A 288358-nucleotide genomic window follows, 5' to 3' on the forward strand; every position below is an offset into this window, starting at 1 on the left:
ACAAATGGTAGTCCAATGGTGTAAGGTCAGGTCTATATGTTGGATGCTTTAAAACTTCCCAACCGAGAGCCGTTTTTTCTATTGTTTGCTCAATCTCATTAGTTATTAACAGTAAAATATAGAATCAAGAGCTCGACCAGGCTGGAGCAGCTCATAGTGGATGATTCCTTTAAGATCCCACGAAACACTCAGCATAACCTTTCGTGGCGTCAAACCCGGCTTTCCAACCATTTGTTGAGCTTCACCATGCTTGGACCATGATCTTTTTCGCACATCATTGTCGTTTGTGATCCACTTTTCGTCTCCTGTTACCATTCGCTTCAGAAATGGTTCGATTTCATTTCGTTTCAGCAAAGAATCATAGATGTTAATTCGGTGCATTACATATTTCACAGACAATTCATGTGGCATCCAAACAACAAGCTTCGTTTTGTAGACAGCCTTTCCAGTGCATAATCTTTCCTGTTTCAATCCCCCAAGTCCTTTAATCTTACAGCAGAGTTTATGTGCTGCTTTCTACTGACGCAGCCTCCCATGTAAATAACATCAATTGAACTAAGCTCATAAATTAATTAATTTAATAACAAATTTTTATTAAAATAAATATCATTTCGAACAAATTTCGCACAATTCAAAAATTCCTCCAGAAATTTAAAGAAACATTACTTGAAAACACTTTAAATGCTTGGCCAGCCGCAGCCGAAGATGTGGCTCATCAGCACGCCCACAGAATGATTGTCATTTGTTCATTTGCATTCCAGCTGCGCTCGGCACTTTTATGCCACTGCCACAGCCTCAACGTCAGCAGCAGCAGCTGCTCAGCTGCCAGCTACTACTGGCTTTGCGTCAGTTTGTTTCTAATTTGTAAGCTTTCACTTTTCTTGCATTCTTATGTCCGCCCATTTGTTATGCTTTCGCACTCGCATTTGCGGCTGACTAAGTTTTACGGCTTTGATGTATCCACTGAGGCGTGGTGTGTAGGTGGCATTGCACCCGGATGGCCTTGCTGTCAAGCCGCTCCCGACTTTCATGTGCAGCGTAACAAAGCACCAGCATCACCGGATGTCTCACCGGACAGCTGCAGCGTTGCAGTGTTGGCAATTGCATGTGGGAGCTGAGCATGACGATGACGACACTCAACATTGCAAGCCATCGCACAACAAAAGCAAATGGAATTGGTTAGTTTTGTGTATGACGTGGCAACTTAAATTGATGACACTAAGTTTTTCTCCTTTAAACTCGTTTATATATTTTATTTAGAAGTGTTTGGAGTGACACCTCTGTGGGTGTGTGTGTTTCTGTGACATGTAAAATAGTTATTGCTATCATTTTTTAGACTAACGTCATTCACCAGTTCCCATTTGGGGATTAGCACCTACTCCTTCCGTGCCACGTGGCGATTTCATCAACAAATTTTAGTCTGCAGCTCAAAGTGTGCGTTTTCCTTGGAAAATTACGAACTAAAGGAGGAAACCCCGAATCCACAGCAAACAAATCGATCGCGAGTTCCACCTCCAAGAACGATTGTAAAAATAGTTTTTTTGTTTTAGAGGTAGGTTCGTCGGTCTCTTGCCATATCCAAATCGTGTCAAAACTGTTCAAGCCCCTAGTGCCTGTGTGGTCTTCAGTGCCTTTAGTTGACTTTTAACCGAAAAAATCGCTTAATGTGTAAGATATATAATAGAAATTCTTCCTGATAGTTGTATATCTAGGCGTTAACAATGAGCTGAATTGCATCTGTACATCTCTCAACTCCCATACACCACATATAACGGACTTTATACTGCATTACCATCCAATATCTGAGTTATCTTAAAAAAATGGAGAGAGCGTACTTTATAATTAACAAGCCTTATGTACTTGAAATAGCTCGGTGGGTAATGGTGCTTGGGCAAACATCGACTACATAACCCTACTTTTCAACTGGGAGAGAAGGTTCGTAGCAAACATAGAAAAAGATCGCTGGCATAAAGACATTTTAGCTACGCGCAACACTCTAAACGTTTACACTGATGACTTGAAAATGGACCATGGAGTTGGTGTGGGAACACACTGTCCAGAGTTAGGCATAAAGCAACTTTTTAATCTGCCGGACCACTGCAATATATTTCAAGCTGAGCTGAGGCTATTACCCACTAATGCACCTACAGGCGATTCCAGAATCAGCATCTACGCAGACAGTCAAGCAGCAATCAAGGCAGTAACCTCGTCTTACATATCGGCCAGAACTGTCTTGGGAAACAGGGCAGCAGTGGAAGGTGTTGCCAGAAGTAAGCAACTTCACTTTCACTAGATATCAGAACACAAAGGCTTCGAGGACAATGAAATATCGGACAAGATTGCCAAGAATCGTATACGGCTATATGAAAACGTAATCAACATTGGGTAACCCATGCATTGTTTGTAAGACGAGCTCGATAGAAGCATGGTGATGAAAATTAAAACCCGATGGAACGAGCTACGTAGGCAAAATTGCAAAAGTCGTTTGCAAAACGGTAGAAGGACTTCGAAACATTATGGGAATATTAACTAGTCCTATCTGTTGGCGACACGCGCCTGCAAGATGGGGCTGACAGATCAAGAAGACGGCAGAAAATGCCCAGAGCAGGGCACCAGTTAAACAATGGAGCATATATTGTGGAAGAGTGTAAAAAGTTCAGTTATACCGGAACGTACTTCTTTCTTACTTGTTCCTGGTTTGGGTTATTTTTACAACAAAACTTAAAACAAAAGTGTTATCAACGAATGGTGATGCCACTTCTTTCCAAATATGTCAAAGGTATAATAATTAGTTTTGTTTAGAACAACTTCAAAGAATGTTTGAGGCTTTTTTTGAGCGATTTTCCCTTAAAACTTATTTTTGAGTGCGTCTGGAACCTAAAATATACCAATTTTTTTATAGTATCTAAAGAGAACTTTTGAATTCTCTGTTATAATTACTGAACTATTGGAAAACAGGTTTCTCCATATTTGCTGCTGGAGCCACAAATAGTTACTTTTGAATAATTAATGTAGAAAAATTGCATATTAACAAAGAGATAGCATCAAATAACGGTAAACAGGTATGAAAACGCTACTTGCGCCCATTAAGCCGGCATAAAGGAAGCAATTTTTAGCAAAACATCCTGCATTGGGTGAAAGAAAAAACTTGCATTTGTGTTTGTGGTTTTTGTACTCCTTTTCATAAGATTTTCACACCGCGGGCGCTTGCTTATCAACACACTCCATTCAATTCTGCTCATCTTTAATCTTAATCCTAAGAAAGTACACAGCACTTTTAGAATTTTCGCTGTACAAATTTGCTTTAACTCATTGTTCGTACCTTTCTTTCATACATCATACAATGTAAATATACATATACATGTGTGTGTGTTATGATGCTCCAAAATATGCTAGCCCGCTGCGTGATTGTTGCATGGTGCACGCGTGCTCGTGTGTGTGTGTGTGTGTGTGTGTGAGCACGTCTCATAAGATGCAAACTCCGAGATAGCCAATTTGCTGCAACACAATTTACTGCAATTTCAGCTCATAAATAATTCTGCAGGCGAGGTGTGTGCGTGTGTGTGTGTGCATTTATTTGTTTACGTTTTTGCGAAAGTGGCAGCTGTCAAAAGCAGCGTCGCATATGAGCGCATTACGTGTGTAATAGTTGCTATGCGCTGGTGTAAAATAAACAACAGTTTGTTGTTGCAGCCGCAGCATGAAAATGAAACGGAAAAGAATGCGCAAAAGATGCTGCAGCCAAAGCGAACGAAGACAGCCACATTCTCGCTGCCACAAGAGAGAATTTAAATTTATTTTCTTGATGCCAAAGCAGATCCCAGCCGAAACTAGATGGGGAGAGGGGGGGTTCCATGGAAGTTAGGGCCAATGCGCCGCAATGGATGCAACAGAAATTCATCTAAATTCAAAGGTGCAACAACAAGCAAGCACACCACTCCGCCATCCTCGGTGCTGCTGCCTTAAAGTGAGTAAGAAAAATTGTTTTTGTTTTGTGTTTACACACACATACTTACATGGTTATTTGCGTCTATGTGTGTGTGTGTACACACACACGGGCGCTCGCCTTGTGCCCCGAGGACGTTATTAGAGATGCAAAGAAGACGATAAACTTAACGAAAGCCGCAAGACGAGCTGAAGAAAAGGCATGTGGTGTGCTGTACCGTTAGCCGCAGGCCTCAGCAAAGCAGGTGAAATGCTAAGAAAACCGTAAGAAAAGCCAGCGCTTTCAATGCTTGTCGCACGCCACCAGCACAGCAACGACGAAACCGAATGGGAAATGTGTGCCGTGTGGCAAGCAGAAGGTAAAGTGTGGCAACACCGAGGAAATGGTGCATACAAATTTTGATTGTAAACAACGATTAAGCAGCTGATTACGCGCTGAATACTGCATGAAGTGTTTATTGTGTTGACACAGTGCAACAGCACGCACTTACCGAATAACAGCAACAACTATGCACATACTATTCGCACAACAACAGGTTACACAGCTGCAACAGCAGCATCAGCGGCCTCAGAAGCCGGCTTGAATGGGGCTAGCGCTGAGTGCAGACGATGTCAGCTGACGTTGCGGGGTTGTGACAAGTGCAAACATTGGCTTAACCAGCACGCTCTAAATGTCGGTGTATGTGTATGTGTATGGGTGTGTGTGTGTGATGAGATAGTGTGCTTAGTAGCCTCGTTAGATATTTCTTTAATTATGTGGAAATTGCGTTCGGCACGTAATTATCGCACCTGCTATGTTGACCCCACCATGTTGATACCCTCCGGTGTGCTGCGGCTAGCTGTTGCAGCTGCTGGGTATACGTATGTAATAGAAACCGAGCATGCTAACAATGTGCGCAGATGAAGGTGTATAAAGTAGCAAGCAGTTGTTTGTATATTCATTGCAAAGCTTTTCATGCATTGGAGCTAGCTTATGCAGAAGACCATGAGCAGCTCCCCTGCTCTTTCTTCTTCACTTTGCTAAAGCTAGCATTAAGATAACATTTTCTGCGATGGATATGGCAACAGTTTTCTTGATTTGAATGAAATACGATAAGAACACGTCGCTCTTGTACTTTAATAAATTCTGAGAATTAACTCCCTGTAAGCGCGCAGCTCCAGCGTTGAATATGTGTATTTCGTTGAGCTTTCCAAACAAATTTCCTCAAAGTTTAAATCAACTTTATTAAATGTTAATAAAAAAATTTCAGAAAATTACCCCACGATATAGCGCGTACACCCACTATATAACCAGTATACATTGGGTAGTCGAAAAAGTCTTTTCGTACTTTGAAGTTTACGGAGCCGATGTTGTATCAGTTCGTGTAGCAGAACAATGGTTCGCTCGCTTCCGTTCTGGAAATTTCGAAGTTCGAAAATTTCGAAAACACTAGCCAATATTAGGTATGGTCTAGTATGGATTCTCATATACTTTATTTCTATTTTTATTATATATATTACACCAACAACATTTCCACCACAGCAGTTGCTCCCCATATTTGGTTACATTCTGCACCCATAAATAATTCAACAAAGAAGGTATGCATGTATGTGTGCCCTTTCACGCCTTTATGCGCCACTTATACACTGTACATGCTCAACTCTCTGTGTGAAATCAAACACCGTTATAAGCAAACTAAATGGACTTTATTCAGATTTCACCCTCTTTACCGTTATGAATAAAGCGCAGTGTAGTCAGATAAGCCTTGCGGCAACGATTCGCTCCACCTACACTGGAACCGTTGAACGGCTGGCGAAGCTGAGGTTGCTCGCTATTTCCAAAAATGGAATTGGCTCATTATATGAGTGTGTGATTCGGTGTTAATAAAGAGCTATTTTATTTTGTGAATTTTTGAGGTAGCTGCTTTAGAATAGACAATGGTTTAGAATAGAACATAATTAAAAAAAAAATATATTAATGGGAAATTAAGAAATATATTTCCACATAATACATAAATCATCTAATAACAGTAATTGCCCATATTTATAGGTATTCCAGAAGACATTAACTAAGCAAATTCTTAAACACTACATAAATTCTGAAGGGGCCCTAAATAAGAATGATTCTCAGAAACAGATAGAAGTCTAGGCCCTTTTTAAGTGAAACTGTCTTCGGAAGAAACTTTACTGAAAGAACTTCTGTTTTTGCTTATTCACATGCGACAGAAACAACTGAAACCTTCTAGAAAATATCTACTCTTAACTACGGGTTTTAAGAATGCGTTCCTCTCTTCGAAGATTCGACAATAAAATAATAAATTTAATGAAGACAAGCGTAGCTCAATAAAAGTGCTGAAGTGGTCATCACTTTGGTTTAACCCACAAACAAGGACCATAACATTTTATAGCAGTTAATTATTTTACACTTACATTAGACAACTGACAACAGTAGCAATAAATTGCCAACAACAGTAGATATCGCATGAGCACCGAAAGACTTTAGTCCGAACATGTACTCTGAGGAACCATAATAGATATATGTATATGTATACCTATTCATACATATATATAGCAACACGAACACCGCAGAAGCTTATTAGGCCGTAAAAATAGCACACGCGACAGTTGCCACAAACTGCATGCAATAAGTTCTGCGCTCATCTCGGCAAATAGTATTTGTTTCAGACCTGTCAAAGCGAGCAAATACCAAAAATTTTAATGGTGGAAACTTTTCTGTATTATTTCTTCATTATTATTACTTAAACGGCTTATTTTTAAAGTCGTTGGGGTCTATTATTCTTACAAAGAGGGTCGTTGCTAAACAAAACCCACGATGATAAGTTGCTTATTAGAGATTTCATCGATAATTACTTGTTTTGGTCCGAATGCTCAAATCCTTATGAAATATTCTAAGCTTAATTCTTTATTCTTCACTTTCAATAAGCTACTTAAGTCCCTACCAATTGGGATACTAAAATTAGACACTTTTCAGACGAACTGTCTGCTGTGGCAGCCACGTACGCCCTCACATATCAAATTTCGCGTAGCAAATACACGCTGGCGTTAATTCCTGGATTCCAGCCGTCACTCCGCGGTGAAATAAAATCGCCAGTCACATTACCTCGCTTTTATTACTTTAGTTGTACCAGCGTTCGAAAAGCAGCGCTCGCGAACAAGGAGAACTAACATCCAACAAATATCGAGAGATAATAATAAAAAAAAGACAGTAAAACTTGCACTAAAAACGGAAATTAATATTTAATGACCAGAGTCGCGTCTCCAGGCTACACATAAATGCTAAGCACGCGAGTTAGTACACAATAGAGAGCTTAGACAAAGTCCTGCAGCTTAAGTGCCAGAGTGGACTGTGTGTGGACTTCATTTTACTTAAGTGCGTGTAAATGTACATATATAGGGAAGCGTCGAGTATTTGTTGATAAGAAGTGAAAGAAATTGGTAAAAATAATGTTTGTAAAAACACCACTAAATGAAATTGTTCCCGAGTTGCACTAGAACTTGAAGAAAATTTAAATTTAAAATGTGTTTTCTGAAACAAACTGGTATAAGAAATTAGCACGTCTAAACAAACTATTTTTTAATTCTTATGCCAGCAACAATTTCGTTTACTACTAATCCAGATTATTTTTTATTTTATGGTTCGATCACAGTTATAGCTGGTAAACTGGTAAATAGCATGAAATTTGGCAACAGCGCAGAAAATTGCAGAAAATTGCACCGATGCAATACAAGCACAGAACTGTCGCATTATAAGGAAGCACTGGATTAGCAGTATTTTTCAACATAAAGGAAGGCTGATAGAGTTGCCTTGCATCCAGATATATTGTGTGGTATTTTCAGCATGTTTCGTTTACTAAAATGCGCGAATTCATTACAATATCGATCAAAAATGGTTTTAGTTCATATTACACCTAATTCGTAAGTCAAATTAAGCCACAAACATATCAGAAATAAGGAGCTTTGGCCGCAGCGCTGTGTATAGAAACACGGGCATCTGCTGCTCCACTCAGCTTCCTTTTAAACATGTTTGAAGACTACCAGACTGTGACAAAATAGCGCTCTGCCGAATTGTCTCTCTTTTCAATGCAGGGGAAGCAACCTTCCAACATAAATATGTCATATGAAGACACACTAAACTATATTCCTTTCCTATAACTCACTCAAGCCAGATTAATCATGCGTTTATGTGAGTGTCTTTTGTGGCGAGTGTGTATTTGTCCCGACATGTGCTAAACACTATTGCAACAGCAACAAAGAACAACTTTACACTAGAAACAACAAAGCCAAACTATTTCCAACTGTAGTAGTTACTGCAAGTATTTTCAATTTACAACAATAGCGTGTGTAGTAAATTTTAGTAACATTGCAACAAGCTGCTCTGCCTCCGCATCAAGTAAGCTTCGGCTAACTAACAACAACCGGCGGCCACTATATGTGTTTGTAGCTTACAAGACAGTCTCTGACATGCTGCCGAATTGTGCCACATGGCCACCAGAGCGTACAGGAACAAGCTGGGGGAAGAGTCAATCATACAAAACTACATTTGCAAACATTTACGCAGAGCAACACTATAATATTACAAAATGAATATTAGCTTTTATTTGGTTACAAATATTTGTTCGCTCTCGTCTAGTTTCCCTCAAAGCCTGACCCATGTTGATAGTTGGAATTTATGCAATAATTAATTTATATTTGCACTATATTAGTCTGAGTAGCAAACGCCAAAAGTTGCAACTCACCTGAGGAAGATAGAAAATATTCAAAAATGGAAATAAAAGTGTTGGCAAGAAACGAGAGAGAGACGCGTCTGACAATAGTAATAATCTAGTATTATAAATTCGCCTGTCAACTGAAGTAACTAATGGTAGTAAACATTTGAAGTTAAAGGTTAAAGATCTAACAGGAGATATACTCTATAGCAACCCAGCGTAGTAATCTAGCTTATGCTAAACTCAAGAGATTACACTTCTCTTCTTTATTGGCTTACGTGGTTTTTGCCGAGTTTACAACAGGGCGCCAATCATTCTTACTCTTCGCTGTTTGAAGCCAATTTGATATTCCAAGCCAGGTTCTTCCCTACCTGGTCTTTCCAAGAAAGTGGAGATCTTCCTCAACCTCTGCTTTCCCCAACGGGTACTACATCGAATACTTTCAGAGCTGGAGCGTTTTCGTCCAATCTACTGCTCCCAGTTAATCTTCCGCCGAACTCAAAACTGATTCGCTCCTTCAAATTTTCTAATTTCAACTGCGGCAATTGCTCACTAAACACTTGGACTTCAAACGCCAAGCATCCACAAAAAAAATGTAGAAAAATTAAATGTTGCAAAAAATTTTATGCTGCCCTCAACAACGCTGTACCGAAATGCAGAACACAAGCCGAAGCCACAAACTAAATACAAAGCCAAGCCACATTGCACACTGTTGCACATTTTAACCGCAACAGCAAAAGCATAACAAGCAACATGTTGCAAGTATGCAACCAACCAAGAAGCTAAGTAGTGATGTAGTTGTTTCGAGAGCAATGCCTAACCGTACATACCGAAAGAGGCCAACGCAGAAACCAGCCAAGAACCGAGGCGAAGAGACGCGGCGGCAAAGCACAAACAACAAGCCAAACGAACAAGCACTAAGTCTAAGCTGGGGTTGCTGCAGCGCCGCAATGTTGCATGTGTGCGCTGAAGGGAGCCAGTTAGTGCGGCCGGCTGTGCGAAAGGCTCTCGTTAACGCGATGGCTGCGTAGGTGGAAAGCCAGAAAAATTATTTTCCATACACAGAGCAATTAAGCTGTTGAAGCCTCTGCATACCACCAGCCACACCAACTGTGCAACAGCCTAACGCATACATACCTACACGCACAGCGCATGGGCAAGGGGCCACAACGCGCGGGTGGTGGCGTCAGCAGCGTTTGCAACGTCGTCGCCGTACTTTGCCGCAAAATGTGTTGAAGCGGAAATTGTGCGGCCGCCGTGTGGAGTGGCGTTGCCGACGCCTTTATTGCTTTTATGAAGGCACTTTTGGCAATTGTATAAGCATTTATAACAGTTTTGCTTCGCCGGCATTGCAGCACATGCAACCGCAAAGGCAGCAGTTGCCGCTACATATGATCATCAGGTGAGCAAAATCCAACGAAAAGTGGTGTAGCCACCAACATACACAGCACCGACCGTTGTCCTGTTGTGGCTAACAACATTTAAGCCGCCAACGCAATTATCGTTTCATCCGCCAGCAACAGTTGCTCACCCATAGTGCAATGCAATAGTGACTGTCCGCTGTGTGAGTGTGAGTTCGTGCCGCATTGCGTTTATTTGTGGCAATCAAAATCCCAACTTCCCTGCAACACCTTGCCAAAAACACACACAGTTAACCAAGTTGGCCAACAGGTTTTTATTTTACGAATTTATCAACCTTTTTATGCGCTGCAAATAAAACAAACTCGTCGCCAGCAACAACCAGTTGATTTTGTTTTTGCTTTGAGAGCATGTGCCCATGCAGACAGCGCACAACACACTTGCAAATTTTGCCAACGGGCGTTTGGCTTCCATCCTGTTCGCCAGCCATCAGGCACCAAATCCGAATTTTGTCTTCTTGATATTGTGCAACAAGCGTGTTTCACCTGTAGGCACGCACAAATTAATTGAATAATATCATCCAATTACGTGTGATATCTTAGGCTTCAATTAAATTAGGCGCTCATCGTGAAATATATTCATTGGCTCACAGCTCGGTTCTTGCAATGTGAGGGGTGACTTAAGGGCGTGGGCGCGCCAAATATCATCAGAATTTACATCATTGAATTAAATGCAAATAAACCGCATTGCCGCTGGCTGCTGTCAAGAAATGCACGCTTCCTACACTTTTTATGTCTTTTCTTTATTTTATTGTTGTTCCAAGTCAATAAACGCGTGAGATTCAACAAAATAAATGTATGGAAAATATACGGAAATCTTACCTCTTTCATACTAAACAAGCTTTCCATTGTCAAAGCGAAGCTTTTGGGGCATTTAGAGGCGCTGTCTCATTGCACGAACAAGTGTTACTGATTGCATGTGTATTTTTACAGAACTTTCGAATATTCCACCCACATAAAGGGTGATTCATTTCGAAGTTGTAAATTAAAAAAAAAAAAATGCAGAATGGCGAATGTTTATTAGAAGCCTGAATCAAAGCGGGATTTTCCACATAGACTTTAAACTTTACATATCACAACAGGAAAAAGTCTAACGGTGTGATGCGACATGATCTTGGTGGCCAATCGAACGGCCCAAATCGTGAAATTATCTGCTCACCGAATTGTTCTTTCAATAAATCCATTGATTGACGCGATGTTTGGGAAGTGGCGCTGTCTTGTTGAAACCAAATGTCACAGAAATCTCGATCTTCAATTTATCGATCTTCATTGTGTCAGAAATGAGCCTGATCGCTGAATAAAAGCTGGTTCAAAAATGTCGTATCTTCTTGGAACTTTTCAAGAGTTCATAGAACGAAGCGATGTCGCTTAGGAAGGTCGAGCGGATTCAGTTCTTGCACAAGCTATATTTTAAACGCTTTCAATTGCGCCAAATCGTTTCATACATCAGTCCAAGTTTCTGCGAGCGGCACCGAATCGACTCCCCATGATCTTCCACCACTAAGTAAGTCTCTGCAAGTAAGAGCATTTAATTATAACGGGAAGGTACTCTTTCTTGCAGTTTTCTTATTTTTCTAATTATCAGATAGAAAAGCTCATATATCGCTTTGTACCATTTAAAAATATAAAAATATACATACAGGGTTTATCCGGAAAATTATAGGACTGAGTTTCTCCCGCCGCTACTGGAATTCGGTATAGGGCGTTCCTAAGTAACTAACGAGCGGCTGGTCAATTTTCTCCGAGCACGTACAGCGTGAGGACAACCATCTTCGCGGGACGTGTTATTGTGATGTTTGATGTATAGGGTCATTCGGATCCGACAAGACGTCGCAGCCGCTTAGAAGTTGCACTACGACAACATCCCAGCTTACACCGCCTATCCAAGGCTAGATTCTCAACGCTCCCGATGAAAGGAAAGCATGTACTTCGGCTCTCAAGGCTATTGCGGAGAATATACCTTAAGAATTGACTGCTGCAATAATGACTTGTAGTACGAGGCGCTTATGGGCGCCTTAATTTACCACCACTGTTGTTGTGCTTGTTATTTCGCATTCGACCTCCGACGTAAAGTCATGTCGAACACATGTTTAGCAAATGATATGCGGTGTACTTGCATTATCAGCAAGCACAACAGCAGCGAGTTTAAGTGGCACGTTGCCAAGTCGCACCAGAAAAGCGTGTAGAAATGTGCATGTGTGCAGAAGTTGCTTGTTTTCTGCCATCGTGATTATAGCGCAAGGCAATGGGTAGACAGCCGCAAGCAAACGAACTGACTTCGATGCCTCGTGATGCTATGATTTTAGGGCATCTAGCATGTAGTTAAGGTCTCTATACTCTTTTAAAATAAGTGGTTTATGACCTTTAACTGTTTATCAGATATCTTTCTTCGAAGCATATTATCTACCTAAGAAGGTTCCAGAACACAACAGGGAAACAAAGATGAACCCCAAAGCTGCTCATCACTATTTTAAGAAATTCTAGATGTGACAGTTTTTTAAAGCAACTTTTTCATTGCAGGAAATTTGTAATTTCGCTATTTTAATTGTAAGTAATGTACTGTTAAATAGTCAAAACAATGGCTACATTGAAAACCTTTCAATTTAAAGTGCATTTGGACTTTTGCCACCCACGGGAGATCACTCATACGCCGCGTCGCATTAAATTGCCATTTTTGCTGCCTCCGCCAGCGCTGGTGAATTCGGCAAATTTGCATTAATTGAACACACTTTCGACCACACGACGGTAATTGAATTTGTTTATACTTTGAAATTACACATGTTGGGAAAAAACAACAAAACAACAACAACAAAGAATACGTATTTATTTATACTTTAGCATGTAGTAAGTATTTGCTTTATGTGCGGGTGTGCTGGTGCGGTGCGGAATAATTTATGGCGGCAATATGTGCGCAGTACAAATGTCGAACAAGCAATAAGCACAAAATAACAATGCAACAAATTTAAATTGTTACACTTACCTGCCGAGGTGGGGTAAAAACCGAGCATTTTTACGAACGCAAAAGAGGAGCTGCAGATGGATGGGCGGCGAATGAGTTTGAACACATTTGTCCTTGCTAGCTAATGCGTGAATAGAGCATGCGATGGGCAGGTAGAGTGAAAAAGAGTGTGTCTAATAGAGAGAGAGAGAGAGGGAGAGAGGGGCGAGAAAAGAAATAGAGGAGAGTCGAAGAATAAATTTATGCACAAAATTGTTTGTAGTTAAACTTGAATTGCAAATTAATGTTTTGTCATTAAACACAAAACATGAAAAAACATACACACAAACACATGACATGAATGCGTACACGCATTACTTAAATGTGTGCGCAGTCGCTTATAAAACTACACAGCAAATAAGAAAAATTTATGGAAATTAGCCAACTCATGTTTATTCATAAATATTTATTTACAAATACGAACTAACAGACATAACCGCTTTGTGAACGCAAGCAAACTGGGTAAAATCTATTAATAAAATTTGGCACAGTTAGCTTAGTGAAGCTTTGTAGTTATTCTATTCTAACTAACCTCATACTCTCAATTATAATAGACACAAAAGTAAGCGAAATATTAATTATACTGCTATGAGACGATTTATGTTGTGCAGTCAAAAAAGTCTTTTCGCATTTTGTCAATAGATGTCGCTGCAGTCGTATATCTCTAGTGCTACCAATCACTTGTGGCATCGGATTTGTTAAACAATATCTTACTCCAGTGAAAAAGCGAAACTAAATATGGTTTACGGTCACCACGGAATCGAACACATTAACCAACTCGAAGCGTTTAACCCAAATTCTCTTCATACAAATACACGTATCTTTAATCAAGTCGTCGGAGTGCTTCGAAAATGCTGCCACTTTATTATCTGTTGACAGTCATTAGTTTCCTCAACTTGACAATTTCCAATTGGATCATTTCCTCTTTATGGCAGCGCTTCAAATCAGCATAAATAGGTTAAAAGCAGTGTCAATATGAAGAAATCGCTTTTGCTGCCGCGTGCCGGAGTAGTAATATTACAGCAGTGTCAACTCTGTCACATTGATACCGTATTCCATGGTGGTGGCTGAAGCAATTGCAATTTGTCGAGAATTGCAATTTTTCACGATGTCTTTTCGAGACACCGCGCTGATGATGTAAAGCTGTGGTGACATTGCGGCAAAGTAAGCAACGCTCTGTGCGGCAGCCAGCGACGAGCTGACGGTGGTCATTTTGACGATTGATCACAAATGCGATGAGCCGGAAAATCGCGGTTGCGCCAAAGCGGAAGCGACACTGGGGACAATGGCTGAAGCGAGAATACATAATAATAGTTGGGCGAAAAATTGAGTTGCGCGCGAAAGTATACGAAAGAAGAGAAGTAAAAAGAAAGAAAGAAAAAATAAGAGTGATGAGTATATAATGCACAGGTATTCAAAGCACATTCCGGAGCGTTGTCATAACAGCTAAGCAACTAGGCGAGCTACTAAAATTGGACGAAGTAAAAATTGCGCTGCTTCTCAAGATTACTACGATATTTTGTGCTTCCAATTAAAGCCTATACAAATCAAGCACACAAAAAATTAGCCACTTTGAAATGGCACGCAAGTATAGTCCTCTTTGGTACTTTAGATGTTGGTTCCCATCTGTGGGACCGCTTAACACGCACTCGAGGTGAAAGTAAAAGGCAGCCAGTAAAACGTCAAATGAGTTTGACAGCATGACAGCTCAAGCCGGCATTACCGCGCGTCTGCGAAGTCAAAGAATGCAAGCGCCCACTGGCGGAAGACGCGCGTTAGTCGGAAAGCTTACGCTTGAAAGGCTTTGTGTGCGAACACTCGTTGTTAGTATGACATATCGGTGGCGTGCACAGGGCAAGCAACACTCCGATTGACAACAATAACAATTGAGCTAAATTGTCAGCATTTCTGCGAATTTCTGCCTTGGGAATGCTGTGTGCAGCCACACAAGCGAACGCACAGCTAATGCAGTCTTAACGCAAATACCACCACAGACGCAGATGTGAGCCAATCAGCCGACATTCGCTGTCATTTCGCGGTCGTTGCCAGCATCTTTGTTCAATAAAAGAGAAGGAAAAAATAAAAGAAAGAAAATCTGACAGTTATTAAAAAGTACCAACAAAAGACATCACTTTACGATTGAGTGTCTGCGGAGGAGTGCCAATGACACGGTCGCACAAGTTTGATGTGAGTGCAGTTGGTGGAGATGGGTCCAACGCATTTGTGGCAGAGGTTGACCGGCGGGCAGTGCTAAATTTAATATATATTTGATGCTCTTATTTATTCGACCACGCATTCCTCCTAGCCATAATCGTTGTGTACTTTAAAGCCTGTGGCTTTAGTTAGAGAGCTATTTAGCTTTGTTGAATGATAGCACTAGTTTACCGTCATTTTGCGGCTGTGCTGCTAAAGGCTGCTGCTGAGTCATCACCTAATAGTGAAGTTCAGTTTCTTCCATATTACGCTTGTATAGATGCCCGGTCACAGCGGAATCGCTGGAAACTGCAAAGCCGATGTGCTGACTATGAAGTTCTCAATATTATCCGATTGGAGCCGAGTCGGTTCTCCGTAGTCTGCTTGCATTGCGGCGTTGAACTATTGAACCTCCACCTGAGCAAGCGCTGATCAACAAACAGGACTTGTGCGGCTGCGAGAGTTTTCTGTCCCTGAGTGAATGGGGGACCCAGCCCTAGTCATCAGTTTGGAGCAGTATGGAAGCACAACTGGTAGTAGTTTCACCTACGAGTTCTGACCGATAACTTAATTCTGGTACCACGGGAAGCTTTGTGCTTGGAGTTACTGGCCGCTCTTGGAGTATCGTGGCAGTTTTGGTTATAACCCGAATGCGTGAAGAGCTGAAACTAGCGCTGATCAACGCATTTTTTTGATCTGCTATGCTTTTGAGTGCCGTGGGGTAAGGCTGTCCTCAGCAGTATTCCACGTTAAACACACCGGATCTTGTGACGGAGTGAACTGTAAGAATCCGAACGGCTGACTCTTAGCAAAGACAAACTCTAAATTTTAAGGTGCTCTGACTCGACACTGTGTTGCGCGCTTTGCCAAAGCTGTATGGCGGAAACCGAAGTGGAATCACCCTTTTTTCTTCTCTATTTATTGCGCAGCTTTTACTAAACTGAGATTGGAATATCTCGGTAGACATGCCTTTGGCGAACCCAGCGAAGATACTGGGTTTGATACTAGCCGCCTTAAAAAGTTTCTTGTTAGCAACTCGTGGATCGATGAGGGCATAAAGGACGAGTTTTTATTCAAGAAAAATTCTTCGACTTTAGATCAACACTACGACCTAACCAAACCTTACTTTCTTCTAAAATGAGCTCGGTCCTAAAATCGAAAACTTTTTAACGGCATTCTAGTAAACTACATTGAAAACTACAGACACCACACTCATTATATCAAAGCACACAAGTAAGGAAAATTCAATGCTGTGAACACTTTGTAGTTCTGCCAATATTGGCTCTGACCGAGGAGAGCTACGATAAGAAACAGGTGTCAAAAAGGTAGCTAGATTCAAGAGGAATTTCCAGCATGGCGAATATATGTTTGTTATAGTATATATACTTAGCAGGAAATCTTCAATTTGTGCGGCGCTCTCATGATCGTTGCGGTGCTTATGTGGGTGTTACCACAGTTACCCGGAGTTGCTATAAAATTCTCAGAGTGGCTTAATTTGGCAACTCCTCAAAAGTAAAAAGCAAAAGTTTTGAGTGAAATCAGAGCAAAAGGCGGAAGCCTTTCGAGCGATAAAACCGCACACACCTCATGAAAGTATCGCTTATGCAAGCACGCACACACTCTCAACCACACATGCGGGCGGCATATCAGCAAGCGCACATATTTATTCGCACTCACATCGGCAAGGCTGCCATTGCGCTGATTAAATCCTTGCGGCTTTTGGGTGATTAAAAACTTTGCCCTCAACTTTTTTGTGCGCTCCACGCCACCAACCTCGCTCCACTCCACAGCGCTCCGATCAATTGCACACACACACACACACACACACACAAACTCAAACATTCGCATTACCTTTTAACGCTGAACACTGGGCTGCGAGAGCCACACTCACACACACACACACCAAACTGAATGACGCCTTTTACACTTCGCTCCACTTTTGAATTGTTTGCGCGCGGCCGCGTCGCAGCTTCCGCAATGTTGCTGCTGCTATCGGATCAGTGACAGCCGCGGCGCCACGGCAGGAAATCAAGCAGCACCGTTGCCAACGCGAAAGGGTACAGCGTGACTGCGACGTTGCGACGCCACCATTTTTCGGCGTAATGGCGCAGAAAGATGAAACCTAAATTAAAACGTGAAATGAATCGAAAGAAAAACAATGAAAACTCACTAAGTGGAACAGAGTGCATACACAGAGCAGCAGCAATGGCTGTGCGAACGTCAGCGACTGCGTCAACAAAGTCGTGCAGCCGCACCCGTGTAAACAACCCACGGCAGCGACGAACGGAGGAGCGCATCGGACCGCGGGCTGCTGTCAGTCGCGCTAAATGGCAAACACAAATTTTGAGTTCAAATAAAAGCTTCTTGTCCCACTTTCCTGCGTTCGTCAATGCAAGGCAACGCGGCCCCGCCCCCGCAACCACAACCATATGCTCCGTTATCAGTGCTGCTGCGAACACTTCAGCTGTTTGGCTGTTTGCTTGTGTACTTTCGTTCGCCACAATTCCGGTTTCCGTTTCCGCTGGGCGAATGCGTCATTTGGGATTTGTTTGACGCTCGATGTAAGATGCTTGAGCAAATTTTTGGCTGGCGCTTGCGTTGCTCATATGTTTACGAATCTTATACAATTAGTGTGAGAAGACAATAACCCAAAGCGCGCTTGGGAGTGTGTGGCCGGATTATCGAAATTAACAGGTATTGACATGGTAGCTGCGAGTTTTCGTGAAATTATGTGTGCAGATATGTAAGTACTTGAAATTTCTGCAAAGTCAGCGCTATTGCTTTGGGTAAGTTCCTAAGATGTGGAACTTGACATAGACGAAAAAGTCGCAAATAGCAGAAGTTAGACACTGAAGCCCAGGTTGTTGCTTTAAGAAAATTGGTGGCTACTCAAACCGGTTCTTCAACTCCAATTTCCTTTCGATTTCGAAAAAAGTACTGGTCCTTCAACATACGATTACCGATAGTCCGATACACATATTGTCGAGTTAAAAATGCAGCGTTAAACATTCTTTCTCTTAAGTAGAGAAATATACAAAGCAGAGCTCTGCACAAATTCTACGCTTTTTAAACTTTTTAACTACAGACTTATTAAAGGAGCACTGGGCCGTCTTTAACTACATCTTACCTGACGGACTTTGCGCGCACAAATTGGCTGCATGCTCAACGTCCGTGCATAAATTGCAACGAACAGAGGAGTATTAAAAGGATACAAGAAAGTCCAGCGCGCAATCAAAAAGAAAAATGCAAACCAAATGAGTTATCGTGGCAGGAATTCCGCTAAGATATAGTTGTCGTGTATGCAAGAGAGCCGCGCGAAAACTGTGGCAAATGGATGTGTTGCCGGTGCAAAGGTGTAAGAATGCAGCTGAGCTCAATTGAAACGCTGTAAAGGTGCTTAAGAGTAGCGACGTCATGGCTCGAGTCCATCATCTCAGCTGAAGCGCGCTTCACCGATAGCAACACCGCGCTTCCGTGCAACCGCTCAGTATTCCACTGAAATCAGGATTTGTTTGCCCTGACTTTAATTTCCTGTGCAAAAAGCTGCGTTGCGCAAATGCAGCTCATATTGTGAAAATGCACACGCACCCACACACATGCCACATCGCATTCGTCCATTCGTTTTTCTCCCCACCGTGCGCGCGTAGCCGTCGAAGGTGCGCACAAGTGCCTGAAATAACTCGAAGATTTTTCCACTTTCTTACAAAATCTTCTGCCACTTCCGTATCTCTCACCAATACCTGCTTGCTACATACCTGCAACTAATACTTGAAGAATTTTTCGCAATTCCTCACCCGCGTTAGCAGCACCACCTCACGCTCAGCGCCACTTATCAAAGCCACAGCATTCGTGATTGGAAACAGGCGCGCTGTTACTCCACCTTATCCACCTTGCAAAAGGGCGATCGCCTCAGGTGTAACAATAAGTGTGTGCCAGCTAACGGTTCTCTCACCTTTTTTCTGCAGCGCGCAAAAGGCGAAAGTTTTAATGCAACTTGCTGAATTCCCTACAGTCCGCTGACTACTTTCTGTGCCGCTGGCTGGCCTTTTCTATATGAAGTTTTATTTTTAAGTAGTTTCAGATATTTCTGCCATTGCGCAAGAGAAATTGTCATTTGCTTTTCAGTTTTTTTCTCGCTCTTAGTTTTAGGCTTTGCAGTTGAGCACTCAAGTTTTTTCATTTCCTGCTCGGTTGGAAAACAATCGCGCCTAGGCATGCCACCGAATGACAAATGAGCAAATACGTATCCGCTGCGGTTGCCAAAGGCAAAGGATATTAAAATGCATTAGTTTTTCTTACGGTACTTAATGCTGGATACATATATACATATGTATATGATCCGCTAATAACCGTTAAAATATGGAAGAAAAATTATTTGCCTTTTTTATGAAGTTCCTGATCAAATGAAGTGACATTCAAACAACAACAACGAGCTGTTATTAAAAGGCGCACAATAAAGATACAGCAAATTTCGCTCAATTCTTTCCGCATATTTGTATTTGCTTTTATTATAATTTTGGTTTTCATGCGCGTCGTTAACGGCGTTAATATTATACGCATTCCGGTTGTTATTCGGTTAATAAAAAAAGTAATTCGCTTGGCATTTCGAAAATTTCCAATTCAATTTCAATTTCATGCGCGTGCAATAAAATCGACACGCGACACTTTTCGCACCCTCTATATCATTTTTTCGAAGCAGTTGATAGGGAGTATGCGCTGCAGTCAATTCGCGCGATAATACAGGCATTAAACCACAAAAAATCGATCGTCACATATGTATATAGATTTTCAAACGCAACAAAGCAAAGCAAAAAAGCCCGCAAATTAAGAAAAAAAAAACCACACGAGCTCAACAAAGCAGACTGTGGACGGCCAAAACAACGGAAATCAGGAGAGAATTATGTGTGTATTTTTAAAATTTGACCAGGAATTTTCACTGAATACATCGAGTGTAGTTCACTAAGGATTATGGAATTTTTAGCATGCTAAACTCTTATCTAGATAAATGTATGCCCTTCAAGGTAATATTGGATATTCCTCCCCGATGCTGAAAATATGCATATATTGGAGTGAAATTTTCATAAAGGTCCTTGTTATGGTTTGAAATATATTAAAATAATTTGATTTCTTAAAATGCTTCCAGTCACTCACTGGTCACTGGCCGCCACCAACCGTATAAAAAATGTTACTCATACAACATGATGTCCCTCCACGTATATTTTTATACACTGAATAAGGTGTATGGAGTTTACCAGGAAGTTTGTTACATCTCGATTTGAAATTTCGCACATTCTCCGCAAGAGCTGCTTATTTGTCTGAACCGCCGTTATCAGACCACTATAGCTTATAGCTGCCATACAAACTGAGCAGTTGGATAAAAGTGTTTGTATGGAAAACTTTTGCATTTGACGAGATATGCTGATGACATTTTGTATGGAGTATTATCTAAGACAATGGTGTAACCTCCGAAGAAATCGATTAGATTGGCATACTAAAACATATAGTTGCCATACAAAATGAACGATCGGCTTAAAGTGCTTGTATGGAGACTTGTCCATTTGAAAAGATATCTTCAAGAAATTACGCATGACTTAATGTCTAAGGCGAGAACAAGATATCCGAAGAATTGGTGCAGATCGGATTGCCACAGCGTATAGCTGTCATACAAACAAAACGATCGAAATGGAGTGCTCGCAAGGAATCTTTTGCATTTCTGTATATTATGGCTTTGGTGCAACCGAAGTTAACGTTTGTATGTTCATGTTTTTCGCTGCCATAAACTGATAAATAAATTATTCCTACTTGTACATACATAAACAAATAAAATAAAATACTGCATTCTTTTTATTTAAATGCATATATTTTAAGTACAATGTAATGTTTTTGCAGAACCTAAAAAGCAGTAGCTAGAAAATATTGTGCGCATTAAATTGAAAAACTTTAAATTAGTTTTGAAAATCTGCGATCACATTAGTTTATGTCCGCGAAATGAGGTGGGAGTTTAGTTGCGAAAAAGTTTAAATTGCACGCTCAGACCGTCCGCTACGTTTTATGCGCTGCTCTACTTCACTATAAATCACTTTAGCATTAAACTTTTGCAATTCGAAAAATCCCGTAACTCAACGTAGCAGAAGACCTTGAACTCTAGTTAGCCAAATAATTTAAGATAATTTACGCTTTACTCAAATGCAGAAGTGCAAAAAATTAAATAATAAATTCCAGCTGAGGCCTAAAAAAACGTCGAACGCGTTTCCACAACGCAAAGTCACAAAGCAAGCTGACCAGACGCCTGCTCGTAGAGCCTTTAAGTAATCTACTATTGAAGCATGTCCTTTTGTATTTTTCGCTTATATTATATTGAGGGATTTGCAAATTATATTATGTCGCACCCATACACACACACACACACTTACATAAACCGGCAACCCACCAGTAATAGATTATGCCAATGTAAAGCAAGTATCTATTGAAGTTGTAGATTTGAGTTGCTCACTAAGCTCGAAAATATTCGAACAAACTCGTGCGTAAATTTTGTGTTGTATATGCACATACTTACATACACATTTATGTATGTATGTGTTAATAATCAGTGCCATTATGAGTCTTCTGGCTGAGAGGAGAAATAAAAACATTTATTAGCCGCCGCTTCAAACTTGACAAGCGCTTAAAATATTTCAATTTATTGATTTCCTCTGTCACCGGCCCAACGCTACACGCTTCTCTGTGTAGGTATGTGAGGCTGCGCTGATTTGTGTGCGCCTGAAATGGCTGCGACAACTGTTTGGCGATTTCGACAGATTTTGATTGATTGTATGGTTTTACGTTCTTATTTGATTGGGCGGTTCCGCCGCCCCCGTGGGCGCCCACAATTTATGCACATTGTTTTTGTTAGTTTGTCATTTCATTTTTTGCACATAGAAATTTATTTTGAGGCTGCTTCGCGCCTAGGCGGCGGAATTGACACTGACACAAATCCTAATAAAATGGCGAGCGAAATCCGGACAGGTTCAATAGGGATTAAGCGGCGCACTCGAAAGAATGAAGTACTTAGGTGAGCAGAGTAAGTGGAATTAAATCGGCAAATCGGTAAGCCGCAGAGGAAATCATGAAAAAGTGCAGTTTGGTGATTTTGCATTCATAATTACACGGAAATATTGCGACATTGGCTGCTAAAAGGAGGAATTGGACTTTGCTGTAACAATGAAGATTAGTGAAGTGCTGTGAACCTATAATGTTTCCTAATTGCTTTTCGATTATCTCTCAGAGCAAACGGTCAGCACACGAGTCATCAGCAACTCGCCATAAGGAACTGTGGGACGGCATTTCAAAATTCTTATCTACAGCGCAAACGAAACGATTGGTTTTTGGAAAAGACAAGAGAACAGATGGTACGATGAGGATTGTCGTGTCGCAGCGAAGAGAAAACCGACAGCCTACCTCGCAATGTTACAACTAACCACAACACGTGCAGGATGGGATAGATACCGAGGGCTGAAAAAGGAAGCGAGACGCATTTGCAGACAGAAAAAAAGAGAGACCGAAATGCATGAGTACAAATAGCTTGACAAGTTCGCCGACAGGAGTGATACTCTAGAATTCTACGGAAAGATGCGGCGACTAACAGACTTTCAAGACTGAATCAGACACTTATGGAACCCGTAGAGGTGATCTAGTTACTGATGCCCGAATTAAACTAAAAATATAGAGAGCACACTTCTTCAGCGTGCTGAATACCAGTGAAAGAATATCGTCATGGTACGGCGAACCCGGTTCCTCAATCGGTGACGATGGAGCGGACGTTGCATTGTCCGACAATGAAGAAGTTCGAATAGCAGTTACCCTTCCGAAGAACAACATAGCGGCGGGGCCGATGGCGTGCCGGCCGCGCTATTCAAACACGGCGGCTAAGAATTGATAAGAAGCATGTATCAGCTTCTTTGAATACAGTCGAACGAAAGCATGCCCAACGATTGGAATTTAAATGTGTCCAGCCCAATTCACATAACGGGAAATATCACGCCAACTACCGTGGGATAAGCCTCCTCAGCATACGCTAGAGACCAGCAGAAAGTCTTACCTCGTGGAAAATTTGTTTTTCTATTAGACCCATCGTTCGATGACGCCGAACACAACGCTTACCTGCCATCAGACGCGGCAAAAATAATCTCTAAAACTCTCAAAACAACCACATGATTTCTCTTTTGAACTCTTAATCTAGCCTCAATACAATTTCAGCCAACAAAGTGAGCTATTTTGTATATGTGTCTGCAATCAACGTGAGTTTCAAGTGTTCACTGAAATAAATTAAAAATGTACACGGTTCCACACAAAATACATACACGAAGTTTTAACGCGGGGATAATAAAGAAAATCGCTGTGACAAAAGGATTACACATGTCAAGAGATTTGCATGTGAAATGCGCGACAAATGCGGCTATACCTATGAACGAGAGTACAAACAGTGTCTGAGTGTCTGCTTGACTTTCCTGCCTTTTTGTTGTTGGCATATGTTCGCAGCGATTCTCTAATGCGCGATGTGTAGGTGAATGGCACAATCCGTGAATGTGGCATACACGCTCAAGAACATAAACGGCGTTTATTTTTTCGGTAGTCAAACGTCTGTCTGTGCACCGAATTCGCTGCGTGCATGTACATATGTGTTAGCCTGGACTATTAAAAATTTCATTTGTCACAGGGATTACAGCCCGTAATAGCGGAGCTTTGTGTAGTCTCGCGTAGATATGATTTGGTAGCGCTGGCGCCGCCTTCTGCTGGCAATGGCAGAGCAGACGAAGCAACAGGTGGCGCACTACTGATTACACACACACACACACAGTAAAGTTAAGTGTCGCGCTAAGCGTGTGTGGCACTTAATTAAATGCGGCACCGCTATGCGAGGTGAGAAACGCTCAAGTATTCTACATATTTTTTTTTACCAGCGCTTGCCACTTGAGTAAAAAACCTGAAAAAAAAAACAAGCGCACAACCGGACAACCGGACAACTAGCAAGCGGTCTGCAGCACTAAAGCTGATTACTTGCAACAATGCCGCAAATAGTGTGCGGTCTTGCGGTGCGTTATGCGGTCAAGCGCGAGCACATTCAAGCACGCGAGGGCAAGCGGTGCTTGAAATTTACTCAAAAGCGGCTTACATGCACACATCTGTGCGAAGCTGAAAATTAATTTTTCCTCATGTCCTTAATAAGTTTGATTAATATTTTCTGGCACAGCTTACCGCTGATTAGCACCCGCTTTGGATGTGTGTGTGTGTGTATACGTGGCAGGTGTGCGAAGGAAATGCATTTGAAAACTTTGAGTGCGCTGCAACAAGGCAACTGTAGCAAAAGCAATAACGTTTGGATGGTGTTGATGGCGGCCTTGATGGCGGCTTGTGGCAACATGGCAGCTGGCGTACATAATGCGGCAAGGTTAGCGGTTTGTTTGCATGCAATTCGCCTGAAATGTTAGAACTTAGCGCAACGCCAGTCGAACTAAGCTCATGAGTGAGTGCCAGTGCAGATTGTTATATCCGGAATAATATGGCGTGATCATATTGCTTCGTTTGCTGGGAGAGGAGGTAGACATAAACGATATTATTATATTATATAAAGCGGCTGAGCACAGTTTCGGGGAAGAAAAAATGGAACAAAAAGCTTTCGTTGTCCAGCAACGGTTAACAGTTGAACTCTGTGTAGATTAAGTAAGAATATAATTAAAAAAATTACTAAATAATCCTTTATCCAAATATTTAAGCACTGATAATTCACAGTTTTAGTTAACGTACGATCTCCAAAACTGCACCGTTATAACATAATTCCACAAAACAAGACGTCATTGCTGCTTATGCGAAGCTAAGTTGACCGTCGACCGCAAATACAGATGCAATAGCAGCAGCAAAAACACATGTTGAAGAGTCCTTGACGTAGCTTGTGAAGTGGCGTTCACATAATCGTTGCTCTGCCGTCGACTGCAAGCCACGAACATATATGCGTGGATGTACATATGTATGTAAGGTGTGTAGTTAATGCATGCCCACCACCCTAACGTGSAGCTGCTGCTGCTGGCTCACTCAGCCGCGTACTTGTTGAGCTACATTTAATCGCAATTAGCGCCGATAACAATTCTAATTATGAGAACAAGCCGCAGCAGTGATTTGCGTTTGACGCGCAGCAAGAGCCAAGTGCTAACGCTAGCAACAGTGGTTTCTACGAAAGTGGTGCTCCAGCAAATCTGATTGCAATTGCGGTTGTGACTTTGCGCCGCGGTAAGCGCGGATTACGCAGATATATGGTACTGCACTACGAAATACCCCCAGCAGGTAGTTGGTTGAAGTTACCCACGACTAATCTTGCCAGATATAGTATTATGGTACTCAGATATTATAGACTTTGAATGAGATCTCTTCTAATGAAAAGACATTTGAAGTTCAAGCGACAAATGTCACCAGTCATTGAGTTTGATGGGTGCCCAACTGGTAGTAGCAAAAGCTACAAAGTTTGACCAGAATCTCAAATCTCGTACCACGGAAAGCAATTAACATTTGGAGTTCGCTCCGATGTGCTCGTTGGGTTTGACGCTTTAGGGGCAGACAACAGCAGAGTTTCTCAAAGCACAACAACTTGACAATTACGAGGGTGTCTGACTAGCCTCCTGGCTTACCTACTGCATAAAAGCCGTATCAAATAACTTTGCAACTTAACAGGCTGATGGCAAACTCCTTAGGACGCACATCAATGTAGGATGGACGCCCAGGGTAATCAAAAGTATAAAAGAGTGGTCTTGCAGGAAACCTAGCAAGGTAGATTATCATACTAGACAGATGCTATGCGGGCACTGATATTTAAGGAAGTATCTACATAAAATGGGAAAATCCGAAGAGTCGGCATATATAGAAGCGAAGAAAACTGAAAGACGAGAAAATGTAAAGAACGTGAAGACTTTCATAAAAGACGTTTATGTTAATAAAAAGGAACTTGAAATAAGAAATATAGAACGCCACACTGAAGAAAGAATTTCACAGTCATTGCATAAAAGCGGTCACAGAGTCAAGCAAGGTTTCTTAGAGGAGATTTATTTTCTAACCTCCACGCGGCACATACCATTGCTGTGACGACGCAATGAAGAGGGGAGGGGATTTTTCTCATACTCCTCCAGAAAAAAAGTACACCTGCCTATCACATGTAAAGCAATCAATGCTTCACTTCTGTTATGAAATGAAATTCAAAACAATCAAATTTCAAAATTAATTCAAGAAAAGTATCGCGAGACTTGTCTGAAGCCTGGAGTTAAAAAATATATTTTATTATATAAAACTAAAGCTAAGCATTTGAGGACAGATTACAGATTAGTGAAAACTCAAATTTACTTTTTGATTTTTTTTTTTTTTTTTTTTTTTTTTTTTTTTTTTTTTTTTTTTTTTGTTATTTTATCTAACTTAAACACTTCTGCTCTCTTTATTTACAAGATTTACATTTCTTTTGCAATTTCGAAAATAAGACCCGCTCTTTTGTTCTAGTATTAGGCCTGCCGCTGCACTTAAAGTTTAAGTTTTAATTTGTGAAACTTTTCACTTTTTCCCACAAAGTGGTTGGCCGTTCATTTATTGCAGGACGTATGCCTTAATTTTCCACACTCATGTGATTTTGTTGTGCCAAATTTTGTGCAAGCGATAGCGACAAAGGGAAGTGTTATGAAGTGAAACTGTAATTTCTGAGAATGCTGTCTAGTGACGAATCGAAAGCAGAAGGAATCTTATAAACTGAAATTTCACAGCTTTAAGCACAATTCGTTGGTACATATATGTTTGTGTGCAATAAAATTGAGTAATATCCTGTGAACCGGTATGCTCTTTATTGCAATTCTTGTATTTACTGCTCCTCCCCGCTCGCTTGGCAGCGCACTTTAGCTTCGTTTTCATTGTGTCGCTTGTGCATGTTCAATGAAATGGCAATAAAATGCTTACGCTTTGCATATGTGTGCGGTGACTTAATGGGTGCATCATTGAAATAGTTTCGGAAATTATACAAACCTCATTGAAATCCTTGCGGAAAACGAGAAAAGTTTGCTAATTATGTACACAGTGTGGCTTTGGCAGCAATTAATGGAAAATCACAATGCTCATCGGTGAAAACACTTACCACTCGTCTAGCTGTACCAATGTATTTTGTGGCACAGCCCACCAAATGCGTCACCCTGTACATATATGCGCATATTGCGGCATCTGCAGAGACTTGCGACCGACCTCATCCAGAGGCAATGCAATGAAAAGTGAAATTGCACCAAAATGCAAAGATTGTAATGTCTGCCTGTCAAGGAGGAAGCAGCAGCAAACCGCTGCATGTGTGTGTGTGTGTGTGCAACAGTCGCACAACAATCGCACAGTCACTGCAGAAATGATTATTATTGCCATCGATGCAAACATTACGTACATTACACAATATAATTTTCATGTTGCATGTATTTATTTGCATGTCTGTCCCTGCAAGGAGTTGTGCGTGTTGTATTCAGCATGCGCGTCGCAGCAAGCTGAGCCAATAATAAAAGGGGCAATAAAATATTTATTACCATCAACTAGCAATCTCGGTTATGTTTTACTGTTATTATAGGTCACTGCCTACGCTCGCTCGCATGTGTTAGCTTATGGGCTTACAAACATTGTATTTGTAGTTGAATTTGAATTTGTGTTTGCTTGTAATCCGCAACCGATTGTTTATCGCATTCAATTTGAGTCGCTGTTGTTGCTGTTTTTGTTTATGGCATTATTCAAATGATTGTTGAATATTTGGCTTGAATTAATCATTTGTGCCATGCGCCAAGTTTTATTGCAATCTCGCAGCCGAGATCTTTGCTGCAGACCTTTGGCAATTGTTTCCGGCTTTCAAAGAGATTTTATGATTGCTCTCTAATGGCCTTTCAAGCATTTGTGAAGCTCGCTTTCTAAGTAGTATTCCATTATTCAGATGAGAATGGTGAACATTCTTACAATAGTTACAGCAGCACTTACACACACACACACACAAACACTTGTCACTTGTCATGTGTCACCATGGGTACCTTGTTAATTGAAGGCACAAAGTGTAATTAAAAATTATGCCACATCGAAAATTCATTTACACTTAGATCCATTACATTTAACTAGCACTAAATATTTTGCCAGTCGCTAGGATGCCACAGCCGTTATTGCCAATTTCGCAGTTAATTAAAGCTTGGAAGCAAAGGCAATGCCTGAAAGCTCTGTGTCATACGTGCAACGGCGAAGTGTGCTGCCAGCATAGAGGCGTTCGACGAGTGAAACCAGGCTGTGTGTGTGTGTTGATTCAGTAACTCAATTAATTGCTTAAAATCGCACTTAAATGTGATTTCGTAATTAGAAGAACGGGCTCTTTCCTCAGCTCTCATTTCACAAAGCTTTTTAGTAACGCTTCGAAACAATATATGTGAATGCGCGTATGCATAGTGTGTCTTTATATATGTATATACCTATTCGGTCTGTTGTCTTTCTCCTTTTGAGGCGCGTAGTAATCGCATCACGGTAATTGAATTCAACCTTAAATTGAGTATTTTAAAATGCAATTATCACTCACAATGAAACCATATCGCCACAAGAAAGTGGCTTTCTACTTTTCTATAAGCTAATAGCAATTAAATAGATAAGTAGCAGAGTTGCAAAGATTGCACTAAAAAATATTGAATTAACATTTGTATTAATTTTTTTCTTTTTTAAAACCAAATACAGGATAAAAAAATTATTAAAAAATTGTCAATCTCACATACTGGATTAAGAAAAAATGTATTCCCAAAGGTGGTATTTCATTCAAATAAAAAACGAATATTTTGAATTTTCATTTAAAATTAAGTTCTCATTTTTAATTCATCTTCGGGAGTGTTGCTTCGATGGGTTTCAATAAATCGAATTTGTTTTGATTATCGTATTAAATCTAACAACACTTCTAGAATATTGGCCTACATTTTCAAGTTGATCCGAGTAATAGTTTCGGAGATACAGCCTTGAAACTGAGGCTAGCTAGGCTTAGTTCGCCGCCTTTAAAAGCGCTTTTCTCTGTGTTTTTGAAGTCGTTTGCAAAGATTTTTCGAGAACTACTCTAACGATCTTCTCGAAATTTTACAGAGGTCTTTGAGATACAATTCTTAAAGACTTGAATGAAGAATTTTTTTTTCGATTACAGCTAAGTATTTGAAAAAAATATCGCGAAATTTTCACTGAAATTTTCCTGTGTTTTTTTTCTTTTTTTTTTTTGGAAAAATATCCGCCTAAAATCCATTTTTCAATTGTTTTTTTCTTTCGTCGAAGTTCTAAGTTATGATTTTAACTAAAACAGGTATATTTTCACTTTGGTTGATCCTGTAAGAAGATATCCTGCTAACGCTAACGGTCACTGGAAATAGCGTCGCATTGGCTGAGTTTAAAATATTTTTCCAAAAATTTCAGAATTTTTGTCTTAACAGTGTATGTTTGAAGCAATAAAAAATTCGATATTTCAATCTTTACATGAGAAAATATCGTTTAATAAAGGCTGATTTTGACCTTAAGATACCCATTAAGAGTGGTAACCCATTAAAGGGTTACTTGCCCTCAATATTAATTTAATATTGGGCATTATGGAAGCTACTTTCGTTCTCTGTTTAAAAGTGACATTTATTTGCAGCTTTTAATGAATTAAATAAATATAAATTATGATACAAGAGTGTGAATATGAAAATTTAATTAATTTTAAAGCTCTTAGAGCAGATTAATATGTTCAAAAAAACCTTTGAGAAACCACGCTAAGTGAGCGAAATTTTGACTTAATTGCCTTAAAGTGGCCTATTAGTAGCATATTACTTAACAAGCTCGTCGCTATTATATTCTGCACTTATTTGCGTATTTTTGTCTGAATATAAGTTTGATGTAATTCAAATTGGAAAAATCAATTTCAACTTCAAATATAAAAGTGGAAATATTTGAGAGATTACATGTGAATATATCGCCTTATCTTGCGGCAAGCTCGCTTACCATTTGATTTCCATTTGGTTTCAGTCAGCCATTGACCTTGATATTAATATTCCACCCACGGCGCGCAATCAATTCAGCATAATTGAGTTCATCATACGCAGTGGTGCACCACAAACTATTCAGAAACTGCACATTGTACATGCACTGTACACATGTATGGATTTTGTAAGCAAACAAATAAACAATAATCATTAAGCATGCGATTGCCAGCGCTCAACCTTGACAGTAAAACCAATCAGGTTTAATCTTTATGCATATTTATTATGTTGCTGTTGCTGTTGCTGTTGCTGTTGGTTTCTCAATATTTGCATTGCATTAATGGCCTCAGCCAATACAAATAAATCGCTGTTGACAAAGTGGGACAAATAATGCAACAACTACTACAAATAAACTGTATACATATATGTATGTGTAAACACTCAAGTGCGCCGTTATGCCAGGGCAGGCCGGCGCAAGCGACCACAGCCATTACGCCATAAAAATCATTTATAAAATTGAATTTATGTACAGCACACTATGTAAACACAACGGCTTTAATATGTGTGCGCGTGTGCGCGTGTGCGCGTGTGCATATTGTAATACACGCCTCAGTAAACCAAACATCAATGAGCACTCGCGACAAGTAAGTAAGTGCGCTGGTAAGTGAGCCTACTATACTTACTACAACAGTAACAAAAGCAAGCAAGCAAGGAGGAAAAAAATCAACAACAATTTAATATGTCCCGTGATACCAATAAATTATGCACATAAATCCCTTTACTCAATGACAGCAACAACGACAACAATAATAAAGCATCGAACCGAGCGGTGAGTGAAATGGCGATGACAAGTTGCACATGTATGAGTGCACATATACACGCAGGTTCATGCAATGAATTGTTGGCTGCTTCGCTGGCGTCCAATGAACCAGAAAATAAATGTATTGGTAGCTGGTGACACCCCACGCAGTGTCGTATTGCATACATATGGGGGTGGGGCTACTTTTTAGAGTGCGCCGCTGTCTTGCACACAGCCCTAATCTAATAATAACTTTAATACGAAGGCCCGTCGATAAAAATATTCAAAGAAACGTGTTTGCAAACATCTCTCATTGAAGTCTACTTAGGGCTTTGCCTGCTTCAACTAGGTTGAGTTCGAGTTTACCGTCGCAGTTCATTGGAAAAAAGAGCGAGAATTAAACCTGAGACATCTCATATTTTCTGCTAGTAAGAGATTATATATCACATTCCAGCATTTAGGACTTGTAATAATGTTAGAGCAACCATCGTAAGATGAGAAAGTAGTAGTCACCAATTCAGGTGGCAACGTGCCTAGTCTCTTTTCGATGTTTCAATAAGCACATAGTAGCAGAATAACTTATTGATGCAGACTAATGATCATTTGAGAAGTTTGACAAATTCTTATACGAAATTTCGTATTTCATTAACAAGTTTACAGAAATAGTCGAAAGCGCGCCCAAAGAAATGTGTTCCGCCAACAGCCGTTTGTAATTAACCGGCATGAACCCGGATTTTTATCCGACCAGAATTGTCAACATGGTTACTGTGGCTACAACAACAACAACTAAGCCTATTTCTGCATATCACCACTTTAAAAGCGTATTTTAGGCTAAAAAAAATATTATACTTTGAACTATAGTTGAACTATTCGAGTAGGTATGCATATTCTAGATTTTTCAATATTATAATTATTTTCGGTGATATACCCTACTGGGGGGACCAAAACTTTAAAAGTATTTTTCTCGAAACTACTTTTTTCGATGAAGTTACCACAATATCTCAAGTACTAATTGGATCATAGCCGAGTCGTATCAAGTTGTAGAGCTGAGAGCTAGCAAGGAAAAGCAGCCTATAACCGTTATAATGGGAGCGGGTCGGTGCTCGCGTATCCTCTTGTGTTCTGCTACTAGATATCTGCCCAAGATTGATCGCAGCAGATCTCGTGATCTCTTCGCCCTCAGTAAGGCCAGCCTCTCCCTACCTTTGGGGCTTTTAACAGACCACTGCCTTATTGGCGGCCATGCTGTAAACTTGGGTATCTTACCTGACGCCGCTTGCAAAAGCTGTTTGGTTGAAGCTGAAGTGGAAGCAACTTAACACTCATCGATCAGTCATCTAACCTAACCTACCCTAGAAATTTAGTGAAGCAATCGATCTTTAGTTCTCGTAGCCGGAAATTTATGAAATTTTTTTCGGTTTTGCAGTTTCTTGAGATAGTGACATTCCTACTAATCAAGAATCCATAATTTTAATATTTTTCAGATGATCACACGGATTAACTCATTGGATACCGAGGATACGGCCTTTTTCTCCACACTCTATGCAAACTAACTAACTCTATGAAATTTTTATTCTTAATAATTTTGTGTACTCTTTCAACAAAAATAAACGAAAGATACAAAATGGAAATGCTAGAAAATGAAAATGCTTGGACCCACTTAAATCACTTCGCCTAGGCACTTTGATAAGCATGAGAAACAAAAAATAACTGACTGGATGTTTTCGCAGTGGAATTCCGGCAACGTAGGAAGGTCACTGCTTGGGGAAACTAGGTCTAAACATGAAGATATAGCATAGCATAACACAGCACCCAGCAGATGAGCCTTTCTGTTTTCACGAAATCAATACTTTAGCGCCGCTCTGAGTTGAACTTTGTTGCAGAGAACCAAATATGATTTCATTATGTTCGTATATATACATGAATAAGTATATGTACAGTGCACACTATATATATTATATTAACTCTATATTGCGTTCCAAACTATTTAGCATACCTTTGCCATTATACACCACTCGATATTAGTTAGTTTTCCTCATTGCCGCACTTGTCCGCAATTAATTAATTTAGGCAAATTTGTTTTAATTTAGAACTGAAAACTATGCAAACAAGCCAATGAAGGGTAATAATATCTTGCTATCACTTACTTAACTAACTTATTATATTAGCACATTTAGATGTTTCTCCGAGAAAATTCGAAGAAAATTTCACCACAAATACCGCCAAGGATTATGCAAAATTTTCTGCCAGACAAACTCAAATATCAACAATTTGAGTGCCACTGTATGCCGTTACTCACAGGAAATGCGCCTTAATTTAGTCCACATTTATTGTGTGTGTGTTTGTGGGCGTAATTTGAATATATTATCGAATTGATACGCTTGAGTAGGCCACTGAAGCAGTTTGGCGCAGAGACACTTGTGCGGTTGCATATTTAAAGCTCATAAATTTGCAAGCAAGAATTTATTGATTTAGTTATTAAGTAATTATATTTAATTATTATGCATCCTTCGGGACCAACAACCAATATCGCACGCACACATACAGAGTCATGTGCGCTCCTTGGCTTATGTAAATTTTCACAACATTGCCCCGCACACACACACACACATACTCACGCACATGTGCACACACACTTGCAGGATGAGAATGTCCTTCGACCAATGAATAAAGGATATTTTATAAAGTATTTCCGACCACTTTGGTTGAACTCGACGGCAAATTACTTAATGTAATTTTGCAAAAAAAAAACAAAAAAATTACGAGGAAATATTGGTTGGCAGTCAACTTGGACGGACGAGCGGCCGCCTTTGGCGCTGCTGTGCTTGCTGGTGTTACGCTGCGTCCTTAACCGGGTGAAGCGGGGTCGGCGGGGCTATGTTGTGCTACAACGTAATTGAGGGGAAGATGCTTTGCACGACGCGCTGTCCGCAATATAAGCTCAAGCAGACATATATGTATATATGAACGTGTGCGTGTGCGTGTGCGTGTGCTCATAATTGTTTGTCTGCGCTTCTGCGGCTGCTTATAAATTATGCATAAGTATGAATTGATGTCTCTTATACACATCTACGCGCTGTCCGCAATATAAGCTCAAGCAGACATATATGTATATATGAACGTGTGCGTGTGCGTGTGCGTGTGCTCATAATTGTTTGTCTGCGCTTCTGCGGCTGCTTATAAATTATGCATAAGTATGAATTGATATTAAGAAGGAGTGATGCATAAAAACCGAATAAATGAATTAATTTCGCCAGATGAGCCAGCGCGACGACAGTGGTGGGTGGACCGCTGCGTCGGCAGGAAGTCCGGAGCGGGATTTCCTTAGCGCTCTTCAACCCCTACGCTTTCTCTGTCTCTGTTGCTTCTTTTTGCATTTACATTTTTATCCTTGTGTTCGCTATTTAGTAGGAAATTAAAGCTCATTGATTTCTCTGCCAATTAGATTACGGTGTAAGTGCCACGCACACGGCAGGTGCGTGAGTTGGCACTGGTGTGTGTGTGTGTTAATTTGCGAAGGCATGTGAGCACAGCGGCAAATTGGATGCATGGCGGCGCAGGTGGGTGGAGTCCGCTCCAATGTGAATGCAAACCTTTGCGCATGCTTAAGTGGCGGGTAAATGTCGGGTAACTACGTGTGGCGCATTTGAATTTATTGCGATAGCTTACTTTTCAAAATTAGGTACTAAAATGATGACATACGCAAAGTGAAGGAGTGAAGAAAAAAATTTTAGCGCTAAGACAATTTACGCACTCCTTCGCACTATGAATCTGAATATTTATTTCCCAAACACTTTACGGTGCAACTGTCAGCGCGCTTACCCTTTGACATAAGCACAACAATTTGCGCGTGGAGCGTAGGAAACGTGACAGGAATTGTGTAAGTATTTGTTGACACTGTTGATTTTGTTGAAGCTTGACTTTTTCCTTGTCAAATCAAAGTAGAGACGATTTTTCAAATCAAACTAATAACACAATTGGATTTTATCAAATACGTGAGATTTTTATATTTGCATAGATATCAAAATACCGTTTTTCAATCCATATTTATGTGCCGAACAAAATAATTTTAGAGCCAATATGATTTAGGCCGCTAAGCTATTTCGTAACCCTCCAAAGCAACACTCTTTTATTAAGGGGTGTTCTATTCAACAGGCATGAGTTTTTGGCAATTTTTGAAGTGCCGCAAAAAAAAGTAATTTAATATTTTTCTTCTTCTGCCAATTGGAGATTCCAAGTGCATCCAGGTCCTCCTCCACATAGCCAGCGTAGCCACAGTTTTTTGATTCGCTGACCTATGTCAATATATAAGGAATCTTGGTCACAACGTTCTTCTCCTCCGTTGGAGCTTGGACGCAAATCCAACGATGATATTGGAGGACTTTGCTTTGATTCAGATTGTGGCTAGACGTTGATCCTAAGGGGTGAATGACAGGACTCGACGACGGGGTCTTTCTCCCACACCGAATCCTACTCCGAATTTGTACTCTTTTAAGACCTACTGATCTCAATCCTTAAACGGCGCTAATGTCAGCCTTTATTTTTACGAGGACATCAACCAGCTGAGAAGCTGCACCTCCCAATTAAAGGACCGGACATTCCTTTAATCGTAATCCTTAATGTGTTTGCCATGGAAGTCATATAAAATGGGGTCTTTCTTCCAAGGCTGCTTTCTTCTTTTCGTTGAGGGCGTTTTTTACGTGACGGGTCCCAAACCCAGCCCACAACCCTGAGGAGGTATGGTTCGCCTCTCACTTAAGCTCGCCTTCAAACAGATGTTCTTTGGCTACCCAGAGGATACTTGGTCTGAGACCGGAAGTCGTGAGCAGTTTTGAAAAAAATGCTGAAAAATCCTTTTCGAAAGAACGTTTTGAATATATAAACTGTCAAAATAAAAAAATTGATATTTAAAAATGTTTAGACCGAAATACTCCCTTAAAATATCAAGCTGTGAATCCGAACCAATAAAATATTTCATAAGTGTCTCATGTCGGATATTTATTTAGCTCCAGTCACATCATATTCGAGGCCACAGTTTTTTCTCAGAACTACTTCTCTTCTCTATCTTTATTCCATCTACCTCATTATACTTGTAGTCAATCACCATTTTGCCATTTCGCAGCCTCACGTAAAGACTTCTAAAACTATCCTCAGAACGGATATATGCTTTAATATTTCAAGAAGAATAAAGCTTGACGAAAGTTTCTACCAATATGTCACCTTTCAGCCTCCTCTATTCCTAAGTTTCGTTAAATTCCTTTAATGACAGTAACAACTTAGCATACACCGCAGCCATTTAAAGTAGAGCACAAGGCATCCGCTGCGAAAATAACTTTTGACTTCCACGTTAGCCACTTTTCGCCTGCTTCCTACTTTCTGCTTCAACGTTTCAACCGCAAGCTAACGCAAATTCGCAATTCATCAATCCCGTGGACCTTACACGAAAGCTTTAATTTCCGCTACACCCGCTGTTGCGCGACGCACACACACACACTTCTTCTCTCGCGACTTACTTCCTACATTCGCAAGTCTTAAAAATTTAATTTCATTGCCTCTGCTGCCTTTGCAGGCGCTGCTTTGATCCTCAGCCGCTCCAATCTGGAAAAAGCGAATCACTGCAGCAGCTACAACGAAAACAACAAGCGGTTAAGTAAGCAACGGCGCATCGGCGAGGCAGCTTGTCAAAGGCAAAACATTATCAATCAATTTCAAAAGCCTGTAGAAAGCCACACCCGCCGCCTGACGTGCAAGCCAGCGCCTACTTGCAAGATAGCGTCCAACCACGGACATATTATGCAAGGAGAGAGGAGGTTGGCGAAGCTCAGCGCTACCAGCAAGCATAATATATGTATATACTTGTATTAAGAGTGGGGGTTTAAGTAAAAGTCAAAAGCAGAAATGAAATGGAAGAAAAACCCCGAAGACGCCTGTGAAAAAATGGAAATCACTCAAAGTCATTCCCTTTCATCATCTTTGAGTGACTTTTAATCGCAGAAAGGGTAAGTGCGTGCCTGAACGCTCCCACACACACACACACACATATACTTACAAAAACACAAAGCAAGTGACACAGCTATAGTCATATTTGTTGCTTTTGTAGATGATCGCTCAAACTGGCGGTGATGACTTTTCACAAATTTGTCGCACAACATCAATTTCAGGCCAAACCATGTCAACGCCACCGCTTAGCGTCAGGCGCTAAATATATGCACCCACACACTCTCTCAGAATTTATCATGAAATTGAAATTGTGAAATTATTTCTATAAACGATGGACGGTTTCAGTAAGCCAAGAGAAAATATTTTTCAAATTTTAAAACATAAGGCTACTGTAGACCCAGTTTCGAATATGTATTGCTTCAAGGATTTAGTCCCAAAAAGCCAAAAATTGTCCAGTTTCCGATATGGCATAATGTGATACTAAGATTTATGGTTTCCGGTATGTCATCGGCTTTAATTTAATACTTTTGGTTGCGCCTCGGTGGAACAGTATAGATACTAACATCAACTACTACAAAGGCTCAGGGTGTAGATCGCCGGGTTATAGCGCCCACCACCATCGTAGGATCCACAGAGACGTATGCAATTCTGATCGCCGTGTCGTCTCCACAAGATTCACAGCTCTATGTCTTCCTCCTCTATAACTATAGTTTAAATCACCTATTTTACGACAGATCAAAGACGATTTCAGTGTTGTTGCACAAAAATTTAATTTTCCCTTTATAAATGTTTAACTGATTTGCATTCAATTTTATCTCGATTCAGTATTTAATTAAATTTCTGCTTAAACTTCGTAAGCAAATAAACAGCAACATCATTAACATGAAAATGTCAGGACCACATTTACCCTTACGATTGGCGGCAAGTGCTGGAGTCTCCACTTAGTTTGCTTGCCACAGCTATCGAATTTTTATGCGAATTACTCGCAAACCGCGCAGACCAGACTACAGACAGATGCCTAGACAGTTATGTCGACCAGAACGTGCCACACAGACAACAACAAGGCCCTAATAAACGATTTACACAAGATGCACAGACAGACGCACATTCGGTAGCAACGGCAATAAGTGTCACATTAAGGGTGAATTTTACCGCGTTCGTGTTTCTTTCAAGTAGTGTTTCTTTACTAGCGAGCACTGCAAGTGACCAGATGCATAATTGTTTCTCATAAATCGATTTCACAGACGTTATGCAAAACTTTTTAATCTGCTTCGGAAAAATATTTTAACTAAAGTACATTAATTATACCCCGAACAGGGTATATGGTATTAAGTTTCGAAAAGAAAATGTCGGAGCTAATATAACGCTTATATTGGACAGTCGAAAAAGTATTTTCGTATTTCTAAACAAACTTGAAATGAACCAAATAGGTACCACTTTGGTCGACCACTTTTTGCCATTTTCCGCTAGAGACATTATTCCATCAGTGTAACACTTTTCTGGTTTCTCGGCGAAAAACTGCGACAAGTAATTTTCTCAAATTTTCTCCTGAAGCCAACTTTACTTCACTAAGAGAGTTCTGCATTGGCCGAAACGATGATGCAAGGTCAGGGCTGCATCCATCAAAACTTCTCAGCTACCACAGTTTGTATCGTCGCAGTACAATGTCAAATTGTCTCACTCTACCCAAAAGCCTCGAGATTTTAATTTGAACTAAAGCTTCTTGTTTCCGCATCGATACATCAAAAGCCAAATTACATTCGCCATTTCTATTTCTGCGACAATAATATTACCGTCTGACTAGTTTTGGCCGCCAAACAGACATTAATGACTTTACTACTCCTTTCTCTGAGGGAATTGGAAGCATGAAGTGTAAGCGAAAGGAGAGCTTTTATTTGCAATTATCAGAATACTTTATGCACTACGTTTGGGCGACGGCCAACATGTTAACAAACATAGAAGCAATAAAATTTTATTTTTCAGCAAAATAAAAAGTCGAATTAAAAATAAGTGATATACATACATATGTTTTTATTGTGGCGGATTTAGCTGCGCTCTCTTTAGTTGAATAGCTCCAATAAAAAAAATGGTCAGAGGAAGCTGAACGAGTCACCTTATAAAGCTTTACGGCATGCTATACTTTTGTGTATTTAATTTCCAAGTTGCATTATTAAATATGTGAAGCTTTTTACAGAAGTTTAAAAAAGCTTTTTACTGAAGTAATAAGTAAGAAAGCTTGCTAAAGTTGCAAAAATACCAAAGCCTATAGCCACCAATACAGCTTTATTTAAGCACAAAGGTACTTTTGGTTTCTTTAAATTCTTGAGTGAAAAACTTTCTGTAGAAAATTCGGAGAGTGTTACATTGTATAAACTTGCGTTATATACAAATTCTCCAGAACCTTTATGTCTTTGCTTAAAGTTTTATTTGAGATATTTAATATACAAATAAACACACAGCAACAGCAGGGTCAGAAACCGCTAAAAATTAAAAAGCTGCCAACAAATAAGTTGCATTTCCATTTTCTTCTTTATCAAACAATAAAATAAGGGATATTTTATACTATACTGATTACAGGTTTCCTTCGACCAGAATCTAAACAATCTTGCTGCCATCTACATGTCATCGGTCTATTAACTAAATCGCTTCAGGTATTTTATAGGACAGCTAACAGGCTGCTACAGGCAAGCGCAAGTATATTCACAGCTTACAGCAGTTTTCAAACTATTAGATGTATTAAGGTTTTGGTTTATACAGAGCCTTTAAAATACGAACTTGATGTTATAGAAATATGGTAACTCAAAATATTATTTTATTCTTCTGGACCACCATCGGTTCATGCGTTGACGGCCGTAACAGACCCAGTAAGTTCTTTGTCCTTAGTAAGGCTAGCTTCTCCCTAGTTTTGGGAGTTCTAAGGAGGGAGTTGTGCTATCAGTGGTCATACTGTAAGGTTAAAAATCTTTTCAGTAGGAAAGAAGACGAGATTGAAACACTTCTTTGGGAATAGAAATTAAACGCCTAAGCAAATTTTTATTGACAATAAGGCGCTTAGCAGACCAGTAATATCGAATACAGGAACTTTGCTTTTATGGCATCACAACAGACTGCATTCAGTAGTCTAAGTGCGATCTCCGGATCAGCCATCGAACCTAACCTAACTTCTTCTTGTCTCTCTAGATTAATTGTTAAAACTGAATGTAATCATATTACGGTTTAAATATAGGCATAGCAGGTAAATTTAAAAGTCTCGGCCCACCGTAGTAAAACAGATTTATTTTTACCTAAATTGGTTTTGTTTTGTTCGACATAGTTCACTTGTAGGGTCATAGATCGATTATAGCAACCCTCCAACTTTTCGATAACATTTTTGTAGTATGATTTGTCCTTTGCTTCAAATAGGCCTCAGTTTCGTCGATCACCTCTTCATTCGACGAAATTTTTTTACAGCAAATGTTATGAAGCAATACGGAGCCCAATTCATGGATATATGGCATCGTTTTCACTGACTTGTGACACGGTACATAGGCTTGGTGAAACAGAACATTATTTTTCTTCCAATGCGGCCGTTTTGGAGATTTCGTACTTCAAAAGGTCCAATAACATTATGTAATAGCCGCTTTTTATAATCCTTCCTTTCTGGGTGCTCAATAAAATTATTCCGTGTCAATAAAATTATCCTTGCCTGTCTACTGTTCCATTTTCCACGCTTTGGAGCGGGTTCGTTGTGTGCAGTCCACTCCATGGACTATCGATTGGACTTCGAAGTTAAGTTATGGGGCAATATTCAATCCACTGCCACATATTGACGCAAAAACTCGGATTTATTACGCTTGAACATATCCCAACACTGCTCCGAATCATCAACTCGTCGTTGCTCCAAAAGTGAAAAGTGAATGATATGATGCACACGTTCAGTTGATATCTTCAGAATCTCGAACAACTTCACGTAACGGTCATCCCAAATTATTTTGTGTACTCTTCCGATTTTTCGTCGGTAGCAATCACTTTCGGGTGTCCACTGTGTTCACCATCTGCGGTGCTCATCTCCCCATATCAATACTTAGCCTGCCACTCATTGATGTTTGATTTCCCTGGATCAATATCGTGAAACACGTCATCAAGCCAAGTTTTACTTGAACTGTATTTTTCCTTTTCAATAAGTAATATTTTAGCAACACGCAAAATTCCATTTTACCCGTTTATATGACAATAACAAAAGTTGCTTCACTTAAAGTAAATAATTCACAAGCTTATGATTCAACAGCTGTTAAATTTATACACGCGCCTTTTAAATGTTAGGACTATCTCAAAAACATATACATTTCATTATTGTAGCGCCATCTGTGTATCAGGACGGGGACTTTTCGATGGACCTGTTATATTTATATATATATATATTTTAAACAGACATTGGCATTACCATGTTGCCACACTATGTTTACCCCATGTTGCTTGAAGAAGTTCATTTTGCCGCATAAAATACAAAATTCATTTCGAGCTGCGCATGTCACATAATCACAGGCTGGGGAAACAGAAACGAGTTGCATTTCCACAAAATTTCCCTCACATACAAATAAGACAACTACGGTTGACCATAGTAAGCACTGGCTAGGCGTAGCACGTAGCACTTGGGAAATGTTGCAACAAATGCATGCAACTTGAAGGAAATGCGAGTTTTACAAATTTTGCATTTCAACTACTTACAACTGAATCTAGGGACTTCAGCGGTGTTTCAGTCTGAGTGAATTGTAGTAGAGTCTATCAAGCCTAAGTAAAAGGGTTAAGGAAGAGGTGTTTGCAGAAAATTTAGACATTTTTTGGTGAAAGTAAAATTTTGAAAGCATAATAAATGCTTATAATAAAGAACAGGACATACTTCTCATACAAGAGGAATAAGTACACAATTTTGTTGAAGCATGAATTCTACTCCACAAATCGACTCCTCTTTTCAGAGATTAAATTTTTAGTAAACAAACACGAGTTTACATATGAGTTCAAGAGCACTTTTGGCTCTGCCGTTGTTTGCTAGTAGGGTTCATTAACCTTTTCTTAATCCAATTAGAATGCATCCACTCGACTTGAATGCAATGTGTTGTGTCTTCTGGCATATTTAAATGTGCGTGTTGCATAAAGAAACTCGTTTGTTGATCTTGGCACCCACTCATAATTCCAGCTTGCGCAAATATTTTCGTAAATATTCAAAAATGCAATCCGATCCAGCATTTAAGCACAAAATCCAGCTACGCATACCAACTAAGTATATATGTTGTTGTGTGTGTGTGTGTGTTTGCTGCGACGGAGAGTAAACAAAATATTTGCAATGGAGCTATTCAGTCAACAAGGCGAAATCCTATTTTGTATTATGCTCCGACCTAAAGACAATTGCGTCCATCAACTGTCAGCCGGCTTGCCATTTGACATCAGTTGCACCTTTCATGCCATTCAGGCGTTCAAATGCCATTTGGCAGTTTAGCAGCACAAACAAGTATATCCCCGGTGGCAGGCAGGCAACGGAAGAACTCGGCAGCTAATGAAATGTCTCCTTAGTCGAAAGGCTTGACTTAACAGCTCTGGGCACACGCACACACACACATACTAACGTAGACACACATATATATTTGATATACGACTTATACATAACGGTGTGTGCTGAGTGCAAACATGTGTGTAATGTCTGTGCAAATTGCCAACGAACAGAATTCAAGACATAAAACAAAAGCACAACGCACAAGAAAAAGAAAGAGAAGTAAGCAATGACAAAAACAGCATAAATCCATTCACAAGGTGTTAAGAAGACTGAGCAAAATTCTTATCACAAGTTGGCGTTTGGATTGAGTTTTCATGCTGCAACAAGAACAACTTTCCAGCGACAGCTCGCTGGCGCCTGTGTGTGTGTGTGCGTGATAGGGTGAAAAGATTCCTAGTTTAGGTGACGGCACTTTTGTTCTCCATTTAACATAATCGCCGGTCGCAGGCGTTGCCACAAATCATTTGAATATTTAATTAACGCTGCTGTTGTTGTTTTTGGTGAGGTATTTACAGCATTTGCGGTAGTTATTTCAAATAATGAGCTATTCACACAATTGACATACAGACTGTGTGACTAAATGCCTGAACTTCCCAACTGAGATTGCTGGTTTTAAAGTTGCTGGTGGCAGTGCCGGTGGAAATAGCGGCAAAGTGTATGACCACAAAAGCTGCTCCCGCTGCTCAGAAATTCAGGGTACATAGATGGCTCTGAGCCTGGGTAGTCTAGAATGCTCGCACACTTAGAATTCATTTCAAAAACTTCAACTACTAGATTAGCTAGATTAGATTAGATTAGGCTAGCCCTCGCTGCCGTTTCTCTGCTCACATAAATTCAATGCAGGCATAGGAAATGACTCACTAGATGAGAGGTGTGGTGAGTTTTTCTTACGCTGAATCAAAGCTTGCGGGGGAGTTGGTGGAGGAATATACAGTCGGAAGATTTTTATCAGCTCCAGTTTTAGGCTTCCTGCAGCGCCTTCCACACAGAGTGGCTGCTATAGAAGTAGCCGTGGATTTAGTAGTCCTCAGCACCGCTACCATCTCAGCAGTGACTGGAGACTCCAATAGTAGGGCCGCGATATTAGCATTGAGTTCACTTAATGTGCGACCAAGATTGGTGAAGGAATATCTAGATTCCTTATATCCAGCAATGAACTGTTTTATGATTAGAATGCTTCGAGTGTGCGGCCACGGCGGTAATCCAGACAATTGTAGGGTGCCTGAATTTGCTACGACAGGTAATTCAGCCCCAAAAACTGAGGAGTGGGAACGAGTAGGAGCTTCATTGTCTTCTTATGATTTAATTCTGGATTGAAAGGTCCATCTGATCCGGGGTTAATCGGAAGAGGACTAGGGAGTTATTCGCTTTCAACAAGGTTCACCTTTGGCATTTAACATTTTACGGGATGCTGGGTACATCAGCTGTTTGTAAGAAGATAAGATACAATTATCTAAACCCTCAGATGTACGATTTTACAAGATTGAGGCAAAAGCATCTCGGTTGTCGTACAGAGTTTGTCCGGAAAGTAATAGGACTGAGTCGATTTAAAAAAAAAAATTTATCGAACAAATCAAGAAAGGCGATGTGAGCCGGGGCGTTGTCGTACAACTTCCAATCTGATGCTCTTGTCAGACCCGATTGGCCCTTCGTTTGAGTACCTTGAGGGCTTCCACGTAAAACTCTGCGTTCACGGTTTGTCCAGGAGGAACAAATTCATGGTGGACGATGCCTTTGTTGTCAAAAAAGACAATGAGCATCGTTTTCACTTTGGATTTGCTCATTCTTCCTTGGCCAGATGCCACCGAAACACATCACTTCATGCTAAAGAAACACCTGGGTAAGGCTGCTTGTTCATATCAAACGTCTCTGTCGCAGATTTTCAGTTTACACCGCTCATAAAACCACGTCGCGCGAAAATGTTTGTTCTGGCTCTCCAGATGTTCGGAGACAGCTGTGCAGCCGCTCGTTCGTTAGCTAGGAGTACTCTCTGCCGAGTCTAATCGATGATGGCACGCTCCGAAGAACAATCGCGGCGGAAGCAAATCAGTCCTATTACTTTCCCAATGAACCCTGTACAGTTAGTTATCCAACTGATATAGCGAAAATAGAAATAAGACATCTTAGCAGATTTGTGATAGGTTCAGGACGCATTGTCGGTAGCAGACATAGATATTTCGTCTGACTTCACAAAGGCTTCAATATAACCGTCTAAGTTTGATCCCATCGCCATGCTGAGGAATCAGACATCGAATATAACCATATAACCTCACATGACGATTTAACCTAGCAAATAACCCAAAAAGCAGTATTTACGAATACTGAAAAAAATTAGATATAAGATCCTGTGATCGCTGAACAACTCGGTGCACGGAAAATCGTAATTTACACAATTGGAATCACATAAAGATATTAACTGGCAAATTCTATTGCGTCGCGTGAACGTGTTAATATGAACCAGCAGCTGCAGTTTGTATAGGAAAAACACGTAAAATTTATCGCATTCGCACAGAAAACTATTTGCCATTTTTAAGGAAGTGAGAAATGCCTTTTTTTATTTTCCGCTTTATTGCTTTCGTAGTTTTTTTTGCTAACCGCTGCTTTTATGCGCCTTTTTCTACCCACAATGCTAACGGTACAAATAACTAACCCTCTATCCCACCAACTCACTAGGCGCTTACAGATAAAATTTCCTTTGCTGCCTTCCGTTGCCACCGCCATACAAACAAACATACATATGAGCGAATGTGGCGAATGCACGCCGATATGTGGATACCTGTTTTTGTGTTTGGCGGTGCCACGTTTTCGTTTCATTGAATTTCAAATGTGCAACGTCAATAGATGCGGCACCATGCAACCTTGGCTGTGGCTAAGAACACGCGCCTGTGTGAGTATGTTGTGTGAATGGTTGTGCGTTATAGCTTCCCAATCATGGCTGCCGCATGCGGTTGCCAAAGGCAGCGGTGAGCGCGAACGATCGGACTGGGTGAGCTGTGAAAATCGCATAACAAAGTTGGATGCTGCCACACACAAGTTAGCGCAGTTATACGTTTCGTGCCACATTGCGGCGATATATCGAATCGAAATCGAAAATTCGCGTCGATTTGTTGTGGAAAGGAATTTGATTTCCCTCCGCTTTTTTGCTCACCTCCATATTTTTCTCCGGTGCGTGTGTGTGTGTGTGTTTAAATGCTCGATTGTATAGTTTTGGTGGGTGCAGTTGCAACAAAGCATGGAAAAAATTACAATGAAATTGAAGTCGGCTATAAAAATCGGTTGGCCTACCGGCTGTGGTTTCCAATAGAAATCGGACCAAAAAAGGCGAACTAAAATTTCACAACGGAAAAAGCCAAATCAAATATCTATCTGCGGTTATTGCCAGGGGCAATGCATGTGCAATATAACTTTAAATGCACATTTGAAGCCACAAAATATTTGGACAAAAGTCTTCCTTTGATAGGAAATTCAAAAACAAATCGGATTTCTACAGTCCGCCTTAGAGTATTTTAGACCAAACTGTCAGAAGAAAAAGACTTGAGACCACCCCGACAGTTTCATGAAAGGATACAACGGATAGTAACCAGTTCAACGCAAATAAACATTTCATACACTGCGGACTACACCTACAAAGCACTTGACGCCATTTTACATGTAACACCCGTGGATATTACCGTCAGATTTATTGCTGCGAAATGCTCTCTAAGGCTCTAGAAAGCTGGGCATAGGAAGGGGTCTGAACAAAAACACGCGTGCCAGCTTTTTCCGACGAAGTTTTTGTGGATGGTTGGGAGTCGCTGGAGAAAAGGATATTTTTCATGGATGAGTCGAAGCTAGGAGAGAAAGTTGGAGGCGTAGTAAGAAACTCTTTGTCAAACTTAGCTGTAGTATCTTTCAGTTAGAGGCTGTGAGCTCAAACCTAGTCAAGAAGTGTCTGTTCTCGCTAGAAACAGCATCAAGCTACTTCATCATAACACTCGTCTGGGTACATGGTCGTGGCAGAATCGCTGGCAACAGCAAAGTCTTGTAACAAAATGTATTTATATACAAATTGTATGGTAATTTTCACAGGCCAGCGAAACAAAGCGTACAGAGACGTGGAAAAGCATTTCGTTTCAATTTTTAATATTTTCTAAATATTCAACTTAAAGTTTAATGCAAATACTTCAGCAGACATCAGCTCACCTTATATTCACGTATGATTGCAAGTGCCACAGCTTGAAGCTACTGCATTCTGCAGCATATTTAGGACTCTGATGCGCCTTTGACGCCCACGCCAACAGTGCAAAGATCAGCAGTTCTTTTGCTGCCACCGACACTTCTGTGGCCGTCACAGCACTTCGTCGACAGCGCAATAATCTTGGGCATGCTCTTGTGTACCTTTCATCAAGCACAGCATATTGCCGAAATTGCAGCGCTCTCGTGCTTTGAGAACACCACAAAATCCTGCCAAAATGTGAAAAGGCGGCGAACACCTGTCACCTGCGGCCAACATGCGGTGGCCGAATGAAACGTGGTAAGATGTTACTGGCGGAAAATGGGAACACAGAAGGTGCGGAAGTGGAGCTCCTTTGTTTCGTGCATAGTCTGTCTTTGAACCGTACTTGCAGTCATGTAGCGTTTAGTAAATGAATATGCCCATATGGAGTCGTGCAGAAAACGCAAAGATGAAAAATTAAATGTCTCTGATTAAAACTTTGCTCTACCTTATTTAAAACTGCACTAAAAGCGGCTACTAATCACGGACTATGGAGTTCTTAATTAAATTTTCCAAATATTTTGCAAGATGTTGTGGACATTCGGGCATTCATTATATACAGACATATCAAAAGTCGTAATTGCCTTTTTCTAAAACTTTTATGGTCATAGGTAGATACTGGTACACACACACATTCGATAACATAAGCTGAAGAGGAGTCCGTTGGTGAAAACTAGTCAAGAATTAGTACCAACCGTCTCAAACTTTACTTCTTGCTCTAATTATACACCCGTCAGTAATATATATATAAGTTCGAGTGGCGCTTTCACTCAATTCGGCATTAACTCCTTTGACAACTGTCTTTTGGGCTTTCAGCTGCGATTGAATAAACTCAGAGGACGAAAGTTTTCTCATCTTCGTCAGCTCGTCGCTACTAAGTTTTTGTATCACGCGGAACTTTAAATTACATACTGGCTTGCATGCTGGTTGAAGTGTACGATAACTTTCGAAACCATTCTCAGCAGTGATGGAACAGCAATTAGACTGAACCAAAAGTTCTCAAATTTAATTAATAAACGGACTCCTCTTTTTTTATTTAAAAAAACGGAAGCTCCTAAATGCTGTAAGCGTCTTTTTCTGCTAATAAGTTCTGTTATATTTTTATAACTGTTAATATCGTATATGTATATGTTAAATGTTTGTAAGTACTTACTTCGTAATAGTTTGGACGAAGCACTCCAGCTTAGGTACCTAACCTGAGTAGAAAAACCCATCAATCAAATGGGGTTCAACGCTAGGGTAACAGTAACGGTAACTGCATTAGCGGCAACAACAAAAAACTGTCACTCGCAGTTCAACGAAGCAGACATCCCAGCCGCGCTAACAGACAGTAATGGAAAGAGTGAGCGTCAATATGTATTGCAAGCATTTTTCAAAAATATTAGTAAAAGCTTTTAGAAAATAGAAAACAACAAAACAGAAACAGATAGCAAAGTGTTCAGCCAGCAATCAATTCGGAAATAAATGGACGGTAGCTTTAGAAAATATCGTTCTAAATATGAGGCGAGAGATTGTGCGTAATTAAATACACATTGTTTTTCCGGAAATAAGACTGATTTTCTTCCACCGTGACTGTACTTCGGAGTCTGAGCGCACCGACTAGATTCGGTAGAGGGCGTTCTTGACTAACGAACGAGCCGCTAGTCAGTTTCGCCCAAACACCTGGAAAGTAAGGACAAACAGTTTCGTGCGACCTGTTTCTGTGAATGGCGGTGGTTTGATATGATCAAGCAGACTTATCCAGATGTTGTTTTAGCAAGAATCCCGAGACAAAGAGGCAATCTTCCGAGTGACACACGCCGGCGTCTCCTCGCCCAAATAATGGAATAATGAGCAAATCCAAAATGAAAATTTGTTCCTCCTGGAAAAACCGTCCACGTCAAGTTTTACGTGGAAGTACTCAAGAAACTCAAACGAAGAGTCTATCGGGTCCGAAAAGACATTGCAGCCAATTGGAAGTTGCACGACTTTCCTGTGAACAGCCACTTAACCAACGATTCCGCAGCCGCCCTACAGATCAGATGTGGACCCCCGAATTCTTTTTGTTTCGTTGCCTGAAAAGGACAATGAAAGGCAAGCATTTTGAGACGACAGAGGGGATCCAACGGAGCAGAAGTCTCCCTCTTCCTCTGCTTCCTCCGGCGGGTACTGATTCGAAAACCTAAAAAGCTGGGGTGTTCGCTTCCATCTTGACGACATGACTTAGAAAGCACAGCCGCTGTCTCTTGATTCACTGAACTATGTAAGTGGCGTTCCATCGACTGTGATATTCATCGTTGCCAATACACAAAGGGCCATAAATCGTCCGCAAAACTTTTCTTTCGAACACTCCTAAGGTCTACTAATCAGATGATGTCATTGCTCCAGCCTCTGCACCAAATAGCAAGTCAGGAATGATGAGTAGCTTGTAGAATTTAGTCCCTGTTCGTTACTTTCCAAAGTAGCAACTGTTGGCAAGAGTGAGTGTGGCATTATATTTCAAGGCTGAGACTATGATTGAGTTGAACCAAGCGGAGAGCAAATATCGAAAGAAAAATGCGGTAAGCTTTCTCCAGATTATTTAAAATAAAAGATGAGCTAATTTGAACAAGATTTTGCTACAAAATAAAGTACCATTATGTCGTTTCGTCGGAGCAAAAGAAAGTCCCATTTAACCTCCTTAAACTCACACACTGTGCGGATGCAATGAGTGCGCAAAACCCCTGCTACACTTTTATTAATATTGTCAGTGCAGGAGCGTAGCTAAGTGTTCTTTCCGCCACTTTTCATTTATGTCACTGAGGGAGTAGTATTTTCTATATTTTTTTTTTATTTTGCCCGGCGCCAAAAGTGGGGTTTGTAAAAGTGCGGTGCTCAGAAGGTCACACTCAGGTTATCTATGGGCAGAAAAGTAAACGTGGGTCAGGGCTAGCATTTCGTTTGCGGCGAAAGGCCTCTCAACACATTTTTGTGCGTGTATTTTGTAAGCAAATGCAGTGGCATCGCAAGATGAGCTAAAGGAATAACACGAAAAACCAATAACTGCGGCATTTGCCCTGACCTACTGACTCCGCTGACAAAGCGCAGCCAACCGCCGTTGCGTAGCTGGCCAAGCGGCTGTGTGTCTATTAAAGCCAACACGAAAATATTTATTTTTGTACATTTTATTTTAATTTCTTCTTTAATTAATGCTGTGGCGATCAACCAGCGTTGCCATCCAAGAGACGATTTTTGTACTGTGAGTCCACCTTTAGCCATCTATCTTTAGCCCCAAATGCGGCCCAGCTAATAAATATAGACAGATTAAAGTACCAATTTAAATAACAAAAGCAACAATAGGGGCGAGCATAAAGTGGATGGAGCAAAAGAAAACCGAAAACACACGACGTAAATAGTGTGAAAATCACAGCGTTCCTGAAGAGCTCTGCAAATGCTCGCGAGGCGCTGACCACAACTCGCACCTCGTCGCCAAATACCCGCTGCTGAGTGCTGCAAGTATTTTAAATTTGTCTGGTTAAAGTGCAGCACAATTTATGCCACTGCCAAAGCGCAACAGCCGACGAGATAGTTAGGTCGGGCGCTGCTTCTGGCTTTGCTACGAAACTGTAGTGTCTATGCGCCCGCGCTTTCTTTAAGCAAGGCGAAATTTACATTTTGCAATCGCAACTTCTCAAGTATTTTAACTTTGCGGCAGTTTGGCACGAAGTTATTTAAAATGTCGCTCTCTACGGTAAAACACTAGGGTGGTACAAAATACGGCATAAGCTCCAGTTGGTAGGCGGCGTAGTATAAGTAGATATTAGATTGTCAAAAAAGTCTTGCGGTATTTTCGCTATTTGGCGCTGAGGGCGCGCAGTTCTAGTTTTATTCATCGCATCGGGTCATGCTATATCTTTTTGGAAAGCTCATTTCTAGCTAACACGCTGATTGATTGTCGTTTCTTTTAAGTCGTTCGTGAGTTTTAGCGTCGCAAACATGGAGAGAAAATGCGGTATATTTTACAGTACTACTACGATAAAGGCAACGCCCATAAAATTTGTGCAGTTTATGGACACGATACAGTTTCCATTTCCACCGCACAAAGATTGTTTCAACGATTTCGTTCTGGTGTAGAGGTGGTCGAAGATGCGCCACGCTCCGGTAGGCCTGTCGTCGAAAATTGCGATAAAATCGCTGAATTGGTCGAAGGAGACCGGCATAGTAGCAGCCGTAGCATCGGTCAAGAAATGGGCATGAGTCATCAAAAAATGATTTTATGAACAATTGGAAATTCAATAAAAAATACCGCAAGACTTTTTTGACAACCTAATATTAATAATGTGTTCGGCCAGAAGCAAGGAACTTAAAAGCTGGTGGTTGTCATTGGAAACATCTTAGTTTGCCTCAGATATTGAGTTGCATACGCAGTATTATATTACAAAATCTCTGAATAGGGATTTTGAACTAGTTCTACTCTTGCTTTCTTTGGTCTGCCTCTTCAACCCCTCATCAATTATCAGTTTCTCAGGCAGGGAAAGTAAGAGTAACTTATTTCACAAGTTTTCAAAGATTTGTTGAACAACCCTAATAAAACGAAATTTTTGTAACAAAAGGCATTTAATTTAGGTGTTGAAATCGCTAATTGCAATTTTATGGCCAAGTGTTGAATCATTTGCATTCGCTATCGCGAAAGTAGACGCTGAATATATCCTTCTCTACTTTGTAGAACTCTTTTATTTGGAATGTAATCAGATAACGGATATTGGCTTTATTTTAGCATATATTGACTTAAATTTAATGGAATTACAATACCAGGTGTGGAAGCAGAACCAACTGAAAAATGGAGAATCGAATAGAATTATTATTGAGTAGTCGAAAAAGTCGTTTCGTATTTCTAGTCAACTTGAGCTCAGGACTATATGTTGGAAAAACTTCCCAGCCAAGCTCTCCCAGTTTTTGCCGAGTCATCAAAGATGTGTGTGGTCTAGTATTGCCCTGATGAAAGACGAAGCCGTTTTTTTTTTTTTTTTTTTTTTTTTTTTTTTTTTTTTTTTTTTTTTTTTTTTTTTTTTTTTTTTTTTTTTTTTTTTTTTTTTATAAGTTCTGGTCATTTTTTTCCAATTTATTGCTTCAATCTCATCAGTTGTTGACAGTAAAATGTATTATTTTCTATAATTTCATCGACTTTTTCAACGTTAGGTCTACCAAGGCGACGAAAAGACCCAATATTATGATTTTAAAACATTCTTTTAAACTTTAATTTATGAATTGGACTTTGCTGTCATCATAATGGACGCTATAGATGTTGGTGAAGCTGTGGTAACCATAGCAACCAACCGTTTTTGAAGCAAACTTTTCGCCTTTATTGTCCTTCCCTTACTTGACCAGCAACGAATTACCGACTTTATGTGATTTTGATCATGAGCTTTTATTGCAGGTACGATATTTGTGAAGCTTCCAAAGAATTCCCAACTCAGTCTTCGTTAATCTTCCAAAAAGTCACTAATTAACAGGCAGCCAAGTTTCTTCGTTGGCGCTCCTGAAAGCAGGCTAAGCAGTAATGGTATATGTACATATTGCTACGCTACGTTGGCTGACGCAAGTTCTCCCGTGACGCCACGGTAAACCAAAAATCTGCTTGCCGCAGGACGTGCTCCCATTTATCATTGCGATGCAGTACATGCTCAGACGAGTAACTGTATACAAGTGCAGCAAGCGAATATAAGCTCTACATGACCAAGGCTTAACTCAAAGCCTGCCTGTCGAAATTTTCAAAATGAGCTGGCAAATGTGAGTGTGTGAGCGTCTGAGTGCAACAACGCATAGGCGCCGCCTCGCATTAACGCCACAACGTATCGACCACCCAGTGGTGGCGCGACTCAACCTAAATAGCGTTGCTTTTACGGAACGAGGCGTGTGTTCGCGTGACGGTGTTAATTCCATGCGCGCCTTCATTCGCATATTTTTTGTTGCTTTAGTCTTTCATGGCGGCATTTATCGTTGTCATTTATGCGCGCTGACTTGTAAAATGCGCTCCGATTGAGCGTGTTGCGTCGACGCTTTGTCTTTGTTGTCCTATGGCTGCTAAGCATAAGTAGCGCGCCCCATGCACATAAACACACTCATTTGGCAATGTGTTGGTGATGCGCGCATTGTGTCGCCTAGTGTTGGCTGTATGGTGATTTATTTTTTCAAATTCAAATTCATTACTCTATACATGTATGTGTGTGTGACGCTAGTCTACAGGCTGAAAAGACTGAATGGTGGAGCGCGCGTGTTCTTTGACTTGTTGACTCGCATTTGGCGACTTATTTGCGTAAATTTGAATAGGTCGGACTAAGCCAGTCGCGCCTTGGCAAGCCAGCACTGCAAATTCGGCGACCACCGAACTTGCTGCCGCACGCTCTCGTGCCCAAAACAAACAAAGCGCGTTGTTGGCATGGTTGGTTGATGCGCTGCATGCATTTGCAATGCAGATGACGTCATGAATCGCACAATTAGGTTGCTAATTTGAGTTGAACTCCATAAAATTAGTGGTGCTGGAAATTTAGCGAGAGCTTAAAATGCTTTAGCAGCGCCGCATTTGGGTGTAATTGGAAATATTCAAACATTCCCAATTTACATACTAAATTAAGCGAAATTTCTGCAAACCAAGAATTTTATCGTGAAACACAAAATCAAAATTTTAGAAATTGTATAATTTGACTGAAAATATTTGCATCTTTTTTGGTTTTCTCGAAACCCGAAATCTTCAAAGTAATACATCAATATTACCCTTTTTTTAATCCACCCATATAATGAGAAGTGAAGTAAGATATTTTCGTTGTTTACCGCTCTCTGTATGCCCTTGCTTTTTGTTGATATGCGTCTCATTAGCCCGTGCATTTTACAGTTAATAATTCAGATGCTAGTGTTTCATAGGACAATCTGAGAAAGAAAATATGACCAACACACAATGGCTGCGCGAGTAGCAAGTATATGAATGCAAACAACTTTTACTTTGGGAATCAAGGCGAAGTTATGACGACCGCATTCTGATAGTTTCTGCCTGAAAAGGGAATATTGTACAATTGCACACCGTTGCTGATCCATTTCGTTGCATTATCGTCATATCTGATATGAATTCAATATGCGAGTGTACAATAATAAATAAAATATTTGTCTCGTATGCTCTTTTTGGAGACTTGTTTCACTGCAGAAATAATACAATTTCGAAGCCACTTTCATTTCATTCTTTAACTGAATGTTTCTCTTTCGATCAAGTGGTAGAGTGGTCTATTTGTATATGAACTAAAACTAGTGCATGCCGTTCTTCAACAAATGCTGATTATCGCTCTTGTTGTAAACAAGTAAGAAAGAGCGAAGTTCGGGGATAGCCGAACATTTCATACTCTTGCAACCTGCAAGAATTATAGCCATGGAAGTGCCTTCAGGTACGTAAAGCCTGTTATATGGGTCTAGGTCGAGTTTCCAACCAATTTTATTCATTCTAAACACAAATATGCACCGTTATAAGAAAAATACGCTCTCTCAATTTTATTAACATAACTCACAATAGATCGATATATGCGGTATAAAGTCACCCGGAAGTTCAAAATCCTTTATATAAAGTATATAGAGGTTAAGGGAAGTATTTACTCGATTCAACCCCTTTGTAGCACACAGACATACTATCAGGAAAGGACTCTCTCCAAATTTCCATAATATATCTCATAAATTAACCGACATTTTCGTCTGTCAACTCATTTTGCTCATTTTCACACCGCAACATAGAAATGTCAGCGGAATGTTATGTACCGAGTTTGGATGACATCTGTCGAAAAACCCGTGATATGTGATATCACCTAAAGTAGGGCCGTGCCTCGTCCATTGCGCACTCTTCACTCTGGCACCTTCAAAGCCCTCTCATACCATCTCGGAGGTAAAATTTAATGTTTCTAGCGTATTTTTTTATTTATTTATTGCGCTCTTAATATTTTTCAACAGTAGCGTCATATGGGGAGAGGAAAACGTGATCATAGAATTTCATACATTTTCGCACCGTCGGTATGAGTTCTTATACTATTTGTTTTAAGTAAACTTGGTTGTTGTGGCTCAACTGGTTTAGCATACATTTACATTAAGTCTATTAGAGGCAGGCCTCTCACACTTGCCGGATTACGCCCATCTCCGAACACGTCCTCACTTTTTGTCCAAGAAACATTTGTACTCGGTTTCACCAAGGTATCTTCGTTTTAAATCAAGTTATCGCATGCAAAGAAAAGCGGGCAGACGGACAGGCGGCATGCGGATACCTCATCGCCACGCCAAGCTGTGCTTTTTCACAAATTTATTTGATTTCGCGAATTTGAAATATGTCTTTGTCAGAATTTTTCGTTTTTTCAGCTCTCTTTGGCGTATTTTTCTTCTTTCTTACGTTCTTGGTAAATTTAATAGAGAAATTTGTCCAACGTTGACTCAATAAAACTAAATATTTCGCATAAAATCCGCTTAAGTGGTTTACTATTTTCGCTTTTCACTCGAAATAGAATTTGCGTTTTTTTTTTTTTATAATATTGCATGTATATTTGGACTTATTTATACAAATGTAGAGCTAAATGACGCCATTTCCATTTCTTGAAACAAAGTAATTGAAATGATATCTTTAAGTCCTTTGGTAGCTTAAGTCATACTCTACACTAGGGATTATTGAATGTCGGCGCAAGTGTTTACATAAGTTTCCGATACGGCAGCAGTATTGTGGCGATTCTCGAGCTGAAGTGGCGTCGTAAAGAGTGAATTTTCGGACCGTCGGTCTAAGACTCACGATATTGTCACGTTTCTCCTTGATCAGCTGGTAAAGACATCTAACTATATTGACCATAGACGTTAAATCCAAAAGTTTCATTTAATAATTCCCTACCAGACTGAGACTCTCTAAATAATAATAACACTTAGGACACATATAGTATAATATAGTATGTTTCCTCAGTTCCGTCTGAAGTGGCCAACTTGTGCAACTGTCTCCACACATTAACACTTAGCATTAAGTACAAGACAAATACTCATTATCATTAGTGTTTACACTTTAGACTTCTTAGGAACACCAAATATTTCCATTGTTGAATGGGCATTATTTACAGAAAGTGCAATTAAATCAAGTGTATAGAAACTGGCCTGATTACAGACGAAGAATATTACGAATGTGTTGCTACCTTCTTTAAACAACACAAATATATAACAACCCAACCCGATCTATATCTGTAATTTTATGTATGTATGTATGTATGTATCTAACTCTTAGTAATACATACATACTATATATGTAATAATAGTTTCGGCAAGTTATTGATTTGTAATGAACTTGTCCGTTTGTAAACCATTCGATTCTTATCAATTACAGTTTTTATAACCCAGTATATATTACAACATGTAACTGGTAATACTGGACGCATTAATCACTGGTATTATTCAATGGCCTTAACAGTATCCAATCCAATTTTTGAAGTGCCCTTGCGCATATGAAAAGCGACAAGCGCAAGAAACATATTGATAACTGTAAACGAAAAAGCCAGATATCTAAAAATTAATGAACACTTGCTGCCGCTCAATTATTAATTGGCGCTGGAGTACTTACAAAATAGGTGTTTACAGTAGATGGGCGCGTCAGTTCATGTTTCAACGCAAGACCTCGAACATTACAATGAGCAAAAGTAGCTGCGGACAGATCGTTTCGATACCCACCACGGAATGGACGGCTTTGCGCGACGTATACCGCAGAGACTGGCCGAAGAATGCATACAGCTACAATGCGCTCGAAAATTATATACAGTGGTCACGCAAAGACCCCGACCTGTGCAAACGGGAAGTGCGCATTTGGAGTATTGACAATAATTGGCGGGAGCATGGCATTTATATTTTAGAGGTAAACGATTCAAGTGTTTTCAAAGTGACCTGCAATATCCGTGCTATTTCATTAATAAACGCAGGATAAAATTAATCACGGTCACATGATCCGAGCAGACATCTGTTCCACCGAGCACACAGCACTTTTCCAGCAGGCTTTACATTGCACGAACTTTAAGTCGTCTTCTGAGTTTCTATTTCGTGAGAGAACATGTGCATTCGTGAAGCAGCATCTCGAGAATTTTGGCTACAAAATTAATCTAAATATGTGCTTTCCGGCGCAGTTGTATATGCTGAGTAAAAGCGATTGCCGCAAACTGGAAGTTAGGTAAGTTAAGCAGCTGCGTTTGTCTCGCTCGCCAATGGAATTTGTTTCTAGACCACGCGCCGACTTCATTATTAAACCACTCACTTTGAATGATGTTAAAGAAGTCGATGACTTCTGGCCTTATAAGTCGGCCGGCTCTCCTTACATTATAAGCAGAAATATCAAGTACAATCTCTCCATGGGCGCCTATCACCCCGAAAGTGGTGAATTGTGCGCTTGGGTAATACAGTAAGTATACCGTATCAAATTATAAAAAAAAAATAATATTTTTAGTTTTATGACAATTTTTATCATTTCTATACACTTGTAGCAGTGAATTGGGCACCTTAGGCCTTTTATGTGTCAAAAACAACTACAGACGCCGCGGGTTGGCCGAGGATTTGGTTGTGCGAATTTGTCGTACATTGGCCGAGCAGGATTGTGATGCCAGCGCGCATATCGAGGATACAAATGAGGCATCGACTAGGCTTTTTAAAAAGTTAGGATTCCGACCTATTGAATACAATTATTGGTTCATAAGAGCGGACCACGAAATCGCTTCAAAGGCAAGCGTCGCGCCTGTGGCGGGCCTATATGGCCAAACTATGAAGAATGGTTAAGAATATATCTTTTTTAAACACACATTAGCTTCTACCTTATATATTTGAAATACCTTACCACATACTTTAGGAGCCTAAATTGTAAAGAGTTTTATAAGGCGAGATCAAGTAGTTAATAAAGAATCAATAAGTACCCAATTATGTTCAGTATAATACTAGAATAGAGCTAATAATACAAACTTTTCACTTTTGAACATATTTTTGAGATAAATATAAGCGTTGCCCAAAAGTATTTATATTTTGAAATGGGGAATAGATACTACTCTATTCTTTTTTTACCCCGAAACCTAACGGGATCGCAGAAGTGCACTTCTGCCTTTCTTTTTTTTATTTCTTGTCTAAGTCTCCAGCAAGTTTTCTCCGTCTAAGCCGCTTATCTTTACAGCAAAAAGAAGCAAAACAGTTTGGTGTTGGCTTTCCAAAGCGATGTGCGGGAAGACAAACTCATGTGGGGGCATGCACCTAGTCATACATATACGTTTTCTCCGATCTTTTTGTACAACAGTACCAGCTCACACACACTTGCACACATTTGTAGTCACATTCGTCTTCGTTTCCATAACTTTTCTTTGCAAAGGAAACAGCTGAAATCGATTTAAATGCGATTGAAACTGAAATAAGCAACTAAGGATGTAAGTTCATTGATGGCAACAAAGTAGTCTATGAAAAAGAAGAACAGCAAGAGCGAAGCCTAGTTGTTAAGAGTGTTGGCAGTTTGTAGACATTTTATGTTGCAAACAAGCTTAATGTAAACTGAATTTTTTTATGTTCTGTACTGATTTTATTTTGAGCCCTCTTCTCAATTTCTGGCAGCCACTTGTTTGTGCTGTTCCGCTTCACTTCAGAGCTCCTCCTTTAAAAACCAATAGTCATACTCAATAGCTTCAAATCCCAGCCGCTTAAAGAGTTTCAACGAAGGCGTATTTCCGTCCACTATGTGAGCTGCGGCGTCACATCCTTGTTTGGCCAACACGTGACACAAGTGGGTCACCAAATACTCAGCCAGACCCTGTCGCCGGTAGTTATCTTTCACATACAAAAACCCTATAACGCCCAACTCATTTCTTATTTGGGTAAATACAGAGAAGTATAAACTATAATTACAGTTATACAAAGAGATTTAGTCAGACTTACATCAAGACCCAAGCGCATAGTTCGCCAATATGGCGGTTATAAGCGCCAAAGGAGAGGTTGTGCTTGATGTTGCGCTCAAGAACGTGGCCGGTGCCCTTTCTTTTATAGAGCCAAACGCTCTCGACTTCTTCGACTTCGGCCAATGTTAAAGGCTTAATTATGTAATCCGTGTGTTCTCTAGAAATCAATGTAAAGTATAATAAACATGTAATTCCTTATTGCTGGTTTACCTAAGCTGTAGTTGGAGGCTGCTTTCTTTACTCAAGTGATACAACTGCGCTGGATAGCATTTGTTCTTCAATGAATACCCTTGTCCTTCCAGAAATTGTGTAACGTTTTTGGCAGTTTTTTCCCGAAAAATAACCTCATCACAAGATACTAAATCCAGATAACTTAAGGCTGTTTGGAAAAGTTCGCTGCACTCATTGAAGTAGGCATCCACTCGAATAATATAGGCGTCACCAGTCTGATCCTGTAAAGAATTTTATATTTTTATAAACTAAATTCCAATTGACAACATTTTCACTTTAATTACTCACGTCCAATATGTAAATGCCGTGCTCTCGCCAGTTATTATCAATGCTCCAAATGCGTACTCCACGTTTGCATAGTTTGGGGTCTTTCTGTGCCAGCTGTATATAGTTCTCTAGGACGTTGAAGCTGTATGCATTCTTTGGCCAGTCTTGTTTGTACACATCACGCAAATCCGCCCACTCTGGGGTGGATATCAACACACCACGTTCTTTGTTGTTCAGACTCATCGCTCTGTCGGAGATCTAATTCTGCTTGTTCAACTAACGATTCCTTCTTTTGTCATACACGTAAGTCACAGCTTTCACTGTTATCATTTTATCTATCACTTCAATATCACGCACGAGTATTATGCAATTTATTTACTCTCATTCAGAGTGATGCACTTTAGATTACATTTTCTAAACAAATTCTTACAAGTGTGTATGCGAAAGGCATACGAAAGAGAAAGTTCGCTATCCATTTTATGCTCATTTTCTATATTCAATTTATTCAATGCACGATCACTTACGAAATACGCTTCAACAATTTCATTACAAAGAACATAGATAAGCGTGGAATTGAATTACTTGAAGGGAGATCGTCACTCTAAAGGATTTCACCAAAAAGTTTCAACTATTTTGAAAGCAATGAAAAAGTTTAATCTGTTAATTGCATCGACCGGGAATCGAACCCGGGCCGTTCGCGTGGGAGGCGAACATTCTACCATTGAACCACCGATGCAGATAAAATAAATAATTCTTAAAAATTTTAAAATTTAGTTCACTTAATAAACTTTTTGAAATTTAAAAAAAATAATAATGTAAAAAGTTACAAGCATTCCTATGAGTCAATGTAAGCTCAGGCTCCTGGAGAATATTAATATTTCCACAGTGACATTTAATATGCCTCAAATATTGCTCCACGTTTTTCGCAGTGTATCACTGTATTACGTTATTAAACAATATTTCATACAAACATCTTTTAAATAAAAATTTCTCCATTGCATCGGCCGGGAATCGAACCCGGGCCGCCCGCGTGGCAGGCGAGCATTCTACCACTGAACCACCGATGCTTATAGCAACCCTGTGCACTTAAAATTATAAATAAGTAACTTTTTAACAAATTACCATAACAAAAATTTAATAATATTAATAACTGTACAACACGTTAAAAGCTGTTTTCTTTAGCTATCTGTTTTATTATTATTCAAAAGTCTCTTGAAAAACAAAACAATACGTCAAAATTTAACAAATTATTGTGGAAAGGTCTCAAAGTCAAAATATCACTCATATGAATGTCTACATATTATATGATAAATAATAATTAAAAAGAATTATTGCATCGGCCGGGAATCGAACCCGGGCCGCCCGCGTGGCAGGCGAGCATTCTACCACTGAACCACCGATGCTCTTCATTTCATTGTGTCCAATTTCTGATTTCCGACAACATTGCTAGTTACTAGACTTAAAGCTCGATCGTCATCTAAAACTTTTGATCGCACTAAACGATATTTACTGAGAGCTACAGCAGCTTAACAGCGTGATAACAGAGAGTAAAGCAAATGAAAGATATTTTCTGTTGTTAAATTGAAAGTAACATGGCCTCCTGTGTTATGAGAGGCTGTTAAGATTTACTAGCGACTCACTAATTCACAAAGAAAATAAGAACATGATTATTTGCAAATGAAAAAACTGTATGGGAGTGTATTAAATACATACATATATACTTATAATTAATATTTTGTAAAAATATAAAACTATTTTTCAGATGCCCTTAGAAATATTGATCAGCTTTGTCTTTCATTCGAATCGTAGCGCACGTCCATATTAAACTTAGTTGGATTGGAGCTTGAAGAGACAGAGGCTTAAATTTGAAATTAGAGATCGACATTAGTTGGCCCCATTTTGGTGGGGGATCCACGGGGGTAACTTTCGTTTGGAGATTGGAGCAACATAAGCATCGGTGGTTCAGTGGTAGAATGCTCGCCTGCCACGCGGGCGGCCCGGGTTCGATTCCCGGCCGATGCAATCAGCGTTTTTTTGTTTTTTGCCCACCATTATTAAACTAACTATACAAGCAAACAGGATAAAGGACGATGCGTTTATTTTAACACTTTATATTAATGCATTTACTTAAGAAAATATTTTAGTTCAAGCTTATCAAAAGTTTAACAAGAAACAACTATAAACGGCATCACTAACAAATCGAAGGACGCAAGCCACGGAGAGTTGTTGCTGAGAACTCTCAGTTTGGAAAGTTTCATAAATATTATTTATTTGTGCAGGCTTATTGAGATTATATTAAATAACATTGTTGCACTTATTAACACATTATTTACTTATTTTACAGTTTACCATTAAGCACGTTTATCTTTAAGATAAGAATAACATATCTCATAATTTCTTGTCGAGCCTTAAACCTTCTTACCACTGTACGCAATTCAATATGCACAAATGAAGTCATTAACTTCCTTTTAAGAATACATTTTATTAGACTTAGCAACCACTTAATTGAAAAGCTTTCTCTGAAGCGCTCAGCATGCACCAATACACATTATCGATTACCTTAAAACCCAGTTTTTCAAACATGGAGCGTGATGCCATGTTTTGGAAGACAACAGGTGCGGTGACTTCGAGTCCTTTGGATGCAATCAATTTGGACATATAACACACCACCAAACTTCCAAGTCCCAGACGCTTATGAGACTCCATTACCTGCAGCAAACCCAAGGAACCAATCGGTAATCTGCAAGTAAGTACAACCTTGATTATTCATTTCCCATACACAATACTTCGCTAGGTTACCACCTCAAACACCAGGCCACCAAGTTATCGGAACTGTCGTAGACACCCACACTGTCTGCGTAAGTTATCATTCTTTCCACGAAGAGTAAAGTGTTAGACGTACGATGCGGCCACACGCTGTTCACCAGCTCCGCATTTTTCGTATCCAGCCGCCTAAGAGTGAAACCTTCAGGCACGCTGTAATTGTTTTGAGAGTATAGACACTATGGTACATATATACATTATACATATTTAGCTTTGGATATGTGTTTACTCTAATGCAAATTGAGTCGCTTTGTCTTTGTCGATATGATACCAAGCGGTGCCGTCTGCCTCAAATTCCTCTTCCTTTGCACCTCTGCCTATGAAGAATTGCTTAACAGTGGGCGTTAGCCGTTCCGGATAGCCAAATACTAGAAGTGGTTCTTTGTTCTTCAGCATTCTAAGTGCAGTCAGTAAACGCTCTTGATTGTCACTCAGTGTATTGATGAACAAATAGGTTATTGGTTTCTTTTTCTATAATTGTATGAATTAATGCAAGAGTACACACATAATGGGTAGCCGACTTACAATAGCCACATAGGTGCCATCGCTTCGCCAATCTCCATTCAATGAGTAAATGTTTATTTCGAGCTCCTCGTTCTGAATTTTCCAGTCAATCAGGCATTGTATGGTATTGTATGCAGAGGATAACTGCTTCTGGACCAAGTAAAGGTCTCGCAAATCAATCCACTCCGCTTGTGGAATCTCAACTAAAATGTTTGCCATGCTCTTAGCAGTACTGCCGAAGTAGTTGTGCGCAGTGCGGACTTTTGGAAATTGCCATGTAGCCGTTTGTGCAAGTTTTTGTAAGAGACTTGCATTCTCGTGATGAGCGCATTGAACTCTTTGAAGAGAATGCTTTTTGTGCAATTGTTTAACAACGTTCTCATCTTATATCAACAGAGTCAACTCAAAATGTACTCATACTAATCAGCACTTATAAATTTTTTATTTTTAAATATCGAAGCACGTATTTCTATTACTAGGCGCTTGAGTATTTATAGTCCCAGAAATATGTTATCACTTGTAAAATCATATATTTTCAATTGAAGTCATTCACCTGCTGCTGGTTTTATTGCCCAATATGTTTCTCCGCCATTTTCGAAGCGCAATTTTTCAAACAAACGACGGCTCGGAGTTTAAATAGATTTTCAAACTGATGAACTGCAGAGAGGAGACAATAGAATGAGGGGACCTTAGACTCTACCAGGCACCTACCTTGATGTAATTTGGTTTGAAAGAGGCTTCTTAAAAAAAAGCGATGTAACCTATAAATTGGTCTCAAATCGCAATTTAGTGCATTTTGAATCCACAAAATTATTTAAGCGTCTGCAGAGCTTTTAAACTGCAGTTGTTTGTGGCTAATGGGTTTCCCAGCAACAAATAATGACCAGATCGAGAAACAGAATTACAAATCTAAATAAATACTAGTTGAATGAGCCGAACTAACAAACATAAATACAAATTATTTGAACAGAGTAAAGCGTAGACCGCGACTACGGCTTGTCAGTGGGAAAATAAAATAGCTGAATAGCAGCGTCGTCGTAGCAACTACATTTGTGGCAACTAGTTGTGTAAAAGTCGAGAAATCAAAGAAAACAACCCAATAAACGTCTATGGCAAAAATGCCGACGGCGAACGCAGAAAGAGCAACAGCTGAGGTGGAAATTGTGTGCCCAGGCTAAAGAAGGCCGGCGACGGCAGCAAGGCAAGAGCGTGGCGCAAAGAAGTTGCACATGCAAATGAAAGCGAGCACATCCGCAGCTGCTGTATTGCCTTTCACTTCCGACGGAAGCCTTTGCCGGAAACGAACTGTGCGACCGGATTTCTTCACAGACATTGTTGTGATTTTCTGCTCGCTCTTTACTTATCTTGTGTACAGAAGAGAGCTAATTCGGCTTCTGCTTAGACACCGAAGTATGAACTATGTGAATTTTGACAGTAATTGTGGTATTTATGTTGAATCTGGCAGACGCTTGCCGAAGTAACATGGAATTGAATAATTACATTTATATCTATGTACATACAAATGAACCTGCCAACTGTTTAAATGATTGGATTTGCAATAATATATCTAAACTCAAAGGAAAAGCCGAATATTCGTAAATGAGCGCTAAATTTAATAGAGAAGAAGTTATGAGTATAGTGAACCAGGTAGAAATACTGATTGTCTATACAGTAATGCAGTAAAAAATCATTATCAAATTATTGTTAAATATTACTATCTAAGAAGTTCCATTACAGCCAGTGGCAACACATATTAAACTGACGTTAAGAATATGTTTCGCATTTTTCAGCAACGATCTTTACTGCTGGAGCACCGCGGCGTATACGCGACCCACCCACCGAATTTCCTTGAACAAACTTTATCGCAGCATTAGTGTGATACTTTGAACAGCATGGCGCCCTAAAGTGACAGCTGCTGCTCGCGCTGAGCTAATGCTGCATGCCACAACTGCACACATGCAGCATAGAGGCACACACGCACGTATATTTATGAGTTTAATATGAGCGCTAACTGTGCGGTTTCACTCCTTTTCATGATGGCCATGACGACGCTGATTATGGCGCCGATAATGTTAGTAATACTTTTATAGAAATATAAAAAGCGTGCGTATAATGCATCCTACAAGCAAGCAGCTGGCTGCAGACGCGCATACGTGCAACATAAGAGCGTATGTGTGGGAGTGTGTGCCAAATGGGCTGCTCGCTCGACTGCGCTCGACACGACAGAAACATTTTGTTGCATCATTCGCATCGTCAACTGTTAATGGCATTGTTGACATCACCATTGTCACCTCAGTAGTTTCTTAGTTGCGCCACAGTGTTTACGCTCCTTTCGGTATTTTTGCAATTTCATGGCAGCGTGCGTTTTTACGTGCCGCCAAACCCTTTGCGCCGCGCCGACCATCAAGCACCGTCAATTGCTGAAAATATTGTTGATAATGTCGCAAAAGAATAGTTTCGGGCAGAAAAAACTGCAATTAGGGGAATAACAACAAAGCGCACAATGAGTAACAGACGTCCGTTTATGGTGAATGGATTCATGAAAATAACAAATAAAAACTTCATGGACAGCGGATGCAAGAAAGGAAGGAAATACATGCTGAAAAAGCTATTCCTTCAGTTTTTCTTTTACAGCTAATCAAGTTTTCATGGTTGCCATTCTTCTGCATAATGACAGAATAACGTGTTTTTCTGGCTTCTTGGTAGCCAGGAATTGTTGATGCCAGCATGGTTTTGTTTTTATTGCACTGTTTTTTTTATCGACGTTATCACAATTATGCTTTTGGCGTGAAATGTTACTTTTAAAATAACTTTAAGATGAGCGGTGCGCTCTATTTTCTAAAGTTTGAAGAAGTTCTACTTCACATAAAATAACTAGTTCCCTAAGATTTCAAACAAGACTTCCAATTTTTCGACGAATTTCATAAAATAATTTTCTTATTCTGACTCTGAATGAAATTAAGATTTTTATTTAGACCATAAATACATATGTAGGTTGCCTTTCCTATTTCGGGATTTGAAACAAAAACAAATACTAATCACTAAAAATCACTTTATTGTTTTTCAAAATATTATGTAGAATTCTAAAGATGCACCGCACTCTGGTCAACCTATCGTTGAAAAAGTCGATAAAATTATCGAAAAGGTTGACCAGGGCCGTCACATAAGCAGCCATGACATCGCTAAGGAACTTAACACTCATTATCAAACGATTTTGAACCATTCATAAAAGGCTGGTTACAAAAAGAAGCTCGATGTTTGCGTACTATGTAAATTGTCTGTGAGAAATTTAATGGATCGAATTCATCTGCTATTCTTTGCTGAAATGAAATCGAACCATTTCCAAAACGAATGGTAACAGGAGACGAAAAATGGATGAAATGCGACAATAATGTGCGAAAAAGATCATGGTCCGCGCGCGGTAAAGTTCAACAAATAGTCGTAAGGCCAGGATTGACTTTGAAGCAATCGAAAAACGGCCATAACTGATCAATAGAACATCGCAATAAGACATCACTGGACCACACACTTCTTTGATAACTCGGCAAAAACTGGGAGAGCTGGCCTGGAAAGTTTTCATGCATCCACCATATAGCCCTGACCTCGTACCATCGGACTACCATTTGTTCAAGAGAAGCCTGTGCAATTACTTGTCGCAGTTTTTCGCCGTGAAACCCGAAAAGTTTTACACTGATGGAATAATGTCTCTAGCAGAAAAATGTCAAGAAATGGTCGACCAAAATGGTAAATATTTTGTTCATTAAAGCTTATTATAAATATGAAAAAAATAAGTTGAACATAATATAATACATAATACTGGTCTTAGTGACTGAAAAAGATGTATACGTTCTTTTTATGTTTCTTGTAACAAAGCACATACAAGTTAGTTTAAGCAGGAGATTTGACACTTTAAAAACGCACTTTACTTCATTGCTTTCTTTCAAGATAATTTTCGATGATCTCAGCAAAGACATTAAAATCAAGCTCTCCACATTAATTGCGTCAATTGAGTATATTTCTGCTCTTGCGAAACTGTCGGGAGTACTTGTGTGGCAGTTGAGAACAAATTTCCTGCCTTATCTTCCACATGCTTGCATCAGATATTTGATGCACTAGGAACAGAGAATATCAAATGTTATTAAGCGCGATAGAGCTCCGAGTCGCAATACACTGAACAATTATCCAATTGCTCAGCGAATGCCAGTATTCTAGCTCCGCATAGCATTTAACGCAAAAGTATTATTATCTGCAAAGAAAGCAAATGAAAACTGCAAAAGCTGCTTTGAAAGCAAAAAGCTTTCTATTAAGAACGTTTTGTATTGATAGGTGTGTCTGAGAGTGCTGTTATAACGTCTTCGGCGAATATGTGTGCCTTCAGTCTCTTACTGTCAGCGCGAGCGAAGGTTGTTTTGGCCAAACAGCGATCACATTCCGTTACTCAGTGTAGGTATGTATATGTAAGTGAGTGTTTAAATTTTGAGAAGAGCGAAATATAATTGATTAGTATTTCGCGGAAAGAGAAATCGGCAAATTAGCTGAAAAATTTACGAGATTAGCGACATATGTGAAGATTAGTAGAAATATATATATATATTTTTTTTTATTGCACATATCTCAAGCAAAAATTGATAGCATCTAAAGGACCCGCTGCAACCCAACTGACTAACTGCAATTTCCAATCACTATCGACTGCAAATGCCCGCTCGTGCGGAATGCTTGCAACCCACGCATTGCGACAGTTCCAACAATTCCACCGCGAAGCCGGCCCAGCAACACCGGCTGCTGGCGGCCATTTGAATACCCCTCGACCAAATGGCTTTTCTTAATTGCTTTTCGATTTGATTTCCACGCCGCTCGGTCGTTACCGTGTTTAGGTTTCACATTTCCCATACACTTTAATTCAAGTTTTGTAGCTTTGCTTTACATTGCCAGCCGTAGCTATCGCACGTCAGCACATCGACAAGCATATATATGTATATGTGTGTAAACACTTCAATTGACTGGCGTTCGGCAGTTTGGCGCGTAAACTAACAACAACTGCGCAACTAACTTGGTCTTTCATTTGAATAGCAACAACAACAACGAGTGCTACCACAAAAGCTGTCATCTAAAGGCTATAAAGACTAGCATCATCATCATCGTCACAGCAGCAGCAGCAGCAGCAGCAGCCACTATGCCAGCAACAAATGCCGCCGGCTCCTCTGCCGTGTCGTCAACGGGCTATTCGCAGCTCACTGCCATCAGCGAAATCAGCGAACTGCATCAATTGCGTGATTTATACCGTCGTGATTGGCCTGCCCACTGTGTGGGCTACTATTGTCTGAGCAATTTCATTGACTGGGTGGAGAAGCGCCAGCGACTGAGCTCAGTGGCGGATATGAAAAATCTGCAGATTTTCACACTGAACAACGATTGGCATGGCGATGGACTTTTTTTGATTGTGGTGAGTAATTGAGTAGCCTAACAAACAAGCACATGTACAGGGTGGTGCAAAATCTTTGAAGACATACAGACTTACACCTAAGAAAATAGGCAGTAATAACGGAGGGATCGCGTGAAATATTTGCGAGAATTAAATTTTTTTTTTTTTTCGGAAAAATTTTTTGAAACACCCAAGAAATTATATTTGAGTTTATTTAAAAATTAATTTAAACTTTAYATTGTGTCTGTAAAAAAGAGAGAGAGAGAGCTGTTTAACGGTACAATAAACTTTTCCATACACCGCAGGACCGTTATCAGCTATTTGTGAATTCACTGCTGTCCAGCGAAGAACGCGAGCGCTTGACAACCGCTTTAGCGCTGCTCAACTGGGCTTGGCCGGGCTTTAAAGTGAGCTCCTTCCGGGAGCGCCATCGCCCGTCGGTGCTGAGTGTCGTGCGTGAGAAGCAGTTAAAAGTTGAGTACGACAGCTTAACCCTTATGTACTACCAGCCACGGCAAGAAGTGCTACAGCTGCCGTTAAGGTATGTATGAAGATTATTATGCGTTGAAACCGCAAGTGAGTAAGTAATTGCAGCTGTCCAGATGGCTATGTACTACGTCCTTTAAATGCCGCAACGGATGCCGACTTAATCGATACACTTTGGCCAAATCGTCATCAGGGTTCACGCTTCGTGATTAAGCGGCTGATCGAATGGAACGCGAATATGGGCGTCTACACCGCAGACAGCGGTGAGCTGGTGGCATGGTGCCTGCGGTAAGCCTTTACTATTATCACCGTATAGAAGTTAGCGCTCTAACAACTGAAAATGTTCTTCATTAGGCTTCAAGGTGGCTTTCTGGGCGCCTTGCAGGTGAAGGAAAACTACAAACGCCGCGGTTTGGGTAGCCTGGTTGCTGCGGCCACGGCGCGTCGTATAGCCGAGGAGGGTGACGATGTAATGGCGCTAGTGAACAAGGATAATCGCGCCTCGCGTGCCACCTTCGACAAGCTGGGATTCAAGGTGATCGATAATTGCTATTGGCTGCGCACTTTTCCCACAAGCGACGTCGAACGCGCGTGGCCAGATGGCGAGTAGGCAGTCTTTTATTCACTGATGGGGGTGTATTGTACTGTATATGAATGAGCCAAAAGATATAATTGAATAAAGTTGAAATGGAATTATTAATGAAACTACTCAAACTGACAATTTTTTGGTGGGATTTCAAATATACTAGACCAAAAATCTACTCAATTTTTAAATTGAGTAGTGGAAAAAGTATTTCCGTATTTTGTCAATAGATGTATTACGCATACTATAGTACAAAATATTCCCATGAAGCAAATTATTTATTAATACAATAAAATATTTATGCTTAACGTCACCTCGTTTATCAAGTATCACGAGCGTTTATACTAATTTCTAAACTCCAACAAAAAATATTCACCTCTTCCACTAACTGTGTTACGAATAAAGGAAAATTGCATAAATTGATAACGCTGTGCGTAGTCAAAGGTTCGAAAGCGCTCTTCTAATCGAACAATTATAAGCGCGACACGCTGGACGCTTTTATCAAATGGCACGAGCGCGATAAGCTGCTCCAACGAGTGCTGAACGACGAGCAAAGGCGCCGTAGTGACCCGCATATGATGGTAGTGTGTTCTATGGGTGAGGTCGAAGAATCAAACGGTTTCAACTACAGCAAAAGTGACTGACACATTAAGTCTTCTTTGATTGCAGAGGATTGCTTCGAGCTCTTTGCGAATATATAGTACTGTCAGTAGAGGAGGCACGGTCGTTGCTTCTCTTAAATAGCTGATGCATGGGTTAAGATCCTTTAAAATCGCCGGCATACTGGATAACGAATGTCTATTGACACCGTACGCGGATTGTTAAACGAGCTGCAGCCGTGGGCATACGATTCAGCAACCACCAACTGCAGCGAGAAAATGCATTGAATGTGAAAGTGAAGTAAAATACTTGGAGCCTTGAGTAAGTGTGTGTATTTTCTTATCAACAATTTCCGATTCCATCTACTCGCATGCAAAGCTGCTTTTCTGGCTTCGAAATGTGCTCCCTAAACATTGCCGAAGTGAAGATAATCAACTATTTGTGGCATGTCAATAATGCCGAAAGTTTGGAAATCATAAAAAGCTTTATTCTCTAGAACAGCAACAACATTGGTTAATATGCGGATAATTCGGGTAAATTGGTAGCTCGGTGCACTATGTTAGTGTTTCGGGCTTTATTTCTCATTGAACTTCACTAATAAAACTATTGGCTAATACCAAAGTGACTTTCTCGGAATGTTGCATGTGAAGCAAGCTTACAGGCGCTTTGGCTTCGCCTTGTTGCTTTACCTTGGCTCGTGACATGGTGCTGAATGTCTAAACGAACGCCAATGAAAAGCGTGCAATGATCGGCGAACGTAATACCACGAACGTAAAACCATAGAGGAAATATACGAAATTATGCGTTCAACTGACAAACTTTTCAGTTTTTTTTTTTTTTTTGTTTTTTTGTTATGAACTAATATACTTATTATCTCACGTTATAAATAAAGAGAGAGGTCTCTTTTTTGCCTTTAGACGATCAATGAATATGAAGAGTACATTATAGTTACATGGCGCTCTCCTCTTCACGGCTGTATTGTAGACAGATACTTAAAACTAGTGCGGCAACTCTTGCTCTTAGTTTCAATGAACTAGTAAACGAGGAGATTGCTTAAGTGAGACCGCAGTTTTCAATTACAACTTTTGTTCGCTCAATGTTAAAGTGCTGATTACTACATATGGCCTTGTAATTGAAACCCGGAATAAAATGTTTGCGGAGCTCAGCACAACGCTCACGAGCAGATCGTTGTTATTATAAACATGTGCCCTGCCACTTACTTATCCACGTATAACGACATTCAGTTACATTTGAAATCAACTAGAGTACAGTAGGAATTGGAGTGTGCTACAGCGCATAACCCCCGCAATGGCAAATCTATTAATAACTTTATACAATGTCGACGATTTGAGAACGATGCATGAGCTGTATAAAGCATGTGGCATAACTCAATTGATTGGTTATCAGACGCTGGGCAACTACATCAGCTGGTTCGAAAGAGAACCACAACAAAAGCATATTAAGATTTACACGCTGCCAGATGTTTGGCGAAAGAGCGGACTCTATTTAATAGTGGTGAGTGTGCGAGAGACTGCAAGCACAGAAATGATGAAAGCAAAAAAACATAGCACTCAATAAAAACATAAAAATGATTCAAGTTAAATATTAATATTTTTGCAGGATCGCTATCAATTGATGATAAATGCCTTAGATACTGCCGAAGCTGCAGCTGAATTGAGAACCGCCTTGCTACAACTTGACTGGAGTCGCGGTTATAAAATGACGGGCGTGCCGGACATACACCACGACACTATTGTCAAAATATTAACAGACTTGAATTTACTCATCGACATAGTGCGGCTACAAATAATGATTATGCCCAGAGCAGAGGCTTTAGCATTAGAAGTGAGGTGAGTGAGGAATAAAACTCAGTTTAATTGACAGCTTAACGGAATATTTGGTAAATGCGATCTTGGCAATGGTTTTCTCATACTACATTTGCTTATCCTTTTATTTTCTTAAGCTTCCTTTCCTTATCTGTTATTTTCGTGTCATTCATTACCTTATATTTTGTATTCTTCATTTCCGAAAACTTCATTTCCTTATTATTCATTTCATTCTCCTTTATTTCCTTTTACTTCATTTCCTCATCCCTTATTTCATTTTGTTTGCTAACTCATTCTTTTAAAAACATTTCCAGCATCTCACCGGAGTATGAATTCCGCCCGCTAGTACCAGACGAAGCTGTTGTTGTAGATAATATCTGGTATTCACGCGCCAAAGGCAGTTTGGCGTTCATCAAGCGACTCATTAAGTACAACTACAATATTGGAATTTATTTGAAGTCAACTGGCGAATTGATAGGCTGGTGCATAAGGCAAGCTTACCCACAGCTCAGCTACATATCTAAACGCATTTTACTACAACTATTTTCCATTGTCTGAACAGATGCAATCTGGGTCTACTCGGCATGCTACACGTCAGGGATGCTCATCGAGGACGTGGGCTTGCTGGCGCAATGGTGCACTTTTTGTCGCGGCGGTTTGCGCAGGCCGGCGACGACGCCACCACTATGATAAGCTATGGCAATTCGGCATCCATTGCGCTATTCACGAAACTGAATTTCAAAAAAGTCGGCACCACATACATTTTTAGAACAAAACGCAGCGAAGACAGCGAGATTTGGACCGACGAGCTGGAGGCAAAGGAACAATAACACAATTAAAAAAAGCAAACAGGCGATTAGATAAAATGTATTTGTATTTATTTAACATTTACGAGTTGTCACTTACAAACTACCGTTTTTACAACAAATAATTGTACATTTAGTTATCATGTTTGCGTACATTGTTTATATGGCAATTAAATTCCTTATTTGGTTAAGATAGTAACGGCATTCGAATTGCGACGTTAGGCTAAATTAAATATCGTTTTTGGCATTCTCTCTTTGGTTTGGTTAGGGCAACGGTGGCACTTGTCTTCCTTGCAAAAGTAATCTCAAACCGGCGTTGAGTTGCGTTGAAGTTCATGATCGTGCGAGGCCGCCGCATGCGCCGCTTCCATTTGCTTTGTAATCTACAAAAGTTTCGAGACGAATTTAAAAGCAAAGTGTGCAGGAGGAGTGAGTTCATAATTTCAGTTGCTCTATAGAGCTACGCCCATTTGGTCGGCATGCAAATATGTACATTTAGTAGAGTTATAGTGAAGAAACATAGCGTGCTAGGATTATTTGAGCAATAGTACACTTAACCTAAGGACGTAGAAAGAATATGCAGGCTATACTTGAATCAATTAATATATATATTTCGGATACTCAAGCTAATAGTAATGAAGCATGTTTTTAGTATTTTCTAGAATTCTTAGAGTACTTTAAGGCTTTGTATTGCATGCAACATTAGTAGCTTTAAACAACATTCAAGGCTCATTTTATTTATCTGCTTGCCTAGAGTCGTAAAGTAAGTTATTGTTATTGCATAAGAATAATTCAATTAAAATATAAATAAATGTTTAATATTAATTAATATAAATCAACGCAAGCAACAAACACACTGCACATATAATATATCTAGTTAATGCATTAAAGGAGCACTTCAATGGAAATCTAACAAGGAGTTTATTATTTATGAGCATAATTAAATTTTCATTTCAGCATTACGGAAGCATAAACCAATTAGTGTTTGCTGCAATTATAGCGCCGCATATTTTATGAAATGCGAAAAAAAATAAAAATAGCGCATTGACAGCACATATATATATATATACAGATGTATATGAGCAATGGAGAAAGGACGAAAATATAAAATTTCTGGAAAACTAGTATATTTTTATAAAGGATAACTGATTCGTTAAGCAAACAGTAAAGGTAGCAATTACTAGGAAATATTTGCCACAGTGGGCATACATGCTTTTCCAGAAACACTTTTGACTTGCAGCTGCTTGTTTTCGAAGCGCGACAAGTCTTTGCTTATGTCCAAAATAACCCATGCAATGAAAAACTTAGAATTTTTTGTTCTGAAAATAGTTATTTTCGTATATTTATTATTTGACTTCAGTATTTGTTAGATATGTTTAGAGTTGCGCTTGTGTAAATATGTATTTCTATAATGACTAGCAATATATGAAGTCTATATAATAAGGATCACTTTTTTGCCAAAAAAGTTTAATTTTTCTGTTTCAATTTTAGTAGAAAACACATTTATGTATCTTTTCCAATTCCGAACATTTTTACCAACTTACTTTATTTTCAGATTTATCTTAACTACACCTTCAATATGCTAGCTTATGTTCTAATTAATAGTCGTTGTTGTTTTATTGTTTTTATTGTTAGTACAGCCAGGTATTAATTATACTGTAAACTTCCCGCTATAATATTCGTTAGTGCTTATGAGACTTATCAAAACTAAAATCAACCAGCTCTTCACTTATAAATATGTATAATCACAAACTATGTTGTTAGCAACTATCACGCTGCTTACTTTTCAAAACTTGTGATGATTTTCTATATATACAAATACATACCGTCACCCAAAATGCAAAACAACGTATCATCAAAAAAATCGAAACTGAGTTTTTTATTGCTTACGATTCACTGCATCGTGCAACATATATGTAGCATAAAATGTTTAGCTTCCGTTGTCAGTTATAACCTATATAACCAATATGTAAGCAATTAATAACCCATACATAACCAATATATAACCAAAACTCAAATTTTGCTTCAATATGAGTGGTTTCTATTGCATCGCTTTTCTTACACTTGTAAACTTATGAAAAGTGATGTTACGTTATTTTGCGTTTTAGGTGACGATATACAATATTTAATAATAGTTGATTTGAATAATATTCGACCCAGAAAATGCTTGATATGTCGAAAAGGTTGAACAAATCTTATAATATCATAATATATACTTAATAACGCTCTCAAAAACCGCGACAATAACGAGCTGAGACACGATATACCTGCAGTTATACTCGTACATCAACACCTTGATTCGGCAACTAATTTTCGGATATCCTAATCATATTGAACTTCGGCATTTAATCGCTTTATTGCATACATATGTATTTACTCGTACATATTTTCTCTATATACATATATATATGGAACTCGAGATTTAACCTAAGAAACCCTCAAATGCCCCTCAACTTTTGTGCTTAGTAATAAATGGAGATCTTAAATGGTATAACATATGAAAAGGGGTATAAATTCGTGACGTTAAAACAAATTGTATTATTTTATATAATATAATATGTTATGATGTTAATTACTCAAGTTATGACAGATTGCTTTGAATTGGCCCATTTTTGTTATTAACTGAACGTTTACTCAATAATGACTCGGTTAATTGTGTTGATTGATTAAGCTGATTGTTATGAGAGTTTTTTACCGCTGCTAAGTTCTTTGGTAGGTTATTTGTTACTGTTTTGTGTTGCATATAGGGAGTGTCTCTTACTTTGAAACAACGAATGTTAAAGTGATCGCACATCTCACAAACCTGAAAAAAATTTAAATGCAGTCGATTATAATCTAAGCAGCTTGAGAATTTCTTTAGTAGAAACAAATTCAAATTGTCTATGAAAATTTAAGCATGTAAAATTTTACAGAAAGTTAAGGAATATTTTTAAGTAATTTTTCTTAATTTTTTATGCTTGAATGTCTACTTACCACCCCTTTTCCGTAGTGCAGATGTGCTATGGTGACGAAAATCGTTAAGGCTTGCAGGATCCAGCATTCCATGTCTTCGCTAATTTCGCTGCCCAGCAGCTGCTCATACCAGGGGAAACAGGAGGCCGCCACAGTGGCCAAGAGTGGCCACAGCAGCAGATTGAAGCCGTCACAGCGCACATCGGACATTTGCGCCACTATCAAACGACACTGTTAACGAAAAACGAAGCAAATAATAATAAAAATATTAGAACACACATAACTTTGGGAAGCCAGACGGCTAAAAGTGTTACAAGTGGCTGATATTTGAAAACGCATAGAGCGCAATATATTGTCTCGCCATCAACACGGCAGCGAAGTCATTAAACTCGTGAGCGGCACTCAGCTGAAGCGATAAGCAATATTGCTAGCTTAAATCGAAAAATATGATCGTCATATTAATTGCACTTCGAGTGAGACACAATGGAAAATTAGTGGTGTTAGGCTTGGAACCCTAAAAGTATGCAATTGTTTGGCTACGAAGTCGATAGACTCATAGTAAGTAATAAAATAGCAAAATATTTCAATTTTTCAGTTTGAAGTTATGACACTTACTTTTGCTTACAGATTTTAATACAATATTGGACAAAATAACTGAGAAACTATATTTCAGGTTCAAACCAAAAGTCTACAAGCAACTATCTACAAGTTATTTGCTGCCTGCGTTGCATTTCAATTCGACTAAATTTTTCTCATGTCCCCGATTTGCTTTACCACTTACAAGTACTTGCCTTAACACTTCACTAGCTTTAAGCCACAATCAAATGTGCGAGACGGCATTATTTGGCAGCTGCCACAGTGTGCATTCACGCACATAACCGCAAACAAGGACGCATGCACTTACCGCTATATTGGAAAATAACGTGCCGAAGAGTATGAAGATGATGCGCGGCGACAGATCGATGATGCTGTTGCGCGAGTAGAAGCACCAGAACGTTGTGATTGCGAAGAGCCACAAGAAGGGGAAGAGTGGGCGCGCCGCCTCCAAGAATGGGCGCATTTTGCCGGTTTTATTTTTGTATGATCTGTGAATGAAAAAGGGCATATGAATGTGGACAACTTGAGATATTTTTATTACAGAGTGTACAAAGATCGAAAAATACCATTTTTAGACTTTAGAGACAAAGAGGGAAGAGACCAGTACTTACAAATAAATATTTTTAATGATGATCGGATGACTGCTCACCATGGCCGAACCAATCAGCACAATTTCGAATAGGTTGGCCATACTGAGGCCCAAGAAGGGACGCGCATGCCAAATCTCCGGGCCGACAAGCGTGGTGAAGAATAGCATTAAGCTGACGCCCTGTCAAATTAATTTATAAAAAATAGTCATTTTATTTGCAGTAAATAATTTTGCGAACTTTTAGCTGGCACTTTATGTAATGGTAATGGCTTAAGCAAAAAAAAAAGTACATGAAAGCAGAAGAAGTTGTACACAAAGTGTTGCCTTGGCAACAGTTGAACAGACAGTTTTATATTTTTTGTAGCGTTTACTGCACCTACAATCAGTTCATTAAATATGCCACACTGCTTACGCAGCAGCAAAGACCGACCGCTCAACTTTTAAGTCCCAAGCCATATTCCATTTGTAAAAGGCGAGCGCGAACTACTCTTATGGAATATGGCTTCGCTTTAAAGAAAAAATAAAAACTCTTCTTCCTCGCATTATATTAAGCGCTTATAGCAGTCAACGCTACGCTGATGATTCACCATTCATATGCAGCAGTTTTTCTTGTTCGTAAAGCTTACCCACATCGTGCAGTCGTAGCCCCATGGCAGGAACATCACGCCGGTGTTGTACTTTTCGACGTGTGTCAAATAAAAATTAAGAAAAACATTCCATATAACGAAGAACATATGAATCGGCGGCAAATCGTTGGTGCCAAACAACGAAAACATGTAAATCGGTATCAGCACAGCGGAGTAGGAGTCCAAGCCGTGGTCGAAGAGCTCGCCCAGTGGACCACTAGTGCCGGTGCGCCGTGCCTGCTTGCCGTCCATGCCATCTGCGGGGTAAGTAGAGACGCAGAGTAGAGGTGAAATGAACATTAAACGTATACAAGGTGGTCGGCGCTAAAAAGTATGCAACAAAATTTTGTGCAAACTGTATGGCGCTCAATTTGAAACTTTGCGCCATTGCCAAATTACCGGGCACGTTTAAGTGAGTCATATGCGAAGAACATGAGTTACAGTGGTGAGCAAATTAATGCATTCAACTTATAACATCATATTGGGTAGTTGAAAAATTCTTTTCGTAATTCTAATCAAACTTCAACCTATTTTCTTTTAAACTTCCACAAATTTAATTTAATTTTTTTTTTTTGGTTAATATATCACCTTTCCAACACTATATGGTATGACATAATGTAATTATTAGCACTGAAGATATACGACTGCAACGACGCCTCTTGACAAAATACGAAAAGAATTTTTCGACCACCCATAATTACCAAAAAATCATAAAATTTGGCAAACGCACGCAAGTATGCATACTCCAGCACACCGACCAACATTGCTGCGATACTCACCTAAATTGTAGTAAAGTAAAATATTAATGGCCGCCACTGACCAAACCCAGCGCGGCACCGTGTGCACTTCGTGGTTGCCGCCCTGAAAGTCCCAATCGTAATATGCAATTAAAATGAAATTGACCACGGTCAACAAGAAGCCGGTGAATGTGATGAGGTTCGGTGCTAGCCATTTCGGCAGGAACTGCAATAAAACATTTCACCATTTACATATGTACAAACACGATTAAATGTTAGAGTTATGTTATGTGTGCTTATGTTGTGTGAGCCTGTGTGCCAGCACTTGCATTTTGTAAAACAAAACTCGTAAAAATCCATGTTTGCCTTTGCAACGGGACACCAAACCTGCAACTGTGGCCGAAGCAGCCCGAAATGTGGGATTCAGTTTGGGAATTGGCGCAGTGCTTTGTTTTTAGTTTTAGACGCGGTGGCCGGTAAAAATAAGGCATTTCAAATAGCAGCGACTCCCGCGCACACAAACATACACACACAGGCAACATAGCTTATTAAACTTTCACATGCTCTTGCAACGCATGCAAACACTATACAAACTCTTGAACACAAAGAATGTGGCGTTCAAAGGCTCTTCCGACTCGCTGCTGTGTACTCCGCGTGAAACTCACCTGAACACACCAGTTCCAGAACGGATGCATGATATAGACGCTGATGTAGCCGGTGTCGATGCTGCTATACTGAAAGCACAAAAAAAAAAAAACACATAAAGATACACGAAACAGCGGCCAAGGGGTGGGGGAAGTCATTAAAATGGCCGAAATAATTATAAATCGAAATGGTAAAGGAAAGATGCAGTTGTAGTTGTATTTTCATGAATAGTGCCAGCTGAAACCGCGAGTTTCAATTAATTTTTAAATAAATCCCTGCCGTACTTTGTGCGTGCTACATTATTGACTAGTGGCAGTAATTGAATTTTTTGCTAGTACACAAGTATGAGCGTTTGTGAAGGCGCACTTCAAGTGGGATTGATGGAAAGCCGAAGCGAGCGAGCGAAGCTATACGTTCTCGTTTCTTTGAACTCTGTCGGCAGCACAACAGAACTATCCAGCTGCAAGTTAGCAACGCTTGGAGATGAAAAGGTGAAAAAATGATGGATTAATAACTGCAGTCTGAGTATTTTGTGTGAAAAATCTTTTATGATGCGTTCAAAGAAGTTTTTGGTAGCGTTAACGAAGCCTTTCTGCGAATACGGTTTGATAAGAACTTGGTGTGCACAAAGCAAAGATTGGAAAAAATTGCGTTTTTTTTATCAATCTCCATTGTTGCTCGACAGTGATACTTCAACTTTTTTAGCATCCCTTCTGAAGGTTGCAAAGTGAACTTCCGTGAAGGCGAGTGACCTATTTACGTTTCAAAAAAAGTTCAAGTCCAGATGGGAAAAGTTCGAACCGAGTTTGACTATTTTTTCCATTACGACGACATAGGTATGAGCAGCTTTCTTGACTTGGTGGAAGAACTCTTTTTTGACACCCAATAAATCTTACTCGACATCGATTCGGCTCAGTAATTCGGCACAGTGATAAACTCATACCCGATGATTGGATCCCGCAGTGTGCTCCATATTACGGAATCACCATTCTTAATATTATATATAAGGATAATTCTGGTATGAAAGACTTAAGGAATTTAGACCTTGATTTTACATCTGACAAATCCACCATAAATTAGATTCTCACAATACATCAAATCCTGGAGAAGACCCTTGACGAACAGATCGACCTTTATCACTTTTTGGTTTCGGATTCAAAGCCGCCTTGGCAACGCTGATAAGAGCTGCCTATTCGATGCCATGTCTAAATATGGTAGCCGTGCGAAACTCATACCGTTATGCAACGGTAAGGGTAACTACGTCGAAATCGGAAAGGGACTCTCTCAACCGTTTGATAACAGGTTTGCGCATTTTTAAATATAATACTAGAAAAAGTGATTCGTGCCGCTAGTCTGAACCTGATACGCATTGTCTGTCTACATTGTACTTGAAGTACAATGCCATCGGGGTACGCAGATGATCGTGTATCTTAGCAATATAGTGCATCTTTTTCCAGCCTAGAAAAATAAGCGAAAAAGGTTGGTATTGCGGTAAACGAGGGCTGGACAAAGCACCTCGAAAATACACACAAAGATACCTCGCGTCTTGAAAGCTTCGTCACTGATGACAGTTAAACTGTTAAATGAGTTAAGGATTTAGTTTATCTCGGAACCAGTACAAGCTATACCAATAACCTAAGCTTAGAGATCAAGCGCCGAAAAACTGTTACCAACACGTGATTCTTTAGAATCTTTTTACGCTCTATAAGTCTCTCGTTATTCCCGTTCTATTATACGGCGATGAAAACCACTCGAGAGAACTATTCTTCGCAAGACCTTTGGGGCGAGAACTACGGAACCAAAATGAGAAAGCACTCGAGAGAACTTTGCAGCTATCTGCATGAACGACAAGTGTCGAAGGAGATGGAACCATAAACTCTCTGAGATATACGGCGACATGGATATAATAAAGCGCCTATAAGTCCAACGAATACACGGATTGGACCATGCCATTCGCATAGAAGATGAAGTTCCAGCGAAAATCTCCTTTGACTCGATACCCATGGGTCGAAAACGTAAGTGAGGGCGGCCATACATCTAATGGAAGAACCAAGTGCATACCAACTACCTGCACGAAAGAGAACAGCCTAGATGGACCCACGGTAGTAGTCACAAAAAAGAGGAAGAGAGCTGAGTGATCGTTTTGCGCTTCTAAAGAAAGTTTATCTAGATCACATCTTGTAAGTCTCAGAAAACTATGGGCATTACTTTTCCACACATGGGCGAAGCGGTTCGAAATAATGTTTTACTTTTTTAACTGAATAATTATCTCATTGGGATTACTGGGTATTGAAGAACTATCAAAAACTGGCTGCGTAATTCGAAGTACTAACTCTAATATTGACTATAAAATTGGCAATCTTCAACATCTGAGTCAGTTACTTATTGACCGAGTGCAGCTGCCATTAACGCTTACAGCGAACACAGCTTTTGCTATTCTTAACTAATTGTATTAGAATTGAATTTAGCACATATTTCTACATAAAAGACTAGAACCATTGCTTTAATCAAATTTTAATTCATTAAATATGTTAATTGTAAACAAGTGCATATATAATATATGTACGTGCACAAATGTATATGTATTAGTAGCATATGTCAAACGTGAAGCGCAACGCTAATGAGCAGAAAAAATATATTTGAGGTAATTAAATTATTCTGCAGCATGCACTTTATCAAATAGGACACACAGTGTTGCAAGTACACAAACCAAATAGTTGAAGCAGTGGCGAGAATCAACAGACGCTGTTACAAAAACATACTCAACAGAAAAAGTTATTGACTTTAACTGCACCAAATCTACAAAAAATTTATTTTCTCTTTCCATCAAATATTATTATTGTATATTGTATATATGTATATATGTATTTATTTGTTGCAATGTTTTCACAGTGGTTGGAATTGTATATCGAACACTGTCGCGAGTTGGTGTGTATTTAACAGCACGCAGTATACAAAAAAGCTTGAGGGGGTGAGGAAAATGACTTTCACCAATAAACGCCTACTTTACGTCACTTAAAATCGATTATTTTACAATTCAATATTTGTGCTGGCCAATTGTACATGGACATTTCAAACTGGCAGTCACTCAAGGAAATGTTCAAACACAACTGAAACGTGCGCATACTCACACACACGATAAGGGAATTTTCTTTTTTGAGTATAGATTAGATGGGTATCAGACTCGTGCAACCCTTTCCCAGCTTTTTTTTAACCTTAAATTAAAATTTCGAAGAAGAATTTGTATAAAAAGCAGCCTTACTCTCATTGGGAAACGTGAGTGTCGGTCATGCGGCTGAAAAGCTCTTCTTCGGAAGTGTAGCATGTGACACCCATTGTACACTGTGTATGTGGACATGCATATGTTACACAAATGCAAAAAGTATTCGGCTTATACTTGTGTGTGGTCAATGACTTTTGCCAGCGAACGGATGAGCAAATTGTAGATAAGCGCTCTGAAGCGTGCACAAGCGGCCCTCAAACAGCAGCGTTATCACTTTGACTATTCATTCGTCTATTTGTTGACATGCTGTAAATTCTATTTTCGTCACTCACATATATATTTACATATTCATTGTAAAGCCAATACAACAAAGGCTGAGTGCGATTAAGCCAGCTGCGATAAAAGTATATTCAACTAATACATACAAATGTATGTTATAAGTATGGTAAATGGCGTTATGAGGAAATCTACATACATTGCTGTGCGGCTTACGATTTTTAAGCACTTTAAAGCGCTATTTATATGCTCGCTAATCCACTCATCCATCAGCCTTTGACGTTTTGATGCGACTAATTTGCTTGTTGTACTGCCATTCATGCAAGTTCACCATGCATCAATTTAAATGTAATTGTCAATTGTTGTAAACATGATTTGCGCTGCAGAAATATATGTGCGAGCATTGTAGGTGCATCAATATTTTCTCCTGTGCACCTAACCATTACTCTTGTTCGTGTTTACATACAAATTTTTTCTGTCTGCCGACGTAAATAACAAGTTTTATTTATTTATTACAACTACAAATATTTACATTAGATGCGGTGATCAAGTATAGCTTGTGGCATATATGTAGTTTGCCAAATGTACTATATAAAATTCTTGGAAAGTAACAGTGAGCACTTAACATCGATTGTAAGTGAAAACATGGCGTATGAGTAATTGTGAACTAAAACCTTCCCAGATAATTTCTTAGACCTCAAATTGAACAGAATACGATATTGTACATATATGCTGATTTCAGAAAATTTGTGTTTCATAAACTGCTACTCTGCCTCGAAGGTCAAGAGTTCGTACCTCAAAATTGTGATTTACTAATAGGATTCAGAGGTTAAGTAGAAGGTTGGAGTAGACCACTGTTAAAATATACATTTTCATAAATGCAAAATATGATTTGTTTTTCAATTTATGTTTCTATTTACCATAGTAACAGACGCTCATTAAAAAAATAATAATTGCAATCAAAGTAAGTTGGCAATACTAAACTCAGTGGCGTGATTGCGTATTAAATGGAACGGTGATAATTGATTCTTTGTTGCGTTGGTGTGTCTTTATTTATGTCTGTAAGTTTTATATATTATTTTTGGTTTTTGTTTATAAAAAAATATAAATATTTAATGAAGTAAATACTATGTTATGAGTGCGTAAGCAGTTGCAAGCCTTTAACAATAAATTGCAATGGCGCATTCATCAATTTATATATATGTAATATGTATGCATATAGAGGCTAATAATACCAACTAAACTTAGATTTGTGAGAATCGCTCATATAGATTATTGCTTGACCCGTATCTTAAGAATAAATACGGTATGATAGTCGAAAAAGTCTTTTCGTATTTCTAATCAAACTATGTGTACCATTTCAGTCGACGACTTTTTGCCACTTTTCCGCTAATAACATTATTTTATCAGTGTAAAACTTTTCCGGTTTCTCGGCAAAAAACTGTGACACGTTCTCTTGAAGCCAACTTTACTCCATTAAGGGAGTTCTGCATAGACCGAAAGAAATGGTACTCCGATGGTGCAAGGTCAGGGCTAAATGGTGGATGCATTAAAACTTCCCAGCCAAGCTCTCCCAGTTTTTGCCGAGYCWTCAAAGATGTGTGTGGTCTAGCGTTGTCCTGATGGAAGACGAAGCTCTTTCTGCTGATCAGTTCTGGCCACTTTTTTTAGATAGCTTACTTCAATATCATCAGTTGTTGACTGTAAAATGTAGGATCAATCGTTCGACCAGGCTGGAACAGTCATAGTGGATGATTACTTTGAAATCCTACCAAACACTCAGCACAACCTTTCGAGGCGTCAACCTTGTTAAGCTTCACCACGCCTGGACCATGATCTTTTTCGTAGATTATTGTCGTATTGAATTTACTTTTCGTCTTCGGTTACCATTCGCTTCAGAAATGGTTCGATTTCATTTCGTTTCAGCAAAGAATCCCAGATGTTAATTCCGTCCATTAAATTGTTCACAGCCAATTCACATAGTACCCAAACATCGAGCTTCTTTTTGTAATCAGCCTTTTTAAAATGATTCAAAACCATTAGATGATGAATGCTAAGTTCCTTAGCGATATTATGGTTGCTTATGTGACGGTTCTGGTCAATATTTTCCTTAAGTTCAACGACTTTTTCAATCATAGGTCGACCAGAGCGAAGTGAATATTTCACATTGAAATTTCCAGAGCGGAAGCGAACGAACCATTGTTGTGCTACTCGAACTAATACAGCATTGTCTCCGTAAACTACACAAATTTCGTTGGTGACTTGCGTGGCATTTTTCCCTTTTTTATACAAAAAGTTCAAAATATAGCGAATTTCTTTTTTAACTAATTTTTCAACAACTATATCTCTTTATCAACTTCCCCGAATTTATTTTGTTTTGTTTATAAGTGAAGCTTAAGATCTCACTATATGGCGTGATACAATGTGATTAATAACACTGGAGATATACGACTGCAACGACATTTATTGACAAAATACGAAAAGACTTTTTCGACTAACCAATATATTTGTTATCCGCCACTCATTTGAGTTTTGAGTTATATATAGGTTATTATATCTGATAGTGATTTTCAATTTTTTTATGACACGTTGTTTTGCATTTTAACTGACGATATATGACATTGTTCAATAAAATCACTGCCTTCAATGAAAATTATAATTTCAAGTAATTGAATCTGTTATCAAATAACTTAATTTCCAAATAAATATTTAAAAAATTATTTGATTTATTATTAAAATAATGGCACTTATGTAACCGCAAAATTGCCTGAACTTACCTTATATCGATCGAAGCCCTTTAAATGGGACTCTGTTAAATATTTAATGCCAAACATGGTTGCTGCTTTTTGTGGCGGCGTCGGACGCAATGTTATCAGAGTATTTGATTCAATGTGGAGGACTGCTTTAGGCTTAAAAATTTGTGGTTTTCTATTATTTTACATATGCTATTACAGTCACCTAGTGTTATTTTTATGCTACTAGAACTTCAGCCGCGCAAATCCGCTTGACATCTTCACTTTAACACGCTGTAACTTAAAAAAAAAACAAAAACATTCGAAGGTTGAAATTTCAAACGAGGCATTAATATTATTTTTATTATTTTAACTATTTTTGTTGAATTATGCTTTTGATATTTCCCGCGAGCGCTGGGAATTCGCTCCTGGAATTACAACAACATTGCAGAATTTTCACTTTTAACTTAAAAGCCAGGTTTTTCACTTCACATATGTTGCACGAACCTTTCCTGCAGAACTATTTGCACACACACACACACAAACGCTCAAATAAGCACACGAGCAGACTTTTTATTGCTTCGGCAACAACTTTTTTAGTTTTCGCACTTACGGCCTTACTTTTTGTCATTGCCGCCGTTTTTTATTGCTGGCGCTGCGCTGCGTGGGCTGTTAATGCCGCTGCATTTATTGCCACTTTCAAGCTGAAACAAAAAATATTCATTTGCATGGCCTGCGCCAACCGGAGAAATGGTTAGCGTATACAACAACTTTGCGCCAACAACAGCCGCCCGCTGGTGACGCAGAGCGGAGTGAAATTCATTGAACGAACGAATGTGTCGTGATAAGACCGCTCGAGCGTGCTGTTCATTATACGCACACATACTCAACTGTCGAGGAAGCGTTGAAAGAAACCGGAATCATTCATCTCTTGCGTAAGTGATTCTTTACGTTTCTATGATTTTATTTAATTGCCAATTGTTATTTTCCACGCGAGAATGCAAAAGCAATAAAGCGCCCAACTCGCGCCCTACAATGTGGACCGGCTTCGACTACATATGTGTGTATATATATTGCATAACATTGAAGCTGCGGTGGTAGATAAGGTAATCTTCCGCCTTGTCAACAATGCATGTGTGTGTGTGCACGCAAACAATCCCATATACCCTGCAGGAAAATCAACTAGTTACACCTCACAACCAGTAGGAAGCACACACCGAAGTAGTCAGCCGAATGCCGCTGCGTTTATCGTACGAGATCTCATTTGCAGATTTTTACTTTGAATTATACAATCACACACTAGTCTACCAACGTGACAACCTAGGATATATAATAATGTTCAAAGAATCAGCTTGTAAAAGTGAACAGCTGCTTTGCGATTTTGTCACATCGCGAAGTTTGCAATAAATGCCATAAGTTTGCGACATTAAATGAGCACCACTAATATCTCTAAAAACTCATTTACATTTGTCGATCTTTCAGACTCTAAACCTGTTAATAACTAGTATCTTTCCTTCCTACTATCGTCTTTCGCTGCTGGGCAAGTACACTTGCTAGGCGCTCGAGACAGCAGGCACCAAACTACTGTGGCATATTGCGAAGATTTGTAAAGCTTTTGCTACTGTTTACTTCAAACTCAGTAGTATTTTAATTATCTTTTATCTGTTTTAGCCGCGGTAACCAAAACAACTATTTACAAACCGGCATAGATACGCCTTTGCAGTGGGTTTTAAAATAAGGTCTTTATCGCACACTTGGGTTTGGGGTTACGTGTACTCTGCGCTACTTACGGGTAACAGTGTACTTGTGTACGCGTATGTATGTCAGCCGGCATTATGGGGTATAATTAATGAAAAACTGCTAGCGTATGACTGTAGTTAACTTTGGAATGGCGTACGAGTGTTTTATGACGCTAGCATGCACTATGATTTGCGACTAACTAAACACCCGTGAACCCGTACATACTCGTATGTATAGTATATCTGCTTATTACTTTCATTAAATATGTGTGATTTTAGTTGAAGTTCTACATTAATGATTGAAGATTATGTTTGACTTTRACACTTTCATGGAGTGTGTTTGATGGAAAAATATGTGCCTTTGTGACATCATTTTTGAGTTCATAGTTGAATTTACAAAACTTTTTTTGAACTARCATTGGTCACGGTGGGCTCCATTGACTTTATAAGAAGATTTCCAACTTCTTATAGTACACTTATATATAGTCAAACGACTTTTTCGCAGCAATCCTGCATACGCGAAACCCTCCGTTTGAGCTTCTGCCGAATAAACYTTTTTTATAAACCCATAAGCTCTCGGAAAGCATCCGCACTCTTAGTCATTTCATTTTTCTCGAAGAAACAGGTTACAACAGATTCTTCCACATATTTGTAAGCCTCGTTTCCCAAGTGCAGTCAGCAGCAAATGCAAGTGGGGCGCACTTTTTGTCTGCCACCACTGTGCTTCTGTTAATTCGCTTGAGTGAAGCAGAAAAAGCGCTGTCACCAATGCGAACCCAGAACAGTAGCAAAACAAGAGTAGCAGCTGAGCAGTGCACATGGTGCATTCAAGAGCGGCTATCAATTTATGGGGATAATTATGTTGGCTTTATTTATTGATGTAAGACATGGCAGACGAGTGTGTACAAGTGTGTTTACGTGCTTATAAATGTGTAAGATTTATGTTTATAACTCTGCATGAAGGTCATATGCAAACAACGCCACAAACTACTGTTGTCAGTCAAGCAACAACCAACGAGTTTGTGAGGCAAATGATGCCGATTTGCAAGCGCAAACTCATTTTTAAAAGCTTTYGTTTAACTGTATTTCACAAAAATTACGAAAATTTRCTYTTCACTTCTGTTTTCTAGCACAACTTCACTACAACAATGCGCTAATTTCGTTTAATTGACAAAGCGCCTGGGAAAATGTTAACATTCTACACGACGACGCTCTCATTAAAGTTCATATGACTGCGACATATTCCGCTCTTAAAGTTTAGTTTACCGGTGTATTGCCTGCTTCCTTTTCGGTTTRAACCGGCAAATGTCTGACAAAGAATAAGACGACCGGTTGTACAATAACAAAAAAAGTTACGAATATGACACGGAGTAGAATGGCGCGACGTAGAGAAGAAAGACTAAGCACGAGGTATCAGGTAGGAAAGGACAACAGTCATTCCATACGACGCGAATACAGTCACACGCACGCACTGACTACTGGCACGGAAAGCAGATGTCTGTCGACTGCTGGAGATCGACATTAACGGCTCGCGGCTTTGTTCAAGACTGACTGGCAATCGCCAGAAGAGCACAAAAGTAATGGCAAAATGAGAAACAAACGCAGAAGGCGCAATAAATGAGCTGCAACACTGGGACGCGCTTATTCCTTCACACGCTTGTACATATGTTGACATATGTGTACGTGTGTGCGTGTATGAACATAATGTATGTATGAATGAACTTCCGACTGACTGTCTCGAAGTGAAAACCCCAATCGTACTCAGTCCATGCGGCCTCCAATCGCTGCTTTGTCTTTGACGTCGCCAACAATGACAATAGCTTCTTTCGCGCGTGCAGTCTTCTGCCTTTGCTGTAATTTCGCATTCAATATTTTCTTGTATATAGCGTCGTGTGCATATGTGTCTGCGAGTTGTCAAATGTGTAGTATGCTGATCTGCTGCTTCTTAAACACATACTTTTATCAGCAAGCGTTTGCTTCCACTCACATTATTATTGCCTATTATTGCTGCTATTACTGCTATTAATTTAAGTGCTTACATATCGACAGACACACATACATATTCTGGGCACAGCGGTTACAGTCACGCTATAATTTGCGCCACTGCCAGCGCTGCGTCCCTCTCTTGAGCGCTGTAGCTTTTGAAAAAAAAATATTTTTTTAAATTTGCTCGAACAATTTTACTTTTCCTCGCATGATTTGCTGTGTTTCAGGGTTGTTGTTACCACTTAGGGGCGGCATTTTACTCTGCTTCGGCATGTGAGCAGTAACAGAACATAACAACCATACATGTGTATATGTATACAGTACCCATTTATAGTACGCGAGTCTTATCAATGAAATTGTAACTCTTTAGCACATATAAACAATTGTGTGATATATATATAGATATATATGTGTATATGCATGTATGTATATAAATTTAGACCGGGTTCAGATAGAGCAACTTTAATTGCGGCACCTCGAGTTTAGGCAGCGATGAAAGGAGGGTTTACCCCCCAACACGTTTTGAGTTCTCGCTCATCTCAGTTCTCGAATGCAACAGCGCTTTTACTGTCGCGTGAACGAAACGCATACAATTTTGATAAATTTTTTTTATAAAATAGCATAACAACAAGTTGACCGCAGCGAGTTGCTCTCTCTGAACATGTTGAGCACCATCAAAGCGGCAATTGCTGATAATGAGCAACAAGAGTTTTCGTGCCTGTCACAATCATATGATAATTTATATTTGTATTTACTTTAATGTAAACTGTTGCCTCTCAGAGGTTATCAGGCTAGGGATGCTGCAAAAAACAAAAACACAATATATATAAAAATAAAAAATAAATACACGCTTACAAAAAGCTATAATTTGCATATAAAGCTCACTATGTGCGTAAATATATATATGTATGTAAATTTATATATGCTCTATTTTTAGCTAGCATCAGTTTTTGTACCCAACATCTAAATCACTCGGCGACTACTCCATAGTCTGTTCTCAACGATATTTCTGGAGCATTAAGAATCATACCAAATATGGCCCTAAATCTCTTGCTGCATATAGCACAGATGGAATAAGCCGCCAAGTATATGGCCGCGAAAACTGCATTCAGTCTCAGAAATTCAGGGTACTTAGATGACTCTGAGCTTGAGTACTCTGCAATGCTTGCACGCTTTGATGTTATTACGAAAAACTTGGATTAAAAGGTCGCTGAATATAGTCCTTTCTGCGGCAGGACTGCTGGAGAAAAAAGCTTTTCTACGGGTAGATCAACGCTTGCGGGGAGTATATTGTCGGAAAATTTTCATCAGCTCCAGTTATAGGCTTCCTGGCCACTGCAGAGTTTTTCAAGCGAAGGTGGCATCTTTAAAAGTTGCAATCCATATAATGCTACGGAGCGCAGCCTCCTTCAGAGGGGTGACTAACTACTCTGATAGTAGGGCAGCAACTGAGTTCCCTGACAGTGCACTCAAAACTAGTGAAAAGGCGTCTAGTCTCCTAATCTGTAGCTTCGAATTATTTAATGATTATACAAGTTTGGTTGCCTGGCCCCAGCGGTACGGTAGTACAGGAAACTGTAAGGCTAATTAACTGGCTGCGACAGACACTTTAGTCTCAATAACATGTAGAAGCTCCTTTGCTTCCAAATCAGCAATCGTTGGTAAACTAGCAGCAGCTGTGCAGTCGAAAGGTCGTTCCGGTTCTGGATGAACTCTTCGCTCTCAGCAAGGTTTACCTTTCAGTGGTTGTAGCAGTTCTGACGGTACACTGTCCGATCGGGATTTGTGCACGATCGAGTATTTTACGGAATGCCAGCAGCTTCTACTATTCGGAAGAAGATGTGATAGAATTATCTCGACTCTAATGCCCCGCTTCTGCCAGATCAAGGCTAAAACATTTCGGATGTCATACCTATAGCATTACAGGCATCAAAAACGGTTGTACGTAACAGTCTAAGTGTGATCCCTGCAATGAGGAGACATCACCAATTTTAATAATTAAAAAGTGTTTTTCGAAGAGCATATCTACCTGAAATATGATGAATCTGTTTAGTACTTCATTCCCTAATTGACCCCTTTAATATTTTCTAAAATGTATTGGAACATCCGGTTTAGCGCATGGACCAGTTGCGTACCATTTTAGAATAGTTGTAATGCTTGCATTTATCTAATGTATATGAAAGTATGTATTTATATGAATGATTACTTTTCCATGTTGCGACTTATAATTGACGTTATTACACTTGTTTTTACTTTAGTTGACTTCAACTTCAAACTTTTTATAGCTAGCTCATTATGAGATCAATCAATAATATGCTCGTAGATGGGGATATTACGTTCCAAAGTGGATTTTTAAGGAAATGCACTAAAGCTTCAGCTAATTTAGATAGGCGATAATTTATATATTGCAGCTATCATAAATTGATTCTTAGGGTATCCATTGTTCATTCAATGTCAGTAAGGGATTAAAGTTACTTGTATAAGATTTCTACTGTAAAAGAAGACACCTCCGACAGCTGTTAAAAAATATAGACTTTGGACTTTGTAAAGCTGCCTTTTAGCTCATTAAGAGAAGAAGCGACTATATACATGTATGTATGTATCCATGATACATGTGTATGGCAACTTTCATGTGTGGGTGTCTTGTTTTTATTCATATTTGCGCTTTCATGAGTTCCGTGAGCCGTATCAATATTTTATAAGCATACGTATTTATATGATAATTTAAAATATTTCATGATTATGAAAGAGAATATGATTTTTGGAAAAATAGTCACTTAATTCCAGTATAATTATTTATTTTCCCGAAAAATTACTTCAATTTCTTCACAACATTTCTTGTTGTGCAAACAAAGAATTTGAATTATAAGTAAAACTAGTTAAATTCCAGCAGCGACCACAGATTATTCAAGCACTTAGCAGCGTCATTTACCGTTTCTTTTGTTGATTTCGCTTCGTCGTCATGGTTTTTGCGCAACAATCCTGGCAGGTGAGCAGCCACGCTGCTTGAGCAAAATGTCCTCGAGCAACTGCTCAGGCGCTCGCCATTCACCGAAGAATGGACTGAAAGAAGCAAACAAACGATAACAACAAAGCGAACGAGAAACGAAATTCAAAACATTCACGTTGAAAAGCCGCAACGGCTGCGCTGCGTAGCGTGGGCCATTGAATGCGACAAAAGTGCCATCGGACGAGCAGACGCCGCGGGCAAAGCAGACGAATGCGTCGTTAAAAATCATTTATCACTTCCTGAGAATTCATGCGCGCCCATCGTTCACCGCAGCCGGCAACATCGAGGCAAGCACACAGATGAATCACTCGTACACACACACACGCATAATCACAAGCACACGTAAGTGCGCTTGAGGCGTTGCAAGCAGGTGTTTGTGGTGGCGCTCCGCGGCAAAACGTTGCAGCACTAAATCAAAGCCGGCAGACACAAGTACGCTTTTCCAATGCTTGCATTGCGTGGAAAAAAATAACTACGCCCGGCGGGCGGAGGGAGCTCGCGAATGGAGCAAATCTTGCAGAACGAGTAGGTGCAGCAGTCGGGCGCAAAAACGGTTGAAGCACGTAAACAAATATGTTTGAAAGTGTGGGCGGACGGACGACTGACGCGACCGACTATTATATGGCGAACATCCAAATAAGAATTAAATAAAAGTGTAAAAGCTTTAAGACCATTACGTGCGGAATACCCATTTCTTGTTGCATTTGTCAAGGCAATTACCTAATTTGACAAATACACTAACTTATAGGTAGTCTATCGAGTAAGACGCTGGAAAGAATCAAGTAGCAAAGGTATGGTAAAATATATTCGGCGACATTCAAAACTTGTATAGACGCCAGCAACCGCTCAATAAAGCGCAATGGAAACTCCTTCACCTATTTTTCTATTAAAGAAAAATAGAAATTTTCATGTTGAATTTTTTAGCTAATTATGACCTACTTACGTCTCAACTTTTTGGCGATTACCATTACCTAAAAACACACACRCACACATACATTTTTATGAAAAATTCTCAGAAGATTATTTTCCTTGAGGGCTAAATCCAACCACAGAGTATGGTGTGAAATTTAAACTATGCCAATTTACGTTGTTTGATAAGAGCAAACTTAATGAGATTTATGGAAATAATTCGAGGAGCGCCGAATTGCTGATTATGACACATACTGGAAGTACGGGGAATATTTGGTTGCGTAGTTAGATGTTGGCATACTTTTGGCAATTGGAAATTCCAATCGAAGCCAGGCTATGTCAAAGTCGTCGTATAAATCATACAGCTCATCGTTGCATCGAATGCGATATTTGCCGTGGCCAACGCGAAAAGCATCATAAATCTTTCGCAGAACCTCAATCTCGAAAGCTCGTAACGTCAAAGTAACTATTGCCAACCGGTGCTACTTTGAACTAAGTGAACAATTGAGAAGTGAAGTTCTCTCTCGCGTCGAACAAAACCTTACCCTTTAACTCACTGAATCTTCCCGTTCTGCATGGACAAAGACGGCCTATAGCTGAGCTTTAATCTCTCTTCGGCTTAAGTCTCTTTTAATTCGCATAAAAATCATAAGAAACTTCGGTACATAAAAGAGTTTATATAAGATCAGTTAGGCGACCAAGCGCAAAGTATTTATTATTTTCTACATGTATTACTAAATTTTTCAAAAATAAAACGCTTTAAATAACTATAAGACTTTTTGTTTTCACAATTAAATATGAACGAAAATATAGTTGAAAACTAGTTAATGATTCTGGTGGTTTCCGTTGCTGTTAGTCCCTCAGCACGTAGACGTTGCAACATTTGTCGATAGATGTCGGGCGTGAAGGGCAAGCATACACCGCGCTCTTGTATTTCACCTAGAAAAAGCGAAGACACATAAATATAAGGAAAGAGAAAAACCTCGCAAAAGTCTCTTGAACTAACCATCCAAAATCATCTTGGCTGTTATGGCCGCCGGCTTGCCCACAGTTTGTGCCATTGCTGAGTGTCCGCCAGGTTGTCCGTAAACGACAAAGTTAATGCCACGCTCCTCGCGTCGGCCATCCTGCCAACGTATGCCTACCTCGTGACGCAATATGACCAAATCACGTTCCTGCGGTTCTGAAATGACAATAAACATTTGTTGTAATGCATCTCCTATATAAATAAAGCCGTGGATTGTGCTCACCAAATGCCAAGCGCTTCGCTAAGTAGTGACTTAACGTGTCCAATGGTGTATTCAACTTTACCACCGGTGTGTCTTCCAATAGTCCCAGACTCTCAATTCCTTCAGCATCTCCGATACGTTCGGCCAACTTTTGCTTTAAATTCTCATAGAAGATACTCGAATCGGACATACCCAACATATTGATCACTAACTGGCGCCACGTTACATCCGGTCCATGTGGATGCAACATTGGATGCGGCTCAGGATCAATCAAACCGAGCAATTGCATCGGTTGCACGCACTGCGAAAAACCCTGGTAACGTATGGTGCCACGCAGCAGCGTATGCACATCTCTTCCCAGCCCATAGAGCTCAGCGTATTTTGTGGAATCCCGATTCGGAAATCCTTCCAGTGCAAAACCGGGCAAGAAATTGAGTCTTCGTGGATTTGACAACAAATCGCCGCCACCTAAAATCTCTACAATCTGCCCTTTGCTTAAATACTTCGCTGCTGACAGAGTGTTCAATAGCACACCACGTGGTGACCAAGAAAACTTATATCTCAGCGCATTGTCTGAGTGCTCAGGCGCCGGCAAACCACCACAGAAGCTCACAAAAGATTCAATGACGCCGCCCTTCTCTTTCACCTCATCAATGCATTCCATTGCAAGTAAATGATCAATACCTGGATCGAGACCGACTTCATTCATAATAGTGACTCCGTTGCGACGCGCTTCTTCATGCAGCTCTTTGATCTCATCATTCAAATAACTGGCTGTGACCATGTGTGTTTTTTCTGCCACACAACATTTAGCCACCATGCCGTGCAGACTGTAAGGGAGCAGGGAGATGACAACATCTGATTTGGAGCACAACTCCTGTAAATGATCAGTGTTTTCGGTGACATTAAGGTATACACTGTCCACTCCATTATATTTGCGTGCCAGGCCATCCGCTTCTTCTTTCAACGCAGAGCAGACGGTAATCGAGACATCATTTTCGCGCGCCAACCACTCGACTAGCGGCGCTGAGACCATACCTGCACCCAAAACAAGCGCCTTCTTAGACGCCTCGAAGCGACCTTCGATTTTGTGACGCGAACGGTAGCTACACGCGAAATCGGTAATTATTTCATGGTATAAATGATGCAGGACAATACTATTTATAATACCTGTTGGAGTCGCGCAGCTCCTGTATATACTGGAAGTTATCGGTCAGTCTTCCGTTGCTAGCAATGATCGCCTAAAAGTAAGAGAAAAAGCTAAATAGAGAAAATATGCTAACCGAAAACATATCTCTGACATCTTCAGGGTCCATCCTGAAAAAAATATTATGCAATGCTGAAAATAACGCATCCAGCTCTTATCAAATTCGAATAAGACTGCACGTTCAACGCAATCAGTCCAACCTCGGCGCAATGCACGTTCCCCGACTTTGTGCTCGTTATACGAGTTTCGTTATCTGTACTTTACCGCTATTTTTAGCTGCTCATATTGCATAGCTTATTTTACTGTATATATGTATGTTTGTAAATGGTAAATAATAATGTTATACAGCTAAATTATCGGGAACTTATGTACTTACCGATTTGATTGGATATGGGAAGTTTTCCTCCTCAAGCGGTTTTTTGGCATCACTCTTAATTATGTCGTGCACAAATGGACTAAGCAGCTCTCCGAAGTAATCCGTCGATTCACGTGGTAACTGTGTGGGCATATTGTCGATTGAACAGACTAAAACGCCAGGGCCCTTAAAGCTCTTCATGTCCTTATTACGATCTGCGTCGTACAAGCAGAAAGGCGTATCGATGGTAGTACACTCATTCATGAACTCAATGGAGCCGCCCGGGTCGGCCGAGATATCACAGATAGCCAACATGCGATGCGGCAGCGCTGGACTTCCTTTGCTGGTTGGCAACCAAGGCGTGTTCGCGGGTCGTAATAAATTTTTAGCATCCGGTATGCTTATCAATTTCGGACTACCTACCGCCCAGTAGATACCGTTTATGATCACTGAAGCATATGGTGCAATCTTCGAACTGAACGTCGATATATAACGCTCAGGGAATTCGTCATATTCACGGGCATCAAAGCCACCACCTTCACGTCGCTCCAAATGATCCGAGCGACTTACTTCACAGCCATATAACTTATTCTGACCTAAGCACATGCAAATTAGAAAGGTGATACATATTCCATAAGCATAACTAGTTAACTGTAATTGCTGACTACTCACTGCCATGTTCAGCCACCTTGCGTAACATTTCAGGTGGCACATACTCAATCGGCAACTCCTGGAATACCTCTTGCGCACCCTGCGACACATTGCCCGACCCAGTGAACACAACTGTCAACGGACCTATTGATTTAGGCATCATGCCTAACGAGATTTCATAGCCACAATCTCGTATTGCCTGTCGCGCCATCGACGAGTTCCGGTAATTATGCGCCGGTCCGATATGCATGAAGGGCGTGTGATGTCCTAGCGCCAAAAGACGTAAACCAACGCCGTGCAGTATGTTCACCATGCCCGCTACGCCAGCGTATTTGCCGAATGCCACTTGACGCGCGCCACGCTCGTCCACTATGCGTTCGTAATCAATCAGTCGGATATTCTGTGAAAGGCATCAAAATCAAAGTGACGGGTTGATTGTAATGTGATTAATAGGAATCTGTGCACCCATAGTGTGGATGTTGGCATAAGTACACATGTATGAGTATGACAAAGAAGGTCTGATTATCTAAACTGGATATGCGACGTATTGTACTCGTAGTTACGTAAATATAGAGTTCTTCAGCTCCAAATAACTTTTTACTTAGTTTTGCAAGTACATTATTAATTTAATTTCAAATCGTAAAAATTCATTAAAAGAAAATGGCATAATGTGATCTTTGACACACAGACATTAGCCTACTCAACAAATTTGTGGTCGGCTCAAGACGTTTTATCGATCTCCAAGGATCGATTCTATTACGGAAAAAAATTCCTCTATACCTATGATCCTGTATATAATAATTTTTTGGTACCAAAATGCACAGGCATTCTACGCTGTTCAAGTGAGATCCGTAATGGAATCGACCTAACTTAACCTATAGCCTATGCTCATACGAGTATAATTGATATTCTAAATGACCTTCGTAAATTTGGTATATTGCGTGAAATGTTGTAATTAGTACTTACCTTCTCTAAAACGGCATCCAGCAGTGGCATATTGGACTCCTGGGCTTTAATGGTATGCGAGAAGAAGCAATATGTCTTTCCTGGAATGAGCGAATCGATCGGCACTTGCTTCACACCAAATATCACGGAAGCCTCACTGATATCCTCTTGCACCGTTGCTCCAGCATGCAAATAAACCTTTGAAGTGAAAAACAAAAGCTCGTTATCAAATGGACTCAGTGAGAATTTTAAGTTTCAAAGGACTTAATGGGACGCTTTGTAAAAGTTTCAGAAAAAGATCTCGGTATTAATGAAGCATAATTTCCAAAAAAATTAAGAAAATTTCTTCTTAAGGAAAATTAGCAAGGATCTCTGAATGCATAGCTGTATACATTGAAGACTTTTGGAAGAGGGAGAAATAAAAATTGCTTACACTGTTGTACATATTCTTATAGTTAGTGGCGTTTCCATGAGAAGTACCTTTTATTATTATTTCTATATATCTTCAAAAGTGCTTCGAATAAATGAGACAGCAGTTGTCAGATTGGTTTTTGAGAAAGAAGAAGAGAGGAGTCGATATAAGCACCAATGAGCCCAGGCTACGACTTTATCGAAAATGAGTTCGATTGACCGTAAAATTAAGTTGTTCGAGTTAGCCTACACTTTGAAGATTCCGAAATGATGAAGTGGTCATATCGCTAATAAATATTAGGTTATGTGGAGGTTCTCTCAGAGTTTGCGTTGTTATATGTGAAAATAAAATGTGTAAATATTTTTGTATGTTTTTTATATTCATAAACGTCGTTAAAGTATGAATAAGTGGACAAGCAACTAGGACTATAACAAAAAATTCTGAACACGGTTATCGTGTCATACACAATAAAGTCACACCATAATAATTAATAACCTATTGTTGTTATTCTGTTGTCGTTTTTCCTCGTGAGCATTGAATTGGCCCCCTGTAGCGTTATATCTTATCGCTCGTGATATTCGTATCAGCTGTTTCGAGATCAGTAAGCAGATCAGTTGAGCGGGAAGTTTGTTTTTAATGAAATTAATAATTGTTGTATTTTTTTATTTCTGCTCTCATCGTATTTATTAAATAAGATCGTAAATTTAATTTTCACCAAATCTTGATGGAAATAACAAACGAACGCTTCGAGATCAAGTACTGATTAAAGGCTGATAAACGGGTTTAACGAAATCATTTCGATTAACTGGTAGGTGTGTATTTATACCATGTGCCTAGCTACTTGCACCGGAAAACTGAATTGGCTGAACGCTAACGATCCCATTTATCGACGCTAATCTCAAAATCGGGTCGCAATACTTTTTTTAAATTTATGTCGAATCATTAAAACGTCGATTTTCCATTGATAAGCATAATCATGATGCTTAGTATTTCATTTCTTTTTTTCTTTGTGTTTTTATTTCGCAGCTAAATTTATAGAACTGCTTAACGATAACTTAAAATAGAGCAATCTTTTTGTTTTCGATTTCTGCGCACTTGTTCACATTTATTCTTTTTGGTGATTTTTGGTGATTTTCAAAAGTTCTTTACTCACCTGCATGGGATAGGCACGACGATTCGAGGGCTGTACTATGACCTTAACGCCCTGCTTTACTAATTTTTGCACATGCGAGGGCCCGAATGGCGCTCGTCGCTCCCAAACGGATTGATCTTCCCGACGTATGGCAATAACTTTGCCGTGCTAAATAAAAAAGTAAATACAATTTATTAAAAAAGGAGATTCAGTTTGAATAGTGTTGCTGTAATGAGGTGAACCACCACTAAAGAAACTTTACGAGCTCTCAGCAAATGATACCGCGACCTCGTCAGCCCAGTTAGACTGACTTGAAGTTGGGCAAGAGAAGAAAACGAACTGTTTAGGCAGAAATGAAAATAAGTAAAATTGATTTAAACCGTGCAACATAAGTTTGCACTAAACTATAAAAAAAATTAAATTTTTTTATCAAAACGACCTCACGAAATTGTTAATGGATTAACATTAACCATATCTTCTCACTTAAAATATAAAATAACGGAGCAACACTTTTCATAAGTTTACATTCGAAGGAAAACGATATATTATAGCAGCATCTCATATTGATACAAAATTTGGTGTTTGGTTATAAAGTGGTTATATATTGGTCATGTATTGGTTATATCTGAGAGCAGAAGCTTGAAATTTTACGATATGATATATGCAATGTAATGTAGTGATGCGTTGCTTTACATTTCAGGTGACGATATAATCATTATTAAGCAGCGCTGAGCATAATTAATCAAAAACTTTCACTTTTGTATGAAACTAAAAAAAAAAGTAAAGTACGGGTAATCCTTTTTATTGACTTTCACACAGTTCTAAGCTTTGGAATCTGAAGATAATTTAATCTGAGGGCTAAAACCAGATAAGTACCGTTACACTTTCATATATTCCGTTAGTTCACTAATTAATTCAGCACAATATTTAATTTACAATTCTTGGATATATAGAGAACACGAATTTATATTTTGGATACATTATATATAAGTAGGTCAAAAGTAAACCCTCTATTCATTCTGGCATTTGCAAGAATTCCGTCAATGAACATCTCATGTTTTCACTCACATGACGCCATCTATTAAATGACTTTGTCGCTCCATCCTTCGCTGTTATCAAATTGCTTTTTGTTGCCGAGGCCGCTGCAACAGTCACTGATAGTGTGGCACGAGACTGCAGCAATCGCATCATCTTATTGCTTATGTCTAAAAACTAATATACTCGTTGCTAAATTGAATACTTCGTAAACTTTTAATCTGCCGCTTCGATTTATATACTACATATGGCCGTGTGCGTATATGTATACATAAAGTTATCAACAAAAGCGCTGAATTAATTTCACTTTTAAAATCGCAAGGCGCGCTTAATTTTCTCCTCGAGACACTGGCTTTCGATCCGCCTCCTTCGGGACTTTGAAACGTTCTAATCGCCACTGGAGTCGACGAGCCCCTATCAGCTACCCAGCAGCAGCGAAATTTCGTGCGAAATCGGAAATCTTTTATGTCCGAAAAATAAACACCATAAAATGGATTATTCATGTACATATCAGGGCATAGAATTGCTCTCCACACACTCCTTACTGATAAGGCGACCCGACCATACGTATCAATAAACGACAGACGTCCATGTACACCCATACTTATGTATATGAAGCATATGTATGTATGGTAAGTAATGTATTAAAGATTTATTAATCAATACAATCTCTTGTTAACATTAGAATCATGTTTCTCGAAAATTAAGAAAAAGTATTTTTTTAAAGATTAGGACAATTGAGAGATTCTGGCATTCCCATAAAAACCAAGGAATATACTTCACTTTACTTTTTATTTTTGTGTTAATCTGTTTTCCTTTCCCACTTTCATCGATACTCTTCAAAATTATTATTACTTTTATACCCTTAACAGGGTATATTAAGTTTGTCACGAAGTTTGTAACACCCAGAAGGAAGCGTCGGAGACCCTATAAAGTATACTATATAAATAATCAGTATGTCGAGCTGAGTCGATTTAACCATGTCCGTCTGTCTGTCTGTCCGTCCGTCTGTATATATACGAACTAGCTCCTCAGTTTTTAAGATATCGTTTTGAAATTTTTCAAACATCATTTTCTCTTCAAGAAGCTGCTCATTTGTCGGAACTGTCGAAATCGGACCACTATAACATATAGCGGCCATACAAACTGAACGATCGGAATCAAATGCTTGTATGGAAAACTTTCGCATTTGACGTGGTGTCTTCACGAAATTTCACATGGATTTCTGCTTAAGGCAAAAATTTAATCTCCGAAGAAATTGTTCAGATCAGATTACTATAGCATATAGCTTCCATACAATCTGAACGCATAGTTATTAATATGCTCCTGTGAAGGGTATATTAGGTTCGGTGCAGCCGAAGTTAACGTTTTTTCTTCTTTTAATTTCACTTCTAAATAAATTCTTTAATTAATTTCTTTGAAAATATATACATATGCAATTTCCGAAAGAAAACTGTAATTTTCCTGTTTAGTTTAGCCTTCAGGCACCTCTGTTTAGAATTAGCGAAGTTAACAACCCTTCCTTGAGAAGGTCAGTGACTCCATTGTTTACATATATCGAAGTCAACAACCATTCCTGATGTAAATGGCCCTTTTTTATGTTTAGCAAAGTCTACAATTCTTCTTTGACGAGTTCAGTGATCTAATAGTTTACATATAACGTAAGCCACAAACATTCCCTTCAACAACAACCCTTCCGGAAGTCAACAACCTGAAACCAATAACCCCATTTTAACATTTAGTGAATTTAGAAACACTCCTGAGGCCAGTGACCAAATTGTTTAAATTCACACTAACTTGTATGGAGGCCAAAGACCCTATTGCTTACATTTAGCGAGGACAACAAGCTGATCTTTGCAGTGTCAATGACCCCATTATTTATATACATATTAATGTCAATAACCCAATGATCTTTGAGAGGTCAATAACAGCATAGTTTGTAAATACGGATATTAAATTTATGAAGTTATACATAAACCTTAGCGATGAAATGGAGTCTTTGCCTTGGGGTTAAAGAACAGGAAAAAATCAGTCGAGGTCTCATCCGGGGTGCATTCTTACAGGAGAGCTTCCTTGACAAATTCAAATATTAAGCGATATGTCCAGAACGTTTTTAAAAAAAGAATATCAATTAACACGATCAATTTCAAACGAAGTCATTAAAAATTATTTTGTGGTTTTGTACGAAAACTGCGAAGTTTATGCACGTCTTTTAAAGATTAGGTCAACTTCTAAATATTTGGATTTATTTAATTACACTCGTCATAAGAATACATTCTTCCTTGATGGATCTAGTCGAAATCTTCATAATCTCTTTTTATTGTTATGGAATTTTCCATTCGAGAACCATTCGAAGCACACAAACACAAATTGCATTTTGGTTGTAGCAGAAGAAATCAGCTTCTGTTCTCATTTACCACGACTCGAACGACTAATAGTGGCATTTCATTAATGAAAAGCAATTGTGTTTTTGTAAAAACGTCAACACATGCTGATACTCCGCTTTGTGAGTGATAAGAGGAACGTGATTAACGCATAGTTCGTGATAAGCCTAAGCCATTTGTGTTTTTGTTTTTATAGCGGCTCAAGAAACAGAAAAGAGAGAACATTTGAGGGAGCATTAAAGGCAGTGTTTTGAACCAAGCGATCATTCCCGAAAAGATATAGGGTGCTAATATAAGCAATTTCAGTTTCCTCGGCCATCAAGCCTGAAGGGAATAACGATATCTCCTAATTGCGTTGTGCATTAGACCGCGTCAAAAGCTTTTAAGATAGTATTATCCACTTGCAAGGTGTTTTTTGGTTTAAGGCACTAGTTTTACATATGTGCGCTTGGTACTCAAAATGCGGTACCACTTTGTCGAACAGAAGTAAGTAGTTAATTGTCATCGAAACTATCAAACAGGAGGCCCAGGAAATGTGTTGTTCGAATGTGATTACTCCACAAATAGAGAGGTGTGAAATGAGTGAAATTCATTGGATATGCAAAGATGTGCTTAGTGTTATTTTTACATATGGCTCTAGCAACTCCGACTTCCAGTCATAGACCAAGTATCCTCTGGATAGCCAGAAACCGTTTGAAGGCAAGCTGAAGTGAGAAGAAATATCATTCCCTAGGGTTGTGCGCTGAGTTTGGAACCCGCCATGTAAAAAAAACGCCCCAATGAAAAAATGGAAAACAGCCGCGGATGAGAGACGTCACTTTTGATAACGACCACTGCAAATGTATTAAGGATTACGCTTTAAGGGCATACACTTAGAATGTCCGCTTCCTTAATTGGGAAGATGCCGATGCCCAGCTAGTTGATGTCCTTGTCGCATTTACTATAGTACAGAGAAAGTCTTGCCACAATCCGTTCTTCAACACATCGCTAATGAAAGAGAGGGACGATAATACCAGAGATGTCTTCTATGAGCGCCATATGGCCAAAAAAGGTATCGGCCAATAAATTCAGACTCCAAAATTGATCATCCCCGAATGGGTAGAGGCGGATCAACATTGCCAGAGTACAAAATATGATTATATGTAGTACCAGGGGTTTGACTCCAAATACGACATTGACCGGGATTCACAGTGATTGGCGTTTAGTGCGTATCTCAAGTTAGTTGCATGTATAGTCCGAAGTGAACTGTTCTCTGTCGCCAACGTAATCAAGGAATAATCTCTCGATGCTTCTAGAAGGTGGTTCCCATTCAAGCATCCAAGCAGACACGTTTCGTAGCTTTCTTCTTCCAATAAAATAAAAGATGAAATCACGGAACTCATTACAAATTAGAATTTCTACTAAATTTATTAATTTTCAAGTTTTCTCACATTAGCTGATTGAAATATTGGATTTGTAGTGTATTCGAAAAGAGGGAAATCCAATCAGATTCTGAGACACCACTCAAAATAAGATTTGGTTTGCACTCTTGACTACTTAGAGAAGAGACATCCAAAGGCATCCTTATCGCATGGAGAGCAGTGGTCTGAAACGTAAGACACTTGTTTTTCCGAGTTCTACTACATCCCGGAGACCATATCGATAGTGCGTAATTAATGATCGATGGGACTAAGTTTCCACGACAGGTTAGTCAAGTTTTTTCAACCGAAGCTTTTTTCTCTTGCATATCCGTCAGGAATTAAGATTCAAGAGGGGCATATGAGATTCAATGAACGTCGAATAACTATTTCACAATTTTATATTCTTTAAATTAATAGATTTTTTTGTTTTATTTTGTAATAATCAGAATGGTTTCTTATACCATAAATATACTTCTTTTTTATTTATAAATGTGTATCTATGTAAGTATGTTTGTTACTTAAAAGCTATAAACAAATAATAAACGCCAACAGACGCCAACAATAGCAAAAATCAGTTAATGTTTACTAAAACGGTATCTTGATAGTTGATGCCGTATGTGCAGCTAAATAAGTATGCAACGTCATAAGCTACAGATTTCAATAGTTTCGATATATTTTAGCAGAATTCTTTCTCAATGGTTTATCTATTAATCACACTAAACAACCATTGCTCAAATCAGCGTTTAGCGGCATGTAACTGGTTTTTCCAATACTATTCTAACATTAAAATGCTTAAAAAATTATAATAGATAGATAGAGAAAAACAGTAAGCTTTCTTTAGAAACAGTGAATAATTACATTTCACATGCATGTGAGCATATTTGTATTAACATGCCGCGTCCAAAATGTTTCGAATTTAATATAAAGGCGAAAGTTTCCATACATTCGTATTGGCGCATATAAACGACGGTGGTGTTAACGTTATCGGAAGATAAACAAACATTGGTTAGATTAATACAAATATTTTAAAAATACATATAGGAAACTGCCCATAAATTTTCAATCTAAAGCAATTCAATTTCTGACTCCCTTCAAAGTGTCGGCGTTTCGGGCAGCAATGAAGTGAAAAACGTCACCACAAAAGTGCGCAGAACAGAGATCACAGATGCGGTATTATCGTTATTTTCAGTGGCTTCAGCTGCCGCTGTCGCTGTACTTTCCGCGCCCGCCGCGTCGCTGGCAGTTGGTTGACTGTCGGCAGCAGCATCGGCGGCAGCGCCGTCGTTTTCGGGATTGCGCCGTTCGTCGGCCTGTGCAGCTTGCTGCACTTGTCGTACACCGCGTCGGATTTGGTCCGCTTCCGCCGCATTGTTGTTGCGATTGATGTTATTGTTGTTGCGCTCATTACGCAGGCGCAACACACCGATGTGGTAGCTACAAAACATTAGAGACAAATCAAAGATTAATGTAATTATAAAATAAATAAATATAAGCGAAAATACATTCTATTTCATGTTAAATATTTGACTTACAGATAAATACCACCAGCAATAATGACAACCGCAAGACAGCGCAGTGGAGATGCGTTAAAGTACAGAATTGTCAGAAAGATGGCGAGACGTGTAATCGCAAAGAAACTGTCCAACCAATCGCGATTCTCTTGCTCCTCCTGCACTATATTGGGAAAACGTGGCGCGACTGCTTGTTGTCGTTCTGGTTGTGCCTGCGCCTGTGGTGGTTGCTCGCCGACAGCCGCCTCCGCAGCTGTGTTGGTCTCCGCAGCGGGCACAGCCTGCGCCAGTGGCTGCACGCGGCCTTGTTGCGACAACAAGGATGCCGCCGATATCACAGGATTGTTAGCGCCGGCTGCAGCCACACCCGCCGCTGTGGTTGGCGCTATAAAAGGCAACTGTTGTTGAAAAGGATTGAATCCCAATGGACTTACACCGATTGCCGGCAAATTGGCGGCTGTGGCCGTTGCTACATTAGGCATAGAAAAATTGGCGATTCCAGTTGACGGTGAGGTAGCCCTGTAATTATTGGTAATTATTGATGTTTTAATAATATAGTTTTGTATATATTTGACTCACATTCGTGTGTACTGTTCCATATATTGCGAGTAGACTTGCTGCATCCATTGGTACATAGCAGCTTGCTGTGTGGCCATAGCTTGAATATTGAACTGTCCAGGCATCGGAAATGGTAACACATTGCGAGGGTTGTTAGGATCATATGTAGGACACGGTGGATTTTGTAATTGTTGGTTGAATTGTGGAAACAAAAAGTTCTGCTGCTGCTGCTGGTATTGTTGATAGTAATGCTGTTGAGCATTGTATTGAGGTGCAGCGTTAGCAGAATCAGCACCAGTGACATGACGCTGTCGCAGCCCGTCCCCGGTATTACCACTGTGACTCATGTTAGCGGAGGAGGAGGATACGCCAACTTTCGACTTCTGTTTGAAATTGGTATTTAGTGAGTTTTTCGGTGTGTACACTAAATGTATTATGTGATTGTGTGTATAAACGTCTTTATAGCTCCGTATAACATCCTTCAACAACAAGTTATCATTCAACAGCTGACCTGAATATATTAGCTTCTGCTCGTCAACGGGCTGTAATGGAAGAAGCAAGTGGTATCAATTAACACCTTTAGGCATAAACTACGTTAAGTACAGAGAATACATATAAACATATAATTTAGTTCAAAATGAGGCCTAACTCAAAGCAGTTTCAATACTTCTATAATACGCAAAAGATGCATTATTTCCTCAGTTGCTGTGAGACTTTCTTTGAGTATATTTGCAGCTGATACATACACGAGTGTAAGTGGATGTGAGAGAAGAGTGACGTGTCCATTACATTTTCCACGTTAAGTGGCTCAACTAGAGTTGGATTTGTGTACTCGCATAGTTTTTCATGTGTATACTTGAATTAATTTTATTGTTTTGGGAAAAGCGTGTAAAACGTTATTTGTTTTGTTGGAGCGAAATTTATGCATGGTAGATTGCATCCGATGCAATTAACGAGAACGTGTAAAATATAACATGGACATTGGCATTTTAAGACTTGGACCTTGTAACTTTTTACATAACTAAGCTTTATTCAATACAAATAAGTATGTATGTATTAGCACAATGCAAAAATAAAAAATTATATGAGTTTTACAAATTTACACCCACTAAAACTTTGAATCCCAATTGAATATTATTGAAGGATATTTTTAGCAAAAGCGTATTTGTAACGGAAGTTTTAGATGTAAGTTCTTAACAACGTTTATAGGACGAAATTTTTGTATGTACACGTGGCACTATTTAATATGATTAATTAATTTCACCTCATTACGTCGATGTTTTAAATATTATTGTTTCTGATAAGACGGCTATTATACATATATAATAAGGCCTAACTTTGTCAGCGAGCAATTTTACGAGCAACCGCTTCTACGGCACACACTAAAATAAATACAATAAGATTTGCAAGCAATCAAGAATATTCTGGGAGTGCTATTCATTTGAAGGTTCTAATCAACTGCTATAAAATACACACAACAAAATATAAAAACAGTAAAAATACCGTATAATCAACGAAAAACGAACTGGAACTTAAAACCTTCGGTCTGCGACCGATCGAGATGTTTGCAAAGCGTTGCCTCTAAAAATGTAGGTTTATATACACAAGTCAATACATGCATGCATAAACAGAAATGTACTTAGGTAGGCAATTGTTGAGTACACATACGGAAAGCTCACTGGAACATTGATAAGATAAACGATCGCCACACAAAAATTAGCGAAGCAAAATAACAAAATCCAGAATTGTGCGTGCGTTTACTTTGTTTGTAAATAGAAAAATTTTATTCTGGTAATTATGCAACGTCGACAATTTATGGTGTTGTTAAAATATACATGCATATATTATAACACATTTTCGTATAAATTGTTTATCAACTTCCATAATGCTAAAATAAACAACAAGCCGTTTAGAGACACGCCAATGAACTTAATTGTTAGCATCGTCCCATTTTATGCTCATAATGTTGTTTCAAAATATGCCTCTGTGCAATTATCATTATACAGTTATAATTAAGACTCTCATCAAATCATTATACAATAGCAACAACTGAAAAATATTTGCACCGTCACCTTTATAACACGTAAAGCTCGTTTTAAAAACAGCTATAGAACAAAATGTGATAATATGATACTATACAGAAGTATCAAAAAAACACGTACGCCTTATACGATCAAAACAGTGCGCAAAGATGAGCAATGTGTGTTTATAATGTATGCAACAGCATTCGCAAAATTGGATTCTGATAAGAAAAACATGTATAGATAACCAGTTGGTTATCATATGAAATTGGATACTATGGAATTTCATGTTGTTATAGTTGATGTAAGTAAGCAAGCACTCACCGGTTTATTCGGATACACCATTTCCAAATGTGTTTTCAATCGCTTCACCGTCCATAGCAAGTCAATATCGAGGATCTGATCTTCATACTGTTGGTTTGAGGCTTTAATTAGTAGTTTCACACTTGTTGCTTTTGCAGTTGTTGTTGTTGGAATAGACGCTGACGCAACACTTCCAGCTGAGTTCATTGTTGATGCAGTTTTTGTAGTCGCTGCAGCACTGGCACTATCAGCAACCGCGGCGGCTGAAGACGTTGTGGACGAACTAGTCGCTGCAGTTGTTTCGTTCATTCTCCAAATTTGCAATCACAATCAATTTAACTTTAATATAATTGAAGATCGCGTCAAATATAAAAACTCAAGTCAAATGGAATCTGTGAGCTTTTTTCAATTGTTTGCTTGTTTTGTTTTGTTTCCACCCCAATATGAATAAACTTTCCCAAAGAAATTCAGTTTTCTCTCTACACAACGCTTTTTGCAAATATTTAGCAACTGCTTCAGTTGAATAATCTTGGGTTACTGATGTTTATAAGCGACTCTCATCTATTTTTAGTATTGAAATTATTTAATTTTTCTGCTACACACTTCACACATGTGTCCCACCTTACTCTGTTGCCTCCTTCCGCAGTTTCTAAATAGCAATTTTTTCTCTTCTTGCTTTCGTATGCGTATTGAAATTTCAATTGCTCGGCTTCACTTCACTTTGCTTATTCTTCACTATTGCGCATTCTATTTTCGAATATTATATGTTGCACAAATTCTGATAGCAATATTTAGTTAACTTAAAAATTTTGTCAGATTTTCCACAAAATTGTTAGCGAACCACAAAGAGAATTCGATTTTCACACAATTTCTTCGCTTATGGCAGTTTAGCTTCGTCTACTTGTTTTATTTGTTTCTACTTGATTCACTCTTCGTTTCAATTGGCCCGGCCGCGGCGTAAAATTAAAAAGAGGCAACACTGATTTAATGATAAAATTTCAGAAAAGGTTTTTCTAAAGTAAAAATGTTTCTAGAATTGTTTTAGGGTGGTCTTTTATAAATTAGCAAGAAAAATATCCAATAAAATATTTATTCTTATATTATAATATTTATTAATGAGTTAAATGTGAAAAATAAATTACCCAAACCCCCCGGAAAAAATCGGGCTTTTTTCCCTTTTGACTTCCTTTTGCAATTTATTTCTTCTCTTATTTCAATTTCCTTATGTTTGCACTTCTCAAACACACACAATTATCTTTGCATTCACACATTTGGTGATTTCTGATTGGTGGTTGGTTGATAAACGCTATATGTATTGGAATCAAATATTATGAATGCAACACCCTACCGTCGCTGCCAATAAGAGATTCTTCGAACGTATAAGAAATGTACGTCATGTGATTAATATATATAAATAAGACTAGGTTAATGTAAAATAAACATTTTATGGGTCATGCGATAGAAGCCTCATACTTACTTGAAAAGACTATAAACTTTTCCTAAAATATGGTCAATTGTGTTGTGGTTGAACCTTTTTTTGCAGTAAGTATACCTGTTTCTTCTTGTGAATAGGAACCGCAAATCTAATTCGATTACTTTTTTATTGGCTGTTACAATAAATAGGTGGCAACTCTAGGGGGAAACTAAAATTTGTAATTTGCGTTTCCTTACCTAAAAAGAAGGAAGTGGCTTAACTGGAAAACCTGCTTGGAAAGTAAATATCAAACTTGAAATATGTCCGAAAGTTATTTTATTTTAAACCATTGTGTAGTGTTCAGCTTCACCGAATTGAGTTTTGTGTTTGTCCCTGGAACAACCTGAGGTTTATTTAAATATTTCCATCAATCGTCTAACATAGCCAGGTATGAACTAATCTTAAGTACAAAAGTTGGTACCGGCTCCGTAGAATCATCTTCCGCATGTAGTATGTACATACATATGTATGTATTTGTGTTGGCACATTTTTGCTGATTTTGAGTTACTTTCTTTTAGTTTGCTAATTTTACGATTTTTGCTAATACGGTTTGATTTTAGCGATATTCATAAACTTCCCATGGCATTATATCGAATTGTAGTCTTTATTGAAAGATCGTTATGTGTAAAAGAAATACAAATTAAATGTTTTTCCATTTAAGTATTCGCATTGATATTTTGGTCTTTTTTTAATAATTTAATTTCTTATTGCATATCTTTCACTACATTCTACCTCAATATAGATCTTTTGGTTATTTCTTCATCTCCTAGCATTTCTGATGATTTAATTTTCGTTACCATTATTATTAATGCGTTATATAGAAGTAAAACTTACATACATACATATATACTAAAAAGTTTCAAGTATTTTCCTTTGATGAATGTTGTTCGCTACTTTTAAAAGTACATATTTATAACTAATTATTGCTAATTCATATATTAACGCTTATTAAACAAAGTCGATTCGTTTTTACTTATAAAAGAGTATGTATTATTAAATACGTATGGAAAACTAAACTTTTAAGAGCAAATTCTATGAAACATTAACATCACAAAATGGTTTTTTTTTTTTTGTTTATACAAAAATATAGAGCTTGTTGTGTTTAGCAGTGTATTAGCGAGTGGTTGATGAGAGCGTTGTGAGCAACCAAAGTTTTATTAATTTGAAAATTTGTTAATATATAAAAATATAATTTAATGCAATTCCTTCATAGGATTTTTTTCACTTATCGCCACTAAAGTTCGTTATAATAGCACAGTAACGTAATTAAAAAAAAAAAAAGTATAACCTCTGATGATGAATATTATATATTATTTTTAATCGATTTTTCTTAGCATTAAAAGTATCTACATACGTTCCAGTGTTCTGAAGGTTTTGTTTTTATCCATTTCATGTTATTTGGCCGCTTTATTTATTTATTTTAAAAATGTCAATATTATATACCAAAGTTCGCACCGCTGATTTACACGTCCTGTATGGTATGTAAAGTTTAATTTAAAAGCTACTCAAAACGGTCTTTAACGCTTAGCCTGCACAATTCGAGCACATAAAGGATATATAACATTAAGGAAAAAGCCTGTTACAGGGCGTTTTCGGAAGAGACATTATACACATTTTTGGAGTTCAAGATTTGCTTCTTAATAATGCATTCCTCTTAGTTGTATGACATCTTCAGCAAATAAGTTATAATTATCTTTAGATGTATGCAATAAGCTTCTCAATGTGAATTATATATTGCATATTTATCTAAAATATCGAATGATTTTCATTTGAATTATGACATTGGAATGCTTCCAACGGATACTAAATCGATCAGATGGTCTTGAAATAATGAAAGAACGAAAAAGTGTGCAAAAGGTTAAACGGTTTAAAATTATACACCAATTAGCCTTATATTTGCCATAACGCTCCACGTTACACATTTGATGAAAGACATTAATATACTTCGCCTTATTTCTTCCCAGTTCTTAAGTTACAGGTTTATGGAGCAGACAAGTTAAAAATATGTGCGCTTCATATATATTTTGATATATATATATAAATTTTGTTGCTGTACGTCAGTTTTATTCCGATTTTATGTTTAATTGATCTAATATACTAGTGAAAATCACGAAAGTATAGCAACAGACCTTCGTGGTCCACCTTGGCTAATATTGTCCATAGAAGACCATTTCTTCATACCATTTTTTAAAGCTTCGGCTGTTACTTTATCTTGCATAACACGAGACATGGCTTCCAATTTCTGAGCACGTTCTTTAGAGAGTGGTTCAGTAGGGAAGGACAAATCATTCGCCTCGGCAAGCGTGCGTAAATCAAAGTAATATTTGGCGTAGACGGATGAGGGTACATTTATATTGAATTGTAATAATTCAAGAAATTGACGTTCTAGTTCATTCATATCCTCCACAGTAATGTCTTTTAATATCTGACAATAATCCACATTCCACACTGCCTGGTCGTCCCAAACCTTGGAGGCGAGTAATATAGCACCTATATTAAGAGAATAAAAAGATTATATAGATTTAGTTACAAAATCTCACATTTCATATTTCCTCAAACTTACCCAATACCATTCGCTTCCAATTGCACGGTGCCAAATCCAATTCTGCGTAAGTTAGCAAACGCTCGAGATAGACTAGTGTTATAATGGCACATTCGGCAGTCAACTGAGCTGCATTGAATAGAGTGCGTACGAACTTGTAAATTTGTCTATGCTCTGGATTATGTGAATCATAATCCTCAGGCACGGCATCGTGGGTCAACGGGTGTAGTTTTTCATCGAAAATGTCAAGCCGACGATCCGATTGTCGATTTTTAATGTGATAGTAAATTGCGAGTGAGACACATTTCACCGTATTTTTCAGATTCGGTTGTGACACAGTGCTATCATCCAGATAGATAGTAGAACAAGATGAGCTTTTTTTCAAGCCTCCACCAGTTGAATTTGCAGCTTGTTGGGCGATTTGGTGTTGTGAACGTTTTCGGGAAATTCCACCATTTTCGACTTTGGAGCGTTCGAGAAACATGGTTGCGGCTGTGGGATCCACAGATGGATCCTCTTCGCCCTCAAGCGCTTCACGTTCCGAAATATGTTGCAAATTATGAGGGTTGTCCAGTGTGCCAGCACTGTGATGAATAGCCGCCGTGGAAGCAGAAATGTGTCCATCAAGCTGATGTTGTGAAGATGAGATGTGATGACTGCTATGTACGTGATGACGCTCCTCATAAACGGGTGGAATTTCTTTAGATTTGCGATCGGATTGAGGACTCGCATATGCGCAACAGGAGTTTTTGTTTCCCATGTTTAAACAATGAAATATGCAAGCTATTTAACTATAGAACGATTATGTGACTATATATCGTATGATATACAATAAATGAAAAGAGATCGACTGAATGCGAGGAAATATAAAATTGAGGCCGATAAAGTTACAATTCGCCTAAGCTGGCATCGAATCTATTGAATTTATACAATTTCAATTTTCAGTTCATATTTTTTCACAAATTGTTGACTAGTTGCGATGTTTTATATTTTATTCAACCAAGTTAAGTATGGTTGTCTTTCATCAATATTTGGCATACATGTAAACGATGATTTGTTTAGCGAAATAGCTAATGATGGAGATTGGTTTCATCTGTATATAATGAAACTTTAAATATTGATTTCCAATATTACACACACACTTGTTTCTTTCTTCAATATTTGGCACATTTATATATACAGCTGCATATTTGCTGACAAAAGAGCTCCTTTTCTGAAATCTGAAAATGGGATAAATGTACAATAATCAATTTTCTTTTTTAATTAAGTTAAGGCAAGAAGCTTACAATTATAAAAATATTGCGCTAGAAAAACAAATATTTACCAAATATTTACCGAAGAGTCTTTTCTCTTGCTTACGTCCCTAATTACAAAAAGCCGGCAAATGTAAATGCCCACCTTATCAATACATATGCATACATGTTTGTGTGCATATCAATTACTGAACAACGACAATTATACCGTATTTACCAAGCAAAAATATTGTTTTCATTTATTTCCTATAATTGTGCTTTTGGTGCAAATTATTTTTTTTAATATTATATATGTTATTGTGACTAAGAAGCAGTTAAGAGTTATTGAAAAAATTAAAATAATGAGTATTTACTCAAAGTTAACTGTTAATTGCGTAGGCGTATAGCTAAACTGATCATAGTTAAAAAATTGAAACCTATAGTGTTCGTTTCTAAATTAACCGGATTCACGTATGTATGAATAAATGTGTGAATGTATGAATAAATGCCACAAAAACTATTTGGGAAATTGCTAAGATCTTGTACAAACTAGACCAGTAAGCGGTAAATTGGCGTTTACTTGAAATTTTGCTTACATACATACATATATAGATATATGAATAATTATTTGCGTATGTACCTCACCTTTCGACATCAGAGCAGATTAAGATAAGAATATAATTAATGAAACGACTCATGATTGTTAGGAGCTTTATAAAAATGTTGACATAATCTACGTTAGCTACATTATTATAAAGAGAAACTGTTTGGGAGTCTGCGAATATACGAAATTCTAATTTAAAATTATTTAGTTCCTAGGATTGCTTGTTTTGAGCCTACAATTAGTACAATTTTACTACTACATAGTTTTTACAATTGTATTTGGTTTCTATATTAACACTAAGATACTGAATATGAACGGACAGGCGGTGGGCGAATTGCTTACAGAATTTGGCATTTTATAGCTGGTTTATTCACTTATAGCACAGAGGTTTATCAACCTTCTAAACCATGCATCCCAATTTATGTACTGATTCATAAATATTTTCTTGATTAATAGTTTTTTCACTTACAAATCTATTTATTTTGCAGTTTACGGTTCCTTTGTCCGTTTGACACCTGAAGACGTTTGGTGTGGCTCTTTCGTAGTCTTTGTTGTTGCGGTTTCATAAACTGCAATTCGTCTGTTGAAAAACTATCTATAACATCTTTGAATTTTTACATTTTAATATTGCAAGACTTTAGTTCATCTCAAATTGAAGAAGTCAAAACCGCACTTGTACGAGTATTTCTATCAAAAAATAAATAGAATTTTATTTTTCTCACAGAAGTTGCGGTTTTTGTGATTTTTCGGTATTTCGTTTATCGGCTTGGCCAGTGTGTTCGTGTGCATACCGCATGGTTGTATTTCAATGAACGTTAATAAAGTTCCCAAGAGTGGGAAAACTGCAAAGAATGGACAAATTCATTAACAAAAATCATTATGGAAAATATTAAAACAGTTATAAGGTTTCACTTTTACGGAGCGATTAACAAGACTTATGTGTGTATTTATAAATATGAAATATGACAATCAACTTTAGCGAGTAACACACAATTTTTAAGTAAGTGCTCTCCAATGCAACCTTGCTATGAACAGCTGATGAAGTATTCGTAAAATGATTAAAAATGTTGCCATATTGATGCGAGTATAAGCGTTCTTTTCAATTAGTATCATCGGTAGTTTGTTGTTATATAGTTTTGTCACTGTCTGTTTAGCATCCTACTGTCAGTCAAGTTGTTAATCAAAATTATTTATTTTCTTTGTTAAAAGAAGCAGTCTTGGTTAAGTTAACCAGAACTTAATTGAAACTCTGGTTTTGCGTCGAAAAACTGCGAAAAGTAATTTTCACAGGTTTTTCTTGAAGCCAACTTATTTCATTAAGGCAGTTCTGTATTGACCAACACAAGTAGTAATCAGATCGTGCAACTCAGGTCTCCCAGTTTTTGCCGAGACATCAAAGATATGTGTGGTCTAGCGTTGTATTAATAGTAGACGAAGCATTTCTGTTGATCAGTTCTGGCCGTTTTTTGGATTGCTTGCTTCAAGCTCATAAGTTGTTGACAGTAAAAGGTAGAATCAATCGTTCGACCAGGCTGGAGCAGCTCATAGTGATTGTTTCCTTTCCAATCCCACCAAACAACCAGGATAATCTTTGAAGGCGTCAATCGCGGCATTCTTCCCTTTTTTATACAAAAATTTCAAAATATAGCCAACTTCATTACTTTCACTCATTTTTGAACAGCTTAACCTTTTTTCAACTTCCGCGAATTTAATTTTTTTTTTTTTKKTTTYTTYTTYTTWWTTKGYGTAGACACCGCTTACGCGATTATAGCCGAGTTAACAACAGCGCGCCAGTCGTTTCTTCTTTTCGCTACGTGGCGCCAATTGGATATTCCAAGCGTAGCCAGGTCCTTCTCCACTTGGTCCTTCCAACGGAGTGGAGGCTTCCTCTTCCTCTGCTTCCCCCGGCGGGTACTGCGTCGAATACTTTCAGAGCTGGAGTGTTTTTGTCCATTCGGACAACATGACCTAGCCAGCGTAGCCGCTGTCTTTTAATTCGCTGAACTATATCAATGTCGTCGTATATCTCGTACAGCTCATCGTTCCATCGAATGCGATATTCGCCGTGGTCAACGCGCAAAGGACCATAAATCTTTCGCAGAACTTTTCTCTCGAAAACTCGCAACGCCGACTCATCTGTTGTTGTCATCGTCCAAGCCTCTGCACCATATAGGAGGACGGGAATTTTGAGTGACTTATAGAGTTTGGTTTTTGTTTGTCGAGAGAGGACTTTGCTTCTCAATTGCCTACTCAGTCCGAAGTAACACCTGTTGGCAAGAGTTATCCTGCGTTGGATTTCCAGGCTGACTTTTTTTGGTTTAGTGAAGCTTAAAATCTCACCTTCCAATACTATATAGTGTGACACAATGTCATTGGTAGCACTGGAGATATACGACTGCAATGACATCTCCGATATTTTCAAGATACGAAAAGACTTTTTCCGCTGCCCAATATTTTTTATTTTAATATAAAAAAAAAATAGGTGAAGTTTGATACAATATTATACTTACCACTTCACAAATTCTTTATACATAACAAATAAGAGGCGTCGGTTTTAAAGTTTCATTATTTGTATTTAATAATATTCCTCATATGTATAGCAATATTTACTTGTTGTCTTACTATAAATTAAATAATGTAATAAATTACAGTTTGTATTTATTCATCAAATCGACATAATCAACATTATTAAGGTTTAGAGTGTAATTAAAAAGGTCAGTGCCTTCAGACGAAGTTAATATTGGCTTTAGTTTTAAATATAAAAGCACTTTATTTAGGTAACAAAACTACAACGAAGTTATCCCAGTTTGTGTAATTAGGCAAGTAGAAAAAAATTCTACTTTATTTAGCAGTAAACCTTGCTTGAGTTCAATTAATTAAATGATTCAAAAAAAGGAGAAGTTGCTAAAACTATTTACAGTTGTTTAATTGTTATTATATAAACTTTGAATGTCTGCTTCTTATTGTGGAGATTTTAAATGGATGTAATTTGGTATTCATATTTTTTATGCTCTTTCCATCACTGAAATATGCGCTTCGAGGAAGCTTTTATTTATTATTATTATTTTTTTTTTTTAATATTTTTATATGTATGTATGTGCATTGTTCTGATTATTTAATATATTATTTATCAAGCAGCTAAATCGTAAAACTAATTATTTACCTTAAATGATTGCTTTCTTTCCATGTATGCTGTCCCGTTTTGCCATAACGTTTGCAGCCACGACAAATTCTACTATGTGTAACTAACCTCAAAAGCTTCGAACTTGATAGGGTTCTCGTTTGAGTAAATAATCTACATTTGCTATATGTTCTAATGACTTTGCACTTTGTTACTTTGCATTAAAATCTATTTTCGATTTTTTTAAATACACTTATAAGTTTGCCTTCCTTGCAACTCGCTGCCAACAATTTATTTACATAACAAACACGATTAAACACAATTCCCATTCTTCACTTTCATAAATGTTGTTCAAAACTTGCAGTTGGTAAATTCTAATTTTTTAAGTGCAGCAAAGTAGACATTTGTTTTTGTAATTAATACGTTTTCGCAAGTCCTTATGTAGACACCTATGTATGTATTTCGTTTGGTGGCTTCAGGGTTTTATTACAAATATTTTTTTTGTGTTGACGAGGATTTGCTCATTGACTATTTGTACAATTTACACGAAAGGTGCAGTTGATGGTTGATAAAATAGCTGAAATGGGGTTGCACAGTGTAATAGAGGCACTGATTGCGTGGTTTCGTAACCGACTGTTGGAGCAGTAGTTGTACTAAGGAGAATCAAGTATGTTTTTGGGGAACTTTTCTTTTGCTATGCCATTTTTATGATTTTATTGAAAGGTAGTGCTAGAAAAATATATTGCAGGTAAATATTTGTAACAGTGTTATAAAAAGTTAAGTGCATGAGGAACTAGTGCCAGCGACCGCACTACAAGTGAAGGGAATCGACAAAATGATTTAAGAATGGGAACTACGCTGGGTATGTGAACCCGAAAATGAGACCAAAATCTAAATTATTTCCACCTTTTGAGTAAGGCAAGTTGTAAAGCCCTCGATTGTTTCCAAATTGATTCCATCTTTATTCCAGTCGGCTGAAATTGCAAATAGACACAGACAAGAGACAAGTTAAAACAGGCGGTTGGCGGTTCGACATAAGCAAACCAGGACTTCGAGTAATTAAAATGTGATTTCCAGTAATTTTTTTATATTTTAATAGTAAGCTTCAACTTTATTTGGTCCAAGCAAAAAGTAATCGAGTCTTGCAGTTTTTGGAAGAAGTATCTCTCCGAAAGCGTTCAATGAAATTTTTTTCAGAGTTTTGACAATTCCACACCATTGCTCAGCTAATTAGGTGTCCAACCTCTAGCAGCTACTCAAAGCTCCGAATCAAAATTCTGTTGCTTGGAATTTCTGTTGTAAGGAATTTCTGCTTGTAACTGCTAATTTTATTCACATAAGTGTTTATAAATATATTCAGTTTTAACAAATACATGCGCGTACGTATGTATGCACATTTATTATAATTTATGCATTATTTATTAGGCTTTTGTTGATTACTGTACATAATTTATTAAAGTTTTTGCATCATGGACGTGTTTAATTTCAAATTTCACAAAAATTGTACATTTATAAGATCTTTGCTATTTGGTTTTTAAGTGTGTAAGGATTTTCTGCATTTTCAAGCTTAGCGCCATTTTTGCTTTAATAATGTTGGCTAAAAATTGGAATGTTGCAAATTGCGCGCTGAATTCAATTTTCGCAGGAACGCATACAATTTTCACGCCATATTTCTTCAAATTATTATTATTTTTATTCTTGTTTTCATTTATGTACCTTGCCCTTTATATCTACAACATTATGCGCTTTAAATTATAACACGAGTGTACTTTTGTAGTTTTACATTTTTGCTTTAAATACTTTTGTATAAGTTTATACATAAATGTCTGCACCACACGCACACATATAAAGTCAAGGGCGTTATATTTGTCTATGCATAATTTTCACAAAATCTACATAGGTCAACCCTAATGCTTGGTAAGATCGCGCGGCTATCACGGATCACGGTTGTAGTTCCAGTAGCGGCACAAAGGCACGCACAAGTTTGGCGCCATTGACGACTCGGTGCTGGGTCGACCTATGTAAATGCACATAAATAGTTATTTATAAGCGTTGATATACTTAATTGAGTCCAAGTAAATGTGTACTTGTTTGTTGTGTGTGTACTCACAATGCAGCATATACAGTATTTATACTATTTATTCAGTATATTATTTACTACCTTAATAAAGCTATGATCCCAATTTCAGCTGATAATATAGGCCAACCTGCTAAGTGTAGTTACCATTGCTCTCTACCTCCAGCACTCAGCTTTCGCTCTCTTCTGCTCTCACACAATTTACGGTTATAACGAGAGCTAAATCAGTTTTAATGCTCGTCACCGTCAAAGAGCAATGGTAATCCTTATACGTTGTGGTCCCGTTATCAGACATTTGAAAACTTTTAACCAAAATTATCTTCTAGTTTCTCATTGCATTTGGAAACAATGTAACGGAAAATAAGAAGACAAAGTGTAAACAAAACGAACGACAATCAAACAATTACTTAATAATTATTCAACAGACAACAAAAGTGTCGCGTATAAAAATAAATTTACCATTTACACACACACACACACATCCAGTTAACATATGTTTGTATGACTGTTTGCTTGCCATTACTATAAACAATGCAGTTATAACAGGCTCCTATATGCAGCTTATGCGTATGTATGTATGTGTTTCGTAGTATATACGAGTATTACTCGGTAGTCATGTAGGTATATACAAAAGTTAGCTTATCCGTAGTTATGTATGTATAGTGGTTGCGTCTTTGAGTAGCACAAGTAAAAAACACGAGTGGACTAGCGTTGCTAGTATTAGTATTATGTAAGTAGTGTAGAGCAGCAGTTAGGCTACACGTAGTTGCAGGGAGTTGCATTAGAATACTTGAAATCAGGAATTACAGGCAAGGCGTTTATACTGTTCAGATTATAAACATGTTTGGTACATATAAATATTATAGTTTTTTTAAATATGTTTTTGTTTGGAAATATTTGCTACAAAATATTGTTCGAAATTAGGCTTTATAAAGAAAATATTTTTTTCAAAATTTTGTTAGAAATTAAGTTTTCCAAAAAAAATATTTTTTTCAAAATTTTGTTAGAAATTAAGTTTTCCAAAAACAATTTTTTTCAAAATATTGTTAGAAATTAAGTTTTCCAAAAATAATATTTTTTTCAAAATTTTGTTAGAAATTAAGTTTTCCAAAAAAAAAATTTTAATTTTGTTAGAAATTAAGTTTTCCAAAAAAAATTCTTTTTTTAATTTTGTTAGAAATTAAGTTTTCCAAAAAAAAAAATTTTTCAAAATATTGTTAGAAATTAAGTTTTCCAAAAAAATTTTTTTCAAAATATTGTTAGAAATTAAGTTTTCCAAAAATTATATTTTGTTCAAAATTAGAATAAAATTTAATTAATTAACTAAAAAAAAAATAATATTTCATTTCCTTTCAACATTATCAACAAATAGTCATAAACATATAATTATAAGTCTTTGCGTATGCTAAAAACTACTAAAATGTATTAGAATTAGAAAAAAATTGGAATTCAAAAATCGAATTGCGTATTTTTCTGTTCAATTTTATTGGTAACAATTATTAAGTACTTAAAAACAAATTTGTGTACTGCCATAACTAAAACAAAAAAATATGACTAACAATACTTTTTAATTAATTAATTAAATTAAAGTAAATTAATTAATTATTTTAATTAATTAAATTAAAGTAAATTAATTAATTATTTTAATTAATTAAATTAAAGTAAATTAATTAATTATTTTAATTAATTAAATTAAATTAAGCATTTAATTAAGCTTCCCACTCAATTTACATTACACTAAACTTTTAACAAACTGCTGTTTGTGCAGTTTTGAAATTATAAACATTTTTATGGCGTTCGCGCATACCTACATACATACATATGTATGTACCAGTAGTGTACAACAGTTATCACCCACTACTTTTGCTTAACTTAACCACTGTTTCATATATTTTTAGTTGTGTTTTTTGCTTTGCACATTCCTCGTTTTCCCACATTGTATTCACTTCTTAGCTGGTTCAATGCTGTTTACATTGCCACATGTTTAAAATTGCATATTTGCAGCTAATATTTCTGTTTACATTTAGGGCTGTATGTTTGTGTATGTGTGCTTATAAATATTTATCATTATTGCTGATTGATTGAGTTTGCTCAAACACTTTTTGCCTCGAAAGCTTGTATTTATTTGCCACGATCATTAACGGTAATGTCAATAAAAGTGTAAAGTTCTGCTTGTGTTCATAAAAAGCCTGCCGATAGCACAATGCCCAATCGAGTTTTGATTAACATAACTCTTTCATATCATTTTTTCGTTAGTATACTTTTTCATAAACTAAATTAATGTAAATTACACTTTTCTGTAATATTTTGTATTTGTTTTTGTATTTATTTGTAATAAAGTACTTTGCCGCAGACATTTTCGCATTTTTTATGTACAAAGCTGCTAATAATTAAATTTTATTATAACATAAACTTAACAATAATTTTGACTTATTGAAGCATATTTAGAAAAAATAACTGTACTGTAATTGTTTGTATGCCCGCAACACAACAATTGCACGAATTCATGGTAGACACACATTATTACGGTGTATACCCACAAAATAATCATTTTTTTTATAAACAAAACGAGTTAATTAATTTCTATATATACATTGAATTATGATGTATGTATTTGTGTTATTTTGTATTTTTGCATTTATCTGCAATGGTTGTTTTTCTTCTACTTTTCTACACATGTTAGTCTCTATTCAGTTCCAATATGTGGTGTTGCCCTTACTTAAATCAACTGTTATTACTCAGACTTGCGCTGCCAACCGTGTGTTGTTTATTCTTCACTTTCGCCCTCCTTTTGTTGAGCTTTTTCATTGCGAGCAGCCTCCTCTGTTCGGGAAGAAAAAATAGTAAAATTTACATTAATAGCGTTTAGCAAATTGATTGCGTCGCACATGCCATAAACATTCACACTGATTTTGCACTCACAAACCACACGGCGTATACGTAACAAATTGTTAAGTAGCAAACGGCATTGTACAATGACATGCTCTGACATGTTCATATGAATTGAGTAATTCCAATTCATCGCGTGTGTTATCATATTCCTTATAAAATAATATAGATGTGTACTAATTAACGGTAATCGGCAAACAACAAAAGTAACTTCCAAGCAAATCAACATTTCGCCATTTCGCCCTCCGCACGCATGTTCTGCAACTGTCAGTTGTTGTGAGAGTTGACGAGAATGCTGGGCAAATTGCGGTTTTGAACAGCAATAAACACGCAACTCTCCCGCACCTCCACCCGTGTTGGCCAGTCTTTTCGAAGATAAATTCCGTTTACAAGCTTACCAAATGTAATTGCCCCGCAGCAGTGATTTGTTTGCGAAAATGGGGAAATCACTTGTGACATGAGCAAATTGGTGCGCCAATTAGGTGAAATTGTAATCATCTATATTGCTGCTGCGTGGGTGTGTGTGCGCGCTGGTAATTCGCATGTACACACATTTATATACATACATACATACATACGTATTTATGTGCATACATATGTAAATGTATATACATGTGGAAGGTAGTTCACTTTTTGAACTTGTCAGCTTTATGGGTCTGTGAAAATTGGCAGGGAATTGTTATGCAAATGAATAAGCAGACTTTTTGGTTGCGCTGAACCGATACTTTGCCAGGCGGCTGCCTGCAGTGTACATCATTAGCAAATTCAAAAATATACTCCCAGGCGAACGAACTTGCCGTTTCTGTTGTGAGAGGAGCAATTGTCTGTGTTCACTTTCTATTGCTCTGGAGATTTAGAGGCAAATTTCAGCATTTTCTAAAAATGGCTCAGAATAAACAAGAAGCTGCATGGGGTTGGGTAACAAGCAGTTAAAAATTTCATTGTGTACTTTCGGATAACAAATCGAGATGGCGTTAAATGGAAATTGTCTGAAAATATTAATTCGCACAGAGTGCAAAGAGGGGGATACGAATATACATATATGTATGTACCTATACATATGATTGGGTTAGGGAGGCGAGCGTTAGCAAGATTGCCACCATGAGTTTAGTACTTATCTTTTTGACAACAAAACTAACACTATCGAATTGGAATGGTTTTAGCATTTATAAATACGGCATTTGCTAGAGACTTCAAAGTTTCGGCTATATACAAGGGAAGAAGAAACAATAAAGAGTTAAAACCTAGTATCAATCTCTACGATAATGCAAAGATGGGAACCCTTAAACATTAATACCTCTAAATTTTAACTATAAAGTAAAAAAACCAGCTTTAGCCGAAAGTAAAATTTTGGAAAAGCTCTTAAATTATTAAAAAGAAACGGCTGGAATCCATTATTCATGCATTTTTATTCTCCCCATCGGCTCCATAAAAACTAAACGAAAATGTAGCAAATATTTATTAATTAGCTAATGAAGTCGATAAATTTGTAGGCAACAACAGACGGCGAAGGTCAGTCGCTGTTCAAGTGCTCCAAATTGCGTTTCGGGTAGCGCTGCCGCTGCAGCGGTTGCAGAGTCGGGGGTCAAACGCTTAATTGAATTTCAATTAATGAACATTTTTGGCAACTTACGCGCAAAAGTACACAGAACGTGCGTGCGAAATTTAGTACAAAGGGCAACAGCAAAAACGACAGAAAAAATAGCTTGGTTCCAAGAATTTAGTTAGGTCTTCTCGGACCAAGACTTTCCATAATTAAGTAGAAATACATAGTTAGAGAAGATGGATGTTAGGGGGAGGGGGCTTGGGGGATAAGCGTAAAAGATTAAATTGTTGCAATTTTACGCACACCTGCATTTTTGAGGCTCAACAATTAGTTGTACTCACCTTTTAGTGATTGCTCTTTCCAGATTTTCTTATTATCATTAAGACAGGTAAGCCAGGGCTTTCGTATGCTGAACTTGGGCTTTGTACCCACCGCCTTGGCATTACTGTCTTCTTGTTGCGAAGACGTGGTTGAACTACCGTCAGTGTCGGTCTTATTGCGAGGGCTTGCAGCCGCACCATCTACTGGCGCATCACCAGCATCAATGCTCGCATTCGACGTCTTGCACATGGGCGCCAACGGCGTCAACACATATTCCAGCATATCGGACATTACCGACAAACTGGGATCCACAATAAAATCAATAAAACCGATTTGCGACTCCGGGAATAGTATGTTGTTGCGATCGCACATGGGACTGAATGGCAGACCGAGCTCGCGTTCCAAATCTCCCTGCCGAAAGAATTCCTCGAACAACAGCATCGTCCAGCGATGGTGGAGATTCCAACGTTTAGCCGGATGCGAGATATCACAACAGTGCAGCACCAATGCCATTGCCTTGGACTTGTCCACCGACGCCTCATTTAAGGTGAGCAAATTTCGCATGTTCTTCAGCTGCTGGAAATGGAAGGACATATCGGTGGCCAGCACCATGTCAATAATGAGCGTGCGAAACTCGCGAAACTCTTCGCGCGACAAATTAACCAAGATATTGCAATCGTCCTCCTTAAGTAAGCGAAAAGCGGCGCTCACATGGTGATTCTCCAATACGGCACGATCATTGTAGAGTAGTGCCTTTTCGGAACCGGACATGACGTGAAAGTTGTTGGTCGTGCCGGTATGTTCGAAGTCGTGTATGAGAGCGGCAAGTAATGTGGCAAATATTTCCAAATCGGTCAACCAATTCATGAGACCCGTCTGACACAGTACATAATGCGTCGTTTGGGTAACATCGGCCGCGTGTATGTTGTTGTGATATGGATTGCGATAGCGGCAATAACCCTCTTCGACGCGATTCAAAAATATCTCCAATGTGGCAGGCGCTATCTTGAATTTGTGTATGATGCCGTAGCGATTGAGCAAATCGTAGCTGAGGTATTTGATCGGCTGGCCACCGGCGGCCTCCGCCAGGGCGAACACGTCAAATGACCAGTCGTCCAAGTTCTAGGATTGGAAAATTACACACATAATTAAAATTGACAGAAATATTAAGTATTTTGTAATAAAGAGTTATGGTGTCTTTAGTTCAAATCTGGGCCAAAGAGTGTAAGCTGGCGGACTAAGCCCGTCTTTTCAGTGCAGTATACTATTACTGTTTCTTCTTCTTGTCTTGAGTTTCACGAATGCTTCTGGTTATTAGGCTTGCTTATCTCTTCTTATAGTCCGATAAATTGTCATATACAACACGAATTGTGGCACTTACCTTGAGTATTTGGACCACTTCTGGCGGAAATTGCATGAGCGCCGTACGCGAGACACTGCGGTATATTCGATCCACAAATATACCGGCGCGTATGGCGTGGGCGACGGTGCGGAATTTCGGCTTTTCATCGGTTCGCCTGCGTGTGGTCGCTGACTGCCGCGTGAACGTCGAGGCCAACCACTCGCGCACCTCGGGTGGCACAGCATCCGGTTGCACCTCGGATAGTTCGTCATCTTCGTCGGCGAGGCGTCTGTTTATTGGTGGAAACGGACGTTGTGGCAGGATTGTTTAAAGGTAACGGGATTTTGGGGTTGAAATGGAGGAAGAGAGAGAATACCAAAAATGTATTATTATATGAATTCACAATTCTCTTTCGCTAAAAGCATAAGTAAACCAAAACAATACAATTCTTTTTACAATTTTTAATTTGTTTCAAGTTAATACATAATCAAAAAACAACAATGAAATCATACTCTTTCATAAAAAACAAAAGCGCCACTTCTCATGTGAAGTTACAAATCAAAGAAAATTCGAAAATTCAACAAATTTCATTGCTTGCGGCATTCGCAAATAAAAAATTGCCAAAATAAACAGTTTGCAACGCGGCGCTAAAACTGAAAAGTTGCTAAAGTTTTATACTTCGTTTCGCTTCGTGTTTGTGTTAATTCGGGTTCATTGTTTGTATGCTAGCTTTGTTGCAGAGTTTGTAAGAGAGAGAGTGAGTGTGTGGCAACTGTGGGCGGCTTGCGGCGCAAATGAGTACGTGTAGTAAGTAAGTAGCGGAGGCGAACTGAAACGGAAGTGAAAGTGCGAAAATGCGAAAATAGTTTACAAACAAAAAAATCTGTGTGTTTTGAGTTTAATTTTAGCAGCTTGTTCTTAGATTTCGGTGGGAGTACATTTCGAGCCAACCAACACAAACACAGTAAAGACCAAAGCGGTGAGTAAGAGCGTGAGAAGTCACGAAGTACACAGTAAACACAGCACAGTTAACAGAAATAAATAAAAATTGTTGGAGAAAATCCGGAAAAAAACATCAAAAACAAAATAAATTGAAAATAACTTCGAATTTCTCAAATAGTGAAGCAATTAGTAATGAATTTAGATATAACAGTTGTAAGTATATAAATTATGTAATGCGTTTTTTACAGTGTAGCTAGAGCGTGTTAAGTTTTTAGTAGTTGAAATCAAGTGTGTGCGTGAGAGTTTGTATGTACAGCCATTGTGGTGGACTAAAATTAATTTCAGTTAGCTTTTTAAGACAATATGAATATATATTTTGACTATATATGTATGTACATATGTGCTCATATATATGTAATTATGTATTTTTCAAGTGTATGCACTTGCATATATGCATGAGTGAGTCCTTTATTACATATGTGTGCAGCAAGCAAGTTAGTGTGTCATATATACATATGTACAGTGTTAAATACTTGAGCTACATGTTGGCTTAAGGATTTCGGAATATTGAAAATAAAAATTTAATGCAATATTTACATGTTTGGCGTTAATTTGAAAGAAAAGTAAGTTTATTTTTGTTTTAATTGTGTGAAATAATTATTTAAAATAAACACAGTTGTGTGCTTTTCTCTTATCTTCACATACACAAACTATTTTGCTCTACCATTTCTTACTATTTTAAATTACAATTACAACAACGCTACTGCTACACACAAGTGTATGTGTTTAGTGTGTGTTATCTGACTATCAAATTCGTGCAATAGCCAAATTGGTTTCATTTAAACTCGCTTAGCTTCAGCGCTTGTGCTAGTGTGTGTATTAAACATGAAAATAATATTATGAAACTAAAGATTTCACATACAATATATATGTATTTTTTATTATAACTCTTTACTCAGTTTCATTTGCTGGCATGTAATTCAATTCACTTTACTACTGAACCAGCAACATTCCTGTGTTTCTAAACAACATGTGTACATGCACAAATATTTCTGATTTCTTGTGTTGTTCCAAGAATATTCTAACAAAGAATGGAATGTTAAGGGAAATATTCATAATACAGATTTATAACCTTAAGGGGGCACACCTAGTGTGAACTAAAAAAAATATTAATTAAAAATATTTCTTGTTTTTATCACATTTCGGTAGTTCATATCTTTAAATGTAACATACTAAAATTTCAAATCGATATCTCTTATAGTTTTTGAGTTACAGCCATTTAAGTGTAAGTCGATCAGTTCAATGAGCTTCATCGGCTTAGTTTCGAATAGCATTGTTGAAAGGATTACGTGGGTTTACGGGTCTAAAAAAAATGATTTTTTATTGTCTTATTATATTTTAAAATACCTCTTGAATACTGTTTTAAATTTTCAACTCGATCCGAGTAATAGTTTCGGGGATACAGCCTTGAGAATTGAGTAAGATTTTGGCAGGTAAAAAATTTTAGGTTCATTTCAACTTTTTTTAAACGCCGTCGTATTATCAATAACTTTGTTTTTTTTTTTCGAAAATATCTTCTTTTTTTAGGTTTTATACACAATGCTGCATAGTTTCCAACCATGCAGCAGTGAAGCGCCGCTTTTCAAAAGTTTCTTTATGCATTTTTGAAACAGTTTTGCACAGTTCCTTTTAGACCAAATAAGTTGTTCGAAACGTTTTCTTGTTGTTATTGTGGCGGCCGAGTCGACAGTTCCGTTTACGTAGACCCGGCTGTTGTGGGAACATCTTGGAAACACTTTCTCTGTTTCAGCTTTCATTGCAACACAACAAACTTTAAAGTACACAAATCTCACTTTGATTTATTTTTCTAACTACGGTGTTAGATTTTCCAAACGCAGCCTTAACGTGAGTAAGAAGGCTTCACTTTAAATTTTGCGTGTTTTTATACTCTCGCAACAAAGTTGCTAAAGAGAGTATTATAGTTTTGTTCACATAACGGTTGTTTGTAAGTCCTAAAACTAAAAGAGTCAGATATAGGGTTATATATACCAAAGTGATCAGGGTGACGAGTAGAGTTGAAATCCGGATGTCTGTCTGTCCRTCCGTCCGTGCAAGCTGTAACTTGAGTAAAAGTTTAGATATCATGATGAAACTTGGTACACGTATTTCTTGGCTCCATAAGAAGGTTAAGTTTGCAAATGGGCAAAATCGGCCCACTGCCACGCCCACAAAATGGCGGAAACCGAAAACCTATAAAGTGTCATAACTAAGCCATAAATAAAGATATTAAAATGAAATTTGGCACAAAGGATCGTAATTTGTTTGGAAAAGTGTGGACGTAATTTTTTTGGAAAAGTGGGCGTGGCCCCGCCCCCTGCTATGTTTTTTGTACATATCTCAGAAACTACTATAGCTATGTCAACTAAACTCGACAGAGTCGTTTCTTTAGGCATTTCCATATATATATGGAAGAAATCGGATAATAACCACGCCCACCTCCCATACAAAGGTTATGTTGAAAATCACTAAAAGTGCGTTAACCGACTAACATAAAACGTCAAAAACACTAAATTTTACGGAAGAAATGTGAGAAGCTAGCTGCATTCAGGCTTTTTTTTTAAATTGAAAATGGGCGTGGCGTCACCCACTTATGGACCAAAAACCATATCTCAGGAAGTACTCCACCGATTTCAATGAAATTCAGCATATAATATTTTCTTAACACCCTGATGACATGTACCAAATATGGGTGAAATCAGTTCCCAACCACGCCTGAAATCTCGATTATTGTATAAAATGTTCGGTGACACCCGAACTTAGCCCTTCCTTACTTGTTTGAATTAGGAAACCAAAACCGTTTGCCGCAGGCACAAAACTTCTGCTGGTTACACCTAGATTTACTTATGCACACGAAACTTTGCATCCAAAGATTTGCGCAGCTTAATGATGAAATCGAAACTTAACAGCTTTTCATGCACAGTGCGATGCCGTTAAGTTAAAAGTTTCCGCGTTGCACGAAAGTTTAAGCCGTTATAAATAGTGTGGCACATTTCGCCAACTGATTTTGCAGTTTTGCGAAAATTATTTGAGAGTATCCAAAATTTAGTTTTGCGTGATATGACAAATTTCAATGATTCCAAATAAGAAGAAATGAAAGCACAGCTTATTTACCAAACGATATATATAACATATAACATAAAACAATTATATACCAACACATATACTGAAACAAGCAATACAGACATTTCGCAGGACATAGATAGCTCCCTCTTTCAAATTTAACCACCAAAGTTGCACTTAAGCAATAAAGAAATAAATAATAAAACTGGTTTATTAGAATAGTGGCGAATGTCGCATACAAGATGCTTGATAGTTCACCCGAATTTCTTCAGAAGATTATTGAGCTACCTCATAATAATGACAACGTTTTAAGGGAAGACATTACATATCAGAAATACTTATGATAATAGTGATATTCTGTCATCTCCAAGCCGAAATATTATGACTGGTAATGCTGTGACTAAGCATCGAATCCGCGACCCGAACAATGGCAGCCATATCGTAACTAATTCGGCTACCGTTCTTTCACACACACACACACACACACACACACACACACACACACTGAATTTACTATCAAGACATTATGCACATAATATTACGCGAACGAATTTCTCAGCCCCGTTATATAATGAAATGTAATGGCTTATTATGGCCAAACATAAACTCAAATTAAATCAAAAACATAGCCGAAGTAATGTTTATACCAGCAAAATGGGGATTTTTCGGCGCTTATTACGCTTACCCGCTTAACTGCGGATTTAATGGGCACATTAACTCTTTCATTAATGTCAACCTTTGTCAAAGTATGTGCAACAATCGAGCAACAAAATCAGGCAACAAGAGTGAGCAGTCGGATGGCCAAACGCCTAAAAGCAGGCAGTAGAAATGAGCATTTTGTTGACAGCTTTCAACTGCAGCGTTGACAACTGATGTGGTCCCCGATTCGAAGCAGAATTTCATTATTGTGCAGTACCTTTGATGCTGACAAGTAGCCCAGGCGATGGATAATGAGTGACTGAACGTCTTTTCAGTATTTAAAGTCCGTTATATTCAGACAGTTGGTCTGTTTCGTTGTTGAACGACAGCACTACAAGAATGGCATTATGAAGTGGAGAATACATTGGAGTTCCTATATTGAACAATATTTGAAGTATGGTAGTCATTTGAGCAGCAGCACTGTTGACCACTTACTCCTTTGATTCCAATGCTCAATGTATATTATTCGATCGCTTACTCTGTGGCCTTAGTTAAAGGTATGTGTATATATTTTATATCGGAAAGAAATATCGCCAAGTTCAGCTGGTGCTAAGCCCAGAAGAGCAAACAGAGCAACCGGCAATGCAACATGAGTTGTTTCCCACGTCTGAACATTTTGCCATGTTGTTGCATATAATTTGGGTTTCATAAAAGCCGAACTTTTTGTTCTCCAGGAGCTTGAGAAAATTGCCTACTGCAGCAGCTAAACTCCACAAAACTGCGCCGAATGACCCCTCAGGTGCATATTCCACAAATAATCTGAAGCTTGTATGAACCGTTGTTACGCTTTTCTTCTAATAAAACTGCCACTTTGTGTTGTTTACTCTTCTTCTTTTGTAGCGCTTACTTACTACTAACTTTTGTGTGGCTGGCTGCAAAACTTTTCATCACGACTCCAAGATTTCGGACTTTTTGTATTTGTAAGAAGTGAATTACGGCTCTGGTTCAGACAAATTTGCCAAAGTTCGTCCGAGTGGCAACTTGGCTGCAGTAGGCGACATGCACGGTTGACCGTGGGAGGTGTCTACGTAGACTGGCATGGAACTTTTTCCCTATTTTTGCGCATTTCAATTTTGGTTGTGTTTTTTTCGGGCTTTTTGACTGGTGGTGGGGGCACAAAAGTCAAACTGTTAGTTTTCGGTTGTAAAAAGTTTGCTTTTCCCAAAGGCTCACGGCAATAACTTCTCCACTGGAATTTTGTTGTACATACTTTGTTAGTCGTTTTTTGTTTCTTTTTTTTTTTGTTTTTTTTTTTTTGCTTACCACCAACTTTGGCACTCGTATGTGTGAATGGCTCGGTTTGTGGCTCTTAACGGCGAAATGCGATGTAATTTAGCTAAAACCATTTGCGCAAATTTGTTGAACTCGTTATTGTTGATGGTGGCATCGGTTGCTGGTCGTTGATTGTTACTAAATTGCAACTTGTTATGAAGCTCGTTTATGAAGCTTTATGGGGTTATATGGGGTTATAATGTGTTTGTATGAATACAAATTGATCCAACTACGCGACTCTTAGCGCCTTCTATGGCTTAGTGTCCGAAGGCAGTGCGCTACTAGTTGTTGCTGTTGTATAAATGTGAAATACTGCGAGAATTGGGGAAATTATGTGAAAATTGCTCTGGCGCTTATATATTTTTACAGTTATTTATAGCAAGAAAAGCGGACCTTTGAGAGTAGCAAATTTATTTATACGTGTTGGGGACATATTGACACTTCGGAAATTCGTTCGAAAGTTGCAGGAAACTGTAACATAACGTTTAATTTCACTTACTTAACTGCCACAATAACCGAATTGATTTACTTTTGTTTTATGACTTCAAGTTTATTTTTGAATATAACTTAAAAAAAAGTTTTGTATTTATTCATTATTCTATTTATTTTTTTAGCACTCCCTAATCGCTCACACAGTAAGCGATTTTCAACTGTGTTCAACTTTTTGGTATTTCAGAAGTAATGCTGCAATTGTTGTACGGGTTATAATCCCTGGTCAAAGAATATGGTAAACACACGCAGCTGAACCCACAGAGAAAGACCTGCTCTCCGAAAAGTCGATAGGATTTCACACTGTGGCTTGGCAAATCACTTAGTCCTGAAACTGTGAGCAATTGTCTATAGCAGTACCTGAGAATGACTGTAGTAGCTTCCTAAAAATTATAATCAAATAAAGCTCTATCGATAGCCGTCGGGTGGAACTCGGAAAAAAAATTACGTTTGCTAAATTAACCCAAAATTTCACCCATTATTTCAATAAAAATTTCAAAATGTGGCACTTTCCTCTCAAACATGTCAAAATCGAACATGTTTCGAGTTTCTTATAAGTCTTCTAAGTGCCCAGTACACTTGTCCCCAGTTAAGCTTCAATGTGCAAATGCAAAGTCGCCTGTGCATGCCACAAAATTCAACCGAAACTGTCGAGCACACACCATGCAGATACAATTAAAACTTAACGATAATCCTTGCCTTTGCTTATGGAGCTGCGAAAGCAACACCGAAAGCAATTAACTTAACTAATGCACACCTTTTGCGTTTCTCCAGCAACTCCTTGGCGCGGTACTGAATTATGAATTGTATCAGCTCGACAGTAATGACACTCTGTCGGCTATTTTCGCGCCGCAAACGACTCATGGCAATTGATGGCGCGCAAGTTGGCGTCTGTGCGATTCACACGCGCGCACACGAACACGCACACACACGCACGATCTCGGCTAGGGCACACCGCGGGCCAGCGGCGCAAATTCGCAGCAACGGCGATACGGTTAACAGCTGGTAGGGTTATTGGTGCGACGATAATACGAAGTGGGCGTCGGTAAGTCAGCGTTGGCTGGCAACTAGATACGTCTAAGGTAATTATTTAGTAACCACTTGAAGGACGAGCGGCAGCGCAAGCGACGTGAATGTGGTCGGTTGCAGATGTCAGGGCGCTGCGGTGGCAGACTGGAAGTAGATTGATGTGGGCGCGTGCGGTGTCGTTCCAAAGGCGGCGCAAGGCAATAGTTCGTGTATTATATGTATAACTAATCGCTCGCGCTAAAGTTGTGTGCTCAATTTGCGCATCTGGTTGGCGGGTATTGCTTTTCACGATCTATATTTCACACATATCCACCGTTTTTTTTAACTTTTGTGCGCGCTTTTATTCATTTGTGGATATTAATTGCTGAGCAATAATTCAACGCGTGAACCGAAGGCTAAGCTTTCACATATGCACACACTTATTTACCGATTGTGCGAGCTCAAGACTTACACGTATCACACACCTTGAGGCGCGAATGTGTGTGTAGGCTCAATTTTTTTTGGACTGTCAACCAATTGTTGTGTTTTTCGCACGCAGGGAAATTAATATCCTTGAAATCACGCCTGGACACCTTAATCCTTATGTTAATACCGCTCCGACTCAAAGACTTATGTATTCCCGTATTTTTCGGCGTGACTTATGGTTTTGTGGCAACAAAGCACTTTGCCGAACACACAACTTTTATTTCTGATTTATTTTATTTCACTTTGTTTTGGCACAACTTTGTATTCTGCATTAATCCGTTGTTCGTTCGCCACTTGGAGGCTGCACTAGATGTAACCGTAATCGTAGTGTTGCTGCGGCTGCTCAAAGCTGCGACGCACGTCGCTTTGAACTTTTTCCATACGGCTGCGCTCCGCTTAGGTTGCACGTTAAATTTAAACTAAAAGTGCAAAGTATACCAAGTACAAGAAAGTGCCGACGAGCAACACAACAAGCAATTCCATTTCCCCATTTACCGTTTTTTCAATTTCCTTAATTTTATTTTTTGCAACTCCCTTAAGTGCTGCCGTGCCGCTGGAAGAGTCATGCAACAACGCAACGCAGCAGCTAAGGCAACACGCGTGGCGGGAGCGGGCTGAAGCGTCTTGGTCACAATTGGTAAGAACAAAAACAACAACAGAAACGCACATAATAGCAACACAAGCGGAGAAACAAGTGTTGACCAATTCAATGGGCTTAGCGGTGACGTAGACTTAGGCAACACCAACACCAACACCAACACAAACGCGGCACGGAAAAAGTACGATTGAAGCGGGGTGGGGCGCAGTGTTCTTGGGAAAGTCGTTCCCAACAATTAATTTTGTTTAACTTGTGGATATTTTTATTAGCTCTTTTCATTTCGTTTAGCAGCGCCACGACCACGACCACTCCCACTGCCATTCTCCGCCGAACACACTTCTATGCTGGATTGCTTTCGGAATGTTTGTGTGGGTGTGTGCGCGCTGTTGTTGTGCCTCGATTGCGAATTGTTGCGAATGCAAACACGCTAGCTATTGCCTTACCGGTTTTATTACTCACTTGATACTTGCCTTTAATGCCGTTAGAGCCTTTGTGGCACACTTAAAGGATAACAATTATGTAGCCGCTCAAACGGCAAAGTGGAGGAACTGAGTGGCCTAGAGAAACGGTGTACAAATGTATCTAAGGCTACATCCTTGATATAAGCGCAAAAGTAGAAAGAAGTGAAGATGGTGTCATGCATGCAATATGAGACTAGGGACTGGTTATAGAGCGTGCCTAAAAAGCTTTGCGGCTGTTTTGTAGTGGTCCAAATCTCGTTCTCTAATGATAGACGGAGCAGTAGACTGCCGACCCAAGATTAAGGCTCTTGAATCAAAGTTTCCGAATACTGTTCACATCTCCCTACCTGGACAGTGTATCAAGGTGTTTGCACTATGTAAGTCAAAGTGAGTATGAGTGACAGAAGGGAGGATACAATAGACCTTAAGATCTATCATCTATTTAAACCTCGTTAATAGAAATTTTGTATTATTTAATAGCTGGATTTATGATGAACAAATTTTGAACTAAACAATTAAACTCGTACAGTTTAATTATGGTCGTACAGTAAATATTTTCTTGAAATTTACTGAACAAAAAAATGCATATCTCTTATTGAGAAATTATATAATTTTACCCTTTTTCCCTCAAAAAGCACGCCACTGCCATCGGCTGCGAAAGCTGTACATGCTGCACGAATCAAGCCCGGTGGATAAAAATGACACAAGAATATGCGAAATGTTTAGAGAAAAACGGTAATAAATATGACATACTCTGGCAGTCATGGAAGAGTCGGCTTTATAACTCTTCGTGCATTGGCTGAGTCGTCACACAGCGCTTCGCCGCAGTTACGAGTATATACTATAAACTACGCTGAATTTCGCAATGAAAATGCCATCGAATCACGAAATGCCAGCATTTTACTTCCTGATAGTAAATGTTCCGTTATAAAGGTTGTTTTTGTAGTAAAGAAAGGAGAATAAAAACTAGAAAGTAGCACGAACAGCGACGGAGCAGGATTRACGACAGAACGCGTTTGTGCACGCGAACGTTGCAGACACGGCGCAAGCAACATCAAAGCGGACGCCAGCCACAATTCCAGGTGACTGCCTCACACACACACCCTCACACATATGCACATTTTATATGAGGGATTTCGCTGCGTACAAGCGCCGCAGTGGCACCTCTGAAGCGTGTCTGAAGTATTTGTGTCGAGCCACTAATATCCACTTTTGATAGCCAGCTGCGTGCTTCGACGCCATTTCCTCTGCCAGCGGTGGTGCAACATTGTGCGGCACTGAAGTTGCGCCATGCGTCGCGCATAAAAAGACAGGAAATTTAACTTGAAAGTTGGTAATTACTAAAGCATGCTTAAGTCCTGCCAACGGAATGCTTCAGTGGGGAGTTCTCGAGGTAGCTTCGGCCAATTTGTGGGTCAAAACTTCAAGAAAAACGAAGAAGAAGCACGCACAGTGGTGCTGTTAGCGAAAAGAAAATTAAAAATAAAGAGTAAACTACTTTATTCATCAATATATTGGGAAGTCGAAAAAACCTTTTCGTATTTTGTCAATAGATGTCGTTGCAGTCGTATATCTCCAGTGCTACCAATCACATTGTGTCATATTGTGTCATACCATATAGTGTTGGAAACTTGAGGTTTTGTAGCATTTAAAAAAGGCTGGCTACAAAAATAAGCCCGATGTTTGGGTACCACATGAATTGTCTGTGAAAAATTTAATGGACCGAGTTAACAGCTGGCATTCTTTGCTGAAACGAAATGAAATCGAACTATTTCTGAAATTATGTGCAGAAAAAAATCATGGTCCAAGCGTGGCAAAGCTCATAAAATGGTGGCAAAAGCCATGATTGACGCCTCGAAAGGTTATGTTTGAGTTTTTGGTGAGATTGAAAAGGAATCATTTACTATGAGCTGCTCCAGCCTGGTCGATCTATTGATTCTACATTTTACAGTACATAACTAATGAGATTGAGCAAGCAATAGAAAAAACGACCAGAGCTGATCAACAGAAAAGGCTTCGTCTTCCATCAGTACAACGCTGGACCACACACATCTTTGATGACTCGGCGAAAACTGGGAGCGAAAGTTTTAAAGCATCCAACATATAGTCCTGACCTTGCACCATCCGACTACCATTTGTTTCGGTCAATGCAGAACTCCCTTAACGGACTAAAGTTGGCTTCAGGAGAAGCCTGTGAAAATTACTTGTCGCAATTTTTGGCCGATAAACCAGAAAAGTTTTACACTGATGGAACTAGCGGAAAAATGGCAAAAAGTGGTCGACCAAAATGGTACATATTTGGTTCATTAAAGTTCATTATAAATATAAAAAATAAGTTGAAGTTTCATAAGAAATACGAAAAGACTTTTTCGACTAACCAATATTTTGGATTTTGTCGGCTTTGGTGCACTGTTTCGTAGTTTCCACGCAGCGATTTATCGGACTCACTTACCTTTAATATAACAAAACCCTTTGTTTGCGGGTGTTAATTGCTTATTTTCCGCATGCTTAAATAAGAGTAGCCGAGCTTAATCTTCGGTTGTTGCTTGTTATTGGTAATGTGCTTTTGCAGAAAGAAAGCCGTTAATTGCGCCAAAATATTTATACAAATGAATTTGACACACATTAAATATAATATTAGGCGAAATGATTTGTGGCATGCTTTCACGATTAAAGCAAACAGGAGTTGACACCTGAAGGCCAGCAACAGGTTTAATGCTTTGCAGGTACCTATGTACATACATATGTATGTAGTATATAATGAGAACATATACATATGTGTGTATACATATAATATCATACAGAAGAAGCACTATTATTTCCCTCTCAAACAATTTCTGGTAAAGATGATTTGGAAAAACAATGGTAACGGAAAAGAACGTTTAATCAGCGCTTCCTTCAAGGAAATTTTAAGAAAGCTTTTTTCTTTAAACAAATAAGAGTGTTTTAACGTTGCGACGAAAAAATTCGGACTCACTTTTGCAGCATAAGTTACATGGTTGCATATGCCAGCAACTAATTGCTATGCAAACTTTAGTCTCCTTCCGACTGTGTTTCCAGTAAAGTAACATACGTAAAGTGTGTTTTCGTTTGTTGAACAAAACAACCACTGCATAATCCCTTTAAATATTCGCATGTGGCATGCAACAGTTAACTATTTAAGCGGCGAAAGTTTTTTGCATTTTCTGCTTGCGTTTTGCCAAAGTTTTGTTAATAAGCATTTGCAGATTGGCTGCTCGCACACGATGTTGCCACACGAAATGCCGCCATTTCCACGAGTAAACACGCATTTAAATGCCAACTACTTCAGTCTATATTTACTTTCGACTTAATACTTGGAATTCTGCGAAATTTTTAGTTGCAACCAACTATTTGTTGAATTATATCACTCGCATATGAGGCTGAGGCTGTCGACAAGAAGTTTTGCTATTAACCAACTTCTTAATTGCACTTATGAACTAGCATTGCTTAAGCTGGCGGGTTTAACAATAAATGCGCGAAACTAACTTTTACGATGAAATCCAAATTTAGTTTGTTTTTTAAGTATTTATGAACTTTTGTGCCCGATTGCGCGAAAGCTTTAAATGCCTCATCATAGCGAGTCTCATAAAAATTGATCAAATTAATCGAATGATCGTAAAAATATTGTATTTTGGATCAAACTCGAATTCTTCACGATTGAGAAATGAAAAATCTCTTAATATTACAAAAAGAGTAGGGAAGAATAGAATAGAATCCGTAATAGGCATTCTGACAGCAATAAATACCAATAAACTACCAAAAATTTCATTTGAATCATCCAAAAAGGGAAGGTTAGGAAAGGAAGGTTAGTTAAGGATCTGTTACCCCTTTGAAATCCCAAACAGCGTAACCGATGTAGTTTGAGCACGTTCATCCTTTTTAGAACACGATCTCTTGCGCTTTGCAATCTTGTAAACCACAATTTTTGTCGCCAGACAAAATGCGCTTCAAAATTGTATAATTTCTTTGACGTTCTATGAGCATATGACAGTCGTTAAAGCGAGGAGGCAAATTTCATTCAGTCGAAACATGAGCAACCCATAGTCAAGCTTCGAAATTCATCCCAGACTTTTTATGTGTTTGTGAACGGTCGCTTTAGACACATTTAATCTTTCAGCAATCTCTCGAGTTGTTATTCGATAATTTGTATCGACCAACGACTTCATTTTGTCCACAACGACTTCAAGGGTCGTTCCATGATGGAAGGAAATTTTGGAAACCAATTTCGGCATTCTTGTTCGCTTCTAAAATACTTAAGAAATTTGTCTACAAACAAGCATTAAACTAACAGCTGTTCAATTATATAACGGTAAAACGATAAGTATGAAGTCCAGCTGACTTCTCATCAAACCAATATATACATAAATACAAAAAAGTTTAAACTAATTTCCGAAACCCTTAAGCACCTTCAAGCACTTCAAGTATTAACTACTTCAAAGGACTACAATTTTTGATATTTGCTCCTTTCATTCATCACATGTTTGTATTCATATTGGAAATTTTTTAAAGAAAATTTTGCTTTTTTCACTTTTCACAGAAGAATTAATGAAGCTGCTGCGTGCTTCCCCAATTTATGCCTTCAATTTTTGATTGATTATGGCGTAGTCAATGCCAAGTGAAACGGAAGGAATAGCAAAGAGAATTCGCGAACAAAGTTCAATACGCCATATTTGAGCAAATATTTAAAGGCTTCATGAAGCGGTCCTTTTGTGGGTCGATTAAATGTGCCGCCACCGTTTACTCAATATATAGTAGAGCGAAGTTTGACCTAATTGAAGCCATTAAAAAGCATAAACATTGACCGAGCATTATTATAGGTTGAAGTGGGTCAAAAGACCGGCATAAGAATGAATTTAATAAAAAAAGAAAAGAAAGTGAGTGTACACAAAGGAAGTGCAGTGGAAGGGGACGCCATGTTTAAACTTGAAATGGGTTTGTATACAATTTGATTTGCGGGTGAGCGGATTTCGTTGAAGTTTTTTTTTCAGCTTTTTGATTTCACAAAAGTTTGTCTGGCATTTTTTGCGGTAAAAAAGGACGGCTACAATTTCTAAAGTGGTAATATTTTAACGAATGCTCTCGTTTGAGGGTTGAGAGATCGTAAAGGACTTGCCTTAAAAGATTCTTTATCAACTGTTAACATGAAACAGCTGTTAATGTCAAACAGCTGTTAACATAAAATAGCTGTTAAAACTGTACTCGCTACCATCAGAGAGATAGCAGAGCCTCTCAATATCTCTAGTGAATCGAGTAAGCATTTTTTGGTAGATTTTTGAGACTTTTTGTAAAAATAGCGTCGAGCTTTTCAATTAAAGAAACTACGCTAAGAGATATATTACTTTTCAAAGGATAATAAAATTCATTACTCGTTTTCATTAAAAAAAAAAAAATTATAATATTATAGTACAACTCGCTAACTACGCTTTAGCTTCCGTTTTATATATATTTTAATGTAAACCATTTTATTTAAATAACTTTCGATCATTATCGCTACAACACACCCTCATTAAAAATTACTTTTATCGCTTTCAACCCGTAATATTTGTATGAATGTGCGTGCTTAAGTTAAAGAGATGTTAATTAAACGAGTCTGCACGGTGCGTGCGGGCGGAAAGCAACTTAATTAAATTTTATCCGCCGTTGGTGCACTTGACGCTTATACCTTCCAATCTCCTGATATATAATATATGTATATACTATCGAAACAGTAAGCTCGCTTTGGCATTAACGCAAACGCAGGCTCTATATACATACATACATACATACATGCATGGCACATACGTTCATACAATGTGCGCTCGCAAGCCATTCTCTGCAGCCAAAGCGCAACAATTTTGTAATTACGCCTGACAAATGCATTAACAGCAACACTGTTGACCGTTAGCCTCAACAGAAATTGCAATAATTGCACGTATGCAAATAATTGGTCGGCCTAGCAAATTGTATGTATGTATTTGTGGGTATAGCTGGTTCGTTATATTTTAAGTTCATTATCACTTCAAAATCTGTTCCGAGCTTTTTGCAGCAAATTCGGTAAATATCAGCTACAGCAGCACCCACACACACACGCATACATACATAGATAGTAATGGATTAGTATTTTCGAATAAATTCTAATTAATTCACAATATCGATATGAACGTATCACAATATTTGCACTTTCATAAACATGATTACTGACGCTGCACACGCCGCGCCGTGCCGTTTCTTCGCTGCCATTTGCTGCACAAATTGCAATTGATTGTGTTGCTTTTAAGCGTTAATTCCAAATCACATAAATAGTTTTGAGCACATGCAACGATTTAATTTCAATTGGGTAAACAAATAACTGTAAACACATCTCCCGCACAGTTATTTATGATATCTACTATCGCCTTCCTCGTTGAAGTAAGAGTGAGAAGAGCAGCAACGGTACATTTCTATGCACATTTTGAGTAACAAATTGACGGTCTTCGACGTGCTTTTGCGCTATCTAGCAAATGTGATATTGGGCTCAAAAGTTACTGTTATCGGCATGGCTGCTTTCATAACGGCGCTTCTTAAAATAATTGTTAACTTCATACCACTGCCGTCCATATCGGTATCTCTTCGGCTTATTGTGAAAATGAAGCGACATTTGTCTACTTTGGATATTTATCATGGATTTGCTTCTAATGCTTATTTCTTATCACTACCAAATAAATAAAAAATGCTGCTTATTTTTGGCTGTAAATACATTGGTGACGTTTGTGATACGAGGGTGCGTGATTACATAGGTTTTCGCGCAATATAGTGCTGAAAAAGTGAGACTGAGCTTTTTTCAACCAAAAAAATTTAATTCCGGCAAGTAAATATATAAAAAATATGTTCAAATTTGATTAGGAATACGAATATACTTTTTCGACTAAGAATATAAGAAGGGAAGACATATTTTAAATGAAATAAATCAGGTGTATTTAGGACATAATAAGCACATAGTAAGGTAAGATTATGCCAAATTTCGTGAAAGAACATTTTTCTTTGCAAAGCTATAAATAAAAAACCAAAATCTTGGATATTTGAACTTTTTACTCAAATTTTAAGGTTATGTGCAAGACGCAAAAAAATTCAACCACGCCTCTACCCTTCCTTAAGCCGCACTCAAAACGCGAGTAAATTATTTTTCATTGTTTGTTTTATATCTTTCGTTTCCCTTGAGTTTCAACTTGCTATGAATTAATTTTTTTTTACCATCTCCAAGGGCTTCTGCACTGGTCTATAAGTGTCATCGCATTTTTTACTTCAGCGAATGAGTTCTGAATCGCTGACAGTCACAGTTCGTGCCAAACCAAAGAACCCCGCAGTCATAATTTAAAGTCTGCATTATAATTTGGTAGCCCTCGTAAATTTCATAGGAGTGTTGATAAAATGCATGGAATGCCATAAATAAGCCACTTTGGGCTGGGCGTGCTGCTGATTGTAGTGAAAAAGACAAGCTCGCAGGCATTGCTAATCAAAGTTTTCTCATTAAAATAAAAAATAAATATTTTTTTGGAGTACCGACCCTGACAACATTTCTTTACTACATGAAAGTAAATATCACATTTATTTCATTGCACCTTATTATTGTGGGAAAACAACCATTAAACATTTAACTACTTTTTACAGATTTTATTTAAATATTTTGCTTCAGGTACATATTACATGTATAATTGTAGTACAACCAGCTTAGAAAAAAATTTAAAAAAATCTAAATTTTATGATTTTTCCACTTTTATTTATTTTAAAAATAAAACATTTTGAAAATTTTTTTTTACAAATTTATTGATTATCGCAGTTTTAAATAAAATAACTTAAAAAGTTATGTATTTTTAATTTTTGTTTTGAACAATATACAATATCGAATATCATTTCGAATTAAATTTGTTTCTCTAGCCCTTATGGTTTCAGTTGAATATTTATTTCAAATTTACTGTTGCTTTTATAAAGGTCGGTTAGTACAGTCGCAATACTTTCTATATGCATATGTACATATATAAATATAATAATATTCACAATAAGCTGGCAAACACAAAGCAAATTCTGTTGCAGTCCATGTTTGCGCCTAAAATTATGCTGCTTTCATAGACAGATTTGCGTAATGCGTAGATTGTGAATTTGCCAGGATCCTCCCATTTTGGAAAATAACAATGGACACAACGGTAGAGGCGTGTGTGTGTGCACAGGCCGATCTGCTTTGCGCCACCGAAGGTCAGCGAGCGGTTGGAGCGAAACAGCAATAAAACAGGCGAACAATTGCTGGAATTGAATTAAATCGGATTTGCAGCGAGTAAATTGAATTTTCATGCCAACATTTTCACTCTCAATTCGTTTGAGTGCATTAATAAATAAAAGTGTGTGCTTGTCGATTTACCGGTGAGTAGCGCTTGCCATGCATGCGTGCATGTGTGTGTGTACATATGTGAGAAATGAACGCAATTACTTGTATTAAACGCCTGTGCCGAGGTGGAAATTCTTTTGTTTTTTCACTAAAAAGCGCAATTTAAAAATGCACTGCAAATTACACAACGGAAGCTAAAACAACACTATGCACAACAACCCGTTACGTAGAGTCGGCAGCTAAGCAGCTCTATAGCGCCACCTGTAAGATTTGTTTGTTTCGAGCTGCCTTTAATTTTTTTGAGTAAAATTGCAGCAGTGTGCTTACTTTAAGCAAAAATGAATGCTGTGAATCTAAACAAACCACCTCAAAATGGTATTAAGTGCCGAAAATCGATATATGTATGTATGTGGAACTGAGTGTGACCCAGCACTTTGAATTACCCACTTTAATAAAATTAAAGTTTAATTGAGAACATTACTCTTTATGATTATCTCTGCGTACTGAGCACTTTTCGCCAACTCCCTTTCCTTTTTTTTTTTATTTTTCCTCCTCAACACTTAAACTCAGGTGCTTTCTTTTCAAATTATTTGCTTTTTCGCAAAATTACAATTCATTTAATTTGCCAAATTCGTTTAAATTTATAGCTTGAAGCCACACACGCGGGGCCGCTCTCCCACAACAATGCCGCGTTAGAGATTTGCAAAGTGCGCGTAATGAAATTCTGCAGGGTATTCTTTGCCGGCATTAATATTAAGTAGACGGGTGTCAAATTTCCATTAAAACTTGATGAGATTTGCACTCCACCCTGCTCATATTCGGCTTAGCAATCAACCGTGGATGGCATCTTGGGACTTGCTTTAAAACTTAAACACGAGTATTTGTTTGAATCGGTGAAATCGTGTGTGTGGATATGTGGAACGAAGGCGAAACAGGTGTGCACACGTATGTATGTATAAGCGAGCTCACTTGGGATACTATATGTGTACGTACTGTTACATATGTACATATGTACATACATATGTATTTTCGTATATACATATACGCAGGCATCATCCAACCGGTGCGCGTCTTTGAAGCTCAGATGAATATCCGGAACTTCTAATTACTGCGGGAATTTTCCATGAAAGGCGAACTTTGAGAATCACTACAACCGATAATTTACACGACAATAAACTGTGGGAAACAGATTTCCGTAAAACCGAAATGATGGAGTAGCAAGTTGGGGATTTTGGTATGGCTTGCATGCTCGAAGACAAAATCATCGTGACACGTACGCCTTACATTTCCTGAGTGTGCAGTTGAAGAGGCGTGAGTAGAAGGCGGAATGAGAAGAGTATTGGTAGTTAAATGCGGAGTTTTCTGGAATTGAGCTGGCAACTGACACGCCTTCAGATAGGCATTGAAATGCGCTAATTTTATATTAATAGCAAATACACATATCCACATACAAGTAATGGGTGGTTATAATAGATTTACACACTTGTATTTCTATAATATTAAAAAAAAAGATATTAAAAAATGTATTATAAAATAACATTTAAAAAAAACATTTAAAAAAATTTTACACATTTATGAAAATATTTTCGTTGCCGTCTACTTTAGTGGTATACAAATCAACACAATTGCACGAATTACACGAACAAACAAGTTGCCACATTCTATTTAAAGCAAATATTTGCGCAAAATTCCAATTTACATTTCGAGTTCTATTGACCTATAGTCAATGTTTTTGTTATTGTTGCCGTGTTTTATTTCATATTGATTGGTGAGGTTGTTGTAACAGTACTCCGAGCAAGGCCGTTGTCGTTGTTGTTGTGCTCGAATTGTACGCCAGGATGAATGTTGTCCTTGTGGTTGTTGTTGTTGTCTTTGTGTTTGTTGTTTACTCTTAAAGACAATAACACTTGACGCATCACTGGACCATTGACTACGAGAGGCTGAGGAGCAGCCACTAAAAATACACACACACACATACTTATGTATATATATATACATTTTCCTTATTTACATACCCATGAGAGGGTTAAATGCCAGAGGAATACCCCTGCAGTCAAGTACATTCGAATATAACTGTATGGCAGTTGAAGTACAAGGCAAAATTAAATAATAACACACATTGTCAAATGTCAAAGTTTTATTGACACACACAGCAGAATCAGCTGGAATGTTTTTTCAAAGAGCTTATTCTAAATAAATTTGAGTGAATAATTAATTATTTATTAACAACTACTTTTATTTATTTTTGCTCTTGCACAGTTTAAGTTACTATTTAGTAATTGTTTATGGCAAAAATTACTATTTCATAATCGTGATTATTTGTTAAGCGAACTTGCAGGAGCAGGCTATTCAAGAGACATGTTCTCACATGTTCACTGCAAAACGGTATCACACCTGCAAGCTTTGCATTCTTGAATGCATGTGATTATATTTGCATAGAAGTAAAAATATGCCTAAGAAATCAGACTACATACTGAACTACTGGCGAGCTAGCCGACATAAGCTATATATGTATGTATATACATATGTATGTATTTAAATATGTAAGTGGTCAGCAGCAAGAGCTTTGCGGTCCCAATAACCGCTTTGCGTGTGAAACGGCGCTTTCCCACGAAAAAGTAACACAAGTCGGAAATTGGCAATGAAGAACTGCGAAAAATATTAAAAGCCAAAAGTCAAGTAATGATATAAAAATTTTGTTTATTGACTTTACGTGTCAAGGATAATGAAATTGGGATAAATGCGACAAAATGTAAAAGGACAATCGCTCGTAAATTGCACACTTAAAGTAATGGGGAGATATTTTTTGTATAGACGTAAGTGCGGCATGACGCCTGTTTCTTAAAGCGGCAAATTGGAACATTGTTTTCGAGTAAGTAAAGCTTAACTGTATTATGTATAGCATTAAAGTGCTAAAAATGAAATTGTCGCGTTTTTACTAAAAGCTTTTCACTTATGCTTTGTGACGTTCTCTACACCTTAGCCTTAATCTTCGTTTTTTCGACACACACATTGAAGGATATAAGCGACGCCAAGCAGTTAATATCACAATGTACAACGAACTGAAAAACTGGCATAAACTTAAGTGAAAATCAGGAAAATGTAAGGGAAAACATTGACTTAATTTCATTTTATGTGATTTTCAGTTCAAATTGCACCAGCGATGAATGAAAGGTTCACCCTTTTTTTAATAACGAAGCCCATTTTTATTAAAAACTAATGAGATTAATAAGTACATACATATAAAAGACATTAAACAGTTAAATAATCCGTTTTTTTTCATATTGAAGGCATTCATGAGCGTTTACGCACAGAAATTTTCTCCTTAACTATTAAAAATTATTTCTACTTATGTTAGACTTATATGATAACAAACTACCAAAAACAAAAAGTTTAAACATATTTTTCCGTTCCTCAGTTTGGTATATTTTACTTGGCATTTTCGATTTGGTTAGTTTCATACTAAATTACTAATCCTACTGCGACTAAATAATAAGGAAAGTATAAAAATGATCACTCTCTCTCTTTGTGAGATCTTTATGGCGTTTTTTGCACGATATTGGTTTTATTCCATCGCCAGACTGTACCATCATCACATACATAGACCAGGACACTGGAATCACGTGAGAATGCCACTTGCCTCACAGGAGAATTACATTTCAAATTATTTAGCGTACTCGTGTTTGTGTGCCCAGGGTCACTGGGATCGAGTTCCCACACGTACACTTTACCATGCTGATTTCCCAATGCAATTATCTTGTGACACGGATTAAATCCGAACCGAACAAACCATATTTCACATTCATCATAGTCAAATTCGGCGATAATGGTGCATGACGGGTCATTGGGTTTGAGTTGCGGCAATCCTTGATGCAGCTGTCCGGGTTTCCAGCAAATTATGGAATTCTCGCATGATTTAGATAGGACGAAATCGCCAAACCATTGCACACAATCCACATAGTTTCGATGTATATCTCGTGTGGAGAAATCGGGGAAGTGCTGCATTATTGTTGGAAAAGGCCTCTGTGATTTATTTGGATTGAATGTTCGCGAAAATTCGATTTTCTCTTTAAAATCTTCTGTATTTATACACCATAGTTTTAAAGAGTGATCCATGCCACTGGACATAATACGTTCGCCACGATAATCAAAATCGATAGAAAGCACCTCATCACGGTGACCTTCCACACCACCAAAAATTGCTATACACACGTGCGATTGTGTATTCCAAAGGCGTATTGCATGGTCTTTACTACCAGATAATAAGAGATGCGGCTGTCGCGGATGATATTTCAGTTCGTTAATGGCTTGCCCATGGCCAATGTAGTTGCCCACAGTTTCATTTTTTTGCACATCAATAACCCGAATCACACCACGATAACCAGCCGTGGCTATCAGGGGTAGTGATGTTTTAATGTCGTATGACCAAGCACATGTGTAGAACACCTCGTCCGGCTGAAGTTGAAGGAGATTGATTACTTTCTAGCTAGTATTCGAATGATAAATGCATTAACTTACATCCGGGTCGGCGTAACACATGAGCAATTTTATACCACCTTGGCGTGGACACTCATAAATAGTGCAGCGGTTGCTACCTGCTGTGGCGAATATAAGCGGCTGATCGTTCCCCAACCACTGATTGAAACTAATACCGAAAATCGCCTGTCCATGATTTTCCTTCACATGATAACTAAAACAAAATAAAATTACATGATGCAAACAAAGCAGTTTGTATGTCTGACGCAAATCAGCTTACTCATATTTATATGCAGGTTTACGTGCTTTTGATTTGTTGCTACGCCTATGACCACGAGATCGCCGTGTGGTTGGTGATTTGCTGCGAGAGGTATTATTAGTGCTGACGCTGGCTGTGTCATCCTTTGAAAATGCAATTTTAACAATATATATATGAATTATTTCGCACAATAATTGGAACTAACTTACACCGCACGAATCTTCACTGTTTTCACCATGTACACTGTCTTTTGACGTCACTTTGTCACTTTTAACCTTAGACATTTTACATGTAACAAATAACAAATTAACGCTATGTTTATCGAATAATAATTTAAATACGTTAATTTAAAGAATTAAACACGTTTTCTAATTATTGACCGGTGCTCACTTGTTTGTATTTTGGCGGCAACTTTTTGGCTGTCAAATATCGATGTCAGCTGAGCGAACCTGGCTACGTTCACAGCTCACGAGTTGTGCAGGGTTGCACGCTGAGCGAGAAATTAATATAAAATACAGCGCGCCCGTCATATAGTTGTATTAATATATTAATTATGAAATTGCTTATTATTGCGCATGCAACGTAATTGCAAGACGAATTGTTTGTTATACGGTCGAAGTTGTTTTCAGTACAGCACAGTATATTATATAGATTAGGATCAAACCGGCAAATTCACATGGACATAATATATTATTTTGATCTTTGCAAAAAACAAAAAAAAAGTAAGTTCACCCTGTATGGACTATGGACATCTGCTTTTATTATTTTCTGAAATAAAAAGTATTTTATTTTAGAGTCGGTTCCGTTTTAACTTTGGCTGGGTGCTTATATGTTTATAATATTAAAAGAATTGGTTAGTTTCTTGCTTGTAGAATGAGTTATACACTTATGTATGTATATCCAAGAGCTGGATATGTACAATTTCTTAAAAATAACACATTTAATAAAAAATACACACACATTCTTAGTTGTAGAACATGCAATAAAAATTGTACAAAGAACTTTCATAAAATCGAAAATTAGGCTGAAATGAATACTGAATGCAATAAAGCATGCTTTAGGTTCTGAGGGAAGTCTTAAATACCTAAAAAAGTGTGCAATTGACAATAACTCTCGAGGAAAAGTGTTATATGTTAGAGAAGCTTTGCACAAAGTCGCACAGAATGAAAGGTGTAAGACAGTTTTACAGATGGATAGGAGAAGATAGAGTTCATAAATGGGACGTACACAAAGGAGGTAGACAGAGACGCAGCGGTTTGCGACAAAGAGATCAATGCAGTATTTTACAGAATATGTTGTATGGTGTTTGTTGTTGTATCGATTTAAATACGAGTATATTGCTTAACGGTTAATTTGGTAGTGTGTCTGAATTAAATTGAACAACTAAACGAACAAAACGGGTTTCTTGGTTATTCGTTAAAGAAAATCTACGAAATCTGCTATGTAAAAGAATTCAGTAAATACAAATTAGTTAAACAACGAAAGCCATATAAATTAGTGTCAACAACAAATTTGCAAAAGTTCATAAAGTTATTTGATCTTATGTACGTTTTATTCGTCGACGACATGGACCTCGCCCAGACCGGTGTGCGCAGGCGCCTTTGCCTCTGCATGGTTGCTTTATTACTACTACTGCTACTACTGCTGCCGACACTCTGACTACCACCGCCGTCACTACACTGTTTATCGCTTTTACTCTCCGCAAAGCTAACCTTAGCTGTGCTGGTGGTCGACGTATCTGCCGCTACGTCCGCAGGTTTGGAGCTGTCGTGCACAGCTGTTTCTGCTGCTAGTTCAGTGGCGTTCGCTGCGACAGGTGTTTCCGTTTCCGCTTCCGTTTCGGCTGCAGCTTCTGCCTCGGCATCGGCTTCCAAAATCGTATCCGGCGGTCCGGTGGGTCCGCTGTGCGTTTGCGGCACCAATGTCACACCTTTGGTGCGGCTGTCGATGCTGGTTTGATTGTCAAATGCATTGCTTTGTTGTTGCTGTTGTTGGTCATCAGCGCGTGAACAACAACTATTGCACAAATTGTTGTTATCCTGATTGCTGTGACCACCACCACCACCAGCCTCACCAGCACAGCCATGTTGCTGGTGTCCGCACCGGCTACAACAACTGCCGCTACAGCATTTATGCGCATCGCCGCCCTCACGCGTCTCCTGACTGTCGACGTGGTTCGTTATATTTACAGTTACGGTTATGTGTTTAAACAGACGACATTTTCATTTTCAGCAGTGTGCAGTGAGTAATAGCAACAGCAACACACACAGAGAGCAAGGGGGGCGGACAGCAGTTGTCCGTTTTTTTGATAGTAGAAAGAGCGGAATTTTGTGTAAATTTTCCCAGAGATTTTTTTCATTTTCAAAAATGTTTGTGTTTTTTTTCAAAGAGAGCGCAGAAAGAGAGAAAAGAAATTCAATTAATGCTTTTAATATAAAATAAAGAATAATAAAATGTTTTAACAGATCGCTTGGGTTGTTAGTAGAGAGGGTGTTACAGAAACGTTTGAGGTTTAATTTTTTTTTTTTGACGACATCATATCGCTATTATTATATTGAAATTACCGTTACACTATAACAAAATACTCTATTAAAAAAAAAACTGATCTTGAGAGATAATAAAATAATATTTTGTTCTTGATTTCGTCGTTTCTAAAGTTTAAGTGTTATTTGAGTTAATTGTTCTTGCATCGATAAAAAAGAATTCTTATATCGAAAGAGAGTATTTTAGGACTATATTTAAGACCTCTTTATCCTAGTCACTTTATTGTAAATATTTTCAGGGCACATATAAAATATAATTCATTAAATAGGCCCTTTTTTCTTTACATAAAATTTTGATTAGTTGGATAGATTTTTTACAGATCTCTTACGAAGCAATCAAAATAATTTTATTAAGTTTCTTAAATCCAATTGAGTAAGCTTAACAATTCGCGTTTTTAATTTAACTACCTTAAATATATGCTCATTGGAATCCTATCCGTATATTTTCTAGTTAACATACCAAACTATAATGAAGACTGTCGTAGTTAAGTATTGTAAAAGCTTAAATTTCTGCTTCCTCGAAATATCCTACACAGATAGTCCTCCTTGTACTTTTTTTTTATAATTTTGAGCCTTGCATACATATTTACATTTAGATGCTCGTCCAAATATTTGCTCTTTGTTCCACAGGCTGCCTACCTTTCGTCTCCAGTTTGTGTGCTTAACAATTCCTATCCGTTTATTCAACAAACAATAATGGGAACAATGAGGCACGTAAAGCTGATGTTGAACTAACACAATACTTAGTATTTATGGATGAGCGATGCATATGTACATATGTACAAACGAGCATGTGTGTGTGTTTATGGTATGCTGATGTGCGAGTATGTTCACGTCGACGAGACATTATGTGGATGCGGATGTGGAAATAAGTTGGTCCTAAAGTATAGAAAGGTTGAGAGAGCAGGGCACGAGAAAAGTGAATGCCATTTCAGAGATAGACAGGGCGGTTTAAGTATGTAAGTAGCGCGACATAAAGCATGTCTGCTGCATAGAGAGAAGTCCGGAGCGGCTTATATTGATTAGGAAGGATGAATAGACAAGGCGAAAATAGGGGCATGCGGCAACTTGTGGCCTGTCCGTTGCTGTACAGGTATCCACAGAGGAGTTCCGAAAGCTATCGTAAAAACTAATGAAAAATTTCCACCGATAAATTGCTTTTGTTGAACTTTTCTTTTACATTATTCACTAACACATATATCAATTTAGTTAAAGATAAGATATTGCTATGTTGAAAATTTTGATTTTTTGCTCGAAGAACGTGCACATACGGAGAAGGTGACCGCACTACTTACAACAGCGCAAGTAACTAGCTAAATTGGCGGGCAATTATGTAACTTGCTCATGTACGTCTATTCTATGCAACACGAAAAAGTTTTTACTATAGCATATTGACAAAAAAGAGTTCAGATAGCGAAAACACATTTAATAAATTTGAGTGCCTTTAAGTGGACAGTGATTGTCAGATGTAGTATAATTTAATTATCTAAAAACGCATTTTTCTCAACTTTCTTTGACAGTCAGAACGTTGTCAAAACTGCCTGTGGTCAGCGCCAATCCATGGATGAGATTTATTCGAATTTCGTGCAGTTTTGACAAAACTCTACCGACTTTCATCATTGCACACATACAGTCACATACATATACAAAAGAAACGATAAATTGAGATTTCATGGCATTGACTAGGAGAATCGAAACAAATGTCTATTTAAATAATTGATAGGGGCTCAGGCCGCTAAATATATTATAATTAGATCGCTTGCACTAATGGATGCTTAATTGTGGGCTAATTTAGTTAGATTGCTAAATGATGCCGGCATTCGCTATGAGTTAAAAAAATGAATGAGAAATGAGAAAAAAATTGAGTCAATATTTGTTGGAAATTTTTGTATATTTCAATAGAAAAATTAAATAAAAATTGTTTAAAATATTTTACTAAACTTTTATTTGAAACTTTGTCAAGGCAAAGATGTATTAAGAGCTTCGCTTTAAAACCGGTTACTTTCCAACAAATTTCAATTAAACGTTTTCTCGTAAAACATGTTTTTGTCATCATGAATGGTAGTATTACTGCTTATAAAATGATGGATGAATGAGTGTAAGTGATGCTCCAAATGACTCGAGAATGCACGCTTGATGAGAGAACACAAAAGTGTGATGCAAGCTAATGAGAGTAGACATCTAGTTTATGTATCTATATACACTTAACTGGTCCTTTAACTATATGCCACTAAGATAGTTACACATATCCTTTTGAGGTTATGAGCGAAAGTAGAACACTTAAAGGCTTTCATATTACATTATAGTGGTGATTAGAAGTGCCAATTATATAGTAAATCAATAAATAAACATTCAAAATATATATTTTTATAAAATACAAAAAGTCGGGATGGAACTAGGCAACGCTATTTCGCCTGTATGCGTGTGAATGTATAAAGTAAACAGACACTTACTCTGCGTTAGAAGTTTGAGCGGTAAGTTTGGAAGAAGATCCCCTTATGGAACATTCATTTGAAGTAGTTGATCTTCTTCACGATGGAGATGGAGAGAAATTTAGGTGAAAAATTTCGAAATTACAAAATTTGTTTGTGTAGTACATTGAGTACAAAAAAAAAAAGAAGCACATTATGAATGATAACAGTACATTCAGTTGTATGACTATATATGTATGTGACACCTAGTAAAGTACCAATGAAAGGACAATTTCACACTTAAATTACAAAAGTTCAACCACTGAGTGAAAGCGCTTATTTTCTATAACGCTGTATAACGGTTTTTCGTAGAATTGCAAATACACCTGTTCGCTTTTTTTTTTAAATAAAAGACAATCACTACATGATTTCTCAAATACGATTAACACTTATACATAAATATAAATGAGCTGATGAACAACAAACACAAGTGAAGGAATGAAATACGATGAAGTGAAAGTTCGAGGCTCCAAAAAGTGAAGTGACATATACAGTGATAAAAATGCTTATATTTCACCTATTGATATAAATATTTTCTTCAAAGTTTGTTTAATATAAACGCCAGCTCCTACTCTGCCTACTGATGTATTAAGCAGGTGATCAAACTCGCTCTTTGCAACACTCTAAGCGCTTGCTTGCGCTACTAAAAGCATGGAAGCCGGTGGCCAATCAGCTGTTGTGATTCTCGCAGCAAAATAATTTCCTTTCGATAAGAACTCAGAAATCCTAAAGCCAATTTTTAACTGCTTAGATATACATATATGGTGAAAGCGGAGCGTTGATTTAACTACTTGGGTATATTGTTTTATTGATATAAGTGTATAAACTTCTCATTACAATGATGACGAGATGCAGGGCTTTTGGTGTAAATAATTGTGGACAAAGCTGTATGTATAAACCCATAACTGCGTCGACAAAAAATAATCAGCGATTACCACAAATTTCTAAAATAATCACCTTACTGTTCTATTCTTTATGAAATTTTTAGAAACTATAATTCTTTTTCGATAATTGTTATGACCTATTCCATGTAGATCGCTTTTTTCGCAAATGTTGGCTAACAAGTTTAGATCTATATGTCTATTAATTTACTGTCATCTGGTCTACGTATGAAACACTGTTGAATTGTGGGTCATGGCAGTCGCTCTAGGCTAACTGGACAGCCCTTTAGTCATCTGATTTTAAGAGACCAACTTGCAACAAAATACTTACTTGGACTCGTCGAGGAAGACGGCTTCGAGAACGCGTGCCGCATAATGAAGGTTGCGTTGCAAGACGTCGTTCGAAATATCGCCAGTATTTAACAAATGCAATAAGCAGCGCAATCTGTCAAAAAAGTATTAGAAAAAAATTAAATTTAGACTTTTTAACCTTTGAAATCTTGAAGGTAACGCTGAATATATGTAGAGGGTTTGTCTGGAAAGTTATTGGACTGATTCGATTTCAAAAAATTTATTGAACCGATAGTTGCAATTCTTTAAAACCTTTCAAAATAGGCTACCTCTACATCGGTGCAGCGCTGCCAGCGGTATTTCTAAGCGTTGAAGGCGTCACGGAAGGTATTCTCCGGAATGCTGTTGCTTGGATCTTCTCTGTCGTTTCAAAATGCTTGCTTTCATTGGACTTTTCAGGCAAGGAAACAAAAAAGTTCGGGAGGCCACATCTGGGCCTTGCTTAAGCAACTGTTCACAAGAAAGGCGGTGTGAGCCAAGGCGTTGTCGTGGTGCAACTTTCAATGCCTTTTCAAACCCAATTTATCTTTCGTTTGAGTCTCTTGAGGACTTCCACGTAAAACTTGGCGTTGACTGTTTGTCCAGGAGGAACAAACTCATTCGTCCCTTTTTTGGTATAGGAGACGCCGATGTATACGACTCGAAACACACCACTCCTTACTAAAGCAACATTTGGGTAAGCCTAATTGATTATATCAAACGTCTCAGAATATAGAATTGTGTATCTCTGCTCTAAAATGTTTGTTTCTGCGCGCAAAATTTTTGTTCTGACTCTCGAGGTGCTCGGAGACAACTAACCAGCCGCTACATCGTTAGCTAGGAACGCCCTCTATCTAATCCAGTCGTTGCGCGCACGCTCCGAAGTACAGTCGCGGCGGAAAACAATCAGTCCTATTACTTTCCGGACAATCCCTGTCTGTATGCTCTTGTAATTGGAATGACAGAAAGAGATTAGTGCAATTTCGTTGTTGAAATTGGGTTTCCTAGAACCTGACCATACTTATTGCAATATTTAAACGTCATGACACTCACCTCACTGCCGCTTTATCGCAAGCGTCCGGTGTATCGACAGCTGGTAAGTTTTCCGTGGCCAAGTCTAGGCTCGCGCATTTATCTTCGCTAGCTCCGCGTACGCCCGCGCTATTAGTTTCGTCGTTCGGTGAACCCGGTGCTGGTGCTTGCATTTTGTTGGCGGTGGCTAGGCTGCTGTTGGCGGCGCTGTTAAATGTATTGCTTGTGCTACTAGTGGCCGAGGCGGCGTTATTGCTATTGCTGCTGGCAGCGGCGTTGTCGGGCGCGCCCACTGGCGTTGCCGTAAAATTGTTACGCTGGTGTTGTGCTGAGTTCCCAATGGCTGGAACGTGCTTCGGTGTGGTGGTATTTGCAGTAAAGTTCGGTTCCACTTCAATATGTCGCTCGCTGTTACTAGATCTTCTGGTATCGTTTGCGGCGCGATTGTCTGTGCTTGTTGCCGTTGGAAAATTGCTTGGTGTTTGCTGGCTCCTCCTGTCGCTGCCGCTCAGCAGTTGAGCAGCTAAGTCGGGAGCTATGCCGTCAAATGGTTGTTGTTGTGTATGCAGTTGCTGCTGCGTTGAACCACTTATAGGTGTTGTTGCAGCCGTAGATGGGGATGTGAGAATGCCTGGTTGCTGTGCATCTAACTGTATGAAGCTCTTGCGGCTATTAGAACGTCGTACAATGGTGAGAGAGCCGTGCCCTGTCAAGGAAAAACAATATTTACACATTGAATAATATTGGAAAGTGACATAAATATATATGCATATTTTGAGTATAATAACGCATACAACTTTTGGAATTTTATGTATATTAGCTTTGGTTTGCAAGTGTAAGAATATGCTGCGCAAGAAAGCTTTAAAGGGTAGGTTCATGAACTGTGTTGTGTTTATGCTCGTTTGAATTGAGCAGCCACGCTTCACAGCTTGCTCGAGTAGGCAGAGAGCCCGACAAAAACACCTCAAGCCATGCCGTCACTCGAACATAACGAAGCAAAAAGTAAGCACGGATAAATACGAATGTTTATTGTTGCTTTAATGATAAAACAGTCTGGATCTGCATAAATGGCTTTTCAAATATTGGCTTAGCATGTTCTCCTATGAGTGCGGGCAATGTCCGGTGTGTTTAACGTTTGTACCTACTGACGACAGTCTTACTCCATGGCGCTCTAAAGCGCAGCGGGTCATATCAATGCATTGATCAGGGCCCTGAAAATGCCCAGTATTTCATTACCAATTGTCAGTCTTAAATGGACACATTAACCATCTTGGTAGGCTTCGAGGCCCGTGAAAAACCTCTGCCGTACTTTGGGTCTGGCATCCGGTTGCATTGCAACTCCATATTCAACTGACAAAGTGTCAGTTATTACCGTATTTGGGTTTTAACCATAACTACCACGATACTCCCTGAGGGCTCAGTCCGCATGAGCAGGTTGGAGCGAACTCGAAGGGCCCAGTCTGCGTAGCCGAAGCTACTACCAGATGAGCTTCTATACAGCTCTGGGTCATACACACATCACTCATACAAAAACTAAGCCAAATTCCCAGCTAAACGCCTTCGCCGCTTAAACAACTCACGCGCAAACGATTCTAACTGTTCGGTATTCCGACTAGTGGAGATCACACCACTAAGCTCTAATCGCCCATCAGTCCAGCTAATCCCCATATCACGTTGAGCGCGGGCAGAGACAAGAAAGCAAATCGTGATAAGAGTTGTAGTTTCAGTAAACTGTCAAATTTACTTGGAAGAAGGCAAGGGAGAAACACCTCGGCAGTTTCTGCACGCTCTCCGGTTTTAGGTTCACAGATATCGTTCAACCGATGCCAAGTCGGATATAGACGACTCAACATAGTTTTGATGGACTTAAAGCGCTTCGTCAGCCGATACACAAAGATCAAAAAATTACGGGTGCCTCAACTGTCTATGTCGGACCTCCCTGATCTCTTTCTCCATTTTTCAAATGAAGGATTTTCAATTCGCTCGATTTATGCATTTTTCTTCACTTCAGTAAATATTTTGTGATACAAATTGAGTAACCCAGCTCAATCAACGTGCTGGTATGAAACCCGCCCACAATCATGTAATTCTAACGATTGCTCGATTCCCCTTCGGGAGCCGTGCACAAATCAAACATTTCCCTTTGCACTTTGCATTTATGCTTTTGTTGTGAACTCCTCTTAAAGCGCTTTGTTTGTTTGCTTGTGCATGTGTGCGTGCATGCATACACCGCACAAAACCACTTACGGGCCGCCAAATTACAAGAACGCCTAAAGTGGGCGGCCCTGTTTACATTACACATTACGTATTCTTTATTTCTTTGCGGCTTTCACTGCGTACTATTTGCTGGCCCCAAAGAAGATTTATATTTATTTTATGCCGCTTCACTCTTTGGTGTTGTAGAAATTCATGCTTTCGGAATTGTGTGCTGTAAAAGAGGTTTGCTGGCCGGCGGCGCGGTGTATACGCCGCAGTATGCTAGCCTATGAATGCAAGGATTTTGCTTGATTTGTTGTGGGAGAGAAAAGCAGAGTAACAAAAAGAGCTAGACAAGTTTTTTTTTTTAGGAAATTCTTTCATTCATATATTGTGACTTGTAGATCTAGCAAGGTGGTCGTAGGGATGGGTGTGAAAAAGCTTACAAATATATATGTATTTCTTAGCTTCAAAAATCAGTACACTCACTTCCAATTTGACCATTGATGGTCACACTCTCAACGGTGCTGCTTGCGCCGCAAACTGTTGCGCTTGTTGTAGTGCTGCTTATTTCCTCACTTGTGTATAAGCCTCCCGCTCCTAAACCGCCGCTTATTAATCCGGCTGAACTGCTGCCAGTGGGACTGTCTGCCTTTGCGCGTCTTTCACCTGTCACACTGCCACTTGTTGAGCCAATCGACGGTGTATTGCCGACGGTGGGTAGATCGTCTCGTTCACGCTTGGTCAAACTCTCCGGTGTGCTGGCCACTGCCAAAGAGACAAAGAAAATTATGCAATTAATTACTTTGAAAAATTATTTATAATATTACATAATCGCAATAAACTCATCAGTTCTGAGTTTTTGCACTTAAATATTGTTGTGCACCTAAAAGTGGAGGTTCAAATTAAATTTTAGATTTTTAGGGAATTTTATCAGTAGTAGTAGGCTAGTAGACTTGAACTTGGTCAAAAATAAAATCCTTAAATTTCGCTTAAAATTTCTCTAATTTATTCTCTCCTGGGATTTGCTTGATATCATTGCCAAGGTTTACAGGCCATGCGCGGTTAGAACCCACAATTGAGCTCCTCAAATTACTCAAACGTATAAGATTAAAATCACGTAAGACCCAAATTTGTTTGGGCGCTAATTTCACATAACTGTGATTTAGCAAGAAAGGAGTACGTTTTGAAGAATTGATTATTAACTACATGACCCTCATCACAAAAGTAATTAGAAACTATGAAATCAGTAATCAGTGGGATCCTCTTAGATAAGTAAGTAAGTGATTTCACAGCGTGACGTAACGTAACTTAACGTAAAAAAACGATTCTACTTTGTAGCAACATGTTGCAAGACTATAAAAATTTCCACGAAAATTAAATAAATATTTATATAATTTATACCCGTGCATATTATATATAAATATAAATAAATATTTAAACATTTTACACCCACAAATACATACTTATGTACATAGCAGGAGCGGATATTTAATTTTGGTTTGCGAGCATCGGCTACTTAAGACTCTTCAAGTGCTGATTAGTTGCCAAAGATTACTAGCTATTCGAAAAGTTAGTTCTTCGGGTATAAATAAAGGGTGACTCAGATACAAATATAGAAAATGATGTCAAAAATTGCGAAATCGAAGCAGTCAGCTTTTGTTTTCGTTAAATAAAGGAACACTCACAAACGTTTTTACTACTTTAATCCTCGGTTACTAACTCGGATAGTATATCCTCGCAGCCTTTCTTCCTTTATTTCACGATTAGTAAATTCGAAACCATTTTCAATATAAAATAACTTTGTTTTGACCATTCCAAGCGTTATACGCACCCATTAAGTTATCAGCGGCGGAACTGATAAAACGGTAGCCCGTCAGCAGGCAAACCATTCTTGTCAACATTTAATATCTTTGACGGGTATTTCAGTTTATTCCAGCAAATTCGCGAATTTACACGTATTTTTCGAACGAAAGAATTCTAAATTTTCTAATTTTTAACAAAGCTGTGCAAAATGAAGATTTCAATGAAGTTTTCTATAAGCCTGCTGCTGTTGCTGTGTTGTAGCCTTTACCAGGCATACGCCAGCATCGGCGCCGAAGCGGCAGCTATCAACGCTATCGATGTGGATTGCATTTGTGGCCGCGACTATTCGCCAGTCTGCGCCTCCGATTCGTTAACCTACAGCAACCGTTGTTTGTATGAATGTGCACGCAAGAAATTGCAGGCCAAGGGACGCAGTTTGGAGCTGGTGCGTTCGGGTGCTTGCGCTGGCGAGTCATTGGGTAGAAAGCATGCGGCGGTTGCGGAGCCACTTGTGGCGGCCGTTGCTGAGGAGGATACAGACTTGGACTCATGCGTCTGCGATCGCAGCTTGAAGCCGGTTTGCGGCTCAGACAGTCGCACCTACAACAACGCATGTCTCTTCGAATGCAAGCGCTCAATACTGGCTCGATCGGGTAAAGTATTGTCCATCCTGCGCCAGGGAGCTTGCAATTGACTTGGATTTCATTGCTGCATGCGGAAAATATTAAAAAAAAAGTTTACTAAATAAAAATCTATAAAGAAAGCAGATTTTGATGTTGGAGTTTTTTGGGGATTTTTTCTTATAGCACATTTATCATAAAAACAATTAAGGAGGGAGGACATAGAGCGATGGTTAAACTTTTTGTTGAGCGAATAATAATATAGCCAGCAAGCTTATAAAAAAATATTTCATTGGTAAATACTAAAAACCTTCTAGTTTGATAATAATGAAAGTTTGAAGCTTTTGCTTAGGATTGGCTGACTTATTATATTAGTAAGACGACGTGGTCGGAAAATCAAATTTTCTAATATGATAAATCATTCTAATTTATTTTTGATATCGCCATGGTTTTTCCTTTGAGTAGTAAATTATTAAGTGCCTTATCAAAACAAAAAATAGTATTGGGAATAGAGAGCGGAGATCAGAAGAGCGCATTTTGCACAGAAATTACTCTCTCTTTGTGGATGTAGCATACTTATAGACTCATTTTCAGAATTATCTATATTATAAAAGGTAATTACTAAGTTTATTACTGGAGCTTGATTTTCTAAACTTTCTAACGAAAAAAATCAGTCATGAAAACGAATTTTACAGGCCTACGCATTGAATGGTGCATGATGGTGCTCTTCTGATATGTAAATAAATATTCGCCAAGCAACCATATATAGTATTATATTATCGGTCAATGATCGTTTTGTAATTAATTTTCTTGATAACCTGTGTAAGTTATTGCCTAACCCACTGGCCTGACTAATGCATGCGTACATTATGTGTGTATGATTTCTGAGGCAACTTTGTTATTATTGGCATTTTCATCAATTTATTTAGTTGGTATATCAAAGTTTTATCGCTGCGATGGCTGATATGTTCAATGATAGCACCTTTAATCGGAAACTGATAATTTTAGCTTAATATACACATATCCGCCCAACAATGGGTGATTTTCAGAAAAACACAGACCTTACTTTATCACATTTATTTTATTATTCACTTCAGCTTAGCATATACAATAAAGTTCACGTTATAAATGTCACTCCTCGCATGGTCCGGAACGCAGCAATTCCAGACTACGCCCTTTACGCTCCTCGTCCCGACGCTTGCAGTCGTACATGCAACGATTCGGATAGGTTACCAGATTAGCGGCGCAGACTGGCTTAAAGTTGCGTGGACATATGCAGACGGGTCCCTCCTCGTTATCAGCGTCGACTGCTGCAGCTTCGCTCAGTGCGGCAAATAGTACGATGCACAGCAGGAAGGACGCAATGTAGCACATAAATTTCATTGTTTTAATATTTTATTCGAATTATACGTAGTTAGTGGCTTGGTTAAAACTAGCGGTTACTTCCGTCGGTTACTACACGCAAGTGCTTTCGGCAGACAACTGAATTGCGTGGCTTATGTGGAAAAGAGTTTTATAGATAAAAGGTAAAACAGCTGTGCTGTGTGCTCTAATCAGTTGAATAAATAAGGTTTGGCGGTCGAGTGTTGGCCACCGAAACGATTTGGTGATTTGATATGTGGTTAACTTAGCTAAGCCGAAAGCCTGATCACTAGAAACCAATTGTAGTTATCGTAATTAGTTGATTTTGCGCTTGAATGTGATATTTACCGTGATACATACTCACCATTTATACAATACTATATACATATATGTATGTATGCACGTTTATAAAAATATATTGCTTTTCACCAACAAACTATTAAAAATTATAGTTAAAGTAGTTAGTTACAACTTGTGCAAATACAAAAGCAAATCAAATGTTTATATCTGAATTATATTAATAAACAACTGAACAAATTTATTATGTACCCTAAATACACGCGAAATTCAAGGCAATTTCCGGAAATTAGTCAATCTCCAAATTATCGGCGAGAAAAGTTATTTTTAACTATTTTATTGGTTAAGGAATAAATATGTTCACAGAAAAAATGTGGGGTTTTTAATTTTTTTTATAAATGTTTATTAAGTTTTATTTTTTTCAAATTGTTGTTTTTAATTTTTTTTCCTAATAAAAAAACGGGAAGAAACGTTAACTTCGGTTGCACCGAAGCTATAAGAGCATTTGCAGCTACATTGCTTATAGAGATATTAGTAATAGTAGCATAGTTAAGTCTGAAAACCTAGGTTTCAGCCACGTTGTTCAATAAACAATCTTCAGGTTGATTGAGGGCTACTTAAGGGGTTACATGGGTTTCCTCAGGTAAAACGCAGCCGTTTTCAGCAATTTTTCCCATACAAAAAATTAAGTATTTTATTAGAAGTTTTTATTCTTGCAAACATACACTATTAACAAAGAAATGTTAAAAGTTTTGAAATATATATATATATATATATATACATATATATATATGTATATAAAGTCGGCCATTGCGACGGTCACCCACCGGAAAAAAGTTGCGACCCGTCAAAAAAAGTTCCATTAAGAATTGTAACTCAAAGACCTGTGTAAAATTTCATGACGATCGGTTGAGTAGTTCTCGAGAAATCTTGGCAAACGACTTCAAAACCACAGTTTTGAGAAGAACGTGTTCTAACTAGCCTCGAGCGCACAAGTTCTTAAGTGTTGTAGATTTAAATAAGACAATAAAAAATTCGATTGCGTAAGCCCATTAAATCCTTAAATAAAAAAATGTATTTTATGAAATTCATGTACTTAGAATTTGACCGATCTGTTTGTATGGAAGCAAGGGCACTTTCTTTTGGAGGAAAGGACGTGTGTGAGTTTTCAAATCGATATCTCAAAAAATGGGAGAATAGCTCGGCTATACGCAGACGGTCGGAAGAACATGCAGACGGAGGGACATTCCATTCGAAAAATATCTTTAATTCAAAAATGTGGAAAAAGTTGCGTGGTTAGCGGCGACTAGCTCATCTAGGTTGCAACATAATATGTGTTGTAACATACGCGCCATTGGGGCACGGCAGGGCAGTGAATGTCACGGAACAAAATGCAGTACGGCTCACTGGCGCAGTTGGCTCCCTAGGAAGCATTCGTGTACGGAATTGAATGTAAATCATATTAAAAGATCGTCGATATGAGGATTCTTCCAACAAAATAATATCAAAATGCCCCACTGACGAACAAGTTTTATGATCTCTAAAAACCTTCAGCTTGAAAATCCTGGCGCAAAACGGACTCTAGCACCATAGACGCGTAGGCATAGTTGTTCCGCATAATCCTTCATATTTTTCCGCATACGCGATTTTATCGTTTTTTTGGGGCTCTTTATAAATCAACCCGCTCTAATGTCTACTACCACTAATGTATATGATCTCCGACGCTTCCTTCGGAGTGTTACAAACTTCGTGTCACACTTAATATTCCTTGGTCAAGGCATAATTAACTCCACCGTACTGTTCATTACATATATTTTAGCCTTTGAAATCAACAAATTTTTCATATTTTCAATAATAACATCGATTGCACAGCATAATAAACTCTTAAAAATGCTTATCGCTTTGAACTTGACTTGCTGACCCAGAATACTCCACGATTTCGTACAATAATATATAAAATATATCGAATTAGTATAATATGTACATATGTATTGGTGTAAACCTATAGTTGTTTGTAATCGGGGGTTTCCTGTAATTCTAACAACCAAATATGCAAAGGGAGGTTTATACATTTATTTATTTAAGTGATTTAAGGCAAATTAGAAATTATAATCCAAATATGATCAGCAAGGCCCCTGATGTGCCAGGCTCAAACTGCCGCCAGTCCTTTGTTGGCACTCCAAATTACAACCGTTGGCGTATGTATGTTTGTCGCTGCCGCATACAGGGAGATAGATATGAGGACAGATGCAGAGGGCTGCTCCATTCGACCCTGTGAAGCTGAGCGCCAGCGTCAACACGAGTAACGCGAACAAGTTGAAAAATTTCATTTTAATCTCTAAATTTTGATTCTTTGATTAGAAAATGTACAATTTAGTGGATAACCAGCTGTGCTTTGATTAAAATAATGAAAGGGTTTTAGTCCGGCGCTGGTATTTGTAGACAGATGCTGCGTATTTGAAGAAGCAATTGGATGATCTGAAGCTCAACTTAAGTATACAAATAAAGCGTGATTATTTGCATGAGTTCGTGTATGACTTGCGAATTTCGAAGAAAAAATAGCAAGTTAATAAGAAACAATTAATAATAAGCGCTTAAAAGTACAGTCGACGCTCACAAATTAGAACCTTCAGTAATTAGAATTTTTCAGAATCAACTTAAAAATAAAGTGGTTCTAAAATGAAGGCTTTGGCTGTGACTATGTTTGAAATTCCCTTATGCATTTACTAACTTTTATTTTTGTTTAGAAAATAATTTAGGCGAATTAGAAACTCCCCGCTGCATATAATTATTTTTAGAGTTGAAGGTAACTTTTTATTTATTATCGTAGTAATTGTTGGCATTCAGTTCTTGCATTTGCATTAGAATGCGGGTGCGTCGTAATCAATTAATTATGCGCTGTTAGTCGTTAAAACGTCATTATAGCCTGAAAATAGTTTCGAAATTTTTGTATTGTATCAAGCAAAGAATATAGTTTTCACATCACTGACTGGTGTCTTATGTATTGGGCACAGTTAGTGTTTTATTAATAACTACAACATCATTACATATCCTTATTTATAATTCAAAGCCGCGTTCAAAAGAAAGTGTGCAGATTTTAGCACGGTCCGTCATGCGTTTTTCTCAATCCTCTGCTAGATCTCTGACTGCACTTTAAGTCACAGTCGTTGCTATAGGTTCGGCCATTGCTGCCGCAGACAGGCGCGTAGTTGTAAGGACACGCACAAGCCTGTGCGTTCGTTGTTGTGAAGCACATCGTCAACGCGAGGCAGAGCACCACCAAAATGTTTAATAACTGCATCGCGATCGCAAAACTCCAAAACTTTCGGCTACTTGTTTTAGTTCCTAAAATGACACGATTCGTTGTATGTTACAACAGCTTAGCGCTTTCCTTCGACTGTGAAAACATTTTTGTTTAGTGTGTGCCATTTATACAGTTTGCCAGTTGAGACGAACAAATTGATGATCTATTGGCAATGAACGAAAGCTCAAATGCAACTTTCAGCATTCTTATTGCAATTGCATGTTGGAATGGAGTACGAGGGCGGTTGCGTAGGTTTCGCTTGCCAGCAAGAAAAATATTTTGAAGAAATTAAATTATTGTATTCTTACGTAGTCCGTACTTATATCTGTTAGTGACTAAAAGTTTTGAAATGTGTTTTTGTGGTAGAAATTTGTTAACTCCTCAAAATTAACTAGGGTATTATCACATTCATACTTCATTATCACATTTTTCAAAACTTCATACATTGAATACCATATCGTCACTTATCATGCGTATCATCAAAAAATTCAAAATTGAGTTCTTCACTGCATACGATTCACTTTTCATTCTCATTCCTCAATTTAAAACGATATTTAACCGTTCTTAACCAAAACTGAAATTTTATTTCAATACGAGTGGTTACTATTGCATCGTTTTTTCTTCACCTGGCAACTTAATAAAAGTGATGTTATGTTATTTTGCATTTGAGGTGACGATATATCTATAAGAAATATTGCAGAAGTTTATTAAACTCATAACTTTATTTTTTGGAATAGTTCATGAAAGCTGACCATAATAAATTATTTCGGTTAAGTACTTATAAGACTGCCTTTGTAGAAAAACTAGTTGTTGCTAAGGTTTCTAGGAGTCTATTTACATGACACCTAAGGGACTGTGTACATGTGATTGTAATTTTAATTGAAAAGAGATACGTTGCTCTGCGATAATATTTCTATATTTCTTAATCTGGAAATAAAGGGTGTCCCCAAACTAACGCTAGATTGGCATAAAATAAAAAACATGGTTTTTATTCTCTCGTTTGTAATTTTTTTTATTGAATCATAAAGTATATAGGATAAGGTTATTTATGGAATAACACATCGGATAAATGGCTTTCCAAACACATACCCACTCGTTTTTCCAAATTTTCCAAATTTTCCATAGCTATTTGTCGGCGAGAAATTTATATTTTGCGTTAAAGGGTTACTTGGGTTTCCTTGGGAAAAAAACGCTCTTTTTCAATAATTTTTTTTACCATATAAAAACTGATTTATTAGATTTTTTAATTGTGCAAACATACACAAATAACTAAAAAATTCTGAAATTTTTGGAAAACTATTTTAAAATCGGCGATGCCGACGGCATTTCCGGTGACCGCTCCGAAAAACGATGCGCCCGCGTTCACAGGATCATATAAATGGGAAAATATACTTGTTTTCGCTAAAACGAAGGAAATTTCGCGACATTATCGTATCATATTTCGATCCATTAAGAATTGTATCTCCAAGACCTGTGCAAAATTTCAACATCGGTTGAGTAGTTCTCGAAAAATCTTGCCGATCGACTTCAAAAGCACAGTTTCGAGAAAACGCGTTTTAAGGCGACGCGCTTAGTTCAGCTAGCCTCGAGCGCACAGGTTCTCAAGGCTGTATTTCCGAAGCTTTTACTCGGATGAAAATCAAGAACAATATTACAGAGGTGTTGTAGAATTTAATAAGAGAAATAAAAAAATCGACTTTATCAAACCCATGTAACCAGTTAATTTTGGGACACCCTTTACTTGTGTTCCGTGTGAACCAGCCAAGTAATGAATTTACTATTGAGCTAAAATAGTTCTATGTATGTTCAAATGTGTATAAAGACCATAGAAGCTTATACATAGTTAAATTATATGTCACCTATTTTCTACAAAAATAAATTTTCGATATTCCGTTAGTCACTTGGCGATGTTTTACCACAATAAGCTGTTTATTCAAGTGCAATAGGTTTAGTAAGTAATTAAACGAACATTATTCTTATTAAACAACATATTCAAATTTACAAGTCACTCAGTTGCAATTCTAACTTGCATCTATAAAGATTAAAGTTTGAATAATACCAACAGCTTTATGCTGAAAGCTCATAACAACTGGTCTAAAGCTCAAAGTTTTCAACGAAAAGTTTCAGAAAGTAGTGGAGCTTTTTTTAGCAAGCACTCAGTTCTAATTAGAGCTAGTTCGCAGCAATTAGTAGGTAGAAGAGATAGTGAAGGTAGAGCAAAATAGTGCAAATAAATAAATTTTTTCTAAAAAGCTTGAACTCTCTGGCTCTTAAGCAGATGCTACTGAAATAATTACAAAGTTTAAGTAACAAATACATTGCAAGGTATATGCATCCAGCGCCCCACTGACTCTTTGCTGCATTAGTCACCTAAATGTTTATGTTTGCAATTGGCTTAAGCAAACTTTTTGAAAGTCAAATAAACTTCTGTGCTCCAGCGGCGCTATAGTGCCCCCTACACTTATTTGTTGGCAAGTTGGTGTGCTTTTATTATTTACACCTTGTGATGAATGACTTTTTCTCTTGAAAGTGTCAACACGAGGGGTACATAGTTGTAAACAAGAAACAACAACACTTATACGAAACTGCTACACAAACGCCACTTGACGCCACTTAGTTTAGTATCGACTATTTATGCGCCGTGGGGGCTCAAGAGTCTCTAATTAAGTATGCAAATTGTGGGAATTGACGATACGAAAAAAGAATAATGAGGAAGTGTAATTAAAACAGAAGCAACAATGAAAGCAACCTTTTGAATATTTATTCTTCAAATGTACTCAAATGTATAGAGTGGAGTTCTGAATGATTTGGAATGCCTGTGGAAAGTATTAGTGCTAGAATATTTTAGAAGTAATGCTAATAAGTATGTGTGATTTCACTTAGATAGACATTAATTCATGTATACTTTGCAGGAAGTTGAGCTTAAACTCAAAACAAACTGAATTGTTGAGTGAGAAAATAGTTTGCTATTAGATTTCATTTATTTTGCCACATTTAGAACTAAAATAGAACATAATTTATAGATATAAAATATAAAATAAACCATTATGTATAATTATGTAATAGGCATATAAATATATACAGGGTTTGTCCGGAAAGTAATAGGACTGAATCGATTTAAAAAGAATTCATTGAATCAATCGTTATAATTCTTTAAAAACTTCAAAAATATGCTTGTCTGCGTCGAAGGAGTCGGCGGAAGGCATTCTCCGTAATAGCCCTAAGAGTCGAGGTGCATGCTGCTTGGATCCGCTTTCATCGCCCTTTTTAGGCGGGAAACAAAAGAAAAAGTCCGTGTGGCCACATCTCGGCTGTAGGGCAGCTGCGGAAGAGTTGGAATGCCACTTTGGTTAGGTAGCTGTTCACAAGCAAGGCGGTGTGAGTTGAGGCGTTGTCGTGGTGCAACTTCAGTCGGCTGCGTAAGCTAGGAGCGCGCTTCACCGAATTCAGTCGGTGCGGAAGAAAATCAGTCCTATTACTTTCCGGACAAACCCTGTATGTGTGAACATATTGCGCAAACAGCAATGCGTAATTCCGTGCCTTTGTTGAGTTCATCTTTTTAATAAAGAAAGTATTGTGCGCTGATTAAGCAATTTAGTATCTAGAGTTCTTATCTAAGCTCTTACAGATATTTAGCGAGACTGTTTCTCTTACAAATCAGTTACTAGCTTAGCCCCCAGGTGACCACATTGAATAAATACACGCGTTACAATGAGATTTGCGGTCCATTTCACACTTTTGCTTCTCATTTTGGCTTTGGTGTCAAAATGTGCTGCCATAAATTGTCAGCCGTGCAAAATGCAGGAAGCAAGAAGGAAACACGCTGAGGATATGCTTCCCAATGAAGAACGCGTTGGAAGCAGCACCGAGTTGCCAATAATGCATATTTGATAAGAAATAAGAAACGCAAAGCAATGTCTGCAATGTGTTCAAGTAAAAAAATTGTGATAAAATTAAACCGAAAGAGAAGTATTTTCAGTAGTGAAAATATAGCAGAATAAAGTACACAAAAAAATAACTACGACTTTTATTTTGAGCATTCAAAGCAATGAGTTCACTTTCCAAATGGGTCGCTAAGTAAATAATTAAACTCATGCGAGCTTAATATAAAACTTAAACAGACACTTAGAAGTGCTATAATTAAAACGCCACACACATCCACTATTTACATATGTACATACATAGTGCCCGGTCGCCGTATTTGTAATTAATACACTTATCATGCGCATATAAACAAACAGCTGCGCGCTTACGTGAAACGTCCAAAGAAAACAAAAAACATTTGACTTTAGTGGAGAGCGCTTCATTTACTCATCGCGGTGGTTTCCTCGCCGCCTCATTTGCTATCAATCGCTTTTAGTTGGACTGCTTGACGGCGCTACACTTCAGTTTCGTTTTAAAGCGCAAGCTGATCGTTTGCTTTTAGTTTGCGAGTGAGTGGGTGAAAAGTAAAAGTTTTAATTGGAGTACACGACAGTAAATAATACACATACAGAAGTCACGATGAAGTCCTTTTCGCTGTTCGCCGTGCTGTTGCTGGTCCTGGCTGCATTCGCCACGCTGACACAGGCCTCGTTCTGTCCTTGCGATCTCACGCAGAAAGGACAAATATGCGGCTCCAACGGCATTACCTACAAAAATCGTTGCGAATTCGAGTGCACGCAAAAAGACTACAAAAAGCTGGGCCGCACTTTGAACATTGCCAAGACGGGTCCCTGCTAGGCGCCACTTCATTCGGGGTTGGGCGAGAGGTGTGGCACATTGAAAGGCAGTTGGTTACAGGTGGAATTTGGAATTGGCAGCTGACAGCAGTGTTGGGTGAGAGTGCGGTGTACGGTGGCAGGAAGTTTACAGGAAGCATTGGTGTTTTTACGGGAAATTAAGTGAAAGAAAGGAACATACATACATATATTATGCTGTTCTCCATAGTGGTGCAGACACATAGTATGCACATGTGGTTTTAGATATCTTGAGATTTCGTGCACTTTTCGTGTTTACATTATTAATTATAAATGAGCTAATAAATAATTACTAAATGAACTGAATGTGCTTTACTTCAATGTAATAAGTCTTGGCTCTTATTAAATATTAATAATTTTAAGCATAATTGATAAAAAGCTGCGTTAAAATGCGTTGAATGCGAAAGTCTTGCTTCCTGTCTATCCCCGTGCGGTTTTGATATTAACAATGTCCTGCAGATTTTAAGTGAATAAAGGTCGATTCACACAGAACTTTTGACACTCAGACATTTATTTTGACAGCAAAGCTCGATGTATGCTTTTGTATGACTTTCTTACGTTTTGTCAAGCAACAGTCGCCATTTCTATTATGATTATGTTATAAACAGTGAAAGCAAAGCGTTCATTCTGACATTCTGTTGCTTTCTTCGCTTCGCTGTCAAAATATGAATTACCAAGCAAAGCACGGAAAATTGTATGTGAATACAATAAGCCTTAAAAATGAGCGTGAAATGATTTTTTGTGCATATAAAACCAAGATTTATGTCAGAAAATAGTTTTAATTTTGGTTTCCAAGCTGTGCCACTCAATTTATACATACATATGTATAGAAGTTTCTACACTACAGTCTCTCATATGAGCTTAGAACTCGCAGCAACTCGCTTTGTTGCTTTTCACCCTCTAATTGAATTGTTGCTGAGTGATTTTTGTTTGACTTTTTAGCTGAGTGAGTCTCGCTTGTCAATTGCTGGCTTTTAAGGTGCGTCTTTTTAACTTGTGAATATGTACATAGATACACATAAATATATATATACTTACTGTGTGCTCTAATTGCATTAATTTATTGTGTTACGCTTTGATTTTGTTGCATTTGTTTTTGCTAAGTGACGGAGGTCAATCAAAGCTTGAAATAAGTAAACAAACTAACCGTTAATTGAGCTTCGCTTCGCTTTCGGACGTGCGCTTGGCGGCGTATTCAGCACAATTTCTGGGAGTGTACACTTTTGTTGTTGTGTTCTTTGTTTGCCTCGTGCATATTTTAATTTTGAGTATAAGTAAATGTTATTATAGTTAATGAATCTGTTTTTTTTGTGCTGTGTTTACGCTTTAATGTCATTTCTTGTTATCAGTCTGTCGCCTTATCTTTAACTGTAAACATAAGTTCAAATTTTTGTTCAGAGCTGTGACGCATCGAGGAGAGCAAGCAATCACAGCAATTTAATTAAATCGGAGAACATTGAAAAATTATTAAAAATTAAGTTTTGTCTTTATTATGTTGCCAGATAACCAATTTATGAACCGAGTTGTTTGGAAATATTCTTATATTGGGTAGTCGTAAAAGTCTTTTCGCATTTATAATCAAAATTCAATATCTTTCATAATTTTATTCAACAATCTTTCAGAACTTTAAATGAGACTGGTGTTTCTTAACAATTTATCACTCCTTTTGTCCTTTGATAATGCAATTCGATCTCAATTACTAGGCTTAATTTAATAATAAACTAATTTCATAGCTTACCAAAATACATTTCACTGCAGATTTCTCAAAATTATCTGCGAAGCATTTTCCGTGGGCTTTTAGCGTTACGAGGACAATTCGATATTGTTTATTTATGCATTCAATGGCTCACAAGCCACAAACCGCAAATTGGAAAGCCGTCCATAAGAAGTCAAGGCATCAAGCTATCAAGCCGAAGCAACAACCACACTCTACTTCATTCAATAAATAACCTTTTCTCCATAGAAGCAAGGATCTACGAAACTTTACGAAGGCAATCTGCAGTATATTTATACTTTCATTCGAATTTCAATTACTGTGATTTATAATTGAGTAATTCATATTTCTTCATCAAGTCAGAGACACAAACAATACGCACAGACGACAGTGAGCCTGTGGCAACAAGATTCAATGAAGCTTTCGCTTGGAAAATTCAAATGAAAATGCCTTCTACACCTTGAGACGACAAGTACGCACACATTTATATTTACGAGAATATACAACCAGACAGCGTCGACCGACTGTGATTTTGTTGTTGCATGTGTTTTTGTTGTACATCAAAAAACAGGTGAGTAAAATGGTTGAAATTTACATTTTACCGGCGCGCAACTTATTTAAATGTAGGCTGGTGCGTGTGCCGTGTTCGTCGAAAAGGTATAAATCGTCAAAATCACATCAAATACGCCAAATTAATATCCTTATCCTTACACAATTCAAATGGGATTTTTAATGTCTAAGCTTTATTGCATTTCGAACCTCATGAAAGTAGTGCAAACGGCTTGCGTGTGGGCTTAAACGCCTTATTATGTGCTATCATTCCAAACATGTCTTTGGTATTTCTAAGGTAGACACAATTAAATTGTTAGCACTCGAAAGTATATGATTTCGACTTGTTCAATTCCTTATATGTATATTCGTTTTAAGCAAATGTTTCAACGCTTTGTTTTTGGTTGGTCGTGTTGATAATGCATGTAATGTGGAAATAACTCAAGGCGAGTGAAAATAATAAAAGCGAATGAAAAGAGAAAACTTACGAAAAATCGAAATATATTCACATAAAAAGCACGTTCATGGATGCGAATGCGTGCTGCAAGTACTAGTTTGTCGTATTATGACCCTGTAGGAAATATTTGAACTAAGTGCAGATTTTTTTAAACAAAATCGGATATACTTTGGGACAAAAAGTGCCCGAAAATCATAATTTAAATTCCTTGGGTAAACTATATATGGAAAAAATGTATCTTGTAAAGCTAGTAAGTCTGTCCTTAAATAATATGCCAAATATGAGCGCGATCTGTCAACCAGTTTGTTTACAGCAGCTGCTTGAGTCGGTACACCTCAGTAGTGCATTGCGATTTTTAGAATGGATAAAAATATCGGTCAAAGAATCACCAATTATTAGAATGGAGGGGAAAACACGAGCCGAAATCGAAAAAATCAAAGTGATTTGGTGCATCATAAATTTGTTCCAAAGGGACAGACGGTCAATAAGGAGTTCTATTCGGCCGCATTGAAGCGTTTGTGTGAAACATCCGTCAAAAACGGCCGTAATTGTGGAAGAACAATTTATGCATTTTACAAAATGATAATAGACCAATGAATCGAGCCACGATTGTCACCGAATTTAAAGCCAAAAAGGCAATGAATATCATCGATCAACCACCGTATTCGTCAGATTTGGTTCCGTGTGAAATTTTCTTGTTCCCCAAACTGAAATTCTCGCTCCGTGGAACCCGTTTTCAGTCGATCGGGGAGACAAAACAAAATTCGCTGAAGGGGCTGAAGACGATCACAAAAACTGGTTATAAAAAGTGTTTCGAAAACTGGAAAAATCGTTGACATAAGTGTATTACATCTGATGGGGATTACTTTTAAGGCGACGCAACAGGTGTTCAAAAAACTGCCCTAAACTGTTGATAAAGAGATATGGCGACATTTTCGCACAGTGCTTACGCTCTACTCTAGACCACGCATACATTCTTGCATATAACTTACTTAATCTACGTACATTTGTATGTCATAGCATATAAAATTTATCTGTAAAAACATTGGCATTCATACATACATACATATACATATGTACATATTTGCAGCACATATGAAACTTCCCCTTCTTGTGCGCTTATCTTTAAGAGAAAATATCACAATCTTAAACGAAATGCTTCTACCAGTAAACGAAATAAAATTGCGCGTCACAAGAAGATTGTATCAAAACTTAAACACACGAACATGTATCGTCTGAAATGTGTTGTCGAAGGATAAATTTGGTGTCTTTATTTGTTGCAAAAGGTCCAAAACATGTGCTGCTTGCGATAAGCGCAATATTTGCGAAATACGCGCTCAGACAGTGTAAGTGCTGGATAAGTGCATCTACGTCGGTGTAGTTTGCTTTTTTATTTTGCATTTGTAGAATGTGATTTTCCTACAAAGAAGACTTCGAGAATTTCAATGTGTGGTGTGCAATAAATTTGGCTTATTTCGTGAACAGGGTGTTTCACGGGAAACTTTTGCCTTTGCAACTTTCTGGAGAACATTTTTTGTAAGTTGAATGTTGATTAGTTCTTCTTTCTGAATGAAAAGTATAGAAAAATATCTTTTGAAATATATATCTATGTATGTATGTATGAAATGTGTAAAATAGTATCCAAACGTCCATCTGCAGCGCAGAGGTAAACACCATCCTCTCCAAAGAAGTACTTACCAACACTATAACCAATGGAAATTACTTGGTCTAAGGCCTGTAGCTCGCCTTAACGGCAGTCAAGCTGCACATAATTACTTTCATGATTGCTGCTTTATCATCATCAGTCATCATTATCATTTTTATGGTTACTACAAGCTCATTAAAAACCCCCTTCAATGTTGTCACCTTGTGCGTTCGCTGAAGCATTCGCCGAACGCATAATAGAGTCGCTGATATGCCAGTTATGGGGTCGCACCTAAACATACAGCCGCACATCTACTCCAGTCAACATTAGCAGATTGCTAAAGTCACTAACTTAACGGTGTTTGGTGTTGGCGAAGAGCACAGGGAAAGCAGCATCTTCAAGTGCGTCAACTACATCCTCCTTTCTTCACGCCTGCCACTGCAGTTAATGTACTCACTTTCGCTGCCGTTGGCAATTCTCACATTAACCTCGTTTTTAAAGGTTCGATGACATCGCCACCACCACTTCAATATTCTAAGCTATCCAGCCTACTTGAAATGCAACCACCTAATTTGGGGTATGACGCAGCTTCTGCCGCCGCTTTCTTGCTCACACTCACTTTTTGTTCTTAAGGCAGCAAGCAAGAAGGAGAGCCCATTTTTATCCTTTTCCGCAGCTCACGTCCTGCGCTGCTCCACTAATTTGCGAATGCGTTGGAAATCTTGGATTGGTGTGCATTGGTGGATGTGGCGGTGCAGTTGAAGTGAAAAACTGAAAGAGTTGCTTAACGTTGAAGGCGCAATTTTATTACAAAATTATGAGCTGTGAGAAAATTTTCATTATAATTACACAAAGCACACTTGCTGGCCTATAAGCCGCTTCATTTTCTCAGCAGTAAATATGTAGACGTGTGCGTGTGTGCTTTGTTTATATCTGCCAGGGTGTTCATGTGTAAAGCCCCTTAGAAACTATAAGAAAATTCAGGATTTGAGTGCGATGAACATACTTGGCATAACTTTGTTGTAGCTGTTGGCCTTCTTGCAACAAATGTGGCAAAAATATCGACGGGTGTAGCAGTTTGTGGTGCATAATGCGTTGTCAGGAAGTATGCAGAATTTTAAGAAAATAACAACTGGTTAGCGCAGACAAACAGTCGATTTTAGTGGCATAAAAAATGCGAAAAGACTTTTTTGACTACCCAATATTATATTTTCATTCAATAATGTTAAAGATCGCAAAGGTTAGAGGCTGTAGAACTTATACTTAAAAGTAATAAAGAGAAATAGCTTTTAGAAGCAAAAAATGATTTTTCTTCCCTTTCAATTAATAATTTCGATCATATCATATTTGATAGCAAAAAACAAAGTTTTACATGAATAATTGGACAACTATTCGTCATTGGCAGAAATATACGAACCAATTGTTTAACTGTAAAAGTCAATGCAATAATTCAAAATACATAACGAAAGCAATAACTACACAAAGCACAGCAACAGCACTGTCTCAACTGAGCATACTCGCAGAGCAAATATTATCGTATAAATGAGAGCAGCCGGCATTGAGAGCCGCGCAAAAAATCCCCATATTATTTTAGCAACAACAAAGAAAGCACGGCTGAATTTATTAAATACAGCGGCATAGCGCTGAATCGACAGTTTTGTTGCTGCCATCGGCGGAGAGAGTCCCCTGGGTGAATGCGGTGCCGCTGAACACGATCAACGGTAATTTTTTCTGTAAGTATTTGGATGCAGTTATGCAGTTATAGTGGGGCGAAGATGCATTTGGGCATCAGCTGAATAGCAGCAGCATCGTCTCTGCAGCCGGCACTATTAAAGGTGTGAACTGAGCTGATTGCCTAACTGTCTGTAGATGGCATTGGCCTAGAGTGCTGTGTTTAGAGATAGGGATCGATGTTGCGTTTTGCACATTGCTAAAGTAATTTGTACCTTCGAGCGCAAAGGCACACAAAAAACTCAACCGAAAATAATTCTTAATACAAGAACAAACTAAAAGCCGTGATAAAATTTTCTGTACTTTGCTACGAAATCGAATTTAAGTGTATTTGTGTTCGTCACAATGTTTTCTAATTGTTTGGGGCTTAAGGCCCTACTGCTGTTTTTCACTTTTTGCTTGTTTTTGCAACGTGCGCAAATGTCGGCAGATGCAGCAATAACGGCGACTCCCATGCCCAACACCGAAAGTGCCAATGAGCAATTGAAAGAGCCCACGCAAGCAAACGAAATGAAGATGACGGCGACTGCAAAGGAGACCAGCACGGAAACGTCGGAGATATTGAATGATGACTCTATGCCAACGGAGACCAAAACCAAAACCGGTACGGCGACTACAGCGAGCGACAGAACAGCGACCGACAGAACAGCTAGCGATGAGAAAGACTGGTGGAAGCACATGATACTCTATCAAATCTATCCGCGGTCGTTTATGGACAGCAATGGCGATGGTGTGGGAGATTTGCAAGGTGAGTGAAATTGAAGATTAATTCAAATGGTGCAAACAGCTATTTAATTCTTTCCTTGCAGGTATTATGATGAAACTGCCTTATCTCGCCGAGACTGGTATTCAGGCCGTTTGGCTGAGTCCCATTTTCAAGTCGCCCATGGTTGATTTCGGTTATGACATATCTGATTTCAAAGACATCCACTCGGAATACGGTACAATGAAAGACATGGAAATGCTGATAACGGAATCGAAACGCTTAGGTAACGGTTACATGCGGTACCGTTAATGGCAGAACAGTTCTAAATATTTATTTGACACATGCTTTCAGGCATTAAAATTATTATGGATTTTGTGCCAAATCACACTTCAAATCAAAGTATTTGGTTTGAGAAGTCAATCAACAAGGAAGACGGATTTGAAGACTTCTACATTTGGGCTGATGCTAAAGTGGATAACAAAGGCAACAAAATGCCACCAAATAATTGGGTGAGTGGGCAGACTCACCATTCAGCCTTAGCGGATTGATTAATGATAAAAATTTTATTCCTTTTTTACAGCAATCTGTGTTTTATGGTTCTGCATGGACATTCAATGAGAAGCGCAACCAATACTATCTGCACCAATTTACGCCAGCTCAACCGGATCTGAATTTCCGCAATCCCAAGGTGGTCGAGGCCATGGACGAAGTCTTACGTTTCTGGTTGGATAAAGGTATTAACGGTTTCCGAGTCGATGCTGTCAATCATCTCTTCGAAGACGTAAAGCTACGTGATGAGCCACTCTCCGGCAAAACCGACGATATGAATTCCTATGAATATACCAAGCACATCTACACTAAAGATATGGTGCGTAAAACTTAACTTGGTGCAAATTTTAAGTTTTCATGCAACTTAATACCTTTACTTACAGCCGGAAGTACTGGATATGTTGCAGCATTGGCGTAAACTAATGGACGATTACACCGCCAAAAACGGTGGTCCCGCACGCATACTCATGACCGAGGCATACGCCGATCTGAAAACACTCATGGACTACTATGAAACGAAAGACGGCAAACGTGGTGCACATTTCCCATTCAACTTCAATTTCATTACCGATTTGGATGAGCATTCCGATGCGCGCGACTATGTGTTCAATATTCAGAAGTGGCTGACATATATGCCACGCGAACACACAGCCAACTGGGTCATGGGCAATCACGATAATATGCGCATGGCCACCCGTTTCGGTCCGAAGCGCGTCGATGCGATGCATATGCTGATGATGACACTGCCTGGTGTAGCGGTCACTTACAATGTAAGCGCGGGCGTGTAGTGTTTGGCTAGCACATTTAAAATAATTTGGTTGCTTCTTGTTTCTTTAGGGCGAGGAAATTGGTATGCAGGATTATCGTGATATCAGCTGGGAGGACACTGTGGATCCACCTGCGCGCAATGTTGGGCGTGAAAAGTACAAAGAAGTGTCTCGTGACCCGGAACGTACACCCTATCAATGGAATACGCAAAAGAATGCCGGTAGAAATAAAAGCGGAGTGAACATATTAAACGGCTGTTACAAATACATTTTTTTCTTGCCACCAGGTTTCTCTACTGCCGAAAAGACATGGCTACCCGTTCACCCTAACTACAAAAATCTAAATCTCAAACAACAGAAGTCTGAGAAGAGCCACTACTCGGTATATAAATCTTTAGTTGAACTACGTAAGATGCCGGCACTTTGCAAAGGACGCTTCCACGCAGAGGTGCTGAATCGCGATGTCTTCGCTTTCGAAAGGTAATTACATACAAATTTTGAAAATTTCCGACCTTTGAGTGCTTAATTACAAATTAACTGTATTAATAAACCAAATATGCATCTTTGCAGGGAACTCAATGATGATAACTCCATCATAACTGTCATCAATATTGGCCCACGTGCTCGCGCGGTCAATTTGACCGAAGTCTTCGATCTCAAATTCCAACAGAAGCTTACCGTGATGGTTGCTGGCTCCAAGTCTACACATGAAACTGGGTGAGTTGCGACATTTCTAAGATTTGCTTTCGCTTTTACTAACCAAACCCAACCTCCTTTGTGCAATTGCAGCAAAGCGCTCGCCGCCGAAGCTGTGCCCTTGGCGCCCTATGAGGGCCTCGTTTGCATGCTAGAGTGAGCAAAACAGCTGATTGATCCTTTCTTAATGTTTTTCTGTTTTACTCGAAATATTATATTTGCCATAGTAAGTTTGTTTATGTATGGGTTTTTATTAATTTAACAAGCTTTATGTCGCATTTTGCGAATAAAAGAACCTCGCTAAACTAAAAAAGTGCGTTTTAATTGTCTAACATTATGTTTGCTGGTAATTACAGAGCAATTAGAAAACTTATCAAATTTGCCAAATTGCTTGCGATCTCGTATTTTAATACTCTTGCACCTGTCGCGCGAGCAGCGCGTCGAAATGCGTCTTGCGGCAAGCAAATCATAAAATATTTAAGTGTCTTAATGTGTCTGCTTTTAGTTGAATGCTTTTAGAAGCTGCGAAATTGCACATTTTCGTAGTTGGCAACGCCTACAGCGCCAATGCTTAAACTAAATTAATTTTTGCGAGTAAAAAGAAACGCAAATTGGCGATGAGGGGGTACGACTTTTCTGTTTGCTATCTGGTTCTGATGACGTAACACATACATGCAGTGGGGCCGTTCCGAATGGCTTGGCAATCAACCAACTGCTGCAGTCATTACAAATGACCGAATGTGTCAAAAATTCATGCTCGTAAAGAAATGTGCACCGAATGCCACAACAACAACGTGAGGCGCGGCAGTACGCTTTGCCTGGGTCTCCATAGTGTCTGCGGAGATGATTTGCAAATTGCTTTTATTTCAGCTGACTGGATTTCAGATTTCTTTGCGCTGAAAAGTGACACTCTAATTGATTGCTGCGCTAGAGTCAGTGCAGCTCCTGCTCCTGCTGCACCGTGACCGCGCTTCAATTCGATGTTGGGTTAAGAACTTGTTTCATCATAGATTAGTTACTTCAACTTCATTGGCGCATTGACGTCTTCAGTTAGTGTATTTGGCTTTTACTTTGGCAATAATTGCCTTTTGATAAGTGACATCAATCAGGCAGTGTTAGTCTATCATCATATGCTTTGTTGCACTATTAGAAGGGATTTTATTGAAGGGATAATTATTGTCACTTTTGAGGCCCCGCTATGCAACCTCAGCAAGGGGAAACGCAGAACAGAAGGGATTTGTAAAATGGTAAAGACTTCAAGCAGGTCTCTGCTATATACTTTTTTATTTGGTCATTCAAACATTATGTATACATTTGGTTTTAAAAATATATCATTATTTGTTTTCTAAACTGCAAGAAGCGGAAAAAAACCATTATACTTAATTTTGATCTTGTGTTACTTTTTGTTACGCTACTGAATAACTCATGATTTTTATTAACAATCGCTGAAATCAGTTATTGCTTATATATTTATTTATAACTCTAATGTTCATGAATCCATCAAATATTTTTGAGTATAAAAACAGTGCCATTAATAAAAGATATAAAATAAAAGTAAAAAAATATATATTCACTCTGAAAAATTACACTGCAATTAATCATGTTTTATAATGGCAACTGGTATGACTGTGAGTCGCGTTCAGAAAAATCCGAATAAGTTATTGTTAAATTGAATGTGATAAAAAACATAAATACGTTAACTTTTTTAGCATTGAAGCTATAACACCCTTCACAAATACAAAATATGGCTTACAAGAACATGATTTTTTTCGATCAGTTTGTATGGCAGCTATATGCTATAGTGACTCGATCACAACAATTTCACCGGAGATTACAAATTTGCTGTAGATAATAATCCGTGCCAAATTTCGTGAAAATGTCTAGTCAAATGAAAAAATTTTGCAGGCAAGCAATTGATTAAGTTAAGTCGTTTGTATGGCAGCTATTTGCTATATTGGTCCGATTTGAAAAATTGCTTTGGAAATTACACCATTGTCTTAGGTAATAATTCTTGATAAATTTAGTGAAGACTGCTCGCCATAAAAAAGGGCTTTCCATACAAGCAATTGATTTCGATCATTCAGTTTGTATGACAGCTATGTGCTGATGTGGTCTGATATCGACGATTCCGACAAATGAGCAGCTTTTTAGGGAGAAAAGGACGTGTGCGAAATTTCAGATCGATTTCTTAAGAATTAAGGGACTATTTCATATATATGTAGTGTATAAAGACAACCTGGCCTGAGTAAATCAATTGAGCCAGTTATGCTGAACATTGTATTTGGGATTCGGACTTTGATAGAAAGATGTTAGAATTTTTAATTTTTAAACAAAGCACTAACGTTTATCTTAGATGTTTGTTAAATATTTTATAACCTTATAAAAAGAAACCCCTGACGGTATTTACACACATACACTGCTCCGTACGAGCGAAATTATACCACATACACAAGCACGCCAAATCCACCAATAAACACTTTCGCACCCGCTCGTGCGGCAGACGAGAAACGCAATTAACTGAAAGACCGCAAACAAAATACTTCAATTAAATATTTTAAGTCAAAAACAATTTCTTCTGCTCTTAATTATGTCGCGCAGCATTCAGCTGACTCACAACGCCACATTCCTCTTGAATCCCTATGAAGGCATTGTTTTCGCCAACACCACACCTGCGGCGAAGGACCGCAACAGCATCGACATAGCGTGAGTGGAACTTAAAGTTTTTATTTTTTTACCAAAGTTTTTAATAATCTTTCAACAGTTACAGACGCACCGTTGTCAGATTGTTAATTAAATCGGTGAGTATAATTTTGGTGGCGCTGCTCATCCGGCAGGCGTCGACAAAGAAATGGACTCAGCTGCGTTGCTGGAATCGAAGTGACAGGCGAAATAATGAGGGCAGATTTCGTGGGTAAAACGTGTTCTTTTCATTTATTTTATTTTTTTTTGGAGTTTTTTGCCTGTTGGCGTTGATGAACTTAATTTTACGCATTTTTGATTTTATCATTAAGTTAACGCGACTGCATGAATGTCGAAAAAACTTTGACAAATAAGGGAATTAATATAGTTTTTGATACAAAAGCTCATCTGGAGGTCTTGATTTCATTATTTGTCAAAATTCAATTAAGGGTGCCAAATACACACTTAGACTAAGAGAAAAAACCAGGTATGCCAAGTAAATAAGCAAAAAAAAAAAAAAAATGTTTTCGTATTTGAGTGATGCTTTATTTCAATAGAGCTAAGAATTTTATCTTTAAAAATATTTTTTCGACATTGCAGTTAAGTTTAAGGAAGTTGTAAATTTGGTCCATTGCGTTTACGAGTGATTGCACAAATTCACTGTTAGCTGTGCAGAAAATAAGAATTTGCCTTAATTCTCAGAACTTTAATGAAATTGCGCCAAGTGGCAAGTATTCAGAAATAATAGTGGTTTAAATTTCATAGTTTAAGTTATTTTTATTTTTCATTCACAGAAAACAGGTTTTGTGAAAGCAGTTACCTTTTAGACTTAATCATCGTTAAAGTATCGCACATCCTTACCTGCAACGACATAGAAAATTAATTTCAATTAGTGAGGAGCAATTAAATATTTGATGTGAAAAGATATAATATAAAAACTGAGTTACTTTAAGATATTTTATTTGCAGATTTTTGTTTTATAAAAATAACACTGGTCTAAAGTTATTTGGTTGCCATAGCTCTAAGCTCAATTTTGGATATACAATTTGTGCACACAGTTATTATTTTATTTCCATTTTACTTTACAGAAACCAGAAAACATGAAACAAAACAACCAAAATCTGTTTTTGTTTTTTTGAAAAATAGCATTGCATCGAAGTTTACAGAGAGACAAAGTTCTTTTATAATTTTTCAGTCGAGAAACTTCTTCTAAGAACAACCAGTATGACTTTGTGACGAGTCCATCGACATTGATAAGATCTTCCGTCACTTATAGATTCTAGTTGAATCGCTCTCTCTCTTCCTCACTATAAAGTACAAAATTATCCGAAAATTTATCAAAAGAGTCTAAATGATAATCAAATGCTACTATAGTCTGACAGTTTGTCAACATACGAGGATTGTTCAAAAAGTATACCGAATTTTGTATTTCTTAAGAAAGTGTCTATTTATTCATGAATATCAGGCCCTTTATGATTAGACGAAAGCTAACTTTTGATCTTCCACATATCGGGCATTTCTGGCGGATTACTTCGCGCAAACTATGCATAACTTGCAGGCAATGCTCTTTAATGATTGCACGATCTTTTGGCAAGAACTCATAACGCAATAGATAAAAACTGTTAGCAAAACATTCAAATTCAACAATTCAATTCGATTGGCGAGCTTTCGTTTCCGCGTCATAACCATACACACATGACTCGTCATCAGTTAGACCGTTTAGTGCAGATGTGGAAGAAAGAAGACGAACCAAAACGCGTCGAAACATAACAGTTGGCAAACACTAACTTCTTCTTTATTGGCGCTTCTTACGCGGTTATAGCCGAGCTAACAACAGCGCACCAGTCGTTTCTTCCTTTCGCAAGATGGTGTCAATTGAAGATTCCAAGCGAAGCCAGGTGTTTCTTCAACTGTTTTTTCTAACGGAGTGAAGGTCTTCGTCTCCTCTGCTTCCTCCAGCGGGTACTGGTTCGAATACTTTTAGAGCTGGAGTGTTTTCGTCCATTCGGACGAGATGACCGAGCTAGCGCAGCCGCTATCCGTTCATTCGCTTAACTACGTCAATGTCGCCGTATATCTCGTACAGCTCATCGTTCATCGATCCTAAATCTTCCGCAAAACTTTTCTCTCGAACACTCCTAAGGCCAACTTATCAGATGTTGGCATCGTTCATGCCTCTGCACCATATAGCAGGATAGGAGTAATGAGAAATTTATAAGGTTTGGTAGTTATTCGTTGAGAGAGGACTTTACCTTTCAATTGCCTACTCAGGCCAAAGTAGCACATGTTGGCAAGAGTGATTCTGCGTTGGATTTCACGGCTGATATTGCTGAAATTGGTGTTGATGCTAGTTTCAAGCTAGACGAAATTATCTACGACATCAATGTTATGACTGATAGATACAAATTTGGATTTTGCACTTATAAGACTCAAAAGAAGAAATCTTAACAATAACATGTTCTATACTGAGACACTTTTGTTGTTAATCATAATGAACATTAATTGTGCGCAGAGTGTCTGCCACTTTTTCTTACATAACTTGCAAGGCGCTCGATATTTGAAAATTCCATTAAAAACGGTAATGTTGTTACTGCAAAAATAACAGCTCAAACAAGCGCCGTACATCAGAAGCATTTTATTGAAATTTGCGCAGACTTACACAGAGCGTTTGGGTTAACGAAATTGACAGTGGGTGGCTGCGCGACTGGGTGGCGAGGCGCTCAACGGTAATATTGGTTCCGGCGTTGCACCGAATGCATCAAATAAAATATCGCCGGCTTTATTGTATGTGAGTACGAATACTAAGGGAGCAAGCAGATGGAAGATGTTTCACGCATACATATGCAGAGAGTGACAATGTTGAAAGTAACCTTCGGTGACTTTGAAATACTTTCTCCTTAAGCAGCTATTATGCGAAGGAGTGCAAGTTGAGACGTGCGCCATTAACAATGCACGGTTAAAGACTTTATGTTTGCTGCACACACACACACTTACATAGTCATTGGCTTGTGCCGCCAACTACTGTACTGTTTATTAACTTCACTGCGACTGCAATAGTCTTAAGCGGGTAAGAAAATCTGCTATAAAATATGAGCAAAATGCCAGAAGATAAAGCAGCAGAAACAAGAAGAGAGCTAGAAGAATGCGGTGAGCAATGGCTATGCGCTCGAATGTGTGATGCAGCGGTGGGGCGATGAATTTCAATCACGCACGCAATTTTATCACGTCTCAGCGCTATCATGCGCTAACTCACTTATGCGCACAAGTGTCTGTGGAGGAATGATGTATGCCACATCCGCAGAGGTGAGCAAGAGAGAGTATCTATTGTGTTGTTCGGCTAAGTGTTGAGGAAAATTAATTGGTCACTGTTGTGGGGCTCGTGCAAGGCATGCCGAAAATTGCATTTGTGCCACGACAGGAGGCGCAAGAGTACAAGCGGCCAGTCAGGAACGTTATTGCCGACAGCACTATGCGCATGCATGCGTGTCCTCCGGCATGATGGCATATTTTGTTGTCGTCATTCGCCTCAAAGTGCACAGTTGACATTTGCTGCGGCCACTTGACAATAGAGTTCATTCAGCTTTGTCAATGTTGCCAGCAGAAGCTGCAACGCATTATATAACCTCAACTGCAGCACGTTTACGCTAGTCACCGTTGTGCATAAGCTATTTTGTGTCTACGTATCTATGGATTTCTGTGCATTGTTGCTGTTTTAGTGTCATTCGCCTAGGGCTATGTTGCAGGTTAATTTAATGCAACAACACGCATCACTCGCAATGCCTTGCAGCGGCTTTGGGTTACTGCAACCACTTGCGTTGATAGTGATTAGCGGTGCTGTTGGTAATGAAGTTGTTGGATGGGCGCCTGTTTGTTGTTGCTGCTCCGGTTATTCAGTTGCGGCTATTTGTCACCATTTGCCGCATGACCGCTGGCGCAGCGAAGCAGCAGTGTTAAACGTGTGAGTTTAGTTAGGTCGCTTTAAGGGACATGCAGGATTACATAATTCTATTAGCTATGTAAATATAAATTTGAAATTAGGTTTGGTTTATTCAGCTTAGGCTAATTTAAACAAGCCTCTTATGCTTTACTAGTCTTTAGTTTGCTATCACTAAGGACCAGCTTCATTTATCATGTAGGATATCAACGCTTTTTACGAAGTTTATTACGATCTAGATGACTACTTCTGAAACTTCCTCCAGAACTTGAGTTCTAGATAATACTGGTCAGAAACATAGAAGGTATTATCGCGTCTCTTATGCCTACTTCTTTGCACTTTCCGACGGTAACACTTATTAACATCCAGCTCGGATGCGAGCCTATTTGGTTGTCACCTGTAATTAGGTCAACAACCGCTCTAGACCGTTTGAGTAAAAAGGATGCGTGCCTCCCTTTGGTGCTCTTGTACATGCGCTTGTTTATTTTGCATGTCCATAGGCATTCTATCTAGTTCTGATGCGATGGTTTTCGCTTTCGGATTTTTTTTTGTATATCCGGATGACCTTTTTGGAAATCTCAGCATTCAGATATTTCATTTCACGGATTTCCCTTATGACCTGAAACCCAATATACATGCATCCGCTTCCCGGCAGGCACTAAATATATAGGCTCTCTGTTTTAAAGGACATTCCCTGGCGTAACGTGATACATATTGGTCTTTTTTATGTTGTTTCCTGCATTGTTAGCGATATAAGCCGCTTTCCCGACCGCAAACACTTCGGCCCGGAATATACGGCAGTATTTTGGAAGTGTGAAGGGTTTACTGAGATCCAGCTCCGTGTTCTTTATTTTGGCACCCACTCCATTTGCCATTTTGGATCCGTCTGTATAAATATTATATGTTCGCGAGTTGCATGCAGCTGCGCCATCCACCCTGCTTTAGTGTGACTTGAAACCTTCTCTATTTTATTCACCAGCTCCTACCAATTGAGCTGTGCGCGAAGGTCCACGTGGAGAGTTCAACTAGTGCCGCCATTATTTCAGCTGATTTTGTTGCCGAGCTTTCCACTATATCACTGTTGTATTGAACTTGTTCCGAGATAGATAAAACTCAAATACTTGTACATTACCTTGGCAAATTTCATAAAAGTTTGAGTCTCACAATGTCGACTGCAACAGAAAATGTATGACTTGGACTTTATAGCTAAAAACTAAACAAGATTTATTTGTTAAAAATATAAATTCTCGGGAAGCTCTTTCCCCCCTTTTGGGAAGTATTTGCTTTCAACTTGTGGACAAAGTGAATTATATGATTCTAATCCTATATAGGAAGCATTCGTGGCCGTCAGACTTGGAGGAGGAAAGGATCGGCTGTCTGATACTGGTGTAGGAAAACTGTTGGAGAGAACCACTGAAAGTTGTATATTGGTTCCTTGAAACTACAGTTATGTCGATTAAGTTTTATAGGGTATACAAGATGGAGAGGTTACATTCTCAAAACAAATGCAACTTGAGAAAGAACGTATTGAGCTTTTAACGGGCGAATCGGAAGTTAGGTAGAAGGTGAGACGAGCAGTCTGCTATAAAGAGTTCTTGATCAACACTAGTTTCAGGATTCTAACCCACTGAAGTACATGTATATCAAGCAGAAGTGGCTGCCATCGAGGTAGTAGTCGATATACTTCTTTGGAGGGACGCTTCCTACGGAATAGTGCCCATTAATGTCGATATCAGAGCATCAAATCTGGTTTAGAGGTCCACTTAGAAATCAATGCGAATTACTGCTTGGTAGACTCGCATATGTAATGTAAAATTTACAATACGTATGTGTGCACGTATGTATGCACCTTGTAACTTTTGGTTTTCGGGAACATCTGGTGTATAGAAGTGCAGCGCACAGACATGTGAAATTACATGCATGCCTGAGAAAATTAATACTCGTCTGTATTGTTGTTCACTGGAGTGTCGAGAAACCGTGCCATTTACACCTTAACTTTTGCCACTGGCAGAAGCTTTTAATTAGTCCATGCTAGCAGAAACCGGTTGAATTTACGAGCATGCCCTGGACATATTGGCAGTTTGGCGTCGCCTGTGGGTGCGGTTTATAGAAATAAGTAAATACGTGAGACAGCAACAGCTGGAAGTGAAAGGGAGAGAGAGAGCCAGAAGCGCTTATAGTTTTATATATATAGAGTGCCCCGTACGAACCAGTTAAAAGCAATTTGAATTATGCCTTTGTAGGTGTGAACATGTCGTTAAGTAAGTATGTTAATAAAATGATATAAAACTATTTGCTCACTAACTAGGAAGCAGTAATACAGAATTTAATAAAGAAATTAAATAAATTGGTGGAATATATTTCACTCAAAATTCTATCAACCTAAAACCAAGCAAGAAAAAACGCTTTTCTCTAATTTCCATTAACTAAGTGGCATGCCACACATCAAATTTTTCAATGGGCTTCGGAGGCTTTGCTCATTGCAGCTTTCAGCGACCTGCATAAATTACCGTCAATGGTGTATATTCAAATACTCGCGCAAATACTCTTTTGTACACTTACTCATACACACCTACATACACACATTTATACATACATGTAGGTCTAAGTAAATACTCCTATAAAGGGGACTGACGCCAGTCGATATAGGCAGGTGCCCTGGAGCGTGTGCATTATAATGAAAGGATGTCGAAAAATTCGAATATCATTGCCAACAGCTGTTAAATGTGCGTAATTTCAATAAGCATTTCAACCTCACTTTCCGCTCCGCTTCCCCCACAACACATTTCATTCCTGAGTGCTGTAGGTATGCGTTGGCATGCACCGAACAGAGTTAAGAGCCATTATATCCCTTTATTACGTTTACGCTCGTCCTTTTCTCTACTCCTACTCCTTCCATTTCCTTCCATGTGAGTTTATTTTTTTCTTATTTGTCTCTTTTTTTATTTTTATTTTTGCCGTTATATTTTTACGTTACTCTCTCACTCGACGCCGCATTGTCAATCGTAGCGTTCGTCTGACAGACAAATATATATTCTTATTCGTATCCCATTCGCCGTTATACCTTTGCCGGTGGTCGTAGATACAGTTGATTCGCCGCTTTGTCGCTGCGCTCTGTCATTTCTATTGTGCGCTCCTCCATTTACAGCAACGATTGCTATTTCCTTTATAGCGAGTGGCTTCTAAGAAAATAATGAGGGAAAACAATAACAAAAAGCAATTGAAATAAAAATAAAATACGCACATATGGCAAGTCAGCAATAGCATGCGGGCTAGATATGCAGGAGGACTCTTCAAGACTCTTATTTAAACATACATATTTGTGTCGAAACCCATGCAAATTCCTTTAACTTCAACAATAAAATTCTTTAAATTGTATTTTGTGCATATTTTTGTGAAAATCCCACAAGCGCTTCACACCCACAACTAGAATGGGTCCACCGTAGCGCTGGGAATGTGTTGGAAAAAGGTTGTTAGAAGTTCAGCGATCCCAACTTATTTCACACGAAACCACAACTTGTGTGTTCGTGCAACTTTTTGCTGCTTGAGATATTTGCTGGTGTGTGTGTGCGCATGTTTTTTTGTTGATTTTTGAATACTTTGTTTTTGAATGCACGATTTGTGTGTCCCCAACGTGCCTGTGGTAATAAAAAGTGACAAGGGCAGCCAGTCAATGACGGCAACAACAAAGTCGAAGACAAAGTCCACCATGGGTCTTTGTGCGCAAAAGTTCTGCAAAAATGGTCTGCCCGGCTGGCATATGTCTGCATGTCGGTGTGTGAAATATTAGACTAGAAGTTCTACTTAAATATTCAAGGACATTGCTTGCTCGTTATTTTGGCTATTCATGCAGGCATTCAAAAGTAATCACACATTAGGTTTGGAAGCCACATCTCAAAAGGTAGTGGTCTGCTTCAATCAAATTTTCTGAGCACAATTAGTATTCGAATGAAATTATTTTGTGTAACTCAGAGTTCTGAAGGAGAGGGTAGGATGAAGAGGAGAAATGGTTTTGCACCTTTACTATCCTCAGCTTAGGTGGCGAGGTACCCAAGCTGTTGATTGAACGGTCAGTGGCTGGTAATGGAATAATTGATGGCGATTGTTTCTCCCCGATGCCCTGGCAATGTCGATAGTATTAAATGTCTTCTCTACGCATACCAGCTCTGTGGGCTATCTCGTGGGAATCTTTTACATCTAACTCGTAGGAACAACAATGAACTTAACTCACAAAAACGATCCAAGAACTACAAACACCATGCGACCAGCGCTCTGACAGAGCCAATAGAAAATATGACTTCAAGATCCTTAACGGAGTCCGACGAAGATACTTTCCTCGCTTTCAGCCATGCGCCGATTAAGAATACTTGCATAAGTGCCTACCATAGAACGCCACCGGCAAACGCAGCGGGTACCAAACCAAGTATCCCTAACATGAACGAACAACCATCCACCTCCAAAAGGATAAAAGGAAGAAATACTTCAATCTGGTATGGAAAAGCCTGTAACACAGGGCATTCTTTGTACTATTTAAGATTTTCAAAGATCAGGCTGCTGACATCTCAGTTGATAAAGAGGACATAAAGTGCCAAAAGAATATCGTGGAGGAATATGAAAGGCATTGACGAGAACTCTTTGTCATCGAGTGCCATAAAACAGAGTTGAGTGGAGATCAACGTCAGATTGTCGAGTCTCGTGTGCCCTACAAAGAGCCTTTTAAACCACGAATACAAGTAAGCTAAATTGACCTCACATTCCAACACCAATGGCTCGGAATTTCTACCAAGCACTTTGGTCAACTTTTTACTACAATAACTTCGGAAGTCTGTTGCTGCGCAAATTTAGTATTTTAGCTCCCAACTCGATAGATGGCGTCCCTGTTGCAATGTCACTTTAAAAGTGGCAGCAAAGTTTTCCAGAAGCGGCTTTTCATGGCTTTTAAAATGCAGTCTGCGGTTGGTTGTTTGTGTTTATAGATCCCGTGTGAGCTATTGAAATTGCTCTGCATATGTTGCTATTCCTGCGAACGTACATGTTTTTTTGTAGATGAAGCGGCATGTAGAAAGTTCACCGAAGTGGCACTTACAGATGCAAACAAGTATTGATTTATTATAGAGAATATTCTAACGTGATTTGTGAGCACTTGGTTGGACTATTTTTACACATACATACGCCATGTGCACAGCAGAATATGTAGATTCTTGGAGATGTATTGTAGGTTGTGGGTGCTGCAATAACACGCTGAAATGAATATCTGATTTATGGTTATATATGCATGACACTAACTAAATATATGAAAATGGAAGAGAAGTATAGTGTTTCTAATTAAAGGAGAATATATTGGCAATAACGATTCTAACGAATAAATTTGCTTCATGAGGCTTTGAAAAATACCATGAAAAACAAATAAAGTATGCAGAGAAAAGGCGCTGTATTCATAACTACAATAGGCTGGGAAAAATTTGCGGAGAATCGCCATATCTGGTTTCAACACAAGTCTGTCATAAATGTGAAAGCCAACGCCGGCATTGAACCGCTTTTGCACTTTTCCATTTTTCTGTGTCATTCTCTTTGGACATTTTCCAACGGTCATTTACCAGCAGTGGCATTGCCAGGACTTCTATTATAACAAATTGCAGTTTAATAGCATTTCAGAGATAACTTCGGCCGCGCTTGGCCGAGCCACTGCCGTCATACGCGCTTCGATGGCTTCAAGCACGATGGCTTCAAGCACGATGGCTTCAAACACAAGCGACAATATCTGGCTGTATGTATGTGTGAGTGTAATGGGATTTATGCGGTCGTTGGGCCTTTCGAAAATTCGATGTTCGCATTCTTTATCATTAACCCAGCGGCAGTGTGAGCCACGTCAAAGAATGTCTTCATTTAATTTCATTTTCTTCATGCCCGCAGCCACAACAAAGAGGAATCACGCTGACAAGCAGAAAACTGAACTATGCGAAAGAAATGGCCAGCCGCTGTAAATGGCGCTTGGTGGCTGAGACAGCACACAGCTGCGGCCCGAGCGCAATAATACTCGAATAATGGTGACTGAGCTTTCCTGCTGATACATAGACTGCATGAGATGCTGTTGTTGCTGTTGCTATTAGCTTTGGGCAAACACTGTTCATGTTGTCCTTCCATTGTCACGCCACATTAAGCAGCCGAACGAGCACATTAAGGTGGAGCAGGGTGGAGCAGGGCGCAGAAAGAGGTAAGCACGAGGCACGTGGGATGATGCGGTTCGTCGAAGGTCGTTTGTGTGTAGCTATGCATGTAGTGCTCGAATCTATTAGACTTTCGGACAGGTTTAGGCAATAAACGATTTTGTGTTTTCCTTTTCACTTCGCTAGGCAGCCACTCTTGAGGCACAGCTGTGCGGCATGAACACAAAAATCTCTATACAAATTGGTTTGTGGGCGCAAATTCAACATCTTTGCGCAACAGCGACAGAGCAGGCAGACATTTCGGAAGGTATCACAGAGTTTCTCGGAATGTGAGAAATCTTGCACATTTCTTCTCATTTATGTTTTTGGATAAGCATCATTTTACACCATCGCCACATACCGATTTCGACTGCGCGTGTCATTTACGGCGCTTTGTTGGTTAGATGTGTTGGATTTTGGTCATTTCGCCACTCAATATTGATGCACGCGACGACCACACACCAATTTGTTAGCATACATCCAGGCGCTTATGCCCTGTATCGATTTTTTTACGGTAAACATTAGAACGTGCTTAATCACATCGTCATAAAGTATTGCGCACTAACTTTGGCCAGCAATTGAATGCAAACGCGCCAAACCGAGAAGCTGGGCCGACATTTGTATTCAAGGGTAACTGGTGGCGCGTGCCGGAATGCGCCCGCTTTTGCGTTGTCTGCAATGAATTCTTCGCATTCACTCGTGCCGAGAGATTTGGCGACTTTACGCCTCGTTTGCTTGCCTCGCGTCCCTCCAACTCGCTGGCATACTTTCGTGCACTTGGCACATACTTGTGAGTAAGTAATGGGCGAATAAAAGGACGGGCATTTCCAAGCAAACTGGCGCCGAGGAAATATGCCGACTTTCATGGCTAAGTGAAAGCAAACAAACAGCTGACAATTGCTGCTCGGGGAGGAGTCAAACGCCGCGCAGATTGCTTCGTTTAGTTGCTATGCCTAGAATCATATTTTTTAGCTTGTCTAACGGTTAACGTTGCAATTATTTATGTAACCGTGTTCTGTTGCAACAAGCGGCGCTTAAGGATGCTGAGTGGTATGTCGCCCGGAGGCGGCAGAAAGGTGAAGCTTAGCGATCAGTTTGTTGTAATCGGAAACCGTTATTTGTATCGCTTCCGGGGGTCGCTGCATCAAAAGTTAAGGCTGCTGGTTTGCTCTGTTCTTGCAAAGTAATGCAAAATGTAATTAATATGGTTACATCATTCCTTGTTGATAAATGGATTTAATAGGAATTTCTCAAGATAGAATCTTGCAATGACATTTTGCTGACAAAGAGCTAAGAAAACAGAGAAAGTGCTTGGCAGACCCGTAGTCTTATTGTAAATAGTAGTAAGTGAGGAGAACTGTGGGTCACTTATGTCTTCGCAAACCTCTAACAGGTTAGTAACCCGTAAAGCTTATAGAATATACAATTTTTGGCAGGAGTTCTATACGGCAATATTAATTTGAAAACTATTTTTTCAAACAAAAATTATAAAATTGTTCAGGTTCAAGATCCACCGAACGGCTTGCTCTTAGCAAAGCTCACATCGCCGTAAAGACAGGCATCCATTGACACTCACGCGGTGAGGTTAAAGACTTTGGAGGAGGCAACTTGTCAAAGTTGCAATACATAAGATGAGATGAAAACATTTGAAGGCCTTCTCGTCGACTGTTCAGTTTTTGCCAGACTAAGGTTAAATCATCTCGGCTATCATACTTTGCGAACCACATCAATAAATTTGTGGTAGAGTCCAGGCGTTTTGTAAATATGCGACGGTCTTTCTGATTCTTACCTACGAAATCTAAACAACACAGTAGACAAGTAGCTGTTCAAGTTGGAGTATTCGTGGCCTCATGAAAAATAAGCTAACCTAACCTCATCAAACTCAACTTAACCTAAATGGAACATACTCACAAAGAGCACTACTCTCAACTAGCTTTGTTAGCAACATTTTGTAAGGGGCTATTATGTAATATATTATTTTAAATGTGTGTCTTTTAAATTTGCCGCCATTGAAGCATTTTAAAATGTAATCTTTACAGAGACTTTGTGCGCCATTCTTACAGCGTTTCCTTCACAGTCACGATTTTTGAGCGAACTTCAATCTGGCCACAAGTTCCGCAAGTGCCTTGCTGGCAACGATAAAAGGTTTTCACTATATTGCCGACAATTCGACGCAGTGTTCCTCTTAAATGCTTTTATTGCGCTTGCGAGGCGATCAAATTTCATACCTTAAAAGCATTTTCATCGTCTATAAGCGCAAGTGCACTGCTTCAATAAAAGCGCAACAACAAATGTTTATGGCGCTAACCGCAATCGGATGTTGTGCACAAATGGCGCGGTTTCACGACAGCCACCTCATGTGGGTGGATAGGTGTGTGTGTGTCTGTGTTGGTAAGCGCTATTAACGGAAGTAAGAGTATTGCTTGCCTGGCATCGGTCCATGCCACACGTTGTGCAACTTTTTATTGCTGCAATTCGTTGGACGGAATTTGCTGCTGTTGCCATTATTTTTGTAATATAACGGATTGAATCTGATATTGGATACAGTGTTATGCTAGTATGTGTTGAGCATGACGCTAAATATTTGCTTGTCATGCTTCGCTTTGAGTGACAGTGTCCAATCGTGTATTTTTTTTTTTTTTTGGGTTTTGCTGGTCACTTTTTGCTGCAGCAACAATAAGCCGATTGGTGAGCGCTCGTGGCTGATGGTTGCATTGATTGGCGTTTAAGCTGCATTGCGCTTGCCGAGAATTCAATTCCATTCTGTGGTGTTGACTGGTCAACCCGGATTACAACAAAAGATGTGAATAGGAAATTATGAGTACTTAGGGGGGATTATTGATTTATTTGGCTGACACGGATTAAATAATATTTATTTTTCAATACCTGTTAGCTTTATTTGACAAATCGTGAAATTACTATGAGAAAAAGTATGTACATTTTTGTACCTTTTATTGAAAAAATATTGTTTTTCAGTAAAGTTCTGCGAATTTTTTTATAAAATCAAAAATTTAAGCATCAATTAGCTTTCTAAATAAACATGGCATGCGAAACTGTTGATTTACGCATCACTGTAGCACGATTCACTTTTGACTGTTAATGACCTTCGCCTAAATTTCAAAACGTTGCTTTCAAACGGAATTATAATTTGCCCGTAAGTGATTTGTACATTAAGCAAGATGATTTGCTCATTTACATGCATAAATTTAAAGTAACTTTTTCGCATAAATTAAAAAGCAAAAATGGAACATCATCCGCACAATAAAGTCGTGTTTGTGCCGACAGCTGCGAAGCCCTTACATGTGCTCCGCTTCTATCTGTGTTGGCTTACGAAGCACTTGGGAGTACGTTTTGGAGGGCTCCGGGCTACTCGTTCGGACCTCGGCCGGCCGACGGTCCAACAACTTTGTTGTCAGCGGCGTGTCCCAGAGGGTTGAAATTCGTGTGCAAACACAAGCACAAGCAGTGTTAGAGGTTACACATATGTGTGCGTGGAGGTCGGTATTGGAAGCAAGTATGAGAGCGTGCCTCCGACAAACTTAGTGATGCTGTACAGAACTTGTTGCGAGAAACCGCTGCTAACTTGTCGCTTTGTGCTGTGAGCGAAAGGAAAACTTGTAAACTTCAAAGTCATGCCCAGTTATTGCGAGCTGTTCACAGGGACCTGATTCTTTGTCGCGAAAATGAAAGAATATGCAACACAGAGAAAACACATGCTTGTGAATTGACAAAGGGACGCTACCTTTGAATACCCTTGAGAGCTGGCTACTGCTGCTTGCCTAACTTTGATCTTCATTTTAACTTTTATACTAACTCATTTACTTTAAGCTGAGCTGTTTTTGCAGCTTTCCGTTGCTGTGCAAGGTCAATTAGATACTTAACTCCATTTCGTTTGAAGTTTGAGAGGGTTTATAAAAGTAAGAAAGCAATAAGAGTGCCGCACGTATCAATTATAAAATCGTTAAAGGTCAGCGCGGCTCATAAATATATATTATACGCGACTGAAAACACCTGCTTGATGCTCACACTTGCATAATCAAACCCAAGCCAGCACAGTCGTTGTCTCCACTCGGCTAAAAATATTAATTTCCAAGTGATTGCATCGCAAATGAAGCATTGCTGCATAAAAATAAAATTTAAGTCAACCGCAGACCTTTCAACTCACACATCCCTCATACACCTACCCAATCTGTTACTGGAAATGTAATTTTCTTATCACTGTTTACGCTCAAACTACGTCCACTTCTCGTGGCACCGCAGCGCACCTAACTTACCTATGACATAGGAGTAGCCATCCAGCGTGAGCACACATTTGCGCGTCATACCGCCACCTACACCCGTCCTTGTGTGTGCAGTGCGTCCGAAAATCGCCTTATTGAAGCTGTGACTGCACGGACTGGTGTCCTCGTAGTTGAGACTCTCACGCCGTCGCTCGCCATCAGTGCCGGCGAATTCGTCGATGCCACTGCCACTGCCAAATGCACCGCCTGCCGCGCCACTGATTGTGATACCACCGCTGCCGCTGCTGCCACCGCCAATGCTTACCACACCGTCACACGAATGCTTGCGCACGTCGCGCGTTTCCGTTGAACTGCCAGCGCTGCCGGCGCCATCACTGCCAATGCGACTACCGACCGTTCGCGACCGCGCCCGATTACGCGCCAAATTCACTGCCAAATCTGCATTTTGCGTGTCACTCGGCACTTCCGCCATATTTGTGTCTGCCACAACGGAGGCAGTTGCCTGCATATTGAGCGCTTTGGTGGCCTCAATGCCGCTGAGCGTTTGCGGTTTATCGCGTCGTGTTTGCGTATCCTCATTCGCTGGTTGTCGCGCGGATTCATTCAGCGAATCGCTCATTGTTGCGGTCGCGCGGAGGTATGAATGCGCGCACACAGAACCTATCTTTGATTAGTTCGTGAGTCAGTGTTTGTGTTGAGGCAAATGAAGTGCAATTCGTTTAACTTATCGATACATTATCGCATAGTGATGCTTCGATTTTGCCTGTTACTTTCACCTTTTTACAGTTAGTTATTAAAAGTGTGATTTGATTGATATTTAAAGCTTTTTTAAATGCATTTCCGGCAATATTTGGCGCGCACGATTTCATCGATTTTAATCAATATTGTGCTTTTCATTGGGCGGCATTTTTCGATCGTCGCTTAGAATACAAATCGACGTGCGTTGTTGTTGTTGCGCGGCGTATACCAGCTGTCGAACACCTGATGCACTTTAATTTGATTGAATTTGTTGATCATTCACTTAAAAAGCATTTTTTTTGTATAAAATTCAGTTTGATAGCACTTTATGTATTGGTTTGAAAGTAAAATGAGTAAATTTTAAAGTTTCTAAAATGATAGATTTACAAAATAATAATTAACCTAAAACAAGTGTAAGTGAACAAATTATAGTGTAAGATCTATGAAAGTTTCCTCAGCATCATAAAGTTTCATTCTATTTTTGAAAGTAATTAACTCATAATTATTTGAGCTCACTAATGCTCCATTAAGCTTAAGAACGAACTATAAATAAAGCTGCTTTGATAGATTAGCCTCTCCAACCCCATCGCAATATTATTATGGCAAACATAATATTTTTACTAAATGTCGCATATCTCCAATGATATCAATCACTTTGTGTCATACCATATATTTTTGGAAGGGTGAGATTTTGATCTTCATTGCATCAAGAAAATACTTGATTTCGAGGAAGTTAAAAAAAATTACAGCTGTTAAAAATTAATCAAAATAATGAAGAAATTAGCTATTTTTTGAAATTTTTGTATAAAAAATGGAAACATGCCACGCAATCCACCAATGAAATTTAATGAATCTAAAAATAATGGTCCAGCCAGGATTGACGCCTCGAAAGGTTATGCTGAGTGTTTGATGGGATTGGAAAGGAATCATCCACTATGAGCTGCTCCAGCCTGGGCGAACATTTGATTCAACATTGTACTGTCAACAACTTATGAGATTGAAGCAAGTAATCAAAAAAAAAAAAAAAAAAAACAACGGATAGAAGTGATCAACAAAAAGGACTTTGTCTTATATAAGGCCAACGCTAGACCCCAAACACTTTAGATAACTCGGAAAAAACTTGGAGAGCATGGCTGGGAAGTTTTGATGCATCCACCATATAGCCCTGCCTTTGCACTATTGGACTACCGTTTATTTCACTCCATGCAGAACTGCCTCAATGTAGTAAAGTTAGCTTCAAGAGAAGTATGTGAAAATTACTTGTCGCAGCTTTTCGCTGAGAAACCAGAAAAGTTTTACACTGATGGAACAAGGTCTCTAGCTGAAAAATGGCAAAAAGTGGTCGACCAAATTGGTATATATTTGTTTATTATTGTAAATATAAAAAAAAATAAGTTGAAGACTTTTTGGACTATCCAATATAAGTTTTCATAATATTATTATTTTATTTATTTTTCAGTTATACATGCATAACTGCACACACCCTACCGACACAGTACTCGATGGTGGTACCACCAGACAGTAGGAGGTTTAGTTAAAATTAAAGTTCAACATTGCCATGGTGTTCAGACTTTCGATGCTATCTCCGAAAAAAAATAAAAAAAGCAAACAAAAAAACTCTAACACAACACTTGTCCCCACAAAGCCTGGAACATTGCGCAGATTTATTTAGGGTGTTCGGCAGTAGCCAAAACCACCAGCAACAACATATTTTCTGCGTGGCTCATAAAGTTACTCACTCGCTTGCATAAGCCAAAACACTCATTCGTATTGCCAATACATCACTTTATCGCAACGGAATCAATCAATGTCACAAACTATTAACAATTAAATAACAGGCGTAGTCAATAAGCGTAGCTAATAACCGTTAAATCACTCGCTATGGCACATAGATATATACGTGATGCCATACAGGCAATGATATAGACATTATAGTGTGCTGTGTTGTGGTGGATTAACACCCAATATTGTGATTACGAGTGCGCGCCCACCCGCTGTGTGACTGGCAATTATGGCGTGTGACGTAAAAGCGCAAAGATTGTAAAAGTTTGACATTAAATTCAAATGTGTGTGGCTGCAAGCATTCGCAGCCATATCTGCGCTTAACAGTACATGGCAGACATTATCAATCTATGTTCGATTTATCGAGATTGCCAGCTGGACTGCCGCTTATGGTAGCAAATCACGAAACGAGCGTATTTTTATTAATTTAGAAGCTAATTTGCTTTAAACAATTAAAACGAAAAGTTGATTTATATATATAGCTGAGAACTGTAAAGCATATGTAGTTTCTCGGCAGCTTCATAGCGCCCCATTTACATATATGTACATATATGTATGTATGTATGTGTAAGGCAGGTGAAATTTTTACGAATCAAGAAAACCTTTAAGAATTCAAATTCATGTTGTTTTGTTCGCAATGCACTTCGTTATGCTGATTATAAAATAAAGTAGAAACCATCAAAGTGCACCCACACAATCACAAGCGCAAATTGGCACTCACACGCTTTATTGCACAGACGAAAAATGACGGCAGAGGTCGCCACTTCACCGAAAAGTGAAAAGCAAACGGTTAGTTGGGGGAAAAAAAACAAAGTAACGGTGACAATTTGTAAACGGTTATTGGTGCAGCAGCATGTCATTCAGTGCGTACTTGTGCCGCACTGACGTGCAACACCAACACACAGTCAACGGCAGAAGCGGTGGAGACAATTTTTGCTGAAATTGGCTGACAGACTTCGGAAAAGGACACACATGCCAGTGCATGCAGACAGTAAACAAGCCAATTCGCATGCATACACGCACACACACATACAAACATTTGCAAAATAGTGCTACTGTCTGCGCTCATAAAAATTTGTTGTTTCCGACAATGATGCGCAGAGAAGAGAGAACATGTTAAAAGTGAAATGTGAAAATGCACTCATCGTTAATTTACACACACACGTAAGCACGCATGTGTGCATAAGTACGCATGTATACGTGTGTGTGTGTTAATGTGCCTTGCCATTCATACGTAAATGTACCGCTGCGTTTTCGAGCTGAGTGAAGTACAACCCAGCGCCAAGTGCCGGGGCAAAATTCCCAGAAAAACTGAGCGTAAAACAACGAAAAGCAGCAGCGGGAGGATTAAAAGCCGTCTGGCTGTCAAAACATGCAGCATTGGTCCTTGGACCGACAACTCAACGGTAATTGTCTGTTGTGATTCTGTGTGCATGGCGCACACGTTGCCGTTGATAGGATCTGCGGCGTCAACGAACATATTTGCCCCCTTCCACTTATGCATAAAATATGCTTTTGTTCTGTTGAAGTTTGCATGTGTCCTGGCCATTTTCACATGCTTGCGTGCAGCTATTACTTGCCAACATGACAAATTCTTCTACCGGAAATACTGCTCTAACCTCAAAAGTTCACATATGCCAAACAAATTGTTATGCGAGCAAATGTTTTTCGAAATTATAAAAAGCTTTCATGTTTATGTTGTAATATGAAGCTGTGGCGCATTTTTATATGGAGAGAAAAATCAGCAAAAAAAAAATATTTTAGTAAACCATCGAAACCATTCAACAAAATTGTGAAAAATTATTGCGGGAAACAGGGGGCGTGCAATGTCATCTTGTTTGAGGTTGTCACTTCAGCTCTATAATTGAAAAATATTTGTAGGTTATCAAAGTAAACGATTACTTCGAGACTAGTTTCAGGAGTCGTTTGCTTCGTCAAATTACATTCTTCTACATAGCTCGTCCCTCAGTCTTCTTAGCGGCACCAAGGAGCCATAAACTTATGCTTTGAGAGGATGGTTTTGTGAATCTACCAAAATAAGCAAGAGGGGAAGACCCAAAAATAAGCGACGTGGTTAGAAGATGTGATGTCTAAACAGACAGGAGAAGACCTTGGAGGTTGAAAGACTTACAGATTAATCTGTCTCTAAGACACGGAGCCGACGCTGTTTTCATTAAGCATCTGTGGCTGAGTAACATCTCTGGATGAAAAGCAAAGATCCATATGCAGCTGGCGATCAATAAGAGTTGCTAAGGGTAGCTCTGACAGAGGCCAGACAAAGAAGAGCCAACATAATAATTGACTCGGACGCAAAGGTTGCGACTCACTGCTTACAGTCTTCGCGGTTGAAGAGCACGTCGAGATTTTCAGTGCAGTGCGCAGATACTCTCTTGAGCGCTCGGAAAAGTAAAAGTAACCATTTTGGTGAACATCAGAACTATGGAAGATCAGATTTTCAATTAAAGCCCGTAAAAGTGGTTCTAGCGGCGACTGAGTACCCTTTAAGATAACATTTGCTATCTACAAGTTGGAAAGAAGCAATACCAAAAGAGTTTTGGAAGATTCTTCGGCTTTATTGTTTCCAAAGACGCCCACTTTCCACTTCCAGCTTACTTCGGCTCAAATTGCGCTCGGTCGCTTGAAACTGCTTGTAAGTGCATGTATTTATTCGCTTTAACGTGCAATGTAAATATTGTCTTACAATATTAAGTATAAACAAATGTACGCGTGGCTGAAATCTGCAAAATTCATGTTAACACAGTCCCAATACAAACAGTACCGCAGCTAATCCTTTTGCCATAACAATAATAATAATAACAGAATTTGTTGACATCATTCGTTTTGTGAACACATGACATATTGTTGTAATGGCGCTACAATTGCCACAATCTGTGGCAGCTGTCGTTTCTATTGCAACATTTGTGGCAAATCGCAGATGACAAGTCGAGAGGGTGCACTGAAGTGAGGAGAAGTATTTCAAAATATCATTCGAAGCACTTCTGTGGTTTCCTGTTTCATCTAATAAATTAAGAAAGAGAAACTTGAGTGCAACATTTGCGGTTAAAAGACATTTTCGAGTGGCTAGCTACTACTAACGAAAAGGAAATGATGAACAGAAAATTATGGAATTATAAAAAAAGTGRGTAAGAAAGGACTAAGTTCGGATGTAACTTGCAAAACTTGAAGGGAAACACCTTTAGGGGCAAAGCGTGAACCATGAGATCCGAATCCAAGCAATTTTAGTAGTAGTACCGACCTGATTTTATTTATTTTTGCTAATACTACATACTATTAATGTGCCACATACTAATAAAATGTTCTCAGATATTCACTAAGGTACCTCACATACCATACCCACGTGGAGTAAAGCTACCCAGATGTTATATGTTCTTATATGACATCTTGGTCAAGTTTTCTTCCAATTTTATCCGTTTTACGTACAACAAAACACTGTTATCAGTAAGGAAACTGATAAGGTAACTCATATGCGGAATTAAGCCACCTGGAAGTTAAAATTGTTGTATTAGGAAGTATTGATCTGATGCAAACCGTTAATGACGCCCAGACATACCATTGCCAGGAAAGGATTATGCTGCCAAAAGTTGTCGCATTTTATTCCAATACGACTATAGTGAACACAAACCCCCACCAAATTCGTGCTCAAGAATTTGGACAATTGAATGAGAATCGAAGGAAGATTCCCCACTTTTTACTTAAATTTCATTTCGCCTCAAAGCTCAACTGCAAAATAATTTAATTTTTTTGCACCGTTTCGGTAAACAGTTTTGCAAATATGCCATATTTCTCTCTACAAATTGTTTATAATTGCTTCGTGCAACAAAAGCGCCATTTTTTACCAAACAATAACAATTGCTTTTGTAATTTGCAACACGGCACCAAAATGGCATTAAAACAAATGACCGTTTGTGTTGTTGTTGCCGTTAGTTGGTAGTTGAGTACGTGGCATGGCAGTTGTAGGCGTGATAAATGTGCAGCGTAACGGCGTACCTTGCCACACATGCAACGCCAACCTGGCGCACGAACATTCATAATTACAATGTCGTTAAAAACTCAACGTGTTGTAAATCACTACGGTGGGTAAAACAACAACACAATAATAGAGATTTATTAAAATATGGTAAAAACACAAGCCAGAGATTTGCATAAATGATTATGTTTTTCAGTTGAAGAACAGCAGGCGAACGCAATTTTACTAAAAAGTTGGTGCTTAAGCCTCGCTGAGAAGGCGTGAACATAACCGTACTGCCGGCATTAAGGCAGCTGAGAGATTAGTGTTCAGTGGCAACACTAAAAACTGCACAGAAATAGTGGTGAGGCGGTGTTGCAAGCTGCTCGCTTACTTATTTTTACCACTAACCATAAATATATAGCTTTTCGGGGCCACAAGAAAAATGTATAATATATATGTATGTATAGACACTCGTTAGAGCTAGCGTTCACAGCACGTAAATGAATAATTTTTGCATCACCAACTTCACCATCACCATTAACTTAGCTCTGCATTATCTCACCACTAGTTAAGCATCCTAGAAAAAGTTTCCGTGACTTCAACTTTTCAACTTCAGTCCTGTTGGGCTACTTAAGTTATTATCATTAAAAATTAATTAAAAAACACTTAATTCAAAAACTGACATGTGTGAGTGGAAGTTACGCCAAAGCTGAGCGCTAAGTGATGCAACACTTGTGGGTTGTGGCGCCGACATAAAAGAGAGCATACTTGTTTACCAAGGCGCAGTTAGCACTAGTAAAAGAGTTGAAAGCTCGAAAGTATTAAAACGTCAGACCAGTGATTAAGTCAATGTGTGTAAAACTTATTTTAGCGCACACATGAGAGAAACTTGACTTGAAATACGGACTCATGTCTGTGAATGGAATTGGACACTGAGGTATTAGGCAGTGAGATGTGAGTAATTATGAAGTGCGAAGAATTCATGGAATTTAATACTCAAAAGCAACATTATTATTTTTTAATTACTTTCAAAAATTTTCGCTTAAAATGTACTCCCTTCAATTTTCTTCAAAAAAGTTTTTGATATCCTGTTCTTCTGCCACTGACATTTTCATAGCATCCTAAAGTTTGCACCAGTAATGTCTGGTTAATAAGACATCATAAATTTTATGGTAAACTATAAAGAAAGCAAACTCACTTAAAGCCATTTGGAAATTTCGACATGTTCATAAATTTAAACCCACACAGAAGCTTGATTTAAATTTATGTGCTTACGCTTGTCACCTAACGGTTATTTATATGCTTGTCAATTTCCAATAAATGCTTGAATTTGATGTTTTCTGCTTGAATGCGCATTATCGGCTTGGCGCTCGCTTTGAATATTAATGGAAATAATTAACTGCCGAAATCTGTGCTGAGATTGAATTTATGCTGCGCGAGCACAAAAATTTACGAGCTCCTAAAGCGTTGTCCTCTGCAGTCACTGCCTTTGCGGTGTATTATAAAAATCCAGTTGTGAAAGGCAACACTCAACTCACGCACAAAGAACAAAGGTCACCATGGAGACCAGGCATGTACAGAGAAAAAGAATACACACGTGTATGCACACAGAGAGACATCAGGCACGTTTTTCTCGCTGCGTATGTATAGGTGGGTTACCGTTATCTCATCTCGTTGATCTGTGCTGCTGACTTTTGACCCGCCTGTTGCTTTGTGGCGACCAAAGCGGAGAAGTCAAAATATAATGTGGCAGCTAGAGTGCACAAATCGAGTTCAAAGCTTCAGTTGCGTGATATCAGTTTTCCTAAATCTTTAAATCTTTATTCTTTTGTGAGTTCAAGAACCTGCTGATCACATATAAAATCGAAGCTTGGGCATATGGCGCACAGAGTGTGTCAATAAACTCCGCCCTGAATCAGACTGAATTTACAACGCAAACTATTTATTGCTCCACACTTAGTATGTGCAATGTGTGAACTTTGATATTTGATTGTGCTCACAGCATTTATGCGAAAACTTCAGCCATCAGGAACTGTATAAACTGCTTAAGTTCACAGCTAAGTGCCATAAAAGGATATATGATTCGAGTTCGTTGAGTCGCGATGAATGTGAATATACGCTTTACTTCCAACAATAAAATAGCTTTCGTTCAAAATTAAATAGTTTGTTTGCATATACAACAATAAAATTTGCTTTACTTCCAACAATAAAATAGCTTTCGTTCAAAATTAAATAGTTTGTTTGCATATCACAATGTGTTGCCACATTAACTGCTCCAACTAATGGTATTACTATGTTTTGCTGTTCGCCATGGCGTATGAGTGAATTTTATTGTAGCCAAATATGAAATATGTGCATGTATGTGTTAGTGTTTGGTAGCTCATTTCTCATGCATTTAGTATTTTAGCTGCCATTCTGTGATACTTTTAAAATATTTCTACATTTTGATTACTATTGTGATTGAGTGAAATAACTAAAATTTGGATATCTTTCTATATTTCCATCCTTATGTGTTTTTTTTTTCTTTTTGAGATTATTAATCATTTGTTCAACTGACAATTGAAGATTTTCAACATTCCTCAAAATATATTGGCTTGTCGTAAAAGTCTTTTCGTATTTCTAATTCAACAGCCATTGACAAAATACGAAAAGACTTTTTCGACTACCCAATATAACATATGTATTTCATATTTTTACGAATTTTTTTTTAATTTCATGTTATCTATACTCCTCTTATTCTTAAAGTCTCACTTCTCCTTTAAGATATCCGTATATAAAGGAATATGCAACCCTGCTAAAGCTGCCAGAACTTCCATCCGAAGTGCTATGGGCCAAATGAAATTAAATCAAGAATATAAGAAAAATAAAATGTTTAAATAAGAAATGCGAGCCGAAAGTATCGCATAAATAATCTCTCTTTACAAAGCGCAAAGCAGAGAAAAAAGGAGAAACAACAGCAAAATGCAACTCCCGTGGCAACCAGCAGCGTGACAGCTGGAGCATTTATGAATTCCGCAGTTGTGTGCAATGAAATTGGAGAAAGGCAGAGTGTAAAACACAAATAGCAGAGGCACAGTTCGCTACGCCTGGGAGCCAGGAAAAAACGGCTGCCGGTGGCAAACGTGAGCATTGTTGTATGCAAACAATGTCAACGCTCGTGGGCTGAGGGCGGCGGAGTGGGCGGCCATAATTAGGCCCGAGGCACAGGCAAATGTTGCCGTTGCCTCAATTACAGGCACAAATGAGAGTACAAATATGATACACAGTCAGTGTTTGTACGCAACGGCAGAGGCGCAGTTAGCGGCAAAAGGTTGAAACGACACTGTCAATACTAGCACTTACGCAACCACACTCACATACACTTAAATACAACGAGCGAAATATACGGCTGCATTGGCTGATTAAATGAGTGTGTGTGCACTCGGCTTGTTATTTTGCGCCTTGTAACTCACTCTGTATGCGTGTGTGGGTGTGTGTGTGTGAAAGCTGTGCCAATTTTTCATTTAGCTGCTTTTGTGTTGAAACAAAATCCATGCACAGACAGTTGTTCGCAGACGGCAGTGAGCAGTTGGCTGCGCTCCGAGTCAATTTACCGTCATTGTGTCGCCACAACTGTATGCAGACAAGCGCGCCAGAGGGCACTGGCGTAACAGAATACCAATTGCTGCGAAAAAACGAGTTATTGTGTGTGTATGTGTGTGCGCGTATTTATGCAGAGGGTCATGAATATCGCATTCCTACTTCAACATTCTAATGCGACTTCCGTTTTCGCCAGTGGCACTGCCTACATATCCAGTGAGCCAGTTTTCTAACTAATAACGAGCTAGGGATCAGGCCTGAGAGGTGAAAGTTGGTAACAAATAATTTAACGGGTTTTGCGTTGCTTCTGCTTCTAATTTCTGCGACTGCGGACCTAAAATTCGTCTTCGGTTATTTCCTAGTGGGTCACCTTTTCATTTTCAGCACATATTTCCTTATGGGATTGCAGAATTAGCTATTTCCTGCTTTTAAATAATTTCAGCACAGAAGCGGACACTGCGGCTTCATATAGAACATGCAAACAATGAAGCTAAAAGTAAACGAAAAACACAAATGACAAAGCGGCATAAGCGTCCTTGTCAATTAAGCAGTTAAACACACTTACACTGATACCCACAAGCCAAGCAGTGGTGGGAGGCCAGGATAGCCTTAATAAAGCTTCCTTCGCAATTATTACCGGGCGTATGTTTGTTGTAGAAGGTCATGTCTTAGCTGCATGACACGAATGAATGTCAACGAGGTTTTTGAAAAGGCGCAATCGATAGCTCGGGGATACAATTTAAGTGGATTAAGTTAATAAAATGACGAAAAAAGCTGTTTCTTCATTGTGTTAAGCTATTTTGGTGCGGAAACATTGTTTAGAGTTCAATAACACGTATTTTTAAATACAGTTTATTAGCTTGTAGCATTGGAGTTCAGGCTGTTCATTTTTTAAATCAGCTCTTTGAGGTGCTTCGTCTTCCATCAGCACAACGCTAGACCACACACATCTTTGATGACTCGACAAAAACTGGGAGAAAATTTTTTCGTGGAATAATGTCTAGAGTATTAAGAGCAAAAACTATCGAAAAATAAAACTATGAATAACAGACTATAAAAGTTTTGTTATGAAATTTATACTAAAAATATTTACAATGCTCACAATAGAGTAACAGATCTTAATGCCAAGAACAATTTTTTGCTGCTATAGTCCAAACGTCTGGGAAAACTAGCGAAATTCAATACTCCTAGAATACCAAAGGATATGCACAAATGATTGACCAAAGCGCGACAGCAAAAACCAAGGAACAAATATTAGTTAAATCCACCTTAAGATACCAAGAAACTAGAACAGAAAACAAATACACGTCACGTGCCAAGAAGCCACGTCCGCGGTGTTTATTTGCCAACAGCAAGGCCTATTAAGAGAAACCCCTGCGGTGGGCATAAGAAAATGCTGTTAACACAGAAAACGGAAAATAATAATGTCAAATGTAGGTGTATACTATAAATAAACAAGCACATTCGCACAATAGATAAACTTAATATAAATGTCTAATAAGGATAATTGCTTGTATGCTTATTATTTATGGGATCAAAAGCGCCGTGGTACCACTGGCGACCACACGAAAGCAAGTATTTAACATACGCACACATACAGATGCAAATAACAATACCAACTACACACGAAATGCTATTCAATGAAATACAAAGAGGGAGCAACAAAAATGAAGGCATTGTTGCCACTTGCCACCGAGCTAAAAATGTGTGTGTGTGTGTGTGTGCTTCTTATGAAGTCGTGTGTACATACACACATATAAAGGTAAACAACGCATTTAATAGCATACGCCACTAACTTTCTTTGCTCGCATAATGCGTTGTGAGGGGCAAATTCTTTACTAAAACGTTGCTAATAACAGCATAAACAACCGGTTGGCAATTGTACGTCGTTGCTTTGAGCCACACAAAATTCTTTGCCACACACCCTCCGCTTCGTTGTTTTTTTTGTTTTTTTGGTATTTTGAATTTTGGTTTTTGCTTTTGTGGTTGGCCGCCGCGAACCGCAATTTCAATCAAGCCAGGTGGGCAATAGAATTTACAATTCAAATATGTAGACTTGCAAGAGTGCCAGCTTGTGCCACTTGGCCGCATTTGGCAGCGCTCGCTGAATTACTTTTTCAGTCTGTGCAGAAGTGCCACACCACCGCACACACACACACATACACAAAGTGAAAGGGCGAAAGTGAGTTTCATTTCAAACGCGCCAACGCCTGGCGCTTTGTGACGGCAGCAACATAATTTCAACCCTACAAAGGGAGTGGCGGCGGCAGTGGCAGTGATGGTGCAGCGAAATGGTTGAAATGCCTGAAAAAAGGCTAATGAATGGCGCGCCGCTGCTGGCCTTTGCAAACAGCGCCTGTGGCAGGCGGTAACTTTACTTTGTGTGCTGCTTTTCGACAGTTACCGTTAGTCGTTGTGCGAAAGCGTTGAATTTATGCTTTCCGGTGGCAACTTTAAAGTTATTGCGTTGACATGGTAGGCGAGTTTCATGTGGACTCAAAAGCAAACTGTTTAAGGCAAGACATTTCAGCGGAATTCAACGCTATAACGGTCGTGCTCGAACACTAGCATTTCCATCTAAATACCTCAGTAATGAATTTGTGCCAGAAATGAAAATATTGCCATAAATGCAGGCATTTGCCACAAAGTAAGCAAAGCGCTTACTAATGCACATCGATATGTACATAGACAGCAGCACAATGTCACAGCCACGTACAAGCGCAACATAAAACTATCGCCTATGTGCGTATGAAAGTTTAATGGAAAAATATTAGTTGTATAGATAACGCCAGTGGTGTACACGCTGTAGAGACTTATCTGACATTTGAGGGATTTCGGTTTATGTGAATCGCATTGCATGTTGCGTATACGCAGTGTCGCATTGAAACTAACGACCTGCTTTCCATGTTCCACAATGCATAGTAGTAATCATTTCACTCTAATCTCTGCATCGTATCGCGCTGTTCACCACTATTTTGTGGCTGTGTCATGAATTGTAATTAGGGAGATTGGAGCTAGTTTAGTGAATTCACGATTTGTATATGGGAATGTCAATGCTTTCAATAAAAGTAATCGCTTTTGTTGCTGCTATTTTATTGTACACGATTAGCGATTCGAATTATTTGAGGTTATGCATACATTTTCGACAGGTAAATGCCACGTAAAGAGTTCATCAGAATGTTCAGAAAGCATTTAGAGCATGAACTTATATATATGTTTGTATTTATATGCAGTAAAAAGTTTTTCACCGACAAAATTTAGATTGTCAGATCTTTTAAAGGCTAAAGTCTTGGCTTTATTGAATATTGATCTCTAGTCTGCAGTTCAAAATTGTTCAGAAAATTTTTCGAAAATACATTTTTCTCATGGGAGATCAAAACTATAAGTCAAATTATGGTTTTGCTATCAAATTTGCTTATTATTTACTAAAATAGATTGCAAACAAAATGTATTTAACACAAAAAAAAAAAAAAAAAAAAAAACATTTGTGGGAGAAAAATCTAGTTTCAGTCAATTATTATGAAATAAATTGTTGCATTTATCGTCTAATTAATTAATGCTATTAATGCATACATACATAAAAGAAATATTAAAGAAATATTGTATTTAATTCATAATGGAATAACATTTTTTTTTGGTTTGAAAATATGAAAACAATTTGCACTTGAACAATTTTAAAACTATATATATTTTTCATAACAAAATCATGTATAGTATATAATTCTGTTCGTCCTTGATTCAAACCACACTTGTTGCTCCATTAAATAAAATATGAGTTAAAATTGTTGCTTGTTTGCGCTTGGTGGAATTAATGAAATTTTTAAGCACACTCAAGGGCCCCAAAACTGAAATTATTGCGCAATATCCCGCTATTGCTTTCAATTAGTTGTGTTGTTCATTCGATTTGTTCCACTATTAATTAAAATGCGATTTCAGCGTGATTATTTTGGTAGATGGCAAATAATCGCGCTGTTGGCTGGTTTAAAGTAGCGAGTGTCAAATGTCAAATTAAATGCGCTGAACTTATCAAAGCGAGTTGTCAACTTATTACTAAATTCATGTGCGCCGAGGGAAATTAATGAATTTTAGCCGCAACTATTTCCAAAGAAGTTGTTAGCAAATTAGGATACTGAGGTTTTACTACATACTTTGGAATATGATATTAATATTCTGATTAAATTGTAAGCAGAAAACTATTAAAATTCTTTTTTGATATTTACAAATTTAATATTAAATTTAATTCACATTTTTTAAACACGTTTTTTCCACTTTCACTATAACACATATGTTTATTATTGGCCTATATTGACGATAGTATTTTTGTATTTTTATACTAATCGGTATAAAAGTAAAATACGAAAATCCTTTTTCGACTACCCAATAATTTGGAAATTCTTCGAACTAAATATATACAAATAAATTTTATATTTCTCAACTTTTTCAAGTAGTCAGACCAATAAACTAGTCCTTTCGTATGTAAGAAAATTCAGCTTCTTCCAAAGACTTTGACATAAGAGTTTCAAATTAGTAATCAAAAAATACCACAAATTGGACAAAAACATTTTTTTTTTTATAAAATTCTTTAACAGCAAGCTCAAAGCTCAAAAATTCATCTTACTTTACCTATTTTTGGTAGTCCAAATTTATGTAATTTGGCACTCAACTTGCAGGGCTTGCAACTGAAGCTATGAAAGTACATATATAAATAATTATTGACTTAAATATTGTGCAGTATTTATTTTAATTAGGAGCTTTACAATACCATTCCAATTTTAATTACAGCGCAACACTTCAATTTGTATAATTGCCAAGGCGTCAAAATACCAAAGGTGCATGCATACATACGTACATATAGTATAMGCGGGGTAACTACGCATATCAAACTGAAAATAAACTGGACCGTAAGAGATGTGATTTATGCCTTTGAAATATATATTAGTAGATTTTTTTAACCTGAATTTTAACTAAATTTTTTTAGTATTTTCATTTTCAATAGAAAATAGATTGATAGATTCAATAGAATAGATTGGAATAGAGAGAGTGTTGACAGTAAGCTTTAACTTCACACTAGTTGCAAAGTAGTTCATAACTAGTCGCTTTCTCTGCAGTGCATAGATAGCATATAGATAACGAGCGTAGTAGTGATTGTGTGTGTGGGTAAGTAGTCGGTGATGATAATCATGGGAATGCCACATGTGAAGCACTGGGGTCCTGCGAAATGCGCGCAATGAGGCAGAAAGCGACGTGGCATGTGCCCACAACCACGAAGTACTAATGCATGCAAAATACACACTCAACTGCAAATAGTATAGTTTTATGTGTGGTGTGGCATGAGTTTACATGTCTATGTGAGATGTGCGGGGTAATGAGGTTAATTGTTGCCGCCATTTTTGCCATTATTATGTTCTATTGGCGCCAGCAATGATGGCATGGCTTGCCACACTAATTTATTGTCTATACATGTGCTAAGTCAAGTCGCTAGGCTGACAGCGTGACCGCTAATAACACGCTGTATATCGGTACTTAGTCCTTAACGAATTTTTATTGCAGTATCCTTTCGCTGGAAACGGGTTATGCTCAATTACAGATAGACATATGCACGTAAGCACTAACCACGTTGCATGCGTGATCGTGCCACATTGTAATTGCACCGGCGCGTACCCGCCCAGTGTCATGCGAACCCATAGCGGCCAATGCACTTTGCCACCATTAGTAGATATACCGAGGAATAATGTGTTGGATTCATGTTTTGGATAGCGCAGCGAAAAATATGCAGACTAAAATTTAATATTCGAAAAAACTTACATATATACAATATATGTATGTATATTAAAAAATTTGTGGATTTGATATCGAAACTATTTCAACCATTTGTGAGCTGTGGGAATAAATTCAATTTAATTTTTTCCCGCTTTTTTGATTTTATTTACACACACGCCCAACAATAGCCATTTGCCTCGAACTATTAACGAATGAAAATTGCGGTCGCTCTGTTCTTGCCACATTTTATGGCTCACACATTTCATATTTATTAAATAATTGTGGGTTCACAATATGTCTTTGGCATTTGCGGTTTTAATTTAGATTTTTAATGTCCGTTACTATTACAGCGATTTGCATTTTAATAGGATTTCATTTGAAATACAAAGTATTTGATGACCATTTACTATAGCTGTGCTGGTGGCTATATACTACTGTGAGCAAGAAATAGTAAGACTTTTAAATTTCATGTGAAAGTCCATTCGTCGGAATATTTTTTTCTGGGTTGGTGTGCCTGTCAGTGATATCTGTGACGAATGTCATATTAAAATAATCTCTAGTGTTTAGTATACACTTGCGTCTCTGAGGAACATAAAGTGCATTCGATGATTTTTATGCTTTTAAGTGGTACAAGTTATTTAGCGAACTTCGAGTTCAACGTATATAACGGCCATCAACATCAACTGATGATCGACACGTCAGTAAAGTGTAGGAAGTAGTGCTTGAGAACAGTCAGAAATCTCACTGGCATCGTTGTGGTTGTGTATCGGAAGGGTCAGTGAAAACTGTTTTCAAATATCATTTGAGTCTGAGAAAAGTAAAACCAATATTGGTGGTCCAAATTCACGCAATTTTTCAAAAAAAAAAAAAAAAAAAAAAAAAAAATTAAAAAAAAAAAAAAAAAAAAAAAAAAAAAAAAAAAAAAAAAAAAAAAACGTCTTTGAAAGAAAGCTTTCCGACTACCAGGATGACATAAAACGTATTATTACCGGCGATATGTCTTGGATTAAAAATCAATCTTATATTGACAGTTATCTTCCATTTTCGAGGTGAGGAGCCTTCGAATAACAACCGATAGATGTCTATATGTCTACTAATGCAATAAAGGTGATTAGCAGAAAGATTAACTTAGAATAACATCAGTTGCAGGTAAACCAGAGGTGTCCGCTGTCAGCTAGTAGTAGCAATAAAGCTACCTTAGCAAATACAGATGTGGGCACAGCTGCAGTGAATCAAAAACAAAAAAAAAATATTTTTTGTAGACAAGTGTGAGCACATGATTTTAGTTTTTGTTCCAAGCAGTAGATAACTGAGATTTAGCACTAAAATCTGCCCATATTCCTGTGGTTTTGAATTCCAAAAGAGTGCTACACGCGTCAAAAGAATAATAAATATAAATTTAAAGAATGTGGTAAAAGCCTCTTCAATTCAGAACACCAAACAAACAACAATACACTCAATTTTCTTAACAAAAATTGCACTGCAAATTATAAAACATTCATAACGTTTTTTTTTGGAATAGAAAACAATTTCGCTTTTTCTTTGCCATAATTTTATACACTTGCTGTTATTTTTTAACGTGCAAAGTAATTAATATTTCAAATGCGGATTGCATTGCCGAAACAGTTTTCAATAATTTATGAATGTATAATATATATGATGCGTTGCAAAATATTCAAACAGATTTGACCAATAATGAAATGCAATTTCGAATGTTATGACTTCATGCGTCAACAAACCAATGCTCCGCACGCACGAGCATAGTTGCATGTGAACGACAGTGCGTATGAGTAACAAACTCAGGGCGCAATGGAATGAACTCATTTTACTATATTTTGGTAAATATTTTTAGCGTACATTGCAAAATGTATTAATATATGCGTGACTCTATGTCGCAATTGAAAAAAGTATTTTAAATTAATTTATTTATTGTTTTTAGTTGCATTTGATTTTTTATTTTTAATACAAAATGAAGGTTCCCCATTCCAACTCCTCGGTTGTAGCCTCAACCGTGCAGAAAATCAATATAATTAAAACTTGAATAATAATGTAATTGTATTTTGAATATAATTTCACACTTTTACTTTGAAACCTTCTATGCACTCACTTACAGCATTTGTGATTGCTACTAACGCATATGACTAATGTCTCCAGCTGTATTAGTGATAAATTGCAGTGTATATTACTGGCACACATTTCATAAGTATTTAGCTCAACTGCTGTAAGTAAAACGCATTCAACGCATTAGCGTGTCTCGCAGAATTTGCCATTCATTTGCGTGTGGCCTTACTTACATGCAGACTCTCAGCATCGGCGTGAATGCAAAGCAAACCTCTTAGATATTTTTTTGAAAAATACTATTTTGCATTTTTATTGCGTTGAATATTACCGCCGCCAATGGCAAATGCCAGCAATATATCTTCAGCGCTGTGGTGTGCTGTGTAACATGACTTTGGGTCAGAAGTCATTCGCTGTGGAGCTCCTTATGTTTATGGCCTCCACTTTAACATTTACGCGCACATTCACTTAAACGTCTTGTGTGGTAAATACACGTATTTGCATGTGTGTTCGTGGCTGGCTGGTTGAAAGCGGTGGGAAAAGTAATGGAAATCTATTTATCAGAGAATTTTCTTTGCGCCTCGCATACAAACTTGATCACCACACGCGCATATACGCCTATAAATAGGCAAAGAGTTCGCCTGTACGTGCGATGAAGTGTTTCAGCGTCAAGTAGAAATTATGTTTCGCGTAGTTCTAACCGCTATTAATGCTACGGTTTGTTGTGAATTCGCTGAAATCTGCCTTAATTGTGGAAATTTGTTACTTTGAAGAAGGAAATTTGTATTTTCAGCATTATACGAGTAATGCAGCGACAAAGGGAAATTATAAAAAATTTCGGGTATTTAATTTTGAATATTTCCTTCTAGGCCAACAATGCGAAATCTCTTACAATATTTGGTACTTATTATAAATATACAAAAAGTCAAAATTTTATTAGAAATACAAAGAGACTTTTTCGACTACACATTATTTATTTACTAACTCATTCCGTTTGCCAAGTGGCATATCTGTTTCAATTGTATTTGCATTTGGCAATCTGCAAAGCTAAACTCAGGCTGTGGATGCGCTGATAAACGAAAGTAAGTCACACTTGCAACGTAGGCCTCACACTTTTTTGCATTCTCGTGTGTTTTCGACATTTCTGAAATCTTGTTTTGTGCTTTTACGTTTTCTGCACACATTTGCATTGCTTCGGCAAAGTTGCGTTCAAACGTCTGCTGTGCATTCGAGCCGATAAGCACTGGCAGAGGCTCCGTTTGCTGCAGGCTGTTAGTTAGAAAGTAGAAATGCTGCCGCCAAAGCAATAACAACTTCTAATGCTAGTAATGAAAAGGAATTCCCCAGAAAAGTAGTGCATTAATGCGGAAACATTGGCAATGCAAGAGAATATTTTATTTATACAGTGCTTGGTTCGTAATAAAGTGACTTTCGAAATGCGCAGCAGACAATTTTTATAGCAGATTATTGCCTTGCTTCCACTGAAATGCAAGAAAGGTTAAAAAGGTGGCTTGGCAAAAGAAGAGTTTCATATTTCCATTGTAATTAATTAAGAAAATAAACTTTTGTAACGTAGTAATGGCTGGCAAAAAATGTAAATGGAATTTGTGAAACAGAAAAGTATCAATTTTCTTATAAAAATTGTGTGAGAAATGTGGCTCACAAAAAATAAAACATTTCTCTTCGTACAGATTTTATTTTCATTAATCAGCCACTTCACCTTTAATTTGTTTCTCGATTTTTTGAACCCACAAATACAAATAAAACACTCTGTGTGAGTAAAAGTATCTACTTTCGGATTCTGGTCCGATTTAGATGTCTACATTTAGGCGCTTGTATCTTAAAATCTTTTTACGAAGTTTTCCATGTTCAAAAGCAAGAAATGTGAAACGTCCATTAGAAATCTTTTTATTGGACGAAAATGGTGGGAGTAATAGCAAGCAATGCTGAAAAGTTCGCAAATAAATTTATATTTATATATCTTCGTATTAGTTTGGGTGCGACAAAAATGGGTAAAAGTTCAATACATTGATTTCATTATTATTCAGGTCAGGCAATTGTTGACTGATAAGCAGAAACTTGAGGAGTAGACAAGCAAAAAGTTGAGTAACAGTAAACAAGGCGAAAGCGGCGGCCAAATTTTAAAGTCACGTCCGCTTTCAGGTTTTAAGATTGTATGGCAGAAGAATACGCACACAATAAAATGTTTGATTCTGACAAAGAAAGAAAGGTTTGACAACTTTTCGCACAACTGTGGTTGTATAGTATCAAAAATGTCATTGCCAACATTACTTTGCTTGCTTATGAAGACATTATATTTGGCTTCATAAATATTTCATGAGCAACATTTTAACTTATTGCTGCATTGTCTCAAGGCAGACAAATAAGCGAGCGCTCTAATTACACTGCCAAGTCGAGATTCGCTGGTAAGCCACAAGCGCAACCACGGTTTAACCGCATCACTCAACTCCAACTAAGCGCAAATTAGCGAAGTAACAAGCTTTTAATATTAATTGATTATTGCTGTGGCGTCTAAAAGACGACAACATTAGCGTAGAACCAGCGTAACAGACACATTTGCAAAATAATATACATCATGTAATTAYTCAAGCCAGCAGCCAAGAGAGCGTATTTGCATGAGATAAGAGTAAATAAAAGGTTTTGACATTTGTCTGACATCAGTCATGGGTTTAGACACAGAAAAATACACAAAAGAAATTGTAGTATACCTGTCTCTTATACACATCTAGATGTGTATAAGAGACAGTATTATATATATATATATTTTTTTTTTTTTAATAAAAAAGGTAATATTGTTGAATTCATATTTAATCGAAGAACAGCATTTCAACGCTCCGCGAAAGTGTGCCGTTCCTTGGTTCACTTTACTTCTCCGAGCTCAAATGAGCAGTCACCAAAATTACACACAATGAGCGGTAAGCGTAAATATAAACAAAATATCCTAAATTATTCGTGCAAATATTAAAGTTTCGAACATGTGTGTATTGTCGTCAGTGTAAGCTCCCAAATGTATGCAGCACTTACTTTAGAAAACCGTTTCTCACATATATATTTCTTTACTTTCTTTACAACGCCTTCTTTGGAAAATTGCAAAGTAAAAAAATATGAATAAATATTAATATTAAGGTGAAATTTTCGCCGTTATTTTCTTCACCCCCGAATGAAAGACACACACACGTTGACAAACACGCTCATATGCATAGCGCTGGCTGTTCTGTTTCACACCAAAGTGTATGCCTGTCTGTCGTCGTCGGCGCTGTTGCCGTCATCATAACCTTCATCATCATTTATGCAAACAATTTTGTAGCCAAACATTTGATTACAACACGAATGTCTCTGTGAAAGTATGCCTTGAGGTTCATAAAGGCGAAAGGCAGTAATGTCTTCATTTTTGGCAACATTTTTGGAATCTCACCGATACATACTTACGTAGGTAGACGCATACTCGCTTTCGCTAAATTAAATACACAAGCCGCTTGAAGAGCCACACTGGCGGTTTTTGTGCATAAGGCGGGGACATTTTTTACTAAGCGTTTCCAAATTGACAGGAATTGAATAACTTAGGCGCATTTCAATATGGGATTATTCGTTGCTTTATGATAAAATTTGAATATATTTCTCATGCGCAAATTGCGAGCGAGTGTTTATGGAAGCATATTGAGCTTTATTAAATACAAATATGTGTGTTAAGAGGCTGCCAATCGATAAGTTGCTTAAGGGTTCGCCTGATTTAAATGCCTATGTGTGAATGGTTTGATGTGCTATTGTGGACAGACTCATTCACCACACATTTCGCACGATTACTGTGTTATGCAAATTGCACTCACACTTAAGCAACATGGATTCTTTCATACAAACTTTTCATAGAAATATGGGACTTGGCTCAGCAGGCAGTTCCAATAATTATTATCTGCCTCTTTAAAATTAGTTTTTCGTTTCGCACAAGGAAAACGATGATAATTAAATTAAAATTTAAATAATTAGCACTTATTGCTTGATTATTTGCTCATGTTTTACGCATGAAATACCATGAAATTAACGCTGGTTAGTGTTCCTGTAGTAATAGTGGGATTTTTGATTGTATTGCTGCTCAATTGCGCTGAATATTACTTAATTTCTTCCACTGTACATCTGCATTTGCCAAACTCAAGTGCAAACAAGACTTTCGTATTTGACTGACATCTGGATGAATTAGTATTAGTAATATAGTAGAAACTAATTTGTTATTTATGCGCTTGAAGAGGCGGGTATATGTAGGATATGCTTAGAATATAGTATGGATTAGAATACTATACTACTATATTCTTCAATATAATTTATGGATATTATGAATATTCCATATAAAAAGTGATCGATTTTGAGGTTCCCTACTTTTTTAAAGAAAAAGCACAGAAAACTTAAATATAATTTGGAATGTTTTTTATCACTCAGAGGGAGAACCTTTGCCATTTATTTTTTGCAGAATATCTCTTTCAATTATTGGCCACGGCTATATCTCAGATGGACCATTCATTGAGTCCAACTCTCGATGACTCGTTTGAGCATTTCGACTGGTAACTGATGAATGACACGCGGGATATCTTGTTACAAGACCTGATTCGAAGCGGGATTGTCCACATATACTTTAAACTTTACATAATCCGACAGGAAAAGGTCTAACGATGTGATATCATACCATCTTGGTGGTCAATCGATCGCCCCAGAATGTGAAAATTATCAGCTCACCAAAGTGTTCGCTCAATAAATCCAGTGATTGATGCGATGTGTGTAATATGACGACGTCTTGTTAAAACCAAATGCCGTCGAGATCGCGAGCTTCAATTTCAGGCATCGGTGATTCCATCAGCCCATAAACCCTACCAAACCGTTGTTTTATCAGGATAAAATGGTATCGCTTGAATCTATTCAGATTGCGCTTCATCTCAAATGTGGTAAAAAGAAAATAATGCGGCATTTTTTGTATATGTATACTACAGCAATCCGAGCTGCACATTTTGCAGAGCAACCAATTCTGTATTTTTTATGCCACATTAAGAGCCAAGTACAAGGAAATATGAAAAGGCCTTTTATTTGTATTTTCTTTCCTTAAAATATTCGAAGCTTTTGCGGGTTACGCGAGTCGTTGTTGTTGTTATTGCTATTACGAGCTATTTACATTTCCTTCCGCTGTGTAGTTTTCGTTCCTTATATTTGTCTGCTTTCACTCATTTACAAAACGGCTTGCCGCAATTTGTTTTCCCTTGCAGAAAAAAGGCTCAAATTCTCTTTTGTGTTTCTCCACTTTTCATTGATGTGATGTAATGATAATAATAATAAGCAATATTACTCAACGAGAATTTTATTGATTTGCATGCAGACACTTCTAAAGTGTATGAAAAGTGTTGACTGTAATCTTATGGAAATCAATGAGACTTGCTCTGAAGGCTTTTATTGATACAATATTTCTCAATATTTTAGTCAATCAAAATTTCGTCAGATTTCAAACCAGTCAGTATCCTTCTTCCGATATTTGGTTTGCTAATCAATAATAATACCGGAATTTATTAAAAAATTTACTTTTGTATTTAAGGTGTCTTTTGAAGTTGTGTTTTGGTTTGATACTAACGGTAATTGAAGTTTAAAGTTACCCCCGATCGTTTGGTAAAATAATTTAAACACTATTTTCTCTAAAAAACAAAAAAAAAAAAACTTTCTGTAATGCTGCATAAAAACTGTACCTAACCCTGAAACCTCGAGACGAACTCCAATGAATTTTGCGTCCATACACGCAACAACAATTGTTGACCACCATCGGCGAAATGATGACCGACATTTAAAGAGTGATCAACATAATCATTGCCATCGGCGTCATCACCACAGCTGTGTGGTAATTAACTATCAAGGGTAGCGTTTAAGAGGCGGCCTGAAGTGCGCATTTGTAGACGCGAAAATGTTAACGAGTTTTGGCAAAATAAAAACCGTTGAACAACAGTGTGTGTACGCGTGTGTCGACAACATGTTCAGCAGTCATCAGTGACAGCACCTGTCATGTTGTCTTGCGCTGACGAGTGGCGCAACCGACTCGGGAAGCTGCCGATTGCAAGTCTGTGAAGCCACTTGTTCTGCTCAAGCGGCCGTAAGAGCGTTAAATGCGCACGAGATTACTACATTTGTGTGTGTATGTGTCTGTATTTGTTGCAGGTTTCGCACTTGACACCGCAAAGTTGTTGTTGTTGCATAAACGAAAATCAGACAAGTTTACACAAAACACTCGAGCAGTTCAACGCAAGCAATAAGCAGCAACAACAACCACTTCAGAAACCAGTTCTATGCAATGCGTTAATGCTTCAGGTTGGCACTTTTCGATTTTTTTTTTTAATTTTTAATTTCTGTTCGCTTTTTATGCGCAATTTGTAGTTATCGGTTTCTTATTAAATATTTCGCGATCACACCCAACTACACACACACATACATACAACCGGCACTTATCACCTGATGCGCGCTCCTGAAATATGCATTCTGCAAAAAAATATGAAACGAATATTAACAAAAAAAAAAAAAAAAAAAAAAAAAATTTGGCAGCGTTCCCATAAATTGTGCAGCTCGCTGCCTTGCTTTTGTTTTCTAGCGCGCACGCATTGAAATTTATCTCGCTTAATTGCGTTGATTCCGGCGTTTCCGCGGGCAAATGCCGGCAATCAACGGCTTTAAATTACAGCAATTTTCGGCGCAGCGACGGCATCCTTGCGTCAAGACGCCGTCAGATCATTTACGCAGCGGCGGTGGCAAGTGTGGCAGTTGAGGCATGCAATTTATTGCTTAAATAATGCAATTATCGGCGTAATGAACTGGAGTGCTGTTGCTGGGAATGCGTGTGGTGACCCAAATTCCTCTTTCGTTGGAATTTTAATTTATTTAGTTTTCTCATTAACTCGCCATTCATTGCACTCTTTGTTTCCGTGGAAGGAAGCAATTGCTTTTCAGGAAAAAATTTATATATTTTTTATTTATTTCCAAAGAAAATTCGTTGAATGGTATTATACCTAGGTGAGTTGAGTATTGAACTTGTTTTAATAATTTAGTTAATATGAGTTTCAGATGATTTTTTCATAATTTTTTATTACACTTTTTAAAAAATCTGAGGAAAAAATTTGCGGCTGGTGCACTAAGACGTCTGCCGTGTGTATTTATGGTGTGCTGCTTACGAATTTGAGTTCAAAAAAGTGTTTTGGCCCCGACTTCCCTTGAATATGACACAGAAAATACTAGTTGTAGGAAATTATTACTATTCTTCTCGGTTTTAGCAACCCAAAGTAGCTAGAAACAGCCTCCAACATCATGAACCAAAAATTACTGTAAACTCGTGTCATTAAGAGTATACTTCTTTCAGTCTAAGTACAACTTTTCCAACAAATAAAAATCCAAATTTCCTCAGTCTACTATGACCTGCTTCGACATATTGCTTTTTCCTAAAAGACTTTTGTATCATAATAGATCTGCATACAAATAAAACTTTCGGCTAACACTGGATAATTGGCGTCACTGCTTTATGTTTGCCTGGCAGATCAATTCAACGCAGCAAAAATCGTCGAAACTAAACAAAATATTTCTGAATTTGTTAAAAGTTGAGTTGCTCTTACACACATGCAAACATACACACATTCGCTGTGTGGCATCGCTGCTATGCGAGCGCATTGAATTACACGCAGCCTCACACACACATATACGCCACAGACACACAATGAGCTCACACATGGCTATAAATACAAATTTGATCATAGAAGAATGCGCCAACATTTTTGGAACGTGTTTATAATTTGCAACGGCAGCAGCTAGCTAGCTAGATAGCTGAAAGCTATACTCTCCAAATACGCTGGCGTTGGCTCACCAGCAGCAATAACAGGCGGTGGCGGCGGCGTCGTTGTCGGCGTCGGCGGCGAATTGCAAAAGGCATATTCGTACGCATTACCGCAACAAGTGTATAGAAGAAAAGGAAAAACAACAACTATTTCATTCAAGCAACAACGACAAAAAGCAGAACTACCGTAATTAAACCGCATCATTATGTAGTTACAACAACAGCAAGAACAGCAAAACAACTGCAAATATTCACTACCAAACTGGTAACCGAAATGCTCGGAATTGGAGGTGTTTATTGGGTTGCCACCTGCCGCTGAAATATATGCCAGTTTCTATATTTTAGTTCTAAACTGAAAAGCATTTTGGCGTAGTGAAATTTGTTTCCGCGGGACTTGGGTGGGGAGTGCGCAAATGAAATGAAACTGTATGTTTATAGAATTTTATACGAACGCAGACTAGCAACTCAGCAGCGTCTCTTAAAATTATTTAGAAAATAATTTTTGCCAAAAAAAAAAAAAAAAAAAAAAAATAAAAAAAATATGTTCTACATTTAATAATAATTTAAAAAAAAAAAAAAAAATGTCTCTCAATTCTTGCCACTTCAGAAAAAAATGGGCAACTTTCGAAATTACCAGTGGCAACCTCGCGCAAAATTCAGTGCAAATTACGAATGAATTAATTAAAAATTCAGTAAAAACTATTTAGGTTTTGCTATGCAGCTACAATAAAATTACAAAAGCAACAAAAACGAATTCCCAGCAGCTGAAAAAATGCGTGCATGACATGAAAATTAAGTGTGTTCGCACACCAACAACAACAACTACACCTAAGAGTAGTACACAGTAGTAACAAGTGCAACAAGCTGAGAACACAACATCACAGAAACAAGCGGGAGAAAACATAAAAATATATACAAAACAACAACAACACTCACGAAGAGCTGAAAAACAAAAGTTGAAAAATTGAAAATTGAAAAAAAAAATCGAATTATATTTTCATATATTCTAAAGCACAGCTAGCGGCGGACCTGTCGGCAGCGGATAACAACTACAAGCATTTAAAAAATATTATTTGTCTATATGTATAGGCAGACAATTGCTGCTCAGTCAGTTGTGAAATATTATCGGCCACTTAACACGTACAAATATTTAATATGCTTTTGCCCACTTTGGGATGATTTATAATGATTTTATACTGCAGCTCAAAATAGCATGAATGGCTGGAGCAGTTAGTCGAAATGCTTGCAAAAGCTCTCGGGGGATTTGAGTAAGCATAAAATAAGGATTTCATGCAGATTTTGAAACATTGGTTTGCCTTTCTAAATATTTTGTGGACTTGTTAATGCTGTTAGTGTAGACTGGGTAAGCATGTTTTAAAGAGGAACTCAATTTGATTTTGAACTGAAAGTTGGATTTTGGAATAATTTATATATCATGCCATGGTAATTGCTTAGCAAAATTATGTTCACACACAAATTATAAATAAATATAAAAAAAGTATGTTGAAGTGCGATTAAAAATACGAAAAGACTTTTTTGACTACCTTATATTAAGACATAATTTGAGAGTAATTAATTCAAATTTTGATTTGCTCTTGCGCCTACTCCCATAATCCATCTCACATATACTACACCCTCTCACACTTCATGAAACTTTACTCTTATTGAATGCTAAATGCGAGCAGTATCTGCTTTCACACCGGATAGGTTGACACTCAACTCAAATTAGCCACATTTTTCAATTTGCAATCAGCTGGATTTGTTTCAGTGTAAATGAGCAGAGAGAGGAAGAGTGTGGAAGTTATCCGCGGGACAATTATTCTAGTTATGTGTATATAATGTATGTATGTATGTGTCTACGTGTTTAACTAATCGACAGCTCAGCGTGTAGATGTCTCGCTTTTCGAGTCGCAACTGTGCAAATAAAGCATTGGTCATCCATTGATCAACCGTTACAAACCGCACACACACACACATGTTTGTTTATTCAGCTTAGCTTCATTTGCTTTAGCTGGGGGGGTGTACGGTACTTATAATGAAATAAATATATAAGTATATTTGTAATTGGTGGATTTGCTGCTGCCCAGAACTGATTGAGCCTGATTGCCGCCTTGTTAATATCAGAATTGATATAAATATTGTATTTTGGACGGAAATGCGTATAATAGAATCGGACATAACTGGATATAACTGTTATATGGAAGCATTTTAGGTGTTTATTTCTACCAAAAATTAGTTAGGTGTTTGTTTTACAAAACTGTCTAACTTGATTTAGTACTTTTATGCGCTCAACCCTCCAGCATGTTTGTCCTTATAAAAAATTCGGCACATTAACGATACAGTTGGGTGTTTCATGGAAGTATTCCCTAAAAATCGGTTGAAATACTTAATTTGTTTATAAAAGCTAAAGTCGAAAGTTTCTGGAAAAGGAACCCAAAAAAAAAAACAACGAAAATGAAGAAAACATCTTTACTCCGTGTTTATCGAAGCTATAATACCCTTAACAAATACAAAATATTATTTACAAGAACTTTGAACAAGAAGTTTGTATAGCAGCTATACGCTATAGTTATTCTATCTGAACAATTTCTTCGGATATTAAACCGTTATCTTTAAAAAAAACCCATGTCAAATTTGGTGAAGATATCTCTTCAATTGAAAAAGTTGTCCATGCAAGCAAATGATTTTATGACAGTGGTCTGATATCGGTCATTCCGATAAATGGACGGGTGCAAAATTTCAGATCGATATCTCAAAAGCTGAGGCTAATTTGCTAAGGTCTCTGACGTTTCCTTTAGGGTGTTACAAACAACTTGGCAAACTCAATATACCTTGTTCAGGATATGATAAGTGGTTTCGTCAACTCCACTGACAAATGTAGTATACATCATAACAGACCATTTCTGCTAGTTTGAGATTTTAGGCAATGGAAATTTGCACCTTAGCAACATCAAAGCATTTACAATTAATGAAAACTATTTGTAATTGAGAGAATGAACGGGTAATGATAAAAATATGATATTTAAACTATTATTTGATCATTCAATTGTCCAGCGCATCTCCAAATATTTCTAAAGCAAAATAAATGTACTATCATTTACTAATTTACCTCACCCCATTTAGTTGGTCGCGCCACTTATAACCATTTCACCTTGAGACATTTAATTTCCAACGAAAATACATATTAACGCCAAGGCACAAACAACTGCATGTATGTATGTGTATTTCAAAGAACCGATTTGCTCAAATAAACATCTTCACAAAATATCTCATCTGTCAATATGCCGCACATAAGCACACCATACACGAGCAAAGGCGAGAGCAAATCGCTTTGATCTAATATGCTCTTACACCGCCAAACACAAGGCAGCGCAGCGATTTATTTATAAAAGAGGAAGAGTCTATCTTGCTAGAGGCCAACAGGCAATGAACTGAACGAAATGGAGAGTCTTCGCCGAAGCGCCATTAATTGCGGCAAGCGGCGCAGCAGCTGGTGGATAAACACTTGGCCGATAAACAAAACAAGAAATCACACAATCAAAACGCATAACTAATAAGCTAACTTGCGGATCGATAGAAAGCCACCGCTGCTGGGTGGGTGTGAGGCACAAAGAAAATGTGTTTATTTGCGCTCGGGACACACTCAATTGCGAGCGAGTTAATTATTTGGAAAAATTGAAAGGAGGAAGTAGACGTTGTACGCACACGCCGCAGTAAACAAACGAACATATACCTCAAATCAATAGTTGTGAGCGCATGAACGGTGGACTTATACTGCATATGACGCTTGTTTTTACATGTAACAGTGTGTGTGCATATGTACATATATTAATTGCCATATGTTTACGAAACTTTATTACCTATATACATATATGTATATAATATGCAAAGACTGCGTAATCGGACATTTGGGAGGCATAAATTTTAAGGTGTGTTTTTAATGCAGCGCGCTAGTTTAGTAATTACTGAGGATGTATAGAGTTTGGGGATTACGCAGAAATGGTACTCGGCGGTACATTACTCAGCGATATGAGGTATCATAGATCAATACTAAGCAATTTTAACACGAAAAGAACTGAACGAGAGGGAATTACATGTATAAAGATTTTGCATGTGTTTACCGTTATTTAATTATATTTTCAAGTTCATGCGGTATCCATGCATCTGAGCGATCTAAATTCGTTGATTGAAGGCAATGGCAGAGGTGCACCTTTTCAGGGGTCAAAGCATTGATTTGAAAAGACAAAGAAAGACAAGAAAAACTCAATTGACCCAAAATAATAAAACAGCTGTTGCTCTGATTACACAATGGTGAATGAAAATAAGTACTTATGTATGTATATAATCACACAAATAGACTTTTGCTTTACACCTACGCACCTGCTTAGTCCGAATAAACAGGGGTATATTAATTTTGTATATACCATATGCATAGATTTCTATATGTGTGCGTACATACATATGGACATATATAATATTTGCTTATATTCATTTGGGTAAATGTTTGTCCAATTTATTAGTATATACATTCTATTTGTCCGTATTGCTGTCAAATAACAATAATAAAAACAAACATATGCGAGCATATTTCCCTAATAGCGCAATGGCAAGAAAGAAATATTACAAAAAAACAACAACAAATCTCAGACCGCAACTAGCCAAAAAATGTATCTCCATTCACTGCATATTTAATAATGGATAATCGATGTCCGTCCACATTTGCCTGCTTACACATATACACACAGGCATTGCTCGGCCTTTAGACGAATTAGTACAAAAGAAAAATAAATAATCAAAAAGTAGGAAAAACGTGGCGGGTCTGATAAGTCAATGTGGCTGCCCAAATGCTAACTTGAACAATAAAAACGAAAACGATTGTGTTTTTTTTTACAGAAAGTCTGAAATTATACACATATGCTTATGGGAATATGTTTTTCAAGCAAATACTGCATTATGTAGTGGACTATTGGACCAATTACATAAGCATATAGGCATGTGCAATAAAAGCTTTCTATTTCAGTGTTAATGTCGTAAATGCGAAAAGGAATTCCTGGCGTGAAATATAGGAACTGGATTCTAATAAGTGCGATGGCAATGGAACTGGTCCGGAGAATATCAGTTTTATAAAAAACTTTTGGCTAATTAACTTCGCCTAAGCGACACCTATCATCAGTAAAAACATTTGTGCAACTGAACAATCTCAAAGTTTCCTGAAAAAAACAAAGAAATAAATAAAAAAATTTCAACTAGTACCAAACTGGTTTATTCTTAACTATTTGTCTGACAAAGTTATGTTGTATGATATACCACTTACTTTACTATTAGTCCTTCTCAACAATCTGGTTTCTCTAAAGCTATGCATGCTTAGATTCATGGAAATGTGTGAACATATTGACTTCAGCGTTTACCCAAAAGATAACGGTATACCTTATCGCGGTTGTGATTTGCAACACCATTGAAATAATGAATTAGTAGAAACACCAATACAAATAACATATTAAATATCAACATATATACCAGCTGTACATATGTACTCGTATATACACAGTTATGTATATTAATAGCCGCTTTCAGACGCCTATAATGATGGGCAAAAACATATGCATGAATATCCAATGTGTATTTACATACACTTACATACAAGAGTTGCTTATACGCACCCTTATGTTGAGTACAACGTGTTATGTTTAACTGTAATACTATAATTGGATATAGCCGAACTTCTCATTAGGCCTCCTCTAACCGCAAAGCTAATTTGGCTTTAATTGGAAAAGTTTCGGCGTATTTCTCGTTTCACGCATTTTCGGTTACGCTAACGGCCCATTGGTGGAACATGTGTTGACATGCCGTCGATTTGGGATTTATGTGAAAATCCTCTAAAGGCACTTAAGTCGTTCTATGAAACATTGGAAAGTAATGCTGGGTAATTGTTCGTTAATTTTCAACACAAATTTGATGATTTCTTCACATTTATGACTAAATCTTCAATTATGAGCGCATATAAGAAACATAAATATTAAATTCCGCGAAATTTGCGGTTTTCTATTTAGTTTTTGGAATCAACAACAATGCTGTATGTATGTATTCCTCTGTAATCAGTCGATAAATATAAATGCTTTGAATGTGATTTACATGTTTCCAAAAATATAATTTTTTACAAAATTTCTCGAATATTATCCCAAGTTTTCGAGGTGATAAGAGTAATAGTTTCTTAGAAGCAGCCTTGAGAACTTGTGCGCTTGAGGCAAGATTTCTGGAGAACTACTCAACAGATCTTCATGAAATTTTACACAAGCCTTTGAGATACAATTCTTAAAGCCTTGAAGAAAGAATTATTTTTTTTTTTCAATTACAACTTAGTATATTGTATTATATTGTCTGCCAAAAATCCAATTTTCAGTTTATTTCCTTCGTCCAAGTTCTAACAATGTATGTTTGTAACAATAAAAAATTCTAATATTTTTTTTCCTTTTTAATATGAGGAAAAAGTTTTGAAAAAGGGCTGTTTTTACCCGAGAAAATAGATGACTCTCACGCTTAGAGAACTTGAGCCTAAAAATATTATCCAGTCAAATCAATCATACGTTAAGCATAATTCATTACACCCCCTTAGTTCTAGTTTAGAAATAAGAAAAAAATTTATTTTTTATATGTTAAAAATACAACTATTCTAGAATTCAAGAATATGTCTACAAAAGGATTTTTCAAAATTCAGATTTCACATTTTTCACAGATGTACATAGGTTTTAACTGACTCAATATCCAAACTGCTTCGACCGAAATTGAAAATTTAAACGCGTTTTTCTCTAAACTGTAGTTTTCAAAGCATTACCCACGATTTGTCAAGTTCTTTTGAACCGATTAAGTTGAAATTTTTAGGGAGACTTCTTTGTAGACCTATCTATATCTAGAACTATTCAGATTGCCAAATTTGAATTTCTACTATTTTAAAAAATTCTAAACAATCGAAAAAGAAAAGAAGGCAGATTTTTTGTTCAGTCAGTCACCATTTCATGACATACTTTTTTCCAACGACATTATTCTAGTTTTTTGTTTTTTTTTTGGTTTGAAATTGGTAGGAGTAACAATATCTCTGATTACCTAAAATTCTTAAAGAGTTTTCTTTACATACTTGTTTGTGTCTAAACCTATCCATACTGCCGAATTCTTATTTCTACTACTTTAAAAAAAATTCTAAAAAAGTGGCAGAAATTTTGTTGTTTTTTCAGTCAGTCACCATTTCGTGAAAAAAAATTCCAACTTTTCCGTAGTTCCAGACATTACCATATTATTCTAGATTATTTTTTTAGTTAGTTCTTTGGTTTCAAATTGGTAGGAGTAATGACTCACTTTATGAGCTGTCAATTTTTTGAAAATTTAATTTTTTTGCTGTATTCTTTTAATATCATATTATTATATTTAAGAATATGAGTGTCCACCACAGAATACTATTTCAATAACTCTTATGTTCATCTTCCTTTAGACTCGCTTTAGACAACCCAATTAATGTTTTCGATCTCTCTTTTCGCACAAAGACATGTCAATATTAAACCTGTTTGCACCATTGTGCGCTGCAAGCCACAGAGTGTTTCTAACGCACTTGATCAATCAACTTAACTCAAGTGATTTCCACTTATATGTCAATTACAAAAATCGATTGACTTAGTAGTTAGTAGAAACAAAATTACAAATATTAATTAATATGATAAAAAATAATAGTGCGCAATATTTTTTTAAATATTTTTAATTAGGGATTTTACATAGTCTCATAAAGTTATAAGTTATAACGATCCGAAATCATAGCATTGAGAATTGTAAATGCGTAAACTCATTTATTTTAAACAAGTGTAAAAATGTATAGTTGTAAGATTTAACGATGCTTTATGACGGGTTGTGAGTACCCCAAATATATTTTTATGTTAAAAATTTACCATTTTTTTTAACCCAAAGCGCTTTACTGAATGCATACCCTTGTGGCTCAAAAATTAATGGTTTTCTCTTGTTTTTATGAACCACTTTATTTAGCCAGAAGCCAATTGAAATTCTCACATAAATTATACATACTTAATATGTCAACATTTTGATTTTTGCAAGGAAAAAGTGATGAGACCACTTAAAGGCGATGATTGCAGCGAATAAAACTAAATTTATGGTATTAACAATTGAAAACTTTTGCCGAATGAAAGATAAACACCGGAGTTGACTTATCGGTGCGCCCAAGAGCAACGCCCACAGCGGGGCGTAATAAATGCAAGGTGTGTTTGTGGCAAAACTTTTGTTTGAAAATTGATTGAAATGCAAACACATAAAATTTTAGTGCGCTCAAAATAAATACTTACTCACACACACACACATGTGTGAGCACATGCCCATGAACCCGTATGGGGTGCCTCCTGTTTTGAACAGTGATTTTTGTCACAGATTTTGCGTTAATACAGGAGAGTGTATGAAATAACAGCATTTTAGTATTTTCGTGAAAATAAATTGAAGGCATCTCACGGCATCTCTGTCTGTGCAAAAGGTTTTTATAAAAACAAATATGAATATAGTGAGGTGAGTGGTATATTTGCCTCTTTTGGTAACTAAGAACATCCGTAATGTTTGCCAATTTGCCAGAAACGTAGAAAATTTGCAGCATATCTAAATATGTAAACTGAAAAGCAGAAAGGCCGAAGGATGGCATAAAGACGGAAAGTGAGAACTTGTGTAGTTTTAGTACAGAAACCAAGCGTTACGAAATTGAAAAACTTAACGGTTATGAAAAATAAGCACTTAAAAAATTTGTGTATTTCGAAATTACTTGTTTATTTAAGCGAATTGGAACACAGCTTTGCTAAACCATTATATTTATACGGCACGTTGCACACATTAGGGTGTTAATTAACAATTTTTACGATTTACAAACGCCGTTTCCCTTTCGTTAATTAATTCGCGGTGACAAATTAACGACAACTGTTTAGTTATTCATAAATTCTCACTAGCAAGACTTGTTTATTGTTTCACTGAAAACTACTTTTTCATTAACAAGCAGATTCACGACTTTTTAAAATATTTTTCACATATATTTATTGATATTTATGCCATTACTTTTGAATAAATATTATTTTTTTTTTTGTAATTTTTTTTTCTTTAGCTCTTTCCCGATCTCGCCTCGTAGTGGTCTATACACGAACTAAGCTTTTTTTGTTGCTTATTTACATTTTGGTTATTTTTTAAATTAGTTTTCATTGTTAAGGCTGAGGATAATATAAGCCTGCGATTTGTTGGCCATAAAATAGTGTTGTTTATTGTGTTGGCTTTTATTATTGCTAAGTTTAGTGCTTTGCTTTAGCTACCAAATTTATTGCACAATATTTTTTCGCATCAGAGATACTTTAGACTATAAACTTATTTTCAATTACCGATTGCTTGCACCATACAAGAGCGTTTGTTCTACCACGAAAGTGCGACGCAAATGAGTCTTTTGTACCGACGCGCCGAAAAGCGCAATGAAAGGCGTCCGTTCAATGTCTGACCGACCCGGGTCCAGGCGTAAGCGCGTTTGGGCTCAGAGCTACGGTCGCAGCTTTTGTTCAATGTTTGGCGCTCAGCGCGCAGTTTGGTTTGTTTGGTGCCACAAGTGTGTGAGCACTGACTGTTGATGCTGTTGGCGCGTGCTTCACGTACACCGCACATACACACGCTCACACATTTCATTTATATTACACCGAAACAACAGCTGTGTGGCGTACACCTTAACGACGTAGTAAACTTGTATGTAAGTATATATGGGTGTATATCTGAAACAATGCTGATAACAATACGAAACGGCGTGGCGCGGCGCGATTTTTTATGACCAAAACAACGCGTTCAACGAGCTGCTTGTGCTACAACGTCCGTACATGCTGCCTTCTTGGGATAAACTGGATTTTCGGAGTTGGCATTTGGCGAAAATCGCAGTCGCATCACAGCGGTCAGAGCCGAAGACAGCGTTGGCGACGGCGCACAGCAAAAAGCAGAGCAGCGCAGAGCGGCGACGGCAACAACAGTGATAAATAGAGCGATGTGGCGTTACACATTACATAGAGAGGGGCTGCCAATAAGCCAAAACCGATGACTGAATGTGTGTGCGACGGGTGGCGGGGCGGAGAAGCAGATAGCCTGTCAACAACAGCTGATGGTGAGCGCGCAGCGGAGCATACAAAACACTGCGCATAGGAACAAAGCGGGAGCAGCACTGTTAGAGGAACCAGCTGCAAGTTATGCTTGGAAAGGCTGCCACAGAAAGCTACCTGGCGCTTTTCGTAAACTAATAAAAATTTTAATATCTTAATATATAAACTTCGATTAGCGTCAGCGATATATTCACCATGTCATTGGAGCACCCACAATCGTGAGAGATGCTGTCAGGTAGCTGGCCGGCATCGATGAGCGTTAACACAGGCAGCGCTCTCTATTGAAAATATACCACTGTCAGTGCTGTCTCGCGTTTGTTAGCTGTGAGATGCGTCAACATAAACGCCGAACACATTGTCATGTCTACAGATAATTTATCTACAACTAAAGCATCATAGATGTGCTCGTATGTGCGCCTTGTTTTTTGAAGGTTTGTTTGGGCTTTGTTATTTTATATTTATGTTTCTATATGCTTGAAAGCGGTAACTCAAGTATATATGAGATTAATAATGACTCATGTTACATACGCCGGGGGGCTTAAGAAGGTCTAGGATCAAGAAAATATACTCTTCTTATAGTTTTTAGTTCACCACTTTTTTTAATAAAACAAATCTTTTATAATCACAAACGAAGCCTCGAGGCACTTACTATAAATATCCGCATAGGTTTGTCTAAATACTCACATACATACCTACACTAATGGAGATTAAAAACAACGCAAAAGTGATAAGTTCTGCAAAAGAGGCGCGTTCATGTTGCGCGTGTTCATAAAAAGTTGTTTTCCCCTCTTTTAAGTGGGGTGTAGGCAATAAAATTTAATTACGTATTGAACAGTAAAATATTTATTTGTTTTTTGTTCACACTGTGTGGCTTTTCATTGCGTTTGTTTGTCAATAGTATATGCCGTATTCTCGGTGGTCGCTTGCGGTTGCTCATATATTGTAGAAAAAACGCTCAGAGAAACTTGCATATATATTTATGATTTTTTTAATTTCCCGGTATTTGTAAAAGCTTCCATGAAACTTTTTCGCTTTAAATTACGGCTGAGAAACATTATACGAAAGTTTTAACCAAAAAGCTTTTCTTTACAGAATGTGTATGATAAATATTTTTATTATCTAGAGCTTAAAGCTCAGTTGTACAGTTTGCCTTCTAATAGTAGAGCCTGATTTGTAAAGTTTAACGAAAAATACATAAAGCTCTGGCAGTTAAAAGTTAAATAGACACTTTGTTCGTTGTAATATGAAAAGTCGGGAAACATAACAGCAAATACAGCGTCTACTAATAAGGATGACAGAATTTGACAGCTCGTGGCGGCCATGTTTGTTTTCGGATTTGTGTAAATTATTGTCTTGCATATTCATCTACTTATGTCACGTTCCACTTTGATACAACGCTTAAAAATTGTCCAAGATTATTACACAAATTCACGGCTTCTGGGATGAGGCCCATTTCTTGTTTAATGACTCTGCTAAGGAACAAAGTTTTCGCTTCTGGGGTTAGTCAAATCTTCATGTGATTCAGGAAGGCATCCCCAAAAATTCACCCTTTGGTATTGGTTGTGATATGGCGGGCTTTATTTCTTTCGAAATGAGGCAGAAAAAGCTATTACTATCAGAAGCGAGCGTTATAACACGTCTAACCGACCTTTTCGAGAAATTGCCCAAAAATGTGCGATTTAACGCTTTTAGATTATTTTCTCTAGGGCCCGTTAAATCAAAGGCTTACACCAATCAACCACTAACACCCGAGGGGCTTGAAGTCCACATTCAGCGCTCTACAGACCAAAGGCGCCACCGGGTCATAAAATATGGGCGTAAACGAGTCGAGATATGCAAACGAGGCTACATTTGCTACAATTCGTAAAATTATCAGCATACCAAAAAAAAAAAAAAAAAATCCATTTTGACCAAACGCAAGTCTTTTATTTCACTTTAACATGACGTCATTCTTTTTGATAGACCCACTATATCGATTTAATGACTTTCAGTTCAAGTTATTGTTTATTATGAAATATCTCAATTTCCTTAACATTACCACAATGACCGCATATCGCTGTTAATGAAAGTTGTGCTCATAAAAAATATTTTTATTCCCGAAAGCTTAAAGCTCAGCTGTATTTCGGCACACTAAGCTATTTGAAGAATTGTCCCTGCTTTTGTAATAATTATTTCCTGCCATATCTACTAAATAATTATCTGCCATATGTCAAAGTTCCCGTTTCAGTTAAATGGAGTTCAAGTTACTCACTCCTCACACTCACAGCATTCTCACACACGAAAATGCCGAAAGAGAGCTGCTCAATGCTTGGTCTGTCTTTTGGCACACAAGCAAAGCACTACGCTGTTAGCAATAGAGAGCATTCTCATCGGTCATAAAGGCACGGGCAACAGGTTGCTTGCTTTTGTTGAGCTAAAAATATACACAAGGTTCTTCATAGAATTATTGCCAGGAGAAGTCAAACACAAACAGAAAACTTCGCCTTGGGAGAATAGATGATAAGTGCGCGGATGTTACTTCCAAAGCTACAGTACATACATCACAAAGTCTGTTTGATCCCTTGCCTTAGCTGGGGAGCATATGGCGACTTACCTTGTGGACTTTCTTACACTTTTCTCCCGTGTGTTTCGTTATCGGTTAGTATATTTGGTATTTCTTTTGCTCAACATCAAAGATGGAATGCATGAAAACCAATCAGTGAAAGTCATCGCAAAAATATGCAGTCTAATTGCTTACCTGCAAAAGAACAAAGTGAATGATGAATTAGATATGAGTTATTCTTATTAAAGTGAGTAAAAGTAAAGGCAATTTGTGCTTCTTGTTTTTGGGTAGTCTATTAGTGGTTTCTGGGAATTAGCTTCGATGGTGTCTAGTCGCATAAGGATATACTCTTTTTTGGGAAGATATTTTATTGTGAGATATTGTGTTGTATATACGATAATGTGAATTAGAGTCGCGCCTCAAATTATTTGATTATATCAAAAATAGTGGAAAACATATACAAATTTCATCCATTTCTAAGCACTATGAAAGCAGTGAGTTCGGTTTCAACATATTTAAATAATTTATTGAAACAGCCTGTTGGGATCGTTTTAGATTTTTAGATATTTCTAAGCCCATAAACTTGGGAGTGGCCAGAAATATTCTTTTGCATATGGCTCAAGCAGCTCTCGACTAAAGTAAGAAGGCGTATCATCCTTCCTCAGGGTTGTGCGCTGGGTTTGGGACCGCCACTTAAAAAAATATAATTGGGGATATTAGGACATAAAATACATATTTTTCAAGACATAATGTCATTTAATTTTAGAGTCATTTATCCCCTCCCATTTGCGCTAAATGTTTACCAAATCATTTCAATTTCGAATTCTGAATCTTATTCTTTCTGTTCGACTCAAATAACGGTGCACCTCTTAACGAAGCATTTAACTTCGGCCTGTCTAATACATATGTACATAGGTGAAAAACATTCAAGTGTATAAATATTCTAATGAACTAAGCCCTCAAAAGATGTACGTTGCGATTATATACTAATGTGTTTCAGCACTCTGGAGATTAGGCTGTTATAACGTATTTGTAATTCGATTTCTACAACTTCCGTGCGTGTATTTAAGCAATGCACCCTCTATTTGTTTACACATATTCGCTTATGCCGTTTAGAGCTTTCCCCATCCATTTCAGCCGTTGTACGCTTCAATGTATATTGAATGAAGATTTGCAAAATACGGTTGAGCTTATCGAGACTTTCAACAACCAAACATGCTCGTACATATGTATATGTAGTATATATTACCTCAACATTTGTGTATACAAATGCCTTCGTTCTGAAATGACGTTTTCATTCGAAGCGGGCGAAGAGAGCGAATATGATGACGACAAACATACCTTTGTTCATTAATTAAATGCAGCTGAAGCAACAAATATCAATTAGTGGAAATTTCACACTGCTTGAACTATAAATACAAAAGAGGCAACCTTCTCATTGCATTTCCAATTGCTTCGGTTTCTAGTTGAACGCACGATACATACGAATTTAGCAACAAGTGGAAAAGTCAAAACATAATCTGCTTTTCAATTCGACAGTCATTCAATTTGGTTCGCAATTTCATTTTTTTAATTGACACAGAAGAGTTGAATTGAGTTTTTCATGTCACTTTCATTTATATTTTGTGTTGCAAAGCGTTCCATACTGGTGGAATCAKGATGGACTGTGATTTATTTATTTTCGTTTGAATAGCAAATAAGTGAGGTATTATATATGGAATGGAATCCAAAACACTTTTGTTTTAAATGTAATTAAAATTATTTAACATGGTGTGTAAAGTACTGAAGAATTTCGAAATGAAAGCAGAAAAGCGTGATATTATTTTTTCTAAATCCATTTTGTCATATGCGCATCTAGCAACTGTTAGTTAGAATTTGATATCCTTTTGCAAAAACTTCAATAAAATACCTTTTATTGAATAAAAAAAAAAAATCGAATTATTTTCGGTGTTCGAGTGGATTTTGATAAGTGACTTCTAAGCCCGTCGAGCCAAGCGAATCACACGAGAATGTATTTGCTCGAAACTACTTTTTAAGGTGGTTGACACGTCGTCTAAAATTTAACTTGACTGATTTCTTTGAAATTTGATAAATATTTGTTTATCTTGCTTTGAAAAACGTCTAAAATTTAGGCGTATAGACCCGAATACCCACATAAAAGCAGAGTCAACGTATGGCTTTTTATCGAGCTACTAGCTGACCAAAAAAGAACTTATTTTTCAGAATCACTTTGTGGTAATACCTTACGAATTTCCGTCACTTGCTCTACCCACCTTTAGTTCCTTTTGGAATCACAAAAAACGATTATCGTATTGTTTTCCAACAATAGTTTTACATAACTTCGTAACACATAAGCACTGGATTACACTTTTGACATCTGTTATGTTATTTATTTACTAATTACTCACCAGAATACACACCATTAGTTGCACAGGTTTATAAGTTTAATCACTTGTTGATCTAATTTTGATGTCCAAATAGTAATCACAAAAAGCTTATGTAACTATTTTCTAATAAAAAATACTTTTAAAACAGCTTTCCTATCACCGCAACCTTTGATTTGTATAAAAAATGTTTTCGATTCTTTACTTTTGCGGTTTACGGCGCTCAACTTAAGCGCGTTCGCGTCTCTGTACTTCGGCGTCTGTTACGAAAATAAAGCGTTTTGCGCATTCGCAGCTGAACTCAAGCCGCAGTTAGCGCTGCGATTGCTTGCACTGTGGCATGCCACAAATCTAAGATAGCATGCGAACGCAACCAAATTCAAACATTCAACATTCAAAAAACGCATGGCTGACCAATGATTATGAATCGCACATAATCGCTTTAAGAGTGGTGTCTGAGAGAGTTTATCGGTTTTAGGGTTTGTGGTTTTCCATGCCTTAGGGCTCTTGGCAACTGTTGTGGCGGAAATCTATGACAACATTTACATATCTGAAAGGAGCTTTAAAGTGTGCAATTTTCAACATTTGTATAAGCATTTGTAGGATTTGAGGAGTAGAGGATTAGAGAGAACTTATGCAACGGTAATAACTAAAATTATCAGATAGTAAACACATAAACGTATAACTGCAATTATAAATGTGTGATAACTATGTAGTATAAATAATTGTGGCTCACTCTGCAAACTGCATTTCGAGTTTTCAAGATAAATCAAGTCTTTTAATGTCAAACGAAATGATCTTTGACGTATCACAACACAAAAATCTGCTATTATTTTTGCACGTTTAGTATATTGCACGCAGTTAAGTGATAGGCCTGGGACAGTCAGATGACAGTTAAGTTTTTATGCAAATCTATTTTAAGCCATACCCACAATGAACCCATTTGGAATGATAAAGTTGAGCTAAGAACATATTTTTTTTGAAGCTTCAATAAGAAAGCAAAAACATTCTTCCTTTTCTTACATTTCAATTTGCAACCTAAAAGGTTTTCTTTCATTTTATATTGAAGCAGTTGCTGCGGTATAAAGCAATCAGAAATATATACTATATACATATGTATGTGCATTTTATATGATGTTGTTATATGAATTCAGTGAACTCCAAAATGAGATATTTTAAGCACTTCTCTTTTGGTTATACATTCGAATTTCCTACCAAGCTAAACGAGCTGCCGAACTCTGTTTGAGCTTACTTTTTTTACCCTAAACAATTTTTTCGCCAGTTGCCAGTGTTTGAGTGTACAGTTAGGTGTCAGTAGTTGCAAGTGGCAATTAATTTTCAGAGCATTTCGAAAAAGACAACGAAGTAAGTAACAGTTAACTGGGAGTTTTTTTTTTGTGCTTCACAAGCGTTGATCGAATAAACCACGATTACTAATATCAGCTAAGTTCAGTGGTCAAATGGCGAGTTCATAAACATTTATATCCGTATACACATTCTATGGAGATTAATACATTTTTGAATAAAAGCATTTATGTGGTTTACTGAACTGGTTTTCATTTGGTTTTTGATAATTAAAAAATCGTGGAAATTATCGCTTTTACTTCGGAGCGCGCGCGCACCGACTGGATTCGGTACAGGGCGTTCCAATCTTATGAACGAGCGGCTAGTCAGTTAGGCCAGGAAGAAGTCGCTGATGAAGACCGTGCTGGGAGAACGCATTGTCTTTTTAGACATCAAAGGCATCATTTACCAAGAATTTTCTACTTCTGGACAAACCGTCAACGCCAAGTTTTACTTGCAAGTTCTCCAGAGACTCAAACGAAGGATCAACCGGATCCGACAAGACATTAGAAGTTGCACCACCTCAACGCCCTGGCTCATACCGCCTTTCTTGTGAACAGCTAAATAACCAAGGCCCAGATTCCCACGCCTCCGCAGCCTCAACACAGCCCAGATGTGGTCCCTTGGACCTTTTTGTTTGCTTATCTGAAAAGGCTAATGAAAGGCAAGCATTTTGAGATGACAGAGTCGATACAAGCAGCATACACCTCAAGGCTGTTCCAGACATTACACTTCGCCGAGTTGACCCTTAATCGGATAAAAATGCGAGCTCCTTCCGATTACTTAGACCAAACTGTCGTGGAATGTAAAACGGAAACAGAAATTCCATTCGGTGTGTAGTAAAGCTTGGCAGGCACATTGACACTCCTGAAAAGTTGTCCATATTGGATCACGTTCTGCATGTCACAGGCATGAATGAGTTAGATATTCAATACAGAAGTATTAGCAAGCCTGCTGGGTTGCGCATACCGCCAAGCTTTGATATCTGGCCCATAGAAGCACTCACTCTGAACAGTGCACAGACTTGCATATGCCGCACGCCCGCAAAAGGTGCGTACGAACGAAAATCAAAATTTGAAATTATTTGAAATTGCATTGAATGTAAATGTCAAAATACCTGTCTGCCGCAAAAATGCGTCAAATGCCAATTTGACGCCGTTGCAAATCAATTCAATAAATCAAATGTCGACGTGGCGAGCTGCAAGTCGCGAAGTGCATTCGCCAACTTAGACATGCAAGCGGGTAGCCAACACAGAGGGAGCAGGCGCGGGCTTGCCTTCACCGCCGCTGGCTTGTGGCAGCCCGGAGCCAACTGCAGGCGAGTGAGCGCTGAAGATGGGGGAGGCGCAAGCACGAAGTGTTGCCTAACAGTTGTTCACTTAATTTTTTCATTTTTTGTGCTAAAGAGTAACTGATTGTAATGAATAATAAAAACATATCCACTAATGTCAAGCGCAGTTTGGTTAAGCCTCCTAGCGTTATAGTTCAACGTTTTAGAAAATAATTTCATTAAAATGATTGATTAATTTAAATGCAATTGAAACAATGGAAATAAAAATTTATTATAATATTTATGAAAACTTGCATACCCACAGCAACAACAGCACAAAGCACTTAAGCGCACGCTTATTTGTAAAAAGTTTGGTGCGCCAGCAGCGATGGGCGATTATCTGTTGTTTTGGTGGTTTCGGTGGTTAACGGTGTTTGTCTGCGTGATTTGCTCGCGCACTAATTGAATCAACCGCAAAAGTGCGGCGCGTTGTGTTTGCCATGATTGCATTTATAAATTGCGATATTTTTTGCTTGTTGCATACCACACTTCGCCATTGGGCTCTTGTTGTTGTCCACTCACATTGTCGTTTAGCGTCTCGCTGCTGTGTTTCGCGCGATTACATTTCGGCACCAAGTGGCAAGCAAAACAAATTGGCGACAATTCCGTCGCAAAGCTACCACTTGCCAGTCGGACGAGCGTTTAAGTGCGTGGCAACTGCTTTTTGTGGCATCTGGCCATAATTCGTTAGGTGGAAATAAGGTTCGGCAACCAATTTGTGCGCGCTGCAACAACAGCAACAGCGTGTGGGCAAAGCACAATTAAAAAGAGAACGAAACTGTCAAAGCGCAAAACGAAATGAATACATTGTCTTGCTGTCCGGCAGTCAGCCGAGGCAGCCAAGTCAGCGGTGCGATTGTGCGTCTTGACACCAAGCCTTTGACGTGCAACTGCTGGCGGTGTGCAGCTGTGCATAGCGTATTGTTGCTCTGGGATTGTCCACGCAGATTGTTACCTTTATGCGCAAAAACGAACAATATGAGCAGCTGTGGCAACTATGCAACGCAGCCACGTTTGGTGCTGCATTCTGCGCATTTAACGGTTTTATCGCCTTTTTGTCGCGGCCAAGCCGAATAATGTGTTGATTGAACGCTTGAATGGCGGCGTGTCAGCATGCACGCATGCCGTTATAGTGCGCGGCGCGCGACAGGCGGAGAAAACCGCAAAAATCTCACAGTGGCTCAGTTGCATAAGGCGCTAGGTAGCCGTCTTTGAGGCAAGCTGCACCGTGCATATTTCGCTTTTTTTCTATTTCTGTTCAAATTTAAATTTTTGTGTTTCTCTTTTGGCTGTGTGGCATGCTGCTTAATTGTACTCATTAGGGATGGTTATTTTGAAAGCTGTCGGTAATTAAAAGCAAATACACGGAATTTTATTAATACTCGGGATCTTGTCGAAACAGTTGTAAACTGGGTCTATGGTTGCTTTTCCTGTAACTCAAAGGAAGACCAGTATACTTTGACATACATGTGGAACACGGCACAAACTTCATCCGATTGCTGTAGTACTAACGGAAGAATATTTCAGAAGTAAACGCAGGCAAGTCTACCGTCAAACGTCGAGGAAATATTTTTAGCCTGCGTTTAATTTGTATTATTTCATGGTCGAATGATTTTATATCTTCGTCTTCTTTATTAGCGTAGACACCGCGTACGCGGTTATACCCGAGTTTAATACAGTGAGCCCGTCGTTCCTCCTTTTCGCTGCTTTCTGTCGGAGTATAAGTCTTTCTATTCTTCTGCTTTGCTTGCGAATTCTTTCAGAGCTTAAGTGTTTTCGCTCACTCGGGCGACATGACCTAGTTAGCGTAGCCGCTGTCTTCTAATTCGCTGAACTATGTCAACGTCGTCGTGTATCTCATATAGCTCATACCTTTCTCTCGAAAACTCGTAACGGCGCCACATCAGACGGAATTGTAATCGTCCATGCCTTTGCGCCATATAGCAGGACAGGAATAATGTGGGACTTTTAGAGTTTGCTTTTTGCTCGTCGAGATATACTGATAGGAATTTAAATACTTACAATTTTATTGCTTCAACAGCACACTTTTGACCTACTCCCCGACTACTTTCCAACCAACGGAAAAAGAACGAATGATCACGACATACAGAGTCTTGTATAAAGGAAACTTTTACGTGTACATGACATATACATATATAAATATAGGATTTACGTACACATCTATATATAATATATAGATACATATATAGGATTCTGAAAGTTTACACATATTTCTACTCGCTTCAGTTGAAGCTTTAGCGCTTTTTTTCATTGAGCAGCGACATCTTTGGACACATTTTGAACGCGGAATGAAAGCTAGACTGAAGCTCTCGAAGCTTCTGTGGTGGAAAGCGTCATGCAATATTTTATTTTACCATTCTCACTTTAGAGAGAAAACTATAAATGTGAAAATGTTCTTAGCTGATAAGAGAAATAGATTGACAGTGCTTAGGATTCAGTTTTCAAGGCGAGTGCTGAAAGTGAAATTCTTAAAGCTTGTAAACAAAAATAGAATTATGTTAAAAAATTAGTGTTGTTAAAACATGTCTAGAAACCATATACAGTTAAACAAGTATTTACTTCAATTTTGTAGTAGAATAAAAATATGTATTTCAAATAAAAAATTATAATGTATATATGCACTTATTTTGGATATAGTTAAATACTATAATACAATAGAAACTGTGGTTTAAAATAACAAATTTAATATATGTTCTCAAAATAATGGGTTCCTAGCTCTTTGGTTACTACTACTTATGGGTAGTCGAACAAGTCTTTTCGTATTTCTAATCAAACTTCAACTTATTTTTTTTTATATCTTTGTACTAATAAATAAATAAACAAATATATTTGGGAGACAATTTTTTGCAATTTTTCCACTAGAGACATTATTCCATTAATGTAATCGCAACTTAGAAATTTCCCGAACAGAAACGAAACTGATACAGCATCCTCTCCATAAAGTTCACAAATTTCTTTGGTGGCTTGCGCGGCATTCTTCGCTTTTTTATACAAAAATTTGAAAATATATCGAATTCTTCATTATTTTCACCCATTTTTGAACAGCTGTAATTTTTTTTCAAATTCCCCGAATTGAATTTTTTTTGTTTAATGAAGCTTAAATTATCATATTTCCAATACTTTGTGGTATGGCGCAATGTCATTAGTAGCACTAGAAATATATGACTGCAACGACATCCATTGACAAAATACGAAAAGACTTTTTCGACCTCCCAATATCATTAGTATCAACAAATCAGTTATTGCATACATATACATATCTATTTGTCTTTACGGCATATATAAACTAATATTAGAACTAAATAGTGAAAAAATTAGTAACACATATAATTCAGAGCTGAAGTAATTAAGCCGTACTGCTATGACTACATATAATCATGAAATTTAAATTTCAACTGCATCTAATTTGCTTTCAACGCTGCAGTCCTTTGCTAAGGAGAGCCAATTTAGCTGACTCACTTAAAGTATTATTTCTTTTCAGATATTTTACTACTTTGTACTACTTTTATGGCTGTTATGAGGAAATGGTTTGGGGTGCACACTGCCACCACGCAGCATTTTGGTTTGATTTCCGACTTGATGCACATAAAGGAAGATTTTACTAAACTAGTCGCCCCTTGGCAAGCAATGACAAACCTTCGAGCAAATTTCTGCCATGAAAAAGCTTCCCAAAACACCGCGTGGAATGCAAAAGGAGAAAAAGCTCTTAGATGTAGGTGTCTCTAAGAACTAGATGTACATATGTATGTATGTATGTATGTATATACAGGCAACCACAATACTGGTACTGCTGAGTGTAAGGCATGATACCGATTTTGGCTCAGTGCATTTCCCTGCCAAGGGATTTTTGTATTTAGGTTATACTGTGTGTTTAAACGATTAAGGGACAATTAAATAAGTGTGTCACTTTATTACAGTTAATTAATGGAAATTAATGGAAAACGCACATATTTAATATACGTTTACATATATACATATACAAATATGTCAAGGAATTTTGTGTAAATTAATCACCGCCTTAGTATTTTAAAGTTGAGTAATTAATTAGTGATAAGCTATAGTCGTCAATTTCAGAATACTTAATGTATACAGAGACAGCATAGGACGAGAATAATATATAATATGCTTTTGATATTTATAAAATAAAGGCTTTAGCTTTAGGAAAACATAAATAATTAAACTAAATATGGTTCGAATGACCTTTAGCATGAAATTTTTGAATATCAAAACTTTTAAATTATGAAAACGAGTTCCAATTTTTAAAACTTCTGGACAAGTATATATAGTACATCATGACAATACCACAAGAGCTTTAAAATGTAGAAAATTGTATAAATTATGCATTATCGCCGGCCGCTGCGCTTTCAGCTGCGCAGCTTTATTGGACACTAATTGATGAAGTCATTAAAATAACATAATAGGTTGGAAACAACTCGTCCGAAACCGCTGCGATGAAAGCAAACGCCCTAAAGTGTCCACAATTTCCATTTACAGGTAAAACCAAAGCTTATCGCTTACGCTGGCAGTACTTCGCACCAACAACAAGCAGCGCACGGGTGACAATGTTTGGAATTATCGGCTTAATTGTCATAAAGTACAGCTGACATGGTGTACACGCAACTCTATTGGTAGGAGTGCGGCAGCGGAGTTGCAGGGAGGGCATGAATCGTCACTTTCACTTTGATGGTGCCGCCAGCTAATGCGGCTAACAAAATGTTAATACACGCCTTTGTAGCAATGGATAAAATGAGAAATCGGCTACAAGCGAAAGTGAAAAATAGCAAAAACAATTACAAAGACAGGATCTTGGTTAAGCGCTTTTCGATGGTTTTGTTGGCACCTTGCTCGCATTTGAATACCGAAACGAGCGCGCGCAAATTACAAATACATTACCGAAATCTAAGCCTGAAATACCATTAATTAAAGCATAAATAGACTGCGTTGGCAATCATCGTGAGGCGTGAGCGGCGACGCACAGAGTGGCAATGTGTGCGAAGGTGGAAAATGAGATAACAATTTGTTGCTGTGGACGACTGTTGGTGCGATTTAAATAGCAATCACAGCCGAAAGTGATGAGTCAAGGGCCAAGGCGAGCTGTTTGACTTAAGTGAGTTTTATTTTTTACTTTTGCCAAACCATATATAGTGTATTGATTAGTCGAAGAAGTCTTTTTGTATTTTGTCAATAGATGTCGTTGTAGTCGTATATCTCCAGTACTACCAATCACATTGTCCCATACCATATAGTGTTGGAAAGGTGCGATTTTAAACTTGATTTAGTTAAAAGACATAAATTCCGGCAGTAAAATTTGTGAAGTTTATATAGACGATGCTGTGTGAGCTCGTGTAGCGCAACAATGGTTAGCGCGCTTCCGTTCTGAAAATTTCGGTGTGAAAGATGCGCCTCGTTCTGGTCGACCTATCGTTGAAAAAGTCGATAAAATTATGAAAAGATTGACCGGGGTCCTAAGAAACTTAACATTCATTATTAAACGACTTTGAACCATATAAAAAAGGCTGGCTACAAAAAGAAGCTCGATGATGGGAATGGATGATTGAATTGTCTCTGAAAAATTTATTGGACCAAATTAACATCTGCGATTCTTTGCTGAAACAAAATAAAATAGAACCATTTCTGAGGCAAATGGTGACAGGAAACGAAAAGTCGATCAAATGCGACAATTATGTGCGAAAAAGATCATGGTCTAAGCGTGGTGAAGCTTCGCAAATGGTCACAAAGCCAGTATTGACACCTTGTTATGCTGAGTGTTTGGTGGTATTGAGAAAGGATCATCCGCTATGAGCTGCTCCAGCCTGGTCGAACGATTGATTCTACATTTTACTGTCAACAACTGATGAGATTGAAGCAAGCAGAAGGGGTTTCGTCTTTCATCATCACAACGCTTGACCACACACATCTTTGATAATTTGGTAAAAACTGGGAGAGCTTGGCTGGGATGTTTTGACGCAGCCACCATATAGTCCTGACGTTGTACCATCGGACTACCATTTGTTTTGGTCAATGCTGAACTGCCTTAATAAGGTAAAGTTGGCTTCAAGTGAAGCCTGTTAAAATTAGTTGCCACAGTGTTTCGCCTAAAAACCAGAAAAGTTTTACACTGATAAAATAATGTCTCTGCCAGAAAAATGGCAAAAAGTCGACCAAAATGGTATATACTTGAACCATTAAAGTTCAGTATAAATATAAAAATGATAGGTTGAAGTTTGATTAGAAATACGAAAAGACTTTTTCGACTACCCTATTTGACCTAACATTCACTTTTGCTTAAAATTACTAACTCTTAAGTAATATTTATGATATATTTTTTTAAGTTTTGTATGTTTTGATGCAAACTATTTTTCATGAAATGCCTCATTGAACGTAAACGGTAAATACGCAGGCATCAATCTTTCATTCTGCACATTTCCAACGCTTTCTTTCAACCGCCCTCAATATGGGTATACGTTTCTGATACGTTTGTTTGCGTATAAAGACCTTAAGTTCTCTGTACAAATGCCAACTAAAGCTTAATTCTACGATTTATTGCAAATGAAGCGTTCATTTATTTACCGCTTAGTCAGTTGCTACCACCATTCACACAAATATGGTCTGACAGGCGAAACACAACTGTCGGCCATTTGTATGAATTTTCCGATGATGTGTGAAGATGGCTGTGCATGCAATTGTTGCGAATGACTGGCTGATTTGAATGCATTTGCCTTTTCCATTTATTGTGTGTAATCCCCACAGCAGCGATTGGCAGCTGCTCGAAGGCGACAGGTGTTCTTTTCAATAAATGCGAATTGCTGGTGCTCTTTGAACATTGATGAATGAGAAAAGTTGTGGAATTACATACTTATGCACAAGTGAGTTCTAATTTGTGAATGGTGTTACTTATAATCGGAGTATTTGAAATACTTTTGTAGAATTCTACAACTTTTTCATTCGTCACAGATATCATAATAGTAATTATAACCCCGAACCTGACTTTTTAATCGATTTATTAATGTATCGATTAATGTTTACCGTTGTGGGCATTTTATTCCACTATCATCAACTCAACTTTTGTGTGGTAATGGACATAATATCTGGTCATATTTCAACGAAATTCAGAGTTACATGAATGCCCGCCATTAATCACATTGACAACATTGACACATGACATACATTTGTCATCAGATGAACTCTCAGCCGTCAGCAATTCATAAACTTCGTGTCTTTCGCCGCTGTTTCACTCAATCACTTGCTGCTCACTGCACATTTTGGCACCGCGCCGAGACCGCGACCTTTAAAATTACTGTCAGCGCCCATGTTAATTAAGTTGTCACTTTCAAATGCTTAGGTGTGAGTGTGTATGTGGTGGGAGTGTGTGTGTGCGAAAGGAAGTGTATATGCTCGGAGTGATGAGCGATTACGGGAGGTTTCAAAAAGTAATAAATAAAAGCGGCTAAAGTGCGTTAAAGCTCACAAATTAACTGCTGCGTCGGCAGAGGGTAAGAGATTTAAGGCAGTGGGCCAAAGTTCAAAGTATGAATAATGAAAAGTGCAATCATAAATGCTTTTTAATATATTAATGCAAGGATTCAATGCACAGTTGTAATACTTTGCCGTGCGACTTTAATTAATTCTTACTAGCAAATAGTCGTTATGTATGTGAAATAATGAAACAAAGCTTTTACCTCAGTTCTCCACCGATACTCAAGCTAGGACTTTCTTAGGTCATCAGCGACTTTTCTTCAACATCATTGATCATCTTTTTTTACATTTTCTTGCTCCTAGACCACACGTAAAGCCAATATACTTCCTTAAAAGTTCGTAGAAAAAAATCTTCCTTGGATAAAAGGAAAGACAGGATATACTGGTTTCATTAAATCACAGCTTACTCTAAGCACAATCGCATCTCTGCCACACGATATGCCAACGAATGTGTGGAATTAATTTATCACTCAGCAGCATTGCTGTGCGCACAAGTCGCCGCAAAGAGCGAGGCTATAAAAGCCTTCGGCACTTGCATATGTAACTTAGTATGCCATAATAAATTGATTAAGTGACGCCATTAAAGATTTGCTTTCGTTGGCAATTTAGCAAAGCGCTGTTATTTATTGGCGCATAGGAGAGCCAAGGCGTTTATGATTTTTTCTTAATTTTATATGAATTATATAATGAAATATTCGCCTTGAAGCGAGCACTTTCCGCTAACAAAGCAGGGGTTGGGGGGATGGGTGTGTTTAGCATTTTTTTGAGTTGAATTTCCGCACATTCCTTTCAAGCTTCACCCATTATCCTACGCAGAAGTATGAAATTTCATTCACTTCGGCTTAATCATCTGACTAACCTTGCAGTGTGTACAGCTGCGGATGCCATGGCGAATAAGTAATATCCTCGTTGCGTCGTGATTCGCAGCGCATGATGTGTTTTGTTGTTTTTGCGTATTTTTTCTGCATTCTGTCATTAATTTACTGCTGCAGTTGATAAACCCGTTTGACAGCGTTTGGCTTCCTGCTTGCTGCGCTGCGAGCAGACTTTTCCCACTTTTGCAGCACCGCACGTCGTCGTGTCCAACGCAAAACCGGATGAATGTCAGCAATTCATAAATTTCAATCGACATTCAGTGGATGGAGAAATATTTTTATATTCCAGCAGCATGTGCCACAAGGTAGATAGGCTGGCTTTGTTCACCTAATGGTTTTTTACAATAAGAAAGGGGCACGCGTCCAAACCTATGAAATATAATATTCATTGGTTCCCATCAATGCCAACGGATGAGACGTTTTCAAAATCAATAAGTGAAGCTACAACTAGGATATCAAAGCAAGACGTAGCTGACAAATCAACAACTTTAATTTCTAGTACAGGCGAAATCGGTCTATATACTCAACTTACAATGCATAGTTATTATAATTTTGCTTTGGCATGGATGGTTAGGTATGAACAGTGTTGAAAAGCGGTGCAATGAGATTGCGTCTTGGTAATGATTTCCATGTTTTGTAAAAAAAAAAAAATGCGATATAGTTAAATTTTTTGGTGCGGCTCGAATTTAAAACTACCTTATTTGCGTTAATTTCAATGTTAGTTCACGTCGTGACCACGGCTCCTCTTCCTTTATATTATTATATTATTACTACATTTATGGCAGCTGTCGATTACAGTTATGATGAACGGGCAGCCAGATAAAAACTCCATTTTCCATGCAAGGCTGCACGGGATTTTGAGCATTCCATACTATTGGATGACACGCGCTTCTCTAATACGGAGAGCAATTCCTATTGTTCTCATCTACTTATGACGCACAACTGCTTGTTGTCTGTATTATTCCCGTTCTGTAATCCGTTTTTTCTCATTTGGTCCGGGAGTCGCTTGGATCTATGCTTAGCCTCATTATGCCATTATAGTCAAGCAAAAGCCATAGAGACACCTCATTAATGAGCCCGTGGCGCTTTTGTGGCAGGTGAACATTTTTTACTTCCGAGAAAACTCGCAAAAAGGTCGTTATAGAGAGAGTGCTTTGTGAATTGAGAGAAAGAGCGTCTCTTCTTTTCAATGATTTAAGCGCTGCTTTGGCATATAAAGCAAAATATTTAATTTTTGTTCATAAAAATCACAGCGTGTGCRCCCTGTTGTAACCCTCCATATACACATGCACATAGTTTTGTTACGTATATATTGGCGTCTGACTACGCTTAAGTATCAATTTCCTCTTTGGATCTCGGAGCGCTCTTACCATTAAGCGCGTGGGATAAGACATGCCATCCTTGTCGGTCACTTTAATATATCAGGGCGGCTGAAGACAATTAGAAGCCTCGCACTGGTCTATAGGAGAGGGGGAAAAACTTAATTTGGAATTTAAAGTATGTCAAGGACACTACACAGACTGCTTTCCTGCACAAGTGGACGGGAATGCCATTAGCAATGGGAGCGCTTGTGTTTGTTATGTAAGTACAGGAGAGAACAAGATTGCTTAAGTACCGAACTGCAACGTGACATGACTGAGAATAAAATTAAGCTGTGTGCCTGCTTGAAGAAAGAAAGATGTTGAAGAGACTGGGATATTCAATTTCAACGCCATTCAACATTGTGTTCGTTTGGTTTAGTTTTCTATCGAGGCTACATGTATAACTATGCAGTTGAGACGTGAAATGCCCCTAAATATATGCTAATCTATGTGAACCACCCACAAGTCGAAAAACAACGTTTGTCAGTTTAAAAAACATAAAAGTACAGAAAAAAAACTTTTCTCTGCGTCTGTCTGAGAACATTTTGCGTGATTGCAAGTAATTGAAGTTCAAAATAAAGTTTTCTTCGCACATTAACAATTTAGTCCCGGTACTGCATGGTGACCAAATGAAAATTACCCAAAATACGCACGATAAAACAGCAGGTGTCATAGGAGGGAATTTGAGGTCCGCACGCCGTCGCAAGTGGCTGACAGTACAAAATATCAACGGCATTTTTTGTTTAAATTTTTACATTTTTTTGTATATTTTTGTTTACGGCAAACTGTCTGTCCTTCTTTATAGGCTTGTGTTTGCCTACGCAGTCCTGAAAGTTCCTTTGCTGTAAAGTGTTTGCTGGCTACTTTATGCGCCGTGAGTTCGCACACAAAATTAAATGTGAAACTCACACTGGAAATCTGAAAAATGAGGGCAAAGCTACGCAAATGAGCAGCGCTATGAAACTTAAGTACCCGCACAGACACACATAGTATATCCAACATATATAATGACGTTGAGGCGCTCTGTTAAAGCTTAACCGCGGGCGTTGGCCAACGAAAAAATGTGTCAAATTTGCGAGCCTTAAATGAAGAATAAAATGGAGTGAAGCGCGATTGTTGCTTATAGGATTATTGTAAACTATAGACAAAACTTCTGGGAGTCATTCGTTTGGTGTGAGAAAATACGGACGAATTGGTATAATGATTTATTGTACCTGGGATTATCTGTTTCCTTTTTCCTTTTGTACTTCGCTTGTTAATTTATTTATGTTTATTTGTTTTTCTTAAATTTCGAGTGGTATGCGCAAAAACAGGATCAACCAGATTTAAGTACGTAATCTCAGGTATTTATAGCTAGGGACAACAGTGCGAAAACCTCTCTGCAGCTGAAAGCTATTAAACAATGAAATTCCCTGGACATTTCAATTAAATGCTTTCAACGTTCTCTGCTGAAAATTCATGCACGAATATGTGCTCATATGTGTTGGTTGGCACGAATGGTCGGAATTCCTATAATTTGCTAAAAGTGACAAATGACAAATATTTGCATAACCACAGGCGCACAAACCAGGCAAACCAGCAGAAACGAACACCCTGAAATTCCGCAACAAAAAATTAAAATATAAAAGCAAGGGAAAATTCAAATTTTGTTTTACAACACACTATTGGAGAGAAAAATTCTGCTTGGTATATGTATGTATACGTATATGGGTTTATAGGAAGTTTCAGATGTATATAAGACATGTAAAACCACTAAGGTAGGTATGTTCGGAAGCTTAACGTTAGCTGCTTTTTAGTAAATTGAGGGTTTTTATAGGGTATTACATGCAACGATAAGTCGAAAAAAACTTCCAATGAATGAGGGTTATGCAAATATTTATCATATCGTATATATCCAGTGCTATCAATCACATTGTATCATACCATACAGTATTGGAAAGGAAAGATTTTCAGCTTCATTTAACCAAACAAAAAAAAAAATAAATAAATAAATTCGGGAAAGTTGAAAAAAGTTACAGCTGTTTAAAAATGAGTGAAAATATGAAACGAACAAATTCGCTATATTTTTGTATAAAAAAGGGAAGAATGGCACGCAAGCCACCAATGAAATTTGTGAAGTTTATGGAGACGATGCTGTATCAGTTCGTGCAGCACACTTCGCTCGCTTCCGTTCTAAAAATTTCGATTAACACTGGCGAAAGTTTTGAACTGATGGAATAATGTCTCTATCGGATAAATAGCAAAAAGTGGTTCATCAAAATGGTTCATAATTGTTTATTTATTTATTATTATGGGTATGAAAAAAATAAGTTGAAGTTTGATTAGAAATACGAAAATACTTTTTCGACTACCCAATATATAGGTTACTATATACAACGCTAAGTCCAAGAAATTGAATTAAGAGCTGAGGGGAATCATTATATTTGGTAGATAATGGGAAGAGTTCGGCCATTTTTATACCCTGAGCATTAAGTTTGAATTTAGCCATATTTGTCTGTCCGTCTGTCTGTATATACACGAACCAGTCTCTGAGTTTCATATATATTTATTTTGCACACCACCTTTTCCTCAAAAGTTCTGATATGAAAATTTTGTTTTAGTAAAGGGTATTATTTTTCGCAGCAGCGGAAGTTAACAGTTTTTTATATCTACTCATTTTACATACTCATCCGCTGCTTTTTTTACTCGCTTTAAACACTTGCTTTCACCAATACACACGCCATTTGTTATACATATATATCTACTTGAATTCTTACGACTAAACCCACGTGTATTCAACATGATAACCGTTAAAGTGTTAGCAAATCGTAAACGGCGCACCTACCACAGTCGCGTCTGATATAATTGGCTGTAATCCGTCAATGCAATCAACGCTTAGCAGCCGGTTGGGACTTTACTTTTTTCTTGTATTATCCAGATTCCGCCATTATGACACACACGCACACACCCACGCACCCACACACTTTCCCAGGCGTCTTCTCTTTCATTATAAAACACCTGTCGTTGGTAACGCCGTCACTTCATGTTAAACGCTGCCCCAGTGACCTCACCGGTTTGGGCATTGCGTTTTTGAACGCCATTACTTCTAGCCAGATGGCCAACAAGGTCGGATGGTTGCGTGGCCGCCAGCCATCAGTCGTGTCTTCGTATTTAATCAACTTGTTGATGGCTTGCTCTCCGATCGAGTTTAATTTTGTGGCTTTCCTTCCACCACTTTTCATTGTGTGCTTTAAGCATAAATGAAAGCAGCAGTGGATAAGTACAGATATACTCGCTCGAGAAGGCAGGCCAGTTCGGTCACAGAGGGCAATCGCATCAGCTCAATTGCTTATTGAATTTTATATTGAATGCAATCCATTTTCGTTACTTTGTCACAATTCATACTTTCTCTTAGCAAGTCAACCAAATTTTGGTGGAGACTATTTGGACACAACTACTTGCATTTGATAGTCAGAGTTTGGTATAACAAATCCAAAAGTAGTCATAAAAGTGTGATGGCGCGTTTGCTTAGCTAAATTTATTACATACATGTTTGTAGGGGTAACTATGTATTATAACACAAATGGATACCTGAAAGATATGGGGAGAGTTTATAAAGTAAACGTTGACAATAACTACCTAATAGTTCCTTCACGATCTGGCGTTACTGCAGAGTACTTGCAATTTTTCTCTACAAATGGAAAATTTCAGAGTGTTTTGCAAATTCTTCCTACACTCATCTTGTTGCGTGACACTTTATTTCCACACTTTGAATAAACCTCAGCTTTCACGCAAGACTTCTGCGCTGGCTTTACTTTAGAGTCATTGTGCGTCACATATACCCACCTCGCCACACTTGAGTGCTGTTGTGCTGTTGTTAATCCATTCATTCCCCATCAGCGAGCTTACAGTTGGCAGTAAAATGCATTTGTTGCTTGACACTTGCCCCACGATGGATTTGTATATACGCAGGGCCAGAAATGGTGTGTTTGGAATACATATGAAAGTGTTGCTGTATCTTGTTGCAAATATATTCAGAAATCACTACAAAACCCAATGTGCCCATCAGCTTTTGCACACGCATCACTGGCGGTATTACAAGCAACTGCAACTGCAACAACAAGTACGCAAACTGCACACTATTGACTTCCACGGCAGCCACAATCTGCCTCCTAGTGCAGGATGTATGTGTGTAGCTCACATCGAAGCGGATTGGCTTGAATCTTGTTTGTGCGCACGCGAGTGTATGTGAATGCTCTCCTCCACTTCATTTGATCTTTTATTCGCCGAAGTTTCTGCTCAGTGCTTACTGCTCACATGGCAGCTGTATTAAAGCCTAACTGCACTGCATGGTGACTTTAAGCCTGCATCAATGTTTGTGTGTGTGCACATATGCGTCCGTGTGCATGAATGCTCGACGTACTGCCTGGTGAAAGCAGTAAAGAAGGGCGGTATGGCAGTTCACCTTTAGGTGCGTTTATATGAATTACAATGCACACACATACAAATATTTATCTTAGTGTTGGTGAAATCTATGAACACCTGTGAACATAAATGCTGCCGTAGTATTTGGCTCCGCTCGTTTTTTGCCATAAAAATTTCCGCATCTGGAAAGCTTTCCAAAATTTAAAATTGAGTATTTCAAGACATTCCAAATCAAGTCTCATGGAGTGTGAATTATATAGGGTTCGCACTCGTCAGCCATGCAAGCACACAGCCACGTTTACACAACGATTTAAATATATGAGTGGAGTGTGTTATTACCCAGCGTGTTCGGCAGGCTCTCTTACGTTTATCTATCCACATGAATGACTTTGCTACGTAATCGAAAAGTCAACGCTTCAAGCAGCACAATGTGTGAAAAATTTAACGCGGTTCTTATAGAAGGAGGCACTTCGGGTTCAGAAATTTGCTCTGATTATGGACAATTGTGCTTGGAAAAGGCAGAAGCAGTGTTAAAATTAATAATTGAATAAAAGGATAAAAATAGATCGATAAATTCGTTAAACTTAAATTTGATGAATTTTTTTACGATTCAGCTATTCACTTATTCCACTCTTATGTTGAGTCCATAACCTCAATGCAAACATTTCATAACTGCTTGCCACATCTCCAATTAATTTACAATTCTTGGTTAGTTTATGCGTTGTTTCGCGCACCAATTTTCTTGGCACTTGCTATGGCGCATATTTGGTTGGAGTACCATTTGATAATGAAACATAAATTCTCAGTGTTAGCGCAAATTATCGCGCATAAATCTCTGCAATTATAGTTTTTATGAAACAAATAGAAGCACATCGTATGTTTTGGACAACCATGGCGAATGAGTAATGTCCCGTTGTGCAACAAATTGCAGTGATTGTCCCGATTTTCATTATTCTTGATTTTCTCTTTTCTCCTACATGCGCTCACTGTGGCAGCAAGCTGACTGGCAGTAACACTAAAATTTAATTCCAAACGGCATTAAATAGCCATCAAATAGTTGGCACAGTTAGAATGGTATGCCATGGCGGATGTGTTACGCAATATTAAATTTTTATGTGCGCTCTTTCAACGCAATACAATTTCATATGCAACATTTAAATAGGTGTTAATAATACTAAGGGAATAAAGGTTAGACTTTGGATGAGAAGTCATTCCATGAAATATTTTTTTTTAAGGTGCTGCCGGCCAGGACGACCATCAACAAAAGAAATTGGTATTTGAGAATCGATGAGTGCCAGTCAGAGTATCATAAAGCAAATGCAAAAGTTTATTACCTTTCTTTAAAAAGGTTCTTCTCTTAAAACAGAGATTATTGTTCGTGGAATATGTTGCGACTCACCTGAAAAGCAAAGAAAAGTATTATTTTAGTAGATTGTGATGAAAAATTCAATAATACATTTTCCAATAAAAAATTAAATTTTGCAAAGATACTATCAATATATTTTTACATACCTTGCAACTTATCATAGCATGCAATAGAGTTTAATATTATTCAGTATATTATACTCCCATCGCAATGCCCTTATGTCTATAAATCATTTTTTATGCTGTAAATTTTATGTCACGGAAGTCAAATAAAATTTGATGACTTTTAAATCGCTTTAAAGAGCCTATAAAAGTTGTTATTTAATATATTTGTGTGTGTATTAGTCATACCATAATCGTATACAGCCTCGGATGACAGTCATATGAAGCATTTTAGTCATAAAAATTCATTTTGAGTATTTAAAGTAAATACTTTTATTGTGCGGACAATCATTTTTATATGTAGACGATTCGAACTAACAATTTTTTATATGTATTTATTTATAATATATTAACATTTCGAGGTATTCAACAGCCTAAAAATGCTTAAATTAGATTTTTATTCAATTTATGAAGTTCTCAATTTAATGGAATACAAGAAAAATGTTTTTCGGTCGCTTTTATGGAGCCTATAGTCAACAGTTATTCGATCTGAATAATTTCTTCGGAGATTGAACCATTCTCTTGGACAATAACCCATATTTATTCTCGTAAAAATTATTCCTCAAATGAAACATATTCCAAGTTTTATAGGCTAATATTGATACGCTCTGTACAATTTCTTTGGAGATTACATCATCGCCGCTATAAGCCATGCTAAATTCTTTGAAGATATATGCAGCTATATACTTTTTTATTTTATTTTATTTTGTTTTATTTTATTTTATTTTATTTTATTTTATTTTATTTTATTTTATCTTTCGGAGGGCAGAAGACTCTATATATCGACTATTTGTCGCAGTGCTGTCTCCCATATAAAAGCCGCGTACAACAATGTTGACTGACTGACCTTAGCTAGAAGGACTCTCCTACTTTAACTAGGGCCACCAGTGTTAGCCATTCTTAACAAGGCCGCTGTCACAGTAGCTGCCTTTACACAGGCCCAAGTATAAAACGTCAGAGACCGGATATAACTCATACTTTATGAGGCCTCTGATGTTTCCTTTTGAGTGTTATAAACATCGTGAAGGGTATAAAAGAAAGAACAGCCTCTTATCACTGCAGACAATGCATTCGCATATAGCTAAGTTTTAAATTTTCAACTCGAAAACCGCCCGATTATGGAAATGTTTACTCTCGGCGCTGACTGCCCTCTGCAGGTGAGAATCCTTACTTTATTCCATAACATAAATTGTTAACTTGTGAAGGAAATACGCTCAACGACCTGCCACATAATTTATTTAAGCGAATATATCTAAAACGATGACCGAATTCACAGCAGGAGTACAAACAGGTACTTGCAAGGATATGGCATGCTGGTCTCGGCATACTCTCATAAGCTTACTGAGCAATTGGAGTGAGGAAATCATTCATTTGTACGCTTACGCAAATGATTTGTTATGCCTAAAAAACACCAGCTCATGAATCGAAACCTATCTGAATTTCAATATATAATAAAGCACTTAACGTGGTGCCTGTGTATGTCTGCGTTCAGGTAGGCCTCAAATTGAAATGTCAACCGCAAAATTCTGCGGGCTGATTTATATGTAAATTGCATTCGCATACAGAAGTATAAATAAACGTAATATTTAATATTTTCTAAATCCACCAAACGCGTGCTTATGATGGAGCGATGAAAACTCAATGAAACATGAAACCAATTTAAATATTGTAATTGGCTGAACAGTCGCCGAAGGGAGGCATAATTTAGGATACTAGGAAAATGAATATTAGTTGGTGAGATAATGTCAGATGTTACGGATTATTTTATTCCAAAATATATCTATACTTTTCTTTATTCTATAGCCATTTCTTTAATCCAACTTCAACAAAAGAATATCTAAGGTAGTCGCAAAATTCCTTTCGTATTTTGTCGCTCGCTTCCGTTTTGGAAATACGAAAAGATTTTATCGACTACCCACTATATAATAATTTTTGGAGTCTCACAAGTAAACTTCTATATAAGCTTAATATTGTTGCGTTTTCAATAATTTTAGTATTTCAGAATTATTATATTTTCACAATTTGCTGAAGTTATCACTTGAATGGAATTAACGAATAATAATGAGCAAATGAGCAGTCAAACAGAAGTCCAAACAGTTGCACGGGTGCCATAAAATGGTTGCTGAAGAGGCCAGTGCAAGCGGGATGGGTATTTTAATAATATTCATGGTCTTGCGAAAGTATTATGAAGGCGAACCAAGTTGTGGCATTTGCAGATTATTGAAAACTTTCCGCAAGGTCTCGCTTATTTGCACCGACCATTCACCATTCACAAGCATCTGTAAACACTCAATTGCATTTGTATTTGCTTTGCCGCGCTGTGTGTGTGCGCGTTTGGGAATTTCAGCGTTATTTCAAGTGTTGCTCACACTGGCTTTGTCTCAGCCCGAAAGCGGCACGAAAGACAAGGGAGCAGCGTGCACATATTGATAGTAAAATTTATTTTCACGGGTCACAACCTGTGCCTGCAAAGTTTCTGTTGTCGTAATGCGTCTGCTCTACTAAAAGCTTGTGTTTATGTGTGGGGGGGTATATGTATGTGTGCGCGTGTGTTCACTTGGTGGTTTGGTCTCAGCTGCAACTCAAATTGCTTTTGTTACTGCGTGTATTGTGGCAAGTTCGTTTTATTTAGTATGTTAAGGGCTGGTCTGGGCGAGTGAGCGGCGGCAACACTCACAAGTGGCATGTGAAAGTAATTCAACTTCAATTGTGCTTGGTGGCATCATTGCTAACAAATGCGAGATAAAAGTTTTAAATAGAAAAGTTGTCATAAAGTCATTGCTGCGTAGATCAGGTGGCATTGTGTAGGTTGAGAGTGGTCCTGGGTAAGACTCGAGACTGTAATATGCGTTACTGATGTGTATATTAGAGATTTTTAGTAAGTTATTAGTGTTGGCTTAAATTATTTGTGGGTTTTAGGTCTATATATGTGAGAAAGAATCATTTGTTTTCCATCGACAACGCGGAATATGCCAGAAAATTATTTATAATTTCTCCTTAACCAAATCAGAACTTTAACGTCGTGACAGTGATAGTTTTAGAAGACTTCAAGGAATTCGCAGCAAGCGCCGTCTCCTAGAGGATCTCTTTCGCTACGTGCAACAAACTGCGTTTAAAATAAACATTGCGCTACAAAGCAAGCAGTTCTTTAAATGCCACCTAATTGTCCTCATTGAATGCGCTACACTTTATTGGTCGCTCTGCCTTGATACCCATATATTTTCTTGCAGTGGCAAATGACTGCTGAATGCTTTGCGAAGATCCGCTTTTCCGTTTTTATCGCTTCTACTTAAATTTGCATTTCCTTCGCTTCCTTTTGTCTTCGCGTGCTTCCTTGCATCCTTGTACCGTCTTTTACGTTCATCAACTGTGGTCGATTGTGAAGAAGCGGGGAAATTGCAATCATTACGACGGCTTTGTGATGAGGTTGAAAGCGGCACTGCAAGCACGGTTGCATTTTATATGCGACATTGTTGCGAAGAATGCACCAAAGAAAAGACGGAAAGTGGAATATTAAGGCGTGAGTAATACTGAGGAGCATACAATGACGATATGTTTTCGAATTGTCGTTTTTTGTGACAGCTCACTTTGCATATCTTCAGGCGCTCAGCCTCCGTTCGAGCTGAAAATTAGCTGCTCGCGAGCACTGTATGCCTGATATACGCTGGTTTAATGAGTTCAGTAAAGGTCAAGGCATATTTCGGTTATTTTTCCTTGAAAAAAATTTTTTTTTTTTTGATGACAAAATAAATAGAAAGGCTGAGGTTGTCAACAATTATGAATAATTTAAAATACCAACAAAATATAGCAATAGAAAAGTCCTTTCTGTAGAAAAATAACTTTTAATTTAGATATCAAAAACTTTCTAAGTAAACGCTTTTTCACAATGATTGGCATGTCTACGTAGAATGCTGCCTCTATGGGAATACAGAGTAATGAATCAATATGTTTGCTTTCTCTTATCGAGACAATGATCAAATTTCTCTGAGCCTTAAATGGATTTGTGAGAAATTCTTTCTGGGCATGAATTGAAATCGTTAATAATTATCTAAAAATGTTGAAGAGATTTATTGAAATAATAAAAATTTTTCTTTAAAATTTCCAAATTTGTTTCATATTCTGAGAGTTCGGTGCTTTCTATTCTGCATACTTGAATGTAAGACTTAAAGTTGACTAACCTCGAAGAATCGCCTTTAACTGTATTTACATGCGTGAACTATAATTTCGACGTGAGTTAAACAGCAAATAATTAATTGCCACACAAATAAATACGCAATTTGCATTGATATAAATATACGAAAATAAATTGCATGCGACTTTTTCAATTGCACGGCATTTGTGCAATAATTAATTGTGACACAAGTAATTAAAATTTCATGAAGTCTACGAGTGACCGACGTAACCACAATTTGCAAATTTGCAAATGCCCATAAGTGGCAGAGCACGTGCAATGCGAAATCGCATAAAAAAACTAAAAATTAAAACAAARATGGAAAACAAAAAACCCAATTAAATAACAATTTAAAGTAGTGACTTTATCGGAGGCGACGCAGCGGTAGCAGCTGAAGGTCAGCTGAGTGCACAAGCGCAAGCCTACTACAGCCAGGTGGCAGTCAGAATATAAATAGAAAGTCGTAAAAGCATAATTAGTAGTAGATGCAGTGCGGAATTCGCAATTGTTCTTCGGAACTTTTCCGCGCACTTATGAACTCTGACAAATGAATGGAAAAATGCGCAATTTCGCACACTTCGCCCACAGCTTTCCTGCAAGTCATTGCAACAGAGGGAGCGGCAAAGGCGGTGGCAGTTTGAGTCAATGGCGCGGGTGTGCACACTGTTACAAACGACGCAAGTGGCAGCGAAGAAAGCAATTAGGCGTGTATGGAAAACTTTCTGAATGCCTTCTTATGCGCTGGCATGTTGCTGGCGCTTAAAGAGCGCGAAATGAACGTAAAAAATCAAATGAAAAAGTTCAACTATGCGGCGGAAGCCAGCTTCAGCTGTTACCACCAGCAAATATAAGTGCTCCGCATACGTCGAAGCAGTTATATAGTTGCGCAGTTGGTTGAAATATGCCACTACGTGAAGATATATTTTTTCTAGGAACATAAAATTGTTAGAAATATGTAGTAAAATTTGCAAATTATGCTTGCTGGCATTTCGAAAATGATGCGTTTTAAGTGTCGAACTCGGAGAAACTAGAAAATTAAAATGATGCCATGCAAAGTACACATTGTACAACTATGTCATTGAGTAAAATAGCGCTAGTTGCATCGCCCTATATCAAGCCAAACAATGCAATTGCATGCGCTGTGAAAATTTGGCGGTTGTCATGGCGTATGAGTAACATTTCATTAAAATTTTACTCCCCCACTGTGTATGCTGTACTATACATATGCATGTATTCAAACACATTGCTTGCGCCAACAATTGCTTGCAAATGCAACAACAACGCATTTTTAATAAATTGATTTATGAATAGTGTGCGCATTTGGTTGCCCACCGCTAGACTTGTGTGTTTTAATATTTTATGTGGAATATTGCGTTAATTATTAATTTAGTGCAGCGCCGTCGGGCTCAAATGTGGCACTTTGTTGCATTGTAAACAGCTTAGCGGTTTGCATTCACGCGCGACGCCACAATTTGCACTTCCGTTGCACATATGCGCAATGCCCTTGCAACTAGTGTGCTTCCTGTGTGCAGCCTGGAGTTTAATTATGAACTAGTTAAAGAGAACGTGCTTGTGCGCGAATAACTATAAATATACCTTGTGGTTTGAATAAAGTTTTATTTTAAGCGCTGCAAAGTTAGGAGATTCAATTCCTTACTTTAATAGTCTTTTATTTCAGTTCTTGTAATGAATATCAATTGCTAATGGACCTAATTCGCAAGAAAAAGTTCTCTTTTCGTACTGAAATATCGATTTTCTCTTTCTTCCACGCCACAGCTTCATTTATTTTTGGTCTGAAGTTCAGAGTTCATCAAAAGTGTCCAACAACTTCGCCGCTCAAAACAACCAGACATTATCAACACATGCAGCCACACATAAAAGCACAAACACAAAAAAAAAAAAAAAGAAAAAAAAACCATTTGGCAGCTACTCTCGGAGAGCATACACACCCATAATCATACATATAAAGTGTAAAAGTTATCGCTTCGCGTTTGTGTGGTCTGGAACTCGTTAAGAGGCTGCCAGCTTCCGCATCAGTTCCACGTTTCACTGTATTTTTGTAAAGATTATCAGTGTATAAAGTTTTTATGGAGTTGTGCAGCCTCTCTGCCTCCGAACTCACGCCTACGACTGAATGTGATGAAATCGTTTAATTTTCGCAGCTTTCATTTCATTCCAAAACTACATATGCCATAAAACTTTTGTAATTGCCGAAGCATTAACTCAATTTGGACATCATTGTGCGGACATAATTCACACGTTCATCAACTTCTTCAGCAACCAACAGCCAGCAAACATTGATATATGCCTGTGTGTGTGTTTCTCACACAAAATAAGCGAATTGATGTGTGAAGTGTTTAAGACAAAGTTTTATTGCTTTCGAAGATCATACGAAGGCTGTGGTAACTCCCATAAAAGTCCCTAAGAGTTTTGATTGTTCACTTGTGATTTGGAACACAGGTTTGTTCGTGCGACAACAAATATAGTGTCAACAAAACTATTTAAGCGTGATTAGTTAAAATTCTTACAATAAAATATGGCAATTTCAGTTATATGTTTTAATGCTAGCTTCTCAGAATCAAAAAGAAAACTTTAACTTGAATATGCTTCAGAAAAACTTGAATATATTCGAGAAATGCATTATTGCTTCAGATAATAACTCATGGAAATGTTTGTTAAGATTTCTGGACAAATGAAAAAGCTTTCAATATAAGCGCTTGCATTCCAGCATTCAGTTTGTATGGCAGTTATATGCTCTAGTGATCCGATTTGAAAAATGTCTCTAAAGATTACAGCATTTTTTGGGACAATAATTCTTGCTAAATTTAGTGCGTCATAAAAAGGGGCTTTACATTTAAGCACTAGAAGCACTTAAGCACTGCTCGTTATAAAGTTTGCATGGTAACTATAAGATACATTTGTGCGATATCAGCCATTCTGACATATGAGCTGCTACTTTATGAGAAAATGAAGGATGCAAAATATCAAATTGATATCTGAAAAACTGAAAAACTGAGGGACTAGTTCGCATATATACAGATAGACGGATAAACAAATGGTCATGGCTAAATTGACTGAGCTTGTCGTGCTGCTCACTTTATAGGATCTTCGACATTTCTTTCCAAGTGTTACAAACTTCGTGACAAACTTCCTATACCCTCTTCAGAGTATAAAAAAACCACTTTCTCTGGGTTGTGACCGCCAGTGGAAATGTCAATTAAGGCCTATGGTTCTCTAAGTAGTCAATATTGTATGAATTTATCAATTATATCACTTCCAATACCTTAATATGTATTATATATAACATAAAGAAAGCTAACGGTATTTTCAGCGCGGCACGTATGGAAATTCGAACGCACTAAACAATTCAATTTCGCCGGTGCACATGCAGACAATTTGTGATCGCATTACATTGACAAGCGGAGAGTGAATTCAAGTGATTTCTCACAGTCACTGAATGTGTAAATGTGTGCAGTAACAAACATAAGAAATGCTGCTATACAATTCGATTTGTAGGCGCACGTTGCTCAGCGTTGCATGAGCAACAAATTTAAAATGAATACAAATGCCTGTCTATACATATGTAACGAATACAGACAGATACATATAGACGACATACATATGTATAGTATATATGTAGATATATACTAGCACTTGGAGCTACTTTTAGTTATAGTATGAGCGGCAAATTCCAATCACTTTCCAATAGATGCCTATTTCGTCTACTGGTGACCACAGCAGATCCACACACACAAGCACACATACACACATATGTACAAGTGCTCTTCGAATAAAGAGCAAATTATTGCAAGTGGGAAAATTTTGTTTATTTTAGCAAACGAAATTGCCGCATTCAATTTGTGGTTATCACTTGAGGCACGTGTGGCAAATACATACCATTGCTCACAGTTGCCTGCCACATACACAAGAGTCTTTCTTTACACACACACAGAAATTTCGACATCTGTGCATATGTGTGCCAGCCATTTCGGTTGTCTCTTGATGGCCTCGCCATTCCAAAATTTGGCACACACACACACAAACCCACACATATGTACGCTTGTATACATGCTAACGGCATTTTATAAAGTAAACAGCAAAATGCTTAAAAAAAAAACGCTTTCACTTTAGTTCGACTCGGTCACTATTTGTTTAGGAAACGAAACGAAATATCTGCGGCCACTTCGCACTCACTTCTCAGCCTCGCATCGTCCATTACATACTTTAAGAGAATTGTAAATGCCAAACAATAACAAAAGGGAGGGGAGAACGGTGAATTGAAGTGGATTGTAAAAGTCTAATCAATATAATATTAGAGAAATTGTGGCAATACTCCATAGCCAAAATACATTCATCCAATATTGAGCTATCCAACAACTGGAAGCATATAACCACAGCACAAAGTCATACATATACATATATACATACACACATATGTGAAAAATTGTGCAAAGCGCTTTGTGCAAACACTTTCGAGTATGTTCAGCTGCAACGTCTTGGTTTTCTGCAAAACACTCGTTTGCCGAGCTCTCATAAAGTTATTAGCTTTGAGCTTTTAATTAAGTATGCAAAAATATGCGTGCGGCGGTACATGCTAGCCTTGCAAGAGTTGTTTGTAGTCAGGGATATATGCAGTTGCATGCCTGCTGAAACACGAAAATGGAGACTTACGGCTTATATGTGTGTGTGCGCGTTTAAATAAAAGTACTGATTTTCCAAAAACTAAAGCTTCGACTGCCGTAAGCAACTAAACCACTTGCTTAGTCATCCGACAAGAAATAGAATGCTGTATAAACTGAATATCGACAATTATAAATAATTAGAAGAAATGTGTACCTGCAGGTATCGTTTGTACGTTTTACTTAATCAGATAAAATACTTATTTTTCCCCAATTTACTATGGCATTCTACTAACTGGGAATTGGGAATCCAATACTATTTTCCAGAAGCAAGAACGCTGATTAATGAGGCAATGCCATTAAGCATAAGCAATCCTAAATTTGTGAACATTGATAAATATTGTTGAAATTTGATATAGAATAAATATTGCCGTATTGGTTTTAATGTCGCTTAGTATCTAACATATCTAAAATAATTATGTGAGAATATCGATCTCCGAACAACTGGTTAGAATGTCAGTTATTATGTCGGTTACTATGACGGTTAGCAACACAACTAAAATCATTATGTGAGAAAATAAATTCGCTTAGCAGAAAGTGATTTGAAAGCAAAAATATGTAAATTCTCTCAATATCTGCTCTATCACCACAATATTTATAATACACAATTGCTTTTGAGACACCTACAATACCAAATAGTGGAAGTATGAACTGCACTCGCTGTTAGCACTAACTAAAAATAGTTTTCTGTAAAAAATAAATTTAAATATGAACATATTCATACATAAGTATATACATACATATATACTTATAAGGAGGCATGCGGGTGCAATTATTACGTGCTCCAGCCAAAGGACCAAAATACCAACATTGTGCGCCACTTGTAGAGCAAAACTCTTTATATAAACGCTTACAGAAGGTGGTTAACCAAAAATGCCCAAAAAGGAATAAAGAAAAGATGAAATTTAATTGTTAAACAGATTTTCTATAAAGCCATATTCTTACTCTCTATAAAAGAGATCGCCAACAGAGACTGGCATATAAAAGAAGAATTGCTGCCACCGCAGCTGGGCCTAACTAAACGATACTATGCCTGGAAATTATTTCAAAAATGCTATCTGCCGCTACGACGGCAAAATAATGGCTTTAGAAAAGATTACCTTATGGATACTGTTCCATTCTGCGGAATTTTATGTACCATTCTTTTTATATAGTGGATTCGAAATATAAAAGTTTCACCAGAGCAGACAAGAAATTTTTTTCGGATTTGCACCAAATTTATTATCTTTGCTATTTTATTCCGTTCTACAATTTAGTTTATTGTTATATTTTGCAAAAATTAAAAAAATTTAAATATTTCCAAACGGGTTGCTCATGTCGTAAATCTCTGAGGGCATTCAGCACAAATTCTCGACATTCTGGGGCATTTGCGACACAAGTACATGAAATGCGCCACTCTGCGCAAAACCCTCAACCAAGCGGTCTGCATAGCAATGCAACGAACAGAAAATTTTCCAAATGTACTTATGTTTGTGTGCAGGTTAGGCACGCACACAGCTGAATTTTTTGTCAGGCAACTTTTTTGGAATTCCCTGCACTGAGCAAATGCCTGTAAAATGCAATGCAGCGCACATATTTATAAACAGATGAACATTAGGGAGGCGCTACTTTGCGTAGGTAAGCTTTGTTATAACACGAGTACAGGTAAACAATGAAAACAAAAAACAAAAACAAAAAAAAAAAAACTATTCTAAACAAAACTCAGCATATTCTCACTTCATAAAAATGTTTTTATTTCGAAAATTTTATATTGTTGTAGTAGTTATACGTACAGACTGACATTTTTGTGTATTTAMAATTCCACAGTGTAGTTTAAGTCACCCTACGAGTCTTCTTTACACCGAAGTGCATATCGCATATGAATATTCTAACACATTTAATGATGCTACATTTACATTGCCATAAGCGTGTGTCTCAAAAAGCAATAAAATATTGTATGCTTTACATGGCTGAGGCTTTATTTGTGCCATGTTCTTTGCGTGTTTACACACGAGCATTTTAAAGGGCACTTCTTCTGCTGAAAAGCTGTGGCAATTGAAACTTTAAAAATATGTAAGCTGGAAAAAGCTTTCATGCAAATCGATAAAATTGAAAAAATACACTTTAACATTTAGTAAATTATATTTTGGGGAGATGAGAATGAGTTTTCTGCTTATGATGTGCTATTATGAAGCCTTGTGATCATTTGCAATAAGATATTAAATAAATTTCAGCTGATAATAGTAAGAAAGATTAAAAAAGTCATGAGTTCAATGTATGTTTGCGGCCACCAGTGATTAGAAAAGGATGACCATTCCCACAACTGTTCTAAGTAACTAGAACGGACAGACGGACAGACACTAAATATAAAAGCATATGCCAAACAAATAAACATTGTGCATCGGCTCATTGCTATACGAGTAAAAAGTGCTTTCCGAACTATATCAAGAGACGCTGCTGAAGTTCTAACTAATGTGCCGCACATTGACATCCAGGGAGACAATTTCGCGCGATTGGACCAGCTATCAGAGCCGTCTGTAGGCGTGAAAAAGAGGAGAGAACCAAAAGCACCACAATGTGGCAGCAACGGTGGCTAACCTGAACCAAAGGATGCCGTACCCACAAACTAATCGCGGGCATCCATTCGTGGATAGGCAGACAACATGGGCACCTAGACTACCACTTTACCCAAATACTGATTGGATATGGATGCTTTAGAAGCTGTCTGTTCCGACTCCATCACGACCTTAGTTCATCCTGTTCGATGTGTACACAGTGCATAGAAGGCGCTGAGCAAGTATTTTTTCAATATATAAGGAAAAAGTTAAAAATTTCACTTGGCGTTAGCCTTTCGATGGAAAATTGTACAGCCCGAACGGACCCGGCTTTGTATCCGAGCAAGGACTGTCAACTCGGCATCATTTATAAAAATTACTATCGGAATGTTTTCTGCCACTACAACAACAGTAGGAACAGAAGGAAATAATGATTTGAAGCCCCACACAGGCCGGTGATTCTGATTAGTCATTCAAATAAATGTGCAGCATTGTTGTGCTAATAACAGTTTTGCACTAAACAACAATTAACATAATTGAAATTCAGCGCTGCAAACGCAACTGTTGTGGTCAGTGGGCAAATAACTGAATACACAAACAGCTACGCACACAACCGACACACACATACACAGGTGCGAAGAACGCAACATAGCCACGCTAAGCCGCATTATACAGCACTGCGCCAGCAAGCCGACAATCCGCGCAACCGACCGCCAACGCCAAGGACAGACGCCAGGTGAGTGCTGCCGAATTCTGGCGGAATTAAATGAAATTCACGCACTAGATGTCTGCGTGGGATGTGCAGTGTGCGTTGGCGCTGCTTTTTCGCTGACATATTTTCATCATGTATTCCAGACACTTCGCCGCGCACCAGCTGTGTGTGTTGGACATGTGTGGGCGCCGCCTAAAAGTATGTTACATTTGAAGTGTTGGTGAGCAAGGAGCTTGCGGTTGTCGATTTTGCTGCTGTTGCGGTGGCGCACAAACATACGCCTGCAGCCGCAGCCGCAGACGTAGCGCAGTGGCGTGTTATAAATGTAATAAAAAATATTTGACGCGCACAGCTCCTAATGGAATTGGCTACGTGGCATGCCACACGCACACATGCGCTGGTGTGCCAGAACGGTGACAAAACGTCGAAGAAAAACTCAGCAATTTTTCATTTCCGTTGTGTTTGCGTTTTTATTTGCAATGCTTTTGGAAAACCGATTTCTGAGTGTTTCGAAAAATACTTGATTGCATGTTTCTGCGTATATTTAATTAAGTCCAATAAATCGCAGGCAAGCGATAAATGCAAAAGCAAAAAATCTTGCTCAAAGTCGAATGACAAAGTGCCGTTGTCAGTTGTCGTTCACCGGTTGCCGCAAACGCAAACTTTTGTGGCGTTGTCATTCGCCGGCATTTCCGTTTAGCTTATCTCAGCTTGTATTTTAAATGTCAGCCATTATACTCTGCCGCAGGCGACATGCCAGAAAGTTTGTATTAGTCAGTCGGTGTGTTTGTGTATGTGCATGTGTGCGGTGGCTGCTCGAAAGTCTGCTCAAGTGCCAACTTCTGAATTTTAAGCGATTTACGTGACATAATTCCGGCTGTGAATATTTACGTGGCGAAAACTTTTCTTGCATAAAACCGAAAACTGCCTAAGTAAATGTGAGTGAGTGAATTAAATTGAGCTTTTCCAACGCCGGTATAACGCAGCAACGCGGCGTATGAGCAACTTTTATTTTTATCTGCCATATTTTAAGATCCAAATGTAGATGCGCACAGGTGTGGCGTTCAATTAGTTATAATGTATGCCATAACGGCAGACTGATTAGTCGTAAATGCAGATTATGTCACTCTGTAGACATCGTATGAAAAGCCAGCTATAACATATGCAGATTAGAAGCTGTGGCAATTTATCTTAGGCATATGTTAAGTGGCTAAGGTTAGGAATTAATAAACATATTTCATTGTGCAGAAAACAAATGAGTTTGACATGAAAAGGGAGATTAGTTTCCGGTATTAAGATGCAAGTATTGTAGATTCGCAAAATTTAGAAGCGGTTAGAGTTTTTTTCTTTTTAATGCCAATAGGCCTTTTGAAATGTTAAATTATTTTAATTTTACAATTTTTAAGTAACAAACTGTTGTTAGTTTAAGAGCACAAGCTAGTGACTGGGGTAATTATTGAATAGTCGAAAAAGTCTTTTTTTGTCAATAGATGTCGTTGCAGTCGTATATCTCAAGTGCTACAAATCACATTGTGCAATACCATGTAGTATTGGAAAGGTGAGATCTTGAGCTATATTTAACCAGAATTTAAAAAAAATTAAATTCGGGGAAGTTGAAAATAGGTTACCGCATTCGATATATTTTGAAATTTTTGTATAATAAAGAGAAGAATGCCATGGAAGCCACCAATGAAATTTTTGAAGTTTGCGGAGACGATGCTGTATGAGTTGTTGTAGCACAACAATGGTTCGCCCGCTTCCGTTCTGGGGTTTCTTAATTTCAATTTATACTGATGAAGTTTTACACTGTTGGAATAATGTTTCTAGCGGAAAAATACCAAGAAGTGTGCCACCAAAATGGTACATATTTGTTTATTTATTTATTAGCATAAATATAAAAATAATAAGTTGAAGTTTGATTAGAAATACGAAAAGACTTTTTCGACTACCTAATATTTGCTCAATTGAAATAACAAGTAAGTTTAAATGTGGATAAGAATTAAAATTACTAATAATTTTGAAATTTTATAATAATTATAATAAACATTTTTTCCGACTTAAGTAGACGCATAGTATAGTATATGACAGGCTAAAAAATGTCAATTTTCGGAATAAAAAAATTACTGTTTTTTGAAATTTCCAGCGAATATTTATTAATATTTGAAGAATACGGTGAAATTAAAAAAAAATAATAAAAAATTAAATACGAGGTTTCCGATGGCGTGAAGAAAGAGTACTCCACTGTTGCAATGATTTCGGTCGTCTCCTGGTTCAAACTTATTGTTCTCTGTATAGCGACCTGCGATCATAGAAAATCATAAAAAATTTCAGGATTGTGGTATAAAAAAGTTGAATTTTACGCCAAGTTTTGGTACTTTTTGACCTGCCATAATTCGCATTTTTGATCAGTAAAAAGAACCGACTAGGCATTGTATGCAGAATTATATATAGAACTGGCATTTCATGATGAGCGGATCATTTGTCTTCGAGTTATTATTGCAGTTAATTAGAAAAATTATGTCTCGAGAGAAATTAATTTCAAAATAAACTGATGAAGTGGAAATAACCCTTTAAATGGTTGTAAACCAAAAACTATTCGAGATATCGATTTGAAATTTTAGCATGTTATTTTAAAGATAAAAGCGGATAAGTATGAAAAACTAAAAAAAATTTAATAAGAAAAGAAATAATTTAATAAAAAAAGAAATAAATACAAAATGTTTTTAATTTTTAAATTTTACAATGTTTGCTTGAATAAATTTTATTTAGCAATATGAATAGAAAACGCGTGTGAACGCACCCTAATACTCAACGAACATTATGTAATTGACACCACCTGTACATATACGCAAACAACTACAAACACACATGTCTTCATATTTCAATTTCCAGTTTAATGAAAAAATAATGAAATTGTTTGCATGCCCGTACAATCAAGTTGGCCTTCGCTTATAACATTTTCAACTAATACAAGGCAACATCATATTCCCCAGACAAAATATGGTTAGAAAGCAAGAAAGTAATCAACTCTCGTCAGGTAGAGGCAAAAGTACAGCCCATATAAACGCCTCATAAAGTTCTACGGCCTTCAATTGTATGTACACCTTGGTGGATGTGACAGCTCACCACAAACTCAACTCGGCAGCATTTCCGAATTGGCGATGTATTTGATTGGCGTTCGATTTATGATTAGACGCAGATTAAATAATAGTCACTGGCACAGCAGGCGAAATCGACACCCTCATAGACACTCATTTATGCGAAGGGTGTGACTGCTATTTATATCTCGGTTCGCACTAAGCCTTCCAACAAACCACTAACTGCTGTATATGTGTGTTGATAAAGTTCCAGGTAGACAAATCTTTGGTAGAAATGTATGTTTATCTCTGGTTACGCTTGCTATAGTTGCCAAGCTGCATTGAGCTGCCACAGACGCCGAAGAGCGCTTCAATAAGCTCGACAGACGGACACACATACACATTCACTGCTGTTAGCACTAGGCTGGACCAACTCCTTGGAACAATTTCTTCCTTTTATTCTATTTTCACGTAAGTGTTATAGTTTTTAATCAACACAATGAGACTAAATGGCGAGAAGGAATATTTATCTTAAACTTTGCCCTCTTTTGTCGGTGTAATAAATAAAAGCAATCTTAATACAGAAACGCTGATACTTTCTGTCTTTATGAGTAGCATATCTAATCCCACAAGGGCTATAAGGCATCCTCACCTACTGTTTTTCCCAGGTAGCACGGTGTATTGCTGTAATCGTTTTAGTTTTCTTACGCTGGGAGCAGGCATGTGTTATATAAGTAAGTAATGAATCAAACATATATATCAGAATATTTGCGCTTTCATGAATGATTGTTTGTTTGAGCAGCGCTGAACCCGTTTCACGTACGCTTTCTGAGAATTTTCTTTTAATATATTCAAAGGTATTACTAGACTGTATGATATTGTATGTATGTTGAACGTCTGAGAAAAAGGTAGCAGGAAGTGTTGGTTTCAACAAAATTGATTGTTGTTATCACAGCTGCAAAAGTAATCGAAATCTTCAGTATTGAATACATTACTATATACCTATGTGTACATGTAAGATATATGAGTAATGCACATTTATATATACATATATACACATGTTATAGCGGTGTATTAAAATGCACCCAGTAAGCAGAATCATCCGTAAGTAATGCTTTTGATTTTATTTGTGTGAGCAATTTTAATATTATATAACTAAACTTAGTATTAATTATATTAATATTAAATAAAAAATATTGAATATACTCAAAAATATCGCATGATTTATTTAAAGAAGTTAGTAGTATTAATATATTATACATTTATAATATCAGTCTCAATCAGATCAAAAATTTTTTTATCAATCCAAAATTGATGACAAAGTGTCACAGTACCTTACATCCCAAACAAACTTAATCGAGCTTTGGGAAGAAGCATCCGTTAGTCCTCTTTTCCGACCGATTTTTCAAAAGAAATTTCACAGAAATTGTTGGTAAATATACGTAGTTTCCTTTTCATATTTCGGAATTTGGCAACCCTAGTGCTGCAATTTGGCAACTCACAATTTTATCGTAAAGTTTAAGATTTTTAATGTTATATAGTACATGCTCAGAACGTTTTCACATACGAGCGCTATTTGCGTTGCTTACAGTAACTTAAAATATTCATCTGTACCAAAAAATGGAATCAAAAAAATTATATTTAAAGATCGTCATGTGCCCTACTGAGAGATTGAGACAACAAGAATTCGCATTATTGCATGAACACTTGACTAAAACCAATTCCATAAGTTGGTTTCCGCACCATTTATCAATCGCTCAAAAGAAGTACCTTGTCGATTGGTGTTAAAAAATTAAGTTTGCGATGTTATTTACAAAACAACGATGAAACAAACCTATGGCACACGACAGGAGATGAATGGTGGACTTGCACATAGGAGCCGGAAAGTAAACAGCACTCGACTGGACGTTTCAAGATGAACCGAATGAACACAAACGTGTATAGCCTTTAATGGTGATTATTTTGAAAACCGATGTTTTTTTCTCTAATCCCGATATATAAGATTCAAAGTATCTAAAAATTATTCTACGCTACAGAGGGCTATGAAGTAAGTGTTAAATATAAGATTTACAGATAAACATCCTCTATCCATGCATACTTGAGTACATCTGAGTTGGCTACATTTTATTTGTTTTTCAATTAATTTTATGCAATGTGTGCACGATATACGAACATCTACACATTCTAAGCTTCACGTATAAATTCAGATGTACTCGTACATATGCTGAAAACTCATATAATCATTGATATACATATATATAAAAGTGCTGCAATGGACCCTTTTCAGTAGTTTACGGTGATACGTGGTTGAATTATTTATGGGAATTGTGCTCTAATCCCAAAAGTAATTTTCAACAATTAAGTATTTCCTTCTCTCAGCATTGTCCATTTGAGTTGTGCAATTTAGCTAAGTTGTGTTCAAAGTGTATTTGTTTTTGTAATGCATAAGTTAGTTGAAATAAAATAAAAGTACAGTTTCTGTCGATTTTTAAGTTTGAAAAGCAAATAAGAGTTTTTTTTGTCATACGGAAAGCAAAATTTGGCAAAAATCTCTTCAGTCATACCCATACTTCTGTGTACTGTAATAGTAAGACCCTTTAATTTCATCGTCACCGCCATCAACATCAACTGATAATCTAAACGGCAGTAAAATCCAATTAAAAGATCCATTTTGAAACATTATTTGGACGTAAGAAAAGTAAAATCACGATTGGTTCCAAAATACCTATTTTTTCGGCAGCAGCGGCCCTTCTTTATCACCTGTGAAACAATGCTTTGCGACTAATAGGATGTCATGAAAAGTATAATTACTGGCGATGAGTCTTTGCTCTTTACGCCGCGGAAACAAACGATAAATTGGTCGAAAATTATGGCAAAGGTGATCCGAAGCCGAAAAAACTTGTCAAAGCTGCTCAAAAACCAAGGTTATTTTAACAGCTTTCTTCGATTATAGAGGTATGAGGCACTCCAAATTCCTTCCGCCGCAAAACTATCAACACGAATACTATTTAAGTATTATTATTCATTTGCATGAAGCTTTTGGTAAAAAGAGGTCGGGAGTATGGGCCGACAACTCTTGGTTTCTATACCACGATAATGCATCGTCTATATCGCATTGATTATTCGCGAGTTTTTTGGCAACTTTTCAGCCAATTTGCATGTAGTTAAACGACCGCTCCGGGGAAACCGTTTTGAATCAGTTCAAGACACAGTGACTATGAAAACTGTTTCGGGGATTGGAAAAAACGTTAGCATAAGTGTATTGGGGCCAAGGTGGACTACTTTGTGACAGAAATTTGCAGAATAAATTGAGAATATTCAAAATACATACCAAGTCTTAATACTTTTGCTCATAGTATATATAAACAAGGATTTGAAAGGTGGTTTTTCTGGTTTATGCGCCAAAGTTCTTCATATATTTATTTTTATAAAATATTCAAATGAAGTACCACAAATGAATTCAACTCCAATTTCCTCTCTCAATTTGAAATCTCGGTGAACCTTTTGTCAAATGAAACAACGAAATGTATTTTAAGGCCTCAAATCAAGTGAGCAGTGTTACGACTACTAAGCGATTGCACGAAGCAACCGAGTGACAGCTGAAAATGTTGAAGCGAAATTGAAGCTTTGCGAACACAATAACAAATTTGGTAGAAATCAGTGATAAATTCAAATCGATTGCAAAAACAGTATGTTATTGACAATGGAAATCTACTCATTTCCGACCATTAGCTGTCAATAAAATGTCAAATGAAAATGTCTTTTCATGGTTGGAACTATTTGTCGCTCGCAAAGCTTAGCCAGTTGCATGTGAGTATGTGTTAGACTTTATTAACACAAATACTTGTGGGCTCCAATAAATGGAATTGTGTGTGCCGCTCACTGTCAGATTGTCAGGCGGGCTCGAAGAGCAGCAATTACGGCAGATACACACTGGCCAGCGTGTGGCAAATCACCAGGATAATATAAAGCAATGAAATGCTCTGGCATTAGACAAGCTGCCCGCCAGCCAGCACAGGCGAAGGCCTTAACAATTTTGGGAACATTCGAACAACGATAGAGCACTGCAGGAAGCACACACGATTGGATGCCAAGGACAGCAAGCGTAATAAACTTAGTTAAATATGAGATTAAGTGCAAATGAAAATTTAAATCACTCTGAACACTTGGTATTTTTGCTGCGACACATGTGCATGTGTGTGTTCTTGTGCAATAACTCGAAAATCAGCGAACGATTCATGAACATTTCATTTCGCCTTCAACCTCACCTTCATGCAGACATCCTTCGAAACACGCCCATACACCTAGCCAATTATATTCATATTCCCATTTCCTTCCGCTCTTTACATTTGACATTCACCTCCATCCATTTGACATTCCGCCACAGTGCCGCACTGTCAACAGTGTCGTTGCGCTGTCGTCGCCTTCGTCAACTTAGTCATCACATGTGGCAATGTCAATGTTGCAGCAACAACGCCTACAGCAGCTGCAACAGCAGCATCAGTAATGCAATTTAATTATGCAACACACACACCCTCACTCACATTTGCAAGTACGCGCATGATGCACGCTCAGCAGTCGCAGATGAAGATGGATTGAGTGCGGGTACGTGCCTCTAAGTACATACATATGTGTGAGTGCATGTAGGTATATGCATGTCAGCATAAGTTATATTATAGCGGATCCCTGTAACGAAACGGCATTGGAGAGAAAAATACTAGTTGGCAACCAGGACCTCTCTGGCTGGTAGTCTGCTAGTCCTAGAAGGCATGAGCTTCGCAAAAAATGCAAAAAAAAAAACAACTTCAGTGCACTTATATAAACTGTTAATTATCTCCTCTAGCCTGCTTGAATGTTATATTGTGGTTGTTTTTAAGCAATATTTTCATCCATAATAAGCTAGTATTATCAGCCCTATTTTGGACTAGTCACGGCTGGTATATTTTTTACGGAAGTCTGTAGCAGTTGTTATCATTTTGGAATATATTTTTGAAAATAGCGAGTTGTGAAAAAAGAGATCCCGCTATTAGTCATTTCCATGCTGGGCGGCCACAGTGCACACATACACACACCCAATCGCATTCCATTTGTGCACCAAGGAAATATAAGACATTTTAATTTTCCACTTCATTGGCTAGACATAAATTTGAAATTACATGTTTGCAGGCACGTATATTTATGTGTATGTGTGCGCGTTTATGTAACGTTTTGCATACAGCTTGACTGACTGCACACAACAAAATGATGACAAAATGTGTTTACCTCGTTCACCGCAATTTGTTGGTAGCTCGATAAATAGTCGATATAGAGTATGTGCTTACCTTTGTGTGCGTTATAACATTCACATTACTTATGGTATAATTAACTGTCAGAGAGTAAGTGATTTTAAGCCTATATCTACTTAGCTTTGAAGTGGCTACTGAAGTCTCCGAATTTAGGTTTCGGATGTCAACACATTGTACGTAGGTGTATATTGGATAATAGAAAAGGTAGTAAGTTTTATATAAACAAGTAAGGAAGACCTATGTTCGGGGGTAACTTAATATTTTATACTTTTGGAACATACAAGGATCAAGGCCGGTTAGCTCCAAGTGCAAATTTTCATCATTAAACTAGAGTACATCCGATTTAAAATGTTCAGTTAAATATATCTAGATATTTATGGACCAATAAATGTGATATAGAGCCAACCGTAAGTTTCTTAGTAGTTCATATGAGGGTGACTGTCCGTCCTTCTTAATAACAAAAAAATTATCTCTGAATTTCATTAAGGTACCTCACATACCATCAACAATATATGAGGAGCAAAGTCAATTAATTCTTTGAAAATCCTCACGTTATTTATCAGATAAGGATTATCTCCGAATTTCTATAATTTATCTCTAAGGTTGGCCGCTTTTTGCCATAAAAGTTTGCAACTGGAACTGTGATTTGATTAGTTTTAATACGCCGCGCCGCGTTGCGAAAAGGAGAGCCGACAGGCGCGCTGTTGTTAATTCGGCAATAAAATCGCGTATGTGGTGTCTACGCCTGTAAAAAAGAAGAAGTAGGTCCGGGATGTAGGTTTTCACCTAAAAGTTAGCGGTACCGGGCTCAATGTCTTATTTCGACACCGGTTCTTAAAAAACTCTCTCATACCATCTCAGGAGTAAAATTTATCTACACACTGTCGGTAATAGTACTTAAAGGATTTTGCTTAAGCGAATATGGTTATTGTATTTTTAGTAGTTTAGAAGATATACACATTAAACGAGTTAGATTACAACTTTATACCTAAATTTAGTGCATAGTCATGGCACTTTCAATGTATTTTTTGGTCGTGGCAGTAAACCGATCTGCAATACCAACCCTCTTTGCGTGCCAAGGAATATGACTATGTACAAAATTTGATGAAAACATCTCAATTTTTACTCAAGTTATTGCATGAACGGACAGATGGACGCACGGACAGACATATGAACTCGTCTCGTTACCCTGATCATTTGCATGTGTTATATAAACTTCCATGTCACTCTTGATTACTATAAAAATTAAAATAGTTTCTAAGCAATGAAGAAAATGTATTCACTTGCTTTAAAGTCATGATGGCACCTTAGTCCTCAGCTACTTTCGCCAGTTCATACTCAGTGGTTTAGTGGAAACTCAATCGCGGTTGCTGCCCATTTAGGCAAATGACGCAAATTACCATGAAAAAAGACAAAATTATTTCCATTGTTCGCTGCCGTTCGCCCATGTTGTGTGTGAATTTGCTTTTGGCCGGAGAGCCCGTCATGTACGATTGTGCGTCTATGCAAATGTTCTGCTAATACCAAATAATTAATGACTGTGCGAAAACAATTCAGCCTGGTAATTAATATGGCTCACTCACATTGAGTCAATAAAAGTTGCTGCAGATGCTCCGATAAAAAAGTGACAAATTATTTAATCTCTCAATTTACCAACCACACTCGAATAATTCGAATAAATACATTTTGCCGCACTTTCACACAGCTAGTTTCGTACAAATAAGGAATTTTATGGGCAAGCATTTACAATGCAAATATATATCGCTTTTTCTGGCCTTTTCGAACATTTAGTTAAAGGCGAAAGCTTGTCCAACAGTACATTTCTCCAAATGTAGGCTGAACTTTAATCACAAAGTCCTCAATAAATGTATGTGGTCAGTTCCTTCTGCTGAGTTATTGCCATTCGAACTTCTTCTTATTCGTGCAATGATTCCCTTGCGTTAAAGTCTCTTAGTAATTTTTGAATTCAGTCAATGGATGTTTCGCAGATTTCCTTGTTCATGATTTCTGGCACATCCTAAACCGAATATCTGCAAATGTAATTCGAGTCTCATGAAAATATCTGGAAATATGCGGAAAAAGAGTGTTCATCTCAATGCAATGCTATACCAGGCTAAAAGAGTCAAAACTTACACATTTAGTGCATGTGAACAGATTTTGTTTTTCAATTTGTGTCATACAACTTTTAATAGCATAAAATATTTTTGGCACTTTCAGCATTTGAAAAGTTCAAACTGAATAATTTCCACTTATTACACAAATTTCGCTCTTCTATTAAATAATATTTTACGGAAAGTCCTGCTCCGTTTTGGTTTAATTAATCGACGAGTTCCACACACTTATTGCAAACTTCTAAATAGTATTTTTAGAGAAGGACAGCAACACCCACAAACGTGGCAAATGCCAAAACACACTCATGGTTATGCCTGCAAGCACTACATGAAAGAGTGCTCAACCTAAGCGCAGACATGAATTTAGCTGAACAACTTCATCACCAATGCGGCAGTTAAGGATGATGATAAAGAAAAGTCGCTCTGAGCTCCACCACTCTCATGAGGCCGTGCAAGCATCTTTCATTTGCCGAGCAATAGAAATTTAGTAATACAAAACTGGTTATTGTATTGCCGCTGGCATGTTGTAGGTCATCATTATATGTTGTATTGGCAAAATGATTTGCTTTGGCTATTGTTGTTGCTCTAGTTCCTTTTATTACTTCTGCAGCTTCTGCTCGACGAGAGATTGATTAACTGCTTGACAGAAGACACAACAATGCTAAGTTCAAGAGTCGAACAAATGCATAGGTACACATAAATACAGTTATATTTAGAACTACGTGTGTGTGTGTTCATTCATCAAACTCAAATTATTCAGCAGCTAAGTACTGTTAGACACATCTTCGACAACTTGTGCAAATATGACAGTCAAATATATCGAATTCTGCTTTGCTGACATTAAGCTTCCACAGAATTTGTATAATTCCATACACAAATATATATATGTACATATATATAAATAAACGTGTTTTCCAATCAGTCAGCAGTCAAATATTCAACTCAGTCAAATACATAAATAAATATATTTAAGTTTGTTGTTTGCTTAGATCGTTAGTGTTGCAGTCAAACTGTAAGCCGATTTTGCGAAGCTGACTCAAAGAAAGCCAAATGTATGAATTTATATTAGTCAAGCAATTGTCACGCTTCACTTGCACTCTCAACTAACATTTGACGCATATTTATATGCCTAGTTGCCATCGTCTTCGAAATTTCTTTATACTTGACTGAACTTCATTTTATGAGATGCGTTCTGCTGTTGCCCTAACGTGGTAGACTCTTTTAGAAGATGCCTTTTCTAATTATCAGTGTTTTCACCGCTATTTTTAGCCTACCGAAAGGCTTTGCTGACCTCATCCCTACCAGCAGTGAAATCACGCTTTTGTCGAAAAATTTTCACCGCATGAATAGCAGCAACAACAGAAGGCAATAACCATAAACATGTATAGCAGAGAATCATAAAAAATAATCGATAAACAGTTGAATAGCCTAACGGTCTAACGGTCTAACGGTCATGTGTACAATGAACAAAGAGATTAAAGCGATAAAATATTGACGTGACAAAGCTGAATCGGCACGAATAAGAGTGTAAAGCATACCCAGAGGTATGTGTAAATAATGGAGCGTGAGGCCATTAGAGGTGATCGGTCATGTACGCTTCGTTTTAATTTTTGCCAAAAGCATTTCGAAATAGGGTAAATTGTCCATAGTTAGTAATGGGAAGTCAATAATGGCGATAATGCGAGCAGTGGTTTCGAAGGTTTTTCTCATATGCTCAAAGCCCGTGTGGTATTGAATATACTTAACAAAAATACAATATACAAATACCGTTAGATATATGAGTGCATTATCCATAAAATTACCAAAACCAAAATCAATACTAATATCAATATCCATGCTATTACTATTACTAACATTAACATCAAAACTAATACTTATACAAACCGTAACCAATACTAATACTAATACCAATATCAATGCTAATAGCAATATCAATATAAATACCAACAGCAATGCCAATATTAATATCAATATCAATACCACTACTAAAACCAATACCAAGAGCAATACCGCTATACGTATCATTACAAAAACCAGACACGTTACGAGTTCTACTTCCAATCCTAATTAAAAAGCAAATAGCGATGTGTAGTACTATCGATATCCATACTAAAACAAGCTAAAATATCAATGAAAACAAATGCAACCCACCAAAAATAATAATGAGTAATATAATTATTAAGTTTAATGAAAATTGGCATACTAATTGTAAATCAAAAATGTTCGAAAATTACAGTCATCATTTAAATTCGTTTAGCTCCAACTGTCTGAGCATAAAATTTTAATATACGAGAGCCTTCGTAGGTATTGACATTCGCTAGCAATTCAACGGCGACCTCAATGACCTTCATAGAAGATCAACCAACATGCCTTGCCAATTGAGTAGCATAATCGAAAGCAAAACATGGCAAAGCCGCAAAGCAACAAAGTAACAAGGAATAAACGAAACAAACAAGAAACAACACAATAAGAGGAGCTTAACGCCTGCACAGCATCAACAAGTTGCAAGCAGAATATTTGCAGAGGCACAATGAGCGAAACGAAATAGGTTTATATGTGAGAGGGTAGTATGGTTGAATACACAATGTTGCATGCTGCTGCTGCAATGCACAAGCCATTTCCTTTCATGACACAAACTGTCTATGTTTTGCAGTTTTCATTTCGATGGAAAGGCACATGTGCTGGCAACTAATTGATGCACTCACCACATGACCGACAAGCAGAACGCAGAGACAATACACGACTCAGCCTCAATTCGGGCTCGCAATGAAACGCCAGTAAGGATGCGCATCATCGTAGCTGCAATCAAGTGACTATGTTTTTCTTGTTGAATATGTGCTACATGCTCATCATTATTTGTTGCGTCAACTGGCTGGGAAAACTAATTAACCTATGAAATTGCCATCAACGCTGCAGTGTCAAGCGTTGCATGCCATTCCCTCTAATTGTGCACATATCTGTTTTCAAAGGCTGTTTATAGCTAAATATTGCATATTGCACACGTGTGTTGATCCGTATTTGTGTATATGTGTCTGTATTCATAATGCACTATGCTGGCTATTTCTGTCTTCGCCGGAGAAGCGAATTCAATTGATTGTGACACAAATGCACAATTGAATTATATGGCACACGCACACGTGCCGTTGCGGACGACAGTTCCACGTAATTTCAAGTACAAATTATTTCCGCACATTCGTCAAGGGAGTGTCTATTAATTTGCAAGATAATATCTTTGATTTTCTCATTAATACCTCGGCATTATATTCTGAGCGCCTTTCGCAATCCCTTTGGCTCCGCAAAGCCTTCAAAGGATTTAGGTTCTGCAAACAGGCGAATTAGTATGGCGTTGCCATGACACGAACGAGTGTGCTAAGTGTATTAGCGTTCGTTTGCTTTATGCTTAATTTGGCAAATCAATTTAGAAGTTTTCCTTCAACTTAAATTAGTCATTAAAATTTTGTGAAAGGCTGTGAAAATCACCACTAAGTAATAATCCTTTTAGATAAATTGGAAATGGTTTTCGCACATGAAGTAAGGTTTTTTTGCTTTTGTGTCGTATATTTACTACTATTTATAAGTAATTTTAGCTGAAACTACAGACCTTAAAGCTTCTAAATTGTTAGGAAGTCACATTCCTCCTATCTTGCCAAATAAGCCATTCTATGTGAACTAACAGGTTTTTTTGGAAGAGAGCAGAGGAAACATGGAAACCAACGTTCAACAATTGCTTCAGATAATATCTTCACACATATAAATGACCATGAAGCAAGTGGGTGGGATACAAATTCTGCTTCCAAAGGCATCGTTAACAGCATGGCCCTTAGAGAGATATTTCAACGCTACATTATCCGCTGCATTCTAGTTTCGAAAACCCTCGTATTTAATTTGTTCACATTTTCTCATCTAGGAATGCTGCCAAAACAGGTAGGCGTGATCCAAAATGTTTTTATAGAATGATATTATTTAAAACCCACCGATATATGCGTATAAAGTTTTATTCTTGCATTGCCTTTTCATTTGCGGTTCTCCAACGCTGAGTTCTTCAACAAGCCTTGTTTTGAGGATCAAGCTTATTTTGTATCACAATATTTATATTTATTTCAGTGTGCCTTGACTTCTAAAGTGGACTCACTCAACTGCAATTCAACCGAGTTTATCTGCCGTCTAGAAGTTAAACTCTCTTTTGACATATTTCAAATAAGTAGTAACTCTTAGTAGCGGACATTTATCAAATAATTCACTTCTTGCCAGATATATCTCGCAGGTTATTTAATTTCGACATTCAAGGCTCATTGTACTTTTGTAAATTTCGTGAAAAACCAATGTATCTTAAGTTTGAGTATTGGGAACCGCGAAACATGAGGAAAGTTCTCTGAGTGTCATTCACTTGTGACCAGAAACGATTCATTCACATATGACTCAAGCAGCTTAGCAGCAGAATAACATACATTTGAAAGCAAGCTAAAGTGAGAAGGCGAATCATTCCTCAACAGCGTTGAGAGCTGGGCTTGGGACTCGCCATGTAAAAAACATTCCCAATGAAAATGTCAAATCAGCTTTAAGTACACTACCCCAAAGTATATTTTTGATATGCCCTGCATTGCTTGCGTTTCAAGACCTGAGATGTTCCTATAAGGTCCATTGCTTCAAACAATCTTTGAAAGAGCTGAATGACCTCGGCTGTCATTTCATTTATATATGTACATTCGTATAAGACCAGGTACCCAGATGATATTAACGGAGTAACTGAATGCATATCCTAATACAATTAGACTTAGCATTGTCAAATGACCATAATTGCCGCTTGGTTATCCACTAAAATGTGTATGGACTTGCTGACTAGAGTAGAACCACACTTGGCTCCTTCTGTTATGACCACAATTTCGGACTGAAAGATTGAACTGTTGTCATTTAGATTGAAGCTATCTTCTGTGTACGAATTACTACAGAAAATGCCCGCTTCTGTCACTGTTTCACTCTTTCCGTCAGTGAAAACGCAGCTAACACCGTTGAAATTGCCGATCACAAAACAATTAGTACAATCTTCCTTAATGGGGAATGAGTACCATTAGCATCGTAGGGACACCTAGCCTGTCTCCAATAAATTAAAAACAAGAATTTATCCATACAGCAAGATAAAATTTATAATCTGAAAAGTTTTCAACAGTTCTGATGAACTTTTGTTCAGGTATTCGCAAATCTTTGAACAAAAGAACTATGACCTCCGCCACCTAAAAATAAAGGCATGAGTTTACAGGGTGTCCTCACTTCATTCAACGTTTTCTAAGTAGGCGCCAAGCTCATAAAGTGAATATTAACATAAAATGTTTAAAAACACTCACAACAAGCTTGTAAAACTAATCAACACAAAATGCAACAACAAAGTACTCAAGGCCTGCGTCATCAGCAATCGCACGGCACACTTAAAGTAAAAACAATAAAGTAAAACTTAAAGTAAAAACAATAAAGCCAACAACTATAACAAAATCTGAAACTGTTCGTACACAACTACAACAACTTAGAAAGCGAAAGAAGAAGCATAAAATACTAAGCATACAGCTGAAGGGCGCAGCTGAGGCAAGCGCCACAGACACCTGCCGCAACAGGAACATTAGCGAGAGCGCGTCTGACTAACCGACTGCTCGTCTATTGGGCCAACTGGCAAAATCCTAAACTGTTCGCTGACGTTGTGCGAGCCACCTCTGCAACAATGGGTTATGATGCCGAGGTGGCCGAGTGTGCAGTGACAGACAATTTGTTGTTTATGTTGACATTGCGACGCCCCCATTGTCAGCGCATTTGTTCGACTGGCTGGTACACAAACACAGCGCTAAGCAATTGCGTGTGTGTGTATGTTTGAATATGCCATGTAAGATGCTCTTGTTGATAAAAGTGCGACTAGGATGCCAAGCGTTCAAGGAGAGCTTGCAGCACAGCGCTGCAATGCCACACACACACACACACACACACGAGGTTGCATATGCGCGAGTGTCAGCTTGTCAACATGTTGGCATAAAACTTTGTTTTCCGCCTTCAGTTCATTGCGTTTATTTTATTATTTTTCCATTTCGCAAGTTATCGATTACCACCGACGCTCACCGAAGCGACATTGACAATGTCAGTGTTATCACCTTCCCGATACTATTGTATGTCACTTTTACAGCCAGAACAACAACAAACGCGAGTCAAGGCGTTCAGTGCGACATAGCACTAACATAACCTATGATAGCTGCTCTCGAAATGGCTGTGAAGAAAAGGTGTACAATCAACGATTTATACGAGCGATCAAAAATGAAGAGCAAGCGCAGCTATTAATTAGGCTTAGCACTCACACACACACACCCTAAGGTGCCAGGAAGTTTATTCGTGTAAATACAGGCGACGACTGCAAATGGTGTCACAAATAAATTGAAGCAATTTTTCAATGTCGCATTGATCAAAAGGATAGCACCTTCAGCCCCTCACCGACGTAGGTATTGGTGAAGAGCGACAGCAAGTGCGATGTTGCCAGTAGTTCGTGTTGCAATTAAATAAGCCACACACACACATTTACGAATCCCACTCAATGATAGCGTCGCACACACACACAGGCGCACTTCAGCATTGTTCGCAAATGAAACACTCGGCAGCGTCCGCAAGGTTGGGTAGGCAAATAGAATTACTTATAAGCCACCTCTGTAGCTGCCAATGCCACAGACACACTCATGTGCGGCGGCCAAACGTGTGAAGGTCCCACAAGCGACACAGATACGCAAATCAAATTCAAGTTCATGGTGGAAAGGTGTGCATGTGTGCGCGCGCCTATGCGGTTGATAAGGATGCAAACGTTTTTCAGCGCGCTCTCGAGATTACTTGCCATTGTGGCGGTGTAATTTCTCAGAAGCGTTTTCAAATTTAAATGTAAATATCCAAATGCGGGGAAGCGTGAGGCATTCAAAAGCTCGCCAAGCCTTGCTTGGTGGCAGATGAAAGCTACAGTTTGACAGCTAACTGTCAGTTTTTTGCAACAATTGATGGCATGACTAATGTGGCGCTATATATTTTCGTGTCTCACATGTAAGTTTGATTTAAATGCATCAAATTAGATTTTAGCGCACATGATTAGGCCGTCATTTCCCAAAATATGCTAAATACATATCTATGTAAGTGTGAGTTTGGCCCATTTATATTGGATTTGAATCGGAATTCGTCGGGCGGGTATTGAAATATTTGCGTTTCTTTTATTGGATGGGTTTAATTTCAGCATTTAGTCAACGGTATGTACGTACATACATTTGTGTGCGAACATGCTGTTGAGTTTTTCCTCAAACATGTCCCTTTGCGCCCAAATACCTATATATACATACATACACATATATATATATCTGAACGTGTATGTGCATGTACAAATGTTTGTACGTGTGGCGGCTGTTATGTTGACAGACGTGCCTCCCTTGTGAGTTGAGCTGGCAGATTTATCTCCGATTTGCGTTAATCCCACGTCCGTTTTTATATCTGCATAAATCGTAGCTGCTTACAGATGTTATTAGTTTGACAAATTGTAATTTGCATTTTACTTCGTTTTTATTTTGTTATTCAATTTTTTGATTTGTGAATTAAATAAGCCCGTTTATAATCAATTTCTGCGAATTTGAAACATGAGCGTTTACAATAAGGGGTTTTTTGTTGCTATTTTTATACATTTTTTACTGAAGCAATATTTTTCTGCGGTTCTCCACAGAATATGATACAATAATCTAATAGAGGGCAGCCTTTTATCTTTCGCTTGAAAACTCTACATAAAAATGCGGCGACTAACAGAAGGTTTCAAGACCGGAGCATAATTTTATATAACCCCCAGGGCTGATCTAGTAAACGATACCCAGAGAATACAAAAATTATAGACCCTGTCCAGCCTGCTGAATGGTAGTGAAAGCATAACGCCAGAAGAACGCGAATCCGATTCGCCAATCGATGACGATGGATCAGACGTTCCATTGCCCGACCATGAAAAAGTGCGAATAGCAATTACCCGTCTGAAGAACGAGAAAGCGGCGGGGGCCGATGGGTCATCATCATGCATCATCTTCTTTGTAGAACGGACGAAAACATGCCCGACGATTGGAATATAAGTGTGCTCTGCCCAATCCACAAAATGGGGTACCCCATGATCTGCGGCAAGTACCGTGGGCTAAGTCTCCCAAACATCGCATATAAGGTTCTATCGAGCATATTGTGCGAAAGATTTAAGTCCACCGTCAACAAACTGATTGGCCCTTATCAGTGTGGCTTCAGACTTGGAAAATCAACAACCGACCAGATATTCACCATGCGTCAAATCGTGGAAAAGACCCGTGAAAGGAGAATCGACACTCTCCACCTCTTCGTTGCTTTTGACAGCACGAAAAGGAGTTGCCTTTATGCCACGATGTCTGAATTTGGTATCCCCGCAAAATGAATACGGCTGTGTAAACTGACGTTGAGCAATACCAAAAGCTCCGTCAGTATCGGGAAGGACCTCTCCGAGCCGTTCAATACAAAACGAAGTTTCAGATAAGGCGACTCCCTTTCGTGTGAGGAGGAAACAGAAGAAGAAATACCAGATGGAGGACTGATTTTGGATGACGTTAACAAAATGCTTCTTATAGTGATCTAGACCGCGATCGAATTCACCATACCATCGATAAATACTCTAACGGAGCTTCATGGAAACAAATTTGAAATAAGTTTATGAAATATAAAAAATAGTAGCGCCAATATATGTGCGATTTAAATCCATTTTTTGCCCGAGATGAATATTGTAAGTTACTGTAAACAACACACACAGAGTTCCATGCCAAAACTTTCTGAGTATGTATAACATCAGAAATGCCAAATTCTACGATTTGGCAAGATTTAAACATTGGGGTTGCCAAATTCCTTAATATAAAAGGACAGCCTTTCAGAGGGCGATATTGATTGATTTCAAATTGAACTTATGAGGTTACTGGCATGAGAGTTTTCATTGCCTTTTCGTATTTGTTCTACAAAAGAAAATATAATTATAGCGCATGTGAATTATCTGAAAATCGGTTGCTAACTTTACTTTCTACTCATTTGAACTGTAAACCTTACGCGGCTGATTAGAGACGCAGCCACTTTGAAGCTGCCTCTTTGATTACCTCTTTCGTACGCTGTGCAGCAACAAAGATTGTCTCAAGTTATTTACTTGCTGAAACTTTTACATTGAAGCACTAACCAAGCAAATACTCGTGCAATAGCCGGAGACAAAACCAGCCAGCACACGCCCACCCAACGCGTAACTCAAGCATTTTTCGGTGCACTTACCTATTGTGTATGTGGCGCCGTCGACGGTGAAAGTGGCTGCTTTGCATTTGTTGAAGAACCGCGAAGCGAAACCCAATGCAGAGTTCTTCAAACTCGACGAAACACGACGAATCGGCGAATCCGGGCAGGAAGAGGGCATATGGCGCGCGCCAGCGCCTCCCAAGCCTGCACGCACATTTGTCACACTAATGTGTGTGGCCATGTTGGTGTTGGCGTTGATGTTGCTGTTGTTGTCGCCGCCACCAACGAACGGGCGAGTGGCGGTGGTGCTGGTGATGACGTTCCCTTCCGCACTGCCACTCAAATGTGCAAAGCTTGCGGTGCTGGCTGTTGTTATTGTTGTTTTGGTGACAGCTGATGTGGCAACAGTTTGATAACAGCTAACATCAACAGCCTTTGTTATCCTTGTTGTTACTTCCGCACTCGGGTTGGCCGTTGCGCTGCCAATTTGTGTGGCAGTGCCAGGCACGGCGAAGGCGCGCCGCAAGTGTGGCGGCGAAATGCGGCGCGAACTTGGCTGCGACATGCTGCAGTTGCTCGCTACTCGTGTGTGGGAGTCAGAGTGTCGGCAGCGTGCGTTGTAAATGTTTTGTTGTTGATTTTGAGTTGTTTATCGCTAGCACCCAGTAGACCAGATTATCAACTACTTTTTATTTTGCACTTTCACTTTTACTTTAATTTTTAATTTGAATTACAGCATTTTAATATTATTTTTTGCCACTGCACTTCAATTGGATTTGGTGCCATGCACTTAATATTAATATTTTGCGCTTTTAGTAAATCATTGTTATAACTTTCCTATCCTTTGCGTATTGAAATTAAGAGAATATGAAGTTCTCGTTATAAAACAATAAGAGTGTATTGATGAAGGGAAAGTAAATTAGTAAAAACAGCTTAAAGCAACTAACCTATATATTGGTTATTATTTTTTGTCGAAAAAGTCTTTTCGTATTTTGTCAATAGATATTATTGCAGTGGTATATATCCAGTGCTACCAATCACATTGTGCCATGCCATATAGTGTTGGAAAGGTGAGATTTTAAGCTTCATTTAACCAAAAACAAATTCGGGGAAGTTGGAAAAAGTTACAACAATAAATGAAAACAATGAAATTTTCAAATTAAGGGGACGATGCTGTATCATTTCGTATAGCGCAATAATGGTTCGCTCGCTTCCGTTCTGGAAATATCGATTTATTTATTACACCCTGTACACGGTATATTAAGTTTTTCACGAAGTTTGTAACACCCAGACGGAGCATATGATAATGAGCAGTATGTTGAGCTGAGTCGATTTAGCCATGTCCGTCTGTCTGTCCATCTGTCCGTCTGTCTGTATATATACGAACTAGTCCCTCAGTTTTCAAGATATCATTTTGTAAACGTCATTTTCTCTAAAAGAAGCTGCTCATTTCTCGGAACTGCCGGTATCGGACCACCGTAACGTAAAGCTCAAGACGAAATATCTCCTGTCATCAAAAAAAAACAGTCGTCGCACTCGCGACTAGGCTCTCACGTCACTGTTGACAGTCATAACTTTGAAGTCGTAGATAATTTCGTCTATCTTGGAACCAGCGTAAACACCACCAACAATGTCAGTTCGGACTGAGTAGGCAATTGGGAAGCAAAGTCCTCTCTCGACGAACAAAAACCAAACTCTATAAGTCCTCATAATTCCCGTATTGCTATGTGGTGCAGAGGCTTGGACGATGACAACAACTGATGAGTCGGAGTTGCGAGTTTTCGTGAGAAAAGTTCTACGAAAGATTTATGGTCCTTTGCGCGTTGGCCACGGCGAATATCGCATTCGATGGAACGATGAGCTGTACGAGATATATGACGACGTTGAGATAGTTCAGCGAATTAAAAGACAGCGGCTACACTGGCTAGGTCATGTTATCCGAATGGACGAAAACACTCCAGCTCTGAAGGTATTCGACGCTGTACCCGCTGGGGGAAGCAGAGGAAGAGGAAGACCTCCACTCCGTTGTAAGGACCAGGTGGAGGAGGATCTGGCTACGCTTGGAATATCCAATTGGCGCCTCGTAGCGAAAAGACGAAACGACTGGCGCGCTGTTGTTAGCTCGGCTATAACCGCGTAAGCTGTGTCTACGCCAATTAAGAAGAAGAGATAACATATAGCTGCCGTACAAACTGGACCCATAGTTAGTAAATGAAATGCACCTGTGAAGGGTATATTAGCTTCGGTGCAGCCGAAAAAACTTTTTTTCTTGTTTTAAAAAAATTCCGTCAAAACTTTTTTCAACGTACAAATATACATAGTTTTTATTAAAAAAGAAGACTAAGCTCTTGCTACCCACTCTACTCATGAAAATAACGATAAATTACGAAATGAAGACGGGTGGAGAGTCACTTGCACTGCTCGCGTTGGAAAAGTTTAATAAAAGTCAAGAGCACTGGTGCGATAAATAAAATTCCTTTGACAAATCGGAAAGCAAGCGCTGGTAATATTTTGCCGCAACGTGAAATTAAAATCGCTTGCTGGAAAATATGTGTGCGTGTGAAAGTCATAACCAAAATTATGACACTGCCACGCATTCCTGGCTATGATATGGCAGGGGCTACGTCGTTTGCTTATAATAGCGTCCAGGTATGGGTAAAGTTATTATTAAACACGGTTATCTATTCTGAGGCATTTTAATAAAAAAAACTTAAAGTAATATATGTTGTCCACCACAAACGGAATGTTAGCTGTGATAATGTCAAACTGTTGGTACGAGCACTTGCCGCTGACCAGACTGATGCCTCCCTCGTCAATATTATCATATCCTCTTCTCATTTTCATTTATCGTCAAGTCAGCGTAATTCCCGCAAAGAAGGCAAATAAGATGTACAAGCAACACCGGAAAAATCGCCACATTTGAATATGAGCGAAAGCCGCACATTCGCTTTTGTTTGGCGAATTGAATGCATGGAATTCGCCGATAAAAAGTACAAAGAGCGGAAAAGCAAAAGTATTTCAGGAAAAACTCGCTTCTACCACCGGCAAACAATAACAGAACACCCTGCGCGCATTTTTTTGGTCAGAAGCTATTTTTATTGCCGTTTTCGTCGGAATTTTAGTGGTGATGGAGCGTTAAAAGGAAGGTTGGTGCAGTGTTAGAATACGCTGCTTCAT

The 288358-nt window shown here is 38.1% G+C and overlaps 15 protein-coding genes, 1 long non-coding RNA gene and 4 other non-coding genes across 28 annotated transcripts; 8 read left to right on the forward strand and 12 right to left on the reverse strand.

The window, feature by feature from the left end:
- Positions 1–56330: 56330 nt before the first annotated feature.
- Positions 56331–57760, forward strand: LOC108971467. Its single transcript, XM_018937561.1, has 4 exons — positions 56331–56636; positions 56701–56945; positions 56997–57173; positions 57256–57760. Exons 1-4 carry the CDS (start codon positions 56385–56387, stop codon positions 57542–57544), a joined length of 963 nt encoding a protein of 320 aa, XP_018793106.1. The 5' UTR covers positions 56331–56384; the 3' UTR covers positions 57545–57760.
- A 550-nt stretch (positions 57761–58310) lies between these two features.
- On the reverse strand, positions 58311–59479 carry LOC108971502. Its single transcript, XM_018937617.1, has 4 exons — positions 59218–59479; positions 58909–59150; positions 58679–58855; positions 58311–58608 (listed from the first exon to the last, which is right to left on the reverse strand). Exons 1-4 carry the CDS (start codon positions 59437–59439, stop codon positions 58386–58388), a joined length of 864 nt encoding a protein of 287 aa, XP_018793162.1. The 5' UTR covers positions 59440–59479; the 3' UTR covers positions 58311–58385.
- Positions 59480–59861: 382 nt separating this feature from the next.
- Positions 59862–59932, reverse strand: Trnag-ccc. Its single transcript has one exon. It is a non-coding gene; the product is annotated as a tRNA-Gly (tRNA).
- A 260-nt stretch (positions 59933–60192) lies between these two features.
- On the reverse strand, positions 60193–60263 carry Trnag-gcc. Its single transcript has one exon. It is a non-coding gene; the product is annotated as a tRNA-Gly (tRNA).
- A 265-nt stretch (positions 60264–60528) lies between these two features.
- On the reverse strand, positions 60529–60599 carry Trnag-gcc. Its single transcript has one exon. It is a non-coding gene; the product is annotated as a tRNA-Gly (tRNA).
- Positions 60600–61147: 548 nt separating this feature from the next.
- Positions 61148–61218, forward strand: Trnag-gcc. The gene has a single exon. It is a non-coding gene; the product is annotated as a tRNA-Gly (tRNA).
- Positions 61219–61262: 44 nt separating this feature from the next.
- Positions 61263–62755, reverse strand: LOC108971461. The gene is made up of 4 exons (XM_018937547.1): positions 62545–62755; positions 62249–62490; positions 61999–62172; positions 61263–61936 (listed from the first exon to the last, which is right to left on the reverse strand). The coding sequence occupies exons 1-4, from the start codon at positions 62740–62742 to the stop codon at positions 61687–61689; spliced, it is 864 nt and encodes a 287-aa protein (XP_018793092.1). The 5' UTR covers positions 62743–62755; the 3' UTR covers positions 61263–61686.
- A 4132-nt stretch (positions 62756–66887) lies between these two features.
- On the forward strand, positions 66888–69139 carry LOC108971473. Of its 2 annotated transcripts, none has more exons than XM_018937571.1 (5): positions 66888–66970; positions 67594–67966; positions 68251–68486; positions 68540–68719; positions 68786–69139. In XM_018937571.1, the coding sequence occupies exons 1-5, from the start codon at positions 66888–66890 to the stop codon at positions 69039–69041; spliced, it is 1128 nt and encodes a 375-aa protein (XP_018793116.1). In that variant the 3' UTR covers positions 69042–69139. The 2 variants fall into 2 exon arrangements, with proteins under 2 accessions (XP_018793116.1, XP_018793123.1); XM_018937578.1 differs by having other exon boundaries at positions 66917–66966.
- A 1783-nt stretch (positions 69140–70922) lies between these two features.
- Positions 70923–72446, forward strand: LOC108971820. The gene is made up of 4 exons (XM_018938117.1): positions 70923–71129; positions 71235–71464; positions 71755–71931; positions 72003–72446. The coding sequence occupies exons 1-4, from the start codon at positions 70923–70925 to the stop codon at positions 72268–72270; spliced, it is 882 nt and encodes a 293-aa protein (XP_018793662.1). The 3' UTR covers positions 72271–72446.
- Positions 72447–72520: 74 nt separating this feature from the next.
- LOC108971799 (ethanolaminephosphotransferase 1) lies at positions 72521–87897 on the reverse strand. Of its 4 annotated transcripts, none has more exons than XM_018938105.1 (10): positions 87629–87897; positions 84669–84923; positions 78413–78481; positions 77790–77973; positions 77011–77267; positions 76407–76564; positions 76103–76283; positions 75220–75429; positions 75008–75049; positions 72521–72629 (listed from the first exon to the last, which is right to left on the reverse strand). In XM_018938105.1, exons 2-10 carry the CDS (start codon positions 84723–84725, stop codon positions 72552–72554), a joined length of 1236 nt encoding a protein of 411 aa, XP_018793650.1. In that variant the 5' UTR covers positions 84726–84923; positions 87629–87897; the 3' UTR covers positions 72521–72551. The 4 variants fall into 4 exon arrangements, with proteins under 4 accessions (XP_018793650.1, XP_018793642.1, XP_018793632.1 ...); XM_018938097.1 differs by having other exon boundaries at positions 74942–75049; XM_018938087.1 differs by lacking the exon at positions 72521–72629 and having other exon boundaries at positions 74331–75049; positions 84669–84917.
- A 5097-nt stretch (positions 87898–92994) lies between these two features.
- Positions 92995–99602, reverse strand: LOC108971429 (alpha-aminoadipic semialdehyde synthase, mitochondrial). The gene is made up of 9 exons (XM_018937492.1): positions 99267–99602; positions 98220–98366; positions 96676–96852; positions 95731–96109; positions 95080–95654; positions 94667–94737; positions 93518–94602; positions 93274–93450; positions 92995–93206 (listed from the first exon to the last, which is right to left on the reverse strand). The coding sequence occupies exons 1-9, from the start codon at positions 99387–99389 to the stop codon at positions 93088–93090; spliced, it is 2853 nt and encodes a 950-aa protein (XP_018793037.1). The 5' UTR covers positions 99390–99602; the 3' UTR covers positions 92995–93087.
- A 4059-nt stretch (positions 99603–103661) lies between these two features.
- Positions 103662–108313, reverse strand: LOC108971882 (homocysteine-responsive endoplasmic reticulum-resident ubiquitin-like domain member 2 protein). Its single transcript, XM_018938211.1, has 5 exons — positions 108032–108313; positions 107432–107971; positions 105108–105628; positions 104550–105047; positions 103662–104451 (listed from the first exon to the last, which is right to left on the reverse strand). The coding sequence occupies exons 2-5, from the start codon at positions 107717–107719 to the stop codon at positions 104109–104111; spliced, it is 1650 nt and encodes a 549-aa protein (XP_018793756.1). The 5' UTR covers positions 107720–107971; positions 108032–108313; the 3' UTR covers positions 103662–104108.
- Positions 108314–109469: 1156 nt separating this feature from the next.
- On the reverse strand, positions 109470–114048 carry LOC108971423 (cyclin-Y). Its single transcript, XM_018937483.1, has 3 exons — positions 113732–114048; positions 111448–112646; positions 109470–111374 (listed from the first exon to the last, which is right to left on the reverse strand). The coding sequence occupies exons 2-3, from the start codon at positions 112184–112186 to the stop codon at positions 110992–110994; spliced, it is 1122 nt and encodes a 373-aa protein (XP_018793028.1). The 5' UTR covers positions 112187–112646; positions 113732–114048; the 3' UTR covers positions 109470–110991.
- A 6751-nt stretch (positions 114049–120799) lies between these two features.
- On the reverse strand, positions 120800–195180 carry LOC108971534 (calcium/calmodulin-dependent 3',5'-cyclic nucleotide phosphodiesterase 1C). 2 transcript variants are annotated; one of them, XM_018937666.1, is made up of 8 exons: positions 194216–195180; positions 156670–156948; positions 154006–154690; positions 152954–153067; positions 148276–148890; positions 124598–124847; positions 123237–124338; positions 120800–121283 (listed from the first exon to the last, which is right to left on the reverse strand). In XM_018937666.1, the coding sequence occupies exons 1-8, from the start codon at positions 194799–194801 to the stop codon at positions 121228–121230; spliced, it is 3687 nt and encodes a 1228-aa protein (XP_018793211.1). In that variant the 5' UTR covers positions 194802–195180; the 3' UTR covers positions 120800–121227. The 2 variants fall into 2 exon arrangements, with proteins under 2 accessions (XP_018793211.1, XP_018793218.1); XM_018937673.1 differs by lacking the exon at positions 148276–148890.
- On the reverse strand, positions 145210–147115 carry LOC108971556 (polycomb protein esc). Its single transcript, XM_018937710.1, has 4 exons — positions 146937–147115; positions 146749–146870; positions 146511–146682; positions 145210–146447 (listed from the first exon to the last, which is right to left on the reverse strand). Exons 1-4 carry the CDS (start codon positions 147009–147011, stop codon positions 145530–145532), a joined length of 1287 nt encoding a protein of 428 aa, XP_018793255.1. The 5' UTR covers positions 147012–147115; the 3' UTR covers positions 145210–145529.
- On the forward strand, positions 158099–158754 carry LOC108971560 (serine protease inhibitor dipetalogastin-like). The gene has a single exon (XM_018937724.1). The coding sequence runs from the start codon at positions 158195–158197 to the stop codon at positions 158678–158680; it is 486 nt and encodes a 161-aa protein (XP_018793269.1). The 5' UTR covers positions 158099–158194; the 3' UTR covers positions 158681–158754.
- On the reverse strand, positions 159669–160180 carry LOC108971570. Its single transcript, XM_018937734.1, has one exon. The coding sequence runs from the start codon at positions 159987–159989 to the stop codon at positions 159738–159740; it is 252 nt and encodes an 83-aa protein (XP_018793279.1). The 5' UTR covers positions 159990–160180; the 3' UTR covers positions 159669–159737.
- On the forward strand, positions 167922–168609 carry LOC108971579 (agrin-like). The gene has a single exon (XM_018937748.1). The coding sequence runs from the start codon at positions 168073–168075 to the stop codon at positions 168289–168291; it is 219 nt and encodes a 72-aa protein (XP_018793293.1). The 5' UTR covers positions 167922–168072; the 3' UTR covers positions 168292–168609.
- Positions 174519–227648, forward strand: LOC108971549 (maltase 2-like). 2 transcript variants are annotated; one of them, XM_018937686.1, is made up of 9 exons: positions 174521–175152; positions 175214–175393; positions 175462–175619; positions 175691–175978; positions 176043–176429; positions 176497–176647; positions 176714–176906; positions 176997–177143; positions 177216–177435. In XM_018937686.1, exons 1-9 carry the CDS (start codon positions 174750–174752, stop codon positions 177280–177282), a joined length of 1974 nt encoding a protein of 657 aa, XP_018793231.1. In that variant the 5' UTR covers positions 174521–174749; the 3' UTR covers positions 177283–177435. The 2 variants fall into 2 exon arrangements, with proteins under 2 accessions (XP_018793242.1, XP_018793231.1); XM_018937697.1 differs by lacking the exons at positions 176714–176906; positions 176997–177143; positions 177216–177435 and adding an exon at positions 227533–227648 and having other exon boundaries at positions 174519–175152; positions 176497–176681.
- Positions 179726–180488, forward strand: LOC108971586. 3 transcript variants are annotated; one of them, XR_001993553.1, is made up of 3 exons: positions 179726–179825; positions 179884–180288; positions 180402–180488. It is a non-coding gene; the product is annotated as an uncharacterized LOC108971586 (long non-coding RNA). The 3 variants fall into 3 exon arrangements; XR_001993555.1 differs by having other exon boundaries at positions 179884–180033; positions 180134–180488; XR_001993552.1 differs by having other exon boundaries at positions 179884–180488.
- Positions 227649–288358: the final 60710 nt, after the last annotated feature.

This window comes from Bactrocera latifrons, unplaced genomic scaffold (assembly GCF_001853355.1).
Source record: "Bactrocera latifrons isolate USDA-ARS-PBARC rearing strain unplaced genomic scaffold, ASM185335v1 scaffold_109, whole genome shotgun sequence".
Taxonomy (NCBI): Eukaryota; Metazoa; Arthropoda; class Insecta; order Diptera; family Tephritidae; genus Bactrocera; species Bactrocera latifrons.

Coding starts and splice junctions, on each gene's coding strand:
- LOC108971467 (XM_018937561.1), top strand. CDS start 56,385: ATGTTTCAACGCAAGACCTCGAACATTACAATGAGCAAAAGTAGCTGC. Junction 56,946..56,996: donor TGCCGCAAACTGGAAGTTAG/GTAAGTTAAGCA, acceptor ATTTGTTTCTAG/ACCACGCGCCGACTTCATTA. Junction 57,174..57,255: donor TTGTGCGCTTGGGTAATACA/GTAAGTATACCG, acceptor ATACACTTGTAG/CAGTGAATTGGGCACCTTAG.
- LOC108971502 (XM_018937617.1), bottom strand. CDS start 59,439: ATGAGTCTGAACAACAAAGAACGTGGTGTGTTGATATCCACCCCAGAG. Junction 59,151..59,217: donor ACGGCATTTACATATTGGAC/GTGAGTAATTAA, acceptor AATTCTTTACAG/GATCAGACTGGTGACGCCTA. Junction 58,609..58,678: donor CTATGCGCTTGGGTCTTGAT/GTAAGTCTGACT, acceptor TACCCAAATAAG/AAATGAGTTGGGCGTTATAG.
- LOC108971461 (XM_018937547.1), bottom strand. CDS start 62,742: ATGGCAAACATTTTAGTTGAGATTCCACAAGCGGAGTGGATTGATTTG. Junction 62,173..62,248: donor GCGACTCAATTTGCATTAGA/GTAAACACATAT, acceptor AAACAATTACAG/CGTGCCTGAAGGTTTCACTC. Junction 61,937..61,998: donor TTGGTGGCCTGGTGTTTGAG/GTGGTAACCTAG, acceptor ACTTACTTGCAG/ATTACCGATTGGTTCCTTGG.
- LOC108971473 (XM_018937571.1), top strand. CDS start 66,888: ATGTGTGCCTTCAGTCTCTTACTGTCAGCGCGAGCGAAGGTTGTTTTG. Junction 66,971..67,593: donor CATTCCGTTACTCAGTGTAG/GTATGTATATGT, acceptor TCATTTGAATAG/CAACAACAACAACGAGTGCT. Junction 68,720..68,785: donor CTGGTGGCATGGTGCCTGCG/GTAAGCCTTTAC, acceptor GTTCTTCATTAG/GCTTCAAGGTGGCTTTCTGG.
- LOC108971820 (XM_018938117.1), top strand. CDS start 70,923: ATGGCAAATCTATTAATAACTTTATACAATGTCGACGATTTGAGAACG. Junction 71,465..71,754: donor GCTTTAGCATTAGAAGTGAG/GTGAGTGAGGAA, acceptor AAACATTTCCAG/CATCTCACCGGAGTATGAAT. Junction 71,932..72,002: donor TTGATAGGCTGGTGCATAAG/GCAAGCTTACCC, acceptor TTGTCTGAACAG/ATGCAATCTGGGTCTACTCG.
- LOC108971799 (XM_018938087.1), bottom strand. CDS start 84,725: ATGTTTGGCATTAAATATTTAACAGAGTCCCATTTAAAGGGCTTCGAT. Junction 78,482..84,668: donor AGGGCTTCGATCGATATAAG/GTAAGTTCAGGC, acceptor TTGTGCTTTCAG/TATAGCAGCATCGACACCGG. Junction 75,050..75,219: donor TGCACTACGGAAAAGGGGTG/GTAAGTAGACAT, acceptor AATTTTTTTCAG/GTTTGTGAGATGTGCGATCA.
- LOC108971429 (XM_018937492.1), bottom strand. CDS start 99,389: ATGATGCGATTGCTGCAGTCTCGTGCCACACTATCAGTGACTGTTGCA. Junction 98,367..99,266: donor CATTTAATAGATGGCGTCAT/GTGAGTGAAAAC, acceptor TTTTTTATTTAG/CACGGCAAAGTTATTGCCAT. Junction 96,853..98,219: donor GTCGTGCCTATCCCATGCAG/GTGAGTAAAGAA, acceptor TTCACTTCAAAG/GTTTATTTGCATGCTGGAGC.
- LOC108971882 (XM_018938211.1), bottom strand. CDS start 107,719: ATGAACGAAACAACTGCAGCGACTAGTTCGTCCACAACGTCTTCAGCC. Junction 105,629..107,431: donor TGGTGTATCCGAATAAACCG/GTGAGTGCTTGC, acceptor CTTCCATTACAG/CCCGTTGACGAGCAGAAGCT. Junction 104,452..104,549: donor ATTGCTGGTGGTATTTATCT/GTAAGTCAAATA, acceptor AATGTTTTGTAG/CTACCACATCGGTGTGTTGC.
- LOC108971423 (XM_018937483.1), bottom strand. CDS start 112,186: ATGGGAAACAAAAACTCCTGTTGCGCATATGCGAGTCCTCAATCCGAT. Junction 111,375..111,447: donor TTGGAAGCGAATGGTATTGG/GTAAGTTTGAGG, acceptor CTCTTAATATAG/GTGCTATATTACTCGCCTCC.
- LOC108971556 (XM_018937710.1), bottom strand. CDS start 147,011: ATGTCTAAGGTTAAAAGTGACAAAGTGACGTCAAAAGACAGTGTACAT. Junction 146,871..146,936: donor ACAGTGAAGATTCGTGCGGT/GTAAGTTAGTTC, acceptor GCATTTTCAAAG/GATGACACAGCCAGCGTCAG. Junction 146,683..146,748: donor AAACCTGCATATAAATATGA/GTAAGCTGATTT, acceptor ATTTTGTTTTAG/TTATCATGTGAAGGAAAATC.
- LOC108971560 (XM_018937724.1), top strand. CDS start 158,195: ATGAAGATTTCAATGAAGTTTTCTATAAGCCTGCTGCTGTTGCTGTGT.
- LOC108971570 (XM_018937734.1), bottom strand. CDS start 159,989: ATGAAATTTATGTGCTACATTGCGTCCTTCCTGCTGTGCATCGTACTA.
- LOC108971579 (XM_018937748.1), top strand. CDS start 168,073: ATGAAGTCCTTTTCGCTGTTCGCCGTGCTGTTGCTGGTCCTGGCTGCA.
- LOC108971549 (XM_018937686.1), top strand. CDS start 174,750: ATGTTTTCTAATTGTTTGGGGCTTAAGGCCCTACTGCTGTTTTTCACT. Junction 175,394..175,461: donor AACGGAATCGAAACGCTTAG/GTAACGGTTACA, acceptor ACATGCTTTCAG/GCATTAAAATTATTATGGAT. Junction 175,620..175,690: donor AAATGCCACCAAATAATTGG/GTGAGTGGGCAG, acceptor CCTTTTTTACAG/CAATCTGTGTTTTATGGTTC.
- LOC108971534 (XM_018937666.1), bottom strand. CDS start 194,801: ATGAGCGATTCGCTGAATGAATCCGCGCGACAACCAGCGAATGAGGAT. Junction 148,891..152,953: donor GTCTTCCTCGACGAGTCCAA/GTAAGTATTTTG, acceptor CCACGTCGACAG/TCAGGAGACGCGTGAGGGCG. Junction 121,284..123,236: donor GAAAGAGCAATCACTAAAAG/GTGAGTACAACT, acceptor CTTCCCGAACAG/AGGAGGCTGCTCGCAATGAA.